Source organism: Euleptes europaea, chromosome 12 (genome assembly GCF_029931775.1).
Source record: "Euleptes europaea isolate rEulEur1 chromosome 12, rEulEur1.hap1, whole genome shotgun sequence".
In the NCBI taxonomy this organism is placed as follows: domain Eukaryota; kingdom Metazoa; phylum Chordata; class Lepidosauria; order Squamata; family Sphaerodactylidae; genus Euleptes; species Euleptes europaea.
In genome coordinates this window covers 928,784-1,149,995 of record NC_079323.1, presented here as the reverse complement: position 1 = coordinate 1,149,995, position 221,212 = coordinate 928,784, and the positions used below count along the sequence as shown (strand labels likewise).

General features: G+C 49.8%; 9 protein-coding genes and 1 non-coding gene across 15 annotated transcripts; 4 read left to right on the top strand and 6 right to left on the bottom strand.

Moving 5' to 3' along the window:
* The first annotated feature begins 12,487 nt into the window (after nucleotides 1–12,487).
* On the top strand, nucleotides 12,488–109,319 carry STIM1 (stromal interaction molecule 1). 3 transcript variants are annotated; one of them, XM_056858536.1, is made up of 12 exons: nucleotides 12,488–12,652; nucleotides 64,623–64,753; nucleotides 75,390–75,504; nucleotides 79,351–79,462; nucleotides 82,339–82,454; nucleotides 95,127–95,304; nucleotides 100,155–100,332; nucleotides 101,604–101,771; nucleotides 102,701–102,801; nucleotides 103,577–103,815; nucleotides 107,114–107,180; nucleotides 108,753–109,319. In XM_056858536.1, exons 1-12 carry the CDS (start codon nucleotides 12,544–12,546, stop codon nucleotides 109,315–109,317), a joined length of 2,079 nt encoding a protein of 692 aa, XP_056714514.1. In that variant the 5' UTR covers nucleotides 12,488–12,543; the 3' UTR covers nucleotides 109,318–109,319. The 3 variants fall into 3 exon arrangements, with proteins under 3 accessions (XP_056714514.1, XP_056714513.1, XP_056714515.1); XM_056858535.1 differs by having other exon boundaries at nucleotides 107,114–107,498; XM_056858537.1 differs by lacking the exon at nucleotides 107,114–107,180 and having other exon boundaries at nucleotides 108,753–108,821.
* On the top strand, nucleotides 64,982–65,053 carry TRNAV-UAC (transfer RNA valine (anticodon UAC)). The gene has a single exon. It is a non-coding gene; the product is annotated as a tRNA-Val (tRNA).
* A 6,398-nt stretch (nucleotides 109,320–115,717) lies between the features above and the next one.
* On the bottom strand, nucleotides 115,718–134,398 carry LOC130485589 (sodium-dependent proline transporter-like). Its single transcript, XM_056858805.1, has 17 exons — nucleotides 134,210–134,398; nucleotides 132,417–132,791; nucleotides 125,451–125,670; nucleotides 124,823–124,954; nucleotides 123,850–124,004; nucleotides 123,376–123,428; nucleotides 122,396–122,534; nucleotides 122,088–122,222; nucleotides 121,200–121,303; nucleotides 120,900–121,024; nucleotides 120,074–120,186; nucleotides 119,079–119,213; nucleotides 118,521–118,620; nucleotides 118,016–118,134; nucleotides 117,424–117,597; nucleotides 116,466–116,607; nucleotides 115,718–115,920 (listed from the first exon to the last, which is right to left on the bottom strand). Exons 1-17 carry the CDS (start codon nucleotides 134,396–134,398, stop codon nucleotides 115,718–115,720), a joined length of 2,613 nt encoding a protein of 870 aa, XP_056714783.1.
* A 1,484-nt stretch (nucleotides 134,399–135,882) lies between these two features.
* On the top strand, nucleotides 135,883–154,546 carry RRM1 (ribonucleotide reductase catalytic subunit M1). The gene is made up of 19 exons (XM_056858492.1): nucleotides 135,883–135,918; nucleotides 137,493–137,581; nucleotides 138,655–138,832; nucleotides 139,073–139,173; nucleotides 139,778–139,837; nucleotides 140,557–140,596; nucleotides 141,447–141,609; nucleotides 142,188–142,329; nucleotides 142,524–142,607; nucleotides 142,964–143,125; nucleotides 144,147–144,226; nucleotides 144,870–145,071; nucleotides 145,879–146,028; nucleotides 148,454–148,675; nucleotides 149,402–149,478; nucleotides 150,597–150,732; nucleotides 151,396–151,491; nucleotides 152,771–152,959; nucleotides 154,337–154,546. The coding sequence occupies exons 1-19, from the start codon at nucleotides 135,900–135,902 to the stop codon at nucleotides 154,517–154,519; spliced, it is 2,373 nt and encodes a 790-aa protein (XP_056714470.1). The 5' UTR covers nucleotides 135,883–135,899; the 3' UTR covers nucleotides 154,520–154,546.
* Nucleotides 154,547–158,739: 4,193 nt separating this feature from the next.
* LOC130485588 (olfactory receptor 52K1-like) lies at nucleotides 158,740–159,723 on the bottom strand. Its single transcript, XM_056858804.1, has one exon. It carries the CDS (start codon nucleotides 159,721–159,723, stop codon nucleotides 158,740–158,742), a length of 984 nt encoding a protein of 327 aa, XP_056714782.1.
* A 4,163-nt stretch (nucleotides 159,724–163,886) lies between these two features.
* Nucleotides 163,887–164,858, bottom strand: LOC130485587 (olfactory receptor 52K1-like). The gene has a single exon (XM_056858803.1). The coding sequence runs from the start codon at nucleotides 164,856–164,858 to the stop codon at nucleotides 163,887–163,889; it is 972 nt and encodes a 323-aa protein (XP_056714781.1).
* Nucleotides 164,859–171,702: 6,844 nt separating this feature from the next.
* On the bottom strand, nucleotides 171,703–172,662 carry LOC130485586 (olfactory receptor 52K1-like). Its single transcript, XM_056858801.1, has one exon. The coding sequence runs from the start codon at nucleotides 172,660–172,662 to the stop codon at nucleotides 171,703–171,705; it is 960 nt and encodes a 319-aa protein (XP_056714779.1).
* A 19,399-nt stretch (nucleotides 172,663–192,061) lies between these two features.
* On the top strand, nucleotides 192,062–199,944 carry LOC130485180 (olfactory receptor 52M1-like). Of its 2 annotated transcripts, XM_056858303.1 has the most exons (2): nucleotides 192,062–192,090; nucleotides 199,011–199,944. In XM_056858303.1, exons 1-2 carry the CDS (start codon nucleotides 192,062–192,064, stop codon nucleotides 199,942–199,944), a joined length of 963 nt encoding a protein of 320 aa, XP_056714281.1. The 2 variants fall into 2 exon arrangements, with proteins under 2 accessions (XP_056714281.1, XP_056714280.1); XM_056858302.1 differs by lacking the exon at nucleotides 192,062–192,090 and having other exon boundaries at nucleotides 198,982–199,944.
* A 3,341-nt stretch (nucleotides 199,945–203,285) lies between these two features.
* LOC130485585 (olfactory receptor 52I2-like) lies at nucleotides 203,286–204,233 on the bottom strand. The gene has a single exon (XM_056858800.1). It carries the CDS (start codon nucleotides 204,231–204,233, stop codon nucleotides 203,286–203,288), a length of 948 nt encoding a protein of 315 aa, XP_056714778.1.
* A 5,859-nt stretch (nucleotides 204,234–210,092) lies between these two features.
* LOC130485140 (olfactory receptor 51E1-like) lies at nucleotides 210,093–216,174 on the bottom strand. Of its 3 annotated transcripts, XM_056858255.1 has the most exons (3): nucleotides 215,537–216,111; nucleotides 211,675–211,688; nucleotides 210,093–210,331 (listed from the first exon to the last, which is right to left on the bottom strand). In XM_056858255.1, exons 1-3 carry the CDS (start codon nucleotides 216,109–216,111, stop codon nucleotides 210,093–210,095), a joined length of 828 nt encoding a protein of 275 aa, XP_056714233.1. The 3 variants fall into 3 exon arrangements, with proteins under 3 accessions (XP_056714233.1, XP_056714232.1, XP_056714231.1); XM_056858254.1 differs by lacking the exon at nucleotides 211,675–211,688 and having other exon boundaries at nucleotides 210,093–210,281; nucleotides 215,476–216,174; XM_056858253.1 differs by lacking the exon at nucleotides 211,675–211,688 and having other exon boundaries at nucleotides 210,093–210,380; nucleotides 215,566–216,174.
* Nucleotides 216,175–221,212: the final 5,038 nt, after the last annotated feature.

Here is a 221,212-nt window from a genome sequence, read left to right as displayed (position 1 = left end):
GGCTAGCAGAGGCCTCAGCCAAAGGGGCCGTGGCTCAGCTCCCAGCAGCCCTCTTGCCAGGGCAGGCGCGGCAGGAACAGACTCCCCAGCAACAGTGAGATGTGCAAAAGCAAAGCAGACTCAGCCCGCAGAGAACCAGGGCTGGAAGTCAGAACTCAGAGGCACACGGTGCTGCTCCAGGACAAAAAAAGAATTTAGGAAAAAATTTCTAACAGTTATAGCAGTTCCTCGGTGGAACAGGCTTCCTTGGGAGGTGGTAAAATCTCCTTCCCTAGAGGATTTTAAGAAGAGTTTAGATGGCCATCTGTCAGCAATGCTCAATCAATCATCTTTATTACAGCCAAAGTCCAGCATAGGTCAGCAATGCTGCTTCTATGACCTTAAGCAGATGATGAGAGGGAGGGCATCTTGGCCATCTTCTCGGCACGGAGTAGGGGTCACTGGGGTGCATGGGGGGGGAGGTAGTGAATTTCCTGCATTGTGCACTGGGGTTGGACTAGATGACCCTGGTGGTCCCTTCCAACTCTTTGATTCTATGAAAGAGGAGCGACCCACCGAGGCCCTTCCATCAGCCCAAATCGCCCGAGCGCACAAGCAAGCTGCACCATTTCTTGAGGAGGGACCTGTTTTGAATGAAAATGAAGCAGCCCCTGCAATCCGAGAAGCGAGCCCCAGACCCCTTGGGCTCCTGTAAGGGGCCGTGGGACTGGCTTCACCCGCTGCCTGGTGTAGCTACTTAGGGGGCCACAGGCTGCCCCGGGGATCAACCGGCTCCCTGGCGATCCCACCTTTCAGTGCAGAGGGAAGGAAATGGCTCAGATCACCCGACCCAGCCAGCGTGAGGCACATTTTCCGTTGTGGTGCCCCAGAGATAAGGAAGTGCAAGAAAGAAAGAAAGACAGACAGACAGAGAGAAGACTTCCTTTCTTGCCCGCCATTTTTTTAAAATTTGATTTTTAGGCCACCCTTTCCTGGCCAAGCGGCCGGCAACCATCTAAAAGCAATCTAAAACCAGTCTGTAATTACAGAAAAGTCAACAGTAAAAGCAGGCGCCCTTACAGTCACAGCAGCAAATAATAATAATAATAATATAACAACCAGAGCAGCAATAACAGTTTTTACTATTAGCAGAAAATAGCAGGCAGAGGAGGGAGGGGGAGAAGGGGAGGCCAGCTGGATGGACCACATGCCTGGTGGAAAGTGATGGGGCAGGGCCAGAATCCCACTGTGGTAGGGGCGGGGGGAGCGGCAGCTGGCTTGGATGTGGAGGACTTGCAAACACTCTTAGCCAGGATTGTTAAATGGAACCTCCACATTCCAAGGCAGTGTATCTTTGTATCTAGGAAGGTACTTGCCCTTCCTCTTTGGCCTGGGCAAACCCAGCAAGCCAACTGCGCCGGATCGGGGCCAGAAAACAGACCGCCAGGGATCACACTGGGACGGTCCTGCTCTCTCCCTTCAAGGGGTGGGTGGGTGGGGGGTTGCTGCTGCTGACTTGGCAAAGGGCTTCGGGGTCCTTGCCAGCTCTGTGGTCCTGGGACCCCTCCTGACCAGAAGGACTTCTCTGCCAGCCCCAGTAACGCTCCTAAAACATAGAACTCATAGAATCCTAGTCAGAAGGGACCACCAGGGTCATCTAGTCCAACCCCCTGCACAATGCAGGACATTCACAACTACCTCCCCCCCACACCTCCAGGGACCCCTACTCCATGCCCAGGAGATGGCCAAGATGCCCTCCTCCCTCTCATCATCTGCCTAAGGTCACAGAATCAGCCTTGCTGACAGATGGCCATCCAGCCTCTGCTTCAAAACCTCCGGGGAAGGAGCGCTTACCACCTCCCGAGGAAGCGCTTAGCAAACGAAACCAAACATTTCATCCATTTACACCTCCGGTCCCCCCGCCCCATCTGGACACTGGGCCAGCATATGTTGGGGGGGGGGGGGTCCCAGGAGGCCTGCCCCCCCGGAAGGGGCCAGAGCTGCTCGCTTCCCCAAGCTCCCCAAGCCCCCCTGCTCCCTCATCCCTGCAGACGGAGGCCGGGTTCAGCCCACGGAGGACGCCCGCCGCCGCCCCCCTTGCACCGGGCAACCTCTGCCTCAAACCCAGCCGGGCCCCTTCCCACGTGCTCCGTCGACACGTGTCCCTTTGGTGAAGCCCATCCAGGACCTTCGGGGACTCGCCGGCCCGGCGCGCCCCGGACCCGCCCCAACCCCTTGCCCGGGCGGTGCAGCAGGAGAGGAGGGCGCGGCCCGCAGCGCGCTCTGCACGTGCCCAGGGGCCCGGCGGCCTCCCCTCCCGCAGCGCCCCAGATGCCCCGCAGGCACCCACCTGCGCTCCTGCCGGGCCGGGCCGGGCGCCTCGCGCTCCCGCTGCTCCCCGGCCAGCGCCGCCGCCGCCGCCGCCCTCGCTTCCCCGGACTCCTGTGCGCAGCGCCCGGCACCCGGGCGGGGCGGGGCGGGGCAGGGCAGGAAGGGGTTAACCCCGCCCGGGGCTGGGAGGGGGCCGAAGGCAGGCGCGGGGGACCCGGGGGCTGAACCCGACCCTGGCCCCGGCCAAGGCAGGAGGGTCCGGTCCGCTCAGGCCGGCCGCGGCTCTCCAGGGTCTCCGGCACAATAGGGGCTTTCGCATCCCCGACCGGCCTGGTAGCGAAGTGAAAGCGGGACAGGGAAGAAAGCTGATGGGAAGAAAAAAGATGCCTCGGAAATGTGGTGTCCGAGGAGAGGGGGACCCATTCCGTGGACTGCCAAAAACACAAATCAGTGGGCTCTAGATCAAATCGAGCCTGAACTGACCCTAGAAGCTAAAATGACTAAACGGAGGCTGTCCTACTTTGGTCACATCATGAGACCACAAGAGTCACTGGAAAAGACAGTCATGCTAGGAAAAGTGGAGGGCAGCAGGAAAAGAGGAAGACCCAACAAGAGATGGACTCAATAAAGGAAGCCACAGCCTTCAATTTGCAAGATCTGAGCAAGGCTGTCAAAGATAGGACATTTTGGAGGACTTTCATTCATAGGGTTGCCATGAGTCGGAAGCGACTTGACGGCACTTAACACACACACACACCTGCCTGGTCCCTTTAACTCAGTGGTTCCCAACCTTTTTTTGACCAGGGACCACTAGGACTTTTTTGTTCGGTGCAGGGACCCCAAGGTTCAAAATAAAAATTCTGAGAATTTGAAAATAAACTTTAATCATAACTGTTAGTTAAACATTAAACTTAGAATAATATTTGAATATATATATATTTATAATAGAGAACTTTTAATTGCAAATATTAATTTATTATGGGTTTATAACTTTGTTTTGCGGACCTTAATTTAGTTCTCGCGGACCCCTGGGGGTCAACGGACCCCTGGTTGGGAACCAGTGCTTTAACTGGAGATGCTGGGGGCGGAGTGGCTCTGCCACTGAGCCACGGCCCCTCCAGTCTGTGAGTTTTGCAAGCGGTCCAGGAATCCGGGTCACAAGGGGAGAGTCGGCTCACAAGCAAGTAGGTGACTCAGGAAAGCTCACCCCCTGCCAGAAATGTTGTTAGTCTTTAAGGTGCTGCTGGACTCTTGCTCTCTTCTACTGCTATTGACAGACTAGCAAGGTTACTCATCGTGATCTTGAACCAAGAGGAAAGGCAAGATATGAACGTTTCAGTAATTAAATAAAAATTAAATGTTTGGACAGAAGGTAGCCATGTTTGCCCAGGGCTCAGGCGTGTTCTACGGCTGTTCCAACTAGCCCACGGCGACCGTGTGGCTGACGGGTATCCATTTTCAAATGGTGCAGGAAAGCCAACAAACTTGTAGAAAATGGCACTTGTATTCCTGCCCGAAGCCAAACACGTGGGGAATGGAGTCACAAGGAGTGTCCAAAGAAGGAATTCTAAGGCGGCTAGTCAAATTGATAATTAATAAATCCCCAGGTCAGGACTGAATACACCCAAGAGCTCTTACAGAGCTCAGAAATGAAGTGGCTGGTCTTCTAACAAATAATATGTGATTTGTCATTTGCTTTCTCTGTGTCAGAAGGCTGGGAAATATCCAACATTGTGCATGTCTGTGTGTGTGTGTGAGTGTGTGTGTGTGTGTAAAGGGTCGTCAAGTCACAGCCGACTTATGGCAATCCCCTAGGGTTTTTGTGGCAAGTGATTAAGAAGAGGTGGTTTGCCATCGCCTGCCTCTGCAGAGTTTTCCTTGGTGATCTCCCATCCAAGTATTGACCCTGGTTAACTTCTGAGATCTGACGAGATTGGGCTATGCACCATTCCACATCCTCCATCCAACGTCATGCTGATTTTTTTTTTAAAAAGGGCTCCAGGGTGACCCAGGAAACCACAGATCAGTTAGCTCAATTACTGTCCTGGATAAATAGGAAAGATAAGAAGGAAGAGTTATTAAAGACAGTGAAGAAGAAGCCTTGCTTGCTCTCGAGGAATCAGCAAGGCTTCTGTCTCACCAACCGCTCAGAATTCTTGGAGAGAGCCAGTGAGCATGCAGAGGCGGGTAGAAACTCTATACTTGGACTTCTCAAAAGCATTCAATAAGGTTCCACACCACAGGCTTCTGAGTAAACTTAGCAGTCACGGGATGAGAGGATGCGTCCTTCCCTGGATTGGTAACTGGGTTAAAAAAAGAGGAAGCCGGAGAATGAGAGCAGTTTCGGTCATGTGGCTCCCCGGGGATCTGCATTGGGACTGGGGATGCTATTTAATTTATTCGTAAATGACCTAGGAATGGCAGCAAACTGAGAGGTTGTGACACCAAATGGTGAAAACGCACAAGGGGACTGTGGTGAGCTCCAAAAGGATCGCTCCAGACTCATGGGGAGGGCAACCAAATGGCAGGTGAAATTCAATGTAATTCAAATTATTTCATGTCAGGGTAAAAAAAAAACCTGCTTTCATGCATATGCCAAGAGGCTCTGAGTTGGAAATGAAAGGCCAAGAAAAAGATCTTGGGCTTGCGGTGGACAGATTGCTGAAAACATCTGGTCAGTGTGCAGTGCGGTGGGGGGGGGGAAGGAATTCCATGCCAGGGACCATCAGGAAAAGAACCGAAAAGATAGCAGGTCCCTGATACAAGTCCCAGGTGCAGCCCCAGTGGGAACACCTGGGCTCAGCTCTGGTTCCTGCATCCCAGAAAGGACATCGAAGAGCTGGAGAAATACAGCCAAGATGAGCCCGTGCCCTGTGAGGCAAGGTCAAGGATCCGGGGGCTTTTTAATTTAGACAAAAATTGGAAGGGAGGCAGGACTAGTAAAGTGAAGGCCAGGAAAAAAATTAAGGGGAAGGGATACTTTTCTTCTAAGGAGTTTTAAAAGAAAGTTTTCCAAAGTTTCAGAAGCAAGCTTGTAAAGCAGAATGTGGCACTGCTGGCCAGGAGGGTTTTCTCAGTCCACACACAGAATGATTATTTAACTTTAGGCACATGAACGCCCTCTCCCCCATCAGTAGGGTTGCCAACCTCCAGGTAGTAGCTGGAGATCTCCTGCTATTACAACTGATCTCTAGCAGATACAGATCAGTTCATCTGGAGAAAATGGCTGCTTTGGCAATTGGACTCTGCGGCATTGAAGTCCCTCCCCAAACCCCGCCCTCCTCAGGCTCCGCCCCAAAAACCTCCCGCCGGTGGGATCTGGCAACCCTACCCATCAGGGTCTAGTGGCGGCAGAGAAACGGCGTCTTCAAAAGATGCATCTCCTTCTGTATTTTGCATTTTCTTTTCTTTTTTGTTTGTATTTTATTTTATGTTATGTTTGTAATTTTTTTCTTTTTTATGTTAATTTCATTGTATCTATTTTTGTTTATTTTTTGATTAAAAATTAATAATATATATATATATATATATATATATATATATATATATATATATATATATATATATATATATATATATATATATATATATATAGATTCATCTCCTTTCCCTATAGCCCACTGAGCAGTTTTGACACTGAAAGACGGGCGCATCAAAACACTGTCACAATCAGAATTTCAGAGTTGAGTGCACTGCCTAAACAGAGCCCTTGGGTTCCCATGGGAGGCAGGCTGCTAGTAACGATGTGCCTGGCAGCTCCAGAGGTGGAAAGCAGGTGTGAAGGAGGGGGCGAGTGGGAGGGTGGGGGGTGCTCCTCTGCCAGGGCTGGAAGGAGCGATGCACTGGGGCCAAACACTCCCAAAGGAGGCTGCTGCCATCTAGAGGCAGGAACGGGGTGGGGGAACGGGGACACGTTACTGCTCCTTAGAGCACTGACCCTTTCAAAATATGGGAAGGCAGCTTCCGTTTGAGCCAGCCCTCTTTCAACGGGCCAGGCCTTCAGCACAAAATGAGTGATTAACATGTGAAATTCGCTGCCAGAGGATGTAGTGATGGCCACAGGCGTAGACAGCTTTAAAAGGGGGGATAGCCAGACGGGATGCTGGACTAGAGAGACCCTCACTGGTCTGACCCAGCAGGGCTCTTCCTGTTTTCTTATCAAGGGAAGGGGCCTCGGCCTCTGGGCCCTGTTGTTGGACCTCATCCCGGCTCCAGGCAATGCAGCCGTGAGCCTATCTTTCTCTTCTTCGCAGTGTTTGCGCCAAGGCCAGGCAAATTGGCAGGTGTGCGTTCAGGTAAATTCCAGTGCAAACCCTTAGGGACCGGTGTAATGTGTCATTTGCCTGCTCTCGGCTTTTTCAACTGTTGAACAGGCTCATGGTTGGAAACATCTCAGTCACCAAAGATGAAAAATTAAACCTTATTTTTCTGTCTCAGAGGAGAAAGACACTGCTGTAAGAGACACTTCACAGACCATACAAATATTTTGGGATGTTCCCGGAAATTCACATTTTCTGAGCTCTAGGCCTCTGCCATTGATGGGGTTCCCAATTTCTAGCTGGGAAGAAGAAGAAGAGTTGGTTTTATATATGCCGACTTTCTCTACCACAAGGAAGAATCAAACTGGCTTACAATCAACTTTCCTTCCCCTCCCCACAACAGACACCTTGTGGGGTAGGTGGGGCTGAGAGAGTGTGACTAGCCCAAGGTCACCCAGCTGGCTTCCTGTGTAGGCAGGGCCGGTGCCAGTCCTTTTTTGCACCCTAGGCAAGGCCAACTACTTGTGCCCCCCCAATGCTAAACAATTTTCAAAAACAGATGTCATGTAGAAAAAACAAAAGCCTGATGCATTCCTACAAAATGTTTTATAAGACGTTATAATTAATTGTTTTCCATAGCACTGTTTTGGTACTTATCTTAAAATAAAAAATAATTGTCAGTTGCATTTTTCCAAGAAACTAATCTGTTTAAAACTGTGCCTCTCAGGCCAGTTCTGTGCCCCTTTGAGGTCTGCACCCTAGGCGACCACATAGTTTGCCTTAATGGTAGCACCGCCCTGTGTGTAGGAGTGGGGAAATCCCTGGATATTTGGGGTTGGAGCCTGGGGAGGGCGGAGTTTGGGGATGGACCTCATTGAGGTATTATGCTGCAGAGGCCACCCTCCAAAGCAGCCGTTTTCTCCAGGGGACCTGATCTCTGTTGTTTGGAGATCAGCTGTATTTCCAGATCTCCAGGCCCCACCTGGAGGGTGGCAAGCCCATCCATTGAGAAAGGGAGCAAAAGGAAAGCTTTTACTGCACATCTGCTGGGTTGCTGAAGCGGGCCACAGGAGACCTGAGTTGTTTCCTAAGCTGGAGCTCCTGCAAGCCATGATCCCCAGGATCTCTCTCTGGGCTTTCACACATCCAGAATAATCCACTTTCAACACACTTTGCAGCTGGGTTTTACTATGTGAAACAGCAAAATCCACTTGCAGACGATCAGTAAAGTGCATTGAAAGTGCATTATTCAGGATGTGTGAAAGGCCCTCTCAACGCAGCTGGGTTCTCCAGGAGGGAGCAGCCAGACTGCTCTGGGCGTGGCCACCAAACGCAGCCGGAGCAAAGGAGTGCAGCACTGCGCAACGAGGCGCGCAACCCAGAACAGGAAAAGCGGGCAGCGCAAAACGGCAGTGACGTGGCTTTCCGCCCACCCTTGAGCATCCTGGTGGTCGGTCCAATGCCCCCTCCTGCCACCCCCTTCCTCATTGAGGAAGACACATAAGCCCGCAGCCCGGGAGGCCCCTCCTGCTGCCTGCGCCAACCTTCAACCCCACCCCCAGCGCTGTATTCATAGAATAGAATCATAGAATCAGAGTTGGAAGGGACCACCAGGGTCATCAAGTCTAACCCCCTGCACAATGCAGGGAATTCACAACTACCTTCCCCCCACACCTGGTGACCAAGATGCCCTCCCTCTCATCATCTGCCTAAGGTCACAGAATCAGCATTGCTGACAGATGGCCATCTAACCTCTTCTTAAAAACCTCCAGGGAAGGAGAGCTTACCACCTCCCGAGGAAGTCTGTTCCACTGAGGAACCACTTTGTTAGAAAGTTCTTCCTAATGTCTAGACGGAAACTCTTGATTTAATTTCAACCCGTTGGTTCTGGTCTGACCTTCTTGGGCAACAGAAAACAACTCGGCACCATCCTCAAGGTGACAGCCCTTCAAGTACTTGAAGATGGTTATCATATTCAATCTCAGTCTTATCCTCTTCAGGCTAAACATACCCAACTCCTTCAACCTTTCCTCATAGGACTTGGTCTCCAGACCCCTCACCATCTTTGTTGCCCTCCTCTGGACACGTTCCAGCTTGTCTACATCTTTCTTAAATTGTGGTGCCCAAAACTGAACACAGTACTCTAGGTGAGGTCTAACCAGAGCAGAGTAAAACGATACCATCACTTTGTGTGATCTGAACACTATACTTCTGTTGATGCAGCCCAAGATCGCATTTGCCTTTCTCAGTAGAAACCCCATCCAGGCCGCCCCACTTAGTATTGGTTAAATTTGCATTACTGGAAATTTGAACTTATTGCAAAAAGACTGTATATTATATTTGGAATTTATTTTGAAATATATTATTTGAGTTGTGGTTTGAGGGTGTACAACACAGAACAATATCTGTAACACAGAACACTACCTGTTGGATTAGCTTGTTGTATAATTGTTTGGGACTATCACTATTAACTGTGATGTGTCATCTGTTAAGCTTTCTGTTTCAATTATAAATGCAAACCTTTGAAGTCAAAGTTGTATGTAAGTTGTATATAATTTGGAACTGTACCTGGTGAATTAGCAACCTGAATATAGGTAATTTCATTTAAAGAGATTTGTTAGAAAGCATACTCCCAGACAGAGGGTGCTACTTGACTTTATTGCCTGTCAGGCCTGTGTCTCAGTTAGTTTCGTTTTCTCACCGACTCTCCTTCAAGGACTGTTTTGCATTCCTGTTCCCTTTGAAGCTTGCAGATGTCCGTGGGAGCAGCGGCGCCTCTGTACTGTTTGTAATGTGTTCGAAATAATCTCATGAGACTGTACTGCTGAATGCTTTTTTCCATGCTTTTATATTATCAAGTGCATGCCAGTTTCTTCCATTGCTGTCTTGGGTTCTCTATGCTGTTTACCTATGCTACCACTAAACCAACTTCTTTGGACAACTTTGTCTCCTGCTGTGGTTAGTGGTTCTCGATAGGGCAAGTGCTCACATTGCCCCAGCAAATGGCCTGAGCAACTGGTGTGCAGGACCGCTTTGCACCCCCGAGGAGAATCATGGTGCGCCCCACCCCAGAAAAAGCTAGCGAGTCAGGGCGACAGGGGTCTCGGCCCATGGAACAGGCTCCCTGGCAAGGAGAGGGCAACGGGTTCCACGGGGCCTTCTCCCCTGACTTCATGCATGGGAGGTTTTGCCTCGGATTTGCCGCTTTGTAGACGCGCAGTTCCCCCATCCGAGTTCTCAGAACTCAACAGTAAGCCCAGCGGCGGACTGGCCCGGGTGTCCGTTTGCCCGATGGCAAGGGAGCCCTGTGGGCCCCTGATGGAAGTGGGCCTGCTGAAACATTAGGCAATATGTTAAAAATGTTAATGACCTTTCAGCAGCTTGAAAATATATTAGAAGTTCCAGTACTATTACTGTACGCAACTCAAATTTTAATTGTACCTTTTCCCCACTTATGCAGTTTTTGAAAATTTTATTTATTTCTTATAAATATTAAATGATAGCCTTGTTAGAAAAAGGAAGCCAGCTCTAAAAGTGGCCTGCTTAAGGGTTCCCTCAACAGACGAGAGGCGCACCTTAGTCGTTTGCAAGCAAAATCCTTTATTGCAAAGACGGGGCGCGGCAAGGGCAGCCTCTCAGCACCCCTGGCCCTGCTCCCAAGGTCTCCTTAGACCCCTCTCCCCGGCCGCAACCCACTCCCCTCTCCAGCTCCCATTGGTTGTGAGCGGGCCCCCTTTGTCTCCTGGCCACCCAGTCCGCCATTGAATAAGCCCCCATGCAGAATTTTTAAAAATTTGGACGGGGGAAATGTGCACCTACAGAGCAGCAAAACCTCCCATGCTTATCGACGCGCATTTGCACGCGGGACCGTCCGCTCGCACGAGCAAAGAAACTGCACCCCGTTCAGAGATTCTCCGGGGCGCTCTGGCCGTCCCCGCCTTCGGCCGCTAGAGGCCGCTGCCGGGCCAGCCCAGCTCCTTCAGCGGGGAGGGGGGGCCGGCTGTCGCACGCCATTGGCTGCCGGAGGAGCAGGGGCGCGGCCTCCCGCGCTCCCTGGCGCCGCCCAGCTGTCTCCTGCCGGGGGCTGCTGCGAGTGCGCGGGAGGGGCGCCGGAGCGGCCGCTCGCCTCTGGCCCGCGCGGGAGCCCCGGGGGCCGACGGGAGGCGGTGGGAGAGACCATCGGAGGCGGGAGGGGCGGGGGGAGGCGTGTGGGAAAGACCACCTGGGGACGGGGGGAGGAGGAGTGGGGGAGACGCCGCCGCGTGGGAGATACCACTGCTGACTGGGAGGGGTGTGTGAGCGAGATAGGCTGGGAAGGTACCATTTCACGGGGCGGGGGGAGGGAAGAGAGCCCCCCCACAAGGGAGGGGGGAGTCTGGGCGGGGCAACTAGCCTGAGGGAGGGCCAGGTGGGGGGGCTCGTGTGAGGGGGGGTCAGCCTGGGTGTTACTATTAGAGGGGTGAGGGAAATTAGGTCTGGGGAGGCCCCCCCCAGCACACCTGTGGGCAGGTGAGGTCCACTCAGAGGAGTGGAGGGTGTCCACCAAGGTGCCTCGGGCAGACCTCTGCCCCCCCAGTGAGGCTCCTTGGGGGGCTGCCTGAGGAGGGCCCCCCCCGGCTGAGCCCCCCCCCCGGCTGCCTGCCTCTTTTCCCCACCTGGTTCAACATGGGGGGGGGGAAAGGGGGTTGCTGCCACTTCTGGGGTCCGGCCTAATGGTCTCCTTGTCTTTTCCTCTTTTGACAGACGCAGTCCGGCCTGAAGAAGGAAGAAGATCCCCAGGACAGCTGGACCAGAAGCCGCCTGGCCACAGGAGGGCCGAAGGAGCCGAGGCCACCCTTCCTTGGAGTGGACACAGCCCACCCCCTCACCCCCCTGCCGGACGGCCTCCTGGGAGTGGTGCAGAAGCCAAAGTCAGGATTAAGCTTAAGCCGGGCCCTGGGAGAGGCCTCCATAGCCAGGAGAAGAAAGGCTGCCCTGAGAGCAGCCCCACTTGGCCCAGAGAGCCCCCGAGGGGTTCGGGAGTGGGTCGCCAGGCCTTTCCCGCAGCGTCTCTTGCCCTCAACTCTGAGCAAGTTTTCTTGTAAGAGTGCAGACTGGACTTCAGGGCAGTTTCCTTTTATCTCCACCCGACTAGCATGTAGCTGTTGGGTCTTTTTTTTCCTGCCTTCTGGCTGCGTCGTGAGAATCTGGGTTGCTTGAATTTGCCAACCTGTGCCTTTTGACGAAAGAGTTCCTTGGCTTGTATTAGGAGCGGATGCTTGTTGGACTTCCGGCAGGCAGACTCAAAATGCCGTTTGTTTGACGTTTGAGAGCTGACAGTGAAGCGTTGCGCTGGTTAATGTACACCCCACCCTAAAGCAAAATAGGTGGTGAGCAGAACCGCTTGCGGCTGTATGGTAATTGGTATCCTTATAGCTTTGCTAAGCAGTTTGGAATCTGCTCTGGATTTGTGGGATGAGCTGGGGTATCGACTTCGGCCTTGAGGGTGCTGCAGGACAAAGGACTTGTCGAGTCATGAAAGAAAACGGGCAGCCCCCAGCGTGTTACTTGACGGGTTTCTAGCTGGTATTGCATGCTGAAAGCTGATGCTTTAAGCGTTTAGGATTTGGTTCGCCGTTAGAGGTAGGTGAAGCTTTCACAAGCCTGGTTTTGTGCATATACGGGTGAATAGTTTTTTAGGGGACCTCTGAATCTGGGACGAAACTTCAAGCTGTGCTCGGGGAAGGGGAAGACTCCCTAAAGCCTCTCCCAACCTTTACTTCTGCAGCTTTTGGAAATAACCTGGCCTCCGTTCTGGAATAGCAGAGACTTCCTGCACTGTTTTGGAATATAGAATTGAAGGACAGGGACGAGGGACACGTGTCTGCTGGAATCGAGGGTGAGCCGGGGGGGATTTGGACTTCTCTCTCCGTTGAGAACTGATGTTGAGGAAGAGCTGACGAAGAAAGGAAGGGTCCCCACTGCCGTACTGAACATGGATGTGTGGTCCAGAGTCGTGGTTTGGCTCCTCTGTGGCTTCCTGCTGCAGCAAGGACAGGGGGAGAGGCCCCCCGGGACCCACCTGGACGAAGCCACAATCGCAGGTAAGGGAAGCCTAGGAATGAAGTGGGGTTATTGTCTCTTGACAAGGAAGGCCTCGGTCTGATCAGATTGTGGTCCTTTGGGTGTTCTTTTATAATCGTTGTTCTGTTTTCATTGTGAGCTGCCTTGAGGTTCCGCAAGGTAGAAAGGCAGCTAATAAGTTTTTTAAATAAATCCCTGGTTATTAAAAGTATTAATTGGCTTGCTGGTCATGGCTTGGCTGCTTTCACAGGAGGCCCTTCGGCTGCTGTATGGTTGCCGTCTTCCAGCCTGCATTTTTGTATGCTCACGTGGGAGAAGTTTGCAACCTGTTAGCTGGATCGCACTCACCATTTCCGAGCACGAGAGAGTGCCTCCTTCCCCCAGGAGAGTTGAGTCTCCAGCCATGGTCGTTTGCAGGAAGTAGGGGATAAAGTGCACTTTAAAACCTCGTGCCTGTTAAGTGGCTTCTGAAAACTCAGCTACCCTTTGACTGAAAATTTGTGTGATTTTTATTTATATGATTTATGCCTTTATAGTCCATCTTTCTCACTGAGAGTCAGGGTGGATTCCACAATCATAAAGGAGGCAATCATAGCGGTGTAAGGTGCAGTCAACAATGAAATGAAAACGGGATTGCAAAATTAGAGAGTAGTGTTCTGAAAGTGGTGGGCGAAATGCCAATAGCTCTGGAGACAGAAAGAGCATTCAAAGAGTCCTTTGCGTAATGTGAATGCTCTTTATATTATCTGATTTTCTTATTTTTCTTTAGGAGGAAGTGTTGAATGGTTTGGCAATTGGGGTTAGCTGTTACTGTTGGCTTTGGGTCTGATTGCTGTTCTCTGATTAATGTAAACGGTGTGATCGTGGAGGCACAAATAAAGCTGTCCTGCCGGTCCCAAGGCTCGAATGAAAAAGGGCCCTTTGGATTGTGACATTTGATTTACTTCCGTGTCACAGTTGTAGGCTGGTCTCTCTGTCTGATGTCACTGGCTTTCTTTCGAGAGCAAGAGAGGTGGATTCCATAGCTGTCCCCATGTTCCTTGTGGTGTCCAGTGTTTCTAAAGGTTCAGGACTGCCCTGTGCGTGAGGCTGATCTGCTGAGGGAGGGCCGGGGAGCTTGATCGCCCTTTTCTCCTGTCAAAAGTCCCCATAATTGAGTCGCAGGTTTTTAAAATAGCTGCATGTCAGCATCACCTTAGCTGGCATAACTTTGTCTGGTGGCTTGGCAGGGGTGGAGAAAGGATGCAGCTGGGGAAGCCAGAGCCGGCTTTCTGGCTCTCTGGAGTTTCTGAGGGGGTGGTGGTGCCTGTTGAGTTCCCAAAGTAACGGGCGACTGCTTTGCTTTCTTGGCAGAGGAAGGCCAGAGTGGTGATGAATTTCATAGGAACATAGAGCTTGAAGAGACCTCCAGGGTCATCTAGTCCAGCCCCTTGCACAATGCAGGAAATTCACAACTTCCTTCCCCCCCACACCCCCAGTAACCCCCTACTCCATGCCTAGAAGATGGCAAAAACCCTCAAGGATCCCTGGCCAATGTGGCCTGGAGGAAAATTTCTTCCTGACCCCAGAATGGTGATCAGCATGTCCCTGGGTACGTAAGGAAGGGCCACAAGAGTCAAACACTGAAGCAAAATAGCAACTACACTCAGTGTTTAAGTGAGAGAGAGCTGCGAACTGTTCTCCCCCCCCATGCTCTGATAGCACACATCGCTCATTCAAAAAAAAAAATGACAGTAATTTTTTCCAGTGCTCCTCAGAATTTCATTAGAAAAGAGAAAATTTGTAGCAGAGTATGAGCTATCATGAGTCACAGCTCACTTCTTCAGATACCTGTGATCCATGAAAGCTCATACCCTGCCAGAAATTTTATTAGTCTTTAAGGTGCTACTGGACTCTTGCTCTTTTCTACTGCTACAGACAGACTAACACAACTGTGATCTGTCTCAATGGAAGGCAAAACTTTTTCGTGTTATCCAATTGAATCAGTAAAACCTTGTTTTAAAAAGGATTTTACTCATACCTAAAAGGAGGGGGGGAATCGAAGGAGGTTTTTTCCCAGTGTTTCCCAATGTTTTCCATTGGGAAAATCCTCCCCCAATTTGTCTGTTTTGTTGGGGTGGGTAGGGTGGACATTCAGATCTCTAGTGGGGATGATCATTAGTTTCAGATTAGCAAATTCATAATGTGGAAAATGTTTATATTGGAGGGGTGTTTCAAGGAACCGGAGTAAGTGAATGTCATTGTGAGAGAAAATTTGGCACCTGGGAAGAGGCAAAGACGAGCTTATTCATGGGAAGGAAACCCTTTCTACTCAGGAAGATTTACTTGTTTTATCTGGCCAAGGGCTGCAAATACACACACACACACACACACACACTCTCCCTCCCTCCCTACTATAAATAGTGTTTAGTGCCCTGACCTGTATTGCCCAGGCTAGCCCGATCTTGTGAGATCTCAGAAGCTAAGCAGGGTCACCTCTGGTTAGTATTTGGATGGGAGACCTCCAAAGAAGCCCAGCATCACCATGCAGAGGCAGGCAATGGCAAACCACCTCTGTTCATCTCTTGCATCTGTATATGTGTTTACCCTGACCTGGATGGCCCAGAGTGACCTGGCCGTGTCAGATCATGGAAGCTAAGCAGGGTTGGCCTTGGTTAGTGCTTGGATGGGAGACCACCAAGGAAGTCCAGGGCTGCTATGCAGAGGCAGACAATGGCTACCCACCCTGGAATGTTTCTTGCCTTAAAAACCCTACGGGGTCGCCATATGTCAGCTGTGATTTGCTGGTACTTTGCCACCACCAGATCAGATAGTGGCTTGCCAGCTAGGATAGCCAAATTGGACCTTCCTCATGTACTTTGGATGTTAGATGCGGTGGAGTCTGATCTGGAGAACCGGGTTTGATTCCCCACTCCTCCACAGGAGTAGCAGAGGCTAATCTGGTGAACTGGATTTTTTTCCTCCACTCCTCCACACGAAGCCAGCTGGGTGACCTTGGGCTAGTCACACTCTCTCAGCCCCACCTACCTCACAGGGTGCCTGTTGGGAAGGAAAGGTGATTGTAAGCTGGTTTGATTCTCCCTTAAGTGGTAGAGAAAGTCGGCATATAAAAACCAACTCTTCTTCTTCTACAAAACATCATGAGAAAGCTGTTGGGGTCATGACATATATGTGTGTCTCCCAGAGGCTCCTGGCTGGCCACTGTTGGAAATGGAATGCTGGGCTGGAGGGGCCTTGAGACGTGACTCATCCTGTGAGAGTCTTCTGTTCTTTATGCATTGTTGGGCTTCTTATCAGGAGTGAAAGAGGTATACCTGCTTTACATCCTGTGTTATCAGCATGGAGAGATTAGGAACACTAGTTATTCATGACATTACATAACAGATCCTATATGGGCTCCCTCAGCTACTGGCAGCCGGAGAAATACCTTTCTTGGCAATTCTCAGCCAAATGTGGCAATCATATTTTAGAAGCGCCAAGAACAGTAATTGGGTGTGGTTCAGGAATGAGCAGAAGGAATGCATTTTTACAGTTTGAAAACATATTCAGGGATGCCGGTCCAGGAGCTTTTGAAGTCTTTATTCACAAGCAGAGACCTGTAACCTCCGATATTAGATTTAGAACTGTACTGAAACTGTACAAAAAATGTTCTGTGGTCATGGAAACCAAATTTTTCAATCCTATAAACTTCTGGCAATCTTTCTATCCTGTGCAAAACTTGCATGCTTTATTCTGATTGTGAAGCCTTACAGTTTTCTCCTTGCTTGCATTCAGAATTTAGAATTTTTCAGGATTTTTGGCTGTTGAAGATTATGGGAAATGAGCTGTGGGTGCGAAGGTAGCACGGGCAGCGGCAGTTTGCAGCTTTTTCTCAAGTGTTGTACTTGAAGAACCGCCTCTTCCCATATAGTCCAGCCTGCCAGTTAAGATTTGCCTCACAGGCCCTGCTCCCTGCGGGTATACTTGCAATGTTTTCTTATAGAAAATGAATATACCGGTAGTTATACTTTTAAATTCCATAAATGTGCCAAATAGTACAATTGTAATTGCTGACTAAGTTAAAAATGACTTTTATGTTACATCAGTCATAGAAGTTTAAGATTGATAGGAAATCAATTATTGCATATATTTTTAATTTTTCCCAAAATGTCTGTGCTTTTCCAAAACAAACAAACAAACAAATGTGAGGCAATTCCCCCCCCCCCCGGGGCTTCAAAATTTCTGGAAATATTACATCTGTAGGAAACAACCATCTAAGCAGCCTCGAGCAGTTTGGAGGAAGGATGTTGTAAAATAGACTAAATAGTGACGACTGACTTATTAAGTATTTGAAGAAGAAGAGTTGGTTTTTATATGCCGACTTTCTCTACCACTTAAAGAAGAATCAAACTGGCTTACAATCACCTTCCCTTCCCCTCCCCACAGTTACACCTGGTGAGGTATGTGGTGCTGAGAGAGTTCAGAGAGAGCTGTTACTGGCCCAAGGTCACCCAGCTGGCTTCATGTGTAGGAATGGGGAAACCAACCTGGTTCACCAGATTAGAGTCCGCCAATCCTGTGGAGGAGAGGGGAATCAAACCCACTTCTCCAGATTAGAGTCCACCACTCTTAACCATGCTGGCTGTCCACATTTGCTTGTCTCTCTCTCTCTCTCTCCCTCCCTCCCTCCCCAGATAGTGCCTGCAGTTAGTTCAGTGTTCAGAATTGTACTGCTTTACTGGGACAGTGATGGATTTCCATTCTGCATTGGTGGAAGATGATCCCTGATATTCTAAACGTTGACAGCTGGCTATAAACCTATTCCCTTCAACAGTGATACTCCACCCAAATAGCCACTTCCGTGTTTGCCGTACAGAGGATCAAAGAATTATCTAGCATGTTTTCAAATAATGGCAAAGATTGGTACTTGTGTGGCCTCTCCTGGCATTTTGTATTTCGCGGTTCTTCTTCTGGTTCTCACTTCTAAGCCTCAAGACCCCCTCCCCTACAACTCTCACTGTTTTCTCTGTAGAGGTGAGAATCATAGAATCATAGAGTTGGGAGGGACCACCAGGGTCCTCTAGTCCAACCCCCTGCACAATGCAGGAAATTAACAACTACCTCCCCCGCACATCCCCAGTGACCCCAACCCTCGCCCCGCAATGCAGGATCCCACAAGCAAAGCACTCCCAACAGATGGCCATCCAGCCTCTGCTTAAAGACCTCCAAAGACGGGGACTCCACCACCCTCCAAGGCAGTGCATTCCACCATCGAACAGCCCTCACCGTCAGAAAGTTCTTCCCAATGTTTAGGTGGAATCGCTTTTCTATGCCTATTATTTTGGGTGCGGTGGAACACAGGCAGGATGGTACTGCTGCACTCGTCTTGTTAGTGGCTTCCTAGAGGCACCTGGTTGGCCACTGTGTGAACAGACTGCTGGACTTGATGGGCCTTGGTCTGATCCAGCAGGGCCTTTCTTATGTTCTTACGTTGTTCTTATGTTCCTATTAGTTTAAATCCATTACTCTGTGCCCTAGTCTCTGGAGCAACAGAGAACAAGCTAGTTCCCTCATCAGCATGACATCCCTTCAAATATTTAAAAATAGCTATCATGTCTCCCCTCAACCTTTTCTTCTACAAACTAAACAAACCCAACTCCCTAAGTCTCTCCTCATAGGGCATGGATTCCAGACCTCTGACCATTCTGGTCGCCCTCCTCTGGACACGCTCCAACTTGTCAACATCCTTCTTAAATTGTGGAGCCCAAAACTGGACACAGTATTCCAAGTGAGGTCTGACCAATACAGAATACAGTGGTAGTATTACTTCCCTTGATCTAGACACAATACTCCTATTGATGCAGCCCAGAATTGCATTGGCCTTCTTAGCCGCCTTATCACACAGTTGACTCATGTTCAGTTTGTGGTCCACTAAGACTCCCAGATCTCTTTCACATGTACTGTTGTCAAGCCAACTATCTCCCATCCTGTACCTGTGCCTTATGTTGTTTCTGCCTAGGTGAAGTACCTTACACTTCTCCCTATTGAAATCCATTTTATTACTTATGGCCCAGCTCTCCAGTCTATCAAGGTCATTCTGAACTCTGGCCCTATCCTCCGGGGTATTAACTACCCCTCCTAACTTGGTGTCATCTGCAAATTTGATTAGCATGTTCTCTATTCCATCATCCAAATCATTTATAAAAATATTAAATAGTACCGGTCCCAGGACAGACCCCAGTGGTACCCCACTAGTCACTCCTCTCCAGGATGAAGTTGTGCCATAAATGAGCACCCTTTGGGTTCGGTTGGTCAACCAATTACCAATCCACCTAACAGTAGCAATATCCAGCCCGCATTTTACTAGCTTTGTTTCAAGAAGATCATGGGGGACTTTATCAAAGGCTTTACTGAAATCAAGGTACACTTCTACCATGGAAGCTTGCAGGGTGACCTGGAGACCGTCACAAACTCCCACTCTGGCTTACTTCACAGGGTTGTTGTGATAAAATGGAGGAGAGGAGAACCATGTTCTAAAGCTGCTTTGAGTCCCTATAAGGGAGATAAGAGGGTTATAAATAAATGCAAATGCATCTGATTGCTCTCCTCTGTTAACCAGCATGTTTTGAAGGTGAAAATGCCCTGTCCCTTCTAAATAATCCTTCTCCTAGGTCTTCAGCTTTTGTTGCTCTCCTCAGGTGATTCTGTGTTGCTAGTAAACCCTGGCACCCAGAAGTAAACACAGGTGAGGCCACGCTCTGGGGCTATGAGGCCTTTCCTTTGTCCTGAGCTGCCCAGAGGCAGCAAAGGAGATCCAGTATGGAGAGCTTCAGCAAGGTTGTCCTTTTCTCTGTCTTATTCAGGGTTACAATCCTCACTCTTTTCTTCCTGATGGAGGAGGCTTTTATTCAGGGACCTTGTGTTAATATGGTGGTGGAGGAAAGAGCCGTCAAGTTGCAGCCAACTTATATTGACCCCAGAGGATTTTCGAGGCAAGAGACATTCAGAGGTGATTTGTCATTGCCTGCCTCTGCCTAGTGACCCAAGATTTCCTCGGTGGTCTCCCATCCAGGTACTAACCACGGCTTACCCTGCTTAGCTTCTGAGATCTGATGAAATTGGGCTAGCCTGGGCCAGCCAGTTCAGGGCGAGTGTATTAATATAGCAAACCCTTACTTTCAACAAGAACAAATTTGCCTGTATAAACAGTATTATGGGGCACAGCATTTCCTCTGTGTCTGTGTGTGTGCGCGCAGGGACCAATGCAAGTGTATCCCAGCAGATCCCTGTTTACATAGATCCCTCTTCAAAAATTACCTTTTCCAATTGGAGGGTGGGGAGAGGTGCAAATCAATAAATGACAGCCCCCTTGTGGCTTGGCAAGCAAGTGTGAAATTGCATCAAAAAGAAAAACGCCTAATGTGTTTATGGTTTTCAAGGTAACAAACATAAACCCAACAACTTTACAACTAGAGGTGAAGCTGATTCCTAGTGGCTGTGCACATAACAGCATTTACAGATATGGGATCTTCACGGCCCTTTGGGAAGGGCACTCTGAACAAAGGCAAGCCCTAGCAAACTGCGCCCACAAGGAAAAGTCCAAAATGTTCCCTTAAAAGAATTGCAGGGCTGCTCCTTCCACTGTCCTTCAGTGTTACTCCTCTTAAATTGCCGGCCACAGCTGCTGGCGAAACGTCAGGAAAGAAAATACCAAGACCACGGTTACACAGCCCGGATAACCTACAAGAACCAATGAACTCTGACCGTGAAAGCCTTCGACAATATTCTGCAAGTGAATGTTCAGCAACAGAATCTGGTTCAGTGAATCGTCTTTTGCCAGTTTTATTCCAGGCAGAGAAGATGGCAACGTGATCGGGCTTTCTAGAAAGACCAGCCCGGTCCTGCTGGCTTACCTCTAATTCTTGGTTTCAGTTTATTGCCCTGTAGTACAAAACTGTGCATATTGACAAAGCATTAAAACTTGCTGCTCGTATAAAAACAGCTGACTCTCGGCTGTGTTCCATATTTACATGCTCAGTTCACGAAGACCTTTTCATTCCGACTGAGCTGGTGTGGAGTTTCTAGTCTGCTGTACGGGGACTCTGAATTCTTGTCTCTGAATCGGGGTTTGGCGTGCAAGAAGGCCTTGGATGTTTGGATGTTCAGCTCTTCCTGTTCATACTCTGAGGAGTTTTAGTGGAGGGGTTTTCTGTGCCTTTTGGCTTCTTCAGCTGTGGGAAAATGTTGCATGATCATTTGACTCTTCAATAAGCAAATCTGACTTGGCCCTGTGCGGCTGGAGATCAGATGTTTAGCTATAGACCTGCTGGTTTGTATTGTGGGTTAATGTTCCTTCGTCTCATTTCTCCATATTCTTCCTTTCAGGAGCAGAAAGAGAAAACCATGTATTCCCTGTTATTTACGAATTGCCTTTCCATTTAGCAACTTGAGTGCTCAAAGCCATGTAGTATATATCAAAATAATAATAAAATAAATACAGCAGTTTACTGTAAGCACAGCATAATTCATTGGCAACACAAACTAATCCAAAATGGCCATAAGTATCAGGTGCCTCCAGATGGCCTAGAAACAAAATCTTTCTTTCTGGCTGGTGATAAGAGGACACCAGATGGATCTCTTGCAACGAGGGCAGTTTGTAAGGTGGGTGCCACCGCAGAGAATGTCCTGCTCAACAACCCCGCAGATTTGATCTATCTCAAATAGCACAAATTCAAGTCAGCTGACTTGGCTTTTCTGTCCTCCATTTTATGCTCGCAACACCCCTGAGAGGTAGGCTAAGTGGAGAAACAGTTGTTGGCCTAAGGCCACCTAATGAGCTTGATAGCTGAGTGGGAATTTGAACTTGGGTCTTCCTAGTCCTAGCGTGACATTAGCCAGTTGCCACAAGGGCTTTGCTGCAGTGAAAAATGGAATGCAAGGCCAGGACTCCTTGGTGAATGGGAGGAAGGTTGTGGGGCAAGTGGGCCCTAAGGAGTGCAGGATGGGAGGGTAATTGAAGGCTACGAAGATGGGTGGCGTGTTGTACTGTGATCAGAAGCAAATGGGCACCCAGGGCAGTTGCACTGGAATGATAATTCCCAGTCTGCTCCATTTGACCTGTTCCTGATGACCCTTTGAAGCCCCATGCAGAACACATTACCATAATTGAGTACTGTTGCATGCTGGTAGAAGCAAGATCTTTGTCAATGTGGAAGGGCTGCAGGCAATTAGGCATCATGAAGTTTAAGCAGGAACAATGTTAAAAGCGAATTAAACAAAATAAATCAATTTATTTGTACAGCGCACTTAAAATGCAAATTAAAAACATAGGTCTGGAATTTAGCCTCTAGATTGAAACCACTGGACTAAGCAGTCCTCAATGTATGTTAAATAACATTTGTTATTGCCATTGGGAAATTTAGTCTGGATCCAACACAGTTTCTCCCCCAAGGTCTCAGGTAGATGGAGATATTTTCTGGCCCTATGTCCTGAGAGCCATTTAGCTGGAGGCTGAACCAGGGACTTTCTGCAGGCGGCACTGGAAAGCTTGGATTTAATAGTAATTAGAAACTAACGACTTCCTCCTCCTTGAACTCAGAGGCATTGTGAGGAGTGAATTTGATAATTCTCAAGCGTCTGTCTGAAGTGTGACTGGAAAAGTAACAAGTATGGAAATTTGAAGGGGTTGGTGTTGAAGCATCTTGCCTGATTGGTTTGCTTGTTTCCTTCTCCAGTTGCAGGAGTAAACAAAGATTTTTTTAAAAGACGTAATTGGTGTGTGTTGTGTGTCTGAATCGCATCTTGGGAAAATGGTACCCCCCCTTGTTCTGGGATGAGGGGAGAAGAGGCAGGGGAGGATGACTTTGCAGGTCTCCAGAGGATGGTTGCAGATCTGCTACTGGTGAATCCTGTGTTGCAAATGGCATTCTTGGACACCACAAGCTCCAGAAGGATTTCCACGTGCAGGGAAGCATTTGTTGAAAAGTCAAAGGGATAATTAAGTTGTTTGAAAGTCATAAGAACATAAGAAAGGCCCTGCTTGATCAGACCAAGACCCATCAAGTCCAGCAGTCTGTTTGCACAGTGGCCAACCAGGTGCCTCTAGGAAGCCCACAAACAAGGCGACTGCAGCAGCATTGTCCTGCCTGTGTTCCACAGCACCTCATATAACAGGCATGCTCCTCTGAGACTGGAGAGAATAGGTATCCATAATGACTAGTATCCCTTTTGACTAGTAGCCATGGAATAGCCCTCTCCTCCATAAATATGTCCACTCCCCTCTTAAAGCCTTCCAAGTTGGCCACCATCACCACATCCTGGGGCAGGGAGTTCTACCATTTAACTATGCTTGACTTAATTTGTAAAGGGTTAACAAACTGTATTTGATTTGATTAAAAAGTAAGCGAGGGGCACATATTGACCTAAGAGAGGAGAAATTCTTATCATATCTACTGAAGGGAGGTCCAGAAGCTTAAGATGGAAGGAGGGAGTCCTGGGTTCGACTTCAGAAAAGTTTTCCTGCCTGAAAGATCAGTTTCCCATCATGAAAGAAATCAGGAAAGGAAGGAGATTTATGAAATCTTGGCAAGTCTGAACGACTTTCCCACTGGGGAAACATGGAGGAGGGCCCCTTCTTCCCCACTGAAAAGGCAGCTGGGGGTTGTGGACCAGACCCCCTCTGTGGACCAGACCCCCCTGGAGTTGGGGGCTGCAATGAAGACCAGGCGTTCTGATAGAATTCATCCCCTTCCTTTGAAATTTTCGTGGCCCAGTTGGATCAGTGGCTTCTTCCCAGCCTGCCAGGGCCTATGGAAGATGGCTGCAGAATGTAACTCAGGGAAGCCTGGATGGGACCAGCTTGTCTGATCTTGTCCTCCCTGGTGCAGGGAATGACTATTTTGCACAGTGCAAGCGTATGTGTGAGCTGAAGAGAAGCGAGACACTCAAGCTTCTGATCAATTTCTGTGTTTTCTTTATTCCTGTGAACCAGGCCCCCCTGAGTTTGAGTTCTGTAGGTAATTCTTGATGTTACAAGAATGAGTCAGGGAAAGTTGGGGAAGGGCTGGGACTCAGTGGAAGAGCCTCTGCTTTGCATGCAGAAGGCCCCAGGTTCAATCCCCAGCATTTCTAGTTCAATGGACCAGGTGGCAGGTGCTGTGAAAGACCTCTGCCTGAGACCTTGGAGAGCTGCTGCCAGTCTGAGTAGACAATACTGACCTTTATGGACTGAGGGTCTGATTCAGTAGAAGGCAGCTTCATGTATGTAAGTTGTCAGCAGCAAAGAGAAGTTTAGTGCTGAGCTTTGAGCCTTTCCTCAGCCAGTTTTGTGCCTTTCAGGTTTCTGCTTCTGTAGGCATGAAAATTGTCTTGCAAGTTGTGTCCTGTATGTTGGAACGTGAGCTTCTTTCCCAGAAAGAACGTTCTTCTTGCCGATTGGTGGGAGCACACCCATCCGTTGTGGCCGCGCCTGCTTGTGACGTGTAGAATGGGAGTCTTGAGTATCAGAGTTAAATGTTGTGTTGCTGTTGACATCTCCTCACATTGGCCCCCTTTCCCCATCTTCCCCTCCCCCAATGGGATATATCATTGCATAGAGAGGAATGGTGGTGGGGGAAAAACTCTGCTGCTGCTGTATTCGCAAACCATCCACCAGTAACTCTGAGCAGGTAATACCTCCTGGGTGAGACCAAGCGTCTGTCTAATCTAGAATCCAGTATCTAACAGTGGGCATCCACAGGCTTCTGGGAAGCCAACAAACAGGGCATGAACACAGTAAATCTTCCCTGCTGTTTCCCTCTTATCTGCCCAGTTGGTATTTAGAGGAATAGGCCTGTGAACAGAGAGACCCCCGTTTGGCTGTTGCGCCTGATGACAGTTTATAGACCTGTCCTCAATCACTTTGTAAAGCTATCAAAGCCCGTGGCTGTCTTCACATTAGGGCTGTTTAGCTTGGAAAGAAGGCGGTTAAGGGGAGACATGACAGAGGTCTATAAAATTATGCATGGTGTGTAGAGAGTGGACAGGGAGAAGCTTTTCTCCCTCTCATAAGGCCAGAACGCGGGGTCATTTGCTGAAGCTGGAGGGTGAGAGATTCAAAACTGATAAAAGGAACGCATAGTTCACACAACACATAGTTCAATTGTGGGACTCCCTGCCCCAGGATGTGGTGATGGCTGCCAACTTGGAAGGATTGAAGAGGGGAGCGGACATGTTCAAGGAGGAGAGGGCTAGCCGTGGCTGCTAGTCAAAATGGATACTAGTCATGATGCATACCTATTCTCTCCAGTACCAGAGGAGCATGCCCATTATATGAGGTGCTGCGGAACGCAGGCATGATAATGCTGCTGCAGTTGTTTGTGGGATTCCTACTAGTTGGCCACTGTGTGAATGGACTGCTGGACTTGATGGGCCTTGTTGGTCTGATCCAGCAGGACTTTTCTTATGTTCTTATGTGGTAACTTGGAAGGCTTTAAGAAGAGAGTGGACACGTTCATGGAGGAGAGGGCTATCCATGGCCACTAGTCAAAATGGATTCTAGTCATGATGCATACCTATTATCTCCAGAATCAGAGGAGCAGGCCTTTGGATCAGGATCAGAGAAGCAGGTGCTGTGGAACACAGCAGGCTAGGTAATGCTGCTGCAGTCGTCTTGTTTGTTGGCTTCCCAGAGGCACCTGGTTGGCCCCTGTGTGAATGGACTGCTGGACTTGATGGGCCCGGGGTCTGATCCAGCATGGCTTTTCTTATGTTCTTATGGGGAAGCATGGTCCTCTGTCTGGTGTTCCCTAGCCCTTCTCTCTGGACCAGTGGGATGAGCCTCTTCTCCCCACAACACCCGGGTTTGCAGAGAATCCTTTGGTGAAGGACTTCATCAAAAGCTTTTGGGAAGCAGAGGCATAAGAGTTCACTTACTTTCCGACCATGTAGCTGACAAAGTGAGCTTTGAGTCACAAAAGTTTATATCCTGAAAAAATGTTTTGCTATTACTGCACTCAAATTTTTGTTTTGTTTGTTTTACTCCTTTTAACTGGTTATTTCTAAATGAGTATGTTGCTCGAGGATCATGTGAGGTAAACAGCGGAACCGTGAGATGGATCCTTATTTGGCCCACAGTCCAAGTTTGTTTACTGATGGGGTCACGGATCGGGGAGGCCTTTGTGAGAGAAACCAGCATTGTTGAAGCTTCGAGCTTTGTGGGTCAGGCTACTAAGCAAACAAAGCACAGATGAAATCCCAGCCTTCCAAAGCTGCCCCATACCTGGCTCCTGTCCCTGCCTGTCGGTCTTTAAGGTATCTCAAGACCCGAAGGTATATCAGACATGATGGTGCGTAACTAGGGCTGACAACCTCCAGGTACTAGCTGGGGATCTCCTGCTATTTCAGCTGATCTCCAGCCAACAGAGATCAGTTCCCCTGGAGAAAATGGACGCTCTGGCAATTGGACTCCATGGCATTGAAGTCCCTCCCCTCCCCAAACCCCCCCCCCTCAGGCTCCACCCCAGAAACCTCCTGCCAGTGGTAAAGAGGGACCTGGCAACACTATGTGTAACTTTTGGAGCAGTAGAGCCCTTCTGTCTTTAAACTGGAAGATAATGTAATGTGGCAGTGTTGTGCCATGGTTTAAACTCTACCGTCTTGTAGATTTATTAACAGTAAATCTGATTTTTTTTTTAAAAAACCCTTTGCTATCTCCAGTGGAGCTCAAAACCTAGCGAGGCCAGCACAGTGACCTGTGACAGACCAAAGATTGTTAGCAACAGGTGGTTACTACTGTGGGACAGCAGTCACCCAAAAGGAATTCCTTTCCCTGGCTACTTTTCCCATTCACAAATGGCACGTGTTCCTGCATGCGTGAATGGCACGGAGGTGAGGTTCTCTCTTATGAAGGGCCTCTGTAGGAGTGCAGAATCTGAGCAGCAGACTTTGTTTGCCTTTCCCAGGCAGGAGAGGGGCTAGTTGTGTCTACATTCTGGCTTGGAGTTTCATTGTGGTGGTACAACCCTTTCCCGAGGGAGAGCCGACTGCATTGGCAGAGGTTGCATGAGTTTTCTTCTGCTCTTCTTTCTGGTTAGAAAAAGTCCTCTGGTCTCCAGTGCAGAGAGAGAATTGAGTGGACCCTAATCTGGAAACATGCAGGGGTGGGGTACGTAGCCGTCTATTCCTTCCTTAGAGTGGATTCAGATGGTGCTGCAGTAATTTCCATCCCCCTGCAACAAACCATAAACATTTCCTCCACGCAGGAGTGTTCTTCCCTCTGGTTGCTGCAGCGTAGTGTTAGGGAGTGGCGGAGAGGAGACGCAAAACATTCTGCAGTGGGTTATCATGAGACGGACGCTTTAGGCCATTGTGGTTTTTGCAGTCCTCTCTTGAGCATGGCCTGACTCTGAGAGTAGAACTGGATTAAAACACCCATAGAGCATATCCAACTGCAGCCGTTTTTTGCATGACCTTTGGTCCTATCATAGAAACAGAGCTGGAAGGGACCCCAAGAGTCATCTAGTCCAGTCCCCTGCGCGATTCAGGAAATTCACAGCTTCCTCCCCCCCACTTCCCCAGTGACCCATACTTCATGCCCAGAAGATGGCAAAACAACCACCAGGATCTCTGACCTATCTGGCCTGGAGGAAAATCCCTTCCTGAACCCAAAGTGGCAATCAGCATTTCCCTGGGCATGCAAGAAAGGGCCATTAGAGCCAAACGCTGATGCAAACCTTCCTGCCCTCCCGCTCATGATCTGCCTAAGGTCATAGAATCAGCCTTGCTGTCAGATGGCCAACTAGCCTCTGTTCAAAAACCTCCAAAGAAGGAGAGCCCACCACCTCCCGAGGAAGCGTGTTCCACTGAGGAACTGCTCTGTCAGAAAGTTCTTTCTAATGCTTAGCCGAAAACCGTATTGATTTAATTTAAACCCGTTGGTTCTGGTCCAACCAGATAGAGAACAACTCTGCTCCATCCTCGATAAGACAGCCCTTGAAATACTTGAAGATGGGCAGTCATATAGAGGATGGAGCAGAGTTGTTTTCTATCTGCTCTTGAGATGAAGAACTGAGGGTTTGGGTGCTGCGGAAGGAGCCAGCCTAGGGATGGTTCTTGCTGCCGAAACACTGCTGCTGGTATGGGCCTACATCCCATGCCACCCATAACCTGTATCCTTTTAGCTCTAACTGATGGTAGTGCTGAGTCCTTGGAGCTTTCTCTACAATGACCTAGTAAGGAAAATGTTTTTGCTTTTTGAATATGGGTGGAGGAGGGGGAGGGAGGGATTCAGCTGTTAAGGAGTCACTTATCATTTCTATCTGCAGTTCTGGCAAAGGCCTGGTTTCTGCAGCTTGCTCAGTTTGTGGTGAACAAATCCGCATCAAACAGCCCCCTCCAGAAAGATGCTGTGCTGCAGAACAGGGGCAGCCGTGGAGGGCTGGCAGCTACACTGTAAGACGCTTCTCCCCCTGAGAGTGCGCACTTTGCTTGGACAGGCCTAGCCACTGACTACAGAGAACAGGGATCTTGGGACCCTCCGTAGGATCTGCTCTCTGGTATTAGCTCCGCAGTCAGATCGTTCTGATCCTCAGTGGATTGAAGCAGTTTTGCAATAGTGGAAACAGACTCCAAGGAGAAGGCCATCTCTCCATTTAGTGGGGAGGGGCCATGGCTCAGTGTCAGAGCAACGGCTTGGCAGGCAGAAAGTTCTGGGTTCAGTGTCTGGTATCACCAGTTAAAGGACCAGGCAGTAGGTGACGGGAAAGTCCTCTGCCTATGACCCTGGAGAGCGGCTGCCAGTCTGAGTAGACATGACTTTGAATTGGGCCCGAAAGCAAATAGGTGGCCACGTGGTTAATGCAGCCCTGGAGTTGTGCATTCTGAGCAGTTTCCTTCAAGAGGAGCCCTGATGCTGTTTTGTACCAATTGGAACTTCCGAGATGTCTTCAAAGACAGCCTCACGAAGGGTGGTTTACAGTAGTCCAGTCTGGAGGCTACATGAGCATGGGTTAGTAGAGTAGCATGGTCAGCAGAACTGAGACAAGGGCCCAGTTTACAAACTGGATGCAATTGAAAGGAGGCGCTCTTAGCAACAGCTGTGACCCGCTTAGTCATTCATAAGGCCTAGCCCAGCTCCTGGTCTACAGTAGGAAGCTTAACCCACTCTAAGTCTGGTAGATCACCTCAAGCTAAACCTTCTGCCTACCCCACCAGCATCACCTCACTCTTGTCTGCATTAAGCTTCAGTTTGTTTACTCTCAGCCAACTTGACTTGGGTAATGAGATATAAAGATGGGTGTCATCCGGAGATCGGTGACTCCAAAGCTCCTGATGAACTTGGCTAAAAGCCTTACAAAGAGATGAAAGAGGTTCAGATCCCCCCTCAGCCATGACGCTCACTGGATAACCTAGGCCAGCCACAGCCTAGCTGGGTGCCTTTGAGGGCAGAATGAGAGGAACCACAGATGGAGCTCTGAGCTCACAAGGTCATACATGAAGCTGCCTTCTACTGAATCTGACCCTTGGTCTGTCCATCAAGGTCAGTCTTGTCTACTCAGGCTGGCCGCAGCTCTCCAGGGTCTCAGGCTGAGGTCTTTCCCATCGCCTGTTCCTTTTTAACTAGAGATGTTGGGGATTGAACCCGAGACCTTCTGCATACCAAGCAGAGGCCCTTCCGCTGTGCCACGGCCCCTCCTTAGAGGATGGGCAAGATAAAGATGTAGAGGCAGCTTGTGCTAGAATACAAACTTGTTTGTCTTTAAGGCTAGAAGACTCCCGTTTACCGTATCTTAGATGTGAATAAGAACCAGAAAAGCTGAGACTGGCTCCACAGGCCACCTGGCACATTTGCACTACTTGTTGGAAGAGTTCCCTGAAACCCCATCCCCAATTTAAAAGTGTTTCAAGTGTTCTGGTACCATGTTTTTTCTTTCTTTTGGGACCTGCACTGCAATGGGATTAGTGCCTCTCTGTAGTTTCTGTGAGAGGCAGATTGTGTTTGCAAGCCTTTAGGGTAGAATGGGACATCACGATTAAATCCATCTCCTGGTTTCCCTGGAGGCTTTTTGTAGTTCCTGGGCAAGCTCACTGTAAGCAGCTCACTGGAAAAAAGGTAGCTGGGTTGAGCGTTGAATGAGTGTCAAGTCCAGCAAAGTAAGCTTGGAAACTTGGGTTCAAATTCTTGCCTAGCTATCAGAATTTGTCCACCTCATTCTTGCTGCCTCTTGGGTTGGTGGGCTGGTAGGTTTGGAGATTAAAACGAGAGAGCATCTCGGGTAGGGCAGGAAAGAGATGTGCGGATTGATTAGGCATTGGCAGCAAATCACGGAAGGGCTGGAATCCAGGCGTCATCTTTGGTTCCTCTTGCTTCCACAGCAACAATCTGCTCCGCAAAGGCCATTGAGCAGGGCCGATAATCTTGCCGATAATCTCCTTGCTAGAAAGAAGCTGCCGCCAGAGCGCTGAGCCAACGCAGGGAGAAGGAGCATTGCTGTCTAGAAATTCAGTTGTGCATCGAGGACCCTCATGAGCCATTGGGGCACAGGGGGCACTGGAAATTCCTCCAGGGCTGCAGATGGCAGGGGGACTGAGTGCCCTGGCTGGCCCTGGCATGGAGATTCCATTTGTGGTCAAACTCATCCATGTGGAAAGCAGCTTGCAAACACCAGAGGGGTTGCCAAGGCTGAGCGGTTCCAGCTGCTTTGTTTTTCACACCTCTTACCTGTTGGGGTTTTTTTGCATCTCCTAACGAACTGGGTCAGCCTTTCCAAGTCAGCCCGCCCAGTCTATAGAAAATACCCCCTGAGCTATTGTCCTGCTTGTTTTGGACGAGGTCACCTCAGCTCTGTTAGCTCTTCCAGGGAAAGATCAGAGAGCCCATTGGAAATTATCTGTGTTTTAAAGGCCCCCTGAAACAAAGTGTTCTTTGTTCTTCAAGCAGCGTAAAAGTTTCTTTTGTGGATCAAAACCATTGTTTTCAGCTGGCGTACTTGCTGGGCATCTCAGCGTTATTGTGAATGGAATCTGGGGATACTCAGAGATTATCTGTTCTGATACAAAGCTCTGCCTTTGATCTAGATTTTGAGCAGGTCTTTCATACAATGGAACTCTTTCCCCCAACCTCTCCTACTTCCTGAGTCAGTGCGCCCCGGAGCACAGAAAGATTTTGTCCTGGCCTGGGCTGCCATCCCTGGCCCTTAGAAGTTTAATTCCCATCAATAAATCCTGAGTACAATATTATGAGATTATAACTGGCAAATTTGAAGCTTGCATCTTGGTATCTGAAATTTTCTAGCTTACAGCTACATCTGAAGAAGTGAGCTGTAGCTTACGAAAGATCATACCCTGACAGAAATTTTGTTAGTCTTTAAGGTGCTACTGGACTCTTGCTCCTTTCTACAGCTACATCTGGAGTGGATGGTGGTTGTGAAGATAGAATGTGTGTGGGGGGGACTTCGGTCCCCAGTGGAGGGAAATGTGGGGATATACCCGTGAAACTGCCCTGACCTGGATGGCCCAGGCTAGCCTGATCTCGTCAGATCTCAGAAGCTAAGCAGGGTCAGCCCTGGTTAGTATGTGGATGGGAGACCACCAAGGAATGCCAGGGTTGCTGTGCAGAGGAAGGCACTGGCAAACCACCTCTGTTGGTCTCTTGCCATGAAAACCCCAAAAGGGGTCGCCATAAGTCGGCTGCGATTTGACGGCACTTTACCCCCCCCCCCCGGTGAAACTGGGGAAGGGGGTGAGGATGTCAGGGAGCTTTTGTAGTTTGGGGAGAGGCCGTGGCTGAGTGGGAGAGCCTCTGCTTAGCATGCAGAAGGTCCCAGGTTCAATCCCTGGCATCTCCGGTTAAAAGGACCAGGCAGCAGGTGATGTGAAAGAGTTCTACCAAGAGACCCTGGAGAGCCACTGCCCGTCTTAGTAGATAGTACTGACTTTGATGGACCGATGACCTGGTTTGGTATAAAACAAAGAACAGCATCTCTCATTACAGCACCGGGTGATTTTTGGTTTTGTACTGGTTTGGTATAAGGCAGCTTCATGTATTCATGTACATTAGCAGCTGGTGGTGTCTGATTAAGGGGTTCCTTTTGAGGGAGGTGTAAATGGTTGGCCTGGGGATCCTACGGAGAGGCAGCAAAACTCCTTCTGAAGTGGAGGCAGCACCTCTTGCACTCTATGCACACAGAGGAGAAAAGAGAAGGTCTGGCTCACCTGTGTGTGTTTGGGGTGCTTTCCTTTTTCTGCTTTGGGTCTAAGAAGGAGAGCTAGATGCTCCTTCGCAGGACTTACTCAAATCCTCGCATGATAAGAACATAAGAAAGGCCCTGCTGGATCAGACCAAGGCCCATCAAGTCCAGCAGTCTGTTCACACAGTAGTCAACCAGGTGATCCTTTGTTGATCACTAGTAGGGTCTTTCCTGTTGCTGGCCTTGGGATTTCAGTGGGGGCCTTAGCTTCTCTGTCCCACCTCCCCACGTCCTCCCTTCTATTCGAGGCAGTATTCCCATAATGTGTTCATGATCTGGTGTCCTGCAGCTAGTGGGTGGCTGGTTCTTTCTCGCTCACACTCACACACATTCTGCCTTCAGCTGGCATGAGTGGATGAACGCTTGCCCGGCAGGGTGCCAAATCTAACTGAAGCAAATCTAAGCAGGAAAGGGATGAGCAGTCGTGTTGAAGTGGCCACGAGCTACACGAGGCTCTGCGAAGTCATGCGGGTCGGTGCAGCTCTGTTTGCAGTCGATGGAGGAGACTTGTGCCAATGGTGGGGTTTCATCCTGGGGAAATCCATGCCAACTCTTCCAATGGCACGGAACTGCCACTGTTGGGTCCCCAGCGTCCAATGAACCATAGCCTGTTGAACAAGTTCCGTAGGCACAGCAGATGAGATCAGGACTGCCCTAGGGCCCCCACCCCTGTTAGCCTGCCTTTTGGAGTCAGTTTACGAGTATTTCAGCTGTTGATCCGGCACTCTTAAGTGCTGGTGTTAGACTGCACGGCTCATGGTAGTTTCTCAGGTGCTTTTTGTAGAAACCAAGTTGGGAAGAGATGCAGGTCAAAGAAATCAGAGGTCCCTCCAGTTTTCAGAGTGCTGAATGTTCACCTTTAGGTGTTTGCTCCATTCATAACTTGAATTAGTGTCTTTTATTAGATTGTGTCTGGTAAGTTGCCTCTGAAACTAATGTTGAAGAAAAAGAAAAAGAAGAGTTGGTTTTTATATGCTGACTTTCTCTACCACTTAAGGGAAACTCAAACTGGCTTACAATCACCTTCCCTTCCCTTCCCCACAACAGACACCCTGTGAGGTAGGTGGGGCTGAGAGCTCTTAATAGAACTGTAACTTGCTCAAGGTCACCCAGCTGGCTTCGTGTGTAGGAGCGGGGAAACAAATCCAGTTCACCAGATTAGCCTCCGCCGCTCATGTGGAGGAGTGGGGAATCAAACCCAGTTCTCCAGTCCACCGCTCCAAACCACCGCTTTTAACCAGTACACAGCACTGTTGAGATTATTCTTAAACAAACAAACAAACAAACATTAACTAAATATATTAATTTACGTGCCACAAAAGGGAAGATCCAGTCAAGAAAATGGGTTTTGTTAGCTTACCTGTTCTACTATTGGATTGCTTCTTAAGAAATTGAAGTAAAAGGGTTACCATATCTTTAAGCGTTGTCTGCCCAGGTTCGAAATAAACCTGTTTCTGTGCAATTTATACAAAGCAGTGATCCCTCCAATTTTAATTAACATTGTACCCTATCCAAAATGTTTCAGCATCTGTTATGTGGCTGTGCAACATTCTCGCAATTGCTTTCTGTTGCTCACACCCACAACTGGTGAAAGGTGGGTGTAATGTTTTGCTGCCTCCGCTTCTCCTTGATGAATGGAATGGAACTTTGTGGTAAATCCAACTTCCCAGTTCAAATATCCCACCCTTTCCTAACCACTCCCAATGTCTACTTGAAAAGAAAAACAAAAACTTCTGGACCAAATGTTCTTTACTCTCTCCTTCAAGGAAATACGGTTGTAGTAAATGAAACAGGGCGTTTTTGTAAAGTGAACATGGTTCACATGGAGCGGTGGACTCTTAAGCTGGAGAACCGGATTGCTTTACCCACTCCTCCACATGAAGCCTGCTGGATGACCTTGGGCTAGTCACAGTTTTCTCTGAACTCTCAGCCCACACCTGCCTCACAAGGTGTTTTGTGGGGAGGGGAAGGGAAGATGATTGTAAGCCAGCATATAAAAACCAACTCTTCTTCCTTCTTCTTCTTCCTTCTTCTTCCATCTTCTTCTTCCTTCTTCTTCTTCCTCCTCCTCCTTCGTATGTATTATCTTGTTTTGTACTACATGGTTTTCAAATGTAATCCAATTGCTGCACTGATTACAGTATATTCTGTACTGTATTCCATTGTCTACCTTTGTGATCCACATTGAGTCTAAGTGAGAAAGGTGGCAGATCAGGAAACTGGCATCCCTTGTCCAGTCCAGGTGCTCTTAAATCAAGGCTTAGTACAAAAAGCTTCTCCCTAACATATTGTTGGAAAAGCAGAAAGATAGGTGAGAAAGACCCTGTGGGTGTAGACGTGGCCTCCACATGTCGCATGGGAACTTGGCTGCTAGGTGCAAAGGTTGCAGGCATCACATGCTGTCTAGATAGGCTGATAGTGCTGGGGAGGAGTTGGCCCTCATGATGCGTATTGGCAGTGGGAAATGTAGTCATCTGCTGCTGGAGGGAAAATTGAGGTTACTAGGCAGAAAGTTGCCTTAGGTAGGCCCAGGCTAGCCTCATCTTGTCAGATCTTGGAAGATAAGCAGGGTTGGCCTTGGTTCATCCTTGAATGGGAGGCCGCCAAGGAAGTCCAGGGTCACTGCACAGAGGCAGGCAGTGGCAAACCACCTCTGCGTGTCTTTTCCCCTGAGCTGGATGGCCCAGGCTAGCCTGATCTAACCAGATCTCATAAGCTAAGCAGGGTCGGCCCTGGTTAGTACTTGAATGGGAGGTCGCCAAGAAAGTCCAAGGTTGCTACACAGAGGAAGGCCATGGCAAACCTCCTCCGTTAGTCTCTGGCCTTAAAAACCGGTGTGTGTGCGAGTGCCGCAAGTCAGCTGCAACTTGACAGCACTTTCCACCACCAGGCAGAAAGTGGAAGGCCAGAACCTCCAAAGTAGCATTCTCAGAAGTGCTGCCTGTTCCACATGCAGGGCCAGCTAGGCAGGCACAGATCAGGGCTCTCAGTGCACAGATGAGAAAGTGGTGCCAGGAGTAAAGGTTTAGCTTTCTTAGCCCCTGGTGAACTTTCTGGGACAAACTAAACTTGTACTAGACAGGCAGGATTCACGTGAACCGAAAGAGAGCCAGTCTGCTGCAGTCACAATATCAAAAGGTAGTGGAGCAGATTTTCAATTAACATCTGGGGCAAAGCCAGCAGGAGCTGGGAATCCTCATGTTGGGGATGATGTATCCCGTAGGGAGAATGGGGAAAGCACTCAGGGTGATTTTGGAAGGAGCGCCAGAAGAACACTTGGAAATGAGTCTTCTCTGGTAGTCTTCAAGCTGCGGCTGGATGAACACTTGTCAGGGATGCTCTTAGTGGGGGGTTGGACTAGATGGCCTTGTATGGCCCCTTCTAACTCTGATTCTGAGAGGACAGGCTGAGAAAGGAGGCCTGTGGGCGGAGACCAAAGGGCTGAGTGAGATGAGGATGGATGAAAAGAATACTCGTTTACTCAGCGAGTGATTAAAACGTGGAAGGGGATTAGACACATTCATGGAGGCGGAGTCTATCACTGGCTACTAGCCATGGTGATTATTGAAAACCTCCACATTCAGAGGCAAGCAACCTCCGAATCCCAGTGCCATCAGGTGACGTCAGGGGAAGGCCTCTATGCCGTTTTTTGTCCTCCAGAGGAACCGGTTGGCCACTTGTGAGGGACAGGATGCTTGACTAGATGGACCCTCACTGATCTGCTCCAGCAGGGCTCTTCTGAGGTTCTTATGGACTCAGGTTCTCAACCTCCATGTTCAGAGGCAGTAAACCTCTGAATCCCAGAGCCAGGAGGCAACATCAGGGGAAGGCCTCAGCCTTGCTGTTGGCTCTTCAGAATAACTGGCTGGCAACTGTATGAGACAGGATGCTGGACTAGATGGACCTCTGGTTTGATCCATTAGGGCTTTTCTAGTGGTCCAGTTTTATTTTTCTGTCATTGATCTCTCTCACCTTCCTTGGAACTGGGCTGAGCAGCCAGCCGTTACGGGAGGTCTGTTTCTCCCATGTCTTCTGGTACCTGCAGAGAATTTCAGGGAGCACTCTCTCTCACTTCCCACCCAAAAGATATAAATGCCAAATGTTCCGCTCAGCCCTCCCTTTCAGCTCCCGTTAGAACCCTCCGTGCGTGGGCCACATGGAAGCGTGTAGAAATCTGTGAGTGTTTTAAAACCATAGGTTTTTAAAATCCTTGTCATCACCCGGCTTTGAAATTAAGCAGACCTTTTTTTAACCAGGAAAGGATCCATCTAATTGGCTTTTGGACTTGGGCTCTGGTTTGTTCTGGTTTGTGTTAGTTTTTGTTAAACATAATTGGGTACATTGTTGGAAGGGAGAAGATGGCCAAGAAGTTTAAAGCTGGCGTTTGGCCGAGGCTGTTTAATGTGTGCGTATTGTTTCTCAATCAGCACTATAAAGAATGAGTGTTTTGGAAGCGGTGCGCCTCCCTGCTTTTGTCCAGGAAGTACAATTCATTGGGTAATACTAAGATTAAGAGTCCCATTATGGTCTCTAGTCAGATTGTTTTATCTGATTTGCTAAAGAGGCGAAAAGATTTTTTTTTTTGCGATTGGGCAGTTTGGCCAAGCAGCGAAAGAAAATAAGTTAGTTGGCCGGGCAATGAAGAGGGGGCTGAAGAGGTCTGTTTGACACGCTGTCAGAACTGAAGCTTTTAGATGCACTTTGGAGGGCCCGTTGTGAGTTGTTGGGCAGGTGGCTTGGCATTACGGGTGCCTTGTTGGCTTTGACCGGGGTGGGGAGCTCCTGAGTCCTTCGTAAAGGGAAGAAAGAGGGGCAGTCTTCTCTGTTTCTTAGCTTTGTGGTGAAGAAGGGCTGAATCTGTTGAATTTCTGACTGCCACCACCTTTCAGGACAATACAGCCCCATTCCCCGTGATTTTTAGTCCTACCCTGCAAAAAAGAGCCGGAAAATTCTTTCATGTGACTTTCAATGCGACAGAAACTCAGCAGGCGAATCTGTCGTCGCTGCATCTCTACCAATGCGTAGCGATCCCTTCCTCCTGAGGGCTGCTCTCATTTGGCCTCATCCGGCTTGGGGTTCTGCTTCTTGGTCTTGTCTGGGTGTGACGTAATGTCGGGCACCGTCTTTTTGATGTCTAGGTAGATACGGCAATCTCTGTTGTTCAAGGGGCACTTTTCTTGGAGGGCACCAAGCCGGGCTCCGTGTTCTCCAGTCCCTCCTCCAAAAAGCAGCTTTTGTCTCCCCCCCACACACCTATTTTTGAGCAGCTGCCTTCCCTGCTCCCAAGCCCCCATGTAATGGAATGGTTTATGGAAGCCTTAAAAGCCCACTGAGTTTTCTGCAGGGAAGATAGATTCAGCCTGCGGGAAACCCTCACTGAAGGATTCCGTGCCCTTTGGCTGGCTTCTTTTTTTATTGCCTTCTTCTGTTTGCATTTTCATCTAGTGCTATGTTCACAAGAGACCTCTAGCCAGAGCGCTGGGAAAACACCGCAAATACCTAAGACGTGTTGCAGCGCCCTTTGGAGCGACTCTGCGTAATTAAGGCGAATGGAAGAAAGGGCTTCCCGTTTGCCCGCCTATGATGGGAGACCTCCAGCCGATTGCAGCCCTTGCCTGCCGATCAGGCAGAAGCTGGGGCCAACGCGTGGGGCGGGGGATTGTCCTGGGGAGAAAAATTAAAAAGAAAAACAAGGCCTTGTTTACTCGCAGGAAGCTCTGACCATAGAGTTCGTGGTGATTCCTAGAGCTGCCCTTGTCACTTCCAGGTAGCTCTAGGAATTGCCAGGAACTTACGTTCAGAACTTCTAGAAAGTAGCCGAGGCCTTATTTTTCTTTTACACTTCTCTGCCAGGATGCCAACCCACCCCCAGAACCCTCCCACTGGTTGCCCAGGCACTCCCTGGCAATCCTACCCAGGAGCCACCCTTGTGGCACTGGCAGCTGGTGGTCGGTCGAGGTTACAGGTGCTCTTATGCCCGTTCTCACCGCTGCAGGACAGGTCTGAGCCAGGCTGTGCCATCTCCACTGCAGGCACCGGAGGGGAGGGGAGGCTGTTTGGCTTGGCTCCGTATCAGCCCTTCAGGGTAGCCCTGGAACTAGCCCTGTAAGTTTCAGCTCCACCTCCGCACTTGGGCAGGCTTAGAATCATAGAGTTGGAAGGGGCAACACAGGCCGTCTAGACCAGTGGTTCCCAACCTTTTTTTGACCAGGGACCACTAGGACTTTTTGTTCGGTGCAGGGACCCCAAGGTTCAAAAATAAAAATTCTGAGAATTTGAAAATAAACTTTAATCATAAGTGTTAGTTAAACATTAAACTTAGAATAATATTTGAATATATATTTTTATAATAGAGAACTTTTAATTGAAAATATTAATTTATTATAATAAAGTTATTATTATAACTTTGTTTCACGGACCTTAATTTAGTTCTCGTGGACCCCTGGGGGTCCACGGACCCCTGGTTGGGAACCAGTGGTCTAGACCAACCCCCTGCTTAATGCAGGACCTGCCTAGAGTATCCCTGACAAGTGTTTGTCCAGCCTCTGCTTAAAGACTGTCAGAGAGGGGGAGGCTCACCAACTCCCTAGCTAGCCGATTCCACTGCTGAACAACTCTTACTGCAAAGAATTTTTTCATAATACCCAGCCAGTACCTCTCGGCCTGCAATTTAAACCCATTATTTTGAGCCCTCTCCTCTGCTGCCAACAGGAACAACTGATTCTATGCTGATTCTATGACCGTAGGCAGTTCATGAGAGGGAGAGCATCTTGGCCATCTTCTGGGCATGGAGTAGGGGTCACTGAGGGGTGTGTGGGGGAGGTTGTTGTGAATGTCCTGCATTGTGCAGGGGGTTGGACTAGATGACGCTGGTGGTCCCTTCCGACTCTGTGATTCCATGATTCTCTGCCGTCCTCTGAGAGCCCTTCAAATACTTAAAGAAAGCAATAATTTCCCACCTCAACCTCCTCTCTCCTCTCAAGTCTGAAAAAAGCCATTAGTGGACAACCCGACAAAGGGAGTGGGAATGAAGAAGGTTCTGAGCTGAACTCGGACGTTGTCTGCAAATGTTGGCCTCAAGCCCCAAAAGCAGATGTCATCTTCAGGCCAGATACACCTGAAAGGAGCATGTGGGAGTCTTGCTTCGGTGAAGAGGGAGACATGATATAATGTTGGGTCAGTTTGGGTGTGGAATCTGGAATCCAGCAGAGAAGCTGGTCCCCCTGGCAATCTCCATGGTAGCATATTACTCTGGCTACTAAGCTGGGTTTGGATGGTGCCTGGTGGAGTTTCCAAAAGGGTGGGGGGTGGAGGAGCCCTCTTTGCCAGCCTGTCCCCTTCTCAGCTGCTCCATGCCGAAGCTTGAGTTCCGGCATCCACCAGAAGTGCTTCTGTGCTCTGTGCTCTCTCTGTCTTCTGGGTGCTTTTGTTGTGTTGGGGGAGGCTGGGAGGTTTTGTTTTCTTGCTGTTTCAATTAGATTTTTTAATTAAAACATAATGAGTCTCTTTATGCCTCTTTTAATTTGCTGCCTCTCTTTCCCTCTTTCCCTTCCTCTGGTCCCTTCTGGGGAAAAAGATTAGCCCATATTATTTCTCCAGCAGGAAAAATAATATTTTGAGAGCAGAAAGACAGGCTATGAATTATCCAAAAATATTATTTGAAAAAGAACAAGCATAAACATTTGTATTTGCAGGATTAAGTTGTATTCTAATCTTACTTAGCACATTTGTTCACTGTTTTTCTTCCTGAAGGGACCTGAAGCAGCTTACAATAATAAAGGATGCCACCGTGACACGAGAGGAAACCCCCCAGTTGAAAAGAAAGAGACCAGAACAGACTATTTTTGGGGGCTGGTCCTGGATCCTGTGGGCTAGCTCATCCAGGGCCAAAGGGCAGGATCTGTGGGCTAAGATCACCTTGGACATGCCCCCACTATATGCCCAGAAGCTTAGTTGCTACAACCGGGGGCACTCTTCCTCCCAATCAACCCCTCCCTGCTGCCCCACAGACATGGGTGTAACATTTGGATTTGGGGGCTGCTGTGACAGATTTCATGGGTGCCACGCTCCAAAGGAAATGGGGACTAGAGCACATGATTTAGAATCATAGAATCATAGAGTTGGAAGAGTGCACCAGGGTCATCTAATCCAACCCCCTTGGGATGTCCAACCTAGAGGTCCCATGCTTCCTACCAATTGCAGGAGCCAGTGCTTCATGCTCCTGCCTCAAGCTGTGCCAGCAGAGAGAGTTCTTCCCACCCCCAGCCAAGCCTCAGTCTGAGGTTCCCAGTGTGGGCCCCAGAGTCCCTGACCCAGTTAGTGCTCTGGTGGGGGAGCTTCGGAAATTATACTAGGTTTTTGTCTTGGTTCTGCTTCTGAGGGAGGGGCCGTGGCTCAGTGGCAGAACCTCTGCTTGCCATGCAGAAGGTCCCAGGTTCAATCCCTGGCATCTCCAGTTAAAGGGACCAGGCAAGTAGGTGATGTGAAAGACCTCTGCCCGAGACCCTGGAGAGCTGCTGCTGGTCTGAGTAGACAATACTGACTTTGATGGGTCTGGTTAAGTAAAAGGCAGCTTTATGTGTTCATGCAAATAGCCACAGGATCTCGGGCAAATCGTAGCCATGGATGAAATCCCAGACCTTCTGTTAATTGTCCATTAATAGTATTGTTCAAGGTGACGAGGGAGTCAAGAAGTACTTGAGAGATGGAGAGATGCACGCAATCTTGAAACTCATCTGTGTTCTTGTAAACTGTTCCAAGATCAGGCGACCAAACGGCCGCAGACAACCGCCCGAGTGTCTGCCAGCCGGGTTAAGGCAAGCTTGCTTCATTCCAAAGGCTGTTTTTCTCTTAACGTACACAGGCATGGTGTACATCTGATCTTGATTCTCTCCTGGCCTGCTATGATGACAAATATTTTTCTTTTTATAAAGTGCATTTAATCTACAAAGATTCCCCAAATGCTTTGGCGGTTGTATAACTGCTGTACTCTGCTATTGTAGGCAGGAAGCCTGCCTGTGACAGAGAGCATATTTTGGTCCGGAAAGCTTTCCTTTGGCTTTCTCTCTGCTAGAGAGAATCCTAAGTAGAGAAGAGGGCAGGAAGCAGCTGACCTTGGGTTTTGGCTGCTGCTGTTTTGGAGATGGCTGCCTTGATGAAGAGGCGGTACTACAGGCTTCCTTTGGGGTAGGTTTCTGAATCCTTTGTGTAAAGAATCGGTGGTAATTGCAGATGGGACCACCTTTAAGATTGCAAGTTCTGTAATTCCATATGTGGCACCTGTATAACTTTATCCCACAAAGCAAATCGCAGTTGAATTGCTGGGAGAGATTCTGGTCATTTATGCAGGGGAAATTTGTGTTTGGTTTGCTGCACAGTTTTGAAGAAGAGTTGGTTTTTATATGCCAGCTTTCTCTACCACTTAAGGGAGACTCAGACCTGCTTACAATCACCTTCCCTTCCTCTCCCCACAACAGACACCCTTGTGAGGTGGGTGAGGCTGAGAGTGTGTGACTGGCCCATAGTCACCCAGCTGGCTTCATGAGGAGCAGTGGGGAAACAAATCCAGTTCACCAGATTAGCCTCCGCTGCTCATGTGGAGGGGTGGGGAATCAAACCCGGTTCTCCAGAACAGAATCCACCACTCCAAACCACCTCTCTTAACTACTACACCATGCTGGCTCACCGAATTCTCAAACATCATATGCATGAACGCCCCCCCCCCCCCAATTCCAGGGTTGCCTTGCGATTAATTAGGCATCCCCAGTGAATCATGGAGCTTCTGAGTCCCTCCCCCTGAAAACGCAGCCTTGTTGCACTTTACTTGGAGGGGGCGGGTCAGCTCTTAAAGGGGCTGCGTGTGCTTTTGCTGGGTCTTCCTCCCCACCTTTCTTCAACAGCTCCCTGCCCGGAGCTGCCTTCCAACCTTTTCAGTCTTCCTGCTTGGGGGCTTCCTAGAGGCAACTGATTGGCCGCTGTATGAACAGAATCCTGGACTTGATGGGCCTTTGGGTCTGATCCAGCAGGGCTGTGGTTGTGTTCTTTTATTCTTAACAATGTGAGACAACACATCAAACGATGTTTAAAAGCCTGCGCATTGAGAACGCCAGAAGACTTGCTGTGCCCTGATGTGTTTTGAGCACTATCTGAGTTTTTGTTGGAGACGTTTCCGTTCTTGTAAGAACTGCAAGGAGATGAATGTTTGGCCCGCAGGCTGTGACATCAGAGCAGCGGAGACCTTAGTGTCCAGGTGTGGTGCTGGCAAGCTAAAGAAGTGCTTGCAGTGACCTTGGAGGGTCAGAAGCCTGGGGCAGGGCTTGGTTGGCTTTGTGGACTTAGCCGGCAAGAGGAAGACAGCAAAGAAGGGAAGCTCCTTGTGGAGTTGCATTCTGAGGTTCTGAACCTAAAAAAGTGAATGATGGTGGGTTTAGTAATTTGGGAGCAAGGCTTCAGAGATGGACTGCTCACCTCCTACAGCAAGAATCAGGGGCTGTCATGACCAAAAGAGCCTTTCTATGTATTCTTGCATGGGTTGAGACTCCCCAAAGTGAGGGCGGCACACCAGGCGTGAACTGTGCACCGCCAGCTCTTCTGTTTTTGCCCTTCCCGGGTGGGCAAGTTTGCAAAGTCTTTACTGCCAGGGTTGGCGTATCCCTTTGGGGGGGGGGGTCACAAGATGTGCAGCCAGTGCGCGTACATGTTAGTGGTCTCGAGAACTCTGAAAGACGTGGGGAAGGCGGTGCCCTTTCCCTTCTCAGATTGGCAGGCCCACAGCTACTATCTAAGTACTATAATTTTATAGGCTTGCAAAAAAAGATAGACCTGCTTTGGAGGGGATGGCATAGTTTTGTGTTGGGCTATTAATAGGCCTCTATAAATCTTTCAGTAAATACAGAACTATGAATACTGTAAAATGGCGTTTCCGACCAGTGTCTGCCTGGGATGAAGCAGCTCCGTTGGACTGGACAGGCTGCATGTGCCCCGAGACGGTTTGCTTGAGGAGATGGGGGGTGGGGAGGGGTGTCATCTGTCCCTCTGCGGAGAGGGATCTCTGACTACCATTACATTTGTTTTGGGAAAGCTGAAACCCTCTGCCCACCAACGCTGCAAACCTCAACGCGGGCTGTTTTTAGCTTTGTCCTAATGACCAGAGCATGAGAACTGGGAAATGAAACCGATAGCGGGGAAGAGACGGAAGGAAAGTGGCCCGGCGGCGGGCTTAGTTGGGATTTTCTTCCTAAAATCCAAGGCGTGGGGATCAGAGGAAAGTGAGAAGCCTTTTTCAGAAATGCAAGTTGTTGTATGTTGGCCAACCAGGATGGAAAAATCTGTGCCGGAAGAGCACCCTTCTCCCCTTTGGCCTGTGCCACACTCTGGTATTAATGTGTAATCGGAACTGCTGATTTGGGTGGGGGGGTAATAGTCCCCCCTCCCCCACAGAGAGCGAAATGAACTGGTTGTTGCTGTAGCCCATAAGAACATAAGAAAAGCCCTGCTGGATCAGACCCAGGCCCATCAAGTCCAGCAGTCCGTTCACACAGTGGCCGGCCAGGTGCCTCCAGGAAGCCCACAAACAAGACGACGGCATCAGCACCATCCTGCCTGTGCTCCACAGCACCTAATAGAATAGGCATGCTCCTCTGATTCTGTAGACTGAATAGGTATGCATCACGACTAGTATCCATTTTTACTAGCAGCCATGAATAGTCCTCTCCTCCATGAACATGTCCACTCCCCTCTGAAAGCCTTCCAAGTTGGCAGCCATCACCACATCCTGGGGCAGGGAGTTCCACAGCTGAACTGTGCGTTGTGTGAAGAAATACTTCCATTTATGAGTTTTGAATCTCTCACCCTCCAACTTCAGCAGATGACCCCGTGTTCTGGTATTATGAGAGAGGGAGAAAAGCTTCTCCCTGTCCATTCTCTCAAAACCATGCATAATTTTATAGACCTCTATCATATCTCCCCTTAGCCGCCTTCTTTCCAAGCTAAGCAGCCCTAAGCGTTTTAACCGCTCCTCATAGGGTAGTTGCTCTGGCCCCCTGATCATTTTGGTTGCCCTTCAGGTTTCCCTTTGAAAAAAGTGTGGAGGTGATATGGCAGATCTGCTTCCATCACTGTAAACACATTGTGTGGGTGCATTTGTTTCATGCAAAAATATTTCTGTCCCACTTTTCTGTTCACCACCCCCCCAAAGAGAGCTTACAATTCATTCATTCACAGCCACAAAAGTAGGTCCATAAAATGAGAGCGGTAAACCAGACAAATGACAAACTAACAATAAAAAAGAATGACGTGAAAAAACAACAATCACAATAAAAAGATGGAGGGTTGTTTTTCCACCCCAGAAGGGACAAGAGAATAAAGCAGAAAAGCTACCAAGCAAAGCAGCAAGCATTAAGACTAGGGTCTGCTCAGTGCTGGCACCCTGTATAATGGAATGCCCTCCCCCAGTGACCCTTGCAGGAGCATGGGTCTCATGCGCGGGTCCATAAACGGAGCCAGCACTGAGTCGACCCTGTCTTCAGTTGCTATCTGTATAATATGAAGGTTCGGGAACCCAAAGCGGAGCCTCAGTTGCAGACATTAAAGGAAAGGCAGATTCCTGTGGGAAAAGGTGGTCTTCCGATTCTCTGGTCCCAAGTGGTTTTGACTAAGTGAGTGAAAATCAGCTCCTTAAATTGAGCTCAAACACGACTGAATCACAGTCCAACCCCCTGCACAATGCAGGAAATTCACAACTACCTCCTCCCCACACCCCTAGTGACCCCTACTCCATGCCCAGAAGATGGCCAAGATGCTCTTCCTCTCATGATCTGCCTAAGTTCATAGAATCAGCATTGCTGACAGGTGGCCATCTAGCCTCTGCTTAAAAACCTCCAGGGAAGGAGAGCCCACCACCTCCCGAGAAAGCCTGTTCCACTGAGGAACTACTCTGACTGTTAGAAATTCTTCCTAATGTCTAGGCAGAAACTCTTTTGATTTAATGTCAATCAGTTGGTTCTGGTACGACCTTCTGGGGCAACAGAAAACAACTAAGCACCATCCTCCATATGACAGCCCTTCAAATTCTTGAAGATGGTTATCTTATCCCCTCTCAGTCTTCTCCTATTCAGGCTAAACATACCCAGCTCCTTCAGCCTTTCCTCATGGTCTCCAGACCCCTCACCATCTTTGTTGCCCTCCTCTGGACAGGTTCCAGCTTGTCTACATCTTTCTTAATTGTGGTGCCCAAAACTGAACACAGTACTCTAGGTGAGGTGATACCATCACTTCACTTGATCTGGACACTGTACTTCTGTTGATGCAGCATAGTGTCCAATTGTCGCCTGCCCTGCCTTGATACACTCATGACAATGAGAGAAAAGGAAATCCTCCATTCCCATCCTAGCCAATAATAGTTTCATGACATTTGCTCACGTGTGGACTGGAGATTTATGTAGGAAATAAGAAGCATGGACAAGCACCAGTGATAAAAGCTGATGTATGACGCCTAAACGCCTCATTTATCTTACAGCCCACCTTTCTCGCAAACCTCAAGGGGCATCATGTAGCGTGGAACAATGCAGTCAATTAGCATCAAACATCCCCTAAAACAATGCAGTAGGACTAGGATTAAAAATTTTAGAAACAATGCAAAAATCAGATATGAGACATCATAAACAATGCCCAAAAATGGACTACGGAAGTAGAAAACAATGCAGCAAGAACAAGATAAGACATAAAATAAACGGTGGAATAGACTACAGCACTGTTCCTTTCATAAAGAAGTGTTCTCCTGAACTGCTTGTTATACTGTGTGTGTTAAGTGCCGTCAAGTCACTTCCGACTCCTGGGGAACCTATGAATCAGTGTCCTCCAAAACGTCCTGGCGTGAACAGCCTTGCTCAGGTCTTGCAAACTGAGGGCCGTGGCTTCCTTGATGGAGTCAGTCCATCTCATGTTGGGTCTTCCTCTTCTCCTGCTGCCTTTGACTTTTCCTAGCATTATTGTCTTTTCCAGTGACTTTTGTCTTCTCTCATGTGACCAAAGCACAGTAGCCTTAGTTTAGCCATTTTAGATTCTGTGGACAGTTCAGGCTTGATTTGATCTATACTACAAGTCTTTAAAAAAATGTCCCCCTGAAACATCCCCGCCCTGAGCCTGGCCTTGGTCAGGGAGGGCGGGTTATAAATGGAAAAAATCAAAAATAAATAGTTTGTGGGATGACATTCGACAAGGACTGAGCCATCACAGAGTATGCACAGGTCCCCAACAGGAATCCCAGTGCTAGGGGGCCATGTGTGTGTGAGAGGGAGGCTTGGCCTCTTGGCCCTGATTCTTGGCCCTCCGAAAAACCATTGGATGGCTACTCTGTGAAAGAGCATGCCAGACATTAGGAAGACTTTTCTAACCGTTAGAGTGGTTCCTCAGTGGAACCGGCTTCCTCAGGAAGTGGTGAGCTCTCCTTCCGTGGAGGTTTTTAAGCAGAGGCTAGATGGCCATCTGTCAGCAATGCTGATTCTATGACCTTAGGCAGATCATGAGAGGGAGGGCACCTTGGCCATCTTCTGGGCATGGAGGAGGGGTCACTGTGGGGTTTGGGGGAGGTAGTTGTGAATGTCCTTCATTGTGCAGGGGGTTGGACTAGATGACCCTGGTGGTCCCTTCCAACTCTATGATTCTGTGGCGTGAAGGACCACTGGTCTGAACCTGCGGGGTTCTTCTTATGTCCGTAGCGGTCCCCGGCTTTGCTTCTGAAGATTTGTGACGGGGGATGATTCTGTCACTGGTGATGCTGGAAAGACAGAAAATAGGGCCTGTGTTGCTTTGCGCAGTCAGAATGGCAGGCCTCATGGAAATGCACCAATGTCAGAGAAAGAGCTCACCCCAACTCACCAAAGTTCCTCTGAATCCTTTTTAAATATTTGCTGGCAGTAAAAGAAGTTGTCTGAGAATCAAATCAATGGCCTGCCTGTGGTGGAAAGTGCTGTTGAGGTACAACCAACTTATGGCGACCCCATAGGGTTTATAAGACAAGAGACATTCAGGGGTGGTTTGCCATTGCCTGCCTCCATGCCATGATGCTGGTATTCTTTGGTGGTCTCCCATCCAAGGACTGACCAGGGCCAGCCTGAGATCTGATGAGATTGGACTAGCCTGGGCCATCCAGGTCAGGGCAAAAGACACACAAAGGTAGTTTGCTATTGTCTGCCTCTGCATAGAGACCCTGGACTTCCTTGGTGGTCTCCCATCTAAATACTTGCCAGGGCCGACCCTGCGTAGCTTCCAAGATCTGATGAGATCAGGCCTGCCTGGGCCACCCGGGTCAGGGCACGGTCTGCCTTGCCTGGTCATATTTCATCTCTTTGGCAGACTCTGTGCCTGTGATGCTAGGGGCTTCAGCTGGGTTTTTTTTTGCCCCTGGAGAGCGTTTGAGCTTGAGTCCCTCCCCCAGGGTCTCAGCATTCCCGCCACGGAGGCTGCAAGTTCAATTTCAGCCACGAATGGGAGGCAGAACTGTTCACTTATTTAGGGGCGTGGGTGGGGGAGGCATTTTTGCAGAGCTGTTCTGAGTCATTCATCCGAAGACATGGTGTGTTTCATCCGCTTCCCTCTCACAAGGACACTCACGCAGAACACGGGTGGCCTGAGGTGGGTGGAAGCTGGTGGCAGGAGCAGAGGCTTCAATCTCTTTTCTTGGGAGTCGCCTCTGCTCCTGCCACCAGCTTCCACTCACCTCAGGACACCCGTGCTCTGCGTGAGTGTCCTTGTGATGTTTCATGGTTCCCAGGCATCTGGGCAGCATTCAAGCCAGGAGTCCTCACCTCTCTGGCTGGAGTCTGTCTGTGGCCATGACCTGTGCCTGGTGCTGGCCAATGTCAGCGTATATTTCCAGGAAAGAAAAGGGGCAGGGGAAGCATAGAATCATAGAGTTGGAAGGGACCACCAGGGTCATCTAGTCCAACCCCGTGCACAATGCAGGAAATTCACAACTCCCTACCCCCACCCCCAGTGGCCCCTGCTCCAGGCCCATAAGATGCCCTCCCTCTCATGATCCATGCCCATAAGGTGCCCTCCCTCTCATGATCTGCCTAAGGTCATAGAATCAGCATTGCTGACAGATGGCCATCTAGCCTCTGCTTAAAAACCTCCAGGGAAGGAGAGCTCACCACCTCCTGAGGAAGCCTGTTCCACTGAGGAACCGCTCTAACAGTTAGAAAATTCTTCCTAATGTCTAGACGGAAACTGTTTTGATTTAATTTCAATCCGTTGGTCCTGTTCCGACCTTCTGGGGCAAGAGAAAACAATTCGGCACCATCCTCCATATGACAGCCCTTCAAGTACTTGAAGATGGTTCTCCTATCCCCTCTCAGTCTTCTCCTCTTCAGGCTAAACATACCCAGCTCCTTCAGCCTTTCCTCATAGTATTTGTATTTGCTTTCTGAGAATCCGTTGAGGCACATTGCAGATTCTTGTGACCACCGGGCCCTGCCTTACTAGACTGAGTGACTGGAAAGGAAAGGTTCTGTCTGAGCAGGAGGCGAGAGGTGGGGCCGCCAGAAAGGCCTGCGAAGCACGTTCCGTGCCTGGGCTGTTCTGGGTGGGGCTGCTCCTGTTTGGGCACAAGGGGTTGTCGGAGGATCCCTACGGGCCTGCGATTCTGAGGCTGCGTCATCCTCTGGAACCAGTGCCGCGACTAGAGAAGGTGACCTGGATTGTGGGTGCCAAGGGGCAGAGCCTTCTTTCCACAATCAGCTTGCTTGGAAACATCCACAGTGTTGTTGTTTTTAAACATATTTCATTATAAATGTTATAAAACAAACAAAACAATAACAAACATACACATTCACACAGTCTTTTTTCACCCTTTTTGGGGTTCCGGTAAATAATTGCCTTTTCAAAAACTTGCATTTTATATCATTAAAAGGAAGTTAATCTACTTAATAGCAAGCTCTGTGGCACAGTGTGGTCGGCTGCAGTACTGCAGTCTAAGCTCTGATCACGACCTGAGTTCGATCTCGATGGGAGTCAGTTTCAGGCAGCCGGCTCAAGGTTGACTCAGCCTTCCATCCTTCCGAGGTTGGTAAAATGAGTGCCCAGCTTGCTGGGGGTAAAGGGAAGATGACTGGGGAAGCCACTGGCAAACCACCCCACAAACAAAGTCTGCCTAGTAAAAGTCGGGATGTGACGTCACCCTATGGGTCAGGAATGACCCAGTGCTTGCGCAGGGGACCTTTACCTTTTATTTAATCTACTTAATCTACTGTTCTATTACCATTGTCACTGAGTCTACTTTTATTATAATTGCATTCCCGACTATTCCAGCTACTTTCCCATTCTCCACTTAAAGATTATACAGTATTTATTATAGCCATTCTTAATTAAGTTTATTCTCCCCTTCTAGTTCTACTGCACTCTCTATTATCTAATCATTTCAGCTTACACCACTTAAGATATACATGTTACTATACATCTAAATACTAATCTCTACTAACTTCTACTTTACTATATTACACCTTAAGTTTTGCATATTCATGATAAGATGCCCATTTCTTCTGAAATTCTTCCATCGATTCTCCATTTCACAAATTAGATAGTTTTAGCCATCACTGTGTATTCAGCCATCTTATCTTGCCATCTTTCCAGTCTCGCGTCTCGCTCCTGTGCCGCATGCCTCCTGTCCTTGAGAAGGCAGCCTGGTGAGGAGCCCTTAATCTTCAGGGAGCCACAGCGGGAAACCAGTACAGCTTCCCTTCTGTGCCCTAAAACAATATTATTCTGAGTGGCTAAGTTTATTTATTTGGAAATGTAACTTTTTTCTTGTCTTCTGTGGCTTCTAAAGCTCTCTTTAAATATATGTATATATTTATGTATTGTGTTAGGCCTAAGATGCAATTCAACAAGGATAAATGCAGAGTTCTGCATCTGGATAACAAAAATGAGAAGCACACATAATGGATGGGGGATTCACTTCTGGGTAGTAGTGTGTGTGAACAAGGTCTTGGGGTACAGGTGGACTGTAAGCTAAATGTGAGCAGTCGAAAGGCTAATGTGGTTTGGGGGTGTATCAACAGAGACATAACATCTAAATTGCAAGATGTCATAGTCCTGTTGTACACTGCATTGGTCAGGCTGCTCCCCTCCCCCTCTCCACGTGCGCCTGAGGGCATTTCTCACATCACCCGCTCCTCTCTGCCCAGCAGCCCAATGAGAGCGCTTCCTCCCTCCCCTGCCTGGGGTAAGGCATGTCAAGGAAATAGGACCCCCCCACCCAATTTCTTGTTGCTGAAAAATCTTTGGTCCAGGCCTTTGGCCTGGCCGGGGAAATCAAACTGCAAGACATTCCAGGATGCGGCTCAATTAACATTGGTAAAAAATGCAATTGCTTCTCCCATCTGCCGGACCACTTGTTGTCATAGTAACAAATGGTCCTGCAATTAACTCTTATCCTGCCTCAGGGAACCCCGGATGATCTGCTCTGTAAGCATTTGTCACCTTGATGTTTTCTGTTGCAAGCTGGATGTCATCAATCTTCGGTCAGTTGGCATCTCTGGAATCTCAGTGAGGGTTGAACTCCCCCCCCCCCCCGCCAGATCCTGTAAAATAAAAGAGGAACACACACAACTGTGCATGTGGTGGTCTGGACACGCGGACGGCATGTCGGATATCATCAATCCATCTGATTCCTGAGGCAGGGATATGCCAAACGGAACTCTTGGAACATTTATTGAATGCTGAACTGATGTGCATCATCGCTTTTGGAATGGGTAACGTTTTTGTAACTTGCTACGCTTTTGCCAAACTCTTGAACCTAAGAATCCTACTGTGTTTTGATTTGCCTTGTTGTTTGGGGTCAGCCTACCAAACCCAAATCCAAACCCTTTGCTTTTGTAGTCTCCCCTTGCCGGGTGACTACAAGGTGAGCGTTGTGTGTTAATTTGGCACCAGCAGGCAGGAGCTGCCCTTAACTTCTGCCTGGGGCTAAACTGGTTGAAAAGGGCTGGTGGCAGACTACCGGCTGAGCTCAGGGGATTCCTGTGCTCAGCGTTTTGTTTTAAAGTGTCTCTTTGGCCACCTTAAAACCGGGAGCGGAGGCGCCTACGTTTACCTCTACAAGGTGGGTGGCTCACATGCGGTGTGAGGGTGCAGCACGGACGGCAGCCTGTTGAGTCTGTGGCGAAGGTGATTCCCGGGGTGGGGTTGGAGAGGAGCTAGGTTGGAGGGGAGCATAGCTCACAGCGTGGCATAGCTGGAGGGGAGCAGAGCGCTCGGGCCACAGCACAGGCTTTGCAGTGCCAGTCCTCTGCCTTGTTGCCCTCTGGAGGCTTATCTGTAAGAACGTCACACAAAACTAATTTTTATATGATCTTAAAGGTAAACCACAGAATTGCTTCTCCAATCCTACTGGAAAAGAAGTGCATGCAGAATTTCACATAGCTGTGCATGTTCATGAAATACAGCATGATGCAGTCATCCAACTAGGATACTGCTGGTTTAATAAAAAAATTAATGCAATTTTGCACAGTATTACTATTATTGACAGTATTTATATTTCACTTTTCTTTTTGTTATTTATTGTTTATTAAAGAGATTTTCTTAATATAATACAGCAATAGATTAGGTGAGGGGGAAAAAGAAAGAAAAAAACTTTCCCTCCCCCTTATTTAGTGCCCACCTTCCACCCCGTGTGACTTCCAGAAAAGTATCACTCAGGTTGTCATATATTTTCTAACAATTATGTTTCTATAAATAACCAAAACCATTTTTTACAGCTCCTTCACGGTCTTCGTTAGATCCATCTTTGCTGTGTGCTTCCAATACACAAAGGCCTTCTGCCAATCTTTTTTAAACTCTTCAATGTCTTTGCCCTGTAGGCTGTTAGTTAATTTGGCCATCTGTATATAATGCCATAGTTTATCCCTCCAGTCTTTTAATTTTAACCTAGTTTCCCCTTTCCAAGATTTAGCGATTATTACTCTAGCTGCAGCAAAGCTGTAGTGACAAATAACTCTGTCCGCATTTTTTATATTTCACTTTTCTAACTGCTCCCTGTCCCTAAGGGGTTCACAATGTAAAAAGAAGCAAAAGAACACCAGCAGACAGCCACCAGAAAAGACACTGCTGGGGTGCGGAGGACCAGTTACTCTCCCTCTGCTCAATAAAAGAGGAACACCCACTTACCCAGCATGTAATTAGCCTGTGGAACTCCTTGCCACAGGATGTGGTGATGGCATCTAGCCTAGATGCCTTTAAGAGGGGATTGGACTAATTTCTGGAGGAGAAGTCCATCACGGGTTACTAGCCCTGATAGGTATGAGCACCTTATTATAGATGTGGGCCACTGTGAGATACAGGAGCTGGACTAGATTGTTCAAAAGCATGCCAAATGCAAACTTTTACCTTTCCGTAAAAGGTTGTTTGTATCAATGAAAGCTGTGTTATTGTGTTTTTCTTTTAAGACAAAAGATGTTAATGTATGAGTTGTTTTTTCTAAACTAAAACCTTAGCATTCAGGTTAAATTGCCGTGTTGGCACTTGGCGATAAATAAGTGGGTTTTGGGTTGCAGTTTGGGCACTCGGTCTCTAAAAGGTTTGCCATCACTGCTCTAGGCTGATCCTGCATTAAGCAGGGGGTTGGACTAGATGGCCTTTATGGCCCTTTCCAACTCTGTGATTCAGTCCGAAAAACTATTCCAGGGTTCTGAGGATGCAGCAGCGGGCGAGAGCTGTTTTTCAGCAGGGGGAAGAGAGTTTCTTTTGTGCTGTGACTCAACAGGTTGCTGGGTTCTGTTTGAACATAACTGCCTACCTTAACACAGCTGCGCTCTCGACTATGAAGCGTGTCACCTGAATGCAAACAGCACCTTGGCGTACTGAAGCTGATGGGCATAAACGCTGCCAACTGTGCTACTGGTGGGAGGAGAGCGTGCGGGGGGGGGGGGCTTTTGCTCCCTCTGCCAGTTCAGGATGTACAGAGGGAGGGAGGGGAGGAAATGACTCTGCAATAGAAGTAAGCCCAGCTCTGCAGTGCAAATGGTGTCCCTGCCTACTCTTCCGCCTCATTCCCTTTCGGACCCTCCCCTGGAGAACTCTCCCCTGCAGTGTGGAGCTGTTCAGCCAGGCACGGAGCTAAGGAGGTTTCAGTGGAAGCGAATCGTGTTTTGCGTTGGAACAAAGTGCCCCTTGCTGATAACATGGCGAAAGCGCTTGGCCTCCTTCCACCTGTTCCTGTGTGAGCAGAGACCACATTGTGCTGCAAGGGAGGCTGGGCCTTTCCCCTTTCCTCTCTGAAAAAGACCGGGCACTTTGGGCCTGATTGGCTCATTGTCTCACGGGGGTCCCTGTGGGAGACTTGGGTGATTCAAACCACAGCAGTTTTAAACATTAAAAGTGCAGCTAAGCCATGAGAAGATGGTGCAAACCTTTGTGCTGCTCGAGGAAGAGATGCTCTCCTCTTTGCTCATGATGGTGAGCTGGTGGTGAAAACGTGGGTCTCATTCTTTTTGTTCCTAGCGGCTTTTTCTGTGGCTGATGCCCGCTCTTGGGGGGCAGTTGGGGGTCAGCAGGAGGCCTCTTCATCAGAGTCACTGGGTCATTCACTGGACTGCCCCTGGCCAAGAGAGCGAAGCGTGCCCCCTGTCTCATTATTCTCTATTCTTTTACGGTTCCTCCCTCACAAAATAAGACCTCTTGATCCAATTCCAGACAGTTTTATGGCGTAAAACTGCAGCTGCTAAATACTTGGGCCCGTAGTAAAGCACAGGCTGGATTAGGCCCAAGTCCTTGAAGGGCTTGGCAGGCTGAGAAGGCCGGTGGGGTTCCAGCAGCCTGGGACCGATGGAGAGTCAGTGGGGTGTCATGGTTCGAGTTTAGGGTTGCCAACTCTGGGTGAAGAAGGACTCTAATCTGCAGAACCGGGTTGGTTTCCCCACTCCTACACATAAGGCTAGCTGGGTGACCTTGGGCTAGTCACAGTTCTCGCAGAAATCTCTAAGCCCCACCCTCACAAGGTGCCTGTTGTGTGTGTGTGTGTGTGGGGGGAAGGGAAAGCAGTTGTAAGCGGCTTTGAAACTCCTTATGGTACAGAAAAGCGGGGTATAAAAACCATCTCTTCTTCTTCAGATGGCCCAGATGGTTTTTGGACCTCATGTCTCAGTAGCCTTGGCAGGGCAGGTCTTGCCACCCCCTTTTCTCATTTACTGGCTGGCAGTGCCATCATACTGGGACTTCTGCGGCCCCTTCCCCTCCCTCCAGTTTCCTGCAAGCTGAGTTCTCAGCAAGGGTCCGTAAAACCCTAAAGATCTTAATCCCAAAAGGAATGCCGACAGACACCTCTGGATGGCTGTGACTGTGTTCTTTGAAGCTACCGCTGTACAGAGCGGCAGCTGGAGTTTGGCATTCCCATAATGGGTTTGTCCACCTTAGCTTATGCCTGGGTCTCTTTGGCTTGGGGGTGGGGGGCTGCGGTCAGTGGGCAGAATGAGCCATTAACCCTTCTCCATCTGCTTTCCGCCATTATGGTGTCGGCACTGTGGCCTCTTCCTGTTTGCTGGTCACCAACTGACTGCTGCTTCTCCGCCTTGGGCTGGCAGGCATTCTTCTTTGTGCTGTCAACAGCTGGCTGGCAGCCCCTGGGCCCGCACCTTAGAACCAGTGGGCCAGAGAAGGCATGAATGAGGAAGGGGAGCTGCCCCTGCAGAAGTGTTTTGTGACCAGGATGTCTTGGGCTGCAGCAGCTCACTTTAATCAATGGGGAGGGGCTGTGGCTCAGTGGGAGTGCCTCTGCTTGGCATGCAGAAGGTCCCAGGTTCAATCCCCACCATTTCCAGTTAAGAAGGAGCAGGAAGTAGGAGATGTGAAGACCCTGGAGAGCCGCTGCCGGTCTGAGGAGACAAGACTGACCTTGATGGACCAAGGGTCTCATTCAGTGGAAGGAAGCTTCATTCAGGAGGGAGCCAAGGCTCAGTGGTAGAGCATCTGCTTGGCATGCTGTAGGTCCCAGGTTCAACCCCCACCATCTCCAGTTAAAAAATGGCAGTGGGTGATGTGGGAGACCCCTGCCTGAGACCCCGGAGAGCCGCTGCCAGTCTGAGTAGACAAGATTGACCTTGATGGACCAAAGGTCTGATTCAGTCGAAGGCAGCTTTGTGTGTTGATATGGTTTCTTGGCTCCTGTTGGGCCTTTGACCTTTTTTTAAAATTATTTTTTAGCTCCTGGGCAGGGACACGGGAGGCGGCCTGCCAAGCAGGAGCCTGGAGCCTGATCTGAGCCACTGCGTAGGGGTCAACTTGGGGAAAGTGTTGGCTGTCGCAGAATTTGAAAAAGGGGGAAGGGGTGAGGAGGAAGTGTGGGAGGAGAGGTGAGGAGGTGAGAGGGCGGATAGGAGGGAGGATGAGGAGTCTTGCCCGGGGAGGCCTGTGGTTTCTCAAAGCGGAGGGGAGTGGGGGGCACTGCCAGTGCGGAGTAGGCCGGGCAGGAGGTCAGGGTGGGGGGAAGCAGCCTTGCACTTGCAAGGGCTGCTTTGCTGTGCCAGGGCTCACTTTTCAAGTCGTGGCTTCCGGTCTGTTGGGAGCGGAAGTGGTTAGGCAGCTCACCAGCCTCAGGACTGTGTCAGTTCCCCTCCAGCAGGTCAGGAGTTTATTTCTTTCTTTCCCTGGAGGTTTCAAAGCAGAGGCTAAATGGCCATCTGTCAGCAATGCTGCTTCTATGACCTTAGGCAGATCATGAGAGGGAAGAGGGCATCTTGGCCATCTTCTGGGGATAGAGTAGGGGGTCACTGTGTGTGTGTGTGGGGGGGAGGTAGTTGTGAAATTCCTGCATTGTGCAGGGGGTTGGACTAGATGGCCTGGTGGTCCCTTCCAACTTTATGATTCTATTATTTTTGTGGGGGGGGGAGTGGGTACAGTGTCAGGCTAGGACTTGGGGATAACTGGGTTCGAATCCCTGCTCTACCAAGGAAGTTGGCTTGGGGGATCTTGGGCCGGTCATCGTATCTCAACTGAACCCCCCCTTGCAAGGCAGTTGTTGTGAGGGTCAAGGAGAGGAGGGGAGAATTGTGTAGTTTATTGAATGTCCTTTTGCCTGTTGATTATTTCGACTCACTCTGTGTAACCCACCTTGAGTCCCAGTGAGAAAGGCGGACTATAAAGAATGTTAATAAATAAATAATAATAAACAAATAAGCTGTTTTGGGTCTCAGTTGGGGAGAAATGTGGGATGTAAATCATAGAATCATAGAGTTGGAAGGGACCACCAGGACCATCAAGTCCAACCCCCTGCACAATGCAGGAAATTCACAACTACCTCCCCCTCCCCACACCCCCAGTGACCCCTACTCCATGTCCAGAAGATGGCCAAGATGCCCTCCCTCTCATCATCTGCCTAAAGTCACAGAATCAGCATTGCTGACAGAATCCCAAATAACAGATAAGTAGATAAACAAACCAGTCTGAGTCTGAGTTAGGTTAAGAAATAATGAATTCTCGGCAGAGGCTGTGTGTGCCCAGTTCTCTATTTTGCTTACTGACATCCAGGGTTTTCTAACTGGCATTCCTGGGGGGCCCTCAGTGTATCCCTCAGCGGCAGCCCAGACTTCTAAATCTTGACCATCTTGACCATCAACCTGTTTCGGTGGATTTCCCGTTTTCCATTGGAGGCCTGTTAATTCCAACAAAACAGGATTCTTGCTGGATCAGAATGGTGTCCTGTGCATGTTATGACTATATGAAGCTGCCTTATCCTGAACCAGACCCTTGGTCCGTCAAAGTCAGTATTGCCTACTCAGACCGGCAGCGGCTCTCCAGGGTCTCAGGCAGAGGTTTTTCACATCACCTACTTGCCCAGTCCCTTTAACTGGAGATGCCGAGGATTGAACCTGGGACCCTTCTGCATGTCGAGCAGATGCTCTCCCACTGGGCCACAGCCCCTCCCCATGTGTGTCTGCGTTTGCCCTTTGGTTTGAGTGGATTTCAGACTGGCCAGGTGACGGCTGCTTGGATGAATAGCAAGGAGAGTAAGTCAGCACAGCGGGCTGCATGATCAGAGAGGCCTGAGGAGGGTTTATACCACAGCTGCACTGTGAACTCTTCTTGTGAAAGGGGCTGGGAGGACCAGTAAGAATTCTTCTTTCAGCAAGAATCCCCGTCCATCTAAAAGGACTCGGTGACATCACAGCATAGAGCATGAGGAGTTTGCTGCTAAAATGGGTGGGGTCAAGTCTACTTGTGGTGCACCCCCCCCCCCCATTTTCGGCAACAGGCTCTGGGAATGCTGTATGCGTGGCCGGGGAGGGAGGAGTTTATTTATTTAAACATTTCCACCTTTCCTTGAGGTACAAGGCAGCTTCCAGTAATAGTTTAGATAGAAGGTTCTGAGGTCAGGCCGTCATCTCCTTTGCTGGCAAGCTTAGCTGGAGATGCTAGGATCAGAACGCACAAACTGAGCCAGGGTGACACCTTAAATTGCTCGGCCCAAAGGCAGGTGGAAGGAGGGAGGTGTTGGTTTTGGCTCTGAGCTTTCACCCACTTTGGGGGATGCGCTCTGAATGAATGCCAGAATTAATATCAATACGATTTTATCCGTCCTGGTTCAGTCTGTAGCGACACTGGATGATTCAGGCTTAGGTGAGGAGGTGTATTCACTGATACCAGGAAACTTTCTTGGGATTGGTGCAGCTTCTGTTAACTTCAGTGGGACTGACACAGGTAAATTCCCTGGAGGTATGCCCTAAAATCTCAAAATGCGGAGGGGACTTGACCAGATCCCAAGAATGGCCGAGTGGTTTCCCCCTGGCTTGCTGTTTGTTGGCTGTTTGTTCTCTTTCCCCCTTTTTTTAGTTCCCTGCAGCTCTGTTCCAAGTTTTCCTTTCTGAGATAAGTTTCTTTCTTGGCTGCCTTTCCAGTTTTAACAAACTGAGTTACATAAAGGGAGGTTCTTAAACCCAAGCTCGGCTACGCTTCAATCCAGTTCCTTTGACCTCCTTTTAATAAAAACACAGGGCAGGTTGGGAATAAGCGGCTATAAAAGCCCGAGGCAGTTCTCCGAGTGTTAGAAATAATACCAGGGAAAATTAAGTGAACAGTGGCATTTGAGTCACTGAGAGGGCACCGGGCACGATCCACCAGGACCTGTTACAGTGCAAGCCCCAGGGGAAGGAAGGGCATTGTGCCAAGAGCACAGGATGGATTGTCTCCCCACGAGGAATGAGAAGAAATTTCAATAATGGGCACAGAGTGTTTTGATGGCGCGGATAGTTGCCATGAACACCCTCCCTCCTTGGCAAGGCCGGCTCCCGAGTGGTGAGGCGGAGTCTGGTTCTCCTAAAGTGCCCCTGGGAGCGGTCATTCTTTTTCTTAAAAAACAAAACAACTAACCCTCTCCCAAGGTGTTTAAAAGGAGGGCTTTAGCCTTCCCCTTAACTGTGGGCTTTGTTTGCTGGATCATCTCTAAAGTGAATAACTTGTGGCAACCCATTCAGGACAGTTTCGGAGGGTAGCTATGTCGGTCCGCAATGAAATGGCTAGATTCAGTTCCAGGAGCCACACCTTAGAGCTTGAATCTCGCAACTCAGGATGGTGAAGGAATTGATTGATTGATTGATTGATTGACTGATCTCCTTCATTTATACCCCACCATTCTCCCCAGTGGGAACCCAAAGCGGCTGACACCACTCTCCTCTCCTCCATTTCATCCTCACAACAACCCTATGAAGTAGGTTGGGCTGAGAGAGCGTGGGACTGGCCCAAGGTCACCCAGCAAGGTTCCAGGGTACGAGTGGGAATTTGAACCTGGATCTTCCCGGTACTAGTCCGACACTCTTAACCACTGCGCCACACTGACCTCACGGCCCCCTGCTTCTGAGCAGTACTCAGGGTTCAGTGAGCCTCCGGGGGTAGAAGACCCACCCTGGCCGGTCAGCTGCAGAAGGGCTCCTGGAAGTGTATTAAATGGGTTCCTGTGTGTTTTTTTCCTATTTAAAAAGCAGATGGGTGGCGGTGGGGGTGGGGGGGTTTTGAGTCTCTGCCAGGTACTGTGGTGGCCGCTCTAGGTGGCAAATGTCCTGGCCCTGGGGAGCACTTGGTTGATCTTAAAGGTCATGGTAGGCATGAGGAGCAGGGCTGCCAGGAGAGGCAAATGGGAGAGGGAGCAGGATGCCAGGGCTTCCAGCCGTCCTCAGGTGAACAGGGAGCCATGCAGCATGGCGTAGTGGTTAAGAGCGGTGGTTCGGAGCGATGGACTCTGATCTAGAGAACCGGGTTTGATTCCCCACTTCTCCACATGAGCAGTGGATGCTAACCTGGTGAACTGGATTTGTTTCCCCACTCCTCCACATGAAGCCAGCTGAGTGATCTTGGGCTAGTCACCGCTCTCTCAGCCCCAGGGTGTAAATGAAGTAAATAAATAAATGTGATTTGCTCTCAGACGGTGCTGGGGTTGGGTCTAGGAGGTGTGAGGAGTGGGCCAGAGAGAAGCTTTGTGGGGTGGGGAGGGACTTGGGTGGTTCCCAGCTGTCCTGCAGAGGAGGAGAGACTGTTGTCTAGAGATGTGAAGGCCTGGGAGAAAATGGAATAATTTTGGGGAGGGGAGATCTTATTAACCAGGGAGAGAGAATGGGAGGTGGTTGGGGGTGTGTGCTTCAAATAAAAGGGGACTAGGGGGTGCTTCGTTCAGGCATAGGGTGGGTTTCACGAGGGTCTGTGAGCGAGGGTGAACGGCCCTGAGCTTGTGACCCTTTTTCTTTCTTCTTCTGAGGGTAGGAAATTAGAGGGGCTGCTAATTTAAAACAAAACTCCTTTGAAATGTTTTCCCCTCTATCTGGAATAATGAAACACTTTTCAAGAGCAGATTTTATTCACTTAGGATGTATAGCATGAAAAAAATGGTGTAAGAGAACCTGCAGCATTAGACAATGATAATTCTTACGTATATTGTAGGCACATCCAACGTGTTCTGAAGATTTTGTTTAAATGTGAATAATTTTTCTGACAGTTAATATTCCATAACATAAAACAAAGAGCCTGTTGGCACCTTAAAGTCTAAAAAAACTTTATTACCTCCTAAACATTCATGAGTCAGTGCTCACGTCATCGGAAATGAAGCTTGTTCCTATAATGGGTTTGACAATAAATTATTAAGGAACTCGGTGTTTTCATTGTTAGAAATTGAAACTTGATATCCAGGTATGCAGGTAGTCCTATCTTTTGTGATTCTTTCAGTCCAAATAACACTTTCTGTTCTTTACTACAAAGGTTGTTTTCTGATTTCAACTTTGATTTTTCCGAATTCTTAGGTGGCAAAAATAATATAAGTGTGCAAAGGTAACACGCAGTATAGTGCCTCTCTGTCGGGCACTGGTTAGTCAGCCCCCTGCGGCCTCCTGAGCCAGCTTGGTGTAGTGGTTAAGAGCAGTGGTTTGGAGCGGTGGACTCTGATCTGGAGAACCGGGTTGGTTTCCCCACTCCTACACACGAAGCCAGCTGGGTGACCTTGGGCTAGTCACAGCTCTCTCTGAACTCCCTCAGCCCCACCTGCCTCACAGGGTGTCTGTTGTAGGGTAGGGAAGGGAAAGTGATGTAAGCTGGTTTGAGTCTTCCTTAAGTGGTAGAGAAAGTTGGCATATAAAAACCGACTCTTCTTCTTCTGACTCATAAGGGTCGTTTTAACTTTTGCCGGCTTCCTCTGCTTCACAGTTCAAGGGCTTTTTCTCCTCCCCAGCAGCTTGCGGTCAGACTGCCTGCAACTCCAGGGCCACATGGACCTCCCACGGTGCAGCCCGAAGGGTGGGCGGGAGGAACTCAGGGCTGCGTTTGGACCCCGAGAGCAGCTCCCTCCACCTTGCAATTCCACTTTAGAAGCTGTCCACTGAGATTCCCTCCTGGGGCCATTGGATTATAATAGAAATGGCGGGCGTACTGTGGCAGGGGGCGGGTGGGGGCACCTGTTCCCTCTGAAGCTGGGAACATCAGGTTTGTGCCAGACTGGTCTTGGTCCAGTTTTTAAGCACTCTGGAGTGTGGCTGTAGATCCAGAAATGTCTTTTGAGATTCCTGTCTGTCCGCAGAAGATGTGCCGCACCAACTTCTCCAGGGCCAGGAAGAGGGGTGGTGTTTTTCCAAGGCGTTCTCTCTGCGCCTCTTGCCAGGCTGCTCAGCAGGTGTCCTGTGTGTTGTTGTGACTGCTGTCCGATTTAAAGCCAAGCCGAGAACCTGCCAAGGTTGCACACTGACCCGCCTTGTGCGAGGAATGCTTTCTGCTGCGGTCAGTCTGAGGGGCTGGACTGCAACGATGCTTTGCATTCAGTTCATGCTGGTGGCCTGGAAGGGCCTAACTTCACATTGTGGTTTTCCCAGGTCCACGTGGTCAGGCACATGTGGTGAGTTTTGTGTTGGGCACTTAATTCCCAGGTGAACACATGAACACATGAAGCTGCCTTATACTGAATCAGACCCTTGGTCCATCGAAGTCAGTATTGTCTATTCAGACCGGCAGTGGCTCTCCAGGGTCTCAGGCAGAGGTCTCAAACATCACCTACTTGCCCAGTCCCTTTTAACTGCTGGGGATTGAACCTGGGACCTTCTGCATGCCAAACAGATGCTCTAACACTGAGCCATGGCCCCTCCCTGAAATGTGCACTGAGTATGGATTGGGCCTGTGGCTCTGGAAAAAGGGGGCTTAAGCCTCCCCCCTATGCCATTAGCTCCACTTAATGCCCTGGGGATAGTATTTGCCCCACTAGGGATTCCACATGTCCCCATGAGGCACGCCTAGGTTTCCCCAGTACCCCACAGGGCCATTCCAGATTGGGAAAGCTGCGTGGGGGAGGGGGAAGGAAAGGCTTGATCCTCCTCTTCCCAGGTGCCGGAGCCCAATCTGAATCAGGCCCGCACATGTCTGAGAATTAAGTGTTCAGCATGTTCAAGTGGCAAGACAGGTATAGAATCAGAGAGTTGGAAGGGACCATCAGGGTCATCTAGTCCAACCCCCTGCACAATGCAGGAAATTCACAATTACCTGCCCCCCCCCACCTGCCCCAGTGACCCCTACTCCATGCCAAGAAGATGGCAACAAAATCCCTCCAGGATCCCTGGCCAATCTGGTATGATCAAGCGGACCTAGGAAGGGCCCAGGGAAAACATAGCATGTAATTAGGCCCTTCCGAGGTTTCTTTGGAGCAGGATCGATTGCTGCTTGCCGGCATGAAGACGGGCTTTGAAAAATTTATTTACAGCTCTTTGAGAGTGCTTGTCTTGGAGAGCTGTGCAGCAAACATTCTTCTTCCATGCTTTGATTATATTCTATGCCAAAATGACCAGAAGTAGCAACATATTACTTGTGAGCCTTTGAAGAGAGGTATTAATTCCAGAGGGTGGCCATGTTAGCCTTTTGCAGCCAAAAAGGGGGTCTTCAGGACAAATATGTTTTTATTCTAGCATGAGGTTTTGTGGGCTAGAACCTGCTTTGTCAGATGCACGTAGACGGTCGTCAGTAGAAAGACATGAGATTATGAAAAGCATTTTTTTAAACAGCAGGGGCAAAGGCCCATGAAATGCAGGAACAACGAGGAATCCTCAGCCATTACTGATTTACCAAACTAGGTAAATTGCAGAGGGATTGTCTGTGGCTGCAAAAATAAACAGGAGCTTAATGACACCTCAGAGTCTAACAAGTGGGATAAATGCTTATTAGTCTTTAAGATGCGGCTAGAATCCTGTGTGCTTAGGGAGGCTTTATTATCGTCAGTGACTGCTGGTGTGAACGCTCCCTGTGCTTTTGAATTGGACATATCTCATATTGTGCTTCCTCCATTTCTTGGCCTCTTTGACCCAGAGTTTCTTTTGTTTAATTCTTCATAACAAGATATATGCCCTGACCTGGATGGCCCAGGCTAGCCCGATCTCGTCAAATCTCGGAAGCTAAGCAGGGCTGGCCCTGGTTAGTACTTGGATGGGTGAGCATTGAGGAAGTCCAGGGTTGCTACACAGAGGCAAGGGAAGGGCAAAACCCCTCTGTATGTCTTTTGCCCTGACCTGGATAGCCCAGGCTAGCCCAATCTCGTCAGATGTTAGAAGCTAAGCAGGGCCAGCCCTGGTTAGTATTTGGATGGGAGACCACCAGGGAAGACCAGGGTTGCTACACAGAGGCAGGCAATGCAAATTACTTCTGTTCCTCTGTTGCCTTGGAAACCCTGTGGGGTTGCCGTAAGTCAGCTGCGACTTGATGGCACTTGCCACCCCCAAAAACAAGATATACAAATGTTTGCCTAGTGAGCACAGCCTGCTTGCATCTGATGATAGACTGCAAAAAGCATGTGCTAGGATAGAATAGACCGATAGGATGTGCTAGGACGTGATGGGTTAGGGTTAGCACGTGCTTGGATAGAATAGACTGATAGAAAAGCAAAAGCATGTGCTAGGATGAAAATTTGTTAGGCTTAAGGTGCTGTGGGATTCCTGTTTCATCACCCCTCCCACCCCAGTTGCCACAGTCTGCACCACAGAGGGGGCACTCAGAAGCCTCTGCTTCCAGGTCGCAGCGTGCAGATCCCAGGCTGGCGGCTCGCTTCCAAAGCGACGCCCTGCTTGGAACACCTGCCGTGTTGCTGGCCCCTTTTTTATTTATTTAATTATTGGATTCTTTATGGTCCACCTTTCTCACTGAGACTCCAGGCGAATTACATAGTGTAAGTCAAGGACAGTCAACAGGATGGGACCATCTATTGAGCAGGAGAAATAGGGCTTGGGCTACAGAAATCTGAAAACAAACCGGAATCTCAAACAGCTGAAACCAAGTATGAGCTTGTAGACATAATTATGTTAAGCGGTGTAGAAACTACCTAGTCTATATGCCATTAAAGGTATATGAATATGAACTACCTAGTCTGGAGCAGACTTACAGTGGTAGGCAGCTACACGGCAGTTTAGGTCACAGTCCCTGTCTCCTTATTTATTTATTTGTTTGGCTCAGAGCGGGTAACATCATTTAAAATATATCAATATAATCAATAGAAAAATTAACCATAAATTCTAAATTTAAAACAATAAAATCCCATTTAAAACTTAAAAACTGCAGATGGTGCCTAAATTCCACTCATGTTGCCGGAGATAGGCGGCAGGTTACCCCTCAGCATAAAATAGTGTAAAAGGAAGGGGGGTGGAGACCCGCAAGATGACCTTCGTGGCTGTCCTCAACCTTTACTGATGCAACTTTCTGACCATTTTGTTACTGCACAGTCCTATTTGGCCTGTGCAAAAAGCCCTCTTGAATTATTCAGTTTTGCGTAGTTTGCAGAAAGGCAGGCGAGTGGGAGCCTTCCTGACCTTGTGGGGGAGGCTGTTCCATAAGGTGGGGGCCAAGGCAGAGAATGCATGAGTTCGGGTGGTTCCATGGAGAGGAGCCAGCGTGGTATAGTGGTTAAGAGCAGTGGTTTGGAGCAGTGGACTCTAATCCAGAGAACCGGGTTTGATTCCCCACTCCTCCACATGAGCGGTGGAGGCTAATCTGGTGAACTGGATTTGTTTCCCCCACTCCTACACACGAAGCCAGCTGGGTGACCTTGGGCTAGTCACAGCTCACTTAGAGCTCTCTCAGCTCCACCTACGTCACAGGGTGTCTGTTGTGGGTAGGGGAAGGGAAGGTGATTGTAAGCCAGTTTGATTCTCCCTTAAGTGGTAGAGAAAGTTGGCATATAAAAACCAACTCTTCTTCTTCTGCATCAGCATTGGAGGGTTTCCGGGGAGAGGGCAAGGAGGAAGCGCATGTTGTGGGCAGTGCCTCTAACCCTGTGCGACATCCTTCTCTTGCGCAGAGTTCTGCCGCATTGACGAGCCCATGTGCCGCGACGAGGACGAGCAGCTCAGCTTCGAAGCCGTCCGCAGCATCCACAAGCAAATGGACGATGATGCCAATGGCAACGTGGACGTGGAGGAGAGTGACGAGGTGAGGGCACAGCAGCTGTTGCTCGGGGGAGGGGCAGGGGGCTCCGTGGGAGAGCCTCTGCTTGGCATGCAGAAGGTCCCAGGTTCAATCCCGGCATCTCCAGTTCAAAAGATGTGAAAGACCCTGCCTGAGACCCTGGAGAGTCGCTGCCAGTCTGAGTAGACAATACTGACCTTGATGGACCCTGGGTCTGATTCAGGATAAGGGAGCGTCATGTGTTTTTAGGGAGGGGCTGTGGCTCAGTGGTAGAGCATCTGCTTTACATGCAGAAGGTCCCAGGTTCAATCCCTGGTATCTCCAGTTAAAAAGTCTCAGACCGCTTTCTGCCTGAGACCCTGGAGAGCCGCTGCCATTCTGAGTAGACAGTAATGACCTTGATGGACTGGGAGGGGTCTGGTTCAGCAGAAGGCAGCTTTACTAGAGTTCTCCTGCCCCTCTGTCTCTTCCTTCCTCCTCAAGGGGCATGACGGGGGCCAGTGTGTGGTGGTGCATCTGCCCTTCCCTTGGGTGCTGGCCATACAGAGATGCATGGAGATTGATTTTCACGAGAAGGACGTGGTGGAAGGGCTTTTCCAAGGGCTGTCCATTCTCACCTCCAAATGTTGCTCAGCTCACCAAAAAGAAGCTGGGGAAGAGAGTCCCCCCACACCTGCATGCTTTGCGCCTGTGGCCATCAGGAATTTGCCCTCATGTGCTGGTGTCCTGAAGGCAGAGAGTAACCAATGGAAAGTCTGCACAATGGGTGTGAAATGCACGCTCCACCTGGCGTCCAGTCTCCTGTAACCAATAACCATTCTTCTGTGTAACATACCAGCTGGTGTTTGTGAGTTGACTTTAAGGGCAGACCCATGCAGAGTGCATTACAGCAGTCTAGACTCAAGGTAACCATAGGATGGATCCACATGGCCAGACTGGTTGGGTCAAGATATGGGACCACCTTCTGGGCTTAATGAAGATATGCTGCTGCTGCTTTAACTTCTCCATCAGTGATGTGGGACCCAGTGTAACCCCCCCTTCTCTCGGCTCTTAATGGAGTCGGCCACCATCATCTGGACCCCGTCACTGGTGGGGAGCACAATATCACTCAAGGCCTCAGCCTTTGCAACCAGCATGACCTCAGTCTGGCCAGAATTCAACTTGTTCATCCGTAGACATTTAACCGCAGGCATTGGTTCCGGACCCCTATGGCATCACCAGGTGGTTTGGATAAAGAGCCATAGAACTGGGTGTCATCAGCATATTCATGACAGCTTGTTCAAAAACAAATGATTTCTTCCTGAGGGCTTTCAATAGAATTCGATAGAACAGCACGGGGGATCAGTCTGATCCTCGTGGGACCCCACAAGGGCAGATCCCTCACTTATGACAAGCTGGTCTCCTGCAGCAACCCTCTGAGCCCTGCCCATAAGGAATGATTTCAACCAATCCAAAGCACACCCCTTCACCCCTACTTCTACCTCCAGCCCTCTCAACAAGGTGGCGCATGGTCCACAGTATCAAAAGCTGCTGATAAACTTTTTGCATCCCATGCATAAATTTATAAACCTCTGTGATCTCCCCCCCCCCTTCAATCATCATAGTGACTCTAAGCTAAAAAGCCCTAACCTTCGTAAACCTTCCTCAGAGGGAGGTTTGTTCAGTCCCTGGATAATATTGGTTGCCCTTTTCCAGCACTATGATATCCCTTTTTGAGACAGGGCAGCTGGAATTCCAGGTTCACTGGAGAGGTGGCAGCAAAAATTTCTGTTTACATTTCTGAATAAATAAATGACTAGAACTATACATTGTACTTCAAGGGCATTGCAATATCAGCCACCTTCTATTCTATTCCTTTCCTAATAACCTCTAGCATAGAGGTGGTTCTTTTCACCTCTGCTGTACACCAAGTCGACATTTCCATCGCTTGGTCCGCCACAGCCCCAAGAGCTCTTTCCTGATCCTTTTTCTTAGAAGATGCAGAGAAAGGGATCCTCCTTCCCCACGGCTCCTTTCCCTAGATCACTTTCAGAGCCAGGCACCACCTCTGGAGCTCGAATTAACAACCCTCCCCGCCTGTTGGTTGACCTTTTCCGGTATTTCCACAAGCTGAGGATGACTGCAAGTGCCGTTTTTACATAAGCATTTATCAAAAATGCTAGAACTGCAGGAGGTCTTTTTGCCGCTTGGCCGAGAGAGAGAGAGCATTGCAAAGCGCCGTGCATTTGAGCTCCTGATCACTCGGGCAGAGGGTAAGAGTGCCACTAGACTCAGCTGTGTCCTCACAGGCTGGAAGCTTCCCGCCTCGAGAGCCGGCCTCCACAGCAACCGGTCCTTCCTGTCAGGCAGTCCAACCTGCCCGGGCCCATCACGTCCTCAAGTTAGATATGCCTGTTGAGAAATCCTACACCCCCCCCCCCCCAGTACTTTTGTTATTTTCACAACTCTGATGTGCATTTAGAACTTTCCCATCTCCTCTTCAGTTGCCCAAAGGCCAGTTTCCCAGGGGAAGTTTCTGGAACTGGGCGGGCTGCAACACGTCAGCTCAGGTTTCTGAGTGCAGAGAGAGTTCTCCAGGCTTCACTTCCCATGGGCAAAGTGATGCGCAGAGCAGCCGGTGGCATTGTTCCAGAGTTGTGGAGTTGTGGCTGTGAGTAGTGGCAGCCTCAGAGTATGTTGACATGCGTCTCCTTGAGCCTGCCTCTTTCTGTCTCTCTCTTTCACTCTCTGCTGCAACAGTAGGACGGCTAGATTCGAGTCCAGCAGCGCCTTAGAGACCAACAAGATTTTTTGAGTATAAGCTTTCAAGAGTCTAGGAAAATTATACCCAAAAATCTTGTTGGTCTCTAAGGTGCTACTGGACTCAAATCCAACTTTTCTACTGTAGTCACACAGCTACCCTCTGAAACTGCTATTGGAGGACTATTCTTGAAGATTTATGTGGCCCCTGTTTGTTGTAAGGTCTACTGTGTAATGGCCCGAGGCCTATTGGATGCAATTCTCTCTCTGCACCTCTTAGAAGAAGAAGAGTTGGTTTTTCTGTGCCGACTTTCTCTACCACTTAAGGGAGACTCAAACCAGCTTACAATCACCTTCCCTTCCCCTCCCCACAACAGACACCCTGTGAGGTGAGTGAGGCTGAGAGAGTGTGACTTGCCCAAGGTCACCCAGCTGGCTTCGTGTGTAGGAGTGGGGGAAACAAATCCAGTTCACCAGATTAGTCTCTGCCGCTCATGTGGAGGAGTGGGGAATCAAACCTGGTTCTCCAGATCAGACTCTACCTCTTTTTTCTTTTTTTTTAAAGAAAAAGACCAGCGGTATTTGGGGGGATTTAAATAGCTGTAACACAAAACCTTAGAACCTCTCTCTGTCTCTCATATATTCTTAAAAATTATATGTAATAGATTATTAGGCACACAAGACAGCCAAAATCAGATGAATGCTGGTCAAGCATGAAACTTTGACGGGTTATCCTTCTGTGGAAAGAACTGCCCCGGGATCTGGGATCTTGGTTGCTGCTCTGTAGAGATTACTAGATTTCTGATTTTGTGCTCAGTCCAGGTGGAGGGATCCAGGTGAAGCACTTGGGCAGTTGGCAGTGGAGCAAAGATGAAATCTTGATCTGAACGCCCACTGCTTTGTAAAGGCTGGAATTTGAGAGTTTTGTGGCCAACTAAAAATTAGTCAGCTTCTGACTAATTCTGTAGAGTTCCCAGAATAGTTTTGATATGGAATGTCACTTCCGGTGGAAGAACTTGATGAAGCTTGAAAGCATGGAGTCATATAACAGGGAGGGTTTTTGGCAGGATTTTCAAATGTAAGGGGGCTAAGCCTGGAAGTCTGTTTCTTCCAGGAAAATCCACCTACTCATTTACCAATATCTGTTCTGTCTCTCACACTTCCAGCCACTTAAAAAAACTAAGGACTGTTTTTAAACAAGTTACCATATTAGCTGTAAATGACAGGGTTGGTTTAAAAAAAAAATATTTGGGTGCTTTTTCAATATATTAGTTTGAGAGCAGCATGATCTGGCCAGAGTGATCTGTGCTCTGATTATATCCAAGGGTAGATTACTGCAATTACATAGATCTGCCTTTGAAAAATTACCAGAAACTGTAGTTGGTTCAAAATGTGGCAGTCAGCTGATTGTTGGGAGCTGGACGCAGGGATTGTATTGCCCTGGTGCTGAAAAATTTGCACTGGCTACCTATCTCTTTCCAGGCAAAGTTGAATGTTGACCTTTAAATCTCTAGCTGGCCTGGGGTAATGGAAGAAACACCTCCTCCTCCTGCACTGACCAGCCTGCCAGTTAAAGGCCTCTTCTGAAACCCTTAACCCCCCCCCCCCAGCCTACAGGTGGGGCAACCAGCAGCAGGGCTTTTTCAGCAGCAGCATCTCACTTGTTCAGTGAGCGTTCCCTTTATGCTCACCTGGTGCCTTCTTCCCGTCCTTGTAGCACCAAGCCGAAACATTTCTCTTTGCCTAGGCTTTTGACAAAGGGGTTCCATCTTTCTTTTTAAGCTCTTTGTATGATCTATCTTTAGCTTAAGCGCTGTTCATGGATATCGTTTAAGATTTGTTTTATTTTATGTGGTTTTTGTTTTTGTTTTTTTGTATTTGTTTTTACTCTGTGAACTGCCTTAAGTAGCTCTCTGGAGAGATGGCATGTACCTTTTCCAAAAAAATAAATAAGTTTGAAAAAAATCCCCTCCTCAGACTCCTCCATTTTATAGAATCATAGAGTTGGAAAGGACCACCAGGGCCATCTAGTCCATCCCCTTGCACAGTGCAGGAAATTCACAACTAACTCCCCCCACACACACCCCAGTGACCCTCTCAAGCCCAGAAGATGCAAAAAAAAAAAATGCTTTCCAGGATTCCTGGTCAATTGGCCTGAAGGAAAAATTACTTCCTGACCCCAAAATGGCAATTTGGGGAGGGACTGTGGCTCAGTAGTGGGACGTCTGCTTGGCATGCAGAAGCTCCCAGGTGTTCAATCCCTGGCATCTCCAGCTAAAAAAGACCATAGTAGGTGATGTAAAAGGCCTTCTACTGCCTGAGACTCTGGAGAGGGTGCTGACAGTCATGTGAGACAGGACCGACCTTCATAGCAGCTGCGAAGACCTGGGGGAAAGTGTATTTTTTCCTCCAAGGGTATTTCCCCCGCAATTTTTCCAATGGAAAAAAATTGGAACATTTGTTGGAATTGCTGGGGGAAACCCCCCATTAAATTTACCCACTCTGAGCCAGCTTTGGCCGGGGAGGGCGGGTTATAAACCACTAAATAAATAAATAAATAAAATATTTTCTCTTTGATAGCTAGAGAAATGATAGGTTTTTCATACTAAAAATATAGAGCCTGAAAAAAAGTCCTCTGCCGTTTTTAGTTTTTGCAGTGTTAAAATTGGCAAACTTGGAGAAGCACATAAAAATCCTCTATGATTTTCTTTCCTTTTGGAATGAGTGACAAGGAAAGACAAGGATTTACTCAATGTGTAGTATGATTTTTTTAATTTACGAAAGTCTACATCACTAGATAATAACAATTCCTATAGATAGGACATTTTGGAGGACATTGATTCATAGGGTCGCCATGAATCGGAAGCGACTTGACAGCACTTAACACACACATGGATACTGTAGACATATAAAATATTTTCAAGAATTTTTAATGTCAATCATTTTGCCAACGATTACTATGTCGCAATGTCTTCAATGATACATTATTAAAGTGTATCATTCTTTCTGCCTTTGCTTTATTTAAGATCATTTTTATACTTGTTATGATCATTTTTATAAACATTTATAAAGAGGGGTGGAAACTGGGCAAAGCTGATCTGATTCTGTTGAACGGTCTTGACCCTTCCCTTCCTATCTTGAGAAGACTTCGCTGCCGCTGTGTCTGGGGGGTCCTTTGTGGGCCAGTAAAAGAGAGGGAAGTTGTTCTGCTCTGGGCTGTGTTTTTATTTGCCGTTATTCAGTTTCAAGCTGCTATGAGGGAGAAAAGCAGGATAACATGTTTTAAATCAATATATGCTTCCCAAATTTGCCTAGATTTATGATGCAGCTATGAGCTGATTTAGGGTCCTTTTGGAGGAACCAGCAGAGTGGTTTTGTGGAATAGCTTTATAAATTGCATTTAGACCACAGTAATGCCTGGCTCGGCAGGGTACAAGCAAGGAGATGGTTTTGGATGCAAGCAAAGGGAGCCCCAGAAGGGGAAGCGGGGGGGGGGGGTCTTTCCCAGGGTGTCTGTGCATCAGGCAGTCAGTCAGTGACATTTTTTTCTTTTGATTAGTTTTGATTCCTTTTTCTTAAATTGTGGGCGATCCTAGAGGACCCTTTGCTTGAATGTTGGAGAGAGGCCGGCATGCCTGGAGATTATACGGTTACAGCTAAGCTTCTCAAGTGTTTTTTTTTTCCTTTTGAGAACCTCAGGACAAGCCTGAAAGTGATCTTCATCTGCTTCTGTTTTTACCCAGCTTCTTTGGATTCAGTAGTGGTGTAGTGGTTGAGAGCGGTGGTTTGGAGTGGTGGACTCTGATCTGGAGAACCAGGTTTGATTCTCCCACTCCTCCACATGAGCAGCGGAGGCTAATCTGGTGGACTGGATTTGTTTCCCCGTTCCTACACACGAAGCCAGCAGGGTGACCTTGGGCTAGTCACAGCTCTCTTAGAGCTCTCTCAGCCCCACCCACCTCACAGTGTGTCTCTTGTGGGGAGGGGGAAGGGAAAGTGATTGTAAGCCAGTTTGAGTCTCCCTTAAGTGGTAGAGAAAGTCGGCATATAAAAACCAACTCTTCTTCAGTACATAAAATGATCTCTCTGGCCACTTCACCACTGTGCTTTATGGTTCACGGCCATTGACCTAAAGGATGCATATTTTCACAGGGCTCTCATATTCCTGTCTGTTCTTTCCCTTTGCTGCTGCCGTTCCAAAGCGCCTTCCAAAATGAGCACGTTCCTGAGTGAATGTCTTGAGATCCTTCTTCTAGATGAACAGTCCCAGAGGCTGCTGTTCGTTATTAGGCAACCCACTGCTTTGCTAAACTGTGCTGTTTAGAACATTTAGCCTGACGGCAACCATGAAACCCTTCTTCTGAAATGCCGGTGCTTTGCTGTGGGGAGAGGAGTGTTCAGCGGATTTAAAGATGGCAGCGGTGGCTCGAATTAAAAAGGTGCCCCAGACTCCCGTGGGGAAAATCCTCCTAATTAAAGGCCTGTTTCTGCTCTCCGTGCAGGCAGAGCCCCTTATGGGGAGAATTAATTTTGTCCTCCAGGATTTCTGCCAAAGGAACTCGCAACCCTGAGACTTGGAACGGGAAAAGGTAGCCCACGAGCTGACTTTTTGCTCGAGTACTTCGCAAAGGTTAAAGCTCCATCACAGAAGGGCTGTGGCCTGGTAAAGCTGCTGCTTGGCATGCAAAATGGCACGCGGCAGACAAGTACCAGCACTCGAGCCAACCACAATAATTGCAACCTAATGTCAAAAACCTCAGCATCTATAATAATATATATATTTTTAATCACCCAATTAGTGATCTTTGGCTGGTCCTGACCAAGGCCTTGTCCCCGTGCTGGGTCTGGGGGCTGTTGGCTTCTGAGTCTGTGCCACAGTGGCCTGCTCTTCCAGGCACCACAAAGTGCGTCATCCTCCCCCAACATGTATGTTGATTCCTTTGAGGGGAAAAACCACAGGTGCGGGTGGGGCTAGAAGAACCCCTGGCATCAGCGGGCCTCAGTTCGGCCTTGTTTCCCCTAAACTGGAAGTGTTTTGCCAGCCCTGCCCTGAAGGAAAGCCAGCCTCACCAGGGTCTGCTCTCTGCGTATAGCTGGGCTAAGATCACCCCCTCCCAGGCCTTTGGGGTGGACTTGCGCTCTTGGCCTTCTGGCCTTCTTGCCCCCCCTCCGCCACACCTTAGAGGCCTGGCCGTTCTCTGCTTCCTGGAGGAGGGCTCCACGCCCGCCCCCCACCAGTGTCCTCTTCTGAGAGACCTTGGAAGTCTGTGTTTATGGTGCTCTGTTGAAGGAAGGCCCGACAGGAGATCACTTTTCCTTCCTGAGCTAAATATACTGAGGGACAGCTGGCTCCCCCCCACCCTCCATCCCTGGGGGCGCCGGCAGTCGCTTTGAGCTTGCGCATGTTGGCCACTCGGTGTGACTTTGCCTTCTTGTCCTTGGATATTGCAGGCTGAACTGGCGGAGGTGATGGTGGGGGGGAGATAACAGCTATAAATCTTTACCCCCTCCCCTTTAGCTCTGCTACCCGTCTTTAATCTTTGGTGATCTTGGAGCATCTCCTGAAGGTCCTTTTTGAGCCGGGCGCTTGGCTCACGGAGAGGGTCACCAAAAAAGCACAGATTTTCTTAATCCCTCTTTCCAGAACTGTAACTTCGAAACAAAAGCTCTGTCAGGGATCCGTGGGGCATGCTGCAGCGGAGCCCATTCTGGGGTGCCGGCTTCCTTTTCTTCCTTCCCTTTGGCGCTTGTGTTATCTGACCTGCATTTTGTCTTTGTCCATCAGTACACTCTCCAGCACCAGCCGTGTGTGTCGATTTCTAGTTCTCTGCCGAAAGGGACGGCCCCGCTGAGTTGCTCCGCTCTCTGTCTTTCTGTGCCAGCTTGTTCTCTGCAGCTGCTGCTCAGAGTCGTCACACCCACAGGGCTTGGATCTGGAATTCGTTTGTTGGCACTCTGCAGCCATGTCTGCTCCATAAAATCCTGCAGCGCACCTGCGGCTGTCTCTGGCACCGGCAGAACTTTTTGCCTCATTTTGTTACTCTCTGCCCCATTCAGGGTGTGCATACCTACCCTACCTGCTTAGGTGACTGCTTCACACATCTGATAAAACAGGCTGTATCCTAGGCACATTGAATATGTTAGCATGGTTAAATTGTGGAACTCCCTGCCCCAGGATGTGGTGACGGCTGCCAACTTGGAAGGCTTTAAGAGGGGAGTGGACATGTTCATGGAGGAGAGGGGTATCCGTGGATACTAGTCAAAATGGATACCAGTTATGATGCATGCCTGTTCTCTCCAGGATCAGAGGAGCATGCCTATTATATTATGTGGTGTGGAACACAGGCAGGATAAATGCTGCTGCAGTGGTCTTGTTTGTTAGGAAGCCTACAAACACCTGGTTGGAGGCACCTGGTTGGCCACTGTGTGAACAGACTGCTGGACTTGACGGGCCTGGGTCTGACCCAGCAGGGCCTTTCTTATTCTCTTATGGAGGATGGGGCTATCAATGGCTACTAGTACAAATGGATACTACTCATGATGCATACCTATTCTCTCCAGGATCAGAGGAGCATGTCTATTCTATGAGGTGCTGTGGAACACAGGCAGGATGGTGCTGCTGCAGTCGTCTTGTTCATGGGCTTCCTAGAGGCACCTGGTTGGCCACTATGTGAACGGACTGCTAGACTTGATGGGCCTTGGTCTGATCCAGCAGGGCCTTTCTTATGTTCTTATGTTACTGATATAAGGAGCTGGCATTTGAACCCGCGCCTTAAGTGCCTTTGCATTCTACCAAGCTGCTGCCTTCCTGTCTGACTCTTGTGCCTCATCTCTGCATCCTTTTCACATGTCCCTTTCCCCGGTACCAAGCCTCCTCCTCTTTCCCTCCTTCCCACCACCACGGCCTGTTCTTTGCTGCCTTGGGCTGGCACATCAGACTTTCTTAGGGCAGCTCCATGCCTCTAGCTGCAGCTGAGGGACCAGGGTTGTGCCGTTCTATTCTCAGCTTCCCATCAGTGAAGATGAATTGGCAGTTTTCACACCCTGATCGGGGCTTCCTCTTCTTGGCAATTCTTATCTTTGTGTGCCTTTTCTCTGGGAATATCTCATTTGATGTTTCCTTGCATGCTGCTGACCAGGTCAGCCCTGTGTGTTTGTGCTGCCAAGTGGGCAATTTGGAGCAGTGAGGCTACAACTGAGTCGAGGAGACCTCTGCCTCTCTTCCCCCTGCGCCACTGCTCTGCAAAGCTGGGAAGCAGGTGAAAAGAGGGCACGAGGGAAAGATGGCCCATCAGGCAGGTGTGCTTAGATTTTCCCATGAGCCCCTTCCCAGAGGCGCCTAAGGAAAAGTTAGCAGCCAAGGAGTGAACAGCGTTAGTCTTTCGGATTGGTAAGACCAAAGAGCCTGCTTGGGGTGTGACAGGTTAAAAACAAAATGCTAAATTATTTTGTGTGTGCTTAAAAAAAAAAACTTCTTGAATGAATGAATGAATGAATGAATGAGTTTACTTGGATAGCCATAGGCCATTACAAAGTGTCCTTATAGTTATACAGTCTTTATAGTTATACAGAAATCTGTGAAGTCAAAGTTAAAAATGTAAATGCAAAATAAAAGTTAAACACAATTAACACAGGATAACTGTACAATATAAGTCCATTTAAACTAAAAATTATCCTCTCTAAAATTTCCTAAGCAGTTAGTCTCTTTAAAACCTAATTGGCTCTTATCTTTGCAGCCAGGGCAAACCTTCTCGTTGTCCCTGTGAAGGAGGCTATCACGTGCCCAAAGCCCGCTGTATCTGGGAAGGAATTTGAACCTGTGTCTCTTGCCTATCCAAACCAAATACTCTTTCCAGCTTGCAATAACTGTTGATAGTGAACTCTTGTGCCAACTGGCTGATATTTTGCTTTTTTCTTCTAGTTCCTCAGGGAAGATCTGAATTACCACGATCCTACACTCCAGCACAGCACCTTCCATGGGGAGGATAATCTCATTAGCGTTGAAGATCTCTGGAAGGCCTGGAAGGCCTCTGAAGGTAAGTCCGCTCTGGTCGTTGGTGCCTTCATGGAGGGAGGTGGCAGCGGATAGTGTACTCTTGGCAGAGATGTGATGCTTTGGCAAAGGCTGGGTAGCTCGCCATCAGGAAGGGCTCAGGAATTGCAGGGAACAATGGACAGAGGTCATCTGAAAGAGAAGCTGTGATGCAGAAAGCCAAAGGACAGCTCTTCCTGCTTCCCAGGGGAACCATGCGAGAGGGGAGAGACCTCTGGTTTGGAGGTGATTATGTTGCTGGTTGGGTGTTAGTAGCCCACCTCCAGATACTTGCTCTGGAGACCGATCATCTGGCTCTGCTCCTTTGGAGGAGATGTGGAAATCCCATGCTGTATCTGGAAAGTAAAGGATGAGAGGGGACCATGGCTCAGTGGCATAGCATCAGCGTGGCATGCAGAAGGCCCTAGGTTCAATCCCCAGCATCTCTAATTAACAGGACCAGGTAGTAGGTGATGGGAAAGACCTCAGCTTGAAACTCTGGAGAGTGGTGGCTAGTCTGAGTAGATAATACTGACCTTGAGGAACCAGGGGTCAGATTTATCAGAAGGCTGCTTCATGTATGTATGAATGTATTTGCTGAGGGCTGGGTAGCTGGCCCTCCGAAAGAGCTCAGAGAATTGCAGGGAGAAGCAGACAGAGGTCATCCAAAAGAAGCTGTGATTGAGACAGCCAAAGGACAGCTTGTTCCTGCCTCCCAGGGGAACCACGTGAGAGGGGGGAGATCTCTGGTTTGGGGGTGATTGTCTTACTGGGCAGATGTCAATAGCCAACTCCCAGATTCTTGCTTTGGACACCTATGGCCCTTTCACACATGTTGGATAATGCATTTTCAATTCACTTTCAGTCTGCTTTGCAACTGGATGTAACTGTGTGAAATGGCAAAATCCACTTGAAAATCATCTCTGAAGTGAATTGGAAATGGATTGGAAGTGGATTGTTCATGGGCATCCCATGGTGCATCTGGAAAGGAATAATAGAATCATAGAGTTGGAAGAGGCCATTCAGGCCATCTAGTCCAACCCCCTGCACAATGCAGCATCAGCCTAGAGCATCCCTCAACTGTTTGCCCAGCCTCTGCTCAAAGACTGCCAGTGAGGGGGAGCTCACCACCTCCCTAGGTAGCTGATTCCACTGTTGAACAACTCTTACTGTAAATTGCCCCCCCCCCCGCCCAATATCCAGCTGGTACCTTTCCTCCCGCAATTTAAACCCATTATTGCGAGTCCTATCCTCTGCTGCCAGCAGGAACAGCTCCCTGCCCTCCTCTAAGGGACAGCCCTTCAGATGCTTCAAGAGAGCAATCCTGTCCCCCCTCAACCTCCTCTTCTCCAGACTAAACATTCCCAAGTCCCTCAGCCTTTCCTCGTAGGGCTTGATCTCCAGGCCCCTGACCATCCTCATTGTTCTCCTCTGCACCCGCTCCATTCTGTCCACATCCTTTTTGAAGTGAGACCTCCAGAACTGCACACAGTACTCCAGGTGCAGCCTGACCAATGCTGTGTGCAGAGGAACTGTGACATCTTGCAATTATGTCTCTTCTGATGCACCCCAAGATCACATTAGCTTTTTTTGTCGCTGCATTACACTGGCTGCTCATATGGAACTGAACACCTTTATTGTAATGCAATCAAGGGTCGCAGACACTCCAGGTGGCACGCCGGAGCTTTAGCAAGTTTTAGGATTTCTGTCCCAGGTCCTCCTTGGGGTTGCCTTCAGTCCTGTCTGTCTTCCCAAGAGGGTGAGAAACGGAGGGCCACGCCCCCCAAGGAGAGGGCTCAGGCCGCTGAGTGGCAGTAAGGGCTGCTTAGGTTTCCTTTGTACCAATCTCTGCAAAAAGCCTCTTTGGGGGTTGCAAATGGGGAGGGAAGATGATTTCCTCTTGGAGGAGAAAATGTTTGCACATCAAATGAGGGGTGCCCTGTCCAGAAAAGGACCTCAAACATATCTCAGAGTTTGTGGCAGGCAATGTTGCACAATAGGAAAGAGATGTTTTAAACTGGCGCTGAAGAATTTTGACGCTTGGGGCAGAGCTGACTAAAACACAGAGCGAGATGCCAGAGATGGGGCTTCTCTCGCAGGACGGATGTGAGGACAGAAGGCTTGTAAAGCTCTTTTGCGCTGCAGAAGTGCTGCAGAGATAATGAACAGACCCTTCGTGCTCCTGGGATGGGAGGCACTTCTCGGGCGTGGGTGGCCAGGGGCTCTGAGTGCCTCTGAGAGAAAGCAGGCCACACTCCGCCCGCTGCCAGCGGCTTCCCTTCTGCTTCTGGTGGCCATTTCATTGCCTCAACCTTCCTGGGCTGCGAATTCTGACAGTCGTGCAGATGCCAACAGTTTTGCTCAAGGGGAGCAAACTTCCATTTTGGTTCTGCTGGATCCTCTCCTGCTGGGACGCCGGCTAGATCCCATCCCACCAGGCGGGAGATGGAACCAAAGAGCCACAGGAGATTGGCTTCTGTGCTCAGTTTTGCTGTGGAGTCAGAGAATGGGCAGAGGGTGCTCTTAAGTGGAACGATTGCTGGAAAACAAGCAACGCTTATTAGAAATGAATGCTTTGCTCGTTTAGATCTGTGGGGCTTTCAGTCTGATGAGGGCCAGTGTGGGAGAAGTGTCCCCAGTTGCTTTGTGGCAGGTTTTCCAGGGGGCTTCAACAAGAGCCGGAGAGTGTCTTGATGGGCTCACGGACAAGACAACTTGGCTTGTTTACAAATGGCTTATCTTAATTGCCATCAGATATTGTGAGCATAAACCAGCAAATCTCTCTGAGGCCCAAACAGGCCGGGAGGTTCCCACCACCTTCTGACTTATCTAAGGGAGGGAGACTTCAGTCAGGCCTTCCCACCCTGTCCTTGGAGCCTCTACGCTGCCTCGTTCTTGCTGTGATGAAAACATACCACCAGCTAAATGCACGTTAATACTATAATCAGCGTTTTTCATGCATGAATACAGAAAGAAATACAAAGATCTAAAAACCTGCAACGAACATTAAACTCTTTCAAAAGGAAATCCTTTGAAAATAGTGTTTCTTTCTTTTGTGCATGTGGAGTGTTTGTATTCCATGTATTGAAGCAGAACTATAAGGCAGATGCTTTGTGTTGCTACACTTGAATTCTCTACGGAATTTAAAGTATAATTTCATTTATATAATGTGAGTGTGTCGCTGCTTTCTTCATAAAGCCAGAGTGACTTCCAGCGGCTCTTACAAAATGCACACCCCCGTAGCATCAAAACCCACAACCCTGCGATATTGTCTGTTCCCTTTGAAGGCCAGAGTTTTCTTCCATCTCCTTGAACCAGGTTTAATTCACACCAGGAAGAGGGCAGGGGAACTGGAGCCAACACAAAGTTTTTCTTTACTGGGCACAGCATTTTAAGGTTCACAAATGATTTCTTTTATTTTCTAGAGGAGTCTGCTGTGTGAGGAAAGGGAGACACAACAGAGGTCTAAAGATCTGTGCATGGAGAGGAGAGAGTGGGCAGGAAGAAGCTGTTCTTCCTCTCCCATCATATTAGAACCCTGGGTCATCTGCTGAAGCCGAAGGGTGGGAGATAAAGGGCAGACACAAGGAAGTACTTCTTCACTCAGCACATAGTTAAATTGTGGAACTCACTGCCACAGGATGTAGTGATGGCCACCAACTAGGAAGGCTTCAAAAGGGGAGTAGGCAAATTAATGGAGAAGGAGGCTGTCAGTAGCTCCTAGTCCTGATGGATATCTACTCCCTCCCCTCCTTTGCCCCTCGGGTCTGGAGACAGGGAGACCTGAATGCAGGGGTTGGGCCCCTTCAGCTGCTTACTTGGTCCCCCCTGTATGTTGTTGTTTTTGCAGTGTACAACTGGACGACTGAGGAGGTGGTTCAGTGGCTGATCACTTACGTGGAGTTGTCCCAATACGAAGAAACCTTCCGGAAACTTCAGCTCACCGGGCACGCCATGCCAAGGTCAGTAATGCTGCTGGGAGCGGGGCAGGGGAGCAAAGATCCCGTGGTTTGGAGCAGGGGCATTTCTGCATGCGCAGGGAAGCCAGCAGAATGTCGTGGCTTCCCTGGAAGAGGCCCGGGGATGGCAGCTTTGTGGGGGTGTGAAGAGTCCGAGAGGCCTGATTTCTCTTTACGAGCCTCTGTGGGGTACCCTGGCAAAACCAGTTTCGACATCTCTGTAGATGTGCCTCGATAATCTGCCACCTGTGACCTCGGGTCACTGCATCTCAACACAAGAGTTCCGGCCTCTGGTTGTCCAAGGATCCTGGAACGCACTGGAGAGATATTGTCGAAGGCTGTCCTTCAGTGTTACTACTCTGAAGATGCCTGCCACAGTTGCTGGCGAAACGTCAGGCAAGAAAATTCCAAGACCACGGTTACACAGCCCGGATAACCTATAAGCACCGGAGAGAGTCTGGCGATCCTCTCAGCCACAGGGCTTAAAAAGAAGCAGTTTCTCTGCCCTGTGACTGGCCAAGGATTTATTGGCTTTGAAGAAGAGATGGTTTTTATCCTGGTTCTCCAGATTAGAGTCAGCCACTCATGTGGAGGAGAGGGAAATCAAACCCCGCTCTCCAGATTAGAGTTCACCACTCTTAACCACCACGCCACGCTGAAGGAAAGATACCCAAAGCCCTTTGGGGCAGGAGACCAGTCATTCCCCTCCCTGCCCACTCTTGAAACTTTTCTGCACTGCAGCCGTTCACCTTGTCCAGTTGTGTGTAGGAGTCCAGACCTGGGCAAAGCCGAGGCAACAGAATGTGAGTGGGGTAGTGTGTGGTATTTCTGTGGCAGGGTTGTTTGCGGGAAGGGCCAGGTGTCTGACCCCGTGTTATGTCTAATGTGATTTTAGACAGTAACTGGGAAAGCGGGAGATGGACCCCTCCCTTCCAGCAATGCCACCTTTAGAGCAGGACCCCCTCCCTTGACCTGCTTTCTTAGGGTCTTCACCGTTGGGGGCATTTGCAGAGGAGGGGCTCTCTGGCCATGAGGGAGGCTTCACTGAGCTGCTTCCTGCGCAGCCCGACCTCCAAAGGGGAAACTCACCAGGTGCCCCATTTGGGGTTGCGCCAGGCGATTAATGCTTGTAGCGGGACCATCAGCCTATCGGCAGGGCTGGTCTTGCCAGCTCTTTCGGGCAGCTGCTGCCTACTCGGGAGGTGGCTTCCTTTCCTCCACCAGCACCCCTATGCATGTCCTTCCGCAGGAGATATGCACAATGAGAGAAGCAGTAACTTGTAATGCTTGGGACAGTGATGTTGTTCTGGGCAGGTGTCCCCTGCACACGGAGGAAGACAGAGCGCCCCTTTGCCCTTGGAGAGCCAGTGTGGTGTAGTTGTTAAGAGCGGCGGACTCTAATGTGGAGAATTGGGTTGGTTTCCCCACTCCTCCACATGAAGCCTGCTGGGTGACCTTGGGCTAGTCATGGTTCTCTCCGAACTCTCTCAGCCCCATCTACCTCACAAAGTGTGTGTTGTGGAGAGGGGAAGGGAAGGTGATTGTAAGCCGCTTTGAGACTTCTTTCAGTAGAGAAATGCGAGGTATAAAAACCAACTTTTCTTCTTGGCGGGGCGATGGGGAACCTGGTTCCCCATGAAGCTGCTTTCAGCCTAATCAGCTCACTAGGGCATGTAGCTGAACCCCAGCCGATGGCACCTTCTCAGGCTCTCTGGCAGAATCATGGAGTTGGAAGGGACCACCAGGGTCATCTAGTCCAACCCCCTGCACAATGCAGGAAATTCACTACCTCCCCCCCCACACACAGTGACCTCTACACAATGCCCAGAAGATGGCCAAGGTGCCCTCCCTCTCATCTTCTGCCTAAGATCATAGAATCAGCATTGCTGACAGATGGCCATTTAGCCTCTGCTTACAAACCTCCAGGGAAGGAGAGCTGACCACCTCATGAGGAAGCCTGTTCCACTGAGGAACTGCTCTAACTGTTAGAAAGTTCTTCCTAATGTCTAGATGGAAACTCTTTTAATTTAATTTCAACCTGTTGGTTCTGGTCTGACCTTCTGAGAGATGTCAGCCTTCCCTTTCCCCTGAGACCCAGAGGGCTAGTGTGGCGTAGTTGTTAGCGTGTTGGATTAGGACCTGTGATGGCTGGGATCGAATCCCTCTCTCAACTGAGGAAGCCTGCCAGGTGATCTTGGGCCTGTCACAACCTCTCAGCTGACTGGTTGTGGTTGTGAGGATTAGGTGGAGGAGGGAAGAATGATGTGAAAAGTTGCTTTGAGTCCCTGGATCAGGGAGAGAATCAGGATAGAAATAAAAAGTAAGCAAAAATCTGATCTCTACAAATGCTGTGGACTGAACAGGGACCTTTTGCATGCAAACCAGGTGCTGAGAGCCACAGTTCCTCCCCAGGATGGGAGGGAGAGAAAGGAATCCGTACGCTGAGGCAATGCTTGTTCCACATAAACACTCTCTCGCCATGCTTACGCTTTCCCAAGCCTGACCAGGTTTTATAATGCTGCTTCGTCTGGTCAGATTCTCACCCCTACAAATATGGGGGATGCCCAAAACTTTTTGGTTTTGGATGTGTTCTCTGCTAAGCAGAGGGGATACTCTGATCGGAGAAAAGGCCCTCAAGTTTCCTGCTCTGTGAAATGCAAATAGCCGCTGGCTTCTTACAATGTGGTCCCGATGCCCTTGTGAAAAGCAAGGAAGCTGCCGCTTAATCTCCTTCCTGCATGCGAGGCAGCGTGTCCTTGAGCAGCCTGCCACTGGAACCCCCCTGACCAGACTGTATTTTGTCTCCAATGTCCTTCCTGTTTCTAGGCTGTGACCACCACCTGTCGTTTCTCTCTCCCCCTTCCCCCCCCCCACTGCAGGTTGGCAATAAACAACGCCACCATGACGGGAACTGTCCTGAAGATGACTGACCGGAGCCACAGGCAGAAGCTGCAGCTGAAAGCCCTGGACACGGTTCTCTTTGGGCCGCCTCTTTGTGAGTGAGCTGGCACATAGGATCACATGATCACAGGGCTGGGAGGGACTACCAGGGTCATCTAGTCCAACCCCCTGCACAATGCAGGAATTCACAACTATCTTTCCCCCCCCCACACACACGCCCAGTGACCCCCTACTCCACGCCCAGAAGATGACAACAAAAACCCCTTCAGAATCCCTGGCCAATCTGGCCTGGAAGAAAACCTCTTCCTGACCCCCAGAGTGGCAATGGGCATTTCCCTGGGCATGTAAGAAATGGCCATGAGAGCCAAACGCTGTTGCAACCCTTCCTGCCCGCCCTCTCATGATTTGCATAAGTTCACAGAATCATCATTGCTGACAGTTGGCCATCTAGCCTCTGCTTAAAGAAGGAGAGCCCACCACCTCCCGAGGAAGCCTGTTCCACTGAGGAACCCCTCCGACTGTCCAGAACGTCTTCCTAATGTTCTGAGAGCTCTCTGTTATTGCCACGGGGGGGATCTGGGTTCATGGGAGGGGCTGGTCCCCTTCTGAGTGCCATGCCAGGTAGCGCTTGTGAATTGCAGAGCCCTTGGGGGCTTTAGTGCTGCTTTCCAGAAAGCCCCCGTCCACTCTTAGGGTGCACTCAGGATTCTTAAGAGATGCAACTGGGGACAGAAGCAGCTCCTAAGCCATGGCTTGCATCATGTGAACGTTGCCTTGCCGTTTGTTTCATTTATTTATTTAAACCATTTTGTGCTTCTTTTTCCAAAGCCTCAGAGCAGTGGCTCTGGCTTTGTGGTTGCTGGAAATGTGGCTAAACCTTCTTTGGGAGGGGCTGGTGTGTGGTGGCGGGTGGGTGGGTGGATAAGCTGGATTCTGTGGACACACAGAGCTGTCTCTGACTGAGTCAGACCGTTGGTCCTTCTGGCTTGCTCTGCACTTGCAGAGAGCCTCCAGGACCCAGGCAACCAAGGAGTCTTTCCCACCACCTGCCACCAGAGATCCTTCCTCTGGAGACGCCGCCAGGGCTTGAACCTGGGAACTTCTGCACACAGAACAGCCGCAGGGGCCCTCAGTCAGGAGGATTCGTTCCCTTTAGTATACCCCACACCAGGGGTCCCTGACCTTTTTGAGCCTGCGGGCACCTTTGGAGTCCTGCCTCTTTGGGCTGGGCTTGGTTTGCAGAAATGCGCCTGGGGCTCACAGGGTGGTGGGCTCAGCCACAGAACAGGTGCCACAAAACAGCTGCTGCAGGAGGTGTTTGAAAATATTTTCTTGCATGCTCACAGCTTACCTTCAGTCATGCAGTGAAGATCCTTGTACTGTGGAGGAACTGTTGCCAAAGCGATTTTTAAAAAATCTGCGCAGCCTATCAGAAGCCTTGCTGAGCAAGAGCCCCACTGGGCCCCACCCACTTTCTAAGAACACTTGGCGGGTGCCCCCCTGGCCAGGGAAGGCTGGCTATATATTGAATGAATGAATGAATGAATGAATGAATGAATGAATGAATGAATACATAAGGTGTCAGTGAATACCTTGGGCATCCATGGGCATCATGTTGCGGGCCCCTACCTCTTTGGGCTGGGCTTGGTTGGCAAAGATGTGCCTGGGGGTGGGCCGGGTTGTGCTCACAGGCACTCCAGCTTTTGGATGCTTCAGTGCGTAGGCTTCATTTTATGGTTTTTGACTTCCAAATTGCTCTAGCCAAGCCTAGCCTTTTCCCCCCATGGGGCAAGAGAGGGCGGGGGGGGGGGGGAACCAGTTGAACATGGGGCCTGTACAAAAAAAACATTTCAGCTGCAACCAGAAAATCCAGATTTTATCATGGGAATAAAATGTTGCCAGATAAGCAGGGGGCTTAATCTGCAGGCGTGTTTTCTCCAGGAGTGTAAAAGGGAGGCTTCTTGGGGTGGGGTGTCTGTGCGTCTTGCTTTGTGTGTCGGCCGTTTCCCCTCGGGGGAATTGCAATTGCAGGCTGTTGAGGAAGTCAGAGCCTCGAGGGGTATTGGGAGAGAGCTGAGACTCTCCACGTCAGGCAGGGCTGCGCATGTGGGAAGAAGCCCTGCCCTTAGCCGAGGGGTAGGGTTGCCAACCTCCAGGTGGTGGCTGGAGACTGCCTGGGATTGCAGCCAATCTCCAGGCAACAGAGATCAGTTCCCCTGGAGAAAACGGCTGCTTTGAAAGGTGGGCTCTGTGGCGTTATACACCACTGAAGTCCCTCCCCTCTCCAAACTCTGCCCTCCTCAGGCTCCACCCCCAAAATCTCCAGGTATTTCCCAGCTCGGAGCTGGCAACCCTAGCCAAGGGTCATGAATGGCGCTCAGAGCACCTCTGGCCCCTGAGCCTCCACCAGAGTGGGATGAAGGAAGATCAGGACTTTACTGTGGTTTAAAGCAAAAAGAATACCAGTACAATTGCGGGGAGTCAGCTTTGTTGCCTGCATGGGATGTTGTCTTCTTTTGGCAGGCACAGACAGGCTGGTGAAGGGGGTGAGATGTTAGTGCCAAGAGAGTCCAGAAGACTCAGCTATTTTTGCAATGTCCCCTGTGTGTCCCTTCATCCTCTTGTGTGGGGGACAGTCTGGTTTGTGGCAGCAGAGGGCGAGGGAATATTTTTCGTCACAGGCCGTGGTGGTGAATGAGCCTTTGGTGGCACGGCCGGCCACTTTGGTCCTGTGATGGTGTTGTTTGCATCGTTGCGGGGATGGGGTCGGCACGGGGGTTGGTTACGGAGGGTGGTCCCTAGGGATTGGTTTCTGTCTGTTGGTGTCGGCACTTAGTTGCTTCTGATCAAGGGTCTGTTTGCAAGCCAGGACTGGCCTGCCTCTTCCTCTACGTTGCACCTGAGGAAGTGCATTGTGACTCGTGGAAGCTCGTGCTGGAATAAATGTTACTAGTCTTTAAGCCACCAGGGGACTTCTGTTGCACTTAACATGGCTGCCCCCGGGCAACTGCCTCCAGAGCCTGTGAGAATGTTCTGGGATGGGGTGGAGATAGTTGGTGATGTCTTGGAAAAGCTTTGGCTGGCAACCCCAGGTGGCAAGTCTGCACAGAAATAAGGTAGTCACCCTGACGGCTGGAGAGCAGCAAATGTTCCATCCACAATCCTGGAGGCCTCACTTCCAAAAGGATGTGGACAGGTTGGAGTGGGTGCAGAGGAGAGCACGAGGTTAATCAGGGGCCTGGAGACCAAGGCAGAGGGAGTTGGGAATGTTCAGTCTGGAGAAGAGGAGGTTGAGTGGGGGCAGGATTGCTCTCTTGAAGTATTTGAAGAGCTGTCCCTTACAAGAGGGCAGGGAGCTGTTCCTGTGGGCAGCAGAGGGTAGGACTCACAATAACCCCCCAAATCCCACTCAAGTGGAGGGGTGGTGCGATCTAGCGGTTAGTACAGGAAGCAGAGCACAAAGGGGGAGCTGTGTTTTGGCATGGGGCCTGGCTGTGCTGGTTCACCGTCTGCCGCTCACTTTTTGCTATTTCTGAAAAAGGGATAATCCAAACTGACCGCACAAGTAGTGTGGCACGTGGTGCCTGTTTTGTGGGAGGCCTGGCATGGTTCGTGAGGCGAGAGAGGGTTTCAGAGCAACGTGAATGATTTATTTCTCACTCTTAAGTGCTGCCTTCCCTTCTGGGAATTCCTGGTGGCTGCGGGGTGTGTGCCCAACTGATTTCTGGTTTCAACACATGAACACATGAAACTGCCTTATACTGAATCAGACCCTGGGTTCATCAAAGTCAGTATTGTCTACTCAGACTGGCAGTGGCTCTCCAGGGTCTCAGGCAGAGGTCTTTCACATCACCTACCTGCCTAATCCCTTTAACTGGTGATGCCGGGGATCGAACCTGGGACCTTCTGCATGCCAAGCAGATTCTCCACCACTGAGCCAGTTTCAGAGGGTAGCCTAGTTGGTCTGCAGTAGAACAGCTAGATTTGAGTCCAGCAGCACCTTAGAGACAGTCCAAAATGGGGCGTCTTTCCCCTGGGATTTTCCACCGCTGACCACAGAGCAGACGGTCACACCCAGCCGACTGGAGTGCCCTTCAGTCTGGGCCTCCTGCGGTTCCTGCTGAATGGTCGTGAATAGCAGTGTGTGATGGGTGTTTCCTTCTGTCGAGTGGATGGGGAGGTGGGCTTTGGATAGCGGCTCCCCTGCTGGCCGCTGCTGCCCAGTGGAGCAGGCTGTGTGTGGGATGCATCCTGGCTTGGGGAAGGGCCGTAGTTCAGTGGCTCCCTCTTTTTCTTTTCCCTAGATTTAACAGCCACTGGTTATCCATCAACCACTTCACGCTTTAAAAAGGGGAAATGAAATTTAATTTTTCCTTGACACTGTAAAGAGAAAAGTTGCCACATCTCTCACGAAATTGACCGATCTATTTGACAGCAGCTAACGCAGTTTCCGCTTCTCAGAAAGCTGTTTAACCAGGGAGTGATATATTTACTTCATTGCAATATTATTTTGTGGACATTCTAAAACAATGTGGGCTGGGGAGCCTTATTTGATACGGACAAAATGGGCACTTTAGTTCTTCTGCAGTAATTTTATTATATCTCCCTTGTGTCTTGGCTGAGTCTAGGGCATTACATCTCGCCAATAAGAAAGCTCGTCTGAACTTATGAATTTCTAACCAGCGGAAATGGTCTGGCAAGGATAAAGTTCTGTTGGAGGGTATCTGGAAGAAGCGAGGTGAACGTTTATGATTTGCGTCCTTAAACACTAAGGACCAATCCTCGTTTAAGATCCCTCTGGAAGCCGCAAGGATGGTTGACCCCACTTTGGGCTTGGGCCTCTTGAGCCCGTTACACTCTTAAATCAGATCTCGTCGTCCTTGGGGAAAGACCTGCATGGGGAGAGCCAGCGTGGTGTAGTGGTTAAGAGTGGTGTTTTGGAGCAGTGGACTCTGATCTGGAGAACCGAGTTTGATTCCTCCACGTGAGTGGCGGAGTCTAATCTGGTGAACCGGGTTGGTTTCCCCGCTCCTACACATGCCAGCTGGGTGACCTTGGGCTAGTCACACTCTCTCAGCCCCACCTATTTCACCCGGTGACTGTTGTGGGGAGGGGAAGGGAAGGTGATTGTAAGCCGGTTTGATTCTTCCTTAAGTGGTAGAGAAAGTTGGCATATAAAAAACCAACTCTTCTTTTTCTTCTTGTGTGCTCCCTAGTACACAGAGCCCTGCTTGAGAGTGTGGCTGTGAAGGAAAACCATTTGCTTTAGTTGGGAAGAGTTGATTAATCAAGCGTCGTAATGATCAGGATTTGCTATCCTGGCCACTTTAAATATTTACAGTTCACTGAGTTATGTTTCAGTTCCCGGGGCCTGGCGAGGAGCTGCCCGATTGGCGCTGGCGGAGTCCCATTAACAATCCATGCCAGCCCCATTTCCACATCGTAATTTGAACTCCTAGCCTAAGGAGCTGGAGAAATGCAGCCAAGTAGGGATATGCTGGTTTGACGGTCATGCAAGCGAAGGCTGCTGCCCCCCGTTGGCTGGAGGGAGGATGTTGCTCATGGCCTTCAAGTCACCTGCTCCAAGGTAGCCTGAGGTGTCCCTTTGCCTCATGGATAGAATTTGGTCCGGGTGCTGAAGTCAACCGGCAATAAGAAGACTGCAGAGGAAAAGGATGGCAGAAGTCTTTTTGTCCCTCTCATGGTTACTTGAGGTTTTTTGGTCCCGTCCAGGAGCCAGAGCAGGCAGTGTAGAGTAGTGGTTAGGCTGTGTGTCAGACTAGGAGTGGGGAGATCCTGGATTCCAATCCTCTTCTCTGCTGTGAAGTTCACTGGAGAACCTTGGGCCAATCTGCGCTGTCTGACCTCATCAACCTCACAGGGCTGTTGTGAGGGTAATGGGGAGAAGGAGGGGAAACAGCTCTGAACTCCTTGGAGGAAGGATGAGCTACAAATACGTGAGAGAGAGAATTGTCCAAGGAATGAAAGCATTTGCTTTGCCTGAGGAAGGAAAACTAGGCCAAGAATCTCCTTTTGCTAGTGAGCCCCAACTTAGAAGGGTCACCTCAGCTCATTCACAGATTTCAGAACGATGGACCCTCCTGGGCTGAATAGGGACACAGGATTCTTCGCTCCTGGGTTCTCTACCTTCGAGCATTTCTCCTCTGCTCTCCTCAAGCTGATCACCCTTTGCGTTGCCCCTCTGCAATCCGAGTTCCTTCTTTGCAACACCCCCTCCTGCCTTCTGGCTCCAGGATCGCCATTCCTATTCGTATCTGACGAAGGGAGCTTTGACTCTCGAAAGCTTCTACCCCAAAAATCTTGTTGGTTTCTAAGGCGATGGTGGACTCAGATCTAGTTCCTCAACTGTACCATGTGCATAGGTGGGAGCCTGCTAGAATAAACACCCGCCTTGGCAGCAAATCCAGGGCTGATAAGGGGTGCTGAGACCACGGTGCCCAGCCCGGCCGGCTTGGATGTGCTTAGGAAATGGCACTGAAACTGCCGTTTTTGGAGGAAAGGGGCTGAGGAAATGCTCCCGCTGCTCCTCATTGTGCCTCCTCGCTCTGAAATTCCATCCCTGCCTGCTCTGCATTTGTTTACTGCTTGGCGCTTGTTTGTGTGACCCTGTCGCCATAGTGCCGGCTCTGTGGCCGGGCCCAGCGAGTGCTGGTGGCCGGGGACGGAGGGGCAGACACTCCGGCTCTGTCCCCAGTCCCTCCTGCCCTCTCGCACCCCACCTCCGGTCTCCATGCCTCTCAGCTGAAGGAGCCCCTGTGGTCCAAAGGGGCCTGCTGCCCTCCCCTGCTGGGCCGGAGCCGGCATCCCTCTGCCGGGCCGGCTCTGCGGCTTTCCCTTCCGAGACCAGCAGGGCCCTTTTCTGAGCCGGCACTGAACGTGATCCAGAACCCAGGTGGCCTGCTGCCAGGAGACTGTGAGTGCCGTTGCTGCAGAGGCTGTGTGGAAAAGGAAGAGGAATTCCTCTACCCCTGTGGCGGCAATACATAAGGCAGTCCCCACCCCCCACCCCCGCAAGAAAAGCAGCCAGAAGGGAAGGTGTTTAAAAAGGCTTCATGGAGCATTTAGCACCAGTGGCCTGAAAAGGGCTGCTTTGGAGAGTGAACTCTCGGGTGTTATAGCCTGCGGAGGTCCCTTCCCAAACCCTGCCCTTCCCTGGCTCCACCCCCAAATTTCAAGGAATTTCCAAGCCCAGAGTTGGCACCCCTAAGGCGTCTCCTTCCCTGTGCCAGCCTCTCTTAATTTCTCAAGAAATCCGTTGCTCGCCCGAGGTTCTGTTACCCACGCTGTGTCCCTTTTGGATGCTGGGGGCTCACCTCTGGCCCAGAGGGAGAGAGGGAGGCTCCACGCCCCCTTGCCCCTTAATCAGTCACTGTGAGGGTGCTTTTCTGAACCTGAAGGTAATCCCTCGAGGAATGGATCTTTCCTCGTTTAGAGCCCCACTCAGGGCGGCTTGGGCTGCTGCCAGGCTAATCCCCAAATCCTGCCGTGGTCTGGCCTGCTCGCTCCCGGCTCCTTGGAAAGCCTTTGTAATGTTCTCAGTGCGCGGAACAGTGCGCCGTCTCCCCGCCCCCAAGAGGGTTACATAACCACCTCCTGGGAATCTGTCCATTTTAGGTGACACGAGGAAAGCTTCGAGCGGGAGACCTTTTCCGTACTCTGCAGAGAGGGGGTAGGAGGGACCCCAGGGCTGACCTGGGCACACGTTTATTTAGTGCTTTGATTGTGGGATCCTGCATGGCAGGAGGTTGGACTGGATGGCCCTTGTGGTCTCTTCCAACCTTGTGATCTTGTGAAGGCGGTTAAGGGGAGACATGATAGAGGTTGATACAATTATGCACGGTTTGGAGAGGGGGAACCTTTTCTTCCCCTCTCATAATACCAGAATGCGGGGTCATCTGCTGAAGCTGGAGGGTGAGAGATTCAAAACAGACAGAAGGAAGTATTTCTTCACACAATGACTAGTTAAAGTGTGGAACTCCCTTCCCCAGGATGTGGTGATGGCTGCCAACTTGGAAGGCTTGAAGAGGGGAGTTGTCATATTCATGGAGGAGAGGGCTATCCACGGCTACTAGTAAAAATGGCTACTAGTCATGATTCATACCTAGTATCTCCAGGATCAGAGGATATTGGGTGCTGTGGAACACAGATGAATACTGCTGCAGGCATCTTATTTGTGGGCTTCCTAGAGGCATCTAGTTGGCCGTTGTGTGAACAGACTGCTGGACTTGATGGACCTGGCTCTGTTCCAGCAGGGCCTTTGTCATGTTCTTATGTTAGTTTATTAAACTATTTCTATCTTGCCTTTCCTCATGGTTCAAGGTGGCTTACAATAATAGTTAAAAACATTTTCAGTTTAAAAGCAAAAGTAAAGGAGCAAACCCCAGATCCTCTGCCCTTCTCTCTCCCCCCCTTAAAAGATGCCTGCCAATTCAATGCCCCCTCTGAAGCCCCGGAAGACAGGCAGGCCTGACAGGACCTCCTGAAGATCTCCAAGGAGGGGGGTCCTCTCACCTCTTCAGAGAGCCCCTGCCACAGAGCCGGAGCCACGATGGAGAAGGCTGAGAGCCAGCCTCCTGTAGTGGTTAAGAGCGGTGGTTGGAAGCGTTGGACTCTGATCTGGAGAACCGGGTTTGATTCCCCACTCCTTCACATGAGCGGCGGAGGCTAATCTGGTGAACCAGGTTGGTTTCCCCGCTCCTCCACATGAAACCAGCTGGGTGACCTTGGGCTAGTCACAGCTCTCTCCGCACTCTCTCAGCCCCACCTGTCTCACAGGGTGCTGTTGTGGGGAGGGGAAGGGAAGTTGATTGTGAGCCGGTTTGATTCTCCCTTAAGTGGTAGAGAAAGATGGCCCATATACAAACCAACTCTTCTTCTTCGATACCGGATGGCCACCCTGAGCGGTTGGATAGCCCACAGACGGCTCCTGACAACTGTAGTTGGCACGCAGGGACACATGGAAGAGGAGCCGGTCCTCCAGTGCGCCACGCTTGCTGTGACAGGTGGGCCACTGGTCGATGTCAGGTGCTCCACAGGGAAGCTCACAGCTGAGCCAGGACCCTTCTGCACAGGAAGAGGGCTGCAGCTCAGCAGGAAGTCACATCCCGGGCAGACACAATGTCTTGGGCAGGGCGGTGAGTTTTCCACAAGGACGCTGCCAAAGAGGGCTGAAACAGAGAGGCAAGTGGCCACAGAGATTTGAGGTGGGGAGGGGGACAAGAAGGATCGGGCAGGCTGAAGCACAGGGTTAAGGCTGAGCCCCCTGAGGAGCCTGCCTGTCAGCCGAGATCTGGAGAGGCCCTGCGGACTCTGCCCCACCTGAGAAGGGAGGCACCTGTCTGCGGGGCCTCTTCCTGGGGCCCTTTGAGACTGAGAGCCTGTGCGGTGCGGAGGGTCGGACTGGGACTTGCGAGGCCTGGGTTCAGATCCCCACCCTGTTCATTGAGTGTTGCTGAGCCAGGCACACTGGGCTCAGCCTACCTGACTGGGCTGTTGTGAGGAGACAATGAGGAAGGGAGCGCCGCCGGTGCCACCCTGAGCTACTTGGAGGAAGGGCAGGATAAAGCTGGAAGAGGGAGGAGATTGCTGAGCAAAAAACAATTTTGTTTTCCCAGGCTTTTGTCTCTGGGGGTGGGGGGGGGGGTGACGTGCTTCCTCTTGTACTGAACATTTCCCCCCTTGGCATGTGTTCTTTGGTTGTGTTGCTCTGGACTTTGACTTTGCTGTGACTTAGTTGGAGGCTGGTGTTTTCCTTAAAAATATGAATTGTTCCATTGTTTGTGGTTGGGAGCTGCCTTGAGGGCCCTTTGAGCTGAGAGAGCAGGAGTATGGATAGTGCTGTAGGGTGTTCAGAGCAAGAGACGGACAGAGGTGGATGGCCATTGCCTGCCTCTGCATAGCAACCCTGGACTTCCTTGGCAGTCGGACTCCCATCCAAGTCTTAACCAGGGCTGACTCTGCTTAGCCTTTGAGATCTAAGAACATAAGAAAGGCCCTGCTGGATCAGACTAAGGTCCATCAAGTCCAGCAGTCTATTTAAGCAGTGGCCAACCAGGTGCTTCTAGGAAGCCCACAAACAAGATGGTTGCAGCAGCATTACCCTGCCTGTGTTCCACAGAACCTCATATAACAGGCATGTTCCTCTGATCCTGGAGAGAATAGGTATGCATCATGACTAGAATTCATTTTGACTAGTAGCCATAGATAGCCCTCTCCTCCATGAACATGTCCGCTCCCCTCTTCATGCCTTCCAATTTGGCAGCCATCACCACATCCTGGGGCAGAGAGTTCCACAATTTAACTATCTGATGAGATCCGGCTAACCTGGGCCAATCAGGTCAAGGCAAAAAAGCATACAGAGGTAGTTGGCCATTGCCTTCCCCTGCGTAGCAACTCCTGACTTCCTTGGTGGTCTCCCATCCGAGTACTAACCAGGGCTGACCCTGTTTAGCTTCCAAGATGAGATTGTGCTAGCCCTGGCCTTTCTGGTGAGGGGGGAAAAAAACATACAGAGGTGGTTTGCCATTCCCTGCCTCTGTGCAGCAACCCCAGACTTCCTTGGTGGTCTCCCGTCCAAGTACTAAGCTGGGCTGACCCTGCTTAGCTCCTGATGAGATCGGGCTAGCCTGGGCCATCCAGGTCAGGGCGAGCACAGGAAAGAGTTTGTGAAATAACAAATAGCCTGGGGAGCTATACAGGTGAGTCTTCTGGCCCTGCCAGGTCAAGGGAGGAATCCCCATCACAGTCCTATCCGCACTTTTAGGATGAACCCGTGTTTTCAGCAAGAGGTGAATGCAGTTTGAGTGCTGCGAGATCCCCACATTAGAAGTTAAGAGTCCCGAGGGTAGAAGAAGAAGAGTTGTTTTTTATACCGACTTTCTCTACCACTTAAGGAAGAATCAAACCGGCTTACAGTCACCTTCCCTTCCCCTCCCCTTCCCACAACAGACACCCTGAGAGGTAGGTGGGGCTGAGAGAGCTGTGACTACCCCAAGGTCACCCAGCTGGCTTCATGTGGAAGAGTGGGGAAACAAATCCAGTTCACCAGATTAACCTCCACCGCTCATGTGGAGGAGTGGGGGAATCAAACCCGATTCTCCAGATCAGAGTCCACCGCTCCAAATTAGCACTCTTAACCACTACACCACGTTGGTAGGCATCTGGACACCCCATAACTGGTTGATACAGTTGATAGCTGTACAGAACGTGACCTGAAAAGGCACTTCGGGGTCTGGCTGTGGCTGAGCAGTTGAGCCCTTGATATTTGCTCACGGGAAGACCCAGGCTCAACCCCCGGGCTCTCCAGTTAATAGGATCTGATGAAACCCAGGAGAGCTCAGGGGATTCTTGAAGGGCGGGGCTTGTGACTGTAAGGCGGAGCACATGTTTTGCATGCAGAAGGTCCCAGGTTCGACTCGCAGCCTGTCCAGCTAAATGTAGCCGGTGCGAGGAAGGACCTCTCTCTGGGTGAAGCTCTGGAGAGCCAAGGCCAGCGAGAAGAGAGCAGCAGGCCGAGCAAGAGGGACCCGGTGGTCTGACTCACTCGAAGGCTGCTGCGTGCGTGTGTTGGGTCTGCCCTGCTGTCGAGGGATTTTGAGATGTCAGAGACAAGGCCAGGCAGCCGCAGAGAGCCTGCCTCATCAGGTCTCAGCTCTGTGATGTCATCGGTCTTTGCTCTGAGACATACCCAGACAGCTGTTCTCTTGCAGCCAAGCAAAGGGGGCGTCTTCCGTTAGACCCGCTTCTGCTCTCAAGGATGCCAGCCGGTCACTTGGCAGGATTTTGCCTGACACAGAATCCGGCCCTGCTCAGAGGCTTTGAATTGTTGATTTATTTCATTTAGAATATTTCTGTGCCGCCTCTTTTGGCCTCCTGCACAAGGCGGTTCACGATGAAAACTGCGTAACAATATTTCATTTTTATTGTATTTTATTTAAAACGTCTAGTGCTGCCTTTCTCCCTTGCAAAACTCAGGGCGACTTCCAATATAAATATTAAAAGCCAGCCTGTAAAATCCAGCCTTTGGACATAAAGCAGCATAAAAAACTATCTGTAAAACAGAAGCTGGCCATTGAAAAGCTGGTAAAGGTAAAAACCCCTAATTAAAAGAAGGAGAAGGACTTGTTGTTGGGTCGCCACCAGCTCATTGGCGGCCCTGCCCACAGGGTGTTCTGGGCAAGAGACAATCCAAAGGGGGAGTGGTCGTTGCCTTCCTCTGCATAGCACCCCCTGCCTCACGTTTTCTGTGGTCTCCCATCCAATTAATGACCTTGGCTGACACTCCTTAGCATCCAAGTTCTGGCGAGCTCATGCTAAGCTGGGCAGTTCAGGCTGCTCCCAATGAAACGGCCAGGTAAAAAGGTGTGTTCGGCCCAGCGCCAGAAGAAAGTGCAGCAGGTCCCCGGTGAGCCACACGGGAGGGTGCTCCATAGGCGAGGGGCCACGGCAGTAAATGCCCTATCTCTAGTCGCCACTCAACTCCCCTCTGACGGCGGGGGCACAGAGTGCAGGCCATGAGAGGCAGGTCTAAACCAGAAGGCTGGGTGGTATGGAAGGGGGCAGTATGCCCGCTTCTTCACTGTTAGAAGCTGGACTGGCAAGAGGCTTGACCGGCTCCTGCTTTGTTTCTCGCCCCTTCTGGAAAGTAATGGCAGCCGCGCGTCTCCGCATCAAAGCGAAGGAAGGGGGTGGCGGGGAGGATGGGCTTCCTGCTTCCAACACCCCCTGTGGCTTCTGTTTCCCCCAGTGACGCGCCACAACCACTTGAAGGACTTCATGCTGGTGGTGTCCATTGTGATCGGTGTGGGGGGCTGCTGGTTTGCCTACATCCAGAACCGCTACTCCAAAGAGCACATGAAGAAGATGATGACAGACCTCGAAGGGCTGCACCGCGCGGAGCAGAGCCTGCACGACCTCCAGGAGAGGTGAGTCCAGCCGGTCGGGGAAGGATGCCGGTGCGTGCGTGTTGGTGTGTGTGTCCGATGTGGTTCTCTGGATCGGGGCTGGGCACGTCAATGTTGGCTGTTGCAGGTCTTTCTGGTTGCTTGTGCTTCTGGACTGAGGCTCTTGTGCTTAAGAAGAAGCCAGGGAAGACGTTCCCTAAAAACAAGCCAGATGTGGTCTGGCCTGGTGCTCTCTTGTCCTGGCATCCTGATTCTGCACTGGATCCAGTTGAGGAGCAGTTGCTGCCTCCAGGTGTTCATCTGGTCCAGGGCAGGCTTCTTCCAAGCGATGTGTGTGGAGCCTTGCCTTGAAAACCTCCACGGGCCGAGTCGGCAGGACTGCTGTAAAGATCCTACTCTGCCTCTAGGCAGTTTATTCCTATTGCTAGGAATGGTCTTCTTGCACTTTGGCTGAAGCGCACCTCGTTGCATGTTGCATCTCTTGCTTCTTGGCCTGTCCTTGGGGGGTGGGGCGTGTCAGAGGAACAAGTGAGCTCACTCTCTCCATTGAAGCTGGAATAAATTACGCAGATGAAGCAAGCTGGCTTGTGCTTTCTGACTGTGCGTGTGCATTGGTCACACATGTTGCATTCAGACCTCTCTGTTTATCTTTCGCATCTGCAGCAACGGCCTACCTGCAAAGGCCTCAGCAGCTCTTAGCTTGCTGTGCAGTCATGTTTTATTTTTATTTACTGGGTACCCAAGGTTGGGTGAAAAGAAAATATATATAAGTCTATGTATAAATACTGAACGTATAATTTATTAGAAGCGCTATGTAAAAGTTAAAATTATTTAAAAGCATTAAAATAGCACAATGGCATTTCCTGAGGTTGATAACTGAAAACACATACCAAACGCGTTTCGGCCTATGGGGCCTTCATCAGTGGTTAATTAAAACCCTTTGTTAAGCCTGCATACATTTACAGAAATACATTAATGAATACAAATACAAACAGTTCAAACCCAACCAGGCATGTGTATATGTTGTGAATTCTATTCCCAATTAGTCAAACATGTGGTATAATAGGTTCTTGTTGTAATACTGGTTAGTATAAGTCTCCCATATACTATGTGTGCAGGCATCAACCTAGTAAAGCAGTCATTTTTTCTACCCCACCTTTCTCCCCAGCGGGGACCCAAAGCAGCTTACCCTGTTCGCTCCTCCATGTTATTCTCATAAACCCAGGTTCAAATCCCCACTCGTGCCACAGAAGCTGGCAGGGTGACCTTGGGCCAGTAGCGCAAACTCAGCCTAACCTACCTCACAAGGTTGGGGTGACGATAAACTGGAGGAGAACGAGGTAAGCCACTTTGGATCCTTATTGGAGAGGAAAGTGGGATATAAATTAAGTAAATAAGTAAATAAATAAAGGATTTGATCAAGGGAAGGACTGGTTTGTAAGAATACGACATGAGCCCCGCAGAGTGGGCTGGGCGTGAAGAGCTCTGTATCTCTCGTGAGGCTTTTGGGGCAACAAGTTTGGCATGATGACGGTGTCCCAAGGGCTTGAACCCGCTGCCAGTCACTTTGAGGACAGACACGGAGGTCTGGCACTTCATGTGAGGGACAGATGGCGTCAGCAACTTCCACAGCTCCCAGAATCTAAAGTTGTCCACCTCAAGGGCTGCAGCAAACAGAAATGTCTTCTTATCCCATACCCTTGGGAGAATACTCTGATCACCCGCTGCTTGTGCCCCTTCTGCGTGCGGCCGTCCTGTTCTTCCAGAGTCCCCCATTTTGCAACATCCTTGAGCAGGCAGCAGGGTTGGCGAAGCATCAGGCTGCAGAGAGCATGGGTTGTCGCCGAGTCTGAGAATATCCCTGAGATGTCTTGCAAATCGGAGATGAAGACATGTTTTTAGCTCCCTTGGCAAACTGGAAACAAGCCGTCGTCTAGCGGACAAATCCGTGACCACAAGTGACGAGAGCTCGGCACTGCCCAGTTTTTTCTGCCTTTCAAAGAGCCGACGCCATCCTCCAGCTGACGCCCGGCATTCCTGCCGAGCTCCGCCAGTGGAGGAGCCACTTCAGTGACGAGATGCTCCCGGCTCCCCCTCTCTTCCCTCGAGATGTGTTTATTTGGCTGCCAGCGCCTCGTCTTCCAGGGGGCGCATTTTTGACATTCCCAGCGATGTTCTGGGCAGCCTTTACGTAGCAAGGGTTGTGCTCGCTCCTTCTCCCGCGGGGCCACCCCGGCCCCTCCATCCCTGTGAAGCAGCGGGCAGCCCTGCGGAGGATGGCCAGTTCTGGCTCCGAAGGCCTTGTGTCCCTCCCTCCGGGCACTTGCTTTGTTCTCCTTGCAAAGGCTCCTTCTTCCCAGGGCTGGCTTGCTTTGTGCCATCACCAGAGGCAGCCTCCTCATTCCCCGGGCTGCTCCCTCAGCTTCATAGAATGATAGAGTTGGAAGGGACCCCCACGGTGATCTAATCCAACCCCATCTAGTAGAAAAGGGCAAGAGTCCAGTACTACTGCAGACAGACTAACACGGCTACCCACTGTGAATCAACCCCCATCTAGTTCATCTGGTCATCTAGTTCCTTCCAGTTCAGCCTTCTTCTGGCCTCGTTGGTCTAGATGCTCCTCTCCAAAGGCAGCTTTCCCTTCTTACGTCTTCTGCAGCCATGGAACCACACTCTTCTCTGCACTCTTCTCAACCTGGCCTGGAAAGCAGAGGGTTTCCAGACCCCCCCCCCCAGCCCTGCCGGGACTCCCGGCAGGGCTGGCAGGGGGCCCTTTAAACAGATCTGCGCCTCCCAGCTGGGAGGCACAGACCTGTTTAAAGGGCCCCCTCCCCGCGCCTTCATGGAAGCCCTGTGAAGGCACGCCCCCCCCGAATCTGCCGAATTTATTCGCCGTACCCCCGAATTCGGTAAATTCGGCTCCCTGTTTCCCGCCTTTTTTGAGTTTGGTTCGTCCGAACCGAAAAACAGCCGAATTGGGGGAAATTCGGCTGTTTTTAGGTTCGGCCTGAACCGAATCAACAGTCCTAGGTGCTTAGTTCCAGTGAAGAGTTCCGTGTAGCTTGAAAGCCTGTGTACCTTGGGGAGGGGGTTGTGGCTCAGTGGTAGAGCATCTGCTTGGCGTGCAGAAGGTCCCAGGTTCAATCCCCAGAGTCCTCAGTTGGAAAAACCAAGGCAGTAGGTGAGGTGAAAGACCTCAGCCTGAGACCCTGGAGAGCCACTACCGGTCTGAGTAGACAATACTGACCTTGATGGACTGATGGTCTGATTCAGCGTAAGGCAGCTTCATGTGCATGTATGTGTGAGTCTGCAAATCCTTTCTCCAGTAAAAAAAAAAACCCCCCAATCATTTATTCATTTGTTATTATGATAAAGTCTGGTGTTCTTTTAATGCTCAGAGTTCTGTCACAATTTTTAGTTAAGCACCACAGTTGGTTTGTGAGGGTGGTCCTTATAATTCCCACTTTATCGGTGCAGAATATCCAAGCCTGGGCTTTTTGGAAAGAGGAAGATTTTTATACGGCAGCCAGCCAATCGGGAGGCTGGGCTGAGCCAATCAGGGATTCACAAAAGCAAGGGAAGAAATGAGGAGAGCAAGATGTGTTTGTGCTGTCCATTTTTTTTTTGCCCTGGGATGCAGAAGGGCCTGGCTCCACCCTCTGGGCAGTGACGCTTGGCCCGAGAACCCAGCTTGCTCAGCTGCATCATGCAGGTTCGTGGTTTGCTGCCACCTTCTGGGCAAATGGGCTTGTCTTGTCTTGGAGCGGCTCTGCCACCTATATTTCCATGGGCTTCTGGGTCCCTGTGTGCCTAGGCAGAGAATCCCTCGGTCGGATAATGTCTCAGCGCATGGGTTTTCTCCCTGCCTGGCCTAAACCCCAGCAGGCTAAAGTTGCCCTGAAACTAAAACACAGTCTGAGAAGGAGACTGGCTGGAGTGTGCCGGAGAAAGGGAAGGCAGCCAGTCTGCCGCGCCCCAGCCTGACCTGCAGGGGCAGGGAGCTCATTATTCTCTTTGTGTGGGGCAGCTGCACTCCTGGGGACATAGCTGAGGCTGAGCGGATGTTCTTCTCCTTTGGGAAGTTCCTCGTCTGCAAGCAGCAAAATGTATAGCCTTGCAAATCCAGGGGGCAAAAGAAGTGGGCAAGAGTAGATTCCAGGGCACAGAGAGTGGTGGATTATAAGGTCTTGGGTGTGTGTGTGAATTAAAGGGTGTTAGTCCTTTTTGCCAAATCTTTCCCAGAGGATACTGCAGGTAGTAACTGTACCTTGAGAGTAGACAGGATTTCTAGGTTTGACATCTGGGAAGCCGCCAGCTTGCTTTGGCCAGGCCGGTGTGGGGAAACTGACAGCCACCCTAGAACTGCCAGCCCCAGAGAAACAGAGACACCAACCCTTCCCTGTTGCACACCACAAAGGCTGCAGCTCCCCTGGGAATAGGCTGGCGTGGCTTTTTCAGCTCCCTCTCTCGGCCAGGCTCTGCCTTCCAGGCTTGCTGCTGTTCCATCAAATGCCGAAAACCAGTTTGGTGTCCAGCTTCAGAGGTAATGGCGGACCCCGTTCCCGGGCAGGAGAATTGCTAAATAGCACAAGGAGCCCTAGGAAAGGGTATTCTTCACCTGCCTCATTTCTCCCTTTGCAAAATGGGAGGTCACTGTCTGCTGGGCAGGAACGTCAAGAAGAGGAAGGAAATAAATTCTTCACGTATTTATTTAGACTGTTTATATCCTGCCTTTCTGTGTAAATATTTAGGAGGCACTCCACAATAATATATAATAATAATAAAGCAGCTCAAGCAATATCGGATATATATGAGACGGGTTCCAAAAACCCTTCCCATTAAGCTCTCCTGCCCCCCTATTGCCCTGTCAGGCTCCAGAAGGCCCAGGAGGAGCACCGCACGGTGGAGGTGGAGAAGGTCTCCCTGGAGAAGCGGCTGCAGGACGAGATCAGCCTGGCCAAGCAGGAGGCCCATCGGCTGCGGGAGCTGCGGGAGGGGACGGAGAATGAGCTCAGCCGGCAGAAGTACGCCGAGCAGGAGCTGGAGCAGGTAGGTCGCAGTCGGTAGCAGCCCCCAGGCCTGCTGGGTGGGCAGCTCGGGCCACCGGGGGCTGGAATTCCCGGGCCCTTTCCCCCCCACACACACACGTTTCAGTTTTGAATGCATCACCTTGTAAGTCTGGGCCGCCTCCGCTAACCCAGGCAAAATGTGTTCTGAAATAAGACTTCAAGCCAAACACATATTGAAACTTCAGTCGTACCTTCTCTGTGTTTCCTAAGAGCGTTTCAGAGGATAGCTGTGTTGGTCTGCAGTGGAAGAGCTAGGTTCAAGTCCAGCAGCATTTTTGAGGCCAACGAGGTTTTTGGGGTAGGAGCTTTTGAGAGTCAAAGATTACTTCGTCAGATACACGTTGGAATGGAGATCCTTGTATTGTATTTTTGCATCCTGAGTTCCTTCTTTGCAGCATCCCTCCCACCTTCTGACTGGGATTAGGGGAGCTCAGGGTCCCTGGAGGTTTTTAAGCAGAGGCCAAATGCCATCTGTCAGCAATGCTGGTTCTGTGACTTTAGGCAGATTGTGAGAGGGAGGGGCACCTTGGCCCTCTTCTGGTCACTGGGTGTATGTGTGGGGGGGGAGGTAGTTGTGAATTCCCTGCGTTGTGCAGGGGGTTGGACTAGATGACCCTGGTGGTCCCTTCCAACTTTATGATTTTCTATTTGTACTTGTATCTGACAGAGGAAGGTTTGACTCTCAAAAGCTTCTACCCCCAGAAATCTTGTGGGTCCCAGAGGTGCTGCTGGCCTCAAATCTAGTTGTCCTAAGAGCCTTTGTGTCTGATTCTGAGCATAAGCAGCTCTTCGCCCTCCACCTCCGTGGCTCAGGAGGGCTTAGAAGTGTCACTCGGCACGATGGGAAAGTGGGTGGGTGGGGAGGAGCCGCTGTTCTCCTTTGCCCAAAGGTCTCCTGAATTACCCATCAGTGATGACTGGCAGATAAATAAAAGGCCGCGGGAGGCTTCTGTTGAATGAGCCCCCTGGGAAGTAGCCAGAAGGATTGAGAGGAGAACTCTTCCCCGCAGCCTCAGAAGGAAGGAAATGGGAAGTGGAGGAGTCCTGGAGGAGGGAGTGATTTGAGAACCACCACCACCCCCGGGACACGGCTCTGCTGGTTCTGAGGGGGGGTGGTCCCATGGCGGGCCACTAGGGTGGCTGCTGCCCCAAGCCCTTGGCCCTGTCTGCCCCCTGCCCCTCAGGAGGTGGTGCCAGGGGTGCCCTCCCGAAGCACTGCAGTGGGCGCTGTGCCGGTCTCCCTCCCTGCAGGTGCGCATGGCACTCAGGAACGCCGAGAAGGAGCTGGAGTCGCACAGCAGCTGGTCCGCCCCCGGCGCTCTGCAGAAGTGGCTGCAGCTGACCCACGAGGTGGAGGTGCAGTACTACAACGTCAAGAAGCAGAACGCCGAGAAGCAGCTGCTCTTGGCCAAGGAGGGGGTGAGTGGCGGGGGGGGGGGCACGATCCTGGCCGTGCAGGGAGGTGGGGGTGCACACCTGGGGCTTCTCTTTGCACAGAGGGGTGCTCCAGCACACGGGACAGTGGGTGCAAAGAGTTGGGCGGCTCACCTTCAGCTGCATCCCAACCCCCGTCTCTTCTTCCGCTAGCCTGTATCTTCTAGTTCTGTTCGCGTGCTGCCCATCCAGGCAGCTTGCAATGATTTAAAATACAGAAAAACACCCATATTCCTAAACTGCTAAAAGCCAAGCAAAACCAGGGGGGGAAGGAGGGGGGGAAAGGCCTTCCAGAATAAACAGGTCTTCAACCAGAAGGCCTGCGACAGGGGGATCAGGTGTGGAGAGACTGGGGGGAGGGAGCCCCAGAGAGTCAGGAAGGGGGGCCCCTTTGGGCTCGGACAGGTGAATGTGGGGGGAGGCAGTCCTCCAGATGCCCTGGACCCAAGCCCTGGAGGGCTGGAAGACATCTCATATGAGGCCTGGAAACCAACTTAAAGCCAGCTTCATAGGGTAGCTGTGTCAGTCTGCAGTCAAAGAGCTGGATTTGAGTCCAGTAGCGCCTTAGAGACCCGCAAGATTTTCGGAAGCATGAGCTTGTGAGAGGCAAAGCTCCCTTCATCCGATATCTGATGAATCAGACTTAAAGCCGGTGTAGTTCCAGTCACAGAGGCGTGACCAGCTCCTCGCAACAGGAGAGGGATGATTCAGCACTGACCTTCTGTGGCAGGATGCCGCCCTTCTCCCTCCATTGCACCCCTTTGTCAGATTCAGGTGGGATTGGAGGGACCCCATCTGACTAAGGGGAGCTTTGACTCTCGAAAGCCGATACCCCCAAAATCTTGTCGGTCTCTAAGGTGCCACAGGGCTCTGATCTAGCTGCCTAGTGATATTGGTCTGTGACTCTTTTCCAGGCTGAAAAAATAAAGAAGAAGAGGAACACCCTGTTTGGAACATTCCATGTCGCGCACAGCTCCTCCCTGGACGATGTGGATCACAAAATCTTGACTGCCAAGTGAGTGGGCTTCAGCTCCTCCCCCTTGGTGCCCTCCTCTTGGGCAGCCCCTTCCTCCTTCAACACGGTGCTGGAGAGCTGGGGGCTGCTAGGGAATGTTGCTTTCCCTAGAATCATAGGCCATTTTTGCTTGGTAATTCGCAGTGCGTTCCAGGCTGAAGTGCCCTGCATCTTTTTTTTTGAATTTTTCACACTGAACAGTCATTCAGGAAGTGACTGCTTCACATTTCTTAAGAGCCTCTGTAATGCGACCTTTTGTGTTTGCTCCACCCCTGCCTCGAAGAATCCCCTCAAGGAAGCATGCAAAATCACAGCCGCACGTTAGCTATGCAAACGGTGGTTGCTAATGGAAGGAATGAAGGAGCAGACGAGTTGGGTGTGTGGAATTTCTCCTTTTGCATCGGGACTGTGAATAGGCATTTTAAAGGTCGCATTTAAAAAGAGAGCTTTGAGTGAGCATCAAAATTGACCCTGCATAAATGACCATAGAGTTGGAAGAGACCATTAGGGTCATCTAGTCCAACCCCCTGCACAATGCAGGAAACTCACAACTACCTCCCCGCCACACCCCCAGTGACCCCTACTCCATGCCCAGGAGATGGCCAAGATGCCCTCCCTCTCCCTGAGGCTGCCAGAGCGGTGCCCCCTCCCTCCCAGAGGATCTAGGAGGCTCTCTTGCGCACCGGGCACATGTGTTCCAGGATGCAGCAGGAGGTTGCTCTGCACGCCGGCTGACCCGGCCCCTCCTCTGCCGCTCTTCCTTCCCCCTCTCCAGGCAAGCGTTGAGCGAGGTGACGGCAGCTCTGCGGGAGCGGCTCCACCGCTGGCAGCAGGTCGAGCTGCTGTGCGGCTTCCAGATCGTCAACAACCCAGGCATCCACACGCTGGTGGCCGCCCTCAACATCGACCCCAGCTGGATTGGCGCTCCTCCCCGGCCCAACCCCTCCCACTTCATCATGACCGATGACATGGACGACCTGGACGAAGAGATCGTCTCTCCCGTGTCGGCGCAGTGTAGGTGTCTGCTGGCTCTTGGGAGCCGCCGGTGTCTTCTTTGGGGGAGATGGGAGGGGTCTGCCTGGTGGGGAGCAGTGGGAGACGGGCTCTGAGTCCAGGCCAGCCGGGCTTCTGGTCAGGCTTCCGGCCTTCCCTGCCCTCTCAGGCCTCTCTGCCATAGGAAGCAAGAGAGGGGTATGGCCAAGCCTGGCATCTGGAGTATCACCAGGCCAGATTGACCAGGGATACTGGAGAGGGTTTGTTTTTTTTGCCATCTTCTGGGCATGGAGTAGGGTCACTGGGGGTATGTTGTGGGGGGAGGGCAGTTGTGAATTTCCTGCATTGTGCAGGGGGTTGGACTAGATGACCCTGGTGGTCCTTCCAGCTCTTTCATTCTATGATCTCTTTGCGCTGAATAGAGATGTTCTGGGGTCTTCTCAGCTGTTGCTTCCTGAATCAGCAACCTGAACAGGACTGAAAGTGAACTGATCCTGTAATGCCATGCCTCTGCACACATGCAGAGTGCTTCCTGCAGCCAGTCACCCGCAGTCTGGGATGGAGGAAACAGGGCCCCCAAAGGGAGCCTTGAGCACCCCGTTAATCTCCCTTTGGCATGACTTGGGGTGACAGGGAACTGGCGGGTTTGCCTTTGCCAGAGAAGACAACTCCCAGGTATAGTGGGATGAGGCTGAACAGGACAGAGAAGCCAGGAGGAGGGCAGGGCCGCTGTTCACTGCAGTGTCTGCATTGGGGAGAACGGGAGAGGGTTGCCGGTGCCATCACAAAGATGGTGAGGGGTCTGGAGACCAATCCTATGAGGAAAGGTTGAAGGAGCTGGGTATGTTTAGCCTGGAGAGGAGAAGACTGAGAGGCGATATGAGAACCATCTTCAAGTACTTGAAGGGCTGTCACATAGAGGAGGGTGCCGAGTTGTTTTCTGTTGCCCCGGAAGGTCAGACCAGAACCAACAGGTTGAAATTAAATCAAAAGAGTTTCCGTCTACACATTGGGAAGAATTTTCTAATAGTTAGAGCGGTTCCTCAGTGGAACAGGCTTCCTCGGGAGGTGGTAAGCTCTCCTTCCCTGGAGGTTTTTAAGCAGAGGCTATATGGCCATCTGTCAGCAATGCTGATTCTGTGACCTTAGGCAGATCACGAGAGGGAGGGCACCTTGGCCATCTTCTGGGCATGGAGTAAGGGGTCACTGGGTGTGTGTGGGGGAGGTAGTTCAGAACTTCCTGCATTGTGCGGGGGTTGGACTAGATGACCCCAGTGGTCCCTTCCAGCTCTTTGATTCTCTTCCATGATTCCATGTTTCTTTTTTCCCCCTTGAGGTGGCAAGAGCAGTGTGGGCAAAGAGGGCTGGATTGGCACCAAGCAGGGAGGGCGTGGGGCACCCCTGGCGCTCCTGGCTGGGCCTGATGGGGCAGCTTCCATTGGGCTGCTGATGTTTCTGATTGCCAATGAACCCTTTCTCTCCCTCCCCCCCCCCGACCGGTCAATGCCAGACGCGGCCTTGCTCTTGGGGCGCAGGTTCAGTGACCACCCATCTCTTGGCTCGGAGGACCCGTCCTTCTGGAGATACCCGGGTTTGAGGCTTCTTCCTCCCTTGAAATCTTTGCCACCCGCTGGACTAACTGCAAAGCAAAAACCGGCCGAGCGAGCACCCTGCTTTCCTTTCTCCTTGAGCACAGATGCTAATTCACCCCCCTTGCCCCCATCCTTTTTCTCCTGCTCCTTTTTTACCTCTTGAACTGGGTCCGATTCTCCACTCCTCCACATGAGCGGCGGAGGCTAATCTGGTGAACCGGGTTGGTTTCCCCACTCCTACACATGAAGCCAGCTGGGGGACCTTGGGCTAGTCACAGCTCTCCCAGCCCTACCCACCTCACAGGGTGTCTGTTGTGGGGAGGGGGAGGGGAGGTGATTGTAAGCCGGTTTGAGTCTCCCTTAAGTGGTAGAGAAAGTCGGCATATAAAAACCAACTCTTCTTCTTCTTCTTCTTTGTCAGTTGACTCCGTTTCCTCTCCTGCCAAGCACTGAAAACAGTGAGGACCGAGGGGGCGAAAGTCACGTTGTGTGGCTGCCCCTCCCTCTGACACCCAGGGGCTCAGCTTGGGGTGGGAGAGCCATGACTCAGTGGCAGAGAGTCCCAGGTTCAATCCCTGGCTGCGTCTCCACTTAAAAGGATCAGGGAACGGGTGGCGGTAAAGACCCCCTCCGGAGACCCTGGACAACTGCTGCCGGCCAGAGGATTTGAAACTCACCTTTAGAGACCCAGGGTCTGACTCTGTATAAAACAGGTTCCGGTGTCCCTGTGTTCCCCCGTTTCTTGTGTGTTTTTTCCTGATCTTTGCAGGGAGTGGCCCCTGATTTCTGCATTTCCCCCCTTGATCCTGAGGGTTAGAAACTTGTTGTTAAGCAGATTTCTCCCCACCCACCCACTTTAGGAAGTGTGTGGGTTTATCACTTCATTCCGAGCCAGCTGCTGTACTGACAAGCCAGGCACATTTGTGGGCAAGTCCTTCTCCACCTCTGGATGCTTTATTTGCTACAAACCTAGGATTAGAAGTAGAAAAGAGTAGGAGTCCAGTAGCACCTGAACAACTAACAAAATTTCTGGCTGGGTATGAGCTTTTGTGAGCCACAGCTCACTTCTTCAGATACCTGTGACTCACGAAAGATCATACCCTGCCAGAAATTTTGTTAGTCGTTCAGGTGCTGCTGGACTCCTTTTTTACTGCTAGTGACAGACTAACATGGCTACCCATCATGCTCTAGGATTGTGGCCCTGCTGCAACCATTTGACAGGGCAGGGGTACGAAAGTGTCATGTGACCCCTTGTTCACAGCTGAGGGGGATCTTCAGGGCTCCCAGGTAATCGCCCAAGCAGGCCCCACCTGCATTCACTGCAGGAGATTCCTAACCTAAAAGAATTCTGTTCTTCCGCTGGGTTGGAGGCCAGAGTCCCAATGGCAGCATAGAGGAAGGGGTGCGGGAGATTCTGGCGGGGGTCCAATACTTGAAAGGATCCCAGGAAGATATTTGGAAGCACGCCTTCCTCCCATCCTCTGAGGACAGGCTGTTGGCAATGGTTGTAAGTGGCAGGGAGGCAAGGTGGTACAGCTCTGTCCCTGGGCAGCATTCGCATGCAGCTTTAGCTGTCAGAGGCTGGGGGTGGAGGGCACTCCACAGCTGTGGCCCCCTCGCCTCTAAGCCCATCACCAGCTCTGGTTTCAGCTACTCCCGTCGCCTCGGCTTGTCGCCACCCAGTCCGGCTTCCAAATCCTCACCTCCGCCTCCCTCTCTCGTTCCAGCGCCCGTCTTGCCAAGCAGCATCCGCCAGCGCCTCGTGGACCCCCAGCATGCCTTGGGATCTCAGAGGTTGGTAGAGGGTCAGCAGCTCCCCAGCCAGGCCGAATCGGGGCCGCTGGCCCACTTCCTGCCAGGCAGGGTGGCTCTGCGTCGAATGCCTAGCCTGACCAGCGGCCAGAGCTTCAGCTCCGAGGTCCCCTGCGCCAGCCCGCCTTTCGCCGCCTCCTCGTGCTCCTCCACGCCTGCCCACGCGGCTTCCGCCTGCCATGCCCTCCCCATCTACTACCACCACACGACCTCCTCGTACATCCTCCAGATGGACACGCTGCCCAACCTGCCCCCTCCCGATGACACCTCTGGGACGCACTGTGGCGCAGACAGCTTTGGGTACCGAGGCATGGTGTTTGGTGTTCGGCCAGCCCATCTGACTCCGGCTGCTGGGAGACCTGCTAACCGGCTGTGCTGTGCCATGCCTTCCCTGTGCATCTAACCCAGACTTCCCTCGTACTTGGCTTGTTTCCTTCTGGCAGGGTCGCCAATACAACTAACCGCACACTCTCGTTAATTTGTAAGGAAGATCCCTGCATGGGCTCAGCTCATCTTGTGGGATTCCCGTGGCCGGCAGTTGGAGTTTCTCCTGGGCTTTTGATGTGTGGATAATTTGGTTTGGTTTGTCCTCCCACTCTCCCAACAATGGCACCTTGGCCATCTTCTGGGCATGGAGTAGGGGTCACTGGGGGTGTGAGGGGGGGGAAGTAGTTGTGAATTTCCTGCATTGTGCAGGGGGTTGGACTAGATGACCCTGGTGGTCCCTTCCAACTCTACGATTGTATGACCCTTTGAGGGCAGCCTTTCTTACCCCCATTTAGAAGGATTGCCCAGTGCTGCCTGGGTAGGCTGTCGCTGTACAGGTTGAGTTCTCCCCGTGCCAATTGATGAAAGAAAGCTTGAGTGAGGCACGGAGGCGAGTGTTGCCTCTGCTCTTCTGCTGGCCATGGGGGCCCCATTTACATACTGGGAGGGCACTATTCTCGACTTGGTTATGGGACCCCCCCCTTGTCCCATAGCACCTCTCCCTTAAACAGGTTTCCACCCCCTTTCTCAGCCTTGCAAACTCGGGTAGTATTTGGGGCTGGCCCCATGACGGCCCCATGAGACACAGTAAGTAGGTCTTCGACCGAGGCTCCAGAGAGCCCCCCCTCCCAGCTGTCCCCCCCTCCTGTCTTCCTTTCCCCCTTGGGTCTATCACCCTCCAACCGGGGGTGCCATAAGAGATAATGAGTAGAATATTGTGTTGTAAATGGGAACAGTTTTATTTAATCAGGAGCGATTTTATTATAAGTGTATGATGCTTGCCATAAGTTTTGTGGATTGTTGTGTGATTGCTGTTGGAAGATGCCCTGAGCCTGAATTTGTGTCAGGGTGGAGCGGGGTATGAATTGGATAAAATAAATATGGCCTGTCTCTCCCCTGCAAGCTACTTGATGCTCTGAGAGTGGTTGCAGAAGAGCATCGCTGGAGAGGCTGAGCATCGCGCATGAATGCATCTCTGTGTGTGTGTGTGTGCATGCAGAAGCATTCAGTGCCACATTCTCGCAGGACCACAGCCTGACCTCTCTCTCTCTCTTGCCCCCTCCACAGAGACCTGTCCCGCTCCGACTCAGACTCCTCCCTCCCTCACATGAGTGACCACCAGCGCATATCCGGTGCCACGCCCAAAATGCTCCCAAACAGGCCGACCCAGTTGCACAAGGCTTTTGAGGAGGCAGCTGGCACCGGCTACCCAGCCCTCCTCGCTGGGTCCCCCAACGGCGGCCACAACCGGCTCCCGGAGGGCTCGTCCCCACAGGATCAGCTGCCCGAGAGCCCCATTGTGATGAAGAAGGCGATGATGCTGAACCACGGCTTGGAGAAGTCGTCCAGCCTTGGGGAGATCAGCCACTCGGCTGCTGGCAGGGCGGGGGTCCGGCCGAGCCACTCCGACTCTTCCCGGTCTCACAGCCCCAGCTCCACCGAGCCCGACACCCCCTCCCCGGTCTCCGACTCCCGGCCCAACAGCGTCACCAAGGGCAGCACCCGCATCCCCCAGCTGGCCTCTAAGAAGAACGTGGGGGAGGAAGACAGCGGCTCCACGGGGGAGGAGACCGACTCGGGCCCGGGCAAGAAGAAGTTCCCCCTCAAGATTTTCAAGAAGCCAAAGAAATAGGAGGGGTGACCCCCCCACACCTGGGACAAGGCCCCATCCACTGGGAACGCAGCAGGGGCGAGGGGAGGGGAGCCCCCGCCCCCCAAGATCACCACACGGGGAGGGGCAAGCAGCGGCCCACCCCCTCCTCCCTGGGACCCCTCTGCTTCCTGTTCTCAGCTTTGGGAGGGAGAGGAGCTAATAAAATATATTTGTTTTGTGACCTCAGCCTAGCCCATCTGCTCGTGCCGGAGAGCCCCCCTCTCGCTTTGGCTGCGCATGGCTGCCGCCTCCTGCTTGCGCCCCCCCCTCACTGCCCCACCCCTGCAGACCGCCAGGTTTTCTCTGCTCTGTTTGCTGCGCAGCAAGCCACAAGGCATGCCCCCCCTTCCCAGCATGTCTGTCCTCTTCCCAGCCCCCAACCAAAGCCCGCAAGGAGTCCCATGGGATTTTTGGACAGAGTGATGGCTGTGTGGGAAGGTTGGGGGGGTCTGCTTGGCTCTGCTGGGAGGGAGACACCCGCCCCTCCTGGGCCCCCTGCCTCAGTTGCTGGCCAAGCAGAGGTGGATGTTAGAGACAACCCCCGCACCCCAGGTGTTTGAGTCCTTGGAGATGCCCTTGGGTTAGAAATGGCAACTCCCACTTGGGAAATTCCTGGGGGCAGGAAGTTCAGGGGAAGGGGACCGCTGTTCCCCGGAGATCAGTTTGTACTTCCAGGAGAACTGCAGGGGGGGCCCCCCTGGAGGTTGGTAACTGGGCCTTGGGTGAGGCAGAAGCCGGCTGGTGGCTGTCCAGCCAGTGGGGTGTCATGCTTGGTTTCTCTGCAGGGTCCCCACCTCTGCAGCCTGCTCCTTAGGGAATATAAAGGCTGGGGTCCAGCTCTGCTGGCAGAGAGGCTTGAAAGGGCCCCCTGCACCATTCAGCAGTCTGCCTTTGCCCCCCACCCCCAGAGCAGGGCTCCTTCCTGGTTCCGAACCCCGTGCCTTAGTGTGGGATGCTTCTGTGGGGGTTTCCAGAACAAGACTGAGGTGGGAGGGAGGGGACTGGCCCTGGAGTCCCGTGTGGGCTCAGCGGATCGCGGCCCAGCCCTGCTGCTGCCTCAGGGCCCCGCAGGGAAGAAACCACCACCAACCCTGGGTCGGAGGAAAGGGTCAGCATGTTCAGCCGCTGGGGCTTCTGCCCTTGGCCAGCAAAAGAGAGGCGGGCTTCATGGGTGGGTGCCCTTCAGGCCCCCCGGGGAAAGGGGGCCAAGATTCCCCTCCCTGAAGCTCTGTGTTTGCACTTCAGTGGGCTCCTCCCTCCCCTTGAGAGCAAGACCCGCATGTCTGGGGAGGGCACCAGCGGGGCTTTTGAGCCTCTCGTACAGCTGTGGGCTCCGGGGCTGCGTGGGAACCCCCCTGGCACCCTCCCCTCTGCAACCAAGTGCCTGCATCTCTCCGCTCCCGCTGGCTTACGCCCCTGCCCTGAGGAGGAGGAAGAAGAAACCCCGGCGCTTGAGCAAGTGGCTGTGGGCGCGTGGGGGTATGTGTGATGGTTGGCTCTAAGGCACTGCTCTGCTTGGGCTCAGCAAGGATGCCCCGGAGAAAAAGCCCGTCTGTGGGCCCGCTTCCCAGGAGCAGGGGTGGCCCTGGGCTCCCGTTGCTGCTGCACCACCCCTCTCACGAGGAGGCGTCGCCCAGCCGAGCAGGCTCCACCTCCTCTGGGAAGGCCACCTGTCACGCTGCCAGCCACAGTCCCGGGCAGTGCCAGGCATCTGTTGGTGCGGCAGCCCTTGCTGTGCATCTGCCAAGCCTGGTTTTATTCTACGGCCATTTCGTAAAACTGTTTTAAATCCAATAAAGCATGTAGGCGATTTTAAGAGGCGGGGCCTGGAGGTGTCTTTTCTGGGTGTTGACGGCAGACCGTGGGGTGCACTGCTCGGTGAGGGGCTGGGCAGCTGGACAGCCACCGCCGTGGGCCTCTCTCTGGGGCCCTGCAACATCGCCCCCTCTCCAAGGAATGCCAAGGAGCCTCTCTGAAGGAGGAGAAGAGTTGGTTTTTATATGCCGACTTTCTCTGCCACTTAAGGAAGAATCAAACCGGCTTATAATCGCCTTCCCTTGTCCTCCCCACAACAGACACCCTGTGAGGAAGGTGGGGCTGAGAGAGCTCTAAGAGAGCTGTGACTGGCCCAAGGTCACCCAGCTGGCTTCATGTGGAGGAGTGGGGAAACAAATCCAGTTCACCAGATTAGCGTCCGCCGCTCCAAACCACTGCTCTTAACTACTACATTGGCTCCTCTGGGCCCTTAGCAGGGGTGGGGGCACCCATAGCTGGTGCTGCTGCCATCCTGCTTAAAATGGGAGGCTTTCCACCCACAGCCTCACTCGGCCATGAAGAGCTGCAGTCCTGAGCCCTGTTACTATGGGAGTGGACACCTAACTCCCCCCCCCCTTGGCCTCTTCTACCTCACTCCTCAGAGCCATGCAGAAGAAACCAGCCGAGCATAGAGATGTGCCTGTTCCTCTTCCATTGAGGGACTGACTCTACATGTGCATGAAGTGGCCTTATGCTGAATCAGGCCCCAGGGTCCATCAAGATCAGCATGGCCTACTCTAATGGTCCCAGGTCGCTCACGTCATCCACCACCTGCTCCTTTCAACTGGGTATGCCAAGGAGTGGACATGGGCCCTTCTGAGTGCCAAGCAGATGTTCTACCCCCAAGCCACGGCCCCTCCCCCGGCTATACTCTGTGGAACTGGGAGGGCACCGGCCCCTTGCTCAGGCAGGTGGCATTGGAAGGAGGGCGGGTTGTGTAAGAACCTGAAGCAACAGCACCAAATCTGGGATTTTGCACCTCCAACTCCCACCGGTTAATGCACACGAAGAAGCAACTGTCTGCGTTTGTGTGCAAAACAGACTTGCTGGTCCATCGAAGCCAGCATCCTGCTTCCCCTAGTGGTTGACCACAGAGACCCCAGGGAGGGTCCTGCCCTTCAAAGGCGCACTGCCCTGCCCCAGACACAGAGGCCCCATTTTGGCACTGTGGATAAAAGCCATTGCACTAAGTGCTGTCAAGTGGCTTCTGACTTTATGGCGGCCCTCTGAATCAGTGTCCTCCAAAATGACCTCTCGTTAACAGCCTCGCTCAGGTCTTGCAATGTGAAGGTCCTGGCTTCCTTGGTGGAGTCAAGCCATCTCATCTTGGGTCTTCTCCTCATTTCCTGCCGCCTTCAACTTTTCCTAGGATTATTATCTTTTCCAGTGAGTCTGGTCTTTTCATAATGTGACCAAAGTACAATCGCCTCAGTTGAGTCACTGTAGCTTTTAGGGAGAGCCTCTGACTCGATTTGCTCTAGAACCCACTTATTTATTTATTTATTTTTGGCCAGTCGACGGGATCCATTAACACTCCTCCAACACCACATTTCAAAGGAATCTACTTTCTTCCTGTCAGCTTTCTTCATGGTCCAGCTTTCACACCCATACATAGTAATGGGGAATACTGTTCGATGAATGAACTTGACCTTGGTGGTCAGCGACACATCCTTCCACTTAAGGATCTTTTCTAGCTCCTTCATGGCTGCCCTTCCCAGTCTCCGTCTCCTTCTGATTTCTTGGTTACAGTCTCCCTTCTGGTTGATGATGGAGCCAAGGAATAGAAAACCTTGAACAGTTTTGATTGCTTCATTGCCAGCCTTAACGCTGTGTAATTCCCCAGTGCTGAAGGAACCCTCCATGATCCCGGCACATCCCTTTTAAAGCCATCTAACCTCGTGGCCATCACTATCTCCTGTGGGCAGGGAATCATGCCAGATACTACGCACCACTGCTTGTCGTGATCCTGGCGCTCATGAACTCCATTGGGGACCAGAGAATGCTAGAATTTTGGGGAGGGAAATCCCACTCTGTCCACTTTTCCCATACCAGGAATAAGTGTCTAACCCTAACCCTCCCCTCTCTGTTCATCTCTTCTTTAAACTACGAAGTCCTGAAGTTCCACACCCTTCCTTGCTGGAACGGTGCCCTAAACGCTTGCTCATTGTACTTCCTTTTTCTGCACTCTTCCGGTCTTCTGGTGCAATTATTGAGAGAAAGAGCCGCCAGCACCCTCCAATGCTCCAGCTGTAGCCACGCCACAGCTATGCCAGGGCCTTGTGATACTGGTCCCTCCTTTCCCAGCAATCCCTGCCATAGACTTTGCCCTGCTCCCTGCTGGCGCCCTCTGAGATGACATTTTCCTCAAGCCACCCGCTGGCACCAACAGCTCTCCCGATCGATCGCTGCCCCTTTCAAGGCCCACCAGCACAGAGCTGAAATCAGGGTTTATTTATTTTTGCGCCCACGTGCATCTCTTTACCTTCACTGAACCTCATTTGCCGCCTCGGTGCCAAACTCATCCTCTTGGAGTGGATTCTCGCAATCCTCTTGAGTCTCACCCCACCGACTAACTTCACATGATCCGCAAAGCTAGCCAATTCTCTGCTCCCCCATCCCTTCCTTGCCTGCTCCAGATCATTTATGAATAAATGCAAAAGCACCGATTCCAAATGGGGAGCAATCCTCTGGCTTGCTTCCCTCCCTCCCTCCGGTGGCCATTTACTCCAGCCCAAGAGAGGCAAAAGGTGCGGGAGGGGCAGTCTTCCCACAATTGACACTGACAAGCTGGGGAGGGAAGGAACAGGCACACAAGGGGCAGAACAGAACTTTTATTGATGCTGGGAATAACCCCCTTTCCGCAAAGGCATTTGGAGAACATAACACTTTCTTAAGAAAAAGAAACTCCTTGGACAGAGAATGAATCTCTGGTGTGCCCACCCCCAGGGGGTGAGCCGTTTGTCCCCTTCTCCCTTTTTATCATCTGCCCAACCTCTGCATGTGGGCCAGGCTGGGAGAGCGCAGCTGCTCCAATCTCAGCCTGGGGAGGGAGCTGTGAGCCTGGCTGCCCCCCTCCCCAAGCAAAGCACGCCTTCCCACAGGCTTGACGGCTGCTTATCCCAGGAAGAGTCAAGTGGCTGCCACCCCCCCCCAATGGCAGCACTGGTTTTGTTTCTAAAAATAAGGCATTGGGTTAGATTGGGGGGGGGGGGCTAAAAAAAATGGAAGGGGTTTTTGACTAGGGGATATGACTACCCCCCCCCTTGGCAAGAGCATGAGCATGTTTCTCATAAGGAGATCAGGAGAAACGTTGCTGTTGAGTTGTGTTACATTCCAGGAAGAAGCCCAGCTATGGTCTTCGCAAGGAACTGGCTGGCCCCTATGTGAGACGGGATGCTGGACTGGATGGACCCTCACGGGTCTGATCCAGCAGGGCTCTTCTGAGGTTCTTAAGGATAGCATCTCCAGGCCCCCTCATTGAACACATGACGCTGCCTTATACTGAATCAGACCCTCGGTGGTCCATCAAAGTCAGTGTTGTCTACTCAGGCTGGCAGCAGCTCTCCAGGGTCTCAGGCAGAAAAGGGTCTTTCCCATCACCTACTGGCCTGATCCCTTTAACTGGAGATGCCCGGGATTGAACCTGGGACCTCCTGCATGCCAAGCAGATGCTCTACTGCTGAGCCACGGCCCTCATTCATCTTAACCCTCCCAGTTCGAGCCAGAAAGCCCAGCTTTCTGCCCTTTGTGCCACTAGCAGAGGGGAAGGAGCTGACTCTGGCCGTGACTCCTGCAGATGGCCTGAGGTAGGAATGCAGAGGAACTGGGCCAACGGGGAGAGAGAGAGAGAGGCGCCGGCCTGAGGACCAAACTGTGTCCAACGAAGAAAGGCCGCCACTATTTTGAAGCTTAACACGGGCCCTTTAGGACCGATGCAGAGGGGGCTGCAGCACAGCAGGAGAAGGAGCTCTTGTTCCCCGCCCCGTACCTTTTCAAGTGCAGAAACAGGCCTGTTTTAGGCTTGAAAGGGCACCGGGGGTGGGGGTGGAGAACAGCACCTCATCCCGCTATGCTGTGTGTTCAATCAGGATCTTGTGATGTTAGGCTTAAAATGGCAGCGGTGGCGGCATCCTTGTAAAGGATCCAAGAACACCTTTCAGGTTCTGCCCACAGTCTGCACTGCTAAGAACATCAGCAGAAGATCCCTGCAGGATCAGGCCGACGGTCCTTCCAGTCCACAGCATCCTGTCCCACCACAGTTGTCCAACCAGCTCCTCTGAAAGTCCAACAAGAGGGCACAGATGACCGAGGCCTCTTCCCCTGAGAAGAACCTCAGAAGAGCCCTGCTGGATCAGACCCACGAGGGCCCATCCGTTCCAGCATCCTGTTCCACCACAATGGCCAAACAATTCTTCTAGAGGGCCAGCAACAGGCCATAGAGGCCGAGGCCTTCCCCAGATGTTGACTCCAGGCACTGGGATTCAGAGGTGTACTGCTTCTGTATATGGAGGTTCCTTTTATTCACCATGGCTAGTAGCCACTGATAGACCTCTCCTCCATGAGTCTAATTCTCTCTTCTCTCGGCCATCACTGCCTCCACCGGCTGTGAATTCCAGAGTTTAACTCCTCGTTGCTTAAAGAGGTTTTTCTCCTGGGTCCGGCCACCAGCGACCAGCTGCAGGAGGTCACCAGGCCCGGAGCTCCTTTGGGCAAGCTTGTTCCTGTTGGCGACCAGGGCATGCGAAACACAAACTAGCAGCCGGGTGTCTAAAGACACAGCCCAAGGGCAAGTGAGGCAAGAGAGGGAGCTCACACGGGTCTTCCCTGGAGCTCGAGATCAGGCGGCTAAGGTAGAAGAAGGAGGGCAGAGACAAACCCACCCTTCCCAGCGCTGGCGGCTTGGAGCAGGAGGCTCAGGGTAAGTGGGTGGGGCTCCGGCTGCCTAAGGCTCAGAGGTGCTCAGAGCCCAGGTGGGGCAAATGGCAAGCCCAGCGAAGGTCGCAGCACTGGTGCTGGGTGCCAAGGCAACCAGTGAGAAAGGTCTGCCCACGACATACATCTCAAATGTTTTCACACGCAGTCGCACACACGTCTCCTCTGCTTCATTTCTTAAAAAAGTTTCCACCATCTCCTGTGCAGCAAGCAGCATATCTTCCTGGAGTGCCACCTGTCTTGTGTCCTCGACAAGAGAGCCTGCCAAGCAGGCTGCCCCTTCTGGGCCTCGCTGCCGTGGCAGATGGCCCTGCTTTGCCTCCGTGTGCCTGCGGGCCATCCCGGTGGGGAAGCAGCCTCCCTTCCTCTTCATGCCTCACTGCTGCCCTGCTGCTGCCAGCCCCCCGTGAAGTCGTGGTCCGTCAGGTTCACAGTGTAAGGGACGTCGATGATGTGGTGAGAGAGGTCACGCCCATGTGGGGTGCGCCAGGAATTTAGCGGGTGGATGGCTTTCCTGAACCTCTGAAAAGAGACCGGAGAGACTCGTTTAATGGATTCATGGCAAAATTATTACTATTTATGAAATTTATACCCTGCCCTCCCCGGCATATACCCCATCTTAGCTTTCTAGCTACCGGTACTTAACAGTTTAAAATTAAAAGGGAAAGAATCCCTTTCAGAGGTGCCCAGGCTGTGACTCTAGGGGCCCTCCTGGGGATACATTGCAGGCAGGGTTGTCTTGTCTCATGGGTAGCATAGCTTTTCTTTGGCGTAAGGAAGTACTCTTGAAGACTGAGAGGGCAACATTATGCATGTTTACACCGCAGCAAGTCTCAGACTTCTGGCCTAGTACTTGAACACAGGACAGTGGTCCCAGTTGGTCTTTGAATGTGCTGCGTACAAAGCAATTCTCCCAAGTTCTTCATCGACAGCCCTGGCTGCACACACACGTTTGGGCAAGGGGTTCATGTAGTATTTGACAAAGGGGTACAATTCTTAAAAGCCCTTGCCGCAATAAAAGACAGGTAGCGTTTGGTGTTTGTACAACCGCTCTGTAAGGTAGGCCACTATTCATATCCACATATTGCTCATGGAGGGGTGAATAGGGTCTTGCAGAAAGCCAGGCACTTAGTTTGGAGCAGAAGCAAGGTCTGCCTCCCACCCCCAGCTCCTGCTCCCAGCCATAAGGAGACATCAACTCCCAGATCAAACCTGGATGCAATGCTAGTGAAGGGGGGGGAGGGGTCTCCTGCCCTGGTGGGGGGCCTTTCTCCCCTTAACAACAGCTCTCCTCTGCAGTCTCCCCTGGAACCAACCTCATCCCCTCCCTCCACTCACGTCCGCCAGGGTCCCAGACTCCTTGCAGAGAGCGACAACCGCCCACAGTGGGATCTGGATGCAGGTCAGGACCCCCAGGCAGACCCCCAGGGCCTCCCCCCAGCGCGGATACTCGTAGGTGCCGTAGTGCAGAGTCGTGCTGGACAAACCCAGGAAGATGTAGAAGAGGGTGAACTGTGGAGGGAGCAGAAGATGCCAAAAATATGGTGGTGGTTGTTACTAGTCTGCAGCCAGAGGGGCAGCACACAACGCTTCTTCTCTTCCTCCAGAATCTCCCGTCTTGTATTCAGATGCTAACTAGCAGTCTGCGAATGCTTTGAGGGTCAGAGGAGAGAGCAAGAGCATATGGGAGGTGTCTTTAATTGGTTGCAGTGTATAAAATGCCAGGGACAGAGCAGCTCCAGCAGAATTAGGCTCCAAAGTGAAAAGCGGAAAGATCGGGGGGGGGGGATGTTGAGTAGTAATTAAAACTGTACATTGAATTGTTGGAATCTGCTCGGAGGGCCTTGTGCTCACAAAGCAATGCAGGGAACAACACAAATCCAGCTCCTTTCCCCACCAGCAAAGAGGCAGGTGCAGAGAAGGGCCTTACCAGGAGCAGCCCCGGTGTAATGATCATCCAACAGGCTTTGAAGTAGAGGACCAGTTTGCTGCACCAGGGCGGGCAGCGGCAGATCATGTCAATGATGTCTTGGCAGAATTGGTTCACACCTGAGAAGCAAGTAGAAAGGTTACTCTGTGGAGTAACTGGGTGTAGCACAGCCCATTGGGACTCAGTGGGGCCTCTGGCTCAGTGGCAGAGCCTCTGCTTGGCATGCAGAAGGTCCCAGGTTCGATCCCTGGCATCTTCAGTTAAAGCAGACCATGTAGTAGGTGATGGGAAAGACCTCTGTCTGACTCTGGAGAGCCTCTGCCAGTCTGAATAGACCTTGCTGGACCCAGGGTCTGATTCAGTAGGGATGCCGGACTAGTAGGGATCGCTGGCAGGCAATCAAAATGACATTGGATTATAAATGGCCATTAATGAGTTCAGCCTTCAATCTAGTTGGCAGCGGCAGGAGACGGGCAGGAAACAGGGGTGCTCGTGAGGGACTCGCCGTAAAAGAAGGCGACACCAAGGCACATGAAGAGGACGATGATGATGAGGCCAAAGCTGGTGCTGTAGGCATCCATGAGGGTGAACCAGTAGATGCCCCCCTGCGCAAGAGGAGAAAGATGCACAGATGTGGACAAGCAGCAGTGAGCAATGAGCAAGATGGAGCAAGTAACCCTCTAAAATGCCCACTGGCACAACATCACCCCAGGACCTGGATTGACAAGAGACCACCCAAAGGGGTAGGTGGGGCGGAGAGAGCTCTAAGAGAGCTGTGACTGGCCCTAGGTCACCCAGCAGGCTTAGAATCATAGAATCATAGAGTTGGAAGGGACCACCAGGGTCATCTAGTCCAACCCCCTGCACAATGCAGGCAATTCACAACTACCTCCCCCCCCACACCCCCAGTGGCTTCATGTGGAGGAGTGGGGAACTGAACCTGGTTCTCCATATCAGAGTCCACTTCTCCAAACCACCACTCTTAACCACTGCAACATGCTGGCTCTTGAATGCCCACCCCAGGTGAGGAAGGGAAAGGATATACCATCAAAGGCCCACTTACCTCGGTAACCAGTAGGAGGCCCAGCAAGTAGAAGGTGAAGCAGAGCCCCCCCAGGAAGAGGGCCTTCCGCTTGAAGTCACGCAGGGAGGGGAACTCATCTAACACGGCGGTCGTGATGCCTTCCATGTTGCCGAACTGGCAGGGAAGTAGGAGCAGTTAGGGCCGAGAAAGACAGCGGGCCTCCCCCAAGTCTGCCCCAACCCCAAATCCTCTGGGAGGCCTCCTGAAGGGTCAGCAGAGAAGAGAGCCATTTGGCCCCTTCTCCCCCCTGCAAACCCCCAGCCCCACAACCCTGCTATGCTTTTCCCTGGAATGATCCAGACGCCCCTGGCAGGCAACGCCGCCCTTCCCTCTCCAATCCCAGCTTGCTTTGAATTTGGCAGGGCACCCAGGGACAAACGCCAGCGGCAGGGGCCAGGAGGGCAGGCGGTCACCACGGTCCGAGGAACCCGGCTCTGATCCTCAGAAGCTTTGGCTGCAATAAAGCTGGTAGTCCTCAAGGTGCCGACAAAACCTTTCTCGAGTATCCACCCTTCAGCAGGTGCCTGCCCTACTTAGCAGCAAGTTTACCAACGGGAACCCTCTCCCCAGCTCTTGGCCTCGCTCGGGTTGCCACCCTCCAGGTAGTAGCTGGAGACCTCCTGCTATTACAGCTGATCTCCCGCCGCTAGAGATCAGTTCCCCTGGAGAAAATGGCCCCTTTGGCCATTGGACTCTATGGCATTGAAGTCCCTCCCCCCCAACCCCCACCCTCCTCAGGCTCTGCCCCCAAAACCTCCTGCTGGTGGTGAAGAGGGACCTGGCAACCCTAACGGGAAGGGATCATGCCAAGGACACAGAGGGAGACACAAGAGGTCGGGGCCATGACCACGTTGCTTCAACAAGCCCACCGGACGCCTCATGGGGGCTGCGAAGAATAACTGTTCCCCCGAGCAACTGCTCGGACACAGGGCAGGGCAAAGAAGGCGGCATCGAGCCTGACCGTAACAACTTACCAGCGTGTCGATTCCCAAGGTGAAGAGCATCATGAAGAAGAGCACGGACCAGAAAGTTGAGCCGGGCAGCAGAGCAAGGGCTTCTGGGTAGGCAACAAACGCCAACCCAGGACCTGTGGAAGGAGTGAATGTCAGAGGCGGCGTCCTTCACACCTAGCAGGGGACAGGGTGGAAACAGGAGGAAGCCCCCCCCCCATTTGGAGACCGAAGGAAGAGCCCTGGAACACCCCTGCCCACCCACCAAGGAGAAAACAGACACGGCAGCCAAGGAACTGGGAGCGCTGGGTTCCGATTCCACCAAAGCCTGAAAGCTGTAAGGGTTAAAAAAAGTTATGGGCTGGATGGGCCCGTCTGGGCAGGCTCAGGAACTGCCAAGTCTGCAGTGAGGGCCAGCCAGTGCCCCCTGCCCAGGGGCCAGAGACTGCCAGGGCAGTGGGAACCCCCACGCCTGACTCTTGCAGGTCCTGGAAGCTCAGGCACACATTATAGTGGGGTTGCCACCCTCCAGGTGGCACCTGGACATCTCCAGACAGACAAAAACAGTTCCCTTGGAGAAAACGGCTGCTTTGGATGGTGGCCTCTAGGGCATTATACCCTGCTGAGGTCCCCCCTCCAAAATCTCCAGGTATTTCCCAACCTAGAGCGGGCAACCCTACATCACAGGGACCCTGTTTCTCAGACTCAGTGGCACTAAATTGAGGAATCTCCTTCTGAGTCTCTGCCTGAGACTCAGGCAGAAAAGCAGCCGTGCTCCAGAAAACGTCCCTGGGGTCCCCCTGAAAAGCAGCTCCAGAAGGTGAGCAGGGCTCCAGGTGTGTTTCCTTACCTGAATCGGCCACTTCCCCCACCGGGACCTTCTTCCGCCAGGCCATGTGGCCGAGGATGGAGAAGATGGCAAAGCCGGCAAAGAAACTGGTGCAGCAGTTGCCGATGGCGATCACCAAGGTGTCCCTGGGGGCAAGAGGCGGACGCTGTGAGGTGGAGCAAGCCAGGAGGGCTGGGGGAAGCTGCCCGGGAAGGCTGTGAGAACTTGCAAGACAGCCCCCAAGGGCTGGCCCTGGGCTGACCCAGCCAAGTGGGAAAGCAGGCTGGTGGATTCCCCCTCCAGGGGCTCACGCACCCTCACCTGATCACGTTGTTGTCAAACTTGTTGTAGGAAGCCATAGAGAGGAGGCCCCCAAAGCCGATCCCCAAAGAGTAGAAGATCTGGGAGGCAGCGTCGTTCCAGACCTGCAGCGGGACGAGAGCTCTGGGTGGGGTTCACCAGCAACTGGAGTTGCTGAGGGGCCGTGGCTCAGTGGGAGCAGCCTCTGCTTGGCATGCAGAAGGTCCCAGGTTCAATCCCCGGCAGCTCCAGTCAAGAGCACCAGGTGATGTGGGAGACCTTTCTCTGCCTGAGAGACCTTGGAGAGCCGCTGCCGGTCTGAGTGGACAAGACTGACCTTGATGGACCGAGGGTCTGATTCGGTATACACACATGAAGCTGCCTTATACTGAATCAGACCCTGGGTCAATCAAAGTCAGTATAATGTCTACTCAGACCGGCAGCAGCTCTCCAGGGTCTCAGGCAGGGGTTTTTCCCATCACCTACTTGCCTGGTCCTTTTAACTGGAGATGCTGGGGATTGAATTTGGGACCTTCTGCATGCCAAGCAGATTCTCTGCCACTGAGCCACTGTAAGGCAGCTTCATGTGGAGTTCTCACTCATGCAGGCAGAATATGCAGGCAAGTGCTTCCCGTGGCCTTAAAGACAAGCCTCTGCCAATCTGAACAAACTTACTTGGAAGGAAGGGGCCCTGTGTTGACCCCCTTTACAGCCAAAACTCTCCAGTGAGAACAATAATGTTTCAGAAATCACAAGGAGCAAGATAAACAGCTCAGTAAAGTCGATTTTATAGCCTTTCAGGCTGCAAAGACTAGGAAATCCCCCCATCCCTCGTAAAACATAAAAACTGGGATGCTGAATCTGCACCCAAGACTGGATTCCAACTCAGCAGCCCACCCCCGGGCATACCTGAGCACTGTGCAGCCGGCTCCAGTCTGCAGAGAGGTAGAAGCGCACCCCGTCAATGGAGCCCTCCAAGGTAGCGCCCCGGATAATCAGAACCACTATGACCAGGTAGGGGAACGTGGCCGTGAAGTACACCACCTGGCAGAGAGAGGCAGCCCATAGAAAAGGGGCACGGGGATGTTTGCATTGGTCAGAATCAGGAAGAACAGGGCTATGCCAAAGCAATGAGGCACACAGGAGGGAGATACTGGAGTGGTCCGCCAAAGCTAGAGCCTGAGCAGACCGCCACTGACTGCACAGGAGACACTCACCTTGCCGGAACTGTGGATCCCTTTCAGCGTACACAGGAAGATGACCAGCCATGCCAGGAGCAGACACAGAGCCAGCGGCCACCTCACCGGGCCGGGGTCCCCAAGGCCGGAGCTGTGCACCACCCCCAGCACCTGCTCGCTGGAAAGCATAGAGGCAAGTTATAGAATCCTAGAGTTGGAAGGGGCCATAGAGGCCATCTAGTCCCACCCCCTGCTTAATGCAGGATCAGCCTAGAGCATCCCTGACAAGTGTTTGTCCAGCCTCTGCTTAAAGACTGCCAGTGAGGGGGAGCTCACCACCTCCCTAGGAAGCTGATTCCACCGTTAAACAACTCTTACTATAATTTCCCCCCTAATATCCAGCCGGTACTTCTCCGCCTGCAACTTAAACCCATGATTACGAGTCCTCTCCTCTGCTGCCAACAGGAACAGCTCCCTGCCCTCCTCTGGCAATGGGAAACCCAGGGCCACACCTCCCTCTTGCCACAAGGTGGAGGCACATTTGCCCGAGCCTCAGACGCAGAGGGCTCCAGCTCTGGGGTTAGACATCCCTTTTGAAAGATTCTCCGCTGTGGTTAAAGTTGCACAAAAATGCACCCGGTTTCAAAATCTGTTGCTGCATTGAAGCAGGAAGGCTGGAAATGCCAGAGGCAGGAACCAAAGAAACCCAGCCAGCAGTGGCGGGACTGTCTGTGCCCGAGCTGGGCCAGAAGTTGGCGCTGTGTTTTCTCGGGCAGGGTTAGAGCAGGAGACATCTCAGCACCAGCTCTGAGCACCAGCAGTAAGAACAAGACATCCATTGAGCATGTGAAGAGTGTCTCACACCCTGGCCACTCTCCTGCACTAGCCCCAAGTCAAATGCCTGCCCCCTTTCCCAACCTGAGGGAACCTCCAGCCTGGCATTTCTTTGTTGCAGACAGATGCCAGCCGCGGCCTCCGAGTCAGAACAACCCATTCAAAACCAGGCTGAAGAGACTCACTTCCAAAAGGCTTCACTGGCGCTGATCCGAGAGACGTTTCCCAATGAGTCGTTCTGAAATGCACATGAGCAGTAAGGCAGGTTAGCAAGGTGGGGTGGGGGAGCTGGCACTAGGGGCTCCAACCTCCAGGTGTGGCCTGGAGATCTCCTGGAATTACAACTAATCTCCAAACTACTGAGATCAGGTCCCCCGGGGGGGAAATGGCCATTGTTGTGGGCAGACCTGATGGCATTATACCCTGATGAGCTCCTTCCCTTCCCCAAACCCCACCCTCCTCAGCCTCCACCCCCAAATCTCCAGGCATTTCCCAATCTGGAGCTGGCAACCCCAGCAGGACAGATAAACAGAGGAATATGCAAAGCTGGACTCAGCAGTACTGCTGTTGGAAGCAGCTCCCCCACCCCCAAAACCCCCCTTCTCTCAGCACCTCCTGCTTCATGGACACCCCCACCCCCAGCACCGGTCAAGGAGCACCTGGGCCCGGCAGAGGTGGGCATTCTGTTGGGCATCACAGGACCAGGGCAGAGGGCTCTGGAAGGACATGCCCAGGTAGTAGAAAGTCCAGCTGATGATGACATTGTAGTAGAGAGAGACCAGCGAGGACACCAGCAGCATCCCGATCCCGATCCCTGCACGGGGAGAGGAGAGGGGAGGTCAGCCTCCTGTGTGACAACCCCTGCCCGCCCCCCCAGGAGAGATTGTCTGGGCAAAGCTGCAACACCCACACGGCTGCCCATTTAGACTCAGGCACCAGCTGCTCTGGCAACTTCAAGGGAGGCTAGGAGACGCACCAAGGCCATGGAGTACAAAAGCCAGAGGAACTGGGGGAAGGGGCTCTGCAGAAATGCCGGAGGCCCCTTCAAAGATCCCAGGAGGGCCCTAATGGGGAGGTGCTGTTTTGTGAAAACATTAACCATGGACTGACTCTGGATTTGTCAGTGTCTCACAGTGGAGTTGACTAATAATAGAATCATAGAGTTGGAAGGGACCACTAGGGTCATCTAGTCCCACCCTCTGCAGGAAATTAACAACTACCCTCCACACCCCCAGTGACCCCTACTCCATGCCCAGAAGATGCCCAAGATCCTCTCCCTCTCATCATCTGCCTAAGGCCATAGAATCAGCATCGCTGACAGATGGCCGTCTAGCCTCTTCTTAAAAACCTCCAGGGAAGGAGAGCTCACCACCTCCCAAGGAAGCCTGTTCCACTAAGGAACCACTCTGACTGTCAGAAAATTCTTCCTAATCCCCATGCCAAGGGTCAGGAGGCAACATTCCTGAGGACTAGCAACCCTGGGGCTGGTTTGTGTCGCCTGCTCTCCAGGCACCCTTCTGTGGGGCAGCCAGCACTCTATCCGGGAGGTCAGGATTGCACGGGCCAATCAATCCCAACGGGTAAGCAGAGGGTTGAGTGGGAGGAGATGCACAGGACACCTCTAGCACCTACCTTTCAACAAGGGGCAGCACTTCCAGACGGTTATGGGTCCCGCTGCCCCATACTGGCCCAGGCTGAGCTCCATCAGGAAGAGGGGCAGCCCCGTGAAGAGAAGCATGAGGGCATAGGGGATCAGAAACACACCTGAGAGAGGGGGGGGGGCAGCTGTCAAGCAGAGAACCCCCCAACACCTTCAGAGACCACACAGATCTTCAGCTGCCTCCTAAAGTTAAAAAATGAGGGGGCCAGGCTCACCTCCCTGGGGAGGTTGTCCCATAACTGTGGGGCTGCCACTGAAAAGGCCCTTTCTTGTTTGCCCACCAACCGAGCCTGATGGGACAGTCACATGAACACATGAAGCTGCCTTGGTCCATCAAAGTCAGTATTGTCTACTCAGACCGGCAGCGGCTCTCCAGGGTCTCAGGCAAAGGTCTTTCCCATCACCGACTTGCCTAGTCCCTTTAACTGGAGATGCCGGCGATTGAACCTGGGACCTTCTGCGTGCCAAGCATATGCTCTACCATAGTCAGGAGGGCCTCTCCCTGTGATAAGTCTGGAGCAGGAACATATGGGAGAAGACGGTCCTTCAGAGACCCCAGTCCCAAGCCATAAGGGGGGGTCCCCCCCTTTATGCACTTACCCCCTCCATTGCGATAGCAGAGATATGGGAAGCGCCAGACATTCCCAAGCCCCACGCAGTACCCCAAGCAGGAGAGCAGGAACTCGTATTTCCCACCCCATGTCTCTCGGGGCTGGATGGACCCCGGTGGTGGAGCAACGGGCTGGCCCTGGGTTGGACTGGCGGAAGGTGGGGGATGGTTCCCCTCCAGGATTGCCCCATTCAGCTCGATAGCAGTCCCCTGCAGCAAGAGAAGGGAGGAGGAGAAGAAGAAGAGGGAGGAGTTGGTTTTTATAATGCCGACTTTCTCTACCACTTAAGGCAGAATCAAACCAGCTTACCATCACCTTCCCTTCCCCTCCCCACAACAGACACCATGTGAGGTAGGTGGGGCTGAGAGAGCTGTGACTAGCCCAAGGCTACCCAGCTGGCTTCATGTGGAGGAGTGGGGAAACCAATCCAGTTCACCAGATTAGCCTCTGCCGCTCATGTAGAGGAGTGGGGAATCTATGGCATGATACCCTCCTGCGGTCTCTCCTTAATTCCTGCCCTCCTCAGACTCCACACCCAAAATCTCCAGGAATTTCCAAACCCAGAGTTGGCAACCCTGTTCAGAAGCCGGGTGTTACCATTCAGATCACTCCTTAAAATCCCATACTCGTGAATTATTGTTTTAAAACCAACGTTCTGCCTGCTCTGAAAAGGCCTGAAATGGACCTTTTGAAAATCTTACTCGGACTTCATCTAACTCCACGTGAACAGACAGCTAGCTGCTGGGCTGCAAAGAGACAAAGTGCTGGATTCAAATCCAGACGCAGGCGAGATGCTCAGCAGGCCAGCCGCCCTCTTTCCGCCTTGTATCACCTCTGAGTCATTGGTGCCAGAAAAGGAAATGCGAAAGGGGGGCCAGCTCCGAGGCCCAAGCCCAGCGTTTCTGAGCACAACCCACACCCAGCCCTTGGAACAGGGCAATCAGGCCTAAATGCCGACAAAGCCATCTGCAAACAAGCTAACACTGTCTGCAAACAAAGGCCGCCCTTCCAGGCAACACGGCCAGATCAAAGTTAAGAGGCAAAGATATGGGTGCTATTTTAAAACAGCAGGCCTAATGAAAGGCAGCCCTGACCTAGATGGCCCAGGTGAGCCTGAGCCCAGCAGATCTCAGAAGCCGGCCTTGGTTTGTACTTGGATGGGCGACCCCCAAGGAAGTCCAGGGTCGCCACGCAGAGTCAGGCAAGGGCAAACCTCCTCTGTTTGATCTCTTGGCCTGACCTGGATGGCCCGGGCTAGCTTGATCCCAGCAGATTCTCAAAAGCTAAGCAGGGTCAGCCCTGCTTTGTACTTGGATGGGAGACCACTGAGATGTCCAGGGGGCAATACATGAAGGCAAGCAGTGACAAACCACCTCTGTTTGTCTTTTGCCCACAACTGGATGGCTCTGGCTAGCCTGATCTTGCCAGGTCTTGGAAGCTAAGCAGGATCGGCCCTGGCTAGTACTTGGAGGGGAGACCACCGAGGAAGTCCAAGCTCGCTACGCAGAGGCAGGCAATGGCCAACCACCTCTGTATGTCTCCTGGCCTGACCTGGAGGGCCCTGGCTAGCCTGACCCCAGCAGATCTCAGAAGCTAAGCAGGGTCGGCCCTGGTTAGTCCTTGGATGGGAGACCACCAAAAAGGTCTAGAGTCTCTACAAAGGGCTTTCAGCAGATGAAAGCTGTCCTTGGATATCAGAACCGGTCACACCAGTCTTGCAGAAATCCACTTGGAAGAGGTTTCCTGCTGAGCCCCACCTGGGCAGCTACCTGGAAAGAGGCTCACCTGAGCCTGGGCTTCAGCGGATGGAGGCAGAGGAAAAGGAATCCCTTTTGGGCAATGCTGGCCGGGAACGGCCTGGGCCCTCCGGTCCCACCTAACTCAGCTCAGGTCAGAGCGGTTCACAGAGCAGGCCCTGGGAACGACCGGTGCTGCAGAGGCAGGGCCTGGAAGAGACACCTGTGTGTGTGTGTGTGTGTGTGGGGGGGGGGGGTTGTTTGCTGGAACAATTTTTCTAGGTCCTTCTTGGGACTTCCTGCCTCTCCCGGCCCCACAAACAGCTCTGACCAGACAGAGGGGAACTCTTCTGGGCTTGCCCTGCCCTGCCCTGCCCATAACCACTCATCAAGAATAACTGGAAACTTTTGCAAAGTAGGTCATGGAGAATATTCGGGTTAGCTTAAGGGATTTTTTGTCACACCAGGCATTCCAGTGAGAGATTCCTTCCAGATCTTTGGTACGCTTCTCAATTACCATAAAGATAGTACCATAAAGATAGATAGGGTAACCAGGTCCCTCTTTGCACCGGAGGGAGGTTTTTTGGGGAGGAGCCTGAGGAGGGCAGGGTTTGGGGAGGGACTTCAATGCCACCGAGTCCAATGGCCAAAGTGGCCATTTTCTCCAGGTGGACTGATCTCTATCGGCTGGAGATCAGTTGTAATAGCAGGAGATCTCTAGCCAACCTGGAGGTAGGCAACCCTAGTTCAGGCGGTTAGCCACATTGGCTGCAGTAGAAGAGCAAGATTCGAGTCTAGCAGCACCTTAGAGACTAACAGGATTTTCAGGGAATATGAGCTTTAGAGAGTCCAAGCTCTGATAAAGCATCTCGAATCTTGCTCAATTCCCACAGAAGTACAAACCCAAAGGAGGAAATACAACTTTTCAGAGGCTGCATTGAAAGCACAGAACCCGCCCAGTTCCATATTCTTGGCAAAGACACACAAATAACATACCAATGAGGAAGTCCTAACCACAAAGTTTGAAAGAATGAAACGGAACATGGATGGAGAGCCATTCTGGGGGCCGCTGGGGTGTAAACCTGCGGTCTCCTGGGAGGTGAATGCCTTTGGAATGGGGATCACAGCCTGCCTCGCAAGGCCGCTGTTCAGTAGAAGCCAAGGGGAACACCTTGCTGATCAGAATCCACAAAGACAAATCAGCACAGAGTTCAATCCCATGAGTCTGTTCTCCAAATTTCCACCAGTATGGCCCCACCAGTACACCTTCATTGCAGAGTCTATGGTATAAACTCATGAAGTCGCCTTATACTGAAGCAGACCACTGGTTCACCAAGGTTGGTACCATCTACTCTGATTGGCAGTGGCTTTCCAGGATCTCAGGCTTTCCCATCACCTACTGCCTGGTCCCTTTAACTGAGATGCCGGGGATTGAACCTGGGACCTTCCACATGCCATTGCCAAGCAGATGCTCCACCACTGAGCCAGGGCCCCTCTCATTTAACATGCCTTTAACATGCCATCTATGGCCTCTTTGAGCAGGAAAACAGACCAGCAAGAACCAACCCGTTCAGCGGGCTTTCTTGGCTGGTTTGCGCATACTTAAGCACGTAGCAGCTCTTCAAAAACAAAAAAGTCAGCTCACAATCCTGAATGAAAGAGCTGGATGGACCAGTTGCCACAACGCCCTTCTCCGAGAACCAGCTTAAAAGTGGCAGGTTTTTGCATGGTATGATCTGAGGACTCAACTGCATTGCCTCTGGGCACCTGGACACTTTCTGACTTGATGCTCTTGATTTATTGTCTGCTTTCCTCAGTGACACTCAAGGCAGATGCATGAGACATGGGCATCTGAATGCCTGAAGCTGTTCTTAGCACTGGCACCATGACTGGGTGCGGAAAGTCTAGAGTGTCTTCTACATGGGGGGAGCGGTGTGCAAGCTGGGACACTGGTATACTTTCTGATCAATCCACTCCATGGCTTCTGCAAAAGCAGCACCGAGACTCCATTTACCACAGCCAGATTGTCTGCGCAGAGAAATTATCTTTGGCTAGTAAGCAGGGACGAGACTCCAGATGCTGCAAGTGAAGGACTTGGGGAAGGGGGACAGATCTCGCCTGCTTTCCTGGGCACGTCGTGCAGCTCTAAAGCGGAGTGGATTGAGAGGGGGACAGCTTGCTTCATCAGCCACCCACTGAAAGGTATTACCAGTCAACTCCGAGACACCAGAATCCCCAGCCTGCTGTGGGGATAGACACTGTAGGTGACCTAGGACCATGACAAACAGCACAGATGGAATTCCTTCTTTTTTTAAAAAAAGGGGTGTCCGGCACGTCCTCCCTTTGGCAGCTTTCCATCTGCAAATGTCCTGGGCCTTTATACACCAGCCACTTGAGAGGGAGATGTTCAAGAGACCGTTACACTCGATGATCATTTGCATTTACTAGAGATGGCAGGTGGGGGGGGGGGGAGAAAGCCCCACATGTCCCTAGCTCTGACTCACAAAGCAGTGGACCTGTTCAAGGAGGAGAGGGCTATCCAGGGCTACTAGTCAAAATGGATACTAGTCATGATGCAGACCTATTCTCTCCAGTACAAGAGGAGCATGCCGAATATATATTAGGTGCTGTGAAACACAGGCAGGATGCTGCTGCTGCACTCGTCTTGTTAGTGGCTTCCTAGAGGCACCTGGTTGGCCACTGTGGGGACAGACTGCTGGACTTGATGAGCCTAGGTCTGATCCAGCAGGGCTTTTCTTATGTTCATGCTTATTCTCTCCAGTCTCAGAGGAGCATGCCTATTTTACCAGGTGCTGTGGAACCCAGGCAGGATGCTGCTGCTGCAGTCGTCTTGCTTGTGGGCTTCCTGGAGGCACTTGGTTGGCCACTGTGTGAAAGGACTGCTGGACTTAATGGGCTTTGGTCTGGAGATATGGGGCAGAGTTTAGAGATTGGTGGGAGCTCAGTGGGATGTGATGCCACAGAGTCTGCCTGCCGAAGCTTCCACTTCTTCCAGGGGAATGGATCTCTGTGATCCTGAGATCAGGTGCCATTCCAGAACTCTAGGCCCCACAGGAGATTAGTAACCCTAAGCAAGGCACTTATCGATAATGGCCCATGCCCCACATCCTTCAGCTTTTCAGCACATGACTGATACATACACATTTAAAAACTACAATTCAGACAACTCTAAAGATTCCACAGGCCTCATATTTTTGCGCCCTGACCTGGATGGCCCAGGCTAGCCTGATCTCATCAGATCTCAGAAGCTAAGCAGGGTCAGCCCTGATCAGTACTTGGATGGGAGACCACCAAGGAATACCAGGGTTGCTGTGCAGAGGAAGGCACTGGCAAACCACCTCTGTTAGTCTCTTGCCTTGAAAACCCCATAAAGGGGTCGCCATAAGTCGGCTGCGACTTGACGGCACTTTACACACACACACATATTTTTGCAAAAAACAGAAAACAAAACCCAAAGGGACCATTTTTTTTTTAAAGAAGAAGCTTTAAAAGAGATCTACTGTCTAAAGATCAGCCACGAAAGGCCCCTGCCGGCCACTTTGGGGAGGTGCCACATATTGTACATGGTCCAGGGGGGGTCTCACTGAATCCAGGGGCTTGCTTGGGATGGACAGCAACCCTCCCTTCCAGCTGCTCTTGCCATAGCGGTTCACCACCAGCGGCAGCCAGCTGAGAGCGGATCACACCCGCCCTGATTGTCTCGCAAATTCGTTTGATTGCATCCGGCGTTTATGCTTGTGTTTGGAATGCACAGAGAAATACCTGCAGAGTTCCCAGCAGTACCTGGCCTCTGCTTCTTTGCTTTGTTCAACGGTCTGCATGCAGGGAATGCACGCACTTTCTGCACCCAAGGAAATGGGCTCTGGGCCACCGACGTGATCAAGTTCTTTAGGAAGAAAGCCAGTGAGGAAGACCACATGCTACCACCGGTTTTCCCTTGAAAGAGCCCAGGCGGAGTGGTGGTTATGGGGTCATACTAGGATCTGGGAGAGCCAGGTTTGAAACCCTGCTGTGCCATGGAAGTTTGCTGTGTGACCTTGGGCCTCTCACAATCTTTCAGCCTGACCTACCTGACAGGGTTGTTGTGAAAATAAAACAGAGGAGAATGAGGTCAGCTGCTTTGGGTCTCCATGGGGAGTGATAAATGAAGTAAATAAATAAGAGGCGAGAAAGAAATTGTCAGTTTCTTCCTGGTGTCTGCTTTTGTGGAAGGCAACAGACTCCACACAAGTCACATATTAACACAAACACACACGAAGCTGCCTTATGCTGAATCAGATCCTCCCACCCCCGTCCATCAAGATCAGTATTGCCAACTCAGACTGGCAGCGGCTCTTCAGGGGCTCAGGCAGACAAAGGTCTTCCCCATCACCTACTAACTGGTCCTTTCAACTGGAGATGCTGGGACTAGACCCTCAGACCTTCTGATTGGCAAGCGGGTGCTCTACCACTGAGCTGCAGCCCCTCCCCTGCTTTGGAACTGGGGATCTGCACCCACGCACCAACCACAGCACCCAAAGGTGCTTGCAGGATGCCCCCCCCTCGGTAAATGCCACATCCCTGATAGAAGGAATCCCAAGCAATGACTGAGAGTCAGATATTTAAAATGGGGGTGGGGAGGATTCATTGGGGAAGAGACCCCCGTAGATATACTAAGAGCTAACCAGGTTTAAGGACCCCCCTGCACTTCTTCGGGGGTGTGTGTGCAGAGTGGGCTGCCTCCTCCCTTGAAGCAACACAGATGTATCAGGCACTACAGGTCCTTTAAACCAGAGAGGAAGAGGGGGGCAAGCAGCCAGGGTTGCCAGCTCTGGATCGGGACATTCCTGGAGATTTGGGGGCCCCGCCTGGCAAAGGCGGGGTTGAGGGCAGGAGGGAGCTCCGCAGGGTTCAGCGCCATAAAGACCCCCCCCCCTCCGCAGCCATTTCGCCCCTCCAGGGGAACTGACCTCTGTGGCCTGGAGAGCAGCTGTCATTCCGGGAGATCCCCCCGCCGCACCTGTTGGCGAGCCAACAGGTAAGGTCTCCCCGGGAGGGAGGGAGGGAGGAGCCCCGCCCGCGGAGGCCGCCCCCTCTCCCGCCCCGGCGCGGCTCCCCGTTCACACCTTGGCGCGGGACGGGGGGAGGCGGCTCCGGGGACCCCCCTCCCTCCCGGCCTCCCGCCCTGCCTCCCGCCCTGCCTCCCGCCCGCCACTCACCGGGACGGCGGCCACGGGCGGCTCCTGGGCGGCTGCCGGCCCGGCGGGCTCCGGGGGCTCGGAGCGCGGCCCCCCGCCGCCCCGCCACCGCTCGGGGCCCAGCTTCATGGCCGGCAGGGCGGCCACCAGGAGGCGGAGGCGGAGGGAGCGGGGCGGGCGGGGCGGGCGGGGCCAGCGCCTCACCTGCCCGCTCACCTGCCGCCCCGGCCCGCCGGCCCCGCCCCGCAGCTGGAGGGGGCGCGCCGGGACCCGTCGCCCGAGGCCGGCCGGCCGGCATCTCGCCCAGTTCTCGCCCTCGCAACAGCCCTGCCGGGGAGGCCGGGCCGGGCTTGCCAACCTCCAGGCGGCACCTGGAGCTCTGCGAGTCGGACGGAACTGCGGGCGGCGGAGAGGGCCCCGGCCGCCAGGGCTTCGCGTCGGGGCTGAGCTCCGCCGCCCAGCGCCAGCCCCCAAGCCCAAAGGGGGGTCGCCTGAAGCTGCCTCGCCCTGAATCAGACCCCCCCCCCCGGGTCCGTCAACGTCAGTCTTGTCGACTCTGGCCGGCAGCGGCTCTCCAGGGTCTCCGGCAGAAAAGGGTCTCCGACATCCCCTCCTTGCCTGGTCCCTTGACCTGGAGGTGCCCCTGGGGACTGAACCGGCGACCTTCTGCGTGCCCAGCAGATGCTCTGCCACTGAGCCATGCCCCCCCCCCCCCGGTCGGTGACGAAGCTCCACACACGGGCCCTCTAGCGCACCCCTGAGCCAGAGAGGGGCTCCTGGGGTCCCCGGTCAGCCTCACGGCTGAGCTGGCAGTCAAACCAAAGTGCCCCCACCCCCCCAATCATTTACTTCTTCCCGGGATCACAAAGCAGCGTCCGTGGGCCACGGCTGCAGGGTTGCCACCCTCCAGGTCAGGCCTGGAGACCTCCCAGAATTGCAGCTCATCTCCAGAGTACAGAGATCAGTTCCCCTGGAGGAAACAGCAGCCTTGGAGGGGGAGACGGACTCTAGGGCACTGTACCCCAGGCAGGCAGGGCCCCACCCCCCACCCTGCCCAGGCTCCACCCCCTAAGGCTCCAGGGATTTCCCAAGCGGGAGTTGGTCGACCCTGGGCGGCTGTGATGGAGCTGATGCGGGAGGTCAGTGTGGTGCAGTGGCGGGGGGATGCTGGAGTGGAGAGCCTCGGGTTCAGCTCCCCCCTGGCAGAGTCAGGCCGGTCCCCCATCCCCTGCCTCACCCCCCTCCCAGGGCCAGGGGCATCCAGCTCAGCTGCCATCCCAGCCCAAGCGCTTCACCCCACCAAGGCAGACTCGGACTGGAATGGGGCAGCCAGTCGGGCAGCTTGCCCAGGTGGGGACAGGGCGGGATAAAAATCGAACAAACAAACAAACAGGCCGTTGCCTCCCTCCAGCTCCTCTGACTTATGGCAAGGAGAAAGTCGGGAGGCCAATGCGGAGGAGGCCACGCCAGCCTCATAGACAAATTGCAAACTAACAGATCACCAGGACCAGATGGTATCTCTCCTAGAGTTCTTGAAGAACTGAAATGAGAAATTGTTGATCTTCTAACCAAGGTAGGCAACATGTCCCTAAGGTCAACCTCTGTACCGGAGAACTGGAGAGTGACCAATGTAACACCCATTTTCCAGAAAAGTTTCTGGGGGAATCCGGGAAATTACAGGCCGGGTTGGCTTAATGTCTGTTCCAAGTAAATTGCTGGAAAGCAATAAAGACAAAATTGTCCAGCATGTAGGACAAGCCCTGCTGAATAAAAACCAGCCTGGCTTCTGCAAAAATAAGTCTTGTCTCGCTCACCTTGTACAGTTCTTTGAAAGTATCAGTAAGCACGTGGACAGGGATGAGCTGGTAGGTATTGTTTATTTGGGTTTCCAGAAGGCTTTTGACAAAGTTCCTCACCAAAGACTCCTGAGCAAACTTCAGAGTCAAGGGATAAGAGGACAAGTAATGGACTGGAAACTGGCTAAAAGCCAGGCAGGAATCCATGGTCCGTTCTAGCGATGGAGGGATGTGAGCGGCAGGATCTCACAAGGATCTGTACTGAAACCAGTGTAGTGCTCACATTGTTGGACTACTAGGGCCCCAGATTCAAATTCCATCTCAGCCATGAAACTTGGTGCATGACACCGGGGGTTACCGCACTTTGTATTCCCAGCGATGTATTAAGAGTTTGAAAATGTTGGAAAAAACATTGCTTTAAAAGGGTTTTTGGATACCACTGCTTATAAATGGTTGGAAGATGTCTTCACAGCTAAAGGGGCCAAACAAAGTGTGAGCAGTATTTTTTATAACGTTTTCAAACTCTTAATACATTGGTGGGAATACAAGTGCGATAACCCCCTCAGTCTCTGTCCCTTAGCCCGCCTCACAAGACTGTTGTAAGGGTAGCATGGAAGGAGACCCTCAGATGCCCCCCTGAACACCTGGGAGGAAAATGTCCTGGGCAGAGGGTGGTATGCCCACCGGGTGTGAACGGGAGAGGAGGGGGGGATGTCTTGGCCCACCCCCCATTCCTTTTTAGTCCTTTAGTAATTAACATCCAGCCGGACCAAGAGTCCTGCCCCCCCCCCCCACCGTGTCCTGCTCTTCCGGCTGACGTTCATGAAGACGCCACTGCGGCTTCCGTGGCTGGGTTTTGCTCCGGACCAACAATGCAGCGAAGGGCGGTGCGGCGGTTGGTTGGTTTTTTGAGCAAGCGTGGTGTCCTTCCGCAGCCGCACACCAGCCCTGCAGAGTCGGCCGCTCTCTTCCCTACCTGAGGCTGTGGGGGGGAGGGGGGGCAAGAGAGAAGAATGGGCTCATCAGCGGGGCCATCGTTCAGTGCCTCTCTGGTCGGGTTGCCAACCTCCAGGTGGGATAGCAATCAAACAAACAAATCGTATGTAACCACTCTGGGAAGGCGCTGTTGTTACCTGGAATGAATTAACTGGGCCTGGTTGTGCTATTGCGAGTGTGTCTTTGCCAGCGGTGCTTTTGTGATTGCATCACCTCCGGGGGGGGGGGCTGGAGATCTCCCCCTATTCCAACGAATCCCCAGGTGACAGAGGCAGGGAGTTCCCCAGGAGAAAAGGGCTGCTTGGGGAGGCGGGCTCTATGGCCTGACACCCCCACGGAAGCCCCTCCCCTCCCCAAACCCCGCCCTCCTCAGGCTCCGCCCCCGAAATCTCCGGGGATTCCCCAACCCGGCGCGGGGATCCCTGCCCTGCGGGGACGCCGCCCCGCGTGCGCGCGCAATCAAGCCGGTCACGTGGCGCCGGACCGCGCCCCGCCCCCTCCGTGCAGCGCCCGGGGAGGGGAGCGCCACGTGACCTGCCGCCATCTTTGTGCCGGGCAGCCGCCCTTCCCGCCTTCCCCCGCCCCGCGAGGCCTCGCCAGGGCCCAAGATGGCGGCCGAGGGGCCGGGCTACGGCGGCGCAGGAGGGCCAGCGGCGGTTGGCGGGAGAAGAGCGGGAAGCGCAACGAGTCCGCCGGAGCCGCCGCCGCCGCCATGCACGTCGTCAAGAGAGGTGACCCCCGGGGGGGAGGGGGGGAGGGGGGAGGAAGGGAGCCCCCCACCCCCAGGTGCCGGGGGGGAAGCAACGACCCCCCTCTTCCCGCCAGTCCTCCTCCTGGCGCCGGGAGGGAGGGGTTGAAGCCCCCTCCTATGGGGCGGGGGGGTCCTTGTGCCCCCCCCAGTCTGGAATGGGGGAGCCGAACAATTAATAGGGAAGGGGCTGCGGGGGGGGGTCTGGGCGTTGCATGGGGGGGGAAGAGAACAAAAGCCCCTTCCCCGCTCCAGGGCCGCCCGCCCGGCCCACCTTTGGGCGCGCAGCTGCTGCCCCGCGTGCCTGCCTGGCCAGCCAGCGCAGCAGCCCCGTTCACACGTGACGCTGGCTGCACGGGCCAATGCGTGCACGGCAGCCTGTCCCTTCCACGTGCCTCGAGGCCACTAAGAGCCGGCCGTGTGGCCGGGCTCGCCCCGCCGACCCCAGGCCTCAGGCCCTGGAGGAGGCAGAGGCCTGTGGGGGGGGGCAGGGCCTGGGCCTGGGCCTTGGCAGGGGGCTGCCGGCCGGAGCAGACGAGCCTGACCTGGATGGGCCGTGGGTGGGGGGTCAGGGTCTGGGTCAGGCAGCTTCAGCCTGTGGGGGGGCAGAGCCTTGGCCTTGGCAGGGGGCTCCGCCTAGGAGGCCCCCTGAGACCCCAGAGAGCCGCTGCCAGTCCGAGCAGACAAGCCTGACCTGGATGGACCGTGGGTGGGTGGGGGCTCTGGGCCTGGGTCAGGCAGCTTCAGGGGTCCAAGGAGCTTTTGAGTGTTGACACAACCCAGTTGGGGCTGGGGGGAGAAGGGGAGGCCTCTTGGACCCCCCCCCCCGGGGTTTGGCTCACAGCTGGACCGTCTTCCTCTGCAGGGTTTGAGCAGCCGGCGGGAGGCTCGTGGGCACCAGAAAGACGGACAGGCAGGAGCGGCGGCTCTGCCCCACGACGCTGACACACGCCTAAAACCTTGTTCAGGCTTCCAGATGCCACAAGACACCCCCCCTCTTTGGTTTTGCTGCCCCAGGATAACACGGCTGCCCCTCTGGAATCGTTGCACGCTTTTCGTTTGAGGGGGGCAGCTGGGTTGGTCTGCAGGAAGACAGCTAGATTCGAGTCCCGTTAGCCCCTTGGAGAACAACAATTGGGGTGTGCGTGTGAGCTTTCAAGAGTCAACGATGCTCCCTTCAGCAGATACCAAGCTTTGATTCTCAAAAGTTCATGCCCCCAAAATCTTGTTCGTCTCTAAGGCTCTCTTGGACTCAAATCTACCTGTATGCAATTTTAGACTCCCTTTGCCAAATATCTTTGTGCTGTGTGTGAGTCCCCCCCCCCTTTGCTGGAAAGGGGGCCATTCCTGGAGCTGACTTTTCTAGACCAACTGGCACCAGCAACCCTTTTGCTGGTCCAGAGTGGGATGTGAAACTGACCTGACACACAAGGATTACTCGGGGGACCGCACGGCTTCATCTTCTCTGGTGTTGGAGTAGGCTTTAGTCAGACCCTCCTCAGGCGGTACAAGGGTTTGCCTAGAATTGGGTGACGTTTCTCTCTCTGTCTTTGGCAGATGGCCGCCATGAGCGGGTCATGTTTGACAAGATCACCTCCCGCATCCAGAAACTCTGCTACGGTCTCAACTTAGACTTTGTGGACCCTGTAAGTTTCTCTTATTCTCTTTCAAGAACTGTTATTGTTTGGCAGAAACTTAAATAAATGATGACACATAAGCAGTTAGTGAGTCAGGAAAGTTTTGCTTATTTGTTTTTTATTTATTTAAAGCATTCCTGTGCTAACTCTCCACCCAAATAAGCTCCCCAAGGGAGCAAACATTAAAACGTTTCAACATTAAAATGGCATTTAAAATTAAGTGTGTGTATGTATGTATGTATGTATGTATTTATTTATTTATTTATAAAATAATTCAATAAAAAAAACAGGGAGGAATGCCCATAGCAGTTATTGGGGGTATGCCAGACCAAACCAAACACTCTTCATCCACTTGTGAAAGCCAATACTAGAAGAAGATGGTAGAGAAGAAGAGTTGGTTTTCATACCCCACTTTTTCTCTACCACTTAAAGAAGAATCAAACCAGCTTACAATTGCCTTCCCTTCTCCTCACAACAAACACCTTGTGAGGCAGGTGGGGCTGAGAGAGTTCAGAGAGAACTGTGACTGGCCCAAGGTCACCCAGCAGGCTTCATGTATAGGAGTGGGGAAACCAACCCGGTTCACCTGAGAGTCCGCTGTTCTTAACCACTACACCACACTGGCTATCAAGAGGCGATCTTGTTCTTCCTAATGACAAGGAAGCGTTTGTCTCCACAGTAATTTTTCAAATTTGAAGTTCCATTTGGTGCAGAGAAGCCGCAGGGTGTGCCTTAATCTGATCTGAAAATGAGCCTAGTTCTGTTTCTGGTCCCCCTGACTGTTGGCTCATATCAGGTCTTTTTGGGTACTTAAAGCAATTTGCGACACATAAAGCAATACAGTACAATACAAAGCAGCAGCTCAGAACCAAGCGACATGCACAAGGTTCCAGGTTCAATCCCTGGCATCTCCAGTTAAAGGGACCAGGCAAGTAGGTTATGTGAAAGTCCTCTGCCTGAGTCCCTGGAGAGCCACTGACGGTCTGAGTAGACAATACTGACTTTGATGGACCAAGGCTCTGATTCAGTCCAGAGCAGTTCATGTCGCTCAGGATCAGTAACTCATGTTCTGTCCTGGCCAGGCTCAAATCACCATGAAAGTGATCCAGGGCCTTTACAGCGGGGTCACCACTGTGGAGCTGGACACCCTGGCTGCAGAGACAGCAGCCACGCTGACCACCAAGTACCCGGACTACGCCATCCTGGCAGCAAGAATTGCCGTCTCCAACTTGCACAAAGAAACTAAGAAGATGTTCAGTGGTGAGTGAAAGCCAAATCTCTCCTCTTTTAAAAAATATTCTTCTCTAGTTTACGCTGATTTGGTACAAGTGAGCTAATCTAAATGCTCATGAATCACGGCATGTCTAGCCCTAGCCGTGTGTGTGTGTGTGTGTGTGTGTATGTGAAGGGCAGGGTATGGGGCATGTTTCATATCTGCACAGGGAACTTCTCAGTTTGAAATCTGCTCCCCTTGTTGACGCTTCATCTCTTCCTTTTTAGATGTGATGGAAGATCTGTACAACTATGTGAACCCCAATAACGGCAAACATTCTCCAATGATCTCCAAGGAAACGTTAGACATCGTATTGGCCAACAAAGATGTACGTAGTGCTTTGATGGAGATAGCGGAAGAAGAATCTTTTGAACATATTTCGCAAAAACGGAACAGCCAATGAGAAGCAAAAACTTAGAATAGTGCAAACTCAGGCATCAGCCTGGTGTTTTTGAGGCAGGGTCAAGTACTGTAGAATGAGATGGTGTTAACATATGTGTGTGTTTGTGAAAGCATGCCCTAGAAACAGGGTTGTGGTGGAAGTTCTGTGCGTTCAGAATAGGTGGCCTCTCGAAAACAGATTCTTATCTTGCTCGCTCCTCAGAAGGGCCTGGTTGCACTTTCTTTCTCCTTATGCGCAACTATTTCAGACACCTGCATTCAGATTATTGCCCATTGAAAGATACAACTTTAAGTATATTTTGTCTTTCAGTTTTGTAGGTAGCATGGCAATCAGACTTACTCAGATATATATGAAAGGAAAAACACTTTGTCTCTTGTTTCTCATTGGGTGTCAAGTTTGATTCCCAAAATACATAGAGTCCAGATCACTGAACATCAGGCGGACTTCTAGTTTTTGTTTTAGACACAGAGACTGCAGCGTTGTCTTGGTCTCGATGCTGAATCTAACTGTAAGCTCTTTCTTTCCCCAGCGGCTGAACTCAGCTATCATTTATGATCGGGACTTCTCCTACAATTACTTCGGCTTTAAGGTAAAGAGCTGACCTTGGAGAGTGACAGCTGGAGCAGCTCTTTTCCCTGTAGGAGCCCCAGACAGAGAATATGCAGTTACTATATCTGTTGGTGTGACGGAGGAATGGGGTTAGAAAAAGCAAGATTGGGCATGAGAGTCCTGTTAGTTTCAAACCTTCCTTCACACCTTCTGTGGCCTGAGTGCCCACTTGATGCTCATCACTCCCTCTAGTGGAACCTTTTGACCACTCAGTCCCTGTGGCAGCAGGGTGTCCTACTTTTTTTACTTGCAAGGAAATCCTTCAGCATAGCTGCAAAAACCTTGCCTCTGTCACTGCCTCCCGGCAGGCAGCAGAGAAGTCCAATATGTGCTTCGGAGTCCTTGCTTGGATCCTTGAGATCGGCTAGTGACTGTCCTTGGATCATATGCACCTGCCTTTGATGATGTGACATTACACATTGGTTGAGCTATGTTATATGTGCTCCAGTGCTGAACACAGCTCCATGTTATATGCGAACAACGGTCACCCCACCTCCATAGAGAAACAATGCAAAGTTCACAATGTTTCTCTGAGGAGGGAGGGGAATGGGACGACCCAGTTCTCCAGATTCCACCGCTTCTAACCACTACATCATGCTGGCTCTCCAGGGAGAGTCCAGACAGCCTTTTAAGAATGCTGTGTGATCATTCTAGTGTGCTGTGGCTAATGGATATGTGTTTTTCCTCTCTGTTGTGCAGACTCTGGAGCGCTCGTACCTACTGAAGATAAATTCCAAAGGTAAGCATGGACTGGTCGTTTCCTCAGTCCTGACTTTGTAGCAGGGAGGGCTTAAGGGGGCTTGACTTGTTGACTTGAGGAATTGGTTGGGTTGGTTGTAAATGTCTGGGTTTGCTACTGACAGGGGGTCTGGTCTCTAAAAACATGTGCTGATCTTTGGGGATGGGGCCATCTGTGCCTCAGTGACAGAGCATTTTAATTGATACAGCAGCGGTTCTCTTGTGATCTGGTAAATGAGGCATTTTGAAATCTGAGGTTCCTGATTCTGAGCTTCTGCTCTTACCTCCTGATGTGCTTGAAGCTCTACAGGTCTAGGGAATGTTTAGTCTGGAGAAGAGGAGGTTGAGAGGGGAAACGACTGCTCTCCTTAAGTATTGGAAGGGCTGTCACTTAGAGTAGGGCAGGGAGCTGTTCCTGTTGGCTGCAGAGGAGAGGACTCGCAAGAATGGGTTTAAATTGCAGGTGAAAAGGTACCGGCTGGATATTGGGGATTTTTTTTTTTTTACAGTAAGAGTTGTTCGACAGTGGAATCAGCTCCCCAGGGAGGCGGTGAGCCTCCCCCTTTCTGGCAGTCTTTAAACAGAGGCTGAACAAACACATGTCAGGGATGCTCTAGGCTGATCCTGCATTGAGCAGGGGGTTGGTCTAGATGGCCTGTATGGCCCCTTCCAACTCTGTGATTCTAGGGACAGAACAGGGTAAGCGGGGATGGTGCATGTTGGTATCTGGATCTGACAAAATGAATCGGGCCAAGCTGCCGTGATGGTGCAGAGTCTGTTCTTGAGAAAGGTCTCCCTGGCAAGAGGTGACCCGCCTCTGCTTCCATTTCCTCCTCCTTTCTGGTGTCCAGTGGCTGAGCGGCCCCAGCACATGCTGATGAGGGTGTCGGTGGGAATCCACAAGAACGACATTGATGCTGCCATTGAAACGTACAACCTCCTGTCGGAGAAGTGGTTCACTCACGCCTCTCCCACTCTCTTCAACGCCGGCACCAACCGTCCCCAGCTGTCCAGGTAGCGTGGGAAGAAACCGTGGTGGAGAAGCTTCCCCTGGTTTTGTCTGAACTTCGCTGACCGGCCCTTCTTCCCCGAAGGGGTTTTCAGAAGGCAGCATTGTGGCAAAACGCTATCATGGCTGACTAGCTGGGGCCATTTGCCTGCGGCGCGCTGTGAACCAGGTTCTCTTTTCCTTACTGGTTGTCCTAATTTGGGGGAGGGGGTACGGGTAAGTTAAGACAGAAGTAACTGGTTGAGCTTCTCACAGAAAATTGAAATACAACATGATAAAGTTTATTGTTTGCGGCCAAAGGCCGTTACTATCTGTTTTGTAAAATAGTCATAAATATTAACATTAAAACAGTCCGACCAAAACGTTATGCTGCTAATGAGGCATGCAAGCAGTTACTAATTACTGGAAGTAGGATTGCCTTGTTTGGAAAATCTAAATTTTCAAGGAGCGGCCGTGTTCTGTTTTTTTGTTCCTGTGCAAATGCTGCTTGCTCTCCGGTTTTTGTTTCTGGCTTTGAACACCCGCTCGGGATCTGTCTCTCCTGCCCTTCGGCCTATAATCCTCGGGTCCCTTTTCCATTCAGCTGTTTCCTGCTGTGCATGAAGGATGACAGCATCGAAGGGATCTACGACACGCTGAAGCACTGTGCGCTCATCTCCAAGTCTGCTGGGGGAATTGGCGTTGCAGTGAGCTGCATTCGAGCCACCGGCAGCTACATCGCTGGGGTGAGTTCACTGCTGGGTAGTCGGCGCCAAAGCCGATTGCAGCTTTTCAGAGCGTTTAGCTGCTTCTGCTGTAACTCGTTGTATTTGAAGCAGGCACTGAGTCAGAAAGGAGACGGTCTTTTTGGCGAGGGTTTGGGCCCCTGCCTTGGTAAGAGTTATAAATGTGCTGGGCCTCAGTAGTCTCTTTCTTTCAGACCAACGGGAACTCAAATGGTCTCGTGCCGATGCTGAGGGTGTACAACAACACTGCTCGCTACGTGGACCAGGGAGGCAACAAGGTATGCTGGCTTCATTCATAGGTAGGGAGGCTCTCCCCTTTCCCCATAACCCTCCAAAGAGCTTCTGAAAGTTTGGGGCACCTCCAGCATGGGCAGTTTGAGCAGCTGCATTTGGATGCTGGGGAACACATGGGAGTGTTTGGGTGTTCCTGCTAGAACGAAGGCCTGGGAATCTTCTTCGTAAATTACATTTCAGAAGGGGGTGAGAAATCTTACCCAGGTAGAAGGGTTTTTTGCCGTGTTGTGAAGACAACTTAACACTTCTTTCTGTGAGGCAATCTGCAGCCAGGGGCAGTGAGAGATTTTCCAGTTCAGCTCCTTGTGGCTGCCGTTCTGATTCTGGCTTCCTTTGCCAGAGACCGGGGGCCTTTGCCATCTACCTGGAGCCCTGGCATTTTGACATCTTTGACTTCCTTGACCTGAAGAAAAACACCGGGAAGGAGGAGCAGCGGGCCCGGGACCTCTTCTTTGCCCTCTGGATTCCAGATCTTTTCATGAAACGCGTGGAGACCAACCAGGTGGGGAACTGAGCTTTTGCTACAGGAACATGCCAAGAGTGGGCTTCTTTAGTATGGAGTTTCAGGCAGGTCTGTCTTCAAAGCCATGGAATTGCAAGGTCCGAGTGGCAGCTTTTCTGTTGAGATAAATTCACAACCTGGATGCCGTAGGCCATGAGTTATGGGATAATGCTGATGAACTTTTCACTATTCCTTATTTCTAAGGAAATTACGGACCTGTGGTTTTAAAATCCTTAGTGTAAAACAGTCCTGGATTTGAGATGCATTTTTCAATCATTCGTGTATCAATTCAGTGCCAGTACAGTGTATGGGCTGAACAGTTAGAATCTGATGATGGAGGGGCTGTGGCTCAGTGGTAGAGCATCTGCTTGGCATGCAGAGGGTCCCAGGTTCGATCCCCGGCATCTCCAGCTAAAGGGACTAGGTGATGTGAAAAACCCTTTTCTGCCTGAGACATTGGAGAGCTGCTGCCGGTCTGAGTAGACAATACTGACTTTGATGGACTGAGGGTCTGATTCAAGATAAGGCAGCTTCATGTGTTCATGTATGTGTTCATGTGATGATCTTGTTGGAAATTCAGTCACCCAGCCCTCCTTATGTCTGTCCTCAAGGTGCTTAATGCATGGACCTTCTTTGGAGGTAAGCCACCTCTCAGATCCAGATGAAATTCCAGTCAAAGAATTCTCCAGAGTCTGATGCTTATGGATTTATTTACATTATTTATAGTCCGCCTCTCTGGGAATCTAGGCAGATTGCACAGTGTAATATTATGAGTAACATTATAGTTGTAAAGGAACAGTAGTGGGATAGAATTGCTCTGCATGTTCAGTGACCTGGTGTTTCATGAAATCCTGTGGGGGAATTGTGTCCTTTGCCCATTTTGGTCCCTGATGCTAACAGATGAACAGGAAGTGCTCCTTGTTGAAGACAGGAGGTCCTTGGTAAGCTTCATCCTGTGCTCTGGGACACGGACGGAGTCCTGAGGGCCTCCTCTTGCTGAGCTTCAATCCTTCTTTTATAGGACTGGTCTCTGTTGTGTCCAAATGAATGCCCAGGCCTAGATGAAGTGTGGGGAGAGGAGTTCGAGAAACTCTACGAAAGGTATGAGAAAACAGGCCAGGTTCCCGATGGACTATTTTAAGGCCAGGAATAAAGTTTGAAAAGTGGACTCTCTGCCACTCCGCTAAATTTAAATGACCCCTGACAGATGCCTGCCGTTAACTTTGAAAAAGACCCTCCTTTTCGCTCCATATCTTCTGATGGGTAATTGCAGCCTGTTAAATTGGAGCTGATAGAGAACTTAATGGGGAATGGGCTATGGCATTTTCTAGTTATGCTGGCTTGCAGGAAGTGGGTACGGGAGGCGTTTGATGAACTGGATCTGGACCCAGTCCCCAGATCTTAAGAGCCTGTCTGCACTACAAGCTTAAATCAGTTCTAGCTGTGACCCTTCCCCCAAGGATCTGTAAGGAATCTGTAACAGGATCCTTAGCACTTGTATACTGGACGGGTAGTTCGGAAGCCACTGTAGACACAAATACGTTTGAAGTGTCGGTGAGCATTGCCTCTGCTGACTGTCGGCCAGTCCCCTTGAGATGTGTTTTGGCACACCTGCCCATTCTTCCTTCTGAGCAGAGAATGCCAGTCATGGTTTCGTGTGCCCCCAGTTTTGCCAATGGGAACAAGGAGCCCTTGGGCCTCCTTTCCAGAGACGGCGCTGCCATGCCTCCCCTTTGTGTTGCAGCTATGAGAAGCGGGGGCGTGTGCGCAAGGTGGTGAAGGCCCAGCAGCTCTGGTATGCCATCATAGAGTCCCAGACGGAGACGGGAACCCCTTACATGCTCTACAAGGACTCCTGCAACAGGAAGAGCAATCAGCAAAACCTGGGGACCATCAAGTGCAGCAATCTCTGCACGGAAATTGTGGAGTACACCAGCAAGGACGAGGTAGGCTCGGTGGGTGGGGAGAGGCAGATTTGAATCATGATTAAATGCAGACTGTTTCAGGAGGCGGCCATGTTGATCAGCTGTAGAAGAACTTGATTTGAGTCCGGGAGCATCTTAGCGACTGAGATTTCCAGGGTCTGAGCTTTTGAGAGTCCGAGCTCCCTTCATTTGGTACAAAGGAAGCTTTGACTGTTGAAAGCTCATCTCCTGAAAATCTTGTTTGTTCTTTAAGGTGCTGAGAGCTAGCGTGGTGTAGTAGTTAAGATTAGTGGATTCTAATCTGGAGAACCGGGTTTGATTCCCCACTCCACCACATGAAGCCTGCTGGGTGACCCTTGGCCAGTCAGAGTTCTCTCAGAACTCTCGCAGCCCACGTGGAGGCAGGTGATGGCAAACCACCTCTAAATGTGTCTTGCCTTGAAAACCCTAAGGGGTTGCCATAAGGCAGCTGTGACTTGGTGGCACGCACACACACCCTTTAAGGTGCTGCTGGACTCAAATCTAGCTTTAAATACAGACTGGTCAAATAGACACTCTTCCACATTCTCTATTCAGCTGTGAACTGCTGAATGTGACAAGAGAGAGATGGATGAATCGGATAATTTTAGGTTTCTTTTAGCAGGGGTGGATTTTAATATGACATTGATAGTTGCCACGTTCCCCCACCCCCCCAGTTGATTAAGATCAAAAATTATTTTCAGAGGAAAATTGACCCCCGCCCCCAAATTTTCAGTAGGTCACATGCTCTGTATGAACCTTCTTGCTTTTGCCATTGAGTTTTGTTCCCCCCTCCTCTGCACTTTCCAGGTTGCGGTTTGTAACTTGGCCTCCCTGGCCCTGAATATGTACGTCACCCCAGAACACACGTACGACTTCAAGAAGCTGGCGGAGGTCACTGGAGTCATCGTCCGAAACCTGAATAAGATAATTGACATCAATTACTACCCTGTGCCAGAGGTAGGAAGAAGGGGCTCCGTTGTTGGTGGGTCAGGACGGGGGAACATCAATCTCTGGGGCTGAGGAATTGCCTACTGGGCTACAGGAGGCCAGCGTGGCTAAGCGGATGACCTCGGTGCAAACTGCTGCTCTCCTGGTTTCTCTGTGTGAAAACAAAGAGCATTCTGGTTTCAGTCCTTCCAATCAATGCAGTTGGGGGGGGGCGGTCAAGGGGTCATGAAGCTGTCTACTTATAGCAAAAACTAGGAGAGCTTTCCCCCTGAACCATCAAATGAGGCTTGCAACACCCTCAATAGAGCTGGCGGTGGAGGTTGGGGGGCGGGCGCCCCTCATCACAGCTTCCTGTTTGAGCAGCTCCTGGTACTGGTGATGAAGACGCCGGTTGACCTCGTCAACTGCCTCCGCAACTTCCGAACTCCCTTGCCCCGTGTCAAACTGATTGTCCTAAAAGCCCTCTTGAGCACTGGATCTTGCCTTGCGCCTCCGCCTGGTGCTCACGGTGGAAGGCAACCCCTCCAGGGGCTTCCAAGGTGGAGCAGTGAAACCTGTGACTCCCTGGTCTCAGAGTCCGGCTCCTCGAGTGTCCTCTCACACTGGCGGTTCGGCACTCCCGTTCCGCGGACGGTCTGGACGTGTTTCCCCGACGGCATCTGCCTTGGTTGGTTGGGGAACCCCCGTGGCCCGACTGAACTCCTCGACGATGAGCGGCTGGAGCTCCTGCTCGGCGAGTCCCCCGGACTCCTCCCTTGTGCACCGGTCGGCTTCCTCTGTGGTGATCCGCGCGGTCTCCTCCCCGGTGTGCTGCTTGGTCTCGTTGTCCTTCTCATGGGCACAGTGCGCGGCTACTAACCTGGCGAGCCGCTCCACGTCCTCCTGGGCGAGCTGTGCCTCTTCCAGGAGAAGGGCGAGGCATCTAACCTCCCCTTGGGCCCATTGAGCCGCTTGGCTCCCTCTTGGTCGAGGTCCCTCAGGAGCAGCTGGTCAGCCGCCATCTGGGCACATTGCACGGTTACCAGCCCGGCGAGCCACTCGATGTCTTTCTGGGCAAGTCGTGCCTCCCTCAGGAGCAACTGTCGGAGGTCCTCCTCTGATGCCCCCGCCATAGCGTTGGAAGGGAACACGACCCCCAGTCCAAAGGTTTGAGAATATTTGAGAATAGGGATTAGCAGCCTAATGTCAAACTCAGGCGTCTGTCCCTAGCATCCCAAAAAGCACACACACCCAGGCAGGTGATTCTAAGCAATACTACTTTATTAGGAGCAAAAAGACAGATTAGAAGAAGCTGACTGGATAACACGCAGGTAGAGCTGCTAATGACTTTTGGTATGCGAGGTACAGGTTAAAAGCATTCAAGGCAGGGAAAGCAAAACAGTGAAGTTACTTTGAGATATCGATTCCCAGGGAGAGAAGCCATAACATCAAACGTCTGAGATAATCAGAGGAACCGAAATTGTACACAAGATTTATGAGCATAAGAATCAGACCTTGAGAAGCAGCCCCTGGCCTGCATATGTCATGAGCCTGTATTCCAGTAGGTAGCACGGACCTGACAGCTGCCGCTCTTGTTTTGAAAAGTTAACAATCACTGCTAAATGCTGGCTGGTGTGATGGCTTGGCCAGGAAAGACAGCGGGGTATAAATCTAATAAAGAAATGCTGCAGACAGAAAGCTTCCCACTTCAAAGGTGACATAATTTCAGTTGTAAAGCACTTTCAGACGTTCTGAATAATGCATTAAGAGGAGGGGCCGTAGCTCAGGGGTAGAGCCTCTGCTTGGCATACAGAAGGTCCCAGGTTCAATCCACGGCATCTCCAGTTAAAGGGACCAGGCAAGTAGGTGATGTGAAAGACCATAGGCAGATGATGAGAGGGAGGGCATCGGCCATCTTCTGGTCACTAGGGGTGTGAAGGGGGGATGTAGCTGTGAATTTCCTGCATTGTGCAGGGGGTTGGACTTGTTGGCCCTGGTGGTCCCTTCCAACTCTATGATTCTAAGACCTCAGCCTGAGACCCTGGGGAGCCGTTGCCGGTCTGAGTAGACAGTACTGACTTTGATGGACCAAGGGTCTGATTCAGTTTAAGGCAGCTTCATGTGTGCATTTGTGTTCAATTTCAGTTAACTTCCAATGTACTTCAGTGATGGTTTGCAAGTGAATTTTGCCATTCCACACAGTAAAATTCAGTCGCAAAGTGGATTGGAAGTGCATTATTCAGAATTTGTGAAAGCTCCCCTTGGGGACTGAACCAAGCATTGTGCGAAAGGTCCAGGGTTGCTGGGGAAGCAGGAATTTGGGCCAAGATAAATCAGAATTAAAATGCATTATCGAATACTAGAAGGGTAACCTGTCTTTGGGGGGGGGGTGCCTGCAATCAGAACCACGGGGTTTCGCATGATTATCCCTGCTTCCTCCCTCAATGTCTCGTAGGCGGAGCTCTCCAACAGGCGCCACCGGCCGATCGGCATTGGGGTGCAGGGCCTGGCGGACGCTTTTATCCTCATGAGGTTCCCTTTCGAAAGCCCGGAGGCCCAGCTGCTCAACCAGCAGATCTTTGAGACCATCTACTACGGTGCCCTGGAAGCCAGCTGTGAACTGGCCAAAGAACACGGGCCTTACGAGACCTACGAGGGCTCCCCTGTCAGCAAAGGCGTAAGTGGTGCAAGTTGAAAATGGTTTTATGCTGAAGGACACCCTCGTGGGCATCGTGGCTAGGCGGGTGGCAACCCGAGAAAGCCAGCGAGGCGTAGTGGTTAAGAGTGGGGGACTCTGGCGAATGGGTTTGATTCCCCACTCCTCCATATGAGCGGTGGATGCTAATCTGGTGAACTAGATTTGATTCCCCACTCCTCCATATGAAGCCAGCTGGGTGACCTTGGCCCAGTCTCAGTTCTCTTAGAGCTCTCTCAGCCTCAACTACCTCACAGGGTGTCTGTTGTGGGGAGGGGAAGGGAAGGCGATTGTTAGCCACTTTTGATTCTCCTTAAAAGGTCGAGAAAATCGGCGTATAAAAACCAACTACTTTTTAATTGAATTTTATAATTTAAAAAATATTCTATATATTTTAATGTTTGCCACCTTGTGGACTCTGGATGGAAAGACAGCATAACAATGTTTTAAATTAATAAGTAAATGTTATTGGATTTATACTCTCTCAAAATGTTTGGAATGCTATTTGATCTAATCATGGTTATCTTTGGAGAAACTTTTTGTCCTTTAATACCCACAGCAAGAAGTCTTTGCCCCAAAGGAGCCTGCCGTTCTGTGGGGTGTCCCCCCCAATTCTGTGGGCTTTGTTATGGTATGAGGCAGGCTCCGTGGTGCTCAGCTCTGTGGCCTGTTGGGTCTGACCTGTTTCTGCCTTTCCTGTGTCTTTAGATCCTTCAGTACGACATGTGGAACGTCACCCCCACTGACCTCTGGGACTGGAAAGCTTTAAAGGAAAAGATTGCAAAGTGAGTAAGTTCAGTGTGGTTCAGTGTGTGTGATAGCAGGGAGAGGGCAGGCACAGAGGGTACGGAGCTGCACACGGAGGGAGGTGAGAGATTTCACCAAAGGACATTTTTGTAGTGAGCTTGAGGGTATTACAATAGCAGCTTATGACTTGAGGCACAACGTGCGGGAAAATTCCTCTGCGCAATCCCATTGACATAAATGGGATCCAGTGTGGTACAGTGATTGGAGACCAGACTAGGATGACCTAGTGTGTCTGTCCCAGCCTGGCCTACCTCACAGGGCTGTGTTTTTACCACATCCTGTCGGAAACACACGTACACTGGACATGTCACCGTAAATGTGCCCAAGTGCTAAAGCTAAGGCTCCAAGCATCTGAGCAGCCAATTATCTGGGGCAGGGGGTGGGGTGGAATTCAGGGAGCTCCTTTGTGTTGGTGGGTATTTCTGCTGCTGCAAGAGAGCCCAGGTGATTTGCAGCTGCTAAAAAATGCACTTTGGGGAACAGATTCTGGCCCAGAATACGGCAAAAAGATGAAATCTGGAAAGTTTGCATTTGCCTTTGGGGACTCCCCCCCCCCCGTTTGTTATGTTTTGTTAACGTGTGGTTTTGTGTGTTGTGCAGTTGAGTAATGTGTTTTTTATAAAAATACATGGTTGCATAAAAAGGTTTTGTGCAAAACGTGGGAAGAAGAATAAGAATTGGTTTTTATATGCCGACTTTCTCTAACGCTTAAGGGATACTCAAACCGGCTTACAATCACCTTCCCTTCCCCTCCCTACAACAGACACCCTGTGAGGTAGGTGGGGCTTAGAGAATGTGACTGGCCCAAGGTCACCCAGCTGGCTTCGTGTGTAGGAGTGGGGAAACAAATCCAGTTCACCGGATTAGCCTCCGCCACTCATGTGGAGGAGTGGGGAATCAAACCAGGCTCTCCAGATCAGAATCCACCACTCCAAACCACTGAGCTTAACCACTACACCATGCTGGCTCTCTTTGCCTATCTTCCATTCTTTAAATTTGCTCAGAATTGCACTTCCCTGAATTAGTGCTGAAGGTGAGGCCTCAGTTTTCTGAGCTTCCTCACTATCCAGTTTCTTCTTGCTTCTGCATGAACTAGGTATGGCATTAGAAACAGCCTCCTCCTTGCCCCAATGCCAACGGCGTCCACCGCTCAGATCTTGGGCAACAATGAGTCTATTGAGCCCTACACCAGCAACATTTACACACGCAGAGTTCTCTCTGGAGAGTTCCAGGTAAGAAAGTCGAGATCATCTTTCTAGCTGGCTGTTTTGTTGAGAAACTGATTGTGAGAACCCCAGTGTCAGGGCTGCAGTGTGAGGATCTCTTCTGGTGAGCCCACAAGAGAGGGCCTTTTTAGTGGCAGCCCCACGATTATGGAAGAATCTCCCTAGGGAGGTCACCTGGCCCCCTCTATCTTCAGGAAGCAGTTGAAGACAGTTTTATTTAGGACTGCATTTGACTGATTTAGCTTTTATTTATTGGCAGTCCTAATTGGAGGTTTTAAATTGTGGTATCTTATATGCTGTTTATCATTGTTGTTTTATATATGTTGTTTTTATCATGTTTTTTAAATAATCGCTTTATTTATATCGTAAGGCACCTTGAGTTCTGCAAGGGAGAAAGGCGGCTAATAAATGTTTAAATAAATAAAAACAAATAAAGCAATATGAAGTTGTTTTTCCTGGTGGGACGGGCCGGTTACAGATTCAAGATGCTCGCCCTGATGACGAAGGACATTGTGAGGCTGCTGACCGGCATGTGGGATTTAAGATGAGCCACTTGGCTGTGGTCATAATCCAGAGGTTTCTGGTGGGGAAGGACTTAAAGGAACCTTTGGTCCAGTGGAGGCTGGTGACTTGTGAGCCTGACTTGGGATGTTTTTTTTGGCCTTCCAGATCGTTAATCCCCACTTGCTGAAAGACCTGACAGAGAAAGGCCTGTGGAGCGAGGAGATGAAGAACCAGATCATCGCCTACAATGGCTCCATCCAGGTACCTCAGGGGAGCAGCCCCGGCCTGGCCTGTGCCAGGGGGTGGGGGTGGGGGCCTGCCCTGGGACATCCGTTCCTCTTCTCCAACCAGGCTTGGTGTGCCAGGCAGCGAATGGCTCAGGCTGGGTGTCCAGGATGCTTTTTGTACTGTTGGGTCTTGGCAGAATTTAGGGGGCAGGTCATGTGAAACCTCAGAGTGTCTCTTTGCTAAGTGTGTTGTTTCCATGAAGAGAGTGGGGAGCCCTGGGCACCCTTTCCTTCCCTGGCATGAGGCTCACAGCTCAGGTGGAAGTGAGACGGCCAAGAAGCCTGCTTTGTCCACAGAAGCCTGCTCTGAGCCAGCCGGCCGTGTTGTGAAGCCTGTGGGCCTTCGACCTCTCTCTCAGCCTTCTGATTTCTCCCTAGCAGCTCAAGCAAGAGAGAGAGAGAGTGAGATCGCCAAGGAGAGCCAGCTGGCTCTGGAGAAAGGGGAGTGAAACTGCCAACAAACCACTGCAGCCGTCTTGTCCTCTCCTGGCAGCTCTTCGGGCTTCAGAGAGGCTGTGGAGAAGGGTGGGCGGTTGCTGGAGACAGAGCCCTTTCCTTCCATGAGATCTGCCCCACAGGAAGCCCACAGCGTGCCTTCCTTGAGGCAGTGGCCTTGCTGGCTGTCCTGTGACATGGGGTGGGGGCCACATTGGGGGAACCGTGCTCAAAGAGGCCACAGATGGCATGTTAAAGGGATGTTAAATGGGAGGGGCCATGGCTCAGTGGTAGAGCATCTGCTTGGCATGTAGAAGGTCCCAGGTTCAATCCCCGGCATCTCCAGTTAAAGGGGCTAGGCAGGTAGGTGTTGTGAACGACCTCTGCCTGAGACCTTGGAGAGCTGTTGTCAGTCTGAGTAGACAATAATGACTTTGATGGACCAAGGGTCTGATTCAAGATAAGGCAGCTTCATGTGACTAGTATTCATTTGGGGAGGGGCCATGGCTCAGTGGTAGAGCATCTGCTCGGCATTCAGAGAGTCCCGGGTTCAGTCCCCTGCATTTCCAGTTAAAGGGGACTAGGCAAGTAGGTGACATGAAAGACCTCTGCCTGAGACCCTGGAGAGCCACTACCTGTCTGAGTAGACAATACTGACTTTGATGGACCTTGATGGTCTGATTCGTATAAGGCAGCTTCATGAGTTCAAAGAACTGCATGTGGCCCCTGAGCCGCTGAGTGAGTATCTCTGCCGTAAATCCATCTGTGTCACCGTCACCACCTCCGAATCCTTGAGTGGCAGCCCTCCTGCCTTCCAGAACATCCCTGAGATTCCTGAGGACTTGAAGCAGCTCTACAAGACGGTCTGGGAGATCTCCCAGAAGACTGTGCTCAAGATGGCGGCGGACCGGGGGGCTTTCATCGACCAGAGCCAGTCCCTGAACATCCATATCGCGGAGCCCAATTACGGCAAACTGACCAGCATGCACTTCTACGGGTGGAAGCAGGTGCGTTGGGGGGGGGGGGGGGAGAGGGAAAGGGTGGAGGGCAGAGCCTGCTCCTGTCTGTCCCAAGGGTTTCTGCTGAGGCATGAGAGCATCTGGGGCAACTGCCTTCTCTCCCCGTTGCTGTCATAGCCACGGCCCCCCTGCTGTTCAAAGCCCCTCACCCCAACTGTGAGCAGGGCTTCACCAGAGGCATAGGCTGCCTTCAGGGGAAGAATCCTGCCCTTCTGCTTTGCACACTAGAGGTGATCCCGTTTTATGGTCCATTAAAGATCGTGCTTGTTAGGACGAAGAGGAGGAAAGAGTGATCAGGGATTGAGCCCAATCCTCAAACGGATGTGGCCACTCCCCCTTCTTCCATTGGAGCCATCAAGTGTTTTTTTTTTTGGGTGGTGGTGGTGGAGGGGAGCATCGTCCAAAAATCTGAGAGTAAAAAAGCAGGGATGGTAGGACTTGAACCCAGGCCCCCTACATGAAAGAGCAACGCCCTGATCCATAGCATTGGGCACTTAGTGAGTGCTCATATCCGGAGCTTAGTGGCTTCTTTGGGGCTGGATATGTGGCGCATCCCTTCCAGTTCCATATGTGGGATCCAGGACTCCTGGCCCAGGAGTGGAATGGGGGGTCCCTGTGTGTTGCTTGAGACTAGTGGGGTATAAGAGGAGTTCTGCTGGATCAGACCACTGAGGGGCCATCCAGTCCACTGGCCAACCAGTTCCTCTGGAGTACCAACCACTGGGCACAGAGGCCAAGGCCTTCCCCCGATGCCGTCTCCTGGCCCTGGGATTCAGGGGTGGAGGTTCTTTTTAGCCCCATAGCTCATAGTCGCATATAGACCAATAGATCTCTCCTCCATCATCAGTTCAACAGATGAGCACCCCCTGGCAAAGGTCTCCCCGAAGGCATTATTTCTTAATAGCATTTTGCCACTTTAAAAACCTGTTCTGTATAAATGCGTATCCTGCCTCTGGAAGACAGTCTCAGACCAGTTTACCCAGTTGTTCAACACTGATAAAAAGTGGTTGGAAGTCATTTGCCTCTGGCTTCCTGCCCTGCCCTGCCTTTGTTTCCTCACTGCTTCCCCCATGTCTATATCCTTGTTGAGCCCCTCCTGCCACTCGCTCTGCCACACGGTGCCTCATCTTTGGAAAGAACACAGACTTGCCAGCTCATCTTCCTTGCCCTGACTGAATCCTCCCTCTTCAACAAATCACCTTTGGCTCCCCTTCCTTCAAGTAACTTGACCCTCGTGACTCCGTGCCTGGCCTCGGCTTCTCTTCTTGTCTGGCCTGTTCTAGGCGGTGAGCCGGCCTCTTGGCTTGCTCTAGCACTGTGTTGTGCCATGATTGTCTCCCCTGACCCCTGTTTTGCGGCCCGCAGGGTCTGAAGACCGGCATGTATTACCTGAGGACGAAGCCGGCGGCCAACCCCATCCAGTTCACCCTGAACAAAGAGAAACTGAAGGAGAAGAGCTCCAGAGAAGAGGAGGAGAAGGAGCGGAACAAGGCAGCCATGGTGTGCTCCCTGGAGAACAGAGACGAATGCCTCATGTGCGGCTCCTAAGGGGCTACCAGGCACGGCCGAAGTCCCCGTCCCCCACCCCACAGTTATATAGATCTAGTGTACTTAGGGGGTGTGGAGAAGCTGCATCTCTCTGCCTTGGGGGAAGACAAGGATTTCCGGAGAAGCATGGGGGGCTTGTATTTCCCTGAGCTGGCAAAGCTGTCTTGTTTGGGGGAGGAGGCTGTATGGGGGGGAAACAGGAAAGCATCCGTACGGACCGCTGCTATAGCCAATCTTTTCAGGAACCTTTAAGTGCCCTTTACAGTCTTGCATTATGCATCACAGAAAGACGACTTTTGTAAGTATTCATGTGAAGAAGAGTTCGTGTATGTTACACTTAGGGGATTAGACTCCTTTGACAATCTGGTGCCCACCGTTTAGCTCCTGTGCCGCCGCCAAAGAGAGGTGGCTTCTGGGATAGCTGTAGTTGTAGGTGGCTCTGCCTGTCCCCTGAGCGCTCTCACAGTCTGGGTGTGTGCAGGTGGGTCATGAGTCTCACAAAGAAGTTTAGCTCTCGTCTGTCCATAGACAGTTCCTGTCATAACACTGGCTGTGCTGTTCATCTCGAGCGGACACAGAGGTGTGCTGTTTAGGACACACAACCTTTTTTTGTTCTATAGTTGGAGAAACCACGGAAGACTGTAGGTTAAGCATCCCAAGTGTGTTTGGTTTAGCAGTGTTATTCTTTGCAATAAAGCTGCTATGAAACACCCCTGCCCTTTTTTCAAGAGCTGCGTTCGTTATGCTGGGCAATTTTTATAAGCAAAGGATTGTTAAGGCTTTCTCTTTTGCCCCTAGGCCAGGGTAATCAGAATGCGGTGGCCCAAAGTCTTCACTATTTATTGAGTTCAGGTCTTTCACAAGAAGACCTGAATCCTCTCAACCAATTCAGACGCATCAATAAAGCCAGAGCGTGAAGTAGGTGTTGTCGTGTTCCTTGAGGGGAAAGGGCCTGGGAATGTAGACCTTACGTGAGGGTTGGGGGACGAGAATCAGCCAAGGTCTTAGCTTGCGGGCTCTGCACAGGACATAAGAAAAGCCCTACTGGATTAGATCCAGACCCCTCAAGTCCAGCAGTCTGTTCACACAGTGGCCAACCAGGTGCCTCTAGGAAGCCCCCGAACAAGGTGACTGCAGCAGCATTACCCTGCTTGTGTTCCTCAGCACCTAATGTAATAGGTGTGCTCCTCTGAGGTTGGAGAGAATAGCCATGCATCATGACTAGTATCTGTTTTGACTAGTAGCCGTGGATAGCCCTCTCCTCCATGAACATGTCCACTCCCCTCTTAAAGCCTTCCAAGTTGGCAGCCATCATCCTGGGGCAGGGAGTTCCACAATTTAACTAACAATTTAAAGATTCAGCCAGCAAGTGTTCTTGTCATCTTCTGAGTTTGGCTTAATGTGCAGCTTTCGAACCCACTTTTCAGGCAAGGTCTAAATAAACTGGAAGGTTATGGGATGGCTGGCTGGGGGCGGGGTCTGAGTCAGGATGAACATTCGAGATCTGTCAAAATCGAAGGAATCGAAGGGCCAGACTTTGCTCTGGGCGTGTTCCCTGGGGCTACACCCAAACATTTTAAACCAAACTTTGCCATGGAAAGGTGGTGCTGCATGGGACCGGTCATTAGTTTCTCCCCATTCAGTGCGATTGATCCATCCTTGTTCACAAGGGCCCGTTCAGCTCTGTCCCCAACTCCCCACCTTCTGACTTGTGGGCCTTTAGAGATGCTAAGGCTTGCCTCCAAATGCCCACCCCTGCACGGCCAGCTCCCAACACCCTGCTCCCAATGAAAACACTTCAGTACTATAAATTGAATATGGCCGGCTGTGGTAACAATCTCCAGCCCAGAGTTTGTTACCAGGGTTTCTTCACGCGTCACACAGCAACGAACCCAGCTTCCCTACCACGTGTGGAGGCAACAGGGCCCCTCTGACAATCATGGCTCCCCGGTGTGGGTATGTGGGGTGGTAGCGGTCTTTCGAGGAGCCTGCCTGTCCTGCAGATTCAGGCCTGTCCTTAAAATTTCTGCTTCCAAGCCTGTTGGCGTCCTCTGCCCTGCTCCTGGGCTTATTTCTTCTGCGCCCTTTGGAGAACTTTCCGTAAATAATCTAAGCCAGAAAGCGAATGGGAAGCAACTCTGTAGAAACTATAGTAACATGCACTGTTCCTCCTTTTGGTTTAGTCTGTTCTCTGCTTGAAAACCTGCACCAAGGAAACCCAAATGCTGAAACAGGAATAAGTGCTAGAAATTGTGTGAAGCAGCCCCTGCGCCTTTATTTTCCCAACAGCTAGGGGTGGTGCACTGGGTGGAGGTGGGCATGGCATTGCTGGGTCGCCCTGGGCAGGAAACTCCCTGTGCCAGGGAGTGTAATGTGCATTGCCGCTCCAGTGTCCCTGGCACACAAATTTGAACACACATGAATCTGTCTGATGCTGATTGAGACCCTTGGTCCCTCAAGATTGTCTACTCAGACTGGCAGCAGCCTTCCAGGGTCTCAGGCAGACGTCTTTCACGACACCTCCTGCTTGGTCCTTTTAACTGGAGATGCTTCCAGGGATTGAACTTGAGACCCTTCTGCATGCAAAGCAGATGTTCTCCCATTGAGCCACAGCTCCTCCCCTGTTTGTTTATTTAATTCATTTATATCCTGCTTTTCTCCCCAATGGGGACCCAAAACAGCATACATCGTTCTCGCCTCCATTTTATCTTTGCAACAACCCTGTGAGGTAGGTTAGACTGATTGGCCCAAGGTCACCCAGTGAGCTTCCATGGCAGATTGCAGGTTTGAACCTGGGTCTCCGTTACTAGCTTAGAATTTACAAACCGATCTGAAGAATGAAGCTTTGGAGCATGCCAAGAAGACACGTTAAAAGAACTGGAATATTTATTTACGTACTGAAGCACAGAACTGAAATCTACCAAAGGATCCTTTGCGCCCCCCACCCCCCTTGGGTCAAGAAGCAGTGTCTGGTAGGTGGAGACTTCAAAGGCAAACAGAGGAGCCAAACATTTTCTTTTTTGGATTTTTAAAAGGAACAGTTTCACGAAATAACATGAGCCCTGATGGATCAGACCAGTGAGGGTGTATCTAGTCCAACATCCCGTCTCACACTGCAACCAATCAGTTCCTCTGGAGGGCCGACAACAGTCCACAGAGGCCAAAGCCTTCCCCTGCTGTGGTCCCCTAGAAGTGATATTCAGAGGTTGACTGCCTCTGAACATGGAGGTTCTCTAGTCACTGTGGCTATTAGCCACTGATAGACCTTCATGAATCTCTCCCCTTTCAAGGCTGTCTGTGCCTGTGGTCCTCAGTGCCCCCTCTGGCAGTGAACTCTACATTTTAATCACTCTCTTTGTAAAGAGGTCTACTGCCCATCTGCCTTTGAATTCTGGTATTTTGGGAGAGGGAGGAAAAGTTCTTTTTGCTAACTCTCTCCACCCCCCTCCACCCCCTGCACAATTTTATAAACCTCCATCATGTCATTCCCCCCCCACCGCAAGTCATCTCCTTTCTAAACTGAACAGTCCCAGTCTCTCCAGCCTTTCCTCAAAGCGAAGGTGCTCCAACCCCCTAATCTTGGTTGTCTTTTTCTGTGCTTTTTCCAGCTCTGTGATGTCAATTTTGAGATACGGTGACCAGAACTGCAGACCGTATTCCAAACGAGGCTGCGCCATAGATCTATACAGGGGCATTATAATATCGGCCGTTTTATTTTCAATCCCTTTCCTAATAATCCCCAACATAGAGTTTGCCCTTTTTGTTACTCCAACACACTGGGTTGACACTCTCATTGATCTTCTATGACCCCAAGGTCTTTTCCCCTTTCAGTCTCGTCAAGGCCAGACCCCATTAGCATATACATGAAGTTTCTCAGTGGAACAGGCTTCCTTGGGAGGTGGAGGGCTCTCCTTCCCTGAAGCAGAGGCTAGATGGCCATCTGTCAGCAATGCTGATTCTATGACCTTAGACAGATATTGAGAGGGAGGGCATCCTGGCCATCTTCTGGGCATGGAGTAGGGGTCACTGGGTGTGTGTGTGTGTGTGGGGAGAGGTAGTTGTGAATGTCCTGCATTGTGCAGGGGGTTGGACTAGATGACCCTGGTGGTCCCTTACAACTCTTATGATTCTATGATTCTAAGTTGGGATGTTCTGTTGTGCATCACGTTACAGCAGCCTCTACCATTTTGTTCCTGGTCGTCTCCTAAGTTGCTGCTCAGTTATTCGTTACAGCGGACGAAAGATACCTGTGCATGACCGGCCGGCCTCCTCCAGAGCGATCTCTGGACGCGCTGCCTGATCTCCTGGGTTCTGATGCCGTAGATGATGGGGTTGATCGTGGACGGGAGCAGCAAGTAAACGGCGCTCAGGAGGTTGTGGACGTCCTGCGAGACGGAGCGGCCCACTCTGTACACGATGGACGAGGAGAGGCAGGAGGAGTACATGAAGAGCATCACCAGCAGCTGGGTGCTGCAGGTGTGGAAGGCTTTCTGCCGGAGGCTGCCTGAAGCGATCTTCAGGGCGGCGTGCACGATCAGTGCGTACGACACCAGGATACAGACCGTGTCGAAGACGATAATGAAGGCTCCTATCACCATTCCCATGAGACTGTTCCGAATTGTGCTTCCACAGGCCAAGCTCACCAGTGCCATGTGCTCACAAGCAAAATGTCGGATGACGTTGGAACGGCAGAAGGGAAGGTTGGAGGCCAGAGAGACCATGGGGCAGACCACAGACAGGGCTCGCAGGAAGGCCGCCAGGCTCAGCACGGCCAGGAGATGCTTGGTCATGATGTCTGTGTATCGCAATGGGTTGCAGATGGCGACATACCTGTCCAGAGCCAAGGCGAGAAGGATGGAGGAGTCCAGGATGATCATCAGGTAGATGAAAAACATCTGGAGCAAACAACTGGGCAGAGAGATGTGGTAGGGATGGAGCAAGAAGCCCACCAGCATTTGTGGGAGAACGGCATTGGCCCCACACAGTCCAATGGTGGAGAGGAACAAGATCAGGAAGTACATGGGGCTATGCAAACTCTCCTCCACCTGGATGATGTAGATCACAGTGCAGTTGGCCACCAAGTTGATCAGGTAGAGGCAGAAGAATGGAATAAAAAGGAGAGATCTGGATTCTCGCAGGCCGGGGAAGCCGAGCAGAACAAACTCCGTGTGGGAGAAGTTCCCGACTGCTGGGGGCTTCCTCATTCTGAAGATGTTCTCAAAATTAGCTAAATACAGCTTGGGAGCAGAAGGGGAAAGTGGGTTCCACCAAGGGCATGAGAAAGAAAAGAGGTGGACTCATGAAGGCAAATTTCAATTTATGTGACTGTCGCATTTTTTGTCATAGTTTTATTGATACCTAAGGTCAGGGGAGATTGATCCTGGTGTAGATGAGCTTCTGGGTGCAGTGTAATCACGTGCAGAGCTGTGGAGCTGCCTGCCTTACACTGAATCAGACCTCTCAGCCCATCAAGGTCTTTATTGCCCACTCAGACTGGCAGCAGCTCTCCAGGGTCTCAGGCGGAGGTCTTTCTTTTTTAACTTTCTCCTTTTTAAACTGGAGATGCCAGGGATTGAACCTGGGACCTTCTGCATGCCAAGCAGATGCTCTATCAATGAGCCACAACCCCTCCCTCAACCTGTGGGTAGCCACAGTTTTGGCAGCAGCAACCAAGCAAGGGATGGGTCAAGCACAGCTGGCATTGGGAGTCCTTGGGCAAACCAGGCTGGCGCTGGCACAGCCCCCAGGCTCAAAGAGTGGGAGGGCTCACAACCGGGCAGGTGGTAGTTTCAGAGATGAATGACAGATACGCCATGCAGTGTGTTTGTGTGTGTGTGGAGAGCAGTGGGGAATGAAGGCGTCTCAGCATCATGCCCACAATTCTTAAAACATACCCTTCCCTGCCTCTGCGTCTTCAGCTGCCTGTTTTCTGATATTATAATGGAAGCATGCAAAGTCTCACTTCTCACAAACAGGCATGGAAATATTGTCGAAGGCTTTCACGGTCAGAGTTCATTGGTTCTTGTAGGTTATCCGGGCTGTGTAACCGTGGTCTTGGAATTTTCTTTCCTGACGTTTCGCCAGCAACTGTGGCAGGCATCTTCAGAGTAGTAACACTGAAGGACAGTGTCTCAGTGTCAAGGGTGTAGGAAGAGTAATATATAGTCAGAAAGGGGTTGGGTTTGAGCTGAGTATTGTCCTGCAAAAGTATTGTCCTGTAAGTATCAAGATAATGTGCTAATGAGGGTATGGTATGTTAATATGGAACCATTGTATCCTGAAGTGATCTGTTAATGTGTGTAATCCAAAGCTAATCTGTATGGCTATTGTTGAATGTTGTCTTTGTCTGGAGGTTTTTCAGGGCAGGAAGCCAAGCCTTATTCATTCTTAAACTCTCCTCTTTTCTGTTAAAGTTGTGCTGATGTTTATGAATTTCAATGGCTTCTCTGTGCAATCTGACAAAATAGTTGGTAGAATTGTCCAGTCTTTCAGTGTCTTGGAATAAGACCCTGTGTCCTGTTTGTGTCAGTCCATGTTCAGCCACTGCTGATTTCTCAGGTTGGGCAAGTCTGCAGTATCTTTCATGTTCTTTTATCCTTGTTTGTATGCTGCGTTTTGTGGTCCCGATGTAAACTTCTCCACAGCTGCAGGCATGGAAATGATTGCAGGAACACATCAGTTACTGGAACCAGGTGAGAAGAACGCCCACCACACACCTGCAACAAGGTGGCTAACCTGAGATGCGTCAGGAATTCTGCCAGCGGTGAAATAGTTGGATGCTTTGCGCGTTGGCTCTGTTCTGCCACAGGGTCCACGCTGCAGATGTTCCAGTACACATGTGACCGCAGTGAGGTTCAGGAATTCACATTTTGAGCATTCATCCTTCCAGGCTTCGAGAACTGCTCCTGAAATTATTCTGGTCTGGCTTTTGAAAGATGATTGGGGACGTGGAACTCTTCCTAGAGTATTTATTCCCCCCAGCCCCCCCCCCCCGAGAGCTGCAGTCATTACAGCTGAGCCAAGGCCCCAAGGACCGTGGCTCAGTGGCAGAGCATCTGCTTGGCATGCAGAAGGTCCCAGGTTCAATTCCCGGCATCTCCAGTTAAAGGGACTGGGCAAGTAGGTGATGTGAAAGACCTCTGTGCCTGAGACCCTGGAGTAGCCACTGCCGGTTTGAGGAGACAATACTGACTCTGATGGACCGAGGGTCTGATTCAGTAGAAGGCAGCTTCATGTGTTCATGCGACCTAAGTGCTGAGTCACAGATGCCAGGCTGACTCCAGGCCCTGTGAGGGTACCAGGCCCTGCACTTAGGAATATGCCATACTCAATATATAAGAGTTGGCATCTATGATTAAAGTTACACCAAGCACATATATGTTAAAGGCCTGAGTATAAGAGGCCCAGCTTTGCTAGTTAGAAGCTAATTAGAAAATCCATAGAAGGCCCCAGTGTGCTTTCATGAGCTGGCTCCCCACACATAGGGGCCAGCTAGGAAAACTCAGTTAGTTCTGGCAGCTGGCAGAGTCCAAGATAAGAAGAATTGCAGAAACTTAGGATCAAACACAGAAGCACCTGACACTGGTGGGTCTTCCCTGCTCATTAGAGAGCATTAGATCACCACTTTCTCTGCAACGCCTTCAATTCTGTTATAGGTTATGCTAATGTGGGGGGTCCCAAGTATTGGGCAGTTGGGTCTTACGTGTGTATTACGCCTCTGTAACCACCCATTATCGAAGTCTATATTCATGCTTGCAACCCTTTGATGTGCGTGTGAATTGTCCTGCGCTTCAGGCAATTTTCACCAGGAGTTTTGTGTATTTGCCAATAAAACAAACTGCTTGAATCTTCAACCTCCTACTGTTTTATTGTGATTGAATATTGATACAATAAGACAGGCTTATCAGTACCAGACAGAGTTTTTTCATTCATTACGATAAGTTTATTTTTGTTTGTTTTTGGCACGTTCTAAACAGTACAACACAGTAGTAAGGGAATACTGCACCCCCTCCCATTGCTAGTTTAATATAACCCATGTCTTATGGTTGACGTACATTTGTGAACAAATATTTTAAAGACAAGATTCAAAATGCAGGTTCTGAAGTGAAGATTCCCACAAGCATAAGAACATAAGAAAAGCCCTGCTGGCTCAGACCCAAGCCCATCAAGTCCAGCAGTCTGTTCACACAGTGGCCAACCGGGTGCCTCCAGGAAGCCCACAAGCAAGACGACTGCAGCAGCATTATCCCGCCTGTGTTCCACCGCACCTAATATAATAGGCATGCTCCTCTGGTACTAGAGAGAAGTTCTATGTAAGTTCTATGTAGCAAGTTCTATGTAGAACATAATGGACTCCTTGCCAACCCAAATTCCCACCCCACACAAATTTGCCTTCCTTGTGGAGGTAGTGGTTCTCAGAAGAACAGACAACTCTGTCTCCTGGGAACATCCAGGGTTTAAAAGAGGTTTCTGAAATGCCAAAATGCCGAACAACCATTATTTGAATGATAGCCACAGTCTTGTATGGGGCTGATTCCCTTCGGTGGGAGTTCTGGCCTCAGCAGCACTCCAGGGCCTGCCAGGAGGAGTTATAGAACCATCTTCCTGGTAGGAGGAGGTCAGTGTTTCTGTCCTGCCACCATCTCTGGTCAAGCCAATTTTCAAGTTTCTTTAGCAGTTCGCAGGCAAAGCCAAAACTTGTATCCCACAATGCTACGGCAGAAATGTGCATGTTAATTGCGCCAACCAGTCCACCCAAGGTTGCCGGCTCCAGGTTGGGAAGTACCTGGAGATATTGGGGGTGGCCCTCAGTTGGCAAGACCTGAGCAAGGCTGTTGATGACAGGATGTTTTGGAGGACATTGATTCATAGGGTCGCCAGGAGTCGGAAGCGACTTGACGGCACTTAACGGACACACGTTGGAGGTGGAGCTTAGGAAAGGTGCTTTCCTTATAATGACTCCAAATTGTATTTCTAGAATAAGAATAAGAATTGGTTTTTATATGCCAACTTTCTCTACCACTTAAAGAAGACTCAAACTGTCTTACAATCCCCTTCCCTTCCCCTCCCCACAACAGACACCCTGTGAAGTAGGTGGGGCTGAGAGAGCTCTAAGAGAGCTGTGACTAGCCCAAGGTCACCCAGCTGGCTTCATGCGTAGGAGTGGGAAAACCAACCCAGTTCACCAGATTAGCCTCCGCCGCTCATGTGGAGGAATGGGGAATCGAACCCGGTTCTCCAGATGAGAGTCCACTGCTCCAAACCACTGCTCTTAACCACTACACCATGAATTAGCGAGCTCACAGTTGTGTCAAGTGGGCTTCCTTTGGCTATTCCACCATACCTAAAGAGAATTAAAACGTTTCATTCACAGATGTTGCCTAAGGGGAGGCCATTTTTTCTTGAAGAGTTTGTAGAGTTTGTCCCTGATTTCTTTGGTTCTTACGCCATAGATAATGGGGTTGACAGCCCAGGGGAACAGCAGGTAGATGGCGCTAAGCAGATTGTGGACATCTTCCGAGGCAGACTTGGCTACACGGAAGACGATGGAAGAAGAGAGACGGGAGGAATAGCCGATGAAGATGATGATCAGGTGTGTGCCACAGGTGTGGAAGGCTTTGTGCCGGACATTGCCAGACGAGATCTTCAAAGCCGTGTGGATAATTTTGCTGTAGGAAGCTAGAAGGAAACTAAGATCCACTATCATGTCAACGCATCTCATAGCCATCCCTACTTTCTTATTGATTGAGATGTCACTGCAGGACAACCTCATGAGAGCCATGTGTTCACAGGCAAAATGGCTGATGACGTTGGAGCGGCAGAACCTCACCCGCGAAGCCAAGATCACCACAGGGCCAACTATGGAGAGGCTCCGAACCAAGGAAGCAAAAGTTAGAAAGATCAGAAGTCTGTTGCTCATGATGTCTGTGTAGCGAAGTGGGTGGCAGATGGCGACATACCTGTCCAGCGCCATCATGAGAAGAATGCTGCAATCTAGGACAGTCGTAAAATAGAGGAAGAACATTTGCACAAGGCAGCCGGTCAAGGAGATGCGGCTGGCGTGGAACACAAAACTCAGTAGCATTTTGGGAAGGATGGTTGAAGTCCCACAGATGTTGACTGCAAAGAGTAGAGCAATGAGAAGGTACATTGGGGAGTGGAGGCTGGCTTCTACCTTCACGGTGTAGATCAGGACAGAGTTTGCTGTGACAATAATAACAAATAAGCAGAAGAAGGGAATGGCAAGGAGGTATCTGGATTCCTGGATGCCCGGAAATGGAAGCAGGAGAAATTCGGTGTAAGAGGAGTTGGCAGTTCCATTCTGGCTCCGAAGTGCCATGGCCTGGGGTCTGTTTGAAGATTGTGTCCAACCTGAATGAGATTAAGGTCTGAAAAGGAGAGAATTTCTTATTTAATTGTGGCTGCTGGTGCACAATGAGCTGTTGCTAGTGGGGAGTGGTTTCAGTGAGGTTGACCTGAAGCCAGTTTCTTGCACAGTTCAGGACTTGTTGGTCATTAATAAAATAATCAATATCTGAGCACATTACACATTTCATTTGAAAACAGCTGGAAGGAAAGATTGCAACAGTGATCAGTCAGACCTGCTTAGTCACCTGGTATGATAAATCCAGATGTGTGGTAGTATGTAGCTGCAAAACAAAACAGGAGTCCAGTGGAAACTTGAGAACAAGCAAATATATCCCATCATCTGTGGTCATGAATCACAGCTTAAGACATGAGATGCAAAAAGGCCAAGAAGGCCAAGGAGATCTATAAGGCCAAGGATTTTCTATTAAAAGTTGCCAACAACAGAAGGTTTCAGAGGGCAGCCCATGTTGGTCAGCAGTAGAAGAGCTAGATTCGAGTCCAGGAGCACCTTAGAGGCCGACAAGATTTTTGGGGTATGAGCTTCCGAGAGTCAAAGCTCCCTTCATCACATACTTCATCAGATACAGCTCTGACTCTCGAAAGCTTGTTCTCCAAAATTTGTGTTGGTCTCTAAGGTGCTACTGGACTTGAATCTAGCTAAACAACAGAAAGTTGTATGTGTGTGTGTGTGTGTGTGTGGGGGGAGATACCATAAAGTTTGAATGGATCTTGTTTTAAACTAGCCCCTCTATATAACATTCCCCACAGTCAGGGCCAGCTTTCAGTTTGTAGACTTTTGTCTAAACTGATTGGCCTTTGATGTGCACTTTGCAAAAAGTAACACTTATACTTATTCAAGTAGATTTTGCTTACATTCAGCTTGCAGTCGAAAGAAGAGAGAGAAACCTAATATAAAGAGTACTTTCCCCTGTCACAAATAGCCAGGTAGTCAGGCATCAGGTGTATGGGAGTATGAGGCATTGCTTCTGCAGGAGAGATCTGTAGATACATGTGATTCCATGAAAATGTGGAGAATGGGAAGAGCAATGGGCACAGAGAGAGGAGGGATCCTAGGGCAGCTCCCAGGTTAAGACAAAGAGAGGGACATCCCATTCTAGAAGATAACACTTATACGCACTTAAAGTGATGTAGTGTGTCCCCCACCCCTGCCCAGTGTCCAGGCATGCTGAGTCGCTCCCTCCAACAACAAGAAGGAAAAGGGGAGAGGAGACTGGACAAACTAGCAAACCACAATTATTCTCAAAAAGGTGATAGAAATTATTATAATTGGTTCTTTAAATACCCCAAGTTGCTGTGCCTACAAAGATTTTGAGGAAATTGGGTGACGCTCTTCTTTTTTCATGTGTTGATCTCCTCCGTAAGGAGTGCTTTTCATTATTACTTAGGAAGCACCACCATGGGAACCAGGAGATGGCAGGTCCTAGAGGTACCACAAAGGCTGTTGGGGGGATTCAGTGTCCAGCTGGAAACTAGCAATGCATGCATTGATATTTCCTCAATTAAATGCCCCTCACTGCTCCTCACTGGCAGTCTTTAAGCAGAGGCTGGACAAACACTTGTCAGGGATGCTTTAGGCTAATCCTGCATTGAGCAGGGGGTTGGACTAGATGGCCTGTATGGCCCCTTCCGATTCTATGAAGACGCATTGCACCAAAGTGCTGAGGAAAGGGCTGTGGCTGAGCATCTGCTTGGCATGCAGAAGTTCCAGGTTCAAACCCTGGCATCTCAAGTGAAAAGTATCAAGTAGCAGGTGATGAGAAAAAAAGTTCAGCGGAGATACTGAAGAGCTGCTGCCAGTCTGGTTACACAGTGTGGACCTGGATGGACCTAGGGTTGGACTCGGTATAAGGCAGCTTCATCTGTTCTTATGATGCATTTAGGTACTGGAGATAGTTTTGAGGAAAGAGTTCCTGAACCCTTATAGGATCCCACTGCAAAGGGTAATACTGGAAAAAGTTTACAGATGAGCTCTTCAAATAAACAGTATGCAAAATCTAAATCTGCAGGATGACGGGCCAAGAGAGAATTTCAAGAGCTAGAACAAGGAAGAGACAATTCTTCAATAAATCTGCCAGAAATAGGAAAACAGCCCAAGAGGTAGTGAAAGGGACCTCCCTTCCCAAGATAGGTCTGAAGGACTCAACATCTTCCGGAACAAGGTCAATTGTATGTATCAGCAACTTCGGAGCATTCTCCTGAACCGTTGACAATGCAATCCTAAGGACTGACTGCACTCTAAGGCCATTAGTTTCTTTTTCTTTTTTAAAAAGAATTTTATTATTTTCCATAAAATCATATAGAAGCTTTTCAACAAATACTCAAAAATAACTACATAAACATTCGTATCAAAATATAGCTGTTGAAAATACATCATTATTAAAAGATTAAATAAGTGAAAACTTCCCCTTCATCCTCCTCCATCTTTCTATTTGCTTGTTTGGTCTTTTGCATTTAAAATTCTAATCCTAATGTTCTTTTATATTATGTCTAACATTAACTTTCTTATTGCATACTAATTTCTTCATTTCAACCAAAGAAAATAAAAGGAAAAACATAATATATCATTTACAAACCTTGGTTATTAAATATTATGTGTAATAATATATATATATTTAAAAATAAACTATTTGGTATAAAGATAGGGTTTGAGTATTACAATTTTTTACCTATATCTTATTGACCAGTGGATTAGAACAAAGAATAACCTTGCAGTTTCCCCCTATAAGTTTCAGTCTCACAGTAAGCCCTCCATGCCTCCCATTCGCCCATAAACTGAGCATTGTCTTTTTGGTTTACCAAAGCCGTAAGTTTTGCCATTTCCGCCATTTCTAACATCTTTTGTATCCACTCTAAGCCCATTAGTTTCAATGGGCTTAGACTGGAGTAACGCTACGTAGGATTGCATAGCCAAGTGCTCCAAGTAGTCTCAGACTTTCTCATTGCTCCCCTTTTGGTCTTCAGTAGACTTGGAAAGAAATTTAATTCAGCTCACCAAGATTCAGAGGAGCCAGAAGGAGCCTGGAGACGCAGAAGTTCCAGCAATGTCCTCTTGCAATCCACGCGTTTAAATCAGCTCAGAGAGAATCCTCTATAGAGGACCAGCTAAGACAACACCCTCTAGGGCATCACAAGCAACAATTACCCCAGATGGGTTCATTCAACTATCAGAGCAACTTTCCCTGCACAAAAAGTACTTTCTCTAGTCAAAGGAATTACTCACTGGGCATCTCCTCCATAACTGTTGGATTTTTGGTTGAGGATATAAAGTACAGGAATCATTCACATGACCCAAACTACTAGGATTGCCAGGTCTCTCACTGCCACCGGCAGGAGGTTTTTGGGGTGGAGCCTGAGGAGGGCAGGGTTTGGGGAGGGGAGGGTCTTCATTGCCATAGAGTCCCATTGCCAAAACAGCCATTTTCTCCCAGGGAACTGATCTCTGTCATCTGGAGATCAGTTGTAATAGCAGGAGATCTCCAGCTAGTGCCTGGAGGTTGGCAACTACAAACTACAGAAAGATTTGATGGAAGATATAATGTGTTAACTGTAGGTTGCCTGCAGTGTCAGCTTCCAGCCGGAGTTGTGAGCTCTTTGTTTAATTTTCTACAGCCAGGGTGGCCCATTCGCCTTTCTAAAACACGACGAGTTGGAGCTGAAGGCGTTTGGGCTTCCCCCTCCTGCCTGTTTTTTGCTAAGAGAAAGCAGAGAACTTTTTAAAACTAATTGGGAGGGTTTTGCACAGTCCAAACCTCCAAAATAAAACACACTTCCCGCAACATACAAAATACATTAAACTCCCAAATAACCCGTTCCCCAAATGCCTATAATCTACACCCCGATCAAAGGACTAGCAAATAAAATGGACTTCCTGTGCTTCCTAAACACTGTTAAAGACCCCCCCCCCCAACCTGTCAGGGAGCCTGTTCAAAGAATCATAGAATCAGAGTTGGAAGGTACCACCAGGGTCATCTAGTCCAACCCCCTGCACAATGCAGGAAATTCACAACTACCTCCCCCCTCCACACCCCTAGTGACCAGAAGATGCCCAAGATGCCCTCCCTCTCATCATCTGCCTAAGGTCACAGAATCAGCATTGCTGACAGATGGCCATCTAACCTCTTCTTAAAAACCTCTAGGGAAGGAGACCCCACCACCTCCTGAGGAAGCCTGTACCACTGAGGAACCGCTCTGTTAGAAATTTCTTCCTAATGTCTAGACAGAAACTCTTTTGATTTAATTTCAACTTGTTGGTTCTGGTCCGACCTTCTGGGGCAACAAAAAACAACTCGGCACCCTCCTCAAGATGACAGCCCTTCAAGTCCTTGAAGATGGTTATCATGTCCCCTCTCAGTCTTCTCCTCTCCAGGCTAAACATCCCCAGCTCCTTCAACCTTTCCTCATCGGACTTGGTCTCTGGATCCCTCCCCATCTTGGTTGCCCTCCTCTGGACACGTCCCAGCTTGTCTACATCCTTAGATTGCGGTGCCCAAAACTGAACACAGTACTCTAGGTGAGGTCTAACCAGAGCAGAGTAAACCTGTCCCATAGGTTGGGAGCTGCAAAAGAAAAGGAAAGGGCTGTGGTTGATGATAGATGGGCTACCTTAAGTGGGGAAAGAGCCAGTAAGCTGTGTTCCTTTTGGCTAGCCCCTGGCAATAGCTGGGCCACTGCATATTGAACTAAATAATTCTGTAGAAAAAACATGGTACAGTTAATAACAAAAACATCAAGAAATCAAATTAAGTTTTAATCTGAATGATAGACAATGTATCCAAGCAAGCTAACATAATTAGTAGTGGCATTACAGGAAAAAAATGAGAAATTTATCTAGAAACAAATAATTTTTTTTTTAGAATCCATCAGTGATGAAGCAGTTTGCTTGGAGTCAGCTCTAAGAATGCACGGAGAAAGTTGCTTCTGCTCTTAAATGCCAAGAAATGTTTTGGTCAAGATATTGAGCTGTGTGTGTTGTGCCATCAAGTCGCTTCCAACTTATGGTGTCCCTGTGAATTATTATTTTTCTTTTAAAATTTACTTCAATTAATTAAAAGAAAAGAAAACAACAGAAGTTAAAAACATCATCCAATTTCCTCGGGGTGGGGAGGAAGATAACAAGAAATATATGTATAGCGTAACAATGACATAACAGTGTTAAAAATATTAAATATTACAAACAGGGAGGAAATAACCATTAAGCAGTGGTAACCAGTGATAAAATAACAACCATTAAGCAGTAGTAATTATTATAATAAATTCAAACAAAGATATTGAAAAGTAATTTCCGGATATTAGAAATAAATTCACATATAATTGTCATCTACCCACTATTCAATTGATTGTTTTTCTCTTAAACACCTTTTGATATGAAGACATGAGATAGAAATCAGTTTCAGTTACATCCTCCTCTACTCCCAATTTTCTAAGAATAATGTAAGGAATATGCTTTCCATTTGCCTTGAAATTATTTGGTTGGTCTGTTATCCACATAATGTCTTAATTTTGCCATTGCTGTGTACTCTGCTCGTTTACTTTCCAAATCTTCCCGCCGTGGACAGTTTTCTGCTTTCCATTTTGTTGCAAATTTAACTCTGACCACCATTATCATGATCTAAATAATCCTTCCAAGACTTTTGGGATACTATTGGGCAAGATGCCCAGTAGCATACTCCTGGCATCCATAGCAAATTTGATTTTAAAATTTTTCTGGATTACACCATGTATTTCTTTCCAATACTTTTTTTGTCTTTTTGCAAATCCACCACATATGATAAAAGGTGCCATCCATCTCTTTCCATTTCCAACATTTCCTTTTATAATTCTTTTCCGTTTTCTCAATATCCTTTGGTGTAATGTACCATAAATAAAACATCTTGTATCAATTTTCTCTTAGGCCTTTTATTCAGGGCTGGTTCCTCACGGTCACCCCACCGACTGCTTTGGGACTTTGCTTTGATTATACTTGCATTTTCTGACCGTCAGAGGTTGCCTCACTCTCCCCACGCGTTTCCGCGCATTTTGCCCACTTTTTCGGGATGCTGGCTAAACACAAATCCAGAAAACACGGACAAAACTCGCGGAAATGCTGGGGGGGGGGGTAATAGCTTATAAATTATTCCCAATAAATGTTCTTTTTGCTGTGTTATCAAATTTTCAAATTCTGCCAGACCCCTAATTGCACCTTCTGCTGTGAGAATGTCCTTTTAAAAATCTTAAAACCAGCTGGACATATAATAACCATTGTACTTTTTTACCTTCATCCTTCATCTTTTGCCAATATTTTATTTCTCCTTGAGAATTTATAGTATTTCCAAATGTTATTAAATCATTATTCTTTCTCTCATTTTTATCATATTATGCTTCCATGGGGGACACTAATGGGGGTAAAGGGGGACTAAACCATCTTACAAAAATACCGCGTAAATTATATTTTAAAAGTGAGACGCATCAGATTTATGGCTTTGCCAAATGTTTTAGTTCCTGTTTGATTTAAATGTGTATCTCCTCCACAGTCTGGTAAGAGGCCTTCTGTATTGGTACTTTCTGGTAATTTGTTCCTTAATGATGGAGCAGGAATAGAAAAAATCTGGCTGATTTCTACATGTACCCCCCCTCCTACACAATAGTGATCACTGAAGGCATGTTTATGAACTATCCATTTTGTGCATTATTTATTATATATTTCTAAACAATGGTAGTTTAGTTGTTTTAATATTGTTTGCTGCTTCAGAAGCCCAAGAGCAAATAGTTTGACCGGTAAGTGGATTATATAAACAAACACATTTCTACACAGCTACTTAAAAGGGAGAAAGTTTTCTTCTAAAGAGTTTCAGGAGGTTATCCCTGATTTCTTTGGTTCTCACACCATAGATAACGGGGTAGACAGCCCAAGGGAAGAGCAGGTAGAGGGTGCTAATCAGATTGTGGACATCTGCTGAGGCAGACTTGGCTATACGGAAGACGATGGAAGAGGAGAGGCGGGAGGTGTAACAAATGAAGATGACGATCAGGTGAGTGCCACAGGTATGGAAAGCTTTGTGCCGGACGTTGCCAGATGAGATCTTCAGAGCTGTCTGGATAATTTTGCAATAGGAAGCTAGAAGAAAGCTAAGGTTGATGATATTGTAAATGCATCTCAGGACCATCCCCACCATCTTGTTGACTGAGATGTCACTGCAGGACAACCTCATGAGAGCCATGTGCTCACAGGCAAAATGGCGGATGACGTTGGAACGGCAGAACCGCACCCGTGAAGCCAAGATCACCACAGGGCCAACAACAAAGAGAGTGCAAACGAAAGATGCCAGGGATAGCAAAACCAGGAGTCTGGTGGTCATGATGTCCATGTAGCGCAGAGGGTGGCAAATGGCAACATACCTGTCCAGCGCCATCATGAGAAGAATATTGCAGTCTAGAGCAGTGGAAAGATAGAGGAAGAACATTTGCACAAGGCAGCCGGTCAAGGAGATGTGGCTGGCATGGAACACAACACTCTGCAGCATTTTGGGAAGGACGGTTGAAGTCCCACAGATGTTGACCGCAAAGAGTAGAGCGATGAGCAGGTACATTGGGGAGTGGAGGTTGGCTTCTACCTTCACGGTGTAGATCAGGACAGAGTTCGCCATGACAATTATAACGAATAAGCAGAAGAAAGGAATGGCAAGGAGGTATCTGGATCCCTGGATGCCTGGAAATGGAAGCAGGAGAAATTCTGTGTAGGAGGTGTTGCCAGTTTCATTTGAGCTCCCAGCTGTCATTCCCTGGTGCTCTTTGGATGATTGTGTCCAACACAGATGCAATTTCTCTCGTAAAGTCTAGAGGAATTCCTTACTTGCCTGTCAGTGCTATCAACAAGAGCAAGTTAATAGACTAAAAACATAAAAACACACAAAAATTAGGTAAGCACTTCAGAAGCAGGAAAAGAGCCCGAGCACACATTCCTGCCCAGTATAGATGGGGTGGACTCAGTCTCCCAGAACATCATGCATCAAAGATGTGAGGGTGCTTGCATGATTGATCTATCTGTCACGTCCTCCTTTCAGTTCACCTGATCTCAGAATGTAATCAATGCTACTGCAGATCTCATATCTCCCCCTGGACCTGCATTTCCTTAGTAAAAGTCTCTCCCTCTGTAGAGATTTCAGTGTGTTCATTCTGTGCTCATTTTATGCTATTATCTGCACTGTGGATGGTCAGGGACATAAAGAGCAGCTCAACAATTGGGCCAGCTGCTCAGGAACATTTCAGGATCTTTTGCCTCTCCTGAAAGGAATTGGCAGGAAGAAGAAGAAGAGTTGGTTTTTATATGCCGGCTTTCTCTACCACTTAAAGAAGAATCAAGCCGGCTTACAATCACCTTTCCTTCCCCTCCCCACAACAGACACCCTGTGAGGCAGGTGGAGCTGAGAGAGCTCTAAGAGAGCTGTGACTAGCCCAAGGTCACCCAGCTGGCTTCATGTGGAGGAACGGGGAAACAAATCTGGTTCACCAGATTAGCCTCTGCCACTCATGTAGTGGGGAATCAAACCTGTTCCTCCAGATCAGAGTCCACCTCTCCAAACCACTGCTCTTAACCACTACACCACGCTGGCTCTCTGGGTGAGATAGGAATATTATTGCAATGTTTTAGATTTAGGGCTAAACTGTCAGGGAGCAGCGGATTCGATAAGGGTGGGAGAACTGCTGGAAGGAAACAGGCCAAATAACATCTTACTAGCACTCTGTTACCATCATCAGCCACGAAAACTGGTGATGGATCTTTTACATGGGTTCACATGAACACACATGAAGCTGCCTGATACTGAACCAGACCATTGGTTCATCTAAGTCAGCATTGTCTACTCAGACCAGCAGCGGTTCTCCAGGGTCTCAGGCAGGGGTCTTTCCCATCACCTACTTGCCTAGTCCCTTTAACTGAAGATGCTGGGGAGTGAACTTGGGACCCTCTGCATGCCAAGCAGATGTTCTACCACTGAGCCACAGCCCCTCCCCAATCTTCAATTGAGGCTACCTATGAGGCTATCATACTTTGGTCACATAATGAGAAGACAAGAGTCACTGGAAAAGTTGAAGGCAGCAGGAAAAGAGGAAGACCCAACAAGAGATGGATTGACCCTATAAAGGAAGCCACCCACGGCCCTCCGCTTGCCCTGCAAGACCTGAGCAAGGCCGTTAAGGATGGGAGGCTTGGGAGGTCATTAATTCATCGGGTCACCATAAGTCGAAAGTGGCTTGATGGCCCTTAACACACACATATGAGAAACTGGCCATTCATCCATTTGATACTGGGTCGCAGTGCCGACATTTCACATGGAGTCTAGTCTCAGATACTGCCACAGAACAGACATTCTGCATAAGACTGAATTTTAGCGTGGGTGTGTTTTAACCATTGCTGGTTCTACCGTTGCTGCTGCTGCAGAACATCTCATAAATGCATTCTCATCACTCACACAAACAATTGTTCCGAATCGGCACCCTCATTGCCTTCATTTGGGTTTATAGCAGTTGGGAAAAGAAATAACAGCATTGCTCACCAAGATTCAGAAGACCCTGAAGGACCAGCATCATTCCTGAATGTCTGTCTGCACGCAGAGAAATGGCTGCTCCTTGTGAGCAAAATACTGCAAGGGAAGACCCAGTGAGGATGGAGTAATCTTATCGGAAGAGTTTTGCTCACCGTGATAGTGGAGAGGCAGGGGAGCCAGGGAGAGAGGTCTGTCCAGCAAAGTCCAGTTGCAATCTGAATGTTGAAACAGACTGGTACTTATTGGTGTTAAACAAGTTAATGTTCTCGGTGGAGCACCCAGCCCGACTGGGATCCTCTTGCGGGCTGTCAATGCCAAAGGCAGCTGTGGCAATTAGTCACCGGGGTGGCAGTGGCTCTTTTCCCCCTTGGGACTGTGGCATGACACCACAGCATAGATGCCCTCACAGAAAGCCCCTTGACCAGCTGCCGAAAGGGCAATCCCTACTGGCTAGCTCAAGATCAAGATCATTCATACTGTACTATTCCCCATCTCTACATATGGGTATGAATGTCTGTCAATAAAGAAAGCGGACAGGAAGAAAGTTGATTCCTTTCAAATGTGGTGTTGGAGAAATGTTTTATGGATACCATGGACCGCCAAAAAGACAAATCAGTGAGTTCTAGATCAAACCAAGCCTGAACTCTCCCTAGAAGCTAAAATGACTAACGGAGGCTATCGTATTTTGGTCACATTCTGAGAAGACAAGCGTCACTGGAAAAGACAATCATGCTAGGAAAAGTGGAAGGCAGCAGGAAAAGAGGAAAACCCAACAGAAGATGGAGTGACTCAATCAAGGAAGCCACGGCCCTCTGTTTGCAAAACCTGAGCCAGGCTGTTAAAGATAGGACGTTTTGAGGACATTGATTCACATGGTTGCCATGAGTCAGAAGCAACTTGATGGCACTTAGCACACTTACATGCACTGTAATGACTTTCACTCGCTGCTAGGGCCAGTATTCCCAGCTTCCCTTCTACACTGCTGCTCTAAGGCTCTGCCTAGTGCCTACCTCTCCTACTGTGCAGCAACTGGCAACCACAGCAATGGCTTGCCACACTTACGTACTCCTGGGGAAATGGTGATTTAGCAACTGACTGCCTCCCTCCCCTGGTACTGGATTTGAATAATGTGTTCAAACATGGAGGTCTATGCAATACAGAGAACAACTACCAGCACTAAAAATAATAAATAATTTATTATAAGCAAAATGTCCACATACATACTCTCTACGCAATGGACTTGAGCAAATAATACAAGTGAAAAGTGTAAACATGCAATTCCTCTGCCCCATGCTCTGAACGTGCCCTAGCTGATCTTATTCTAAGGCAGGCTTTTTGACTTTGAAGTTATAGAGCTCTAAAAGCTTCTCATTACCTGGGAAACTTTGTCTAGATGGCCCTTTGCCTGCTCCCCGTGACCATCAAGACAGAGCTCAGTTATGAGAGCCCCTTCCTCTAGATGTAATCAGCTGAGATGGACCTGTAAAAGGGGCCCCCTCTACCTCTGTGCCAAGGGATTTTACTCTCTCTATATTCACCCCCATGTGGGTCAAAGAACCCTTTCCTGACACCTCCAGGAAGATACATTCTAGCCCCTGGTACCCTCAAGTCTCTTCTGTCTCTTCTAAGTATCTGATTCTCAGATAAGGTGTGACCTTGACCATTTCATTGGCTCTGGCCAGGAAGGCCATCAGCATTTCCAAAGCTTTGATGGTCGGAGCTTGATGCGGTTTAAAAGAAACTGACTTCCCTCTTCTTGCCCATCTTCAGCTTGGAAACAGGAAAAAAAACTTTTAAAACTCAACGTGGAGCTGTTATCAAGCCCAAACCTCCAAATAAAATGCTTTTCTCCACTGTCACCTGTATCAGCTTGGTGTTGGCTGGATCGTCTTGGGGGAGACAGAATGTCTTGATCCCTTCCAATCCATACGTAGGCCTGGCTTTGAAGTGGAAATAGTCTTGATCACCCTAACTGAAAATCTTTCCAGGATTGGCAGAGTCGAGTTCATCCCTGTTGACTCTCCTGAACCTCTCAGCAACCAGGAGTACCTGTTTGGAAAGGCTGTCTGTCTTGGGAGTGGGGGCCCCACTGTCAATCATTGTTAGCAATGGTTCCACTGTTAACTTGGGTGACCAATTCCCAAAGGTGGTGTGGGGAACCTGCTCCTCTGCCCCATGGCATTTCCACTATGGGGTCCTGCAGGGTTCCATCCTGTCAGCCATGCTGTTTAACATGAAACTACCGGGAGAGATAATCAGGGGACTTGGAGGAAGAGGCCACCAGTATGCAGATGATACCCAGGGCTATTTCTCCTTGACAGCTGAGTCAGGTTGGTCTGTGGTACTACCCCAAACCATATAATTCCATGACGAGAGATGCCAAAAGGTGCAGGTAGGGTTGCCAGCTCCAGGTTGGGAAATACCTGGAGATTCTGGGGTGGAATCGGAGGAGGGCGGGGTTTGGAGAGGGGAGGGACTTCAATGGGATATAATCCCATAGAGTCCACCTAGCAGCTGGCCTACGTGTGTCATGTGATTCTGCGTGTGGTCATCTGACTTACAAGAACTGGTATAACTAGAAGCAAGCACGGGATGGACACCTTTCTGCACACGAGGCTTCCCACCAGTTCCTTACTTCAAGCTACTCTTCACTATTTCCTACACTGTTGACATTTTGACACACGTAAAACATTGTTTTCCAGCACAACAAAAGAGCTCAGAGTTTATTTTCACCTGCTTGACCTCAGAACTTGACAAAGTTAGAAGTCTCTAAACTTGCTGCCATTTCCCTTCTCCGCTGGGCTCCCTCCCTGCCTCGGGGTGCCGCGAGGACCCGGGAGGGCCATTAGAGTTAACGAGCTGGTCAGTAATTAGGACGCAGCTGGCTCAATTAGGCGGCAGGTGCAACAGTGGCCATTTCCCCTCCCCAGGCGGGCGCTGATTTTCCTCTGAGCCGAGTCCGCCAGCAGCCTCTGCCCCTCCGGACCTGAAGTTGCTGCCGGACATCTAGAGAGAAGAAACTTTCCTTTCTTTCCCGAGGGCAACCTGGCACAGTCTCATCTCTTTGAAGTTTGCATAGGACTGAGCTTACCTGCCCTAATGGCTACACTAGAGTCAGGCCTCTTTCTCCTCTGGCTTAAACTCATGGTTCATGGTACCATTTGATTCTCAGGGCTCCATTATTTGGAATGATCTTTTGAACATGGAAATTTGGCTCTGCATTTTCTGGGGATAAATCCAAAGCTAGGTCCCAGATCTCTGCTAGGCTCTGCTGAAAGATTTCTTTCTTTAGCAATGATGCAGGCAGCTGTCCCAGTGTACTTTTCCACTGCTGGCATGTATGCCTCGGACCTGTTGGAAAAGGTATCTGCTGAGAGCCAAATGTTTCAAAGGACATGAGGAAATCTGTGAAAAGCAAAGGGTCAGTTCACACATACAGGTCCCACAGAGAATTGGGTGTATGCCTGGATCTCCCGCGCACCCCTCTCCGTTTGCCCCCCAACCTTGTGCTCCCAGATCCACTCAGCTTAATTTTTCTGATAGTAGATTTCCCCTGCCATCTGACCTATCAACTGCCACGTAGCACTCTGTGAGGCTCATACAAGGCCAAGCTGTTTATGAAAATGCCAAATTAAAAAAGAAATAAAATTTAAAAAGCCCAACAGGGGTGATAGAGAGATGAAACGTGCCCTACTCCAGCTGCCCCCTAGAAGAAAAAGGCTCATGGCAGCAGAGGAATCATGTGTAGGGTTGCCAACAACTTAGATTTAAAAATGTCCTGCCTCTTTTATAGAGGCTTACTGTGTGAAAATGGGCAGGTGAAGCTTTTCATGGCATGAAGGTAAACATCACCTGGTAAATGTCATCTCATTAAACCTCTGTTAAAGGGACAGGGCATTTCCCCCTCCAAATTGTTGGGAACCCTATTTTGGAGCAGAGAGTTCCAACGCCTGGGACCCACAGCTTAGAAAACCCTGTTCCTCATGTGCATGGGTCGTCCCTTGGCCAATGAGTAGGGTTGCCAACCTCCAGGTTGTGGCTGGAGATCTCCCGCTATTACATCTGATTTCCAGGTGATAGAGATCAGTTCACCTGGAGAAAATGGCTGCTTTGGAAGGTGGACTCTATGGCATTATATCCCACTGAAGTGTCTCCCCTAGCCGAACCCCACCCTCCTCAGGCTCCACCCCCAAAATCTCCAGGTATTTCCCAACCCAGAGCTGGCAACCCTATTGCTGAAGCTCATGGATCAGGGCAAAGCCACTGATCCCAAGCACTGGCCAGGGTTATTCGGCCAGAGGTGGCCCTTGAGGTACCTTGGGCTGAAGCCAGGAGGGTTTTGGGGGTTGCCAGCTCTGGGCTTGGAAATACCTGGAGATATTGGGGGTGGAGCTAGGAAGGGCAGGGTTTGGGGAGGGGAGGGACTTCAATGAGGCTTTGGCTGGAATGGACGGCAAGATATAAATAAAAAAATAAAACTAAAACATATTCTGTAATTAAGGATTGCCAGAACTGTTGGATATTTCTATGTCTTCATTATGCACAGTGTACCATTTGGGGTATACCCCATTGAGGTCACCACTAGGGATAAACACCTGGAGCTCCACGACCCTGGTTGCTGGGGAGTACATTATGGGGGGGTTTTTCCCCCCCTCATAACCAACAAGAGCAAGAGAACTGGGGAGAGGGTATATTTTACAACGTTGCCTACCCCCAATGCCTTCATAAGTCACTATTCCATTTTTTTTGGCAATCATAATTATATTTATTGTAAGATGCCCTGCAGGCCCACATGCAGGTGGAACAGTGGCTTAGGACACCCAGTTGGAGTTTTTAAATGGTGATCTTTTGTGTGTTTTCATAATTGTTGTTTTACCTTTGATCTGAACCAGCATGGCTTTTCTTATGTTCTTATGTTCTTATTTATATTGTAAACCTCCTTGAATTCTGCTAGGAAGAAAGATGGCTAATAAATGCTTCAAATAAATAAATAACCAACCAACCAACCAACCAACCAACCAAACAAACAAACAAACAAATGGTTTGGCAGGAGCAGAAAATAGCCAACAGGGCCTCCAGAGGAAGGGCCATGAGAACAACCCTGACCTCTTAGAAGATCAGAAACATTCCATGCGAACTCGGGCTAGTCTTAGAAGTCTGCTATAATAATTTTTGCCCTGTCCATCTGATTGTATATCTGAATTTGGTGTTCAAAACTGCTCATTGTATGATGTTCGTCGTCTTTCCATTTATTAACCTGGTTTCTGCATATTTTAAAATAACTATTGTGTTTCAAAGCTCCACCAGGTGGCGCTGTGGTCTCACGGGTTGCTGCGTCCTTTCTGGTTCCAAATGCAAAACCGAATTGCTTAAAAACATGTTTTGCCTAGGAAATGGGATGCTGCCATATCATAGGAATGCCATCCTAAGCAGACTCACACCCTTCTACCCCATGGACTTACAAGTGTGTAACTCTGCTTAGATGATGCTAAAAATGTGCTAATAGTCAAGTTGCCAAATGAATTATTTTTGTTGTTTTTTCTTTTACAAAAGTGTTGATTTTAGAACACCTTTTATAACTCAAAGGCTTTCACGGTCAGAGTTCATTGGTTCTTGTAGGTTATCCGGGCTGTGTAACCAAAAAAAAAAAAAAAAGAAAATTCCAAGACCACGGTTACACAGCCTGGATAACCTACAAGAACCTTTTATAACTATTTTTTCCTTTGCTTTTGACTTTGTACTTTTAATTGGCATCTGCTGTATTAGCTTGGCCCTCCCCCCTCCATGTGTTTTCAAAGTCCTTCCACACACCCCCCCCACACAGTGTTGGGACAGTAAATATGTCCAGACTTATCATTAGGGTTGCCAACCTCCAGGTAGTAGCTGGAGACCTCCCGCTATTACATCCTCGGATACTGGAGAGAATGGGTATGCATCATGACTAGTATCCATTTTGACTAGAAGCTGTGGATAGCCCTCTCCTCCATGAATATGTCCACTCCCCTATTAAAGCCTTAAGAACATAAGAAAAGCCCTGCTGGATCAGACCCAGACCCCTCAAGTCCAGCAGTCTGTTCACACAGTGGCCAACCAGGTGCCTCCAGGAAGCCCCCAACGACTGCAGCAGCATTATCCTGCCTGTGTCCCACAGCACCTAATATATTTGGCATGCTCATCTGATACTGGTAAAGCAAGGTGTACCCCCCCTTCTTTTGGTCTAAACATCCAAATCTGAAGAAGTGTTCTGTGTGACCTGCAACCTTGCTTCTGCCTTTTGACAACTGCTGCCACGTCATTTGCTTTGTATTTCCTGCATTCACAGGAACAAGCTGTTCTGTTCACAAGGCACAGTAGATGCCGGTACCATCAGTATACACTGTGCACTTGATCTTTAAAATTCATGCATTGAGTAATTCTCATGTTATACTGAATGCATGTACAGCTGAATGTGTGGTTTAAACCCCATGCTCATCCAGGTACTGGTCCCTCGTTTCCTTTGCAAAGTGAACACGCATTAGCTCTTTATTACAAACTGGTGTACACACGTACATGCAGGTTATACAGGTGGTTGCTTTAACATGTGAACTGGGCTCTTGTCATTGGCACTCTCTCTCGAGAGCAGGTGGGGGGATATTACAGCCCTCTCTTAAGCACACTGACTTGTCAGCAAATTCAGTTGAAATGAACGCAAAGAAATTACAAATAAATGCAGTTAGGATAATGGCGTTTCATCTCATGGACCTGTTCCACTAACAACAACATCACCCCTTCATTGTGTATTTAGAAAAAATCTAACACGCCATAGAATCCTACACTTGATAATCACTTCAGACTTTCTGCAGCAATGCTGATTCTATGACCTCAGGCAGATGATGAGAGGGAGGGCATCTTGGCCATCTTCTGGGCATGGAGTAGGGGCCACTGGGAGTGTGTGTGGGGGAGGTAGTTGTGTAATTCCTGCATTGTGCAGGGGGTTGGACTAGATGACCCTGGTGGTCCCTTCCAACTCTATGATATCACTTTGTGACTGTGTGATTTGGAAAGGCTGTAAGCTTTACTTGTAAGAGTGCCTTTAACAGACTAAGAAGCTCTATATTTATTGAGAACTTGCTAGTACGAGGCCCCAAAGTCACAAAGATTTATATAATTTAGTCTGGTGTGCTGGTCTCTTTTAGACCACTGAAGAAGGCAAATACACCAAAACGTGTATGGTCTATATGTGATTGTTTATGGTTTGCGTATAATTGTATGTCTTTTTGTATATTATGCCTATAGTGTTATTTTAGTATATGTGTTTGGAAGGCTTCTTGCCAAGGCCATATAGGAGTTATTAGCATCATTTGGGTTTTAACTTGTATTAAACGTATATGTATTCAGAAAACTTTTTAATAGTTTAGCTTTTAATCATATTGTTGGCTTTGTCAGCTGTTTTTTGCTTGACCTTCTAGGTACTTAATTCTATTTATAGCGTTAAGTTTTGTACCCCCCACCCTCTTTTTTGGCCACTAACAACAGTGCCAGGGGAATGTGCCACCGTAAGAGTAACAGATCTGTGGGTCCCAATCCAAGCTGTCAGTCGTGGCACGGTCCCCACCCCCAAGGTGCTGTCAGCATCTTTCAGAGATGCTCTGCCATTCTCAGCCCCCCTCCCCCTTTCAGGGCCTGCCAGAGTCCCCCTGTATGATTTTTTACACAGGCATTGCAGCGTCACACTCTAATGCTGGAGGTTGCTGCTGCTGCTGCTGCTGCAGCCAAAGAGTTACACAAAAGTTGCTTTTGGACTCGAAGCCCAGAGGTCAAATTAGAAGTCCTAAAGGCGACCAGCTGGCTAATGAGAGAAACGCCAAGGGGCTTTGTTACTTGGCTACTGTTCTTCCCTCTCCAGTGGCTCCAGCCAGCCGGCACTAATGAGGTCCAGGCTATTAAGAGTTGCAAGTAAACAAAGAAAGAACCTGCCTGCCTTTGGGGCCGGGACAAACCCCGTGGCCACCGAGGCCTCCTGGTGCGTCCGCCCTCCCCGCTAACCGGCAGGTCCCTTGGACGCCGTCAGGCGGAAAACAAGGCAGTGAGAAATGAAGCTGGCTTTTCAGAACCAGTCTAAAAAAAGATTAAAATCACAGTAAAATAAATGGAAGAAGATGAGAGCTTCCTCAGTGTACGAAACGATGCACCCCACCCCCAATATTCAGATGTACCAAACGTGCATCTTGCCAGGGTCTTTGGTTTAGGGAAGGAGAAATTAGCTACGTATCCAACAGTGCCTAGTAGATGCCCCAAGGGGCATGGATGATTGCAGGTGCAATCCTGTGGCCACTTTCCTTCCTCCCTCTAAGCCAAGCAAAGGACATTCAGGAGCGAAGCCGTGTGCTTCCTTTCCAGCAGAGGCAGCTGGGGACCCTGACAGTCAGCCTTTCCTGCCACAGGGTACAGCTCTTTTCACAAGCAAGGGACGAGGGGTCTCTTCAGCTTGCTAGCTGATGAGATATCATGATACTGAGGAAGGCACCACTTAGGCCGATCTTATTATGACTCCTCCTGTGCCTTCCCTTCTCACAGACCCTTTACAATCCTTGGCCAAGTCTTGAGCACTTTCCTCATTGACGCAGACGGTGTCCCTTATACAGTAACTGCAGCAAGAGGCAAGCCCCCTGCCCCCAAGGAGCTTACACTGGACATTTGCTTTTCAAGGGAGGAGCGAGAGGGTGCGCAAGAATGAGAAACAGCAGAGAACATAAACGGGAGCCCTGCGACACGTCCCTGTTTTTATTCTGGCCGCAGCTTCCACGGGTGGGAGAGGCCGCTTTTGTCCACAGAAGTTTCCGCTAGAAAAAAATGAATTACATTTATTAATTTATTTAAAACATTTCTATCTCGCCTTTTCTCTTACATACATAAACATAAGAACATAAGAAAGGCCCTGCTGGATCAGACCCCGGGCCCTTCCAGTCCAGCCGTCTGTTCACACGGCGGCCAACCAGGGGCCTCTAGGAAGCCCACAAGCAAGACGGCAGCAGCAGCATCTGCCCAGCCTGTGTCCCACAGCGCCTGATATAACGGGCCCTGCTCCTCTTGGTTCAAGGCAGCTTACTATAATAGTTAAAACAGCCCCAGCTAAAATCAGCTAAAATGTTGTTAGTCTTTAAGGTTCCTGGTTGTTTGTGCTGCAAAAAGCTCACATCCCCCCACTCTGGAACAAGCGAGAGAAAGAGAAGCCCGAAAGAGGCCAGGGTACCAAAAGTCCAAAGCTAATGTGTCCATTGGTTCTTGTAGGTTATCCGGGCTGTGTAACCGTGGTCTTGGAATTTTCTTTCCTGACGTTTCGCCAGCAACTGTGGCAGGCATCTTCAGAGTAGTAACACTGAAGGACGTGTCTCTCAGTGTCAAGGGTGTGGGAAGAGTAATATATAGTCAGAAAGGGGTTGGGTTTGAGCTGAAATCATTGTCCTGCAAAAGTATTGTCCTGTAAGTATCAAGATAATGTGCTAATGAGGGTATGGTATGTTAATATGGAACCATTGTATCCTGAAGTGATCTGTTAATGTGTGTAATCCAAAACTAATCTGTATGGCTATTGTTGAATGTTGTCTTTGTCTGGAGGTTTTTCAGGGCAGGAAGCCAAGCCTTATTCATTCTTAAACTCTCCTCTTTTCTGTTAAAGTTGTGCTGATGTTTATGAATTTCAATGGCTTCTCTGTGCAATCTGACAAAATAGTTGGTAGAATTGTCCAGTCTTTCAGTGTCTTGGAATAAGACCCTGTGTCCTGTTTGGGTCAGTCCATGTTCAGCCACTGCTGATTTCTCAGGTTGGCCAAGTCTGCAGTATCTTTCATGTTCTTTTATCCTTGTTTGTATGCTGCGTTTTGTGGTCCCGATGTAAACTTCTCCACAGCTGCAAGGTATACGATATACTCCTGCAGAGGTGAGGGGGTCTCTTTTGTCTTTTGCTGATCGTAGCATTTGTTGTATTTTCTTGGTGGGTTTAAACACTGTTTGTAGGTTATGTTTTTTCAAAAGTTTCTCCATCCTATCAGTGACTCCTTTAATAAATGGCAAGAATACCTTTCCTATGGGAGACTGTTTTTCTTGAGTTTTCTGATTTTTGTTTGGTTCAATGGCCCTTCTGATTTCATTCTTGGAGTAGCCGTTTGCTAGCAGTGCGTGATTTAGATGGTTAGTTTCTTCCTTGAGAAACTGTGGTTCACAGATCCGTCTTGCACGGTCCATTAATGTTTTGATTATTCCTCTTTTCTGTCGGGGGTGGTGGTTGGAGTTTTTGTGTAAGTAGCGATCTGTGTGAGTTGGTTTCCGGTTGTCAGCCCTTGGCCCACAGAACCAGAAATCACCACAAAGTCATATAGAGTCCAAACAGATGGCTTTTACTGATCAAATAGGCATACAGTGCAAACGAATAAAATGACAGCTATGAGAGGCTCACTAGCTGGGAGATATTATAAGGCAGGAAAGGCGGGAGATTACACGCATGAATACAGTTTCCCAGGAGCTGAGTTCCCAGGCCTAGGTATGCGACCTTGGGGGGCAGACAATACAGCACAGAGACAGAGGCAATAACGAAACCGAGATAGCAGCCTGACATTCTGCTCCCCTCAAGGCCCCCTCCCAGTTCGCAAGGGGGCTGGCCTGTCCGGGTAAGCAATGTGAAAGGCGTCGACGAGGTCGGGGGCGGAGACATCCCGTGCGCGCACCCATTCGTCATAGGCAGGGGGGAAATGTTTCCAACGAACTAGATATTGCAGATTGCCATGGTGAATACGGGAGTCAAGGATCTTGGAGACTTCGAAGTGTTCTTCCCCCCCCACCATGATGGGTTGCGCAGGCGGTGGGTCCGGATGCCACCGTGGAGAAGCAACATGGGGTTTGAGGAGGCTTATGTGGAAAACAGGATGCACACGCCTCAAGGATTTGGGGAGAGCCAGTTCCACTGTGACAGGGTTTATGACCCGAGTAATGGGGAAAGGGCCAATGAATTTGGCGCTGAGCTTATGGCACGGTTGGGTGGAACGGAGATTTTTGGTGGAAAGGTAAACCAAAGCACCCACTTGCAGATCACCCCCGGGGGAGCGATGTTTGTCAGCTTGCGCTTTGTATTTACGTTTGGCCCGGTCGAGGTTGCTAACGAGCCAGGGCCAAGTGGTACGGAGGGCGTGTGCCCAGGAGGCAATGTCGGGGTTCCCCTCCCCCTCTACATCATCTGTAGGAGCGATGGGACTGAAATCTTGTCCATACACAGCAAAAAACGGGCTAAAACCTGTGGATTGATGCATGGCATTATTGTAGGCATATTCTGCTAAAGGTAACAGTTCCACCCAGTTATCCTGGTGGTAGTTAACATAACAACGCAAATAACATTCAAGTACAGCATTGACACGTTCAGTTTGACCATCAGTTTGAGGATGGTATGCACTAGACAATCCCTGTTCCACCCCCACCAACTTGAGGAAAGCTTTCCAAAACTTAGAAACGAAACCACTTCCGCGGTCACAAATTATTTTACGCGGAAACGAATGTAAACGAAAGATATGCGTCACAAAGAGGCGGGCCAGTTTCTGAGCAGAGGGGATCCCTGCGCATGGAATCAAATGTATTTGCTTAGAAAACAAATCAGTAACAACCCACAACACAGTTTTACCCCCACTGAGAGGGAGATCAGTCATGAAGTCCATAGCAATCACTTCCCAAGGTCTGCTGGGCGTTTCAAGAGGTTGTAGCAGTCCCGGGGGTTTGCCCTGCGATCGTTTCGCAGCGGCACAAACGGGACAGCTGCGGATGAAGGAGTCAATGTCGGAACGCATTCCCCCCCACCAGAACTGTCTGCGCAATAAGTGAAGGGTCTTCAGAAACCCAAAGTGCCCAGCTGTTTTGGCTCCATGAGCTAAATGTAAAACGTCCTTCCGGAGAGCTTTGGGTACATACAATTTTGAGTCTTTGTACCAGGACCCCCCTTGTTCCAAAACACCAGGAGGTAGGGTATGAGCGGAACGTTCTAAAAGGCACTGGTCCCGAAGGACAGTTAAAAAGGATTCGGAGATGGGGATTTTGGAGGGAGCCCCCCCATCGGTCATGGAGATCTGAGAAACAGTTATAGGGCTAGTGCTTACGTGCGGCGGCGCGCAGACTGCAGGCGGCTGAGCGGTCGGAGGGGTAGGAGGGGCGGGAACTCCGGTCTGTTGCGGTGGCGGCTGGGCAGCCGGTTGGGCTGGCGGAGCTTGCGAGTTAGGGAAGGTGTGCTGATGCTGGGATCGGGTTTGCACAGCCAGCATAGGTAGGGCCCCACGTTGCATAGGGGTGAACAGAGAGTTGGTGGGTCTTTCGAGTTTTACCGGATATTGTGGTAAACGGGAGAGGGCATCCGCGAGAACGTTCTGCTTCCCAGGGACGTGCTTCAGGGTGAAACGGAACTGAGCAAAGAACTCCGCCCACCGTTGTTGTTTCGCCGATAGCTTATGGGACCCCGTGAGGGCAGCTAGATTTTTGTGATCGGTCCAAACTTCAAAGGGTACTTTAGACCCTTCCAAGAATTGCCGCCATAAAGTCAGTGCATGATGAACTGCAGAGGCCTCTTTCTCCCAGATGGGCCAGTTTAATTGAGCGTGCGCAAATTTTTTTGAAAAGTAAGCGCAAGGGTGAAGAAGACCGTCCGGTCCTTGCTGGAGGAGAGCCCCTCCCATGGCTACATCGGAAGCATCGACTTGCACAATGAACATTTGATTTGGGTCTGGGTGCCGTAGCACCGGCTCCGAAGTGAAGAGGCGTTTGAGGGCCAGAAAGGCGGCTTGGCATTGCTCAGTCCATAGGATTTTTGCGGAGGGCAAGGCAGCCGAGCTTACTTTTCCCTTAGTTTTCAGCAGGTCCGTAATGGGTAGAGCCACTTGGGCGAAGTTAGGGATGAATCCCCGATAGAAGTTTGCAAATCCCAGAAATTGCTGTACTTGCTTACGGTTGGTGGGGGGAGTCCAATCGAGGACGGCTTGGACTTTGGCGGGGTCCATGCGAAGACCTTGGTGGGAGATGATGTATCCCAAAAACGTGAGTTTGCTTTGGTGAAATTCACACTTAGCTAGTTTAGCGAACAGTTGATGGTTACGCAGGCGTTGTAGAACTTCCCTGACCAGAGTCACATGCTCGTCCACAGTTTTCGAATAAATGAGAATGTCATCTAAGTAGACCACCACCCCACGATATAGAAGGTCATGTAGGATTTCATTGATGAGTTGCATGAAGACCCCCGGGGCCCCTTTTAATCCGAATGGCATTACAAGGAATTCATACATTCCGAAACAGCTAGAGAAGGCAGTGAGGTGTTCATCTCCTTCGCGGATACGGACTCGGTAGTAGGCTTCCACCAAATCTAATTTAGAGAACACACGGCCTTCCTGTAATTGTCCCAAAATATCCGATATTAATGGGATAGGATAGGCGTTGGTCTGGGTAACCGCATTGAGCTTTCTGAAGTCAATGCACAGGCGAAGGTCGCCCTCTTTTTTCCGGACGAAAAACGCGGGGGCCGAGTTTGGGGCATTCGAAGGGCGAATGAACCCTCTGGCGAGGTTTTTGTCCAAAAAGTCCCGGAGGACAGTGCGCTCGGAAGCGCTCATAGGGTAAATCTTACTTTTGGTTAATGTGCAGTCCTTTACTACTTCAATCGCACAGTCTGAGGCCCGGTGGGGGGGTAAGGCATCACATTCCCTAAGGTCGAAGACATCTTCAAAGTCCCGGTATACAGCGGGTAGAGCCGGTGGTACTGGGGCAGTAGAGGTTAATGCTGGAACGGGCGGAAATGGCAGAGCAAAGTTTTGCCGATGCTGGTCGCAGGTGGGACTAGCGAAAGAGATAGTGTTTGTTTCCCAATCAATACTGGGACTATGTCCTTTAATCCAGTTAATTCCCAAGACCACTTCAAATCGGATAGGGGCTATAGTGAAGTCTATTTGTTCCCAGTGGGAACCAATTCCCATTGCCACCCCTATGGTGCGGTGATCAACTGGACCCCCCTGGAATTGGCTCCCGTCCATTTGAGCAAATTGGACGGGGGCGGGTAAAGCCTCTGAGTCGGCTCTGAGTGCAGCAAACGTGGCTTCGCTTATGAGAGTGCGACAGCAACCGGAGTCAATTAGTGCTTTGACGGGGATTTGTGGACCTCCGTTAAGTTGTTGTAAAACTGCATCCACGTAGACGGTGGAGTCCACTTCTTTGATTTTGGTAGGAGCATTCGGTTTGATAGGAAGATCCTGAGAGGTCTGTGGAGACGCTCCATTCACCACAGACCGGAGCCGTTTTTTGACAAGTTGAGGGGAGATTCCAGGTTTAAGGCTGGAGAAATCCAAGGGTTTTCCTCATCCAAAGAGGGAAAGCTGTCCCCCAATGGGGCACTTGTAATCCGAGACCCGGCGGGGTCGTTGGAAGCAGGCAGGGAGGCTGGGTCCCCGGCATGGAGTGCAGAGGGTGTGGGCCTTCCCGGAGCTGCGCTGCGGGTGGCCGCGGTGCCTCTGCGTGGTGGACGACCTCGGGCGCGGGTTGTCGTGCTGGGACGAAATAATTCCTGGCGGCGTGGGCAAACGGCTGCAAAGTGGCCCATTTCTCCGCATGTAAGACAGGCACCCCTCTGAAATCGGGCTTCACGTTCCTGGAGCGGACGTGGGGGATTTCGTGGGACGAGCAGTGGTGCCTTGGGTTGAGGCTTTTGGGTGCCCTTCTCCTTGTGCTTTTGACGGACGAGAGAAATAAAGCGGCGGCGGCTTTCCACTTCCTCGGCTAATAGGATCCAGCCTTCGAGGGTATCGGGATCGCCCCGCATGTAAGACCAGTTCAGAATGTCAGGATGCAAGGCTTCCCTGAAATGATGGATTAGGGTGGTCTCGGGCCAACCTACAATTTTACTTGCCAGTCGCTGAAATTCATCGGCAAATTCCCGAACTGTAGCAGAGCCTTGTTTTAATTGTAAGAGTTCCGTTTTGGCTCTTTCCCCCAGGAAGGGGTCCTCAAACCTCCTTCTCAGGGCAGTCATGAAGTTGTTGAGGGAACGAATCGCACGAGAGCGGGTGTCAAACTGGAGGACCATCCAGTCAGCCGCTTTGCCTGTCAGGAGGGAAGCTACGTACCGCACCCGGCTATCTTCCGTGGGGAAAAGTTGACCTTGTTCTCGCATATAACTGTCCACTTGATGCAAGAAACAAGGCAAAGTCTCAAGAGATCCGTCATACGTAGTCCTCAATTTGAGTTGCTTCCAAGGGCCGGGCGCGGGTTGACCCGGTTGCACGGGTGGTCCGGGCGGAGGAGCAACAGGAGCTCCAGGAGGCAAGGGTGGAGCAGGCACATTAGCAGGTGGTTGCACGGGTGGTCCGGGCGGAGGAGCAACAGGAGCTCCAGGAGGTAAGGGTGGAGCAGGCACATTAGCGGGTGGTTGTACGGGTACCCCCTGACCCGGTATCGGAACGGGCTGTCTCTGAGCTATCAGGGTTTGTTGTAATTGCCTGTTCTCTTGAAGCATAAGTTCCATTACTTCCTGGAGTTGATCAACACGGTCGGAGAGCTCCCGATTCTGGGCTCGTAAAAGATGAACCTCCTCACTTGGGCCACCAGTAAGATGAGGCTTACTGGTTCGGAAGCTCGTGGCCCATTGAGAGCTATCCCCATATAAATCCTCATCTTCAGACTCATCTGAGTCTCGACGTCGGTCAGCCAAACGGCGTGCGCGTTGGGTCGCACGCGACGGGACAAACGCCGGGGAAAAAGTTAGACCTGATAGTCCCAGTACATAGTCCTTGGGGCGCGTGTCCACGTTCGCCTGATTCCTAATCCTTGCTGCAGCCGCCCTGGCTGCTTCCGCCGCCTCTCTCTCTCTTGCGACCCTAGCCGCTTCGGCGGCTTGCTGATCCGCAAGAACTTTGGCGTTCTCAAGTCTTAGGGCAGTCTCTGCCGTAATGCGCGGCAAAAGTTCTGTCTCGAGGAGCAAGAGTATGGGGTCAGGTTCCCCGCCCAGCAGAGGTTGTACTCGAACCGCCAGTGCGGATGCCTCGGCTCCAAACGTCGGGGTCAAAACTTGAGCCAAGGTGGCTACCGGGGTGTCCTTTGTACATTCCACAAGGAGAAGAGCGGTGCTAATAGCGACTCGCTTGGCCTCAGCCTGGCAGCTGGCCGCATCCGGGATCAGGGAAAAACCCTCCGGCGGGGCTCCCGCCATGGTAGAAAGAGTTTGTCGAGAAATAAGATTATCCAAAAGTCCAGTTAATATTTGTAAATCCTCAGTCGCCAATCGGGCATCGTCCAGTAATTGATCCAAGTCCTGAAGATCTAAACGAGCATCAGTATCCTCCGATGTTAACATCCAGAGACGTCCTGTAAGAGATTGCCACTGCGCCTGTACCAGTCCCCTCAAGCGGCAAACCTCTTGGGTCGTCCGGAAAAGTTCAGCGATTAAGTCTTGTAACAGAGTAGGGTCCTCTGAGAAGGGCTCCAGGGTAGTAGATCACCTGGAGAGCTGCACAGCTCCCATCCAAGTGGCAGGCGAACCCCCCTGGGCTCCAGCCTGGCTAGGAGAACGGTGAAGATGAGAGATAGCTGTCATAATGTCAGCCCTTGGCCCACAGAACCAGAAATCACCACAAAGTCATATAGAGTCCAAACAGATGGCTTTTACTGATCAAATAGGCATACAGTGCAAACGAATAAAATGACAGCTATGAGAGGCTCACTAGCTGGGAGATATTATAAGGCAGGAAAGGCGGGAGATTACACGCATGAATACAGTTTCCCAGGAGCTGAGTTCCCAGGCCTAGGTATGCGACCTTGGGGGGCAGACAATACAGCACAGAGACAGAGGCAATAACGAAACCGAGATAGCAGCCTGACACCGGTAGACCTTGTGACCTAACTGAAGGTTTGGTTTACGGATGACAAGGGTATCAAGAAATGGGAGTTTACCCTCAATTTCCTTTTCCATGGTAAACTCAATGCAGATCCATCTTAGCTAAGGGAGGAAACTTTGCAGTCACTCCCACCCAAATTCCAGTGGAAGACATCATTGCAAATGTAGAATCTGCCATTCGTAATCTACCTGAAGAAGATGCTGAGGAAATAAGAGGAGAGACAGCAAGAATTCTACGAAAAGCAAAGCCCCCTGCTAGCAATATAACACGCAAGGAGAGAAACGCCATCAAGACCCTCAATGCAGATCCAGAAATCATTATTCTACCAGCTGACAAAGGCAATGCCACAGTGATCATGAAAACAGAAGAATACAAAAAGAAGATTGAGGAACTTCTGGACCCTGCCACATACAAAAAACTAAAACGAGATCCAACTTGCAAAATTACCAGGAAAACTAGCATTCTGATCAAGAATTCCACTCTTCATCCCGACACACACAGAAAACTATGCAAGACTGAACCACAACCACCACGATTATATGGACTACCTAAAATTCATAAGGATTCCGTTCCACTCCGACCCATCGTGAGTGCCATTGGTTCCCCAACATATGAATTAGCTAAATATTTGACCACCCTCCTACAGGACCACATTGGAAAAACCACTTCTTACATCAAAGATTCAACTCACTTCATCAACAAAATCAGTCCGTTAAGACTCAATCCACAGGATATATTAATCAGTTTTGATGTTGTATCCCTCTTTACCAAGGTTCCAGTTAAAGACACAATCTCATTGAGTAACCAGATTTTTCCAGAAGATATAACAGCCTTATTTCACCAGTGTTTGACAACAAGTTATTTCCTATGGGATCAAGAATTTTATGAACAGATTGATGGAGTAGCTATGGGAAGTCCACTCAGTCCAGTAATAGCAAACTTTTACATGGAATATTTTGAAAAGACAGCATTAGAATCAGCACCTTACAAACCTACAGTCTGGTTCAGGTTCGTAGATGATACATTTACCATTTGGAGCCATGGTGAAGAAAAATTAATGGACTTTCTAAACCATCTTAATAATATCCATCCAAACATTCAGTTTACCATGGAAAAGGAAATTGAGGGTAAACTCCCATTTCTTGATACCCTTGTCATCCGTAAACCAAACCTTCAGTTAGGTCACAAGGTCTACCGGAAACCAACTCACACAGATCGCTACTTACACAAAAACTCCAACCACCACCCCCGACAGAAAAGAGGAATAATCAAAACATTAATGGACCGTGCAAGACGGATCTGTGAACCACAGTTTCTCAAGGAAGAAACTAACCATCTAAATCACGCACTGCTAGCAAACGGCTACTCCAAGAATGAAATCAGAAGGGCCATTGAACCAAACAAAAATCAGAAAACTCAAGAAAAACAGTCTCCCATAGGAAAGGTATTCTTGCCATTTATTAAAGGAGTCACTGATAGGATGGAGAAACTTTTGAAAAAACATAACCTACAAACAGTGTTTAAACCCACCAAGAAAATACAACAAATGCTACGATCAGCAAAAGACAAAAGAGACCCCCTCACCTCTGCAGGAGTATATCGTATACCTTGCAGCTGTGGAGAAGTTTACATCGGGACCACAAAACGCAGCATACAAACAAGGATAAAAGAACATGAAAGATACTGCAGACTTGGCCAACCTGAGAAATCAGCAGTGGCTGAACATGGACTGACACAAACAGGACACAGGGTCTTATTCCAAGACACTGAAAGACTGGACAATTCTACCAACTATTTTGTCAGATTGCACAGAGAAGCCATTGAAATTCATAAACATCAGCACAACTTTAACAGAAAAGAGGAGAGTTTAAGAATGAATAAGGCTTGGCTTCCTGCCCTGAAAAACCTCCAGACAAAGACAACATTCAACAATAGCCATACAGATTAGTTTTGGATTACACACATTAACAGATCACTTCAGGATACAATGGTTCCATATTAACATACCATACCCTCATTAGCACATTATCTTGATACTTACAGGACAATACTTTTGCAGGACAATACTCAGCTCAAACCCAACCCCTTTCTGACTATATATTACTCTTCCCACACCCTTGACACTGAGAGACACGTCCTTCAGTGTTACTACTCTGAAGATGCCTGCCACAGTTGCTGGCGAAACGTCAGGAAAGAAAATTCCAAGACCACGGTTACACAGCCCGGATAACCTACAAGAACCAATGAACTCTGACCGTGAAAGCCTTCGACAATATTTCTAATGTGTCCACTTTGCAGATGGGAATGAGGCTGAACCAAGTGTGCTCAAGCCTCTCTTCTGTCAAACTGCTTTACACATGTCTTTTTCATGTAGGACACAGCATAAATCCCCCACACTTGAACACACATGAAGCTGCCTTCTACTGAATCATGCCATAGGCAGGTAGGTGATGTGAAAGACCCCAGCCTGAGACCCTGGAGAGCTGCTGCCAGTCTGAGTTGTCAATACTGACTTTGATGGACCAAGGGTCTGATTCAGTATAAGGCAGCTTCATGTGTGCATGTGTGCCATTGATCCATCAAAGTCAGTGTTGTCTACTCAGACTGGCAGTAGCTCTCCAGGGTCTCAGGCTGAGGTCTTTCACATCACCTACTGCCAGGTCCTTTATTAACTGGAGACGCCAGGGATTGAACTTGAGACCTTTTGCATGCCAAGCAGATGCTCTACCACTCAGCCACATCCTCTCCCCAACATGCACATGAAACTGGGTCCATCAAAAAAGGAATGTCCTTAGTGGCCATTGCTAGGCAACCTCACAGTATAGCCAGCCTTTAAGGCTTGGTTTCTGTCAGTAAAAGGCAAGGGGAGAGGGCAGGGCCCCTTTACAGGGCTCTTTGAATCCTCTGAGGGAGCCTCCATCAGGGCCAGACCTGGCACCAGGCAACTTGCTGCCCACCCGGGCCTGAATGCTGGCTACTGTCCCACAGCAGCCATCCCACAAAAGTCAGTTCTGTGTAAGTGGTCAGAGTTTCAGAACAAGATCTGGGAGAAGAAGGTGCCATCGAGTCGCAAATGACTCATGGCAACCCCATCCACGGAGTGTTCCAAGCCACAGATGAACAGAGGGAGTAGGGTTGCCAGGTCCCTCTTTGCTACCGGTGGGAAGTTTTGGGGGGTGGAGCCTGAGGAGGGTGGGGTTTGAGGATGTGGTTGGATCTTGTTCAAAGTTTCTGCCCATTCAAGGGTAGGATTTTCTACTCAATCTGCCTTCACATGGCCGACGTCCAATTCGTCCCCACAGGCCAATCCTACAGGGACATCATGGGGGGGGGGGGGGGAGATGGGAAGCTGTGCTTCCATGGTTGAGAATCCTTCCATCTGTAGAAATAGTAGGTGGGATCCAAATCATAAAATGGAGGAGGGGAGATAAGAGTTGCCAGCCCTGAGCTGGAAAATGCTGGGAGAATGGGGAAGGGGTAATTTTTGGGGAAGGTGGAGTTTTTGCAGAATGTGTTAATCACTTCTGGGGGAAATTCTAGGAATTTTCCCACACTATGATCTTTACCGCCCAGACCTGGATGGCCCAGGCTAGCCTGATCCCGTCAGATCTCAGAAGCTAAGCAGGGCCAGCCCTGGTTAGTATTTGGATGGGGGACCACCAAGGAATACCAGGGTTGCTGTGCAGAGGAAGGCACTGGCAAACCACCTCTGTTAGTCTTTTGCCATGAAAACCCCCCAAAAGGGGTCGCCATAAGTCGGCTGTGACTTGACGGCACTTTACACACACACACACACATGATCTTTACCATCAAGATTGGAGAAATTCCTAGAGTGGCATAGAGGACATGCCAATCACTTCCAGATGCAGGGTTGAAGGATGTGATGTCACTTCCATTTAATGCTCTGAGAATCCCCTGATCTCCATGGGGAAAATTCCTAGAGCCCACCCCCACCTTCCTCCCCAACCTTTTCATCTCCTGCTCCTCAAATTGTCGAGGGTAGGGAACTGAGAGCAGGAGTGGGAGACTGCCCACTGCCACTGGGCAGGAGATGCATGCATGTGGCCCTTGGCTACTTGGAGGAAAGATGGGATGAACCAGCAAGAAGCAGATCACAAAGTAATAACCATCTCCAAGTAAGATCTTCCTAGTCCTGGTTCAGAAAAAATCATGGGGCAGTTGAGGAGTTTTACTAGCTGGAGTGAGACCTCCATTTTGTACTATGCTCCATTCCAACAGCTGGTGGGCTGCCGCCTCCCGTGTGTTCAAGGTGATCTCCAGGCTCCACAGAACGACAAACTGTAAGAGTGAAGTGGTCAAGATGCCAGAAACGAGAGGGCCCCAATGACAGGTCTGGCTTGGGCCTACTATGTAGGGAACAGCCATATTAAAAACAAACATTTGTACGTAACTTTTAAACTAAAGGTATTAGTCATATTTTCAGGTCTTGTTGGTGCTTTGAGGTTTGGAAGCCAAAGAGCCAATGGAAGGAAACTGAGCCTAAGCTGGGTTGCGAATTCCCTTGAGGTGGGAGAAGGAAGCGGCATAAATGCCTCCCAAAGGGGGTGGAGACAACGTTTCCTAGGGAGGGAGAACTGCTGGCACAACCACTTGGGAAGTCCGACATGCAGCCATGTGTTTCGATCCCACCCTTCCTCCAAGGAACTCTTGGTGACACTCATGGGTCTGCTCTCTTCCGTTTTGTGCACACAACACATCTGGTACGTTGATCAGGCTGAGAGAGAATGACTGGCCTACGGACTCCATGGCCAGAGGGAACTGGAAGGTGGGCCGGCCCCAGCCTAGCCCAGCACTCTAACCACTACACCACACTGGATTATTAGCCACTGTGCTAAGTACTTCATAATGGGACATGCTTGACCACTCTGGGCAGTTGCTGTGCTGTAGTTATGCAGGAATGTCTGGAGGGTGTTCCATGTTTTGTGCAACATTTGGACTTCTGCTGCATCTACAAAAGGACTACCTAAGGTCACCTTGCATCAGGAGCACTGCAGTTGTCTTGCAACTCTGAACATGCTACCTGTGGGGTTTGGGCTGCCCAACCTTAGCTCCCCTATCTAGCTACTTAAGAAGAGAGCTTGACCAGGAGATCTTCCCAGACTCAGACCAAGTGAGGGTCACTGGGTCCTGGATGTTCTCTGAAGTAGCAGATGAGGAGTCCAGCTGGGCTAGTGGATAAGCAAACTTCCCCAAGGTGCAGAGATTTGGCAATTGGACTCTATGGCATTGAAGTCCTTCCCCTCCCCTCCCCTCCCCAAACCCTGCCCTCCTCAGACTCCACCCCCAAAATCTCCAGGTATTTACCAACCCAGAGATGTCATGGCAACCCTAGATGCATGGCCATAGGGTTGCCAACCTCCAGGTAATAGCAGAAGATCTCCTGCTATTACAACTGATCGCCAGCCGATAGAGATCAGTTCACCTGCACAAAAATGACTGCTTTGGCAATTGGACTCTATGGCATTGAAGTCCCTCCCCAAACTCCGCCCTCCTCAGGCTCCACCCCAAAAACCTCCCGCCAATGGCAAACCGTATGCATGGCAACCCTATGTATGGCTTACCTTTGTGTTGGAAGTTTTCTTCCGGACCCTAAAAATTAAAGAGAGGGTTTAGTTGTGAAGCAAGAGAGGGTTCAGGTGGTGGCTTAGAGAGGGGCTGCTCTGTCTGGAATTAGTCCAAATGCCTCATCAGAATGAGCAGGTGGGAGAGTAAGAAATCTTTGCTCCATGACTCATATTGGTTATCCATTCATTTCTGGGCTGGTCTTGGCCTTTAAAGGTGGCCCACACAGTTTAGCTCCAAAGTACCTGAAGGAACATCTGCTTTTTTGTGAATCTTCCCACTGTTTGAGATGCTCCGGTGAGGTCCTGCTTCAGGTTCTATGTCTAGTGGAAACAAGGTGCTGGGGCCTCTTCACTAGGTCCCCCCCCTCACCAGATTACATGAGACTTTCCCCTCCTCGATGCTCAAAATCACAAAATCACACAAGGTTGGAAGAGACCACAAGGGCCATCCAGTCCAACCCCCTGCCATGCAGGATCCCACAATCAATGCACTCCCTACAGATGGCCCTCCAGCCTCTGCTTAAAGACCTCCAAAAACAGGGACTCCACCATCCTCTGAGGCAGTGCATTCCACCGTCGAACCGCCCTCACAGTCAGAAAGTTCTTCCTAATGTTTAGGTGGAATCACTTTTCTCTTAGTTTAAATCCATTACTCCGTGTCCTAGTCTCTGAAGCAACAGAGAATAAGCCAGTTCCCTCCTCCCTTAGTTCTTTTTGGGAGTCCAGCTTAGTTTTTCTGTGGAGGGCTTCTGATTTAAGGCTTCAAGACCCAGATCTTCCCATTACAGAGGGTCCCCTTGCTGGTAAACGACTCATGCTGCTACTTTTCTTCGTAAATTTATAATGTTTTACAGTGGCTTTACGGGTTTTATTCTAAATATTTTGTTGTGAACTGTTATGTGTGTAGTTTCAGAGGGTAGCTCTGTTGGTCTTCTGTAAAAGAGTTAGAGTTGAGTCCAGGAGCACTTTTACAGACCAACAAGATTTTCAGGGTATAAACTTTGGAGAGTCAAAGCTCCCTTTGTATCTCGAATCTAGTGTATATGAATTGCTGTGCATATGAATTCTATAAAATAAATGAAGTTCAGGGTGAGCCGAGAAGGCCAGCTTCACCCCTGTCCACTATGAATTTACGTGCTGTACTCATTGCTACAACCTGAACTCTCTTTTTTCCTATTTACAACAGGGAGATAATAGCACTGCTCTTCATTATCATGTTGTTAGATGGACATAGAATCCTAGAATCATAGAGTTGGGACTACTAGGGTCATCTAGTCCAACCCCCTGCACAATGCAGAAAATTCCAAACTACCTTCCCCCCCCCCACATCCCCAGTGCTCCCTACTTCATGCCCAGAAGATGGCCAAGATGCCCTCCCTCTCATCATCTGCCTAAGGTCACAGAATCAGCATTGCTGTCAGATGACCATCTAGCCTCTGCTTAAAAACCTCCAGGGAAGGAGAGCCCACCACCTCCCGAGGAAGCCTGTTCCACTGAGGAACCGCTCTAACTGTTAGAAATTTCTTCCTAATGTCTAGACAGAAACTCTTTTGATTTAATTTCAACCCGTTGATTCTGGTCCGACTTTCTGGAGCAACAGAAAACAACTCGGCACCCTTCTCTCTATGACAGCCCTTCAAGTACTTGAAGACGGTTATCCTATCCCCTCTCAGTCTTCTCCTCTTCAGGCTAAACATACCTAGTTCCTTCAACCTTTCCTCATGGGACTTGGTCTCCAGACCCCTCACCATCTTTGTTGCCCTCCTCTGGACACGTTCCAGCTTGTTTACATCTTTCTGAAATTGTGGTGCCCAGAACTGAACACAGTACTCTAGGTGAGGTCTAACCAGAGCAGAGTAAAGCGATACTATCACTTTGCGTGATCTGGACACTATACTTCTGTTGATGCAGCCCAAGATCGCATTTGCCTTTTTAGCTACTTCATCACACTGCTGACTCATGTTCAGTGTTTGGTCTACTAAGACATATATCACTGAAGTGTAAAGGACTTGAAGGATTCCCCCCACTGGCAATTCCCCCCCCCCCGTATCTTGTAGTGCTTTCTCTTGCAGAGTGCCGACAGGATGCCGAAGTCCTACAATGCATGCTTCAGCCCCTCCACCTTCTTCCTCACCGGCATCCCACAGCTGGAGGCAGCCCACATCTGGTTCTCCATCCCCTTCTGCTTCCTGTACGTCATTGCTGTTGTGGGGAATGGCACCATCCTCTTCATCGTCAAGACCGAGGCCAGCCTCCACGAGCCCATGTACCTCTTTCTCTCCATGCTGGCCGTCATCGACTTGGTCCTCTCCTCCTCCACCATGCCCAATTTGCTCAGCATCTTCTGGCTGGGCAGCAGAGAGATCGGCTTCCACATGTGCCTGCTGCAGATGTTCATCATCCACTCCTTTGCCACCATTGAATCGGGGATCTTTCTCGCCATGGCTTTCGACCGATACATTGCCATTTGTGCCCCTCTGAGACACAAGACTATCTTGACGCATCCCATCGTTGCCAAGATTGGGCTGGCGGCCACCCTGCGGGGCTTCCTCTATATCTGTCCGCTGCCCCTGCTTGCCAGGCAGTACACGGACTTCCACACCAACGTCATTGTGCATTCCTATTGTGAGCACATGGCTGTGGTGATGCTTTCCTGTGAGGACATTTCCAGCAGTAACCTGTATGGAATGATAATTGGTTTCTTGGTGCTCATCATTGACTCTCTCTGCATTGGATTGTCCTATTTTCTCATCTTCCAGGCAGTGATGAACTTGGCTACCGTGGAGGCCCGTCGTAAGGCCTTCAGCACATGCTCCTCACACATCTGTGCCATCTTGGCCTTCTACATCCCTATTGCAGTTTCCTCCCTGACTCATCGGTTTGGCCACAACGTGCCGCCCCCAGCTCATATCCTCCTGGCCAACTTCTACCTCATCATTCCGCCTGTCTTGAACCCCATAGTCTACGCAGTCCAGACCAAAGAGATCCGAAGGAGGCTGGCGAAGATGTGGTCCTTGGGCAGAGGAGCAGCCAAGAACCTTGTATAAACCTTCCCGCTGCTTTGTGCATGAGATTTATGTTTCTTTTAATGACTCAAGTGTAAACATAAGCACTCTACCAGAGGTGTGAAGGAATTACTCAGTTAGAAGGGTTTTCATAACTGAATGAAGATACTGAAAGCCTTAACAATATAATATGGGAGATTTGGACAATGGTTCCCTGTGTACATGGTCCATGTGCTCCCTGTCACATTTAAATATGCTTACAATGTACATTGGCCAATCCATACGCGGTCTGAGCACCCCCACATACCACAATATACCCTTCCGGCATCTTACCTTCTATCTATGCTGTTTAGCCCGTCTCTTGCTGCATTTCATGTGAGAAACACCAGAAATTGATCTTTATTCTAATTTTAGTGTGCTGCAACTTTTTAAGTGTCTTATATTTATATAGAATATGGTTAAAAAAGAGGAATTAATAAATTATTTTTGTCTGATAGAAATTGTTCTAGGTTTGTTTCCACTGATAACTTAGCAGGCCCACCTTTGGCATAAGAGAGGAACACAAATTAAATTAATTAAATAAAATGTAATATAAACACATAAAAACACACAGACAGGGAAGAGAGCTAATAAGAGTTACCAAGAGAATTCTAAGCAAATAGCAGAGGCCCACCTGGGAGGGCCAGATCAAACAGAACTGAAGGTGTGGAGGTTCAGGTGCCTGTGTACCAATGCCCAAAGCTTAATCAATAAGAAAGAAGAGCTTGAGCTTCTAATGCAGACAGAGGGATATGATTTGGTAGGCATTACAGAGACTTGGTGGGGTGATTCCCATGGCTGGAACATAGTAGTGGATGAATATGAGTTGTTCAAGACAAACCGAATAGGTCGAAGAGGAGGCGGAATAGTGCTGTAAGAGTAATTCAGCAGAGGAATCGGCTGCCTGGGAAGGTGGGTGAGCTCCCCCTCTCTGGCAATCTTCAAGCAGAGGCTGGACAAGCACTTGTCACAGATGGTCTAAGCTGATCCTGCACTGAGCAGGGTGTTGGACTAGATGGCCTTTATGGGTCCTTCCATCTCTATGATTCTATGACCTATGAAAACTGTAATTGAATGTTAGTGCCTTTCTCTTAAGCCAAACTCAAAAAAAAGTTCCTTGTCTTCCTGGGCTATACATTTACATTTAGGGCTGTGCAAAAAAATTATTTTTTTTGGTCCATTGTAGTCTGTGGGGATTTTTTTCGGAGCTCCTGTTGGGGCATTTTTGGAGATAGGGACACCAAATTTTCAGTGTGGCTGCAAGGGACTCTTTTTAGATGGTCACCAAAGTTTGGTGAACTTTGGGACAGGGGGTCCAATTTTATGGGCCAGCAAAGGGGTCACCCCCATCCTCCAGGCATTTACAAGCCAAGCTGTCCATCGGTTTTCAGGTTCAGAAGTTCAGCATTGCCAAGCCTGGCAAAAAGCTGATTGGCAGGCTGGCACCTCAAAGTCTGGGGGCTCCCTTTGTATCTGGGGTGCATAACTTGATGTCCATGCAAACTAGCTTCCAAACTGAGGGAAAAGGCTTAAATGCAAGAAAAATAAGGAATGGAAAACATTTCTTTTGGTGGCAAATGACATCTTGTGAACAGTCTTTTATTATAGTCATCAAAAATCTGATTTCCAGAGATGGTCACGGTGCAGGGAAATGAAGCCTCTGCTCAGGGCAACCTTCAGTTTGAGAGCAGGTTTTCAAGGTTTTTTTTAATATTGGAGCCTACTGAAGTCATGACTGAGGCAGCTGTTGTGAAGAAGATTGCTCAACTGCGCAGGTGAGGAGTCTTCTTCAGAAGCCCAATAAGTAATTGTAGAAGCTGGCGTTTTTTAGTTGGAGGGTAGATCCCTCTGGACGGGACTGGGCAAGCCCTGCCCGCATCTTTTTAAGTGTAGATCAGCCTAATTGGCTCCGATTATACAACCCCTACCTCAAAAGGGCCCCAACTATGGGGCCCTAACAGAACCTGTCAAAAAAAGATAGCAAAATGAGAGAAAGCACAGAGCCATGCATCTGAGCAAAGGCAAATAGCCAAACCCGAAAAAGCTGAATATTTTTTTGGCTTTTTCGGGAATTGTCTATTCGGCTTCAGGAAGCTTCCCAGGTTTTGGCATTTGGTAAAACCAAAAACCGAATATTGCCGAAATGGCTAATTTCAGGTTTATTTTCAGTTCGGTTATATTGATATGCACAACTCTATTTACATTAGTAGGACAATGATTAAAACACACACTAAAAGGCAGTAATGGTGGTTCTGCATGTGAACAATTGAAATTCCACTTGCACTCTAAAACGAATGATCATATTGAGGATGATGATGAGAAATGTCAAATAAAGTTATTTATTTATTGAAAACATTTATTAGCCGTCTTTCTACCATTACAGAAACTCACAGCAGCTTACAATAAACACACACACAATAAAATACAAATAAAAACCACAAGTTGAAATCACAGGTAGGCATAACTAAGACCTAACCGAATGCGGTCCTGAATAAAACATTCTAGACCAAGAGTGTAGGGGCTGGGTGCACCTTGCTGGGGAGGAAGAAGAAGAGTTGGTTTTTCTATGCAATTATGGGGGGTGTTCCATAATTGTGGGGCTGCCACTGAAAAACCCCTCTCTTGTATGCCCACCTGATGAGCTTCTTTGATTGGTGGAAGGGCCTCTCCCTGTGATCTTCATTCCTGGGCAGGGACATATGGGAGAGGGTGGTCCTTCAGATACCCCGGTCCCAAGCCATGTAGGGCTTTAAAGGTCAAAACCAACAGTTTGAATTGGGCTCAGGAGTGGATCAGAAGCCAGTACAATTGCTGTAATATTGGAGTCATGAGTTATGATTTCCCCCCCTGCCACTATCACTTTCAATTCCACACGGGTCTTGGGGGAACACCGTTCCATCATTTGGTTATAGCATTGCCAGGTCCCTCTTCGCAGTGGGAGGTTTTTGGGGCAGACCCTGAGGAGGGGAGGGTTTTGGGAGGGGAGGGATGCCATAGAGTCCAATGGCCAAAGCGGCCATTTTCTCCAGGTGCACTGGTCTCTGTCGGCTGGAGATCAGTTGTAATAGCAGGAGATCTTCAGTTAGTACCTGGAGGTTGGCAACCTTAGTAGTAGGCTGTGCCCACCATGTAGGGTTGCCAGGTCCCTCTTTGCCACCGGCAGGGGTTTTTTGGGGCAGAGCCTGAGGAGGGTGGGGTTTGGGGAGGGGAGGGACTTCAATGCCATAGAGTCCATTGGCCAAAGCGGCCATTTTCTCCAGGGGCACTGTTCTCTATTGGCTGGAGATAAGTTGTAATAGCAGGAGATCTCCAGCTAGTACCTGGAGGTTGGCAACCCTATTTGGTCACCCAACTGGACCCTTAAGAAAAAGAAATACCCTGCAGAGCGCTTTGCGCACCTGTTTCATTCGGATGCTGTAAATGATTGGGTTCAACATGGGCGGGAGGCTGAGATAGAGATTTGCCAGCAGGACTTGGATGTGAGGCTGTGTGCCCTGAGGAAAGCCCTGGATGTAAATGGAGGCCATCCCGGGGAGGTAATACAGCAACATCACACAAATATGGGAACTGCACGTGCTGAAGGCCTTGCACTGCTCTGCCTTTTTGCTCAGCTTCCTCACGGCTCTGAGCACCAGCCCATAAGAAATAACAATGAATGCTGTGTCGCTCCCCACGATCAGGGTGGACCCCGCCATAATGTAGATGTGGCTGGCTGTAGAATTCACACAGGCCAGTTTTGCAACCGCCATGTGCTCACAGTAGGAATGAGGGACCCATCTGGAAGCACAGTATGGCAAGCTGCTCACCATCCAGATTAAAGGCACCATGAAAAATATCCCTCTCATCAGAATAGCCAGGCCTATCTGGGCCACCCTTTGGGGTGTTAAGATTGTCTCGTATCTCAACGGGTGGCCGATGGCAACATATCGATCAAAGGCCATGGCCAACAAGACCCCTGATTCCATAGCTGTAATGGAATGAATAAGGAACATTTGGATGAAACAGGCATTAAAGCCAATCTTTGGAGAGCCCTTCCAGAAGATGTCAAGCATTTTCGGTACTGTAGAAGTAGCCATGACCAGGTCGATAACTCCCAGCATGCTCAGGAAATAAAACATGGGGCTGTGCAGGGTGTGGTCTAGTCGGATGGCAAGCAGGAGGGCAGAGTTTCCTAGAAGTGCCACAATATACATAATGCAGAAGGGGAGGCCCAACCAAGGATGGGCTGATTCGAGCCCAGGAATGCCGATTAAGAGGAATGTAGATGGGCTGGAGTTGGTGTCCAAAACCATTTGGGGAAGATACATCTTCTGTTTTCAAACAAAACAAAACAAAACTTTTAAGGACAAAGATTTGTGTTCAAGGTCAGTAGCCCCCCCCCCCCAAACGCATTCTGTCCAGGACACGGGAAGCAATTCTCTTTGCTACTCCTAAACTAGAATCTCACTTCCATAGATTTTTCCCTATCTTATTGAATAACTAAACAGTAGCTGAAATACATGCATGGGTAGTTAGGAAATCTGGACTAAATAGTTCTAGAAGAATTGATCTATGAAAACATTTAGAATCAGATATCTCCAGGACCTATCTGATAAAGTTGTCTTGCATCTTTAATTTCTGATAATACAGATTAATGGTGAGTTCTGTTCTTTGAACTAAGACCAGAAAACCAGGTAGGAGACCTACAGAGAGTTTATTTTTTATTGGAAAAAGAAATTGTTCTCTTTATTAGGCAAGATGTTAGAAAATACAAACATGTGAAAATCAACCTTGTAGCTACTGCAAAAACAAGTGCCGAATTATCAAACCTCCTAGCATGTCTCAAACATATTAAAGTAAACTTTTAAAGCAAACCAGCTTTCAGGCTATTGTCTTCAATTGCTTTTAGAAATATTTCTGTAAACCCAAATCACACAAACACAGATAGAAATCTCACCTAGTTCCTTCTGAGAGCTCCATCCAGAGAAATCTGATTTGCTTATCACAAAAATATCGGCCTTATTTTATGACAAATCTTTTCTAAATTAGACATGTGATTACTATCTAGATAAATGATTGGTTCTTAACTATTGATTAGATAATCAAACAGGTGCATCTAAGAGTAGATCTGATATGTGCTCGTTAACTTTTTCTAAAACAAGATAAGAAGACTGAATTCTTAATCTCTATTAAAAAGCAAAAGAATCTCTTTGTAACTGTTTTAATTAGCTATCAGTGATTAAAGAAAAACCTTATGCAATCAGAGCTGAATCTAAGATGAGCTCACAGCTACAGGGAAACATGCATGGTAGGCAAGCAAGTGATGGTATAATCAAAACACAGCTACAAGATGCTTTGATACTAATGATTTTGGGATTGAAAACCAGCCCAGAAAGAAACACTTGTGCCAAATAACATACCTATTCCACCCTCACAAGCACATATTCAGGTAGAAGAAGGGATACCTCAGCCACCAGGATCTGGGTTCTGCTCCTGGCATGTATGAAGAAGAAGAAGAGTTGGATCTCCGCACAGCCCCGGTCATGGGATGGAGCAGGGACAGAGAATGCCCCGATATATAGAGGGTCAGAATCACCCCTGCGTCACCTTCGGTCTGGGGGATGTGGAAACCACATCCCTGGTTCCTGGGCGTAACAACCTAAAGCCTGCAATTATCAACAGCCATCCTCCCAAACTGGGGTTTCGATTCGAATGCAGACTCCTGGTTGATGGTATAATGTAAGGCGTCAATTCTGTTCCTTGTGAACCTTGCTGTAAAACATTCAATGAAAGTATAGCATTTACTAAAAAGGACTGAAATCAAATATTCATACACCCAAACAATAGTAAGCTTTCGGCTAAACATTAGGAAGAATTTTCTGACAGTCAGAACGGTTCCTCAGTGAAAGAGGCTTCCTCGGGAGGTGGTGGGCTCTCCTTTACTGGAGGTTTTTAAGCAGAGGCTAGATGGCCATCTGTCAGCAATAGGGTTGCCAGGTCCCCCTTCGCCACTGGTGGGAGGTTTTTGGGGCAGAGCCTGAGGAGGGCGGGGTTTGGGGAGGGATTTCAATGCCATGAGTCCAATGGCCAAAATGGCCATTTTCTCCAGGGGAACTGATCTGTATCGGATGGAGTCTGGAGATCAGATGTAATAGCAGGAGGTCTCCAGCTACTACCTGGAGGTTGGCAATCCTAGTCAGCAATGCTGATTCTATGACTTTTGGCAGATCTTGAGAGGGAGGGCAGGAAGGTTTGCATCAGTGTTTGGCTCTCGTGGCCCTTTCTTGCATGCCTAGGGTAGTGCCAATCACTACTTTGGGGTCAAGAAGCAATTTTCCTCCAGGCCAAATTGGCCAGAGATCCTGGAGGTCCCCCCGCCCCGTTTTCTGGGCATGGAGTAGGGGTCACGGAAGTGTGTGTGGGAGGGAGGTAGTTGTGAATTTCCTGCATTGTGCAGGTGGGTTGGACTAGATACCCCAGTGGTCCCTTCCAACTCTATGATTCTATGACTTAGTTAACTTAGAAATACTGCATAATATTGACCATGGTTTATTATGCTTGTTTGCATCAGGCACGGGAATAGTATGCAAGTTGATGTGAGGTGGTTGTGGGATGTGAGTGACTCTTTTAAGAGTAAGGAACACGCGGACCCCATAATTGACTGACACAATCAAAATTTGCAGAATCTGCCAGTCAAACTCAACAGCTGTAGAGAGACAATCCCCAGGACTTCAGTAACGGATGACAACCTTAAAGAAGAGGCTGGCAGGAAGGTTTAAGGAATCCTTATTTAGGTACTTCCTTTATTGCCCACCTTTCTCACTGAGACTCAAGCCTGATTGGAAAAGAAAAGGGGGAAAAGACAGCAAAAGACATCCAATAAACAATATTTTAGGCAGGGGTGGCCAACCTTTTAGAGCCTGCGGCCACATTTGAAATTTTGACACAGCATGGTGAGTGCAGCCACAAAATGGCTGGTGCAGGAGGTGGAGACAGCCACAAAAAGACAGCCACATCTTAACCTCAGTTATATAATGAAGACCCTTGTGCTGTGGTGGCAGCCGTTTGGGGCTTTGTAGGTGACAACCAGTCTCTTGAACTGAACCCAGTAATGGATTGGTAGCCAGTGCAGTGATTGTAGAACGGGTATGTATGTTCCACCTAGCTCTGGATGATAACTCAGCTAAGTGTTCTGTACCAAACGGAGTTTCCAAGTGAGCTTTAAGGGTAGACCCATGTAGACTGCATTACATGCAGAGTCTGCTGTGGGGAGGGGAAGGGAAGGCGATTGTAAGCCAGTTTGATTCTTCCTTGAGTGGTAGAGAAAGTCGGCATAGAAAAACCAACTCTTCTTCTTCTCCTTCTGTTCTCCTCATGATGGGTCGCCATAAGTCTGCTGCAACCTGACAGCCCTTTTTCCACCGCCACATTGCCTTCAACATTGCCTTGTGCATATGGTGTTCTGCAGGCAAGCCTGTTTCCTGAGGAGCTTAGTCTAAAAATTAGGAATCAGGGGGGAGAGGGAGGGATGAATGAGAGGAAGTAGGTTTGCACTGTTTATGTTACTGTACACCAGGGGTGGGGAACGTCAGGCCCGGGGGCCGTTTAAGGCCCGCAAAATCATTTGTTCTGGCCCTTCGTGGGTCCTGGCAGATCTCTAGCTCAGTGTCAGGCCTTTGCTGGTTGCTCTTGGCATGAGTAGGCCAGTCTCTGGCTTCGTGTCAAGTCCTTGGTTCACATGCCTGTTAGATTTGTGTACAGTTTCGATTGTCCTGTTTGCTGCAGCTGTGGTAATGTTTTGTCTACACTTCCTGGGAATCCTTATCTCGGAATTGCTCAGCCTAGTTTTGCCTTCACAGGCCAGAATGCTTTTAAACTTGTAACCTGCCTCTGTATCGCCATTAACAGCCTTCTTCTGTTTGATGACAGTCCGTTCTTTTAATCTGCCTTTTTGCTCCTAATAAAGCATTACTGCTTCAGGACCACCTGCCTGGACGAGTTTGCTTATGGGATGCTAAGGACAGATGCCTGAGCCTGACACTCAGAAGGATCTAAGACTGGCGGTCCGCCCCCTCCCGCGGACAGGAATAGCCTCTATTCAAGGTGGATGTGAGTTTGTTTTGCCGAGAAAAGGAACCTTTTTCCCCCCTTGAAGAAGAGTTGTTAGCTATGGAGCTGCTAGGACCGCCCAAGAAACTATGTTAACCCTTTCCCACCCAGGTCATGGAGAAATGTATTCCCGGTTGGATGCCTGCCTGCTCGCCCACGCCGGGGGGAGGGGTGTAATCTGGGGCAGCTGCCTGCTTGGGGCTTGGTTGGCTAATTTTTAAGTTGATAATTTTGTATGGCCGGTGAATGATGTTATAAATATCCAAATGGCCCCTGGAGGAAAAAAGGTTCCCCACCCCTGCTGTACACACACACACAGAGGACAAAAGAGAGAGAAATACATAGTATTTCTCTTACCACTTAAGAGAGCTGTGACTAGCTCAAGGTCACACAGCTGGCTGCATGTGGAGGAGTTGGGAAATCAACCCAGTTCACCAGATTAGCCTCTATCACTCATGTGGAGGAGTGGGGGGGATCAAACCTGGTTCTCCAGATTAGAGTCCACCACTCCAAACCACCGCTGTTAACCACTACACCACACTGGCTCTCTAACTTGGTCAGAACATAAAAATATAACCATGGTGAACCAGATCTTCCTGAAAGAGCCACATGCAAGGATGCAGAGGTCAACAGCTCCTCTTGCTGCTCCCCCCCCCCAGCACTGGTAGTCAGAGGGTTGCTGCCTTGGAGCATGGAGGTTCCATTTAACAATTGTGGCTAACATACACTGGTGGACTTCATCTTGGGCTATCCTGGTCAGGATGAGAACAGATTAACAGTCTCATTGATAAAAATTAAACAAAAATGTCATTATTAATATAAGTCTTCGTAGATTTATCCCCATGGAAAAGGTTATCAGGAACTGCCTGACCTTCCTGCTTGTCAAGCATGTATGTCTTATTGAGCTGGAACTTTGTGGTTGCTTAGAGTCTTGAATCTGTAATAGTTCTAGAGAGACTTGAAGAAGAAAAACTTGGCTGGAAGGCTCAGCATGAGGAGATATGACAACCATCTTCAAGTACTTGAAGGGCTGTCATATAGAGAATGGTGCTGAGTTGTTTTCTGTTGCTCCAGAAGGTCGGGCCAGAAACAACGGGTTGAAATTAAATCAAAAGGGTTTCCGTCTAGACATTAGGAAGAATTTTCCAACAGTTAGAGTGGTTCCTCCGTGGAACAGGCTTCCTCAGGAGGTGGTAAGCACTCCTTCCCTGGAGGTTTTTAAAAGGTAAAGGTAAAGGTCCCCTGTGCAAGCACCGGGTCATTCCTGACCCATGGGGTGACGTTACATCCCGGCGTTTACTAGGCAGATTTTGTTTATGGGGTGGTTTGCCAGTGCCTTCCCCAGTCATCTTCCCTTTACCCCCAGCAAGCTGGGGTTTTTAAGCAGAGGCTATATGGCCATCTGTCAGCAATGCTGATTCTGTGACCTTTGTTCACAGTGGGTAGCCGTGTTAGTCTGTCTGCAGTAGTAGAAAAGGGCAAGAGTCCAGTAGCACCTTAAAGACTAACAAAAATATTTTCTGGTAGGGTATGAGCTTTCTGAAGAAGTGAGCTGTGGCTCATGAAAGCTCATACCCTTCTGTGACCTTAGGCAGATCATGAGAGGGAGGGCACCTTGGCCATCTTCTGGGCATGTAGGGGTCACTGGGGGCGTGGGGAGATAGTTGTGAATTTCCTGCATTGTGCAGGGGGTTGGACTAGATGACCCTGGTGGTTCCTTCCAACTCTATGATCCTAGGATTCTATGAGATGGCAGGACTGGCAGGATGCTGCAGTAAGCCCTGGCTCACAGAACTGTACAGACCTTTCGGATTCCACCTGGAAGATGATTTAGTGGTCAATGCCCAAGTCACAACCATCTTACAGCATACACTCTTGTCCTCTTTCAGGGTTTATTTATTAGTCGTGTCATTGATACTCTGCCTTTCTCTCCAACAGAGAACCCAAAATGGCTTACATTATTCTCCTGCTCTCCATTTTGAATGTCAACTGGAGTCAAAACCCAGCTTGGAGCACCCTGTGGAAGAAAGGCTTCAGGGCTTGCTCCCGGATTTGCTTGGTCTTCATGCCATAGATGATGGGGTTGAGCATGGGGGCACCAGCAGATAGAGGTTGGCCAGCAGGATGTGGTCGTGTGTAGGGATGTTGTGCCCCCAGCGCTGGGTGTAGAAGGAGAAGAGTCCAGGAGTGTAGAAGATAAGGATGACACAGATGTGGGAGCCACAAGTGCCAAAAGATTTCAGACGGGCCTCCTTTGAAGAAAGCCCCACGACAGCCCGAAGAATGAGCACGTAGGAAATGGCAATGAAGATGGAATCCGAGCCCACCACGAAGGTGGCCGCAGTGATTCCCTAGATGTTGTTGGGCGTGGTATCTCCACAGGCCAACTTGACCACAGCCATATGCTCACAATAGGAGTGGCCAATGACATTGGAGCCGCAATAGGATAGACTGCTCACCAGCAGTAGGTAGTGTTTGAAAAGGTGTTTGGGATGAAACAGAAGCTGACACTTAGCAGGCCATTTGGCAGAAGCCCACCCCCCCCAGTAAATTTCAGCAATGCTAAAAGAAAATTCCATGGAGCTAATATATACGTGGCATCTTCCACCAGTAAAACTTAAATTTATGTTTTAAAATCTTCTTTACGATGTTGGGGATGCTGAAACAATATAGGCATCTTGGTTCTTGTAGGTTATCCGGGCTGTGTAACCGTGGTCTTGGAATTTTCTTTCCTGACGTTTCGCCAGCAACTGTGGCAGGCATCTTCAGAGTAGTAACACTGAAGGACAGTGTCTCTCAGTGTCAAGGGTGTAGGAAGAGTAATATATAGTCAGAAAGGGGTTGGGTTTGAGCTGAGTATTGTCCTGCAAAAGTATTGTCCTGTAAGTATCAAGATAATGTGCTAATGAGGGTATGGTATGTTAATATGGAACCATTGTATCCTGAAGTGATCTGTTAATGTGTGTAATCCAAAGCTAATCTGTATGGCTATTGTTGAATGCTGTCTTTGTCTGGAGGTTTTTCAGGGCAGGAAGCCAAGCCTTATTCATTCTTAAACTCTCCTCTTTTCTGTTAAAGTTGTGCTGATGTTTATGAATTTCAATGGCTTCTCTGTGCAATCTGACAAAATAGTTGGTAGAATTGTCCAGTCTTTCAGTGTCTTGGAATAAGACCCTGTGTCCTGTTTGTGTCAGTCCATGTTCAGCCACTGCTGATTTCTCAGGTTGGCCAAGTCTGCAGTATCTTTCATGTTCTTTTATCCTTGTTTGTATGCTGCGTTTTGTGGTCCCGATGTAAACTTCTCCACAGCTGCAAGGTATACGATATACTCCTGCAGAGGTGAGGGGGTCTCTTTTGTCTTTTGCTGATCGTAGCATTTGTTGTATTTTCTTGGTGGGTTTAAACACTGTTTGTAGGTTATGTTTTTTCAAAAGTTTCTCCATCCTATCAGTGACTCCTTTAATAAATGGCAAGAATACCTTTCCTATGGGAGACTGTTTTTCTTGAGTTTTCAGAATCAGAAAACTCAAGAAAAACAGTCTCCCATAGGAAAGGTATTCTTGCCATTTATTAAAGGAGTCACTGATAGGATGGAGAAACTTTTGAAAAAACATAACCTACAAACAGTGTTTAAACCCACCAAGAAAATACAACAAATGCTACGATCAGCAAAAGACAAAAGAGACCCCCTCACCTCTGCAGGAGTATATCGTATACCTTGCAGCTGTGGAGAAGTTTACATCGGGACCACAAAACGCAGCATACAAACAAGGATAAAAGAACATGAAAGATACTGCAGACTTGGCCAACCTGAGAAATCAGCAGTGGCTGAACATGGACTGACACAAACAGGACACAGGGTCTTATTCCAAGACACTGAAAGACTGGACAATTCTACCAACTATTTTGTCAGATTGCACAGAGAAGCCATTGAAATTCATAAACATCAGCACAACTTTAACAGAAAAGAGGAGAGTTTAAGAATGAATAAGGCTTGGCTTCCTGCCCTGAAAAACCTCCAGACAAAGACAGCATTCAACAATAGCCATACAGATTAGCTTTGGATTACACACATTAACAGATCACTTCAGGATACAATGGTTCCATATTAACATACCATACCCTCATTAGCACATTATCTTGATACTTACAGGACAATACTTTTGCAGGACAATACTCAGCTCAAACCCAACCCCTTTCTGACTATATATTACTCTTCCTACACCCTTGACACTGAGAGACACTGTCCTTCAGTGTTACTACTCTGAAGATGCCTGCCACAGTTGCTGGCGAAACGTCAGGAAAGAAAATTCCAAGACCACGGTTACACAGCCCGGATAACCTACAAGAACCAATGAACTCTGACCGTGAAAGCCTTCGACAATATAGGCATCTATTTCTGTATGTTGTTGAGCTGCAAAAATACATTTTGGAGGCTGATATATGTTGATGTTAATAGAATTTTGAAATTAAATTTAACGCTGAAACTAAAAGTGGTTGTGGTAATTTTATTTACACAGGAAAATATGAAATTGGCACATAAATCTCTTATTTTTTTATTAGCAGCAAGATCAATCATATCTAAACATTGGAAATCTACAACCAGAGTTACTATTGACACATGGTATGCAAATTTGGAATATAGCTTTTTTGGAAAAAATAGCTCATCAAATCAGATTACAGTAGCGTTTGGAATCCATTTCTGTTGCAATCTAAAGAACTTTTAACCTTTCATCTAGTAGTAGGAACTAATGGGAAAACATGATTTAGTAAGTCATGCATATATAGTTGATAAAACTGCAAAAACATCTTGGTAAAACCAATGATATGAAAATTGGAAACATTTTAATTTTTTCTCTTAATTTTTTTAATTTGATTTGTCTTTTTTGTATGTCTTTGGTACGTTTTGTTGATGTATGGTTATGAGAATGTGTTGTGTGACTGAATAATAAAATAAAGTATTTAGGTAAAGGATTTGGAACCGACAGCTCCCTCTGCTTGCTTGAGGAAGTCTGACCCAGTCAACAACTTTTTGAACTCACATTTTTCTCTGCAACTCAGAAAGAATATGTTCACCTCCTCATGTTGTCCTGGTCCTTTTTCAGTATCACAGAAATGCTTCCCCACTCCACAGCTACTCTTCCAGCTAAACAGCCTTGTGGGTCTCGCATTGTCCAATGACTACTTTCCAGAAATAATAGGGTGCCATTGGCAAAGTGTGGCTGGCAGATACACCTTCATATTTACGGCCTAACTAAATACACATCAGCAACTGGAACTGTCCCACAGAGAGGAAAGACAGGTGGAGCAGAATGGTTAGGGAAGCTCAGGGTGTTTTATCTCCATGTTCATCACGGCATAAGTTGGGTGGATGATACTGAGAGAGCAGAATTGAAGCGGCCTTCTTCTTCTTCTTTTTTTATAAATTTTTATTAATTTTTATAACAACACAAAAAAACAACAAACAAATACAATAAAAGAAATAACATAAAAAATACAAAGGAGTATCTATCTATACTTATTCATACATTTATGATTAGAAAATTATAAAAATCAAAAAGATACCCCTTCAACCCTCCACCCACCTTAAAAAAGTGACCCATCACCCGACTTCCGAAGAAGTGTCTTAACAGTTTTAAAAATATCTATTAACAATAAGATATAAAAATATTAAAACTAGTTTCTATAACTCACTAATTAAATTAGTAAAATCAATTTTTGCCAGTTTATCCCAATATGTGGCGGCCTTTGCCCAAGTTTTTTTAAATTCTTCCATATCTTTTCCATGTAGGAATTCAGTTAGCTTGGCGATCCTCATATACATCCACAATTTTTCTCTCCAGTCACAAATTAAAGGTTTATTCACTTGCTTCCAAACTTTAGCTATCACAATTCTTGCAGCAGCAAAACTATATTGACATATAACCCTATCAATATTAGAGATATTTTTTGTGGAATTCCCAATAGACAAAATGCAGGTTTTCTTTTTACTCTACCATTAATCAAATTATTAGTTTCCCTGATTACTTTTTTCCAATTTTTTTAAATTTTTTTACATATCCACCATGCATGCATAAAAGTACCTCTTTCCATTCCACATTTCCAACATAAATCCATATCTCCTTTTTTCATTTTAGATACCATCACAGGTGTTATGTACCATCTATAGAACATTTTATATAAATTTTCTCTAATTTCATTGGTTATTGTAAATTTAAATTCTTTCTTCTATAAATTTTCCCATATTTCCAGATCAATATTAAATCCTAACTCCTTCATCCATTTCACCATTACTGGTTTAATTCTTTCTTGTTCTAAATTAGTGTAAATTAATAATTTATATATTCTTCCTATCAATCCTTTATTTCCCTTTATTAATAATTTTTCCAGTTTGGATTTATTTTTATTAAATCCAAGCTGTTTGTCTTTATTAAATATATCTTTTAATTTATAATACAAGAACCACTCCTTAATTTTAAGTTCTTCTCTATTTCTTAAAACCCATTCTCCCTCTTTACATTCAATAATTTCTCTCTATATATCCATTTCTAAATTTAAGTGTATCCCTTCTTCTGAATCAGACCCTTGGTCCATCAAAGTCACTAGTGCCTGCTAAGACTGATAGTGGCCCTCCAAGGTCTCAGGCTGAGGTCTTTCACATCACCTACCACCTGGTCCTTTTAACTGGAGATGCTGGGGATTGAACCTGGGACCTTCTATATGCCAAGCAGATGCTCTACTACTGAGCAACAGACCCTCACCAACACATGAAGCCACCTTCTACTGAATCGGAGCATTGGTCCATCATGGTTAGTATTGTCTACGCAGATTGGTAGCGGTTCTCCAGGGTCTCAGGCTGAGGTCTTTCACATCACCTACTGCCTGGTCCTTTTAACTGGAGATGCCAGGGATTGGAACCTGGGACCTTCTGTGTGTCAAGCAGATGCTCCGCCACTGAGCCATGGCCAGTCCCATATTGAATGAGGGCAGCCACTAACATGGAAAAGCACCATGGCAACGGGCCTAGGCACACAGGTGTTGTGCTTCCAGTACTGAGGAGAAGGGTGTCAGTGAGGAACAGCGGAATCAACAAGAGCATGAAAAATGAGAACTCCCCTGTCCTCAGATTACCTCACGACAGATTACCTCAGGACAGTGGTAGAATTTCCTTGAAGCATGATCTCGAATGGACAACAGTTCCCATCAGTGCGTCACCCTACTGAAAGCCCTCACTATTCTGTGATGGATCTGCTTGGTCTTCACCCCGTACACTAGGGGGTTCAGCACCGGGGGCACCAGCAGGTGCACATTGGCCATTATAATGTGGACGTTGGAGCCATGAGTCTTACTGAACCTGTGCACCATGGACAAGCCAATGAAGGGCACGTAGAAAAGACAGACAGCACAGATGTGCGAGATGCATGTCCCTAGCGCCTTGAGACGTGCCTCTTGGGTCAAACTGAAGGCCGCCTTCAGGATGAAGAAGTAAGACAACGAAATGAGCAGCGAATCCAGCCCAATGGCAAAAATAATGACTATCAGTCCGTAGATGATGTTGACTTTTATGTCGGCACAGGCGAGCTTCATGACATCTTGGTGAAGGCAGTAAGAATGGGACAGAACATTTGAATGGCAAAAGGGCAATCTCTTAATGAAAATCGGCAAGGGGGCCATCAAGGCTGCTCCGCGGATGACTGCCACCAGTCCTATCTTAGCTATCCTGGGCGTGGTAAGGATGGATGCATGACTCAGTGGGTAGCATATGGCGATGTAGCGGTCAAATGCCATAGCCAACAGGATGGTGGATTCCGTGCCCGACAGGCTGTGGATGCAGAACATCTGGACCAAGCAAGCATCAAAGACGATGCTGGTGGACTTGAACCAGAATATGGCCATCATTTTGGGCATGGTGGACAGGTATATCAGCATGTCGATGGCAGCCAACATGCAGAGGAAAAGGTACATGGGCTCGTGGAGGCTCCGCTCGACCTTAATGATGTAAATAATGGTGCCGTTACCAAGGATAGCCACCAGGAAAAGGAAGGCGAGGGGGAAAGCCAGCCAGAACTGAGCAGCTCCCATACCTGGGAAGCCGACCAAGATGAACAGGGTAGCAGTGGAGTTGCCTTGTTGGAAAGGTGCCATGGCCAGGTGGTTGGGGTTTCTTCCCCCTGGATCAAGGGGAGAATGAAAGGCAATCAGCCACTGACATTACATCCTTTTTGCAATAATTAATATAGGGAAATGTGCTTCTCTATGTTAAGCCTTTTTTACCTGCAACATAATCATATGGGTGAGATCACATTTATTGAAGGATGAAAAAGAGAGGAGTATCTGCATTACAAAGGATTGATCATATTTTTCTGCTTCCAACCTGTGTTTCCAACTGAATTTGCAGGGAAGGGGAGGAGGAATGGCCTTAACGATGCAAAGATGTAGAAGAAGAAGAAGAAGAGTTGGTTTTGATATGCTGACTTTCTCTACCACTTAAGGAAGAATCAAACCAGCTTACAATCACTTTCCCTTCCCCTCCCCACAACAGACACCCTGTGAGGTAGGTGGGGCTGAGAGAGCTCTTAATAGAACTGTGACTAGCCCAAGGTCTCCCAGCAGGCTTCATGTGGAGGAGTGGGGAAACCAACCCTGTTCACCAGATTAGCCTCTGCCGCTCATGTGGAGGAGTGGGGAATCATACCCGGCTCTCCAGATCGGAGTCCACCCCTCCAAACCACCACTCTTAACCACTACACCATGATGAAAAGGCAATGATGCAGACCCAGGCCAATTACAGTGATCCCAGAGCGTGCCCACCAGATGTCTCCAAGTATTTGGAGGTATTTGGCACATCCCTTGAAAGCCCCTTGCTGGGGTCACCTTAAATCAGCTGCAACTTGACGGCACTTGACATACCCAGTAGTAGTTCTTGGCATTTGTAGAGCACTTTCAGCGTTACGGGTCCTTCACGCATTATCTTGCTGAAAAGTAGGCCAATATTGTTATCCGCACTGGCAATACGGGACTGAGATTCGCTTGGCTGAGGTTACTCATGAATCTGTAGCAGAGATGAGAGCTGAACCAAGGACTCCCCCTCCCCCATGCCACCCTAGCACAGTTTCTCTCAGCTCGGCTGCACCAGTGAGCCTTTGATGGTTGTGGTCACCTTGGAAAAACAAACTGGGAAAGACCTGGCCACACTTCTCACTTTGTTGAGACCTGGCCATTGGTAAAGTTCTGACCAGCTTCAGAGGTTCTTGCTCCCTCCCACACCAGTCTACACTTGTCAGGCTGCTATCTCGGTTTCGTTATTGCCTCTGTCTCTGCGTTGTATTGTCTGCCCCCCAAGGTCGCATACCTAGGCCTGGGAACCCAGCTCCTGAGAAACTGTATTCAGCCTGTACGTGTAATCTCCCGCCTTCCCTGCCTTATAATATCTCCCAGCTAGTGAGCCTCTCATAGCTGTCATTTTATTCGTTTGCACTGTATGCCTAATTGACCAGTAAAAGCCATCTGTTTGGACTCTATATGACTTTGTGGTGATTTCTGGTTCTGTGGGCCAAGGGCTGACAACACTGGCTCAAAGTGAGAGATGTTGGGTTGCCGACTTTGTAACTCTTGGTACTTTATCTCCACCTTTGAATACTGGAAACAGCTTTGGGCATTGCAGAGAACACATTGATACACGAAGCTGCCTTCTACTGAATCAGCCCACTGCCCATCATTATCAACATGGTCTACTCAGACTGGCAGCAGCTCTCTAGGGTCTCAGGCAGAGGACTTCCACATCACCAACTGCCTGGTACTTTTCATTGGAGATGCTGCCAGGGATTGAACCTGGCACCTTCTGCATGCAAGGCAGAGGCTCATCCGCTGAGCCACAGCCCCTCTCCATGTGTCTCCAGAGACTCAGGCTGAGGTCTTTCACATCCCCTTCTGCCTAGTCTTTTAACTGAAGATGACAGGGATTGAAACTGGGACCTTCTGCATGCCAAACAGAAGCTCTCCCATTGAGCCATGCACCCTCCCCTCCTCACAGAGAAGCGGTATGGAGATATATTAAATATACATATAGCTCTAATTATGCCTGTAATTTGTCTGGTTACTGAACGACTGAGGGCAAGGAACTTTGACTGCCATCTTGTTTTGCTGCCTGGCTTCCTTGGACCACAAGATGCTTCAAATTGGCCTTTGCAAAGCTGCATGATGGAAATACACCAGTATCCAGATTAATTTTGACTCACATCCGATGAAGGGAGCTTTCAAGAGACCCCAAATATCTTGTTGGTCTCTAATGTGCTCCTGGACTCGAATCTAGCAGAATAATTCCACTGTGCCAGGAATTGCACATATTTCTGCTTAAATAAAGACATCTTCTTACCTGGTTTATTCCAAATCGAACCCGGTTCTCCAGATTAGAGTCACTGCTCTTAACCACTACACCACACTGCCTTCTAATCTTCTCGCAGCCACGGCCCACAAGCTTTCTGGGCCTATTTATCTCTCATTCATAAATCCCACTAGGTGAGGGGAGGCACAGTCTCCTGGGAGGCTCTGGTAGCCAGATTCTTCCATCTTAGACACACACTAGCCTCAACAGCCCAGTGATGTCACTCTCCAAATTAAAACAGTTGTGATCTGTAGCATACTACGATTCTTTTCTGCAATTCAAGGAGTGAACTATCACAGTGGGGACAAGACTATCCCAGAAAAGACCAGCAGAACTTCCAATTGCTCTCAATGGAGCTGGAAATAAAACTAGAAAACCCAAAGGTGGCTGATTGCTTTACTTTCTGGCTAGGCTGGCTGTGTTTAAGCCAGGCTCCACTGCTTGGGATGCATTGGGTTTGATCCTGTGGAACTGTTCCACAGAGGATGAACATTAGGAACTGTCCTCTGATGCTTTTTTCTGGTGCAAGAATCCTTCCTCTGATAGATAGGGTTGCCAACCCTCAGGTGGTGGCTGGAGATCTCCCACTATTACAACTGATCTCTGAACAACAGAAATCAGTTCCCTGTAGGGTTGCCAGCTCCAGGTTAGGAAATACCTGGAGATTTGGAGGGAGGGAGTAGAGCCTGAGGAGGGCAGGGTTTGGGGAGGGGAGGAACTTCAATGCTATTGAGTCCAATTGCCAAAGTGGCCATTTTCTCCAGGGGAACTGATCTCTGTCACCTGGAAATCAGTTGTAGTAGCGGGAGATCTCCAGCCACCACCTGGAGGTTGGCAACCCCCTGGGGAAAATGGCGGCTTTGGCAACTGGACTCTATGGCATTGAAGTCTTTCCCCTCTCCAACCCCCACACTCCTCAGATTCCACTCCCCAAATCTCCAAGTATTTCCCAACCTGGAGCTGGCAACCCTACTGATAGAAGAGGCTCCTTGCTCCAGAGAAAACTGCTACCATTAGCGGAAGAGTCGCCAGTGCATAGTATCCAAACTCTTTCTAGGACCATCCTTAGGAGTGCATGAGGTCTTGTACAAGCCCTTCCCATTTCCCTCCACCTCGTTTTACAAGAATGCCATTGACGATCACTTGACCTGGAGCCATGGAGAGACTTCTCCGCCTAGGTGATCAGCAGTGGTTTGGGCCCCCAAAGCATACGGCATGCTTTCTGCCCTAAATCACCAGCAATAATTTTGGTGGTTGTGCCTCCATCATGGTTTGGGGAAGGAGCCGTATGCTTTCTACCCTAAGCCACTACCAAACATTTGGGTGGCACAGGCCTCAGTGCTAGGACTAGGGTTGCCAGTTCTGGGTTGGGAAAAACCTGCAGATTTTGGGGGTGGAACTTGAGGGTTTGGGGAGGGGATGTCAGCACTTGCCCTATCAAGAACCACTAACCACAACAGGAGTCGAAGTTGTCCAAAGAAGTTGGTTTAATGGTAGCATAGGTAAGCAGAGCATAGAGAACCCAAGACAGCAGTGGAGGAAACTGGCATGCACTTGATAATATAAAGCATTGCAAAAAGCACTCAGCAGTACAGTCTCATGAGACTATTTCGAACACATTACAAACAGTACAGAGGCGCCGTTGCTCCCACGGACATCTGCAGGCTTCAAAGAGAGCAGGAATGCAAAACAATCCTTGAGGAAGAGTCGGTGAGAAAACGAAACCAACTGAAACACAGGCCTGACAGGGGAGAGACTTCAATGCCACAGAGTCCAATGGTCAAAGCGGCCATTTTCTCCAGGGGAACTGATCTCTATCGGCTGGAAATCAGTTGTAATAGTGGGAGATCTCCAGCTAGTACCTGGATGGCTCAGGCTAGCCCGATTGTTTCAGGTCTCAGCTGCTAAACAGGGTTGGCCCTCATTAGTACTTGGATGGGGGACTAGTGAGGAAGTCTAGGGTTGCTATGCAGAGGCAGGCAATGGCAAACCACCTCTGAACATCTCTTGCCCTGAAAACCCTACAGGGTTGCCATAAGTTGTCTGTGACTTGACGCCACTTTCCACCACCAATCTTGCTTCATTACACTATGCTCTTTTGTATTTGTTAATGACTCATTATGTTTGCCAGTTTCAACTACAGTGACCAGAGAATTCTTTTTAATAAAGGGAATAAACAATTTGTTAAAAGTTTCAAAAAAGATCTTCCCCCTTCTCCTAATGCGAAACACCCAATATCAGATGTTATCTTACATTAAGATACAGCAAGCTTGAACAGGAGGTTGGACTAGAAGACCTTCCAACTCTATGATTCTATGAGATGTCATAATTACTAATATCCCTTAACTTTTACATCAACCAGAGAGGAACATTAATTTTTACCAAAGAAAGCAGTCATTAGAAGAACGGGTACTTGGGATCCAATCCCTTGAGAAAGGATACCTGGGATCCAACCCATAACTCATTTTCTCTGCTTTCTCTGCCAGGAGAAGAAGATAGATTGACTCAGTCAAGGAAGCCACAGCCCTCAGTTTGCAAGACCTGAGCATTAGGCTGTAACAATAGGATATTTTGGAGGACATTGACTAATGAGGTCGCCATGAGTCAGAAGGGACTTGATGGCACTTCACACACTTGATGGCACTTAATGCACACACACACATTCTGCCAGCAAAGCATCAGCCTAGAAAAACCTATTACATATATTTTTAAAAAAACAACAACATTGAATACAGTTAGTTTTCAAGTTGATGTCACCAACTTTAACAAATTACAGTCTAGTGTTGAGTCTAAAATATC

Excerpts from the sequence above, each read along its gene's own strand:
- STIM1 (XM_056858535.1), top strand. The coding sequence starts at position 12,544 with ATGGATGTGTGGTCCAGAGTCGTGGTTTGGCTCCTCTGTGGCTTCCTG. Across the intron at positions 95,305-100,154 it reads CTGCACGACCTCCAGGAGAG|GCTCCAGAAGGCCCAGGAGG; the intron begins GTGAGTCCAGCC and ends TTGCCCTGTCAG. Across the intron at positions 102,802-103,576 it reads CACAAAATCTTGACTGCCAA|GCAAGCGTTGAGCGAGGTGA; the intron begins GTGAGTGGGCTT and ends CCCCCTCTCCAG.
- LOC130485589 (XM_056858805.1), bottom strand. The coding sequence starts at position 134,398 with ATGGATTCCTGCCTGGCTTTTAGCCAGTTTCCAGTCCATTACTTGTCC. Across the intron at positions 125,671-132,416 it reads CGCCCGTGGCCGCCGTCCCG|GGGACTGCTATCGAGCTGAA; the intron begins GTGAGTGGCGGG and ends CTCTTGCTGCAG. Across the intron at positions 119,214-120,073 it reads CCTTGGGAATCGACACGCTG|TTCGGCAACATGGAAGGCAT; the intron begins GTAAGTTGTTAC and ends CTTCCCTGCCAG.
- RRM1 (XM_056858492.1), top strand. Across the intron at positions 149,479-150,596 it reads TTAAAGGAAAAGATTGCAAA|GTATGGCATTAGAAACAGCC; the intron begins GTGAGTAAGTTC and ends TGCATGAACTAG. Across the intron at positions 151,492-152,770 it reads CCTACAATGGCTCCATCCAG|AACATCCCTGAGATTCCTGA; the intron begins GTACCTCAGGGG and ends CCTGCCTTCCAG.
- LOC130485588 (XM_056858804.1), bottom strand. The coding sequence starts at position 159,723 with ATGAGGAAGCCCCCAGCAGTCGGGAACTTCTCCCACACGGAGTTTGTT.
- LOC130485587 (XM_056858803.1), bottom strand. The coding sequence starts at position 164,858 with ATGGCACTTCGGAGCCAGAATGGAACTGCCAACTCCTCTTACACCGAA.
- LOC130485586 (XM_056858801.1), bottom strand. The coding sequence starts at position 172,662 with ATGACAGCTGGGAGCTCAAATGAAACTGGCAACACCTCCTACACAGAA.
- LOC130485180 (XM_056858303.1), top strand. The coding sequence starts at position 192,062 with ATGTTGTATCCCTCTTTACCAAGGTTCCA. Across the intron at positions 192,091-199,010 it reads CCCTCTTTACCAAGGTTCCA|CCCCTCCACCTTCTTCCTCA; the intron begins GTTAAAGACACA and ends TGCATGCTTCAG.
- LOC130485585 (XM_056858800.1), bottom strand. The coding sequence starts at position 204,233 with ATGGTTTTGGACACCAACTCCAGCCCATCTACATTCCTCTTAATCGGC.
- LOC130485140 (XM_056858253.1), bottom strand. The coding sequence starts at position 216,174 with ATGGCACCTTTCCAACAAGGCAACTCCACTGCTACCCTGTTCATCTTG. Across the intron at positions 210,381-215,565 it reads ACATCATCTACGGACTGATA|GGAATCACTGCGGCCACCTT; the intron begins GTCATTATTTTT and ends AACAACATCTAG.